General features: G+C 43.9%; 3 protein-coding genes across 3 annotated transcripts; 2 read left to right on the top strand and 1 right to left on the bottom strand.

Moving 5' to 3' along the window:
• Positions 1-6,041: 6,041 nt before the first annotated feature.
• Positions 6,042-80,523, bottom strand: NDUFAF7 (NADH:ubiquinone oxidoreductase complex assembly factor 7). The gene is made up of 10 exons (XM_077289119.1): positions 80,345-80,523; positions 51,013-51,170; positions 50,438-50,518; positions 40,539-40,649; positions 37,900-38,113; positions 35,698-35,756; positions 31,380-31,493; positions 30,359-30,502; positions 8,842-9,015; positions 6,042-6,504 (listed from the first exon to the last, which is right to left on the bottom strand). Exons 1-10 carry the CDS (start codon positions 80,400-80,402, stop codon positions 6,310-6,312), a joined length of 1,308 nt encoding a protein of 435 aa, XP_077145234.1. The 5' UTR covers positions 80,403-80,523; the 3' UTR covers positions 6,042-6,309.
• Positions 80,511-127,581, top strand: CEBPZ (CCAAT enhancer binding protein zeta). Its single transcript, XM_077289118.1, has 15 exons — positions 80,511-80,779; positions 82,368-83,866; positions 91,746-91,977; positions 92,806-92,944; positions 94,472-94,560; positions 95,698-95,751; positions 98,540-98,642; positions 104,173-104,238; positions 108,127-108,193; positions 110,171-110,271; positions 111,017-111,074; positions 120,434-120,618; positions 124,332-124,393; positions 124,506-124,587; positions 127,381-127,581. The coding sequence occupies exons 1-15, from the start codon at positions 80,675-80,677 to the stop codon at positions 127,509-127,511; spliced, it is 2,973 nt and encodes a 990-aa protein (XP_077145233.1). The 5' UTR covers positions 80,511-80,674; the 3' UTR covers positions 127,512-127,581.
• Positions 127,582-170,147: 42,566 nt separating this feature from the next.
• Positions 170,148-216,028, top strand: AGT (angiotensinogen). The gene is made up of 5 exons (XM_077289120.1): positions 170,148-170,426; positions 202,874-203,653; positions 209,056-209,332; positions 209,426-209,570; positions 215,701-216,028. The coding sequence occupies exons 2-5, from the start codon at positions 202,888-202,890 to the stop codon at positions 215,890-215,892; spliced, it is 1,380 nt and encodes a 459-aa protein (XP_077145235.1). The 5' UTR covers positions 170,148-170,426; positions 202,874-202,887; the 3' UTR covers positions 215,893-216,028.
• Positions 216,029-243,793: the final 27,765 nt, after the last annotated feature.

The raw sequence follows: 243,793 nt of genomic DNA, 5'->3' as shown, positions 1-243,793 counted from the left end.
TAAAGAATGTCCCAGGAAATCCTCGCTTTTTTCCCATTCCAAATGAAATATATTTTTTGTGACAGTTTTTAAAGAAATCAGGAGGAAATTTCAACGGCAGAGCTCTGAAAATATATAAGATTTTTGGGAGGATAATTGATTTGATTGCCAATACTCTGCCCATCCATGAGAGGCCGATTTTGCCCCATGATTGGAGGTCTTTTGTTATTGTAGATAGGATATGTTCCCCGTTAGTATTGGCTATTGTATGTATTTTCTTTGTAAATAGGATACCCAGATATGGGATCTGGTCTTTTTCCCAAGTAAAATCTACTAGTTTTTTTAATGAGTTAACATTTTCTTCAGGTAGGTTAAATTGGAGAATTTTTGATTTGGAGTTATTTATTTTAAATAGAGAAATCAGAGAGAATTCGTCCAATATTTCTAGAAGATTTTTAATAGAATTGAGGGGATCTGTAAGAGTTAATATCATGTCGTCTGCGAATAAGCTTACTTTATATTGTTTATGTCCTATATCAATTCCCAAGATATTTTTGTTTATGCGGATTGTTTCCGCTAGGGGCTCGATTGCCAGGGCGAATAGAAGGGGAGAGAGTGGGCAGCTCTGTCTTGTTCCATTGCTTATTGGAAATGCCTTTGATAGGTTATTATTAACATATATTTTTGCACTTGGGGTCAAGTAAAGGGCAAACACCGAGGTCAGCCACTCCTCATTGAAGCCAAAATTTTCCATAACTATTCTCAGATATTGCCAATTAATCCAGTCAAATGCTTTTTCAGCGTCAAGCGCCAGAAAGACAGAAGGAGTATTATTAGATTTAATTTTGCTCAAAATGTTAAGGAGTCTTCTGGTGGCATCAGAAGTTTGTCTTCCCTCGATAAATCCAGACTGATCAGTATTATTTTTGGTAGAATTTTTTTTAGTCTGGTGGCCAAAATTTTTGAATAGATTTTAAGGTCTGTATTTATAAGTGATATTGGTCTGTAATGTTTTATTTCATCCAGATCACTTTGGGGTTTTGGGATCATGATTAAGATAGCTTCGAGCATTTCTTTAGGAAAAAACCCGGAGTTTGAGGCCAGATTAAAAAATTTTGTCATATAGGGAGCAAGATTTTCCGAGAAGGTCATATAGTATTCATTTATTAGCCCATCGGGCACCGGTGATTTTTGTGATTTGAGATTTTTAATTGTTTCTATAACTTCGGATACAGTAATAGTAGTTGTAAGATTGGCAAATTTTGAAGATTCTATTTTGGGAAGCTGTAATTTTTTGAGAAAGTACTTTATTTTGGGGGGATCTGGTTTAGATAATGAGGGATCGTCTTTTATGTTATATAGTTTATGGTAAAACCTGGCAAATTCCTCCACTATATCTGTTGGATGATATTTAATTTCTCCAGAATTATTTTTTATTTTATTTATTCTGTTACGGATTCTTTCTTTTTTGAGTTTGGCTAACGTAAATTTTGTTGGTTTATTAGTTTCAGAATAATTTTTAAATTTAGATGCCTTGATGATTTTTTTTCGAAGTCTTCCGTAATGGCTTTATTTAGTAATTGTCTTAGACCTAGTATTTCTAAGTAAGTTTCTTGAGATTTAGTGTTTGAATCATCAAAGCTCTTTTCTTTTGCACTAATTTGTTCTTGGATATTCTTTATTTTTTCCCTTTTTTTGCCTTGTACCTGACTGAGATTTGGATTAATTTCCCCCTTATGACTGCTTTATGAGCATTCCAGACCACAAACGGATTGGTTTCCCCATTGTCGTTTTCTTTAAAATAACGTAGTAGTGAGGTACTAATTTCTTTTTTGTAGTCTGGAATGCCCAAGAGGAAGCCGTTGCATTTCCACAAAGCTGAATTTTTAAAAGAGGGTCCAATCACTTCAGTAATAACGGGGGAGTGATCAGAAATTGATTTGTCCAAAATGGAAGATTTTTTTTATTTTTGTTATGGCAAAAATGTCTGTAAGAAACAGGTTAATCCTAGATGAGGATTTGTGAACTGAAGAGAAGTGTGTGAACTCCCTAGAGGAAGAGTTCACACACCTGAAGGTGTCGTACAACTCGTTATTAGTGATCAGGTGTCAAGGCCATTTGAAAAGTAGCATGTGACGGATGTAGAGTCCAGTTTGCCATTCGGGACCATATTGAAGTCACCTAGGATATATAGGTCTACTTTTTTGTCTTTTTGGATCTTCCTAATAATTTTATTAAGAAAATGTATTTGTTTCGTGTTTGGGGCATATAAGTTCACTATTGTGCATATTGATGTATTAATTTGGCATATCAAAATGTGATATCCACCGTTTGGGTCTTTAATTTCATCCATGAACTGGAAAGGAACTGTATTTTTGATAAGTGTGATCACTCCTGCTTTCCTGCTTTTCTCCTTTTTGTCAAAGATGAAAGGCAGTGTGGGAAATTTTTGTTTGAAAATGTGGGGTGATTACCTCCACAAAATTTTGTCTCCTGTAGGCATACAACATCTGCTTGCAACTGTTTGATCTCCTTCCATAAAATATACCTTTTCCATTGACTATTGAGTCCTCTAACATTGTATGACAGGAACTTCAGCTGCATGTTTGGGCCTGTTGACGATACTGTAAAAACACTATAAACAAATTCAAGAGTTTAAATACAGCAAAATTGAATAACAATTTATGTTATATAACTACATAAAGTTCAATCTTCAGGTCTATTTCCCAAATGGTATTGTTGACCTAGTGGGGGAAAAGTTCATGCATAAAATACTCCGTAGTACCCCGAATTTTTTTTAGACCAATTATTGTCTGAAATTTATTTCAGAGGGGCTAAATCAAGTTTTAGATTTGAAAAGATTCAGTCCCTCTTCCATGGAGTTGATGATCATAAATGTTTCTTTGTAGTGAAACATCAGTTTCGTGGGGAAACCCCACCTGTATTGAATATGTTTCTCCCTAAGAATGTCAGTTAAAGGCTTGAATGACTTGCGCATATCCAAGGTGTGTTTAGAGAGATCATTGAACACTTTCAGACGGTTGTAGGGTTCTGGCAAAGATCACTTATTTTTAATGTAATTTTGTATTTTCTCCTTAGTACCATAAAAATGTAACCTGAGGATAGTATTTCTAGGTTTTTCTGCTGGAATCCTTTTTGGTATCGGTAGTCTATGAATTCTGTCAATGCAGAGCTCAAGGCTTGTAATATTAGGTAGAGTTTTTTTGAAGATAGTTTGGTCAAAATCGGGTAGATCAGATTGCTTTACCTCCTCCGGAATTCCTCTAATTTTTAAGTTGTTCCTTCGGTTTCTGTCCTCGATATCTGCCATTTTAGATCTAATGTCATTGATTTCCTTTTTTCGGACAGTATTTTGGTTAGTTAAAGAATCTGTTTTTTTGTTCCAATTCAATTATTTTGGATTCATTTAGTTCCAATTTTTGGGTAATACCTCTGCACACTTCTTCAAATGAAGAGTTGTGCTTTGCAAAACCAGTGTTTAGCTTATCATCGATTAGTGATATCATTTTAAAAAAAAAATTCTTCCTCATGACTTGTTTTTGACAGCTTTTGTTCAGAGTCTGGGCGGTCTCTTTTATTTTTGCTGTCAGATTCCTGTGTCTTATCTGGCGCATTTCTTTTTGTTGAAACAGATGTGTCCATCATCGGTGTCCAAGGTGGGTTGACAGCAGTTGAGGAAGTGTTTTTACTTTTCGTATCTATTTTTGTGCTATTAGATCGTTGTGCAGAGGCATTTTTTTGTGGGGTCATTTTGGTACTACTTGGTTGTGTTATTGTTTTATTTGTTTTGTGGTCATCCCCTTTTTGAGGGGATCTAGATTTATTTGGGCTTAACAGGTTAGGAATATCCACATATGATCTAGAGGTGGATTTTTTGGATTCAGATCTTTGATCCATTTGGGTAAGATCTATTAGTTATATAATAGTAGTTGCCCCTTTAAATGTTATTCACGTGGCTTTGGCTCACAGAGACACTAATAGGAGAGAGTTTCTAGTATGAAAGAATTGTTCCACAGCTTAATCCGCTGCTCCAGCTCCCAGCCCTTAGTATAGGAAGGCTATTACTAATAAAACTGTTCCACAGCGCTGCTTCCCGCTTTATTGTGATCAACTGCCCGCTATTTCTTAAAGACTGTCTCTTTAAGAGATATTATTTTAGCTTTAATTAGCACGTTGGTAATACAACTTCTGAGATCATTTATTGTTCAATATTCAAACCCTTAAACTCTATTGCTGATAGAGGAAATAGCTGTAACATCTCCCCTATTGCAGTTTTCAAAAAAAGCTATTTTCCCAGTAGTCTCTGGTATCAGATAGTGTAATGAGGCTTAAAAGGGTTTGAAAAGATTATGCAGTGCTTGGATTATGACTGAGATCAGTAGTGACCAATCTTTCTTGTTATTGGCAGCAGATATTAGCACTTTGTGCTATAGTATGAATTTTTAATGGCAGATCTAGTTTGGCTCTTTGCCCCGCACTGTAAGCAGCTCATATATAGCCAAAACAGTTCCACAACATCGCTTCCCGCCTTTTTTTATGTCTCTATGATATCTTATCAGCCGCCTCAGACATTCGTTCCACAGTGTTGGGCCCCGTTAATAAAGTCAGATTTTTTGTTCCACAGCGTCAGCTCCCAGATTATGTGGATGGTCTCCCAACGCTCAGCCAGCACGCTCATTAGTGCTAGGGGGATTCTCTGCGACAGGCTTACCTCCGTAGCTCGGCTGGGAAAATGGCATCGCTGCAGTGATCCGGGCTGCTGCTATGTTGTCCGTATGTTGGGGGGAGGGAGGGAGATTCCCTCCACTGCTCGGATCTCACGGTCAGAGACACAGTACTTGTAAAATTTAGATAATAAAAAAGAAAAACAAATCCTTAACTCTGCAGTGATTTTTAGAGTCTGATGAGGTTCAATTCCGATGGCAATTTCTTCCTTTTATATATTTAGGTGCCAAGGCAGAAGCTGGATTTTCCCATAAAGCTTCACAAAATGGCGGCTCCGTCTTGCTGAGGGGAGGAGAACAGTGTAATAATACCTCAGATTTCAGCGTCGTATATCTCAAGTTTCCTTTGTTCTAGAGATCTAATTTTGGTCTCTTTTTGATCCTTAGGACATATTCTTTGTTGTGAAGATGGTTTTAGGTCTCAATAGTCGCTTTTAGTAGCTGTATGAAGGGGTATATGCGGGAGCTCCAAGCTCCTGTGTACTCACATGCTAAGAGCTAGGCCACGCCCCCGCGCCTTTTCCATGTGCGTGGCTTCCTGTGCGGAGCATTCGCGCTGTGATCAGTATCGCTACTGATCAGTGTCTGCGCTAAGGGACTTTTTAATATTTTAGATATAGGAAAAGTAGCGAACATTGCTGGATAAGCAAAATTTTCGCTACATTTCTGATATTTTCACAAATGAACGCAAATTGTATCAAACAAATGTTGCCACTATTATGAAGTACAATAGGTCATGAGAAAATAATCTCAGAATCATCGGGATCCATTGAAGCGTTCCAGAGTTATTACCACATAAAATGGACAGTGGTCAGAATTGTAAAAATTAGCCTGGTCAGGAAGATGAAAGCAGGCTCTGGGGTGAAGGGGTTAAAGAGAATTTGCCACCAGGTTTTTATTATCACAAGTGAGAACAGCATGATGTAGTGGCAGAGACCATGATTCCAGCGATGTATCAATTATTGGGCTGTACTACCCCATCCACACCACTGATTGATAGCTTACTACATACACTGTGCATAGGCAGAAAGCTGCCAGTAAGCGGCGATGTGCGGGCATTTGGGGCTCATAAATATGAAGCATTACATGGCAGTATGTTTACTAGTGCTGCAGTGATAATCTCCTGCTGGTAAAACAGTGGTTTGTTTTTATTTAAACTACAGCAAGTAGCCTACTAAGTTACACATTGTTGGAACCAGAATCCCTGTCCCTACATTATGCTCCTCTCAGATTAGGTCGCAAAAATCTAATGGCAGATTCCCTTTAACATCATAACAAAATAAAATAAAGTTTAAAAAAATGATACTGAAGTAAATTAAAGCAGACATTGTAAAATTTATGTAATATGTTGTGTGATGTCTCATATAAGGGTTTAAAAATTCAGAATTTGAAAATGTCAAATTTTTGTAAATTTTTGTCAAACTTCGGATATTTACATATTGAAAAGGCAAAGTACATTGATCTAAATTAACCAGTACGTAAAGCACAAGGTGTTGTGAAAAGCGAGCCTTAATTAAAGTACTATTTTAAAACAAAAAACTTAAAACAGTTCAGAAAATAAGTTTACTATAGTGATGTTATTGAGTTAATGGAATTGTAATTGGGTAAATCCGGCTACTGGGTGAATATCTACTGTCGAACTACTTCTTTCCAATCGACTTTGTGGAATTAAGGATAAAAACTTGAATCGCTGTCCCATTTTACATGGATTCATCAGAACATCATAGCTCCGTATTAAATGTTGTCGAGTAGTCACATCTTTATTGTTTTCCAGAAGAACCTGAAACAATATACATATAGCACATATTACTACTGAATGATATACCGTATTTTCTGGCATATAAGACGACTGGGCGTATAAGACGACCCCCCAACTTTTCCAGTTAAAATATGAAATCTTCTTAAAAGTCGGGGGTCTTCTTATATGCCGTATGTCGTCTTATAGGGCCGGTGACTAATGTGCCTTTTGGGGTGGGGAGTGGTCCCGATGACGAAGAGAGGGGGCGTCTCACAGGAAAGTGTGAGTGGAGTAGCCCCCTGTTACCTCATTGTGGCAGCGTGGGGGGTCTCTGTGCTGGGGAGCGGCAGCTCCTCATTGCGGTAGCATAGGGTTCCTGTGCTGGGAGTGGCAGCTCCTCTTCGTGCCGTGGGGGCTCTGTGCTGTGGGACGGTGCATCTTCTTGCAGCGTCGGGGCTCCTCCGGCATCTCCGCAAGGCACGGAGGCACCGGCAGCTCCATTATTACGATGCGGTGGCCTCCGGGAAAATGGCCGCTGGGGGCGGCGCATGCTCAGATTCAGATCTTGGGACGAGATCTGAATCTGAGCATGCGCCGCCCCCAGCGGCCATTTTCCCGGAGGCCACCGCATCGTAATAATGGAGCTGCCGGTGCCTCCGGGCCTTGCGGAGATGCCGGAGGAGCCCCGACGCTGCAAGAAGATTCACCGCCCCACAGCACAGAGCCCCCACAGCACGAAGAGGAGCTGCCACTCCCAGCACAGGAACCCTATGCTACCGCAATGAGGAGCCGCCGCTCCCCAGCACAGAGACCCCCAAGCTGCCGCAATGAGGTAACAGGGGCCTACTCCACTCACACTTTCCTGTGAGACGCCCCCTCTCTTCGTCATCGGGACCACTCCCCCCCAACCACCATATGTACATTTGTCTGGTTACATTTGAGTGGTTAAAAAGTCATCTTATACGCCGGAAAATACGGTAATTATATACATTTCGGACCATACAATTGAAGCATTATGACACAAACATAGGAGGGTTCACTGTAGGCTCTGCAAGCGATGCACTGCAGCATCATAAGACTGCGGTCACATGGTGCAGATTTCCAAAATCCAGGCAAAAAGTGCAGCCTAAACCTATCTTCCTGGACTTCCAAGCTAATACCTCTCACTGAACACAAAATGTCTTAAAGAGGTGAATTACTATTGCACAGTCACATTTTCTGGTTGAAGTTAAAGGGGTTGTCCAGTCTCGTGTAAGTAAAGCCTAAGGTGAGTCTGCCACCAGATCTCACAAGATAAACTTCATACATTTTAAATCGATTCTCCTGGAGCAGTCTCTGCCTATTCTGAAAATCCATATCAGAAAGGCTACATGTCCTGGACACAAAAAGATTCCAATTTCAATATTGGGCAAGAAAACGGAAATTATTATACAGTCATTTTGAGCCCGATTTTCAAAATAAGTATACAGAACTCATCAGTTCTATGATAACGGAGCTAATCCTCATGCCGATCAACCGGCAAACAGAAATCTGTGTAGGCTTTACTGATATAAGACTGGATAACTCATTTAACTTCAACCAGAAAATGTTGTTTTTTTAAAGGGGTTGTCCAGCCTTAGGCTACAAGCCTGCAGTACTCTATGTGACTTCAGACATGTGAATCCTCACACTGAGGCAATTCTAGTGTTTTGATTAATTTTTTTTTTTTTGGGGGGGGAGGGGGATTAATATATGATTTAAATAATTTTAAATTTTGATTGATCAGACTCTTACAGATGTAACAATACAAACATTTATTTTTTTAAATGGGAAAAGCGTGGTGACAAACTTATTTAAATTTGATTTAGTTTTAATTATTTTACTTTATTTCTTAGTACTCTTAGAAAAGTGTTATTTGTGATTGTTTGATTGCTTACACTGTATTCGGCAATACTACTATATTGCAGAATATAGCAAAATTGCCATTCTGTGGGTAGGAATACCAGCATGGCCACCATGGGATCCTTCACCAAGCCCCCTGCTTCCATGGTATGTCACTGGTACCCCACAATCACCTCATGAGGAGGAGGGTGCCATGGGTGTTGGTGCACACAGAAATCGGCAAGTTAGCCATTTAAATTCAGTGATTGACAGTGACATTTAAATGGTTAACAACAGAGATCAGAGCTAGCTGTGGCCGCTGGTGTTACAGGAACATGATGACTATATAACAAAGTCAGCATCTGCCAGGTATGGTGCGGGATCAGTTCCTGAGCCCGCTGCATACCTCACTGTGACCGTATGACGTTTAACTGACTATATCCTATCATTCTTTCTCACTAAATCACAAAACAAAATCTGACTTCTTGCTGGAGAAAGAAAACATTAAGTCAGACATACCTTCATTCTTATATCAATTCCCATGTTCTTCAAAAACTCTTGTTGTTCAATAGGGCCTAGGGAGACAACAGAATTTCCAACTATTCTTTTCAAGAAGCTAAAATCGACATCTGCTGTAAGATCCGCTGTTCCAGGGTCTTCGAGAACATTATGCAGCTGATGAGCTCGAAATCCCTAAATACACAAGATAATCCAGTTTATAATGTAATGGAAAATAAATGTGGCTTCATTTGATATCATAAGTGCTTTCTATAACTGTAGAAAAGAAAAGCCAGCTCTCCATGTTAGCTTAGTTTTATTTAGTCCTTGTATAAAGAAAGAAGTAGGTGGCACTCACCAGTCTTGAATGGAGTGTACGAGTGACGACGGCAGTTTGACCCGTAGAGGCGCAACAGTGTGAAACGGCCGTCGTCACTCGCACACTCCATCTCACATTCTCGCGTTAAAGATGTCATAACCATTTTTCAATAAAGGATGGATTTTCAAGACTGGTGAGTGCCACCTACAGGTCCTTCTCAAAAAATTAGCATATAGTGTTAAATTTCATTATTTACCATAATGTAATGATTACAATTAAACTTTCATATATTATAGATTCATTATCCACCAACTGAAATTTGTCAGGTCTTTTATTGTTTTAATACTGATGATTTTGGCCTACAACTCCTGATAACCCAAAAAACCTGTCTCAATAAATTAGCATATTTCAACCGTCCAATCAAATAAAAGTGTTTTTTAATAACAAACAAAAAAACCATCAAATAATAATGTTCAGTTATGTACTCAATACTTGGTCGGGAATCCTTTGGCAGAAATGACTGCTTCAATGCGGCGTGGCATGGAGGCAATCAGCCTGTGACACTGCTGAGATGTTATGGAGGCCCAGGATGCTTCAATAGCGGCCTTAAGCTCATCCAGAGTGTTGGGTCTTGCGTCTCTCAACTTTCTCTTCACAATATCCCACAGATTCTCTATGGGGTTCAGGTCAGGAGAGTTGGCAGGCCAATTGAGCACAGTAATACCATGGTCAGTAAACCATTTACCAGTGGTTTTGGCACTGTGAGCAGGTGCCAGGAAGCATGAAGTGCTCCAAAATCTCCTGATAGCTAGCTGCATTGACCCTGCCCTTGATGAAACACAGTGGACCAACACCAGCAGCTGACATGGCACCCCACACCATCACTGACTGGGTACTTGACACTGGACTTCAGGCATTTTGGCATTTCCTTCTCCCCAGTCTTCCTCCAGACTCTGGCACCTTGATTTCCGAATGACATGCAAAATTTGCTTTCATCAGAAAAAAGTACTTGGGACCACTTAGCAACAGTCCAGTGCTGCTTCTCTGTAGCCCAGGTCAGGCGCTTCTGCCGCTGTTTATGGTTCAAAAGTGGCTTTACCTGGGGAATGCGGCACCTGTAGCCCATTTCCTGCACACGCCTGTGCACGGTGGCTCTGGATGTTTCCACACCAGACTCAGTCCACTGCTTCCTCAGGTTCCCCAAGGTCTGGAATCGGTCCTTCTCCACAATCTTCCTCAGGGTCCGGTCACCTCTTCTCGTTGTACAGCGTTTTCTGCCACATTGTTTCCTTCCAACAGACTTACCATTGAGGTGCCTTGATACAGCACTCTGGGAACAGCCTATTTGTTGAGAAATTTCTTTCTGGGTCTTACCCTCTTGCTTGAGGGTGTCAATGATGGCCTTCTTGACATCTGTCAGGTCGCTAGTCTTACCCATGATGGGGGTTTTGAGTAATGAACCAGGCAGGGAGTTTTTAAAAGCCTCAGGTATCTTTTGCATGTGTTTAGAGTTAATTAGTTGATTCAGAAGATTAGGGTAATAGGTCGTTTAGAGAACCTTTTCTTGATATGCTAATTTATTGAGACAGGTTTTTTGGGTTATCAGGAGTTGTAGGCCAAAATCATCAGTATTAAAACAATAAAAGACCTGACAAATTTCAGTTGGTGGATAATGAATCTATAATATATGAAAGTTTAATTGTAATCATTACATTATGGTAAATAATGAAATTTAACACTATATGCTAATTTTTTGAGAAGGACCTGTACTTCTTTCTTTATACAAGGACTTTCAGTTCTGTTGCTTTCCTGGTGGGCACCCAAAGTCTCAGGTGTAATATGCCTGCAGCGTAGCTATACACCTTATAAACGCATTCGGCTACAGCGGTACCTAGCGGTGCGGATTACTTTCTTACTTGGGTGATTAGTTTTATTTAGTGCTCGCAATAACGTCACTGCCGGGATAGAAACAGCCATAAACATATCAAAGAAAAAAAAGTTACATGCACCAGAAAGTCATTGGTGTTTTTACTGAAGGACAAGGGATTGGACACAAAAAAACTGTTTTTAAAATCTTGAAGACCAGATTAAATCCAGCTCACTTATGCAGGGTATCTCATCCCAGCTGCAAGACATAGCGCAACGCACAAACATCTTGGAGGAAAAAATGGATGCAGTCTCGGATGCGCTGGAGGAGGACCAGGAGACTCTCAAGCTCCACACTGACCACATTACAGAGCTAGAATTAAGATGTGAGGACTATGAGAATAGATCTAGGAGGAGCAACATACGAATTAGAGGACTCCCTGAACATGTTGTTGCCCTTAAAGATACAGCAGCAGCCCTCTTTACAGCCCTTCTACCTGACCTGGACCCGACTCTACTTCATATTACAAGAATACACAGGGCACTGGGCAAGCCACGATCTAATGATATGCCCAGAGATGTAATACTAAAGATGCACTATGAGGAGTCCCGTGATCAGATCTTGCTGGCAGCTAGAAACCATCCTATCTTACCCGGTCTGCCAGACTCAGTGCACATTTATGCAGACATTGCGCCCACCACACTGGCCAGGAGAAGGGCCCTCAGATCTATTACGACCTCTCTACAAGAGGCCCAGGTCAAATACAGGTGGGGCTTCCCGTTTGCTCTTATTTTCACATTCAAATCCCAACTCTATACCTGCCGATCCCTAGAAGAAGGAACTCAGGCCCTAATTAAGGCTGGTATCTCACTATCTTCAGAGGCCTCCTCGCTCCCACAGAGAAAACCTAGGCCTGTAAGGGAATGAAAGAACCTTCCCAGAACAAGAAGCCAAAACACCCGGGTCACTTGACTCGTATAACCCAGGATTTGGCCTCCACAAAATGTTTTGTATGACTTTGGGTTTTGTTGTGGGACCAGTTATCGGTTCTGCCCTGCTCTGAAACTAGGTCATCTACCTAGCAGTTAACGTTCGGTCTATTTACAGTTGAACTACTTTTCTTTACTTTATTAAGCACCCATCCCCCTATCCCCCCTTCTTCACTATACCCCCCCCCCACTTACCCCCCCCTCTTTTTTTTTTTTTCCCTTCCCTCCTTCTCTCTCTCTTTCCTTTCTCTTCTCTTTATCTCTCCCCCTCCCTCCTTCCTTCCCCCTATTATAAAGTCAACCTTATATGATTCAAGGGTTGGGGTTCTCGGGGTTGAAACATGCTGCCCAACCTCGGCGAAATTTGGTGTCCTTCTTAATATGGGATCCCAGATCGCCGTATCTTGTGGGCTCAATGCCCTTTGGAAAACTTATGTTGTGTTTTGTATCAACGTCTTTCCCCTGTTTGTCTCTTTCCTTTCGTTTCCACATAGAGATTATTGCTGTGATGGTGATTTTGTGGGTCGAGGTCGGGTAGAGGGCGATGGTTTGCCTCTTATTAGAAGTGTCTATTTAATTAAACATGTGTAGAGTGCTCTCCCATAACGTGCGAGGCTTCAACTCGCCTCTAAAACGTAAAAAGGCCTTCCTCGATTATCGGAAGCACAACCCAGATGTGATCTGCCTTCAGGAAACCCATTTCTCCAATTCTTCTCACCCCAAATTCCTAGATGCACATTATTCAAAATTTTTCCTTTCAACCTGGGACCGCAAAACGAGGGATGTGGCTATTCTAATTAAAAACAGCCTTCCATTAAAACCCACTAACACATATTCAGACCCTGAGGGTAGGTTCATTATCCTGATGGGAACCATGCAGGGTTTAAACATATGCATTGTTAATAGCTATCTACCAACTGCCACTCAGACTCGGGTCGTACGTCTAATCTTATCAAAATTGGCTCTATTCTCATATCATCACCTTATATGGTGTGGCGACTTTAATCTCACTTTGAGCCCGTCACTTGACAGCAGTTCACTGAATCGAGCAGATATCAAAAACAGACAGAAAAAAAATCTTACAAATGCTGAAAGTAAATTGTTTGGCAGATGTCTGGCGAGAGCTAAATGGCCCTCAGAGGGGATATACAAATTTCTCCCCCGCACAAAAGTCCTATTCCAGAATTGATTTACACCTCACCTCCTCCAAAACGCTCCCCTCGATCCTATACTCCCGACATATAGTATCATCTTGGTCAGACCATGACGCCGTCCTTTCTGCATTTAACTTTAATATTACCACTTCTAAGCTGTTCAGGTGGAGATTGAACGAGTCCTTACTAATGGACCCAACGGTCTTATCTACTATAAAGGATGAGCTAAACCTATATTTCCAAACTAACAATACCACAGACGTGTCCCCGGGAACAGTGTGGATGGCACATAAAAAATTTATAACAGGGACCCTGATCAAAATTGCCTCTAACAGGAAAAAGCAAAGGTCTGAACTATAATTGCAATTAGAAAATAAACTCTCTAAATTAGAACAGGCAAACCAAAACCTCCCTTCACTTTATCTAATCAAGAAAATTCGTGAAACTAAATTACAACTCAATACCATTTTAACAAATAGATCGGAAAGGGCCCTGTCATGGACTAAATCTACTTTTCACAAATATGCTAACAAACCAAGTAACATGATGGCCCGTAAACTTAGGAGTAGAGAGCTTCTGAATAATATCCCCTCCATTAAAGATCCTACTGGCCGCGTTACTGCCCACCCAGATATAATATATAAAACATTTCAGCAATATTATAAAAACCTATACTCCCTCCCGCTGCCCCCTTCCTCGCCACGCATCCAGAGCTTCCTTAAAGATTTGACACTACCTAAAGTCCCGGACTCAGACATAGCACATCTCCAAGTGCCAATCAACTCTGACAAAATAAAAGCAACAATTAAAAATTTTAAAAAAAACAAGGCTCCCGGGCCTGATGGGCTTACGGCACTATAATACAAAAAATTTGACAGTTTACTTATACCTCACATACAGAGTATTTGTAATGCTCTACTTAACGAAGCTCAAATGCCACCTGAATTTTACATCGCCCACGTAACTGTAATCCCAAAACCGAAAAAAGATCACCTCTACCCCAAAAACTATAGACCTATCTCATTGCTAAACATAGATTTAAAAATTTTCACATCCATAATCACGGTTAGACTAAATAAAATACTGCCCATTCTAATCCACCGGGACCAGGTAGGGTTCATCCCCAAAAGACAGGGCCCTGACAATATTAGGAGGAACCTTAATTTAATACACTTAGCTAACCACTCCAAGCAATCCTTACTCTTGCTAGCGCTCGATATAGAGAAGGCCTTTGACTCGGTGTCATGGTCATACTTGTTCGAAGTCCTTGCTAAGTTTGGGTTCCCGAGCAGTATTATCTCCTGCCTTAAACTTCTATATGATCACCCCACGGCCTATCTGAAACTACCCTCAAACCAGCCTACCCCTATTAACATACAACGTGGTACCAGGCAGGGATGTCCGCTATCCCCAGCTCTATTCGCCCTAGCCATGGAGCCCCTGGCGGAAGCTATTAGAGCCAACCCCAACATTAATGGACCTATAATCAGAGGTGATCAATACAAAGCTAGCCTTTTTGCAGATGATCTACTTTTGTCTATAGTTAATTCCACTATTACACTCCCAAACCTTTTCATTGCCCTCCATGAATTTGAACTGATCTCTGGCCTCAAGATTAACGTTGACAAATCTGAAGCCTTGTTCATTAACACCCCCAGGGAAACACAAAACAACATAACAGCACAATTTAAGTTTACCAGAAATGAGCAGTACTTAACTTATCTCGGCATCAATCTAACCTCCCATAGGTCGACTCTATTTAAATGGAACTACGCCCTGTGATATATGTGATGCAGTAACCCCTGTAACAGGTAGGGGGCGCTGCATGGTCTCCCCGGGATGTGCACGGAGTTGTATTGAGGCCATGAGAATTGACCTGCAGTGATGTCAGGATCACGTGACCAGCCCATGTGATCCATTACTGTGGGTGTGGTTACAGGTACATAACGTGACCAGAGTGTGGGTCACAGGTTCCTGTGTGGTTCCAGTGTTTGGACCTGAAGGGTCCAAGTGCAAAATCCCTGAGGGAGTTCCTGAGGGCTCGGTGTGTTCCTGTGTTGGAAGCCTGAGAGGACGCTTCCTGGAAAGCACCTGCTGGCGTGGGAGGTCCTAGTAGGAGGACCGGATCCCGGAGCAGTGCACAGTGGAACTGGGGAAGCTACAATCCTTCAGTGGCTCTGGACTGACTAGTGTGTGCCGGCCAGGCAAGTTGGTGATCCCTGTAAGGCAGCTTACCCGGAGGTGTGGACTGGCAAGGAGTCAGCAAGGGGAGCCGGAGCTCCCGTCAGGTACCGTACAGGCCGGTAGTGCTTGTGAGTTCTATGAACTGTGTGGTCTCCCTTGGGAGCTGGTTAAGGGAGTACCAGCGTGTTTAGAGACGACAACCCGGAGTCACTTGTGCTGTCTGTGACTTGGGACGTTGGTGAAGTGTACGGCGTACGGACACCCTGGTAACTGGGCGAAGTGAGAGGCCCAGCACGTTAGTGTCCGTGAGGCAAAGCCGTACACTGAAGTGTTTGAAGATGCAAGTTAATATCACCAGTTGGTACCTGTTGTGTTCCATGTTATGAACTGTGCGTAACCCGGTTTATGACGCTTAATAAACCGCATGGACTGCTTTGTTTTATAAACCCGTGCCCGTGTGCTTGAATATCGCGGCCAAGTGAGTGTCCCCCAACACTCTCAGTAAGAGAAACCTTACAGCCCCCTTAATTAGAAATCTCAAGTCGGACCTTACTAGATGGTCATCGATGTCTCTTTCCTGGTTAGGTAGACTACATGCCATCAAGATGGTTTCCTTACCACGATTTCTGTATATTTTCCGCTCTTTGCCCATTCCTCTACCCTCCAAAACGTTACTAGATATTCATAACACGATCTCTAAATTTATATGGCAGGGAAAAAGACCTAGGATAAGACTCAAAACTATGTTTATTAGTAGAAGACGAGGAGGTATGTCTCTACCCAACTTCACTTTGTACTATAGAGCGGCCCAACTAGCTCAGCTAATAAGTGCCAACGCAGACAAACATAGCACACCCAGATGGGTGAATCTCGAATCTCACTTCTTGACTCCATTCACTCTACCTGGCCTCATGTGTTCGTTACAAAGACTTCCGAAAGGGATCTATACATCAGCTCCATTCACAGCACATTCCCTGATGTTATGGAGGAAGGAAAGATTCAAACATTCCCTACAATCCAAAACTTCCTTAATGACGCATATTTTTCATAATCCAGCTTTTCCACCAGGGTTGGAGCCTCGTCCCTTCCATTGGTGGGTATCTGGGGGTTTAATTACCCTTAAACATCTTACCTCGCCATTTAACATTCTACTCACCAAACAAGAGTTCATCCACAAATACTCCCCACCTAACTCTGAAATATTGCGTATTATCCAAATCTTTCACTTTACCGAACAAATCCTAGGACATGGAGTCACCCACCGCCCATCGAGTTACGAGCAAATATGTTTGAACGACCCGCTGGGCAGGGGAGCTATCTCATTAATATACTCAACCCTGAATGCAATATCTGAGGATATAAAACTCAAGTATATGATTCAATGGGAAAGAGACTTTAATATGATAATGTCCCCAATAGAGTGGCAAAAATGTTGCAGCTCTCTCTCTAAGGGTAGTCTCCAAACCTCTTTAGTTGAGACATCCATTAAGCTCCTACATAGGACATATTTGGTCCCGAGCAAATTACATGCCATCTACCCAAATTTATCAGATCGGTGTTTCAGGGAGTGTGGAGCCCTGGGAGATTTGAGGCACACGTGGTGGGATTGTATCCGCCCTTTGGTTAAGGATTAAATCTATTGTCGAGGGGCTACATGGTGGGGCGATTCAATTAGAAGCAACGGTGTTCATACTGGGGGCCAGATACCCGGGCTTCTCCAGCAAACTTCATAATTTAGTTAATCAGCTGTTTCTTGCCACTAAGCTACACATTGCAGCGAAATGGAAAACAACTACCCTATCTCTTTCTTCAGTAATTGACAAGATGAACACTATCATGCTATATGAACGAATACAAGCTACAAGAGATGACTCATGGGAGCCCTACTATCAAATATGGAAGCCGTGGATCGAAAGGAACTCTAGCAGTAATCTTGACCAAGTCTTATCACTATCACTATGAGGCCAATTTAGTGTTTGATAGACTTCCTTGGACTCGCCCCTTATGCCTCACCATTGACGGTACTCTGATGCAGTAATGGATCTCTTACCCCCCCCCTTCCCCTTGTCTTTCTCAACCACTTGTTCTTGTCTACGTGTTTAATTGTATTGTTTAATACTATCAAGGTTAATGTAGAATTTGACTACATTTATGTATATTCCCCTGCGTGGGACTTTGTTGTGAAACTTTCTCGGTTTTTCTTGAAAAATAAAACATGTTGAAACTAAATCCAGCTCACTGTTGAAGACATCCTGAAGGCTTTTGGAGCTTGGAAGTCGCTGCATCACAAGCAATCACAAAACACAAGGATCCAAGCTTAACTGACTGTGGATACATTTTATTCACAAAATGTTCGGAAGACAACAAAGTCAGCAGTACAGCTTACATGACATGGGACATCGACGCGTTTCACGTGATTACGCACATTAATCATGATGATGGCTCATCATTAGGGCCGGTTTTAGACAAAGTGGGGCCCTGGGAAAAAGTTTAAAGTGGGGCCCCAAATGGTCACATATCACACAAACATTTTGGTTGCATTAACATGCGCTGAGTTCAGACCACTAAACGAGTGTGATCGCCAATATTGAAGTCGTTCGACGCTTTTTCCCAAGTTTCTTTACACCAGCTGAGAAAGAATGACAGGGATAGATAGTCCTTGATACAGTATAATGCAGGTCCCAATATAGTACATATAGTATAATGCACTCCCCATGGTCCTTGATAGTGTATAATGCAGCCCCCATCAGAGTATACTGCAGCTACCCTCAGAGTATACTGCAGCCCCACACACACAGTATAATGTAGCCCCTCTTAGAGTATAATGCCGCCCCCACACATAGTATAATGCAGGTCGCACACACACACAGTATAATTCAGCTCCCCCCCAAACACACAGTATAGTACAATCCCACCACACAGTATAATGCAGCCCCTTCAGACTAAAATGCAGCCAAACACAGAGTATAATGCAGACACACACACACAGTATAATGCAGCCACACACAGAATAGTGAAGCCCCCACACACACAGTATAATGCAGCCCCCTCAGAGTATAATGCTGCACACACACACATTATAATGCAGCCTCCCTCACACACACACAGTATAACACAGTTCCCCGGCACAGTATAATACAACCCCCCACTCATAGTATAATGCAGTCACACACACTATAATGCATACACACACAGTATAGTGCAGCCCCCTCACAGTATAATGCAGCCCCCCGACACTATAATGCATATACACACACACACACACACACACACACACACACACACACAGTATAATGCATAAACATACAGACACACAATAATACACACACAATACTTACCTCTCGCTGTTCCCCCGCTGCTCTGGCTTCTGGAACGCTTCTCATCAGCTCCACTGCTGGCACAGCGTGGCGCACGATGAAGTCAACACATCATGCTCCCGCTGAGTCACAAGCAGAGGGGGAGCATCATCTGACACGCTCTCCTCCACACTGCTTTCACCTGTATCTGCATCTATGATGACGATTAGTTGCATGCGTGAAGCGTGGGGTTGGCGCCGGGCCCCTCTTACAAGCCACATAGCGGCAACTGGCTGGGGGCCCCTGGAGGATTGGGGGCCCTAGGCAGCTACCTGGTCTGCCTGACCCTAGCGCCGGCCCTGCTCATCTTGATTAAGGTTGCATAGTCACCTGAAACGTGTTGATGTCCCTGTAAGCAGGTTGCGGGATGCAGTGACGCAAGAGAGAGAGAGCAGGGGTTAACAATATAACAATTTAATTAACAAAAAGGAGTAAACTCCTCGCAGGGAGATAAACAGTTAAATTTGAAAAAAAAAAGCAAATGCCAGATGACAGCAGTCTAATTATCAAACGTATCGTGTCCTTATGATCCTCCACCGCAGATGATTCTGTCATGGTTGTAGTACTGGCAGTGGCCGCTGTAGGGTCCTCTGATGGGGTCCAAGGTTAGCGATCCATCTTCTGGCGGCAGCGGGCAGTCTCCGGTTTTACCGGCTGAGCCCCCATTCCATAAGTCCATGCAATCAAAGCAGGAAAAGATCCAGAAGCCTCTGCGCCGACCGTGACATGATGCATGCTAGCCAGCAAAGGGAACCGCACTTCAATGTCCTGTAACCGGCCCACGCTTCTCTGCACGCACGTGGTCTTATGCTTAGTCGGGTGTGCAGTGCTCTGCACACTCACTGTCCCTCTGGAGAGCTCGTTTAATCTCTGCTGCTGAAGGCCATATTTGTACAAGTGTCTCTGAACACAATGTACCACAAATCCAGAGTCTGCTAAATCTTTCTGAAGGTCTTTTGCAGTCAGGCGGTGGTTCTGATTTGCCTCTCTAGCAATGCTATGAGCAGCTATCACTGACATTTTGCTTTGTCTTCCAGACCTTATCTTGACCTCCACTGTTCCTGTTAATTGCCATCTCTTAATTATATTTCAAACTGAAGAAAGGGTAACTTGAAAACGCTTTGCTATATTCTTAAAGGGCACCTGTCACCCCGTTTTTTCAGTATGAGATAAAAATACTGTTAAATAGGGCCTGAGCTGTGCATTACAACAGTATATTTTGTGGACCCCGATTCCCCACCTATGCTGCCAAAATACGTTACCAAAGTAGCCGTTTTTGCCTGTCAATCAGGCTGGTCTGGTCAAAAGGGCGTGGTGTCTTCCCCCAGATCTTGCTTAGTTTTCCGTTGGTGGCGTAGTGGTTTGCGCATGCCCAAGGTCCCGAATCCACTGCACAGGGGAGTTAAAAGAGCGAGATGTGCACTATTTCATTGGTGATCGGTGGGGGCGGCCATCTTCCTTTGGCCGCGCGTGCGCAGAAGCGGCGCTCTGCTAGCCGCGGCTTCAGGAAAATGGCCGCGGGATGCCGCGCGTGCGCAGATGGAGATCGCGGCGGCCATTTTCCTGAAGCCAAGATGCGAACTCTGCTTCAGGAAAATGGCCGCCGCGATCTCCATCTGCGCACGCGCGGCATCCCGCTGCCATTTTCCTGAAGCCGCGGCCAGCAGAGCGCCGCTTCTGCGCACGCGCGGCCAAAGGAAGATGGCCGCCCCCACCGATCACCAATGAAATAGTGCACATCTCGCTCTTTTAACTCCCCTGTGCAGTGGATTCGGGACCTTGGGCATGCGCAAACCACTACGCCACCAACGGAAAACTAAGCAAGATCTGGGGGAAGACACCACGCCCTTTTGACCAGACCAGCCTGATTGACAGGCGAAAACGGCTACTTTGGTAACGTATTTTGGCAGCATAGGTGGGGAATCGGGATCCACAAAATACACTGTTGTAATGCACAGCTCAGGCCCTATTTAACAGTATTTTTATCCCATACTGAAAAAACGGGGTGACAGGTGCCCTTTAAAGCTTTCTCCTGCTTTGTGGGCCTCCACCATTTTTCATTTTCAGAGTGCTTGGCAGCAACTTTGAAGAACCCATGGCTGCGTTATTTTGGCACAAGTTTAGAGGAGGCTGTGCTTTTATAAAGCGTGCATCACCTGGCCTTTTCTAATGATGACAGTGAACAAGCCATATGCCTAACAGGCTAACTGAGGTCTGAAACCTTGGTCAAAGTTATCTGAGCACACAAATCTTCAAGAGTGCTCAAACGTTTGCATTGGTCCATTTTCCTTTTTGTAATTTGTAAAATGAAAAAAATTACTATATATATAATTTTTATTTTATTTTTTTGTTGCCTAAAATACAAAGGAAATGTGTCATCTTTAACTATAGGCCTTTTAAAGATCATTTCATCTTCAACTTGCTTAACTGTTCACAATTACAGTAATTTTGACCATGGGTGCCCAAACTTTTACATGTCACTGTACCAGGATGGGGGATATATATACCAGGATGGACCCAGGCAGGATTAGTGACATATATACCAAGATGGGTAATATACAGTTGTGTGAAAAAGAGTTTGCCCCCTCCCTGATTTCTTATTTTGTGCATGTTTGTCACACTTGAATGCTTCAGATAACCAAACTGAAATATTAGACAAAGATAACAAGTAAACACAAAATGCAGTTTTTAAATGCAGTCTTGATTATTAAAGGAAAAAGAAATCCAAACCTACAGGGCCATGTGTGAAAAAGTGATTGCCCCCCACCCCCTCAAAAGACAAAACAAAACAAAAAAAACCCATAAATTAACTGTGAATTATCACATCTTTGGGAAGCTGAGTTCAAATTCCCTAGCTATAGCCACGCCTGGATACAGCCACACCAGTTCTCAATCAAGAATTCACTTAAATGGGACCTGTCTGACAAAGTGAAGCAGACTAAAAGATCCTCAAAAGCTAGACATCATGTTGAGATCCAAATAAATGCTGGAACAAATTGAAAACAAAGTAATTGAGATCTATCAGTCTGGAAAAAAGATTGTAAAGCCAGTTCTAAAGCTTTGGGACTCTAGCAAACCACAATGAGACCCATTATCCACAAATGGTGAAAACATGGAACAGTGGTGAACCTTCACATTACTGGCTGGCTGACCAAAATTACCCCAAGAGTGCAGTGACGACTCATCCAAGAGGTCACAAAAAAAAAACCACAACAACATCCAAAGAACTGCAGGCCTCACTTGCCTGCAGGCCTCACTTGCCTCAGTTAAGGTCAGTGTTCATGTCTCCATCATGAGAAAGAGACTGGGCAAAAATGGCCTGAATGGCAGAGTTCCAAGACGAAAATTACTGCTGAGCAATAAGAATATAAAGGCTCGTATTAGCTTTGCCAGAAAACATCTTGATGATCACCAAATTTTTGGGGAGAATACTCTGTGGACCGACGAGACAAATGTTGAACTTTTTGGAAGGTGTCTGTCCCATTACATCAGCATTTCAGAAAAGTAAACTGTTACCCGAGCAGGCAGAAAGCGCTGTGCTGGGACCAGCGAAGCCCATGAAACGAGCGTCACTGATGGCTCTTCCTTTCAGGGAGGGGGCAGGGGCTACAGCTCTGATGATGCTTCGTGTCAGTATCCCAGAATGCACTCGGGCTCTCAACTGAAGCATCATCAAAAGGAAGTAAAAAATAAAAAAAAGGAAGCAGTATGATAATGTAGTTCTTTAATATCATGGCTTAGAAGTAAAGGGTGTATGACACAATCACAGCAAATGCAAAAGATGCAATGGTGTTACTTCCAAACATCCTGTGAAAACGCACCAATTATTATAAAAACTAGATGGAGGCCTGATGCTATCGCATCGGGAGGGCAGTAATGTCACGATGGGGGCAGGCTTTGCAGCGTTGAGAATTCCCCCCCCCCATGTGCTCACCCACCTATCCACTGTCTCTCTTTCCCCATGTGCTGACCTCCCGTCTGTGCTCTCTTCTTTGACCTGTCTACCCCATGTGCTATCCCCCTTGTCTGCTGTCTCTCTCCTTCCTGTGCTGTGTTCTCCCCTCATGTGCTGTCCGATTTGAGCTGTCTCCCCCGTGTGCTCTGTTTTTCTCCCCCCCATGCGCTTTCTCTCTCCCCCATCTGCTATCTTTTCCTCTCATGTCATCTCTTCTTTGACCTGTGTACACCATGTGCTCTCCCCCTTGTCTGCTCTCTCCACCACTGAATTCCATGCAGGTGCAGTAAATCAGACCACCGCCATCTTTATTCAGACAGATAGCAACGGTCACATTAAAACTGCGCATGCTCTCCTCCTGTACAAAGATGGCAGCGGTCAGTGAATCATTCGGATGATCCCGGAGGCGTGTTCGCGATGGTGCTGTGCTGGTGGTACCGTGCAAGAGGCGGCGTACAGCGTATACAGTGCGTGTGTGTGTGTGTGTGTGTGTGTGTGTGTGTGTGTGTGTGTGTGTGCGCGTGTGTGTGTTTGCAGTGCGACAGTGTTCCGCTGGTGGTACCACGCAAAAGGCTAGCACCATAAGCAGTTTCCATATTGAGACGCCCATCACTTGGGTGTCCCAATATGGAGGTCGGTGAACTTCTGCCGCTTGGAATTATGGGATCCAGACACATTTGGACAGAACAGGATGCGAAGACATTACAAAGTAAGTATATAATAATAATAATTTTATTTCTATAGCGCCGATATATTCCGCAGCACTTTAAATTTTAGAGGGAACTTGTACATACAATAGACATTACAGCATAACAATAAGCCCATAGATCAAGACAGATACTAAGAGGAATGAGGTCCCTGCTCGCAAGCTTACAATCTATGAGGAAAAGGGGAGACACCAATGGTGGATGGTAACAATTGCTTAGTTGTTCAGACCAGCCATAGTGTAAGAATCGGGTGTTCATATAAAGCTGCATGAACCGGATATCAGCCTAAGTATGTAACAGTACAGACACAGAGGACTATTAACTGCATAAAGCATGTGAGAACATGATGCGAGGAACCTGGTTGTGGTAAAAACAGAGGCAACACAGAGATAGTTAGGTTAAAGCATTGAGACGGTAGGCAAGTCTGAAGAAATGCGTTTTTAGGCCAGGCTTAAAACTGTGTAGTTTGGGGATTAATCATATTAACCTGGGTAGTGCATTCCAAAGAATTGTCGCAGCATGTGAAAAGTCGTGGAGATGTGAGTGGGAGGTTCTGATTACTGAGGATGCTAACGTCAGGTCATTAGCAGAACGGAGGGCACAGGGTAGGGTGGTAGATTGAGACGAGGGAGGAGATGTAGGGTGGTGCTGAGCCATGGAGTGCGTTGTGGGTGACGGTATTAAGTTTGCACTGGATTCTGGAGTGGATGGGTAACCAGTGTAATAACTGGCACAAGGTAGAGGCATCAGTGTAACGGTTGGTGAGGAATGTGATCCTGGCTGCAGCATTCAAGACAGATTGGAGAGGGGAGAGTTTGGTAAGAGGGAGGCCGATTAGTAGAGAGTTACAATAGTCCAGACGAGAATGAATAAGAGAAACAGTGAGAGTTTTTGCAGAGTCCAAAGTAAGAAAGGGTCGATTTCTAGAAATGTTTCTGAGGTCCAGATAACAAGAGCGAACGAGTGATCAGATGTGGGGGGAGAATGAATGCTCTGAATCAAGTATGACCCCAAGGCAGCGGGCATGTTGCTGGGGAGTAATTGAGGAACCAAACACGGAAATGGCAATGTCGGGCATAGGCACATTAGTAAAAGTAGGAAACACAAGAAGTTCAGTTTTTGACAGGTTCAGTTTCAGATAGAGGGAGAACATGATGTTAAAGACAGCGGTAAGACAATCACTAGTATTTTCTGAAAAGATTATATCGAACATTAAATGGTCCCAAAACTTTTTTAATCTTCTAAGTTGTACAAGGCATGAAACACCCTGTGGATGGATCTGGGCACAGTTCATGACGCTGCAACTGATTACGCAAAACACTTGTTACATGTACACTGCTCAAAAAGTACAAGCATTTTGTTCCTGCATGAAGGGATGTACAGAGCGGTGTACAGGCTCATAGAGGTTCCATGTGCGTGTACCCAAAAAGGCACAGATTGGTACTAGAAGCCGGCACTCTGCTCTATGCATACACTCAGGCACGAGCAGAGTGGTCCTATAAGGCAGTACATTGCTCTGTGTATGCACTCATGCAAGAGAAGAGCAGCCCAATATGTCCACACACTGCTCCATGCATGCAGTCATGCAGAAGCACAGCGGTCCTATAAGCCCATACACTGCTGTGTATGCAATCACGCAGGAGTCCCAGAAGCCCCCACATGGCTGTATGTATGTATTTATACATAGCAGTCGTATAAGTCTGTACACCACTCTATATATGCATTCATGCAGGAGCAGAGCGCTAGTATAAGCCTGTACACCACTCTATATATGCATCCATGCAGGAGCAGAGCGCTAGTATAAGCCTGTACACCACTCTATATATGCATCCATGCAGGAGCAGAGCGCTAGTATAAGCCTGTACACCACTCTATATATGCATCCATGCAGGAGCAGAGCGCTAGTATAAGCCTGTACACCACTCTATATATGCATCCATGCAGGAGCAGAGCGCTAGTATAAGCCTGTACACCACTCTATATATGCATCCATGCAGGAGCAGAGCGCTAGTATAAGCCTGTACACCACTCTATAGATGCATCCATGCAGGAGCAGAGCGCTAGTATAAGCCTGTACACCACTCTATATATGCATCCATGCAGGAGCAGAGCGCTAGTATAAGCCTGTACACCACTCTATATATGCATCCATGCAGGAGCAGAGCGCTAGTATAAGCCTGTACACCACTCTATATATGCATCCATGCAGGAGCAGAGCGCTAGTATAAGCCTGTACACCACTCTATATATGCATCCATGCAGGAGCAGAGCGCTAGTACAAGCCTGTACACCACTCTATAGATGCATCCATGCAGGAGCAGAGCGCTAGTATAAGCCTGTACACCACTCTATAGATGCATCCATGCAGGAGCAGAGCGCTAGTATAAGCCTGTACACCACTCTATAGATGCATTCATGCAGGAGCAGAGTGCTAGTATAAGCCTGTACACCACTCTATAGATGCATTCATGCAGGAGCAGAGCGCTAGTATAAGCCTGTACACCACTCTATAGATGCATCCATGCAGGAGCAGAGCGCTAGTATAAGCCTGTACACCACTCTATATATGCATCCATGCAGGAGCAGAGCGCTAGTATAAGCCTGTACACCACTCTATATATGCATCCATGCAGGAGCAGAGCGCTAGTATAAGCCTGTACACCGCTCTATATATACATTCATGCAGGAGCAGAGCGCTAGTATAAGCCTGTACACCGCTCTATATATGCATTCATGCAGGAGCAGAGCGCTAGTATAAGCCTGTACACCGCTCTATATATGCATCCATGCAGGAGCAGAGCGCTAGTATAAGCCTGTACACCGCTCTATATATGCATCCATGCAGGAGCAGAGCGCTAGTATAAGCCTGTACACCGCTCTATATATGCATCCATGCAGGAGCAGAGCGCTAGTATAAGCCTGTACACCGCTCTATATATGCATCCATGCAGGAGCAGAGCGCTAGTATAAGCCTGTACACCACTCTATATATGCATCCATGCAGGAGCAGAGCGCTAGTATAAGGCTAGTATAAGCCTGTACACCGCTCTATATATGCATCCATGCAGGAGCAGAGCGCTAGTATAAGCCTGTACACCACTCTATATATGCATCCATGCAGGAGCAGAGCGCTAGTATAAGCCTGTACACCGCTCTATATATGCATCCATGCAGGAGCAGAGCGCTAGTATAAGCCTGTACACCACTCTATATATGCATTCATGCAGGAGCAGAGCGCTAGTATAAGCCTGTACACCGCTCTATATATGCATCCATGCAGGAGCAGAGCGCTAGTATAAGCCTGTACACCACTCTATATATGCATCCATGCAGGAGCAGAGCGCTAGTATAAGCCTGTACACCACTCTATATATGCATCCATGCAGGAGCAGAGCGCTAGTATAAGCCTGTACACCGCTCTATATATGCATCCATGCAGGAGCAGAGCGCTAGTATAAGCCTGTACACCCCTCTATATATGCATCCATGCAGGAGCAGAGCGCTAGTATAAGCCTGTACACCACTTTATATATGCATCCATGCAGGAGCAGAGCGCTAGTATAAGCCTGTACACCACTCTATATATGCATCCATGCAGGAGCAGAGCGCTAGTATAAGCCTGTACACCACTCTATATATGCATCCATGCAGGAGCAGAGCGCTAGTATAAGCCTGTACACCGCTCTATATATGCATCCATGCAGGAGCAGAGCGCTAGTATAAGCCTGTACACCACTCTATATATGCATTCATGTAGGAGCAGAGCGCTAGTATAAGCCTGTACACCACTCTATATATGCATTCATGTAGGAGCAGAGCGCTAGTATAAGCCTGTACACCACTCTATATATGCATCCATGCAGGAGCAGAGCGCTAGTATAAGCCTGTACACCGCTCTATATATGCATTCATGCAGGAGCAGAGCGCTAGTATAAGCCTGTACACCGCTCTATATATGCATCCATGCAGGAGCAGAGCGCTAGTATAAGCCTGTACACCGCTCTATATATGCATCCATGCAGGAGCAGAGCGCTAGTATAAGCCTGTACACCACTCTATATATGCATCCATGCAGGAGCAGAGCGCTAGTATAAGCCTGTACACCACTCTATATATGCATTCATGTAGGAGCAGAGCGCTAGTATAAGCCTGTACACCACTCTATATATGCATCCATGCAGGAGCAGAGCGCTAGTATAAGCCTGTACACCGCTCTATATATGCATCCATGCAGGAGCAGAGCGCTAGTATAAGCCTGTACACCACTCTATATATGCATCCATGCAGGAGCAGAGCGCTAGTATAAGCCTGTACACCACTCTATATATGCATTCATGTAGGAGCAGAGCGCTAGTATAAGCCTGTACACCACTCTATACTGTGTTCCAAATTATTATGCAAATAATATTTCCTCATATTTTCTCTAAATTACCTATCTGAATTGCAGTCATTGTTATTTTCCAGTCATCTACTATTCTAGTATAATCGCAATGTTTTGGAACAAACTGCCTATGAAAACAGTATCTTTAAAAAAAAATGAACACTCAAAATGCATGTTCCAAATTATTATGCACAGCAGAGTTTTCAACCTTTTTTATTTTATTTTGAACAAAAAAATGGTCAATTGTGAAGTTATAAGCATTATCAGCTTATTACAAAATGAAATCAAACAGTTTTCAATTGAAAACTTTATTCTAGGTGATGTTACATTTGCACATAGGACCCTTGTTCGAAAGAAGCTTCTGAACTCTCTCGTCCATTGAATTTGTCAGTTTTTGGATGGTTTCGGCTTCAATTGTTTTGCATGTGGACATAATACCCTCCCAGAGCTGTTGCTTAGATGTGAACTGCCTCCCGCCATCATAGACACTCCTTTTGATGATGCTCCAGAGGTTCTCAATGGGGTTGAGGTCAGGGGAAGATGGTGGCCACACCATAAGTTTGTCCTCTTTTATGCTCATAGCAGCCAGAGATGCAGATGTGTTTTTTGCAGCATGAGACGGTGCATTATTATGCATGAAAATGATCTTGCTGCGGAAAGCACGGTTCTTCCTCTTGAACCATGGCGGGAAGTGTTTTTAGAAACTCCACATAGATTATGGAGTTCATCTTTACCCCTTCAGGGATCATAAAGGGGCCGACAATCTCTCTCCCCATGATTCCAGCCCAGAACATTACTCCACCTCCTCCTTGTTTGCACCTTAGCCGTGTTTTCATGGGGTGTCCATCAACCAGCCATCCTCCACTCCATCCATCTGGACCATCGAGCGTTGCACGGCACTCATCAGTGAACAAAACAGTTTGGAAGTCAGTCTTCATGTATCGTTTGGCCCACTGGAGCTGTTTCTGCTTGTGTGCAGTGGATAGAGGTGGTCAACAGGATGGCTTACGCACCTCTGAAGGACCCGGCATCTTGTTGTTCTGGGGACGTTGGAGGCACCAGCAGCTTCAAAAACTTGTCTGCTGCTATGACCAGGCATTTTTGCAGCTGCTCTTTTAACCTTACACAATTGCTTGTTGGAAAGGGTCCTCAATTTTTCCCTATCAGCACGCACACGTGTGTGCTGGGAATCAGCTACATACTTCTTGATTGTGCGATGATCACGATGAAGTGTCTTGGCAATGTTGATTGTAGTCATGCCTTGACCTAAATACTCCACAATTTGTTGCTTCTCAGCAGCCGACACATCCTTTTTCTTTCCCATTTTGGCCAAAAATGTAGGCTGCTTAATAATGTGGAACAGCCTTCTTAAGTAGTCTTGCTTTTATTTGGACACACCTGCCAAACTAATTTGCACAGGTATCTGCAATTGCTTTCAGTGATATAAAGAGCCCTGACACACATCACCATCAATGAGTTTAAATGACAAACAAAAAAATTCTAACCTTATCACTCCTAAACTCTTTGTGCATAATAATTTGGAACACAGTGTATATATGCATTCATGCAGGAGCAGAGCGCTAGTATAAGCCTGTACACCACTCTATATATGCATTCATGCAGGAGCAGAGCGCTAGTATAAGCCTGTACACCACTCTATATATGCATTCATGCAGGAGCAGAGCGCTAGTATAAGTCTGTACACCACTCTATATATGCATTCATGCAGGAGCAGAGCGCTAGTATAAGCCTGTACACCACTCTATATATGCATCCATGCAGGAGCAGAGCGCTAGTATAAGCCTCTACACCACTCTATATATGCATTCATGCAGGAGCAGAGCGCTAGTATAAGCCTGTACACCACTCTATATATGCATCCATGCAGGAGCAGAGCGCTAGTATAAGCCTGTACACCACTCTATATATGCATCCATGCAGGAGCAGAGCGCTAGTATAAGCCTGTACACCACTCTATATATGCATTCATGCAGGAGCAGAGCGCTAGTATAAGCCTGTACACCACTCTATATATGCATTCATGCAGGAGCAGAGCGCTAGTATAAGCCTGTACACCACTCTATATATGCATCCATGCAGGAGCAGAGCGCTAGTATAAGCCTGTACACCACTCTATATATGCATCCATGCAGGAGCAGAGCGCTAGTATAAGCCTGTACACCACTCTATAGATGCATCCATGCAGGAGCAGAGCGCTAGTATAAGCCTGTACACCACTCTATAGATGCATCCATGCAGGAGCAGAGCGCTAGTATAAGCCTGTACACCACTCTATAGATGCATCCATGCAGGAGCAGAGCGTTCCTATACAAGATCACACACTGATCTGTGTATGCCCTCATGCAGGAGTAGTGGTCCAATAAGCCCGTACACTGCTCTACTGTATGTATGCACTCACGCAGGAGTAGTAGTCCAATAAGATCGCACTCCACTCTTTGCGTGCACTCATGCAGAGAGCTCCTATAAGTCATGCAGAAGCTTGCTTGCTAAGCAGCACTCGTGACATGTGTTTTTGAAGATAGATGGGGGTCTCTAGACCTGTAGGGTGTTTCATGCAATGTCATGTTTTACAAAAAAAAAGTGTAGACACCCTTTAATAACTTACCCGAAATGTGTCTGTCTTGTCTCCTGAATGTCCATAATCAGCTATGAGAGCTGCTCCTCCAAATCTATTAATTTGACTTGCAAGCTTCTGAATAATAACCGCTGCATTAGGAGATAACTCTATATGATCCCTCTTTTCATCAGCCTAGAATTAAAAGATATTAATTATTAAAAATACACAACTGGAGAGATTAGAACACTGATACATATTTACTAGGCAGAGTTTGTTCAGGAACCATCTGAGCCTAATGACGCAGCATAGGATCCTTGTATTATGGCACTGGTTACAATACGACTTCTACACTGACAATGTTGCAGACTTATCCCGATAACGGTGTAATTTTGAATGGTAAAATACCAACACGTCAGCGTTCGTACTAAAATGTCAGGACACAGGACACTTTTCTATGCTATTAAAAATTATTACAATATTTACAGGTCACTGAGAACAGGATCCAATGGTATGAGCATCTGTAAGCATCATTTTCCTGCAGTTTAGTTTTTTAGAACAATTATTTATGTTTTTTTATATAACACCATCCTATTCCGCAGTGCTTTACAGACATTATCATCAATGGGGCTCACAATCTAAATAGGTAGTTCTGTAGTGAAATATCTGCTGCAACCCTAGAACTTACATAATTATGTGATCATATAATAATGGATGTGTTTGATTAAATATTTTATGACCATGAAAGTACTAGTATTAATTGAACTTTGTATTTTGTCAGATTTGTAGTTTATCATCTTGAGCTGGAAGAACAATATTCTTAAGACTGGCATAGACATTGTGGTCACCTTATACCAGAGTACTGGACTTTTGCATATTTAGGCTTTTCAGTGTAGGGTTCCAACAGTAAAGCAACTTTGCTAGCACTTTCACATTCTACAGCGTACTGGACATTCCTGAGTATTAGGTGCCCAATGACAGAAATCACTTGTTGTGCCACAATACAGGGAGCCATACCTGAAACAATGCTCAACATTAATCTTTTTTTTTAAATTAAGATACAAATACCAACCTGAATAAATGTTTTTGTAAGCAGAGAATTGCTAGAGCCAAGAACAAATCTTAATTTATTTGGGATCTCTGGATCAATATCAATTAACATTTCACGCCATCCATCCAAAGTTTTCTATTAAAAGGAAAAAAGAAACCTGAAAGTTACATGGGCCAAAACACTAATGCATGCATGATGGAAAGTGTAATTGTAAAGTAATAGTAAGTTACAGTTGAAGTGTAGTAATGAGGTCAAACTAACAGGGGCTACCTTAAACACCATTGGCATATGTATATTTTATTTTTATACATATATTTATTTTATATTTACCGTATATATTTAACATATACACTTGTGGACAAACGCATTGGCACCCTTGAAAATGTTCCAGAACATGAAGTATTTCTCCCAGAAAATTATTGCAATTACATGTTTTCTTATACACACACGTTTATTCCCTTTGTATGTTGGAACAATACAAAAAAAAGAGGGAAAAAAGGCAAATTGGACACAATTTCACACATAATCCCCAAAATAGGCCTGACAAAATGATTGGCACCCTCAACTTAATATTTGGTTGCACACCTTTTGGAATAAATAACTGAAATCAATTGCTTCCAATAACCATCAAGAAGCTTCTTACATCTCACAACTGCAATTTTGGACCACTATTACCTTACAAACTGCTCCAGGTCTCTCATATTTGAAGAGCGCCTTCTCCCAACAGCAATTTTAAGATCTCTATACAGGTATTCAATGTGATTTAGATCCAGACTCATTACTGGCCACTTCAGAACTCTCCAGAGCTTTGTTTCCATCCATTTCTGGGTGCTTCTTGAAATGTGTTTGAAGTCACTGCCCTGCTGGACGACTGTCAGGACGCAATCCCAGCACTCTGACATTGGGCACTGCGTTTCGACTCAAAATCCTTTGGTAATCTTCAGATTTTATGATGCCTTGTAAACAGTCAAGGCACTCAGAGGCAGAAAAACAACCCTAAAACAAAGTTGAACCTCCACCATATTTGACTGTAGGTACTGTGTCCTTTACTTTATAGGCTTCATTCTATTTTTGGTAAACTGTAGAATGATGTGCTTTGCCAAAAAATTCTATCTTGGTCTAATTTTGGCAGACTGCAGTCTAGCTTTTTTATGTCTCTGTGACAGCAGTGGGTCCTCCTGGGTCTCCTGCCACAGAATACGATTTTATGCAAATGATGACAGATAGTTCGAGCTGACACTGATGCATCCTGAGCCTGCAGGACATGAATTTCTTTGGAACTTGATGGGGGCAGCTTATACACCATCAGGGCTATTCTGTGTTGCAACTTTTCATCAATTTTTCTTTGCTGACCATGTCCAGAGAGATTAGCTACAGTGCCATGAGTTATAAACTTCTTGACTATGTTGCGCACCGTGGACAAAGGAACATCAAGATCTCTGACGATGGACTTGCAACCTTGAGATTGTTGATACTGTTTAAGAATTTTGGTTCTCAAGTCCTCAAAAAGTTCTCTTCTCCACTTTCAATTCTCTATATTTAGTGTGGCACACACAGACACACAATGCAAAGATTATGCAAACTTCTCCCCCTTTTAATCCAGTTTCAGGTATGATTGTCATATTGCCCACACCTGTTACTTGCCACATGTGAGTTTGAGCAAGTAACACATGTTTGAAACAATGTTGTTTACACACAATTTTGGAAAGGTACCAACAATTTTGTCTGGCCTATATACACACACAGACATACACAAACACACACAGAACTTTGAAAAAGTATTCATGCTGTGAACATTTTTTTTACATTTTTCCCACAATCTTAAATGTATGCTATTGGGATCTTATGTGATAAACAAAATAGAATGTATTTGCAAAGTGTGAAGGAAATGATGCATGGTTTTCTGATAAATCTGAAAACTGACATGCGTTTGTATTCGCCCCCCCCCCCCCCCCCCCCCTAGTCTGATACCCCTAAATAATATGAGTGACCATTTGTTTCCAGCAGTCACAATTAATTCATTAAGTCCACCTGTGTATAATTTATTATCAGTATACCTACAGCTGTTCTCTGAAGACCTCAGAGGTTTGCTTAATAACATTAGCCATCAAGCAGCATAATGAAAAAACAAGGAATGCACCGGACAGGTCAGAGATAAAGTTGTGTAGAAGAGTAAAGTAACGTTTGGTTGTAAAAAAAACAAACAAACAATCTCTGAACATCTCATGAAGCACTGTTCAATCCATCATCCAAAAAAGGAAGGAGCATGACACAACTTCAAACCTACAAAGACATGGCCGTCCACCTAAACTGATATCCTAAGCAAGGAGAGCACTAATTAGAGAAGCAGCCTTGATGACCTGCAGAGATCCAGGTGGGAGAGTCTATCCACAGGACAATTATTAGTCATACACTCACCGATTCTGGCCTTTATGGAAGAATGGCAAAAAGAAAGCCTTTTTTAAAACAAGCCATAAGAAGTTCAGTTTACAAGAAGTCAAGTAGAGGACACAGATAGCATGTTGAAGAGGTTGCCCTGGTCAGATAACACCAAAGTAGAACTTTCTGGGCTAAATGCAAAACTCTGTGTGGCAGAAAATGAGCACTGCACATCACTCTGAAAACACCATCTCCACCATCAAACATGGTGGTGGCAGCATCATGCTGTGAGTTTGATTTTCTTCAGCAGGGACAAGTAAGCTGCCCAGAGTTGATGCGAAGATGGATGGAGTTTAATAACAAGCTATTATGGAGGAAACCATGTTATAGAGCCTGCAAAAGACTTGAGACTGGGGCAAAGATTCACATTCCAGGTAAACAGTGACCCTAAACATACTGCCAGGGCTACAATGAAAAGGTCAAGATCAAAGAATATTCATGTGTGAGAATGGTCCAGTCAGAGTCCAGACCTAAATCCCACTGAAAACCTGTGACAAGACTTGAGAATTGCTGATCACAGACGCTCTGCATCCAATCTCACTAAGATGGAGCTAGATTGCATAGACTGAGCAAAAAAATTCAGCCTCCAGATGTGGAAAGCTGGTAGAGACATACCCCAAAAGACTTGCAGCAGTAATTGTACCAAAAGGTGGTCCTACATAGTATTGACTCAGGGGGGCTGAATACAAATGAAAGTAATGAAATATCCATAGCATAGGGTCTAACTGATTTTTTTCCCCAGATATTTGTTAGAAGAGTTTGAATCCTTGTATCTTACTGCATTGACACAACCAGGTACGGACTGAGGCTGCAATTCAGCCCTGGCAATTGAAATCACACAGGCCCATGCTGTCACTGTCCTCCAGCACCAGATGGGATATATTACTAATATTACCCTGGATGGAGAAAAGGAAGATTTTCTACAAGACCAGTATTTCTAATGATACCTGTGGCCTGCTGGGGTAAGTGACGGAGTCAGTGACTTTGTGCTTCGTCACAGCTCTGTGTATGTTTCCCATTCTCATTAATCTCCACTCACTTTTATAGGTAAACCAAACCTCCTAAACATGATAGAACTTCCCAAGCTACTGGATCTCAAGTAGGATATCAGGATATTCCTATTTATCTTTGTCCTAAAGACGAGCGATTGATCAATTTCTTACGGTATATAGATCTTTTAAATGGGGAAATATAAAACCAAAACTCTCTTTTAAAATTCAACGAAAATAGACTGCATGACGGTATGAACTTCCCTACAGGTGTTAACAGGTACGCGGATACAACAGAGTAGACAATAAGGAGACAATGGTACTTTAGCCAACAACTATTTATTCGAGTAACACAAATTTAAGAGGTGACTTTGGCATAACATCAGGAAGTAATGCAAAGTGTGAAAAATGAAACATGTTACAAGGAGAATACAGTAATTCAGATGATATTGACAGACTATCATTCTAGGTGAGGTCTTAGTCTTAATACCCTGGACAAAAGGGCGTCACTATCACTACCAGGCCCATCACCATCGTCACTCTCTAGGCAACGCAGAAGGTCACACAGGCCCTAACGAGGGTGAATGATACCACCTCTCTGCACGCTTGCTGCCTTCATTCACTGGAGCGTTCCCCAGTCCCCACTATGGAAGCGACGGCTCACACGAACGTTCCTCTGCTGGGACCTAGTCATCTCTCTAGATCTCTCTCGACTACAGTTTTGTTCCCTGGACACACACAAGAGGTGAGACGAAGTTCAGAGTAACTCTGCCTATCTCATTATAGTGAATGGATCATCAGAGGTTCCACCTGAATCACGTATTTCGGAAATTTAGATGGAAACCCTGATGTAAGTGCTTAGAGTAGCAGACAGTATAATGTGAAAGGTACATTTTTATGCCTGAATTTACCTGTAATTTATGTATTGGTAATGCATCAAAAAATTCATGTGCTAAGAAGAATGTATAGCCTAATGGGGAAAAAAAATATTACAAATATTACAAATCACCAGACGTTTATTTCATTTTTAATTCTTAATTAACACACAGTAGCTATAAAAAAAATAATAATTGCCTTTTGCACTTTCTGTGACTGCAGACTTCTGAACCCTCACAGTGTAAGCATTGCATACTGTCAGGATTCATTGGTATTGATGGTGAGAGCGGACGGTCACATAACCATAAGTATGCGATTTGTATACTTCCAGCCACATTTCGACTAGATATGCTCCCTCAATTCACTAGTCTTTAACGGAGATTCCTGGCAAAATACAGTGCGCACGCTGTAAGGATTCTGCAGAATTTAGCAGAAGACCGGACATTCCCTTTAAAGGGACTCTGTCACCTGAATTTGGCGGGCTATGTAAATGCCCTGTGTCCGGTCCGATGGGCGGTGTTTCTTCTTTTGGCTCCACCCCATCCTTCCCCACTGTCCGCAATATATTTTCCGCAATTGGAGTAGGTGTCCTCTATAGTTCGCGCGTGCGCAATGCAATCTTGTCTCGCGCAAGCGCAGTATGCTTTGCCCATCTGCGGGCAGGGGCGAAAAGCATTACTGCACATGCGCCGGCACACTATGTTCCGGAAGTATTTCTCTGGGACATAGTGCGCCGGCGCATGCGCAGTAATGCTTTTCGGCTTTGCCCACAGGTGGGCAAAGCATACTGCGCGTGCGCAAGGCAAGATTGCATTGCGCACGCGCAAAGTATGGAGGACACCTACTCCAATTCCGGAAAATATTGCGGACAGCGGGAAGGATGGGGTGGAGGCAAAAAGAAGAAACACCGCCCATCGGACTGGATACAGGGCATTTACATAGCCCGCCAAATTCACGTGACAGAGTCCCTTTAACATTATTTCTCACATACTCATGGCCCCTTGCCCATTGAGCTGCACTGCCCCCCATTCATAGCTTTTGCAAATGCAGTGGCTTGTCTGTATGTACTCCAAAATAGTGCTATAAAAGTTACAACTCATCACTTAAAAAGACTAATAAAGGTACATCAGGAATAAACATAAAACCTGTGGCGGCCAAAATGGAAGGGCAAAAACAAAATATTTGATTTTATAGATAGCAAGTTCATTTCAAAGTTAAAACTATTCCCTTAGATTTATGAGACAACAAAATCCTCACTGCAACAGCCAGTATTCACATGGCAGTATTTAGGTCTTCCAAGTACGGTATGTTGTGTATTAAAGGGAATCTGCAACCAGATTTTTGCTATGCCATCTGAGAGCAGTAAGGTGAAAGGACAGAGCCCCTGCTTCCATTGATTTGTTATTTACTAGGCCGCATGCTGCAGGATTGATAAAATCGCTGTATCCTATGTTGCAGATCTACCAGTTCTCTGAATGCTGAACTTTGTGTAACCCAGCACACACCACTGAACTTTCTGTGTACACTGCGCATAGGCAGAAAGCTGACAATCAGTGATGGATGCATGGTTATACAGAACTTATGAGTATGGAGTATTACATGGCAGCAGGTTTACTTGTCTTTTAGTGAGAATATCCTGACAAAAAAGCAGTGATTTTATAAAAACCTACAGCAGCAGTCCAGTAAGTGATACATTGCTCAAATCAGGATCTCTGTCTTTGTATCATGCTGATCTCAGATTGGGAGGTGAAACCTGATGACTGTTCCCTTCCAGGAAACTTCTGACTGCAGACTCGGTTAACTTTAAAAAACAAACTATGCTTTATTTCTCCTGCCTGGGTGCAGCACTGTGTCTCTGCTGCAGCTACGGTCTGTGTTGTTTGGCTGCAGCGGTGACATCAAGTTAACAGCTTCCATCACCACTACAGCCAATGACTACGCTCAGCTGCTCAGGCAGTCTACATTGGCAGACACTCTGAAATCAGGAATTGGTGGCAGAGATGAGGTGTACCCCAGCAGGCACCACGGCAGTAGCAGAGACACAACGCTGGGTCCAGGGAGGGCGAGTACCTGCTCTTTTTGCAATTTGACAAGTATAAAAGTGTTTGGAGACCACTTTTCTTAAGGATGGAAACCCTATAAAGTCACTTTTTAGCCAGTTACAAGCCACAATGGATGACTAACATGACTATTTTAGCGGTTTGTAAAATTATTAAGGTATATAAACTCGGACTTACCTGCTGGAACATCTCGTACATCTTGGTACCAGGAAATCTGCAGACCTGATTTTGTTACACCTTTCTTGTAGGCTGAAGAATTTTCATCGTATTTCACTTCGACATTGCTCCCCGTTAGCCGGAGTGCCTGGATATCGCTCAGTTTAGGGCTCACTTCTACTAGGTGTACAGAAATATCGCAAGATTTCAGGAGATGCTGAAACTGACTGAAGACCTGAAAAGAAGTTATGAAATACATTGCAGCAACTGTGTAAAAAAAAGTTACACCTAAGGATTTAAAAGGGGGGTCCAAAGATGAAAACAAACATGCTTTTGGCGTGGATCTTTTTAAAATAATATATTGAGGCATACTCGCTGTCCATTACCCTCGTGGATCTAGTGCAAACAACCCTACAGGTCTATATCAGCTCCAGAAGTAGCTATGTTTATCACAGGAGCGCTGATTCTCTGATGTTGCGCTCTTCTAGTTACTTGACTGCTGCAGTCAATCATAGGCTTCAGCGCGTGTGTTTATCGCTTCCTGAGCTGGCGTAAACATCTGCAGTCAATCATAGGCTTCAATGCGTGCTTTAATTGCTTCCTGAACTGGCGCAAACATCTTCAGTCAATCATAGGCTTCAGAAGGAGCATGTGGAATGGACGCTGTAGATCGGCATGCGTGTCACTGTGCGTTCCACCAACCAGAAGTTACATAGTCGCACATGCACAGATGTGTTCATTGCTTCCTGAGCTGGCGCAAATATCTGCAGTCAATCACTGGCTTCAGCACGTGCGTTCAATGCTTCCTGAGCTGGCGCAGACATCTGCAATCATTGGCTTCAGCGCGTGCGTTCAATGCTTCCTGAGCTGGCGCAAACATCTGAAGGTCAATCATAGGCTTCAGTGCGTGCGTTCATTGCTTCCCGAGCTGGCGCAAACATCTGCAGTCAATCATAGGCTTCAGAAGGAGCATGTGGAATGGACGCTGTAGATCGGCATGCGTGTCACTGTGCGTTCCGCCAACCAGAAGTTACATAGTTGCACATGCACAGATGTGTTCATTGCTTCCTGAGCTGGCACAAATATCTGCAGTAAATCACTGGCTTCAGCGCATACGTTCAATGCTTCCTGAGCTGGCGCAAACATCTGCAGTCAATCATTGGCTTCAGCGCGTGTGTTCAATGCTTCCTGAACTCACCTGTCGTTGCAATAACTGCTGGTGGAGGAGCATGTGACCAGACCTGTCCATGCAATGACTGCTGGTGGAGGAGCATGTGACCAGACCTGTCCATGCAATGGCCGCTGGTGGAGGAGCGTGTGACCAGACCTGTCCATGCAATGACTGCTGGTGGAGGAGCATGTGACCAGACCTGTCCATGCAATGGCCGCTGGTGGAGAAGCATGTGACCAAACCTGTCCATGCAATGGCCACTGGTGGAGGAGCATGTGACCAGACCTGTCCATGCAATGACTGCTGGTGGAGGAGCATGTGACCAGACCTGTCCATGCAATGGCCATTGGTGGAGGAGCATGTGACCAGACCTGTCGATCAGCTTCCTCCAATAGAAAAGCAGCTTTCCCATGGCAGGTGTTTGTGTTTTGTACCTTTAAAACGAACCTGTGTCGTTGAGTATGCAGCCCGATATGTGGACAGCTTGGAATAGAGAAGGAGATGCTGAGCAGATTCAGTATAACTTGTATTATACTAATTAAGGTCCCTGGTGTTTAAATGGGCGGTCCTATTAATGATTGACAGCTATTTCTGCACCGTCATGCAGGGAAGACTGGAAACCACTGAATAGAACCGTCCACTGTACTCGTATGCTTCCAAACACAAGGGGTTTCAGTGCATGGACAGGTCTGGTCACATGCTCCTCCACCTGCAGTTATTGCAAGGACAGGTCTGGTCACATGCTCCTCCACCAGCGGCCATTGCATGGACAGGTCTGGTCACATGCTCCTCCACCAGCTGCCATTGCATGGACAGGTCTGGTCACATGCTCCTCCACCAGCAGTTATTGCAAGGACAGGTCTGGTCACATGCTCCTCCACCAGCAGTTATTGCAACGACAGGTCTGGTCACATGCTCCTCCACCAGCAGTTATTGCAACGACAGGTCTGGTCACATGCTCCTCCACCAGCGGCCATTGCATGGACAGGTTTGGTCACATGCTCCTCCACCAGCGGCCATTGCATGGACAGGTCTGGTCAAATGCTCCTCCACCAGCGGCCATTGCATGGACAGGTTTGGTCACATGCTTCTCCACCAGCGGCCATTGCATGGACAGGTCTGGTCACATGCTCCTCCACCAGCAGTCATTGCATGGACAGGTCTGGTCACATGCTCCTCCACCAGCGGCCATTGCATGGACAGGTTTGGTCACATGCTCCTCCACCAGCGGCCATTGCATGGACAGGTCTGGTCACATGCTCCTCCACCAGCTGCCATTGCATGGACAGGTCTGGTCACACGCTCCTCCACCAGCAGCCACTGCATGGACAGGTCTGGTCGCATGCTCCTCCACCAGCGGCCATTGCATGGACAGGTCTGGTCACATGCTCCTCTACCAGCGGCCATTGCATGGACACAAGTGCTGGTCAGCTTGTGAGGAAAGCTGCACTAATCAGAGAAAGTGGCCAACCTCTCCAACTACACTTACCCTTAGAATGTCATCCATTAGACTACCTTTTCCAGGACCTAGTTCCACTAACTTTAGCGATTTTGATTTTCCACCAGATATCCATTCACTAATGCACCAAATTCCAATTAGCTACGAAAAACACAAACAAGTTAATGTAGAATAAAGAAATAAATTAGAATATTAGAATAAAGAAATAAAAGTAAATTAAGCTTTCAAAATTGACATTAACATTTTGCCACAAATTACGGTATAATTTAAGTCAATGAGGTTTTAACAACTTCTATTTCACAGTGTAACAAAATCTGAGCTGAATGACAGACATTAGGTAGTGTCAAATTTCTAGCATGCCCTTCCTGGTACAGATGTCTTCCTCAGCATAGGAATAGGTGACGTACAACAAACTCCACACATAAACCAAGTATATTTTGGTGTTTCGAAATTTTTATGCAGATTTCCAAGCACTATAAGGAATAAAAAAAAACAGTAAAGTGACAAAGCTACAAACTCAACCACAGAACATAGAAGTGCTTTGTACCCATTAAACTATACAACAAAAAGACGACCCACTGACACAGCCTATAGTAAGCATGAACATGTCAGACAAGAACCAAATCACCTGCTATGCAGTCATCATACTAACCTAAATTGTTAATAATTTCCCAAGTAAGAACAATCATGTGCATGCTGTAAGTACAAAAAGCAATAGTAATGTCATGTATGAAAGTAATATGCAACAGCTACCACCATAGCAGGTATTGGAGCCACAATTAATATCAGAAAGAGTCTAAAGACATATATTACCTGTTCAGAGGAAAGATGGTAAATGTATGATCATTGGGGGTCAGATGGCTAACAGTCATATCAATAAGAGAACATGGGCCTGAAATGGAGCAGTGCTTTGTCCTGGCCAGACAGATGCTGGCTGAATTGTTCTATATATTTGCTTTTTGGTTCAGCATTTACAAAGTGTATGGAATTAGTTGAAGTATACAGATGCACTTGGCACTTTATCTGGTTTTTTTGGAAAGTTCTTTTGATATCAGCTAGTAGTTTGACAATTGTGGTCTTGATCAGTCCCATCAGGGTGGAATAGGGCCAGAAGGGTCAGCCATCGTTGAGCTGGGGACACCATCTGCGCTGTTATAGGGTGACAACCTCCGCGGCAAGGCAGGGATACGACAACAATGGAATAAGGCGAGGCAATGTCCCCTTGGTGTGTATTTTTTGCTGTTGTTCTTCAGCATTTTATGGTGGTGGTTCTATTTATGTATCGTTCACATATTTATTTTTAAATTGACTATCAAAAGTCATTTTTGTATATTTGAAAAAAGTGCAGAGTTTCTACAGTGAAATAAGTGTCTAAAATAATAATTTTACTACTGTATCCCTAAAAACTTTCACTTTCAGGATTGAGGCTTCAGAAGCCAAGCTGTCAGGCCTAGACTCTGGGGGGCATCGGATGATACATCGGACTTTAATGTAGAACATCACGGTTCAGCAGAAGGATTAGAGGGTTCTCTACCTTCAGGATGTTTAAATGCCCCAAACCAGCTTCTTTTTGGCCACAGAATGGCTTGGACTTTCTCCGTTCCGATTTTTTGTAATGTCCTTGGTAACAAGGGAATTTGAGGAAACACGCAGGCCAACCTGAACTTCCAAGGATGGGCAAATGTGTCTACCCTTTCCGCAGCACTGTTTGGATTCAGGGAGAAATATAGACCTACTGTCGCATTTTGATGACTCGCAAAAAGGTCTACTTCTGGATACCTTATTTGTTGGTTAGAAATTGTAAACTTTTGGTATTCAAGCTCCACTCTCCTGGATGTACTGTATATCTGTTCTGTGTAGGAAGTCTGTTTGAATAGTTTTGGAACCTTTTAGATAAAGAGCTGACAAGAACACGAGGTGTTGTTCTGCCCAGCCAAAGATTCTTGCTGAGACTTCCCACAGGTTTCCGAATTTTGTGCACGCCTGATGTTTTAAGTGAGCCACTGTGGTTATATTGTCTGAATAAATTCTGAGGTGAGTTCCCTGCAGTAAGGATTTTGCTGATCTGAGGCCTTCTTCTACAGCTATTAATTCTCTGAAATTTGAAGATTTCCTGTCCATGTTTTTCAGCCAGACACCTTGGAAGGCGACCTGAGACATAACAGCTCCCCATCCCCTTTTCCTGGCATCTGTTATTGATGATAGGGGTTGGTGAATCCAGGCTTTTCCTTTTGCAAGAGTTTCTGGGTTGAGCCGCCATTCAAATAATACCTTTAACTGATAAAGGTAGATGGATCCTTCTGCTGAGTGAACCTGAAGATCTATCTCAGAGTGAAAGAATGAAATTCTGAAGGACTGTTGTATAGGCCTGAGTCCAAGGAAATGACTGAATACACAATGCCATGGACCCCAGGACTGACATTGCGCATCTTACAGACACAGTCCTCCGGTTCCTTAGAGCATAAATCTAGGATCTAGGTAACTTTTAGGTACCGGAAGAGAAAAGGTTTGACCTCCGGGGATAAGTAGAATCCCTATGAAGACCTTTTCATTGGAAAGAGCCAAGTCTGATTTTTCCCAATTTATTATCCAATCTAGAGATGTTAAGAGTCTGTAGTGTAGAGGGGAGATGATCTCTGAGACATGGAATAAAGGGAGCCATAAATAAAAAATCGTACAGATAAGGGATGATGCATATATGTTGCTTTCTAACAAATTCTACCACCTCTGCAAATAATTTTTTGAATATCTGGGAAGCTGAGGAAATACCAGGCATGACAGAAAATCTTAGGAATCTTTGATACACTGGATGTATGGGCACGTGATAATGAGCATCCCGTAGGTCAATATTTGCCATGACAAAGTCTTTGCCTATTAAAGGGACCATGGATCTTATAGATTCCATTTTGAACCTTTTGCATGTAATATGGTGATTTAAGCTTTTTATATTTATGATAATCCTGTAGGCCCCTTCTGCTTTTCTTATGAGAAATTGGCAGAAATAATGACCTTTGCCCTGTTCCAGATTTGGAACTCGAGAAATCACTCCCGATGTCTGCACGTCTTGGAGCCCTGATATTAGAATCTTCTGTAACCTTAGAAATGGCAGAGATGTTACCTCCAGTTTTTGTAATTGGTAGGAGGAGAACTCTATTTTCATCCCCACTATGTCAGATTCCAGAATTCTCTGATAAGCCAATTTCTTCTGCCACTGAGAATGAAATCTTGAAATTGTGCCTCCTATTTGCCTGGAATCTTTCTTGATGTTGGTTTTGAAAAATATTTCTTCCTCCTCCTCCTCCTTTGGGGTAACTCCAGCGATCCGATTTACCTTTCCCTCTGTACTGAGGGGTCTGATTCTTAGGTGGACAAAACGATCTTCTCTTGAATTATGCATTATTTCTATTTATTGCTTATTATTTACCATTTTACACTACCCAGTATGATTTATTATTAACTATATGAGGTGGTACTCCATCTTACCTTTACTTGTCCGCCTACAGATCATCCGTATTTTCCTGGTATACATATACTTGTCACACTATGCTTGACAAGTGTGACCAACCTGTCAATCACTTTTCCAAGCGATGCATCAAATCACTTGGAAAACGCAAGCATTTTGCAAGCTAAAAACGGCTGCAAAACACTTGTGTTTTGCGGGAAAACGCATGCGAATTCCGCATGCGTTTTACCCACGGCAGGGAGTTGCGGAAATGCTGCGGACATTTCCACAGCATTTCTGCAACGTGGGCACATAGCCTAAAACATTTCTCTCCAGTCCTTAGATATGATCATTCTACTCGCTGTTTTACTTCCCACCTCTATGGAGTTTGCCATTTCTTCCTGACACCAGTTTCATATTTTTCTTCCATCACTTCCAGGAAATGTATTCCCTTTTTATTAAAGAACACTTCCATTACGTTTTTTATTCATTAAATGTGTGCATGTAATGTAGTGTGATAGTATCAAAATACTCACCCACCCTTGCTCTCTCCGGTGTCCAGCGCTGTTTTTCTCTGCTCCTCAGTGACACTACCAAAATCATGACTAACTGTCTCACTCTGTGTGTGACCCGGAAGTCGCTTTTACAATGAAAGTCTATGGATCCTCGTTCTGACCCTTCACACGCTTTCAATATATCAGCCATTTCCAAGTAACGCAGAGTGTAACGTGACGCCGGCCATTCTGCAGAGCAGAGACGTCACTGAGGAGAAGAATGGCGCTTGACACAGAAGACAGCGGTAGGTATGTTAATACACTCATCATATTAGGGCTTGTTTTTTATGGGACGGTTTGCTGGATTTATTTTTATTATTATACATTTTTATAGCGCCATTTATTCCATGGAGCTTTACATGTGAACGGGGCAAATTTTTAATTTGTATTCATTTATATAATTTTTTCTACCTATGACTTTTTGAGCGCTTTTTCGTTTTTCTGTGTGTCAGTATGATTAAAAACTAATATTTTTGGTGTGTTTTTATGGTGTTTGCCATATGGAATAAATAACGTGACAAACACAGGTAAATACACTGGGTTGGTAGACCCAAATATAGTACAAAGTGGGTATGTGCTAAGTACGACAGAATGGTATGAACCATGTTTATACAAAATATAATATAAACATTGGATATTATTTTATCATTATGACAACTTATAAGTTCATGCAATGCTCACAAACAAGCTTATATTAACAATGTAAGTATAACGGTTCACACTGTAAGATGGCCGCCGGACGAGTCCTTGAGGGGAGATATGTGTCATTAGCTCCGCTGATGTGAGCTCGGAAGGATGCTCCAGCACATATAGTGCTGAGAGAGTTATTAGGCCATTCCAGGGCCGAGTTTTAGCAATCATAAGAGATGGGTGGGAAAGGCTGCTAACATATCCCCACACCAGGGGAGTGGTTTGGCTAATAAAATGGAGGCCAATTGTCTCATTCAGTGTCCTGAGCTGAACATGAGTGGATCTCCTGTGTGTTGGTCTGTGCTAAGGCATAAACAACTGGACACAATCCTGAGCGGGTGGACCCACTGTATATTGTATGGACTTTTTACTTTATAGTTTCACTTTGTCCCGGAAAAGGATGTGCTTTTGTTTTGCTATCCTGAGCGGCTTATGAAGTTTGAATAAACTTGCCTGGACATTGCAGCAATACGGCTTCCTGTGCCTGCCTCAGCCGCAGCTGAGCGAGTGCCAACCTCTACAATACCCAATAATAAGATCATACTCTTATGGCCATTTAACCATGAAAAGTATAAAGGGCACCATCATAGACATATGTGAAATTCATGTAGTCATGAAATCAAACCCAGCCTTGGTCTATGAAAAATTATAGGGGTATCCAGCAGAATCACTGTCCAAACACTAGCCATTATATCAGCCTGAAAATAAGGTAAAGTTGCCAACAATGAAGGCTAAATGCAAATACAATAATACACCCAGTGGTATGGACATGGCTCCAAATCAGACAAGGTGATTTTCTGGATTTGTTTTCTCATTTTGACTCTTATAGTTGTGGTCTACCTATGATGTCAATTACAGGCCTCACTCTTCTTTTTAAGTGGTAGAAGTTAAGTTGCACAATTGGTGGCTGACTAAATACTTTTTTCCCCACTGTATAGATGACCGGAATAGTGATGCTGATGAGAGCGTCATCAGCGCTAACCATCTTAGTAGTCATTTCAAAACTGTGCAGAAGGGTGCTGAGGTCCTTAATCTGGGCCCACTCTGTAAACGTGATATGCGCCACGTCCATACTGCATTGGCCCAGGTTATACGACATGACATACTGCGTCAGGGCTTGTTGCTGCTGCCACAGTCACTGCAACATGTGCAAAGTGGAATTCCACCATGTCGGCACATCGCATATCAACCTGTTAACTGGCATGGACAAAGACCTCTGTATCAATGCAAGTCGATGTCCTGAGGGGTGCGACCGGTGTAAATGAGCACACAGCTTACGTGCTTTCTGGAGCAGCTCACCCAGGCCAGGATAGTGGCAGAGAAAACGCTATACCCCCAGGTTGAGGATGTGAGCCATGCAAGGCATGTGTGTTTTTGCCTCACGGTAGGGCCGCCACCAGGTTCACATCGTTATCGGACACGGCCTTCCCTGGATGCAGGTTCAGCGGAGACAGCCATTGATCAAACTCAGCCTGGAAAGCTGTCCACAACTCTTCAGCTGTATAACTGCGATCTCCAAGGCATATCAATTTTAATACTGCCTGATTGCAGTGAGCCCTGGCTGCGCAGTACGGAGGTGGTGGGGATTCGCTCTGCACTGTTGGAACGCATGTCTCGTTAAGGCAGAGGTTGAGGGCGCAGGTGGAGGCCCTACAGGAGATAGAGGAGGCAGAAGCAGTGGAGAAAGAGTTAAATGTTTAGGTTTGTCCTGCAAGCCTTGGGGATTCCAAGACTTGTGGAGCAGCACCTATCCCCACAGCCACCAAAGTCACCCAGTGTCCATTCAGCGAGATGTAACGCCCTTGGCCAGGCTTACTTGTCCAAGTGTCTGTGATGAAATGCACCCTGGCAGACAGAGATTTAGTCGAGGAACGGGTGAGGTCTGCGACATGCTGATGTAGCGCAGGCACAGCTTTCTTAGAAAAGTAATGGCGACTGGGCAATTGGTTCCGGGGGGACTGTGACAGCCATCAGCTTTTGGAAACCGTTTGTATCTACCAGGCGGAAAGGCAGCATTTCCATGGCCAACAGATTGGAGATGGTGGAGTTCAACCTTTTAGCTTTGTCACGTGTAGGAAGAAACAATCTTTTACGCGACCACAACTGTTGAACTATGGGCTGGTTGCTGTGTTGAGAGAGGGCGGAGTACGGTGAACCGGACAAACTGCTGGACCCTGAGAGAGGTGCAGGCGGAGATGTTATGGTGGATTGAGAAATTTGTGGTGTGCTCATTCTCTGATATCAGTCAAAAACAGCAGGAATGTCTGCTTCCATTACAGCTGATGGTGGGCTCTCAGTCAGCGGAGCGGTTAAAGAACCAGAGGTTCTGCGGTCAAACAGCTGCATCTCAATAGTTGGCACAGTAACAGAGGAGGAGGAAGAAGCAGCAGATGCCATTGATGGGGCAGCTGATGGTTGTTGAGGTCTGCTGGTCCTCATTTTTGTGCAGTGGGATTAACACAGTAAAGCATGTTGATTGCGCATGTGAGGGTTCATACATGTAGTAGTCAAATTACTACACTTTTTACCTCGACTCAGGTTTTTTTTGCAAGCTGGCAGATTACGTGAGTTAGCTCATTCTTTGCAGTGTCAAAAAGGCCCAGGCTAGGCAACCCTTGCCACCCCTGCGAGCTGCAGACCTGCGGACACTGCTGGTCACAGGCACAGTTGTGGCTGAGCATGCATTGCTCATCGTGGCTGCATCACTACGTGTCTGTGACGTATGGCGCAATGTAACCTCCTTGTCTTCCTCCTCAGATGACCTACTCAGCTGTGTGCCTCTATGTTCACGCCAACTGGGATCTAACACCTCATCATCATCATCCTGTGTGTTATCACATTCCTCGTCTTTGGAGTCACCCTCCTCCTCGTCTTGCCCTGACAGCACAGTGCAGTAAGCGTGAGCCTCAGACATCTGAATCTCATCAGGATCATTTCCCCCACAGGGGTTAACGTCTGATGGCGAGGGTCATGATGCTGTTCAGACCCTACTTCATCCTGCCCCGGATGCCCTGCCCTAGGCTCTGTTTGATTATGCACCTGTGTCTGGGCCTGTCTCACCCTTTATCTTTGGTGCTGGTTAGGCAGTGTGAAGGTTGGACCCGAAATGTCTATGCTTGGACCTGCTAAATGTCTCATTTTTGAAACTCAGTTAGAAATCAATATGTGCACTTTATGCATTGCGTTCTGACCATAAGCAGCGCTGGCTTCTCCCCTTTTTTTATGACACTAGGAACACAAGCATTTTTTTGTGGCCTATGGATCAGGCCGCTAAAACACACTAGATGCTACAAACAATTTGAAAGTCAGGTCCCCTACTGTATGACACTAGGAACAGAATAATTTTTGTGGCCTATGGATCAGGCCTCTATAACACACTAGATTCTACAAACTATTTTAAAGGTAAGGGGGAGATGGATAAAGTCAGCTTACCAGTCTTCATTAGATTCCAAGGTCCATCCACGCACGGAGCCGCCCTGATCAAAGGTGTAGTCAAATTGCAAGCAGAAAAAAAGGGTTGTCTTCAGCATAAAAATTCATATGAATAAAACTTCACTTTTATATATACCTTTGTTAAAAACATGGCCTCAGATTTGTACAAGTTGTGGGGTCCCTGGTAACCAACGTGTTTCTGCCTATGAGGTCTTACTCATGGTATGAATACGGTCCCTCATCATGATAGTTATATACAGATCAACAAAGAAGTGACAAGTGTAATCGTTAATTTCTTTAAACAGACAGGTGAAAACTCCCTGCCATGTTAACCCTTGTAAAGACAGCACAAAGTGATATCACACAAAAAAGCAACAAAAAAAAGAAAGAAAGCTCTAAACTAAAAGTGAAGTTTTATTCATATGAGTTTCTACTTTGGAGACAACCCTTTTTTCTGCTTGCAATCTGACTACGCCTTTGATCAGGGCGGCTCCGTGTGCGATGGAACTTGGAATCTAATGAAGACTGGTAAGCTGACTTTATCCATCTCCCCCTTACCTTACTAATTGACTTATTCTGATCTTGTTGTGCTCCCTACCTTTTTTGGATATAATTTTTTTTTCACATTTGTACATTCTTATATAGACTATGGAAATAACTGGTGCAGTGACTTTTGATATGGACAGACATTGTCTCAGTAAATTTTCCTCAATTTTCAACCAGATCAGTGAAGGCACTACTACATGTAATAATGGGGGGGCTTCCCTGGTTAATTCTTTAGAAGATCTTTTTAGAAAGTTAGAGACATAGGTCTATTTATTAGAACCAACATAACATTTAAAGCACATAAAATTACCTCAACAGATATTCCGGGGACCCACCACACCCGACGCACCTTAAGCAATGAAATGCTTCGTCCAGCCCGGACTTCCTCCTCATGTTCAATCCGTAAGTATGCTGGAACAGTGACGCCAGCGCTGATCAGGTGCCGGGGTCATGTGTCACAACACCGCACGAAAACCCCAGGGAGAGTGAGTGCCGACACCGCGGGAACGGTGGCGGCACGGGAGTGGAGTATAGGTGTTTGTATTTTATCGGGGCCAAGCGTGGGGTATGAGAAGGGTTTGTCTTAGTAGTGGACAACCCCTTTAAAGGTCAATACTAGCTCCATTACTAAGGAGTTAAAGAAGTTCTCTATTACTATTGCTTAACCACAAGTTTATGTGCACATGCTAAGCATTTGCTGCAGAGATTTCTGCACCCAAAATGTGTCTATTGGCAGTAAAAGCGCTATGTAAAAAAAAAACTAAACAGTTTTCAATATGTTTTCCCCACTCATTAGAATGGGTGAAGAATGCTGCAAAATCGCTGAAAAAAATGAGGTGCTGCATATTTGTAGACGATTTTAATATGCAAGAAAAAAAAAAGCAGCGGGTGCATGAAAATTCAGAAATCTCATACACTTTGCTGCTGGGACAGTAAAAAGCTGTGTTTTTGTGAAAAAAATGTGAGGAAAAATGCAAACTTTATTAGTATAACTTCACCAATCTTAAAAAAAATTAAGACCACCACACTTTTTGCTAACAGGTCAAGTCCATGCTATATTTAGTGATGACTGCATTGGCGTGACAAGATTTGATTGTGGCATTGAAGGGGTTAAATACTTAGATGCTATTTTATAACTGGTACTTGTGTTTGTTGAAAAATTATGCCCAAATTTTCCAACTACAGTGATGCGTTGACCATGGTAGGAGTGCCCAGATGATGCCCTTCAGGTGGGGGTTAAAGATCATTGCACATATTACACATACCTCTCCAAACACTTGGCTTATTTCAGGGGACGTGACGAAATCTCCATGTTCTCCCAGCATGTCCTGGTGCATATAGTAGCCCTGGGGAACAAGGAAAGATGCAGAAATCCTGAGATTTCTAGGGAAATATATACAACTACAGATGACATACAGGAACGACTAAGGTTACCAAAGAAAGCTCAAGATTTTCACAAATGAATGATTTAATAATGCTAAATAACATTTAGAACATTAACTTGTTAAACATTATTGCAGACATAAAAACGCATCAATATTAAATTGACATAATCAGAAATGACCTCTTATTTTGCTGGGGGAAGCCATGGCCACTCAGGAATCTCACCTGGAAAGGCAGAAATCCAGTATTACATGGTAGCTGGCCGGATGAACCCCATCAGTGGAATTCGGGAGCAGCTCTCAGGGTGGCTCTCCAGAACGGCTCTTCAGCTTTTTTCTAGGTTTATTATTTTACCCATTGAAGAATGTAACTATTTTTATTCCTATTACTTGAGGGTTAATGTGATTATATAATAAAGATATTGCTTTCTTTACATCAATCAAAATGGAGGCTGTACCTTTATGGGATTTGTTAGAACCTCTCTCATGTATTCAGCCACTGTAATAGGACCGGTTGCTTTAATTTTCATAACAAGATGCTTGAGAAGCTGGTTGCAATCCTTGGAGTCTCCAGCTTTGTTACTTTGGTACCGGCCGAGGTAACTTCCGGCAAATGCTAAAATATAGAAGAAAGAATTGTTTTAATCCCTTAGCGCCACAGCCTGTTCTCACCTTCCTGACCAGGCCAAATTTTACAGTTATGACCAGTGTCACTTTATGAGGTAATAATTCTGGAATGCTTCAACGGATCCCACTGATTCTGAGATTGTTTTTTTTTTCGTTACATATTGTTCTTCATGTAAGTGATACATTTATCTCGATGCGCATTTATGAAAATACTAGATGGTGACCCGATTCTAACGCATCGGGTATTCTAGAATATGTATGTCCACGTAGTATATTGCCCTGTTACGTAGTATACTGCCCATTGACATAGTATATTGCCCAGTGACGTAGTATATTGTCCAGTGACGTAGTATATTGCCCAGCCACGTAGTATATTGCCCAGCTACGTAGTATATTGCCCAGTGACGTAGTATATTGCCCAGTGACATAGTATATTGCCCAGCCACGTAGTATATTGCCCAGTTACGTAGTATATTGCCCAGTGACATAGTATATTGCCCAGCCACGTAGTATATTGCCCAGTTACGTAGTATATTGCCCATTGACATAGTATATTGCCCAGCCACATAGTATTTTGCCCAGTGACGTAGTATATTGTCCAGTGACGTAGTATATTGCCCAGCCACGTAGTATATTGCCCAGCTACGTAGTATATTGCCCAGTGACGTAGTATATTGCCCAGTGACATAGTATATTGCCCAGCCACGTAGTATATTGCCCAGTTACGTAGTATATTGCCCAGTGACATAGTATATTGCCCAGCCACGTAGTATATTGCCCAGTTACGTAGTATACTGCCCATTGACATAGTATATTGCCCAGTGACGTAGTATATTGTCCAGTGACGTAGTATATTGCCCAGCCACGTAGTATATTGCCCAGCTACGTAGTATATTGCCCAGTGACGTAGTATATTGCCCAGTGACATAGTATATTGCCCAGCCACGTAGTATATTGCCCAGTTACGTAGTATATTGCCCAGTGACATAGTATATTGCCCAGCCACGTAGTATATTGCCCAGTTACGTAGTATATTGCCCATTGACATAGTATATTGCCCAGCCACATAGTATTTTGCCCAGTGACGTAGTATATTGTCCAGTGACGTAGTATATTGCCCAGCCACGTAGTATATTGCCCAGCTACGTAGTATATTGCCCAGTGACGTAGTATATTGCCCAGTGACATAGTATATTGCCCAGCCACGTAGTATATTGCCCAGTTACGTAGTATATTGCCCAGTGACATAGTATATTGCCCAGCCACGTAGTATATTGCCCAGTTACGTAGTATATTGCCCATTGACATAGTATATTGCCCAGCCACATAGTATTTTGCCCAGTTACGTAGTATATTGCCCAGTGACATAGTATATTGCCCAGCCACGTAGTATATTGCCCAGTTACGTAGTATATTGCCCATTGACATAGTATATTGCCCAGTGACGTAGTATATTGTCCAGTGACGTAGTATATTGCCCAGCCACGTAGTATATTGCCCAGCTACGTAGTATATTGCCCAGTGACGTAGTATATTGCCCAGTGACGTAGTATATTGCCCAGCCACGTAGTATATTGCCCAGTTACGTAGTATATTGCCCAGTGACGTAGTATTTTGCCCAGTTACGTAGTATATTGCCCAGTGACATAGTATATTGCCCAGCCACGTAGTATATTGCCCAGTTACGTAGTATATTGCCCAGTGACGTAGTATTTTGCCCAGTTACGTAGTATATTGCCCAGTGACATAATATATTGCACAGCTACGTAGTATATTGCCCAGTGACGTAGTATATTGCCCAGCCACGTAGTATATTGCCCAGTTACGTAGTATATTGCCCAGTGACATAGTATATTGCCCAGCCACGTAGTATATTGCCCAGTTACGTAGTATATTGCCCATTGACATAGTATATTGCCCAGCCACATAGTATTTTGCCCAGTGACGTAGTATATTGTCCAGTGACGTAGTATATTGCCCAGCCACGTAGTATATTGCCCAGCTACGTAGTATATTGCCCAGTGACGTAGTATATTGCCCAGTGACATAGTATATTGCCCAGCCACGTAGTATATTGCCCAGTTACGTAGTATATTGCCCAGTGACATAGTATATTGCCCAGCCACGTAGTATATTGCCCAGTTACGTAGTATATTGCCCATTGACATAGTATATTGCCCAGCCACATAGTATTTTGCCCAGTTACGTAGTATATTGCCCAGTGACATAGTATATTGCCCAGCCACGTAGTATATTGCCCAGTTACGTAGTATATTGCCCATTGACATAGTATATTGCCCAGTGACGTAGTATATTGTCCAGTGACGTAGTATATTGCCCAGCCACGTAGTATATTGCCCAGCTACGTAGTATATTGCCCAGTGACGTAGTATATTGCCCAGTGACGTAGTATATTGCCCAGCCACGTAGTATATTGCCCAGTTACGTAGTATATTGCCCAGTGACGTAGTATTTTGCCCAGTTACGTAGTATATTGCCCAGTGACATAGTATATTGCCCAGCCACGTAGTATATTGCCCAGTTACGTAGTATATTGCCCAGTGACGTAGTATTTTGCCCAGTTACGTAGTATATTGCCCAGTGACATAGTATATTGCACAGCCACGTAGTATATTGCCCAGCTACGTAGTATATTGCCCAGTGACATAGTATATTGCCCAGCCACGTAGTATATTGCCCAGTTACGTAGTATATTGCCCAGTGACGTAGTATTTTGCCCAGTTACGTAGTATATTGCCCAGTGACATAGTATATTGCCCAGCCACGTAGTATATTGCCCAGTTACGTAGTATATTGCCCAGTGACGTAGTATTTTGCCCAGTTACGTAGTATATTGCCCAGTGACATAGTATATTGCACAGCCACGTAGTATATTGCCCAGCTACGTAGTATATTGCCCAGTGACGTAGTATATTTCCCAGTTACGTAGTATACAGCACAGAGCCACGTAGCATATTGCCCAGCCACGTAGTATACAGCACACAGCCACGTAGTATATTCCCAGCCACGTAGTATATTGCCCAGTTACGTAGTATATTGCCCAGCCATGTAGTATATTGCCCAGCCACGTAGTATACAGCACAGAGCCACGTAGTATATTGCCCAGCCACGTAGTATATTGCCCAGTTACGTAGTATATTGCCCAGTTACGTAGTATATTGCCCAGCCATGTAGTATATTGCCCAGCCACGTAGTATATTGCCCAGTGACGTAGTATATTGCCCAGTGACGTAGTATACAGCACAGAGCCACGTAGTATATTGCACAGCAACGTAGTATACAGCACAGAGCCACGTAGTATATTGCCCAGCCACGTAGTATATTGGCCAGTCACGTAGTATATTGCCCAGCTACATAGTATATTGCCCAGCCACGTATGTCACACGTTAATTAATAAAAAATAAACATATACTCACCTTCCGAGGGCCCCTTGTAGTTCTGTCGCCTGTGTGCGGTGCAGGCGGCAGCTTCCAGTCCCAGGGTGTGATGACGTCGTGGTCACATGACCGTGACATCATGGCAGGTCCTTGTCGCATACCATCCTTAGCACCGGAACCTGCCGCTTGCATGGCGCGGTCACCGGAGCGTCGCGAAGAGCGGGAAAGGTGAGTATATAATGATTTTTTTTTTTTTTTTTTTTAACATTAGATGTTTTTACTATTGACGCTGCATAGGCAGCATCAATAGTAAAAACTTGGTCACACAGGGTTAATAAATAGCGGCGGTAACGGAGTGAGTTACCCGCGGCATAACGCGGTCTGTTACCGCTGGCATTAACCCTGTGTGAGCCGTGACTGCGGGGAGTATGGAGTGGGCGCCGGGCACTGACTGCAGGGTCGTAGGGAGGGATTAATCGGACTGTGGCCGTCGCTGATTGGTCGCGGCAGCCATGACAGGCAGCTGGCGAGACCAATCAGCGACTTGGATTCCAAGACAGACAGAGGCCGCGACAAATGAATATCCGTGACAGAAAGACAGACAGACAGAAAAACAGTCAGACAGAAAGACGGAAATGACCCTTAGACAATTATATAGTAGATTGGAATTTCAGCAAAAATGTAGAACAAAACAACAATTTTCAAACCTTGAATTTTTATTTTAAAACAGGTAGGTCGGACTGAGGTGCCTCCGGCCCACAGATGAAATTGACCCTAGGGGCCCAGTTATATTCAAAGAATAAACAATTCACAGCACCTCATAGCAAATAAAGGGTTAACTATTACCCACAAGAGAGGTGAACGTCAATTCCAGAGAGTCCTTCCCGGAAAACATCCAAATAAAAAATGAAGACAGCGCCTCATGGGTTGGTGAAAAATCGCAGTTGCTTTATTCTGCCTCTGTGGCGACGTTTTGATCTACATGATCTTTTTCAAGCACAGCACGTCACATTAACCCAGTTTAAATAGTCTCCAAACCACCCCTTAATCAACAATAACCAATCACCAACAAGTAATAACAATAACATGCCAACAATACGCTTAATACACTATTAAGTGTACTATACTATACTGATGCTCTCATGATCCCTGATGCCTAGGGGCCCCGTGTCATCAGTCTTTTGGATCTGTGTCGTCAGAGTTTTTCACAGACGGATAATTACAAAGCTTCTCCTATAATTTGAGATGTTAAATACGGGCAGCACATGGATGCCATCCTGCACATCTCAAACATTTTTATATTGCAGCGCTGAGTGGTGCTACTAACGTAAAGTGTGGGTTGAGTTAAAGCTTTTATTGGTGCTATTTTGGGGTACAGAACATTTTGGATCACTTTTAAGGCTTGGTTCACATTTATCCTTTGCTCTATGCTGAGCACTCATATTTGGGGTTTCTATTTAAATCTGCAAAATATGTGGTTCAGACAGAACAATTCACTATAATGGCAGGCACAGTTACTCTGGACTCGGTTTGGCCTCCGTTTTGGTGATGTCCGTCTTCTCAAGACATTTTTTTCTTTTGGTCAGTGCAATTGTAGTAGGTTTACCTTGGAAGGAAATACGCTGAGTAAAATATGCACATATATTCCTATTTACTAGAATGGATGAAAAATTCTGCAAAAACGCTAAAAGAATTGACATGCTAGAAACTGCTTCAAATCTGGAAAGAAAAAATAAGCAGCGTGAGATTTCAGAAATGTTATTCACTTTACTGGTACAGTAAAATGCAGTTTTTTTGTGTGAACAAACCCTTATGAAGATTTTTTTTCTTCTTTAGCACAGTAAAACCATATTTTACAAACGTTTGTTTTTGCTTTTCCGTATTCTGACAGGTATAACTTTTTTTTTTTTTTTACCATTAACAAAACCATGTTCGGGCTTGACTTTTTTTAAGACAGAACTGATATTTTTAATTTTTATTTTAACCACGTTTGATTCCACTTTCTGTGTTGCTTTGTGGTTAAAAAAATACATTTTTTAATAGCTTGTTCACTCTACTGGTTAAATAACATGAGTCTCATAGATTGGGTCATTGAGACGTTTCGGTCAGTGATACGAAATGTGTACTTTTTTTGCTTCACTTTTACATAAAAAATGTGTTTCAATTGGAGAAATATATTTTTTTCTTTTTTACATTTTGCCAATTTTTTTTTACCATTTTAGTTATATGGGACATCAACTTTCATTTATGTGACCACTGGTTTAATAACTCACACTACTTTTGACATTAGACCTGTCAGTATTACATTGACGGAAAGCTTGTTAGATCAGACTTGGCAGTACCTAACAGGTCACTGTAACTGACAGACCTGGAAGTCAATATTTGACCTCCAAGTGCATGTTAACCATCGGCTCCCCACGACTGCGTTGCTGGGGTAAGAGATGGAGCTGGCACCAGCCCTGGCTAATACAGCAGGAGCTCGGCTATCCATTTAGCCAAGTTCCCCAAGTTCCCAGCAGTCAGCGTGGTGCTATGATGTAACTGTACATCGATTGGAAGGAACACCATCCTGGTCATGATTACAGTTACGTGAAATATTGGGATAGGTTAAATAAGGCTAAGAAACCAAACTTATTGCATGTACCAACCCTAAAAGATGGTAATGAGGCAGGGCCGGACTGGGACTAAAATTCAGCCCTGGCATTTGAAGTTACACAGGCCCACTTGTCACATGGTGACTGTATAATATCTTTGTACACTTGTAGGCAGGGCCAGTTTTAGGCAAAGTGGGGCCCAAGGCAAAGTTTAAAATGGGGCCCCAAATGCTAACATATTGCACATCACACAAAAGCATTTCTGTTGTATTTACGTGCGCTGAGTTCAGGCCGCAAAATGAGTTTGATCGACAATACGGAAGTTGTTCAACGCTTGTTTCCCGGCCTCTTTCCACCAACTGAGGAATAATGATGGGACAGAACGGATCACTAATAGACCACTAACAGATCACCATACAGTATCATGTTATAAGCAGCACATCTACAGTTTACACCCGCGATGTGCTGCTGAGAACAATGATTTTTGTTCCAGCAAAAACAATCTGAATATGCAGCATTTTACTTGTTTAGTAAAATACACCCCATAGTTCTCCATATATTATAATGTGCTCCACAGTCCTCCATATAGTATAATACACTTCCTATAGTCCTCCATATTAAAATACACTGCTCAGTCCTCCACATAGTATAATACACTCCTCATAGTGCTCCATATAGTATAATGCACCGCCATAGTCATCCATGTACTACAATTCACTTCCCATAGTATAATGCACCCCATAGTTCTTCATATAGTATAACGTATTCCCCATAGTCCTCGATACAGTATAATGCAGCCCACATATAGTATAATGCAGCCACCCCAGAGTATAATGCAGCCACCCCACAGAGTATAATGTAACCCCCCATAGAATATAATACAGCCCACCTCCCCATAATATATAATGTAGCCCCCCATACAATATAATGCAGCCCCCATAGTATATAACACAGCCTCCCCCATAGTATATAACACAGCCTCCCCCATAGAATATAATATACCCCCACAATAGTATATAACACAGCCACATAGTACATAACATGGCCTCCCCCATAGAATATAATATACTCCCCATAGTATATAGCAAAGCCCGCATAGTATATAGCACAAACCGTATAGTATATAGCACAGCCTGCATAATATAGCACAGCGCGTGTAGTAGATAACACAGCCCACACAGCAGTATACAGCACAGCCCACGCAGTAGTATACAGTACAGACCACGCAGTAGTATACAGCACAGCCCACGCAGTAGTATTGTTGTGAATTCCGTTCTCGGGCTCCCTCCTGTGGTCATGAGTGGTACTGTGTGAGTTTGTTCTTGGGCTCCCTCTGGTGGCCTTTAGCGATATGGCTGGGCTCAGCTGCTTCATTTCCTTCTATGCTGGGCCTATTTAACTCACCTGGACCTTCATTTGTTGCCTGCTGTCGGTGTATTCAGTCCTGATTCTGAGCTCTCCTGAATATTCCTTGTGACCAGTCTCCTGCTGGAGAAGCTAAGTTTGCTTGTTCATTTTGCTCATTATTTCCTTGAAAACGTTTCTCAGTATATGATGAGTTCAGTCCAGCTTGCTTTTATGTGATTTTTTGCTTGCTGGTTAGTTCTGGGGTGCAGAGTGCGCCCCTCACATCGTGAGTTGGTGTGGGGGTTCTTGTACTCTCTGCGTGGTTTATTTTTGATAGGAATCTGTGCGGTCAGTACAAAAACTATCTATTTTCTGTCTATCTAGTGTTAGCGGGCCTCATTTGCTAAACCGGTTTCATTTCTACGTTTGTATTTTCCCCTTAACTCACCGTTATTATTTGTGGGGGGCTGTCTATAACTTTGGGGTTATTTCTCTGAGGCAAGTGAGGTCTTTGCTTTCTCTCTAGGGGCAGTCAGTTTCTCAGGCTGTGAAGAGGCGTCTAGGTTTTTAGGTAACGCTCCACGGCTGCCTTTAGTGTGTTGGATAGGATCAGGATTGCGGTCAGTATAGCTTCCACATCCCCAGAACTTGTCCTAACATTCTGGTTATATGTATCAGGTCAGTTTTGAGATCATACCACCGGATCATAACAAGTATACAGCACAGACCAAACAGTAGTATACAGCACAGCCCACAGAGTACTATATACAGTACAGCCCACAGAGTACTATATACAGCACAGAGCAATATATACAGCACAGCCCACAGAGCAATATATACAGCACAGCCCACAGAGCAATATAGACAGCACAGCCCAGAGTACTATATACAGCACAGCCCCCCACAGAGTAATATATACAGCACAGCCCACAGAGTACTAAATACAGCACAGCCCACAGAGTACTAAATACAGCACAGCCCACAGAGTACTATATACAGCACAGAGCACAGAGCAATATATACAGCACGGCCCACAGAGCAATATATACAGCACAGCCCACAGAGCAATATATACAGCACAGTCCACAGAGCAATATATACAGCACAGCCCACAGAGCAATATATATAGCACAGAGCAGTATATACAGCACAGCCCACAGAGCAGTATATACAGCACAGCCCACAGAGCAGTATATACAGCACAGCCCACAGAGCAATATATACAGCACAGCCCACAGAGCAATATATACAGCACAGCCCACAGAGCAATATATACAGCACAGCCCACAGAGCAATATATATAGCACAGCCCACAGAGCAATATGTATAGCACAGCCCACAGAGCAATATATACAGCACAGCCCATAGTACTACATACAGCACAGCCCACAAAGTAATATATACAGCACAGCCCAGAGTACTATATACAGCACAGCCCACAGAGCAATATATACAGCACAGCCCACAGAGCAATATATACAGCACAGCCCACAGAGCAATATATACAGCACAGCCCACAGAGCACTATATACAGCACAGCCCACAGAGTACTATATACAGCACAGAGTACTATATACAGCACAGAGCAATATATACAGCACAGCCCACAGAGTACTATATACAGCACAGCCCACAGAGTACTATATACAGCACAGCCCACAGAGTACTATATACAGCACAGCCCACAGAGTACTATATACAGCACAGCCCACACAGTAGTATACAGCAGAGCACAGCCCGCATCTCTTCTCTTCCTCCCCCCCCCCCCCCCCCGAGAATGGCCCACTGTCCAGTAAAAAAAAAAAAAACCACTCTCCTCACCTCTCCTCTTGCCAGCGTTGCTCCCTGGTTCCTGCTCCTGTCACAGCAGCTGCAGTCTGCCCGGGACACAGCAGGTGCGCGATGATATGACGTCATTGCGCACCCGCAGTGTCAGAGGCAGAGTGGGGAATGATGGGAGAGGGAGCGTCTGTAGACGCTCTCTCCTCCATCATTGCATTCAACTGTACCGGCTTCTATACGCCGGTATAGTTGAATGCGACGGCGAGGGGGGAGTCGGCGGGGGCGAGGGGAGGCGGATCGAGCGGCCCACTACTGGCACCGGCCCTTCTGGCATTTGCCAGAAGTGCCCGATGGCCAGTCCGGCCCTGTAATGAGGTGTTGATCAGTAGGGATGCACTGTAGGCAGTAGAGATAGAAGTGATTTGCAGAACTAAAGTCCATCGACCAGGTCAGTAATCTGTAATGAGGCCACCCAATCTCTTGATTAGCCAGCCTGTCTAATCCAAAAAGGAGAGAATGAGGTAAGGAGATTTGCAGGTCTCCCATGCAGCGGTGAGCAGGACTGACAAGGCTGATAGACCACAAGCCTACTAATTGCTTCCTCCATCTTTACTCGCTCTTTGTATAGATAAGTAGATGCCAGTGCTGTTAAAGGGAATGTATCGCCTCTATTATTAAGAATTATTATTAATATTACAACCAGATGTTGATACTTTTTTTTTCTTCGAATCTGTTTTTACTGTCCGGTGGAAGATTTTTTTTAATTTGCTTTCTGTACATAGATTGGCTCCGATCACTGACTTCTATAGATCTCTAGGCATGCACTGAGCTGGGCAAACATCATAGTGCAGGGACGGGGAGGCGGTGAGCTACTGTGATTGGTGGCTCCTGTATGATGTATGTAAGGCTATGTGCACACGCTGCGGATTTTGCTGCGGATCCGCAGCGTTTCCGCAGCTGCGGGTCCGCAGCAGTTTCCCATGAGTTTACATTACAATGTAAACCTATGGGAAACAAAAAACGCAGTGCACATGCTGCGGAAAAAAACGCACGGAAACGCAGCGGTTTACATTCCGCAGCATGTCACTTCTTTCTGCGGATTCCGCAGCGGTTTTTCACCTGCTCCAATAGAAAACCACAGTTGTAAAACCACAGTGAAAACCGCGATAAATCTGCAGCAAAATCGCAGCGTTTTTGCTGCAGATTTATCAAATCCGCAGTGGACCATTCTACGTGTGCACATACCCTAACCCCGCTCGTGATGACAGTCATCTGCATAGAGCAAGAAGTGTAAACCACAGTGATAATTGCAGAGTTTAAAAGAATACTTTTTAACATGAAAATTTGATTTAGGCAATGTCACTTTCTGATGACACAATTACTTTAACCTTTTCATGACTGGGCAACTTTCCATTTTAGCGCTTTTGTCTCCTCTTCCCTTCTTTCAAGAGCCATCCGTTTTTCAGAATTCAGTCAACAAAGCCGTGTAAGGGCTTGTTTTTTGCAAGAAGAGTTGCAGTTTTATATGATAAAAATTATTTTAACAAATCCAAGTGCAGGGAAATTCTAAAAGAAAATATGCAATTGTGCCTGTGTTTTGTGTGTCTTGTGTTATTGGTGTTCATGATGTGGTGAAACTTTACCTGGAAACATGGCTTCTCCGGGTCAGTATAATTACATTGATACAAAACATGCATAGTTTTTTTTTGTTATTTTAGTAGTGAAAAAAAATTCTAGAATTGGTAAAAATGAGTCATTTTGAGACCTGTAATATGTGTTAATTCCGATGATTGAGTTGTGTGAGGGCTTGTTTGGCTTGGCGAGCTGACATTTTTATTGATACCATTAGGGGTACATATGATTTTTTACTCCATTTTGTGGCGGAGCTGCAAAGACAAAAATAAAAAAAAAAAACATTGCAATTGTGGTTGTTCCATTTTTTTTTCTCTTTACAGCTTGCCATCAGTTAATTTCATAATTCTTAATACTGATGGATTGCACTTTTGCTAATGCAGCAATACAAAACTTGTTTATTTGTATTTCTTTTGTTTTAATGTGGAAAAAAAATGTGATTCAAATTTTTATATTTTTTAAAACTTCTTTTTAACCTTTAGGTTTCGAACCTGCGATCGTCTGATTGCTTGAGTTCAGCAGTGCAATCCATCTGCATCCAGGGATAGTGTTCCAGGTGGGCCAAGGTGTACATAGAACAGCGCGCCCATGGGGATATGCACATTAATGAGGACATGGCTCGCCGAGTTTTCTAACAGCATGCCTTTAGACTGTTCTTTATTAGTCTACGTTCAGTACAGTATGTCACATTAGTATCTGTAAGCTAAAACCAGGAGTGGGTGATAAATACAGAAGTGGTGACGTGTTTGTATTATACTTTTCCTCTGACTGTTCCTCTCCTGGCTTTGGCTACAAACACTGATGTAAAATACTGACCAAATACTGAGCGTTTGCACATACCTGTTATGGTCTGGTGATTAAGGAGCGACATGCGACTAGCTCTGAGCAGGTGGTAACTATACCGACCGCAGTTCCTAATCTTAACACAGACACTAGCAGTAGCCGTGGGATGTTCCTGTCACTCCCTGGACACCTCGTCACAGCCGGAGAACTAGCTATCCCTAAAGGTAGAAACAGGAAAGCTATCTTGCCTCAGAGAAAATCCCCAAAGGATAGGACAGCCCCCCACAAATAATGACTGTGAGAGGAGAAGGAAATGACATACGTAGTATGAAACAAGATTTAGCAAAGGAGGCCACTACTAGCTAGACAGAATTAGTACAGAACAGAAAACTGTTGCGGTCAGTAATAAAAACTAGAAAAAGTCCACACCTGACTAAAGGTGTGGAGGGCAAACTCTGCTGCCCAGAGCTTCCAGCTTAGCTAAAAAGATCCATACTGATAAGCTGGACAAATGAGCAAAACATAGAAAATGCCAAACAACAAAGTCCACAACAAGTGAACTGCAAAAAGACAAGCAAGAACTTAGCTTTGCTGAAATGGTCAGAGTGGCAGGGAAATCCTCAGAGAACCATGACTCCAAGCTCAACAATTGACAACTGGCATAGAATTAGGGAAAAGGCCAGACTAATATAGCAGAGCCAGAAAGACGATCAGTGAAAACAGCTGCTGATGCTAAATCCAAGAAGCAGCCATACCACTCGAAACCACAGGAGGGAGCCCAAGAGCAGAACTCACAAAAATGCTACTTATAACCACCGGAGGGAGCCCAAGAGCGGAATTCACACGTAGAATGGTCTACTGCGGATTTTTCCACAGCGGATTTGATAAATCCGAAGGGGAAAAACACTGCGTTTTTCCTGCGGATTTATTGCGGATTTACCGCGTTTTTTGTGCGGATTCCACTGCAGTTTTCTATTATGGAGCAGGTGTAAAACCGCTGCGGATTCCGCAGAAAGAAGTGACATGCTGCAGAATGTAAACCGCTGCTTTTCTGCGCGTTTTTTTCCGCAGCATGGGCACAGCGTTTTCGGTTTCCTATAGATTTACATTGTACTGTAAACTCATGGGAAACTCCTGCGGATCCGCAGCAAAATCCGCATCGTGTGCACATAGCCTAAAAGGTAAATTGACAGTGACAATTGTGAATAATGCACTGAACAACGCCAGTAAGGGCTCCCCCATACATTAGTGATTTTTTCATATGCAGGAAAACTGTCCAAGTTTCATCAGTGTTTTTGATCAGTGTATCATCAGTTTGGTCAGTTTTTACCATTAGTGTCATCAGCTTTCCTCGGATGAAAAAAAAACAAACAAAAACTAATGTAGGTTTCTTAAAGGGGTGGTTCGAAATCAACATTGATTTAATACTAAATGTCTAGTGTAATAATCTAGTTGATTTTCTAATATACTTTAACTAAAAAGTCCCTACTGTTTCCTCTCTACTCTGTGTTATCTTATATATTTTACCAACTTCCTGTTTGACATTTCATTTTAGAATCCCCAGTGCATGCTGAGATACGCAAACAAGATGTCTACCGGGGACAGAGGCTGTGGACACTGCTGCATACTTTGTCTCAAGCCTGAAATTAAACATCATCAGTGACGTCTCGGCTCTACCTGCATTCACCAGTTGTAAATTCCAACGTATGCTCAGTAGGCTCTTGTCGCTGTCCAATATTTTTTTTAATTCAAAGTGACAGTGCGCTCCTTCGCCAGCTCTGATGAGAAGTGACCTGACGGCCAGAGAGAGCACTGTGAGTGCGCATTGTCAGAAGATAACATCGTGAGCAGGAAAAGACGACACCTGCCAGCCCCCGAAAGTGGTGTCACTTTCGAGGATGAGACAGACCTCTGCTTTTCCGCTCACCAAGTTATCTTCTTTCAAAGCGCACGGACAGTGTGCTCTCTTGCCTGCTCTTCACTTCATGTCAAAGCCAGGGGAGAAGTGCACTGACGAAGCCAACGCGAAACGCGCGTTGGGGCAACGGTGTGGTCCAGTTCTGACGCCAGCATTTGGGTAAGAGTTCGGGGATGGAAATGATTGTATATTTAGTGAGTGTACAAGCCTGTGTACAGGGCTAATTGCACTTTCTTATACGGTCCCACGCGACCCCCGGCTCAGTGCCTGCATTATTTATTGCACTATGCACGTGATTTTTTTGTATATGGCATCAGTTATGGGCTGCACGGTTTTTTGGTCTGTGCTACCTATCCTTGTCTGAAATCTTTTTGTAATTTTTAAAAAAAGTAATCTGTCACATGGTTGTTGTTATTTTTGTAACTGAATAAAGTATTATGTAACTATTTTCGGACGTGTACTCCATTTTTTGTCTGTTTTATAAATATTGGTAGTAGGAGTGTCCCTGTTTCTTGTATTATGTCTCCTCTGTAGGCTCCCCCACTGTGGTTGTGAGTATGTGGGAGAACATTAGACTTTTATCTTTCATTTTGGGTTTGTTCTATTAATTCATTCTAATGTCTCTTTGCATGGAGTGGCAGCGTGTGGCAAGTGCCGGTGACTGTCACGTGACCTTAAGGTCCTTAATCCCATTTTGGTTTTATACAGATCACCTGGAAAGAAATTCTGACTGGCCCTCTGATACCGCCAATCGCTATAATTGGATAGATACAAATATAGGTACTTTCCTGTAAGGACCTTTTTATTGGACAGGCGAGTTCTCCTCAGATAAATACGAATCTGTGGGTTAAGCATAATGATTGACATCTTTGTTTACCAATCAGACATGGTCCTTTGGTTATCACAAATGCCCCAGGATTGGCTACTGTGTTAATACTATTCAGTTGATGGACCTCTGTGACATCATAACCTACCATTTATAAGCTGGAGGGTTCTGCCCAGTGGCCATTAAGCTGATGAATAAAAGTTATATCTTAATTTTATTGTAGAATCTTTAGTTAGGGTCTATTTGCTTTGTGGCAATCTGTAAATAAGTTAAAGGGAACCTGTCCGGTCCCCAGTGCTCCCCAGAACCAACAGCAGTTGTGTCTTCATATATAAACACCCTGCCTAACAGTCCCTGTATTACATTATGCACATAAACAAATATTTCGAAAAAGTATTTCTAAAGTCCATTTATGAAATGTAAATGAGGGTTTTAACTAGTCGAGAGGGCATTAGTGACCCCAGACTAGTCGGCCCACTTAGCATGTTATCAGGCCCCTGTGTGCGTGATAACATAAGTTACAAGCTTTGGCGACATCTCAAGTGCCATACTGTATGTGTCCCAGCTTCAGAGGCGCACTGCCCATGATCGGAAGTCTTTGCATAGTATTGCCACTGTTCATGTCCTTAATCTGCGCATGCGCCGCCCACTGCCTTCACTAGCAAGACGTTTTGAGAAGAGGTGATATGTCTTCTCTTCGGTTTACTCCCGGTCTGGTCCTATACACACAGAGAAGACATACAGTATAACTCCGCTGCTCAAAACATCATCGTAGTGAAGCACAATATTCAAAATAGGAGGCAGGTTACTGAGGGATCAGTGACCGGTCATTATAACAGAAGGATGACTAAGCGACAGAGCACCAAGGTAAGACCCTGCCCATAGGCCCACCCAAATAAATCATTCAATGAAAACTTCAAACACAGATTACACAAAAACCTCCAAACGGCTTTCTTCACCGCAGGTATCTTTTTAATCAGTATTCCAAGGCCAATATGGCAGGTACTTTATAAGGTCTACAGTGTGGTGGAGCTGAAACATGCCATCTGGAACAGGCAACCTTCAAACACAAGACAACTGGAGCAGTTTGCTCTTGAGGAGTGGACCAAAATACCTGTCGAGAGGTGCAGAAGTCTCATTGACAGTTACAGGAATCGTTTGATTGCCTCAAAAGGTTGTGCAGCAACAAAGTATTAAGTTAAGGGTACCATCATTTCTGTCCAAGCCTATTTCATGAGTTTTATTTATTTATTTTTTTTATTCTGTGGAAGCATGGTTGAAAAGCAATGTCTGATTTTCATTTGTTCATTTTCATAGATTTATTTTTTTACTTTTATCAGATTCAAGTTATTTCTGTGACCATTGTGCGTTTTTCTGTCATTAAACGAGGGGTACCAACAATTTTGACCACGTGTGTAGCAGGTTCCTGGATGTAAATGTTTACTTGTTGATTCTGACTACATATTATCAGTACTATGGTTCCTGTATGCACCACAGCCTGATAACTGATAACTCCTTATATAAGATACAAATGTATATGGGCCTGACATTACAATTGGTTACTGTACAAAGCTTGGTGATGTATTTATGTACTGCTGGTGGGTCTGATGACATACATATACTAATGATGATACTGATGTTGTATTTACTGACGGTGGTTCTTATGATGTATTCATGTAATGAATGAGGTTCTGGTGATGGGTCTGTTGCTGTACTCATGTACTGATGGTAGTTCTAGTGATCTATATGTTTACTGATGATGGTTCTGGAGCCGTATTCATGTACCATTGATGGCTCTGGTGTTCTATTTATACACGGATGATGATTTTGGTGTCGCATTAATGAATTGATGATGGATCCATCAGAACCATCATGAATACATCACCTGAGCCACCAGTAGTACATGAATACGTCACCAGAACCACCAACAGTACAGGAATATTGTACCAGAACCACCAACAGTACAGGAATATGGTACCAGAACCCCCATCAGTTTTGTTGCAAACTGAATTTGTCTCATGATGGACAAAAGAAACCCCATTATCCATATCCCTTTATCTATAATGGAGTCTGTTTAGTTTCCACTAGAGCATCCGCCATATGACGGACACCGTATCTGAAAACAAACCGCCCTCATTAGGCTACTTTCACACATCCGGTTTTTGCCTTCAGGCATAATCCGGCTATTTTAGAAAAAAACGGATCCGGTGCAAATTATTAAAAAGTGATGCGCCGGATCCGATTTTGTTTATCGGGCCTACAGTTTGGACTTCCTGTTCCGGGGAGAGAGAGAGAGGTTTTGTGGACTTCAAGAAGGCCTTCGACTCAGTGTGGCACCCAGGACTAGGGTTGAGCGACTTTTTTAGGGTCGAGTCGGGTTTCGCGAAACCCGACTATCTCATAAGTCGAGTCGAGTGAAATCGGCCGATTACCGCGAAAAGTCGTGGATCGACCGAAACACGAAACCCAATGCAAGTCAATGGTAAATATTCTCTCTCTCCTCCGTCCCTGCACAGAAAAGCTGGTTACATTGCAAATCGCTACAGCACACAAGCGATAAGATGGCGATAGGTGTGCACGCCCCTAAGACCTATGTCATCACTCTGCCCACGGTCCTTCATTGGCTGAAAAAATTGCGCTAAACGCGACATACGAAACGCGACTTTGGCGCGAAGATCGCCGACCGCATGGCCGATCCCACACTAGGATCGGGTCGGGTGTCACGAAACCCGACTTTGCCAAAAGTCGGCGACTTTTGAAATTGTTCGATCCGTTTCGCTCACCCTGCCCAGGACTATTCCTAAAACTGATTGGGAGCGGAATAAGAGGCAAAACATATGTCGTCATCCGAAGCTCCTACACTGAGAACAGTTGCAGTGTGAAGGTCAATGGAAGGAGGACGGCCTATTTCCAACAGAGCCGAGGAGTGAGACAGGGCTGCAGACTCAGTCCAACGCTCTTTAACATCTACAATGAGCTGGTGGTGGCCCTAGAGTCCTCCTCAGCACCAGGACTCACCCTCCATGACACCCAGGTGAAATTTCTGCTGTATGCGGTTGACCTCGTGCTGTTATCACCAACTGAGAAAGGCCTCCAAGATCATTTGAATATCCTAGAGACCTTCAGCATCACATGGGCACTGCCAATCAACCAGAACAAAACTAATATTATGGTGTTCCAGAAAAGAAAGCAGAAACCTACTGGCCCTTTATGATAGACAACCATCCACTTACAGAAACCAAGAGGTACACCTACCTGGGCATAGAACTCAGCCAGTCAGGGTGCTTCAAGCAAGCCATTGAGTTACTAAAAGACAAGGCATCCAAAGCCGTCTATGCCATCAGAAGACGACTGTACCATCTCAAGGCACCAGTAACCATCTGGCTAAAAATCTTTGACTCCATCATTGCCCCAATCCTTCTGTACGGCAGAAACTGGTCAAAGTGGGATGCTGGGCCGACTGAAATATTCCACCTAGAGTTCTGCAAGCATCTTCTCCAAGTCCATCGGAGCACATCAAACAGCGCCTGCCGAGCAGAGCTGGGCAGATTCCCACTACACGTCGCAATAAAGCTACGGCACACGTGGCAGAATTGCCGCGGAAATTTCCGCGGTAATTCTGCAACTCCTGCTGCAGGTATATCGCATGCGGAAATGGCATGCATATTCCCGCTAAACACTAGTGTTTTGCAAGCATAATAAGATTTCAGAATGCTAGCGTTTTCCAAGCGATCTGTAGCATCGCTTGGAAAACTGATTGACAAGTTGGTCACACTTGCCAAACATAGTGTTTGACAAGTGTGACCAACTTTTTACTATTGATGGTGCCTATGCAGCATCAATAGTAAAAAGATCTAATGCTAAAAAAAAAAAAAAATAAAAAAAAAAAAAAAAGTTATTCTCACCTTCCGACGTCCCGATCTCCTCAGCGGTGCACGCGGCGGCTTCCGTTCCCAGGGATGCTGTGTGTGAAGGACCTGCGATGACGTCACGGTCATGTGACGTCATCGCAGGTCCTTCGCACACAGTATCCCTGGGATCTGAAGGCACCACGTGCACCGCTGAGAGGCGGGAAGACTCAGGGGGCCACCAGAAGGTGAGTATATCCCTATTTATTATTTTAATTCTTTTTTTTTAACAATTATATGGTGCCCAGTCCGTGGAGGAAAGTCTCCTCTCCTCCACCCTGGGTACCACCCGCACATGATCCGCTTACTTCCTGCATGGTGGGCATAGCCCCATGCGGGAAGTAAGCGGATCAATGCATTCCTATGTGTCCGGAATCCCCGCGATTCCACAAATTAGTGAACATGTTGCTTTTTTTCTGAAATGCGTTTCCGCTCAGGAAAAAAACTCAGCATGTGCACACAAAATGCGGATTGCTTTTAATAGGATGCTTAATGTGAGCACTTTTTTCACGTTTTTATAGCGAAAAAACTTGAAAAATCCGCAACGTGTGCACACAGCCTAAGTGTATGTTTCCACATTCAGGATTGCATCAGGATTTGACGCAGGTAAAATCTGCACCTGAGGTCACTGGCAGGTCACCTGCGTTTTTCATGCATTTTTTTCATGCGGATTTGTGTGTGTTTTTGCAAGCTCAATAAAGATATACTAAAAAAAAAAGAATTGTGATGTCATTTCTTGTCCAACCTCTTCATTTACATAGTTCATTGAAGAATATACACACACAGCTAAATAGATACGTTAGATGGATACAATAGATAGATACGATACATATCTATCGTATCTGTCTATCATATCTATGGATCCATCTATCGTATTTATCTATGGTATCTATCTATCGATATATCTATTATAATAATAATAATAATAATTTTTATTTATATAGCGCCAACATATTCCGCAGCACTTTACAATTAAGTGGGGACATGTACAGACAGTAAATTCAGTACAAGTTAAGACAATTTAAACAGTGACATTAGGAGTGAGGTCCCTGCTCGCAAGCTTACAATCTACAAGGAAATGGAGGGGCACAACAGGTGAAAAGTGCTTGTTATTTCAGGTCTGGCAATTATAATAAATAGGGATTTTCATATACAGTAAAGCTGCATGATCCGGTCATCAGCTCATGTGTTTACGTGCAATAGTCAAGTATCAAGTGCAGTTATCGTGTGCATGGAGGGTGTGGAGACAGATGAATAGTAGGGTGCAGATTTAGAATAATATTTGGAAGGAGGGAACAGGGCAAAGTTAGTTTACTGAGTAGTTGATGTGGTAGGCTTGTTTGAAGAGATGAGTTTTTAAAGCGCGCTTGAATAGGTCGGGGCTAGGTATCAGTCTGATTGTCTGGGGAAGTGCATTCCAGAGAGCGGGCGCAGCACGAGAGAAGTCTTGGAGACGGAGGTGCGAGGTTCGGATTATGGGGGATGTTAGTCTTAGGTCATTTGTAGAACAGAGGGCACGTGTAGGGCGATAGACAGAGATGAGAGAGGAGATATAAGGTGGTGCAGAACTGTGGAGGGCTTTGTGGGTGAGAGAGATGAGTTTATACTGGACCCTGTAGCGAATGGGTAGCCAGTGTAATGACTGGCACAAGATGGAGGCATCGGTGAAGCGGTTGGACAGAAATATGACCCTGGCTGCCGCATTCAAGATGGATTGGAGAGGAGAAAGTTTGGTAAGAGGGAGACCGATCAGAAGAGAGTTGCAGTAGTCCAGACGAGAATGAATAAGAGCGACAGTAAGAGTCTTAGCAGTTTCAAAGGTGAGAAAAGGTCGGATTCTGGAGATGTTTTTAATAGGGTTGAGCGACACTGACTTTTTTAGGGTCGAGTCATGTTTCGCGAAACCCGACTTTTTGAAAAGTCGACTCGGGCGAAATCGGCCGATTACTGCGAAAAGTCAAGGATCGGCCGGAACACGAAACCCTATGCACGTCAATGGGGATATTTATTTATTTTCTTTCTCTCTCTCTCTCTCTCCCAGCACAGAAAATCTCGTGTTACACATTGCAAATCCCTACTGCGCACAAGCGATAAAATGATGATAGGCGTGCACGCCCCTAACCCCTATGTCATCACTCTGCCCACACTCCTTCATTGGCTGAAAAAATGGCGCTAAACGCGTCATACGAAACGCGACTTTGGCGCCAAGATCGCGTACCGCATGGCCGACCCCACACAGGGATCGGGTCGGGTTTCATGAGACGCCGACTTTGCCAAAAGTCGGCGACTTATGAAAATGAACGATCCGTTTCGCTCAACCCTAGTTTTTAAGATGCAGGTGACAAGAGTCAGTGAGTGAGTGAGTGATCTGATATAGGGAGTAAAGGAAAGTTCGGTGTCGAATATGACCCCAAGACAGAGGGCATGCTTCTTGGGAGTTATGGTTGAACCCTCCAGGGTAATTTCGATGTTGGGAAGAGTGAGGTTAGTTGAGGGGAGAAACACAAGAAGTTCAGTTTTGGAGAGATTTAGTTTCAGGTAGAGGCAGGACATGATGTTAGAGACAGCAGACAATCCTTGGTATTTTGAATTAGGGTAGGGGTGATGACAGGGGAAGAAGTGTATATACCGATATATCTATCTATAAATATATCTATATATAGATATAGCGATAGATATACAGTATTGACAGATAATTGATACGATAGATACAACAGATAGATGGATACGATAAATATCTATCATATGTACTGTATCCATCTATTGTATCTATCATATCTATCAATCTATTGTATCCATCTATCATATCTATCGATATATCTATCTATAAATATATCTATCTATAGATTTATCGATAAATAGATTAATAGATAAACAGATGATTGATAGATACGATAGATAGATAGATACGATAGATGGATCACACAAGCGAGAAACTCGGACGAGTATCGCATCTTAATACCTGGCACTGCCGCCGGCACTTGGGAGCGTAGCACACAGCTGCATGTATTTCTATGCAGCTGCACACTCCACTCCCGAGTGCCGGCGCCAGTGTCGGGTATTAAGATGCGATACTCGTCCGAGTTTCTCGCATGTGTGATCCCGGCCTTAAAAACACACACACAAAATCTGCGTTAGGCTGGGGTCACACACGCGAGAAACTCACACAAGTCTCTCGCTTCAATACCCGGCACTGCCACCGGCACTCGGGAGCGGAGCGTGCGGCTGCATGTATTTCTATGCAGCTGAACGATCTGGTCCCGAGTGCCCGCGGCAGTGCCGGGTATTGACGCCGGCCTTAAACGCAATATGTTTAATTTAAAACAAAAAAAAGGCGTGGGCTCCCGTGCAGTTTTCTGCGGCGCCAGAGAGGGAAAGCCAGCGCCTGATGTGTGTAGGCTGGGAATGGGTTAATACCCATGGAGCTTCCCAGGCTATGAATATCAGCCCGCAGCTGTCTGCATAGCCTTTACTGGCTATAAAAATAGGGGGACCCCCCCAAAAAAATGACGTCGGGTCCCCCTATAATTTATAGCCAGAAAGGCTAGGCAGAGAGCTGCAGGCTGATATTCATAGCCTAGAGAGGGGCCATGGATATTGCCCCCCCGGCTACAAATACCAGCCCGCAGCCGCCCCAGAAATGACACATCTGTAAGATGCGCCAATTCCGGCACTTAGCCCCTCTCTTACCACTCCCCTGTAGCGGTGGGAAATGGGATAATAAGGGGTTAATGTCACCTTGCTAATATAAGGTGACATTAGGCCCGGTTAATAATGGAGAGGCGTCAGTAAGACGCCTATCCATTATTAATCCTATTGTAGTGAAAGTGCAAAAAAAATAAATAAAGACATAGCCAGAAAAAACTATTTTATTATTCTTAATTTCACCATACTTACCATACTTGAGCGCCTGCAAAAAAAGTAAAAATAATAAACCAACCGTATACTTACTTTCCGCCGTAGTCCAATTAATAACGAATGTCCCACGACGATCTCCCCTATAGAACAGTGACATCTGGTGATGTCACCGCTCTATAGGCCCTCCAGTGACACACTGACAGGAGACAATGGCTCCTGCTGTATATCACTGAGGTTACCTTAGTTCAGAGTCTCACTTTATGGCAAAGCTGTGTGGGAATTTTCCCACACAGCAGTGCCACAAGTGAGACTAGGGACTATTTTCTCACAGGGGCAGAGGAATACATTGTGGGGAATACATTGTGGAAGGATACCTTCCATCATTGTATTCCTGGAGAGCGGTCACATCAGCTGATGTGGCTGCTCTCCACGGGAGATCGTCGTGGGACACTCGTTTTAATTGGATATCTGTGGATCAGGGAGTATATTGTTTGTTTATTATTTTATTATTTGTTACAAGTGACAATGGCTTCGGGGATCAAGGTGACAAGGTGAGTATGTACTCTATGTTTAATGTACTGTATGTCTATATGTATGTATTGTATGTACTGTATGTATGTTATGAATGTTGCATGTTCTGTATGTATGTACAGTATGTTGCATGTCGTATGTTGCATGTGGTATGTTGCACGTCACATGTCGTATGTTGTGTGTTGTATGTGCACACAGTCTAGACGAGTCCGGCTCTGCTACATCTGGATGTCTGACATCCTGATGTAGCAGAGCCTGTAGATGATCGCCGGAGATAACTCTCCAGCGATCACCTACACTACAGTGTTCTCACAATCAGCTGTTTGCGAGAACCAGACTAGTGACCGGAGATAACTCCCGGTCACATGCACGGCAGTTCTCGCGATAAGATAAGTTACAGCGAGAACTGCAGTGGACGAGGGACTTCCGGCGGCGGGACAGGTGAGGAGGCAGACATGTGTATTAAGCTGCGGTTACGCAGTTTCTACGCATGTGACTAATCATTAGATGCGGTTTTACCGCATCTAATGATAGTCTATGATAAATTTATGGCGCGGTGACGGAGCGTCACCGCATTTGTAAAGACATGCTGCGTTCTGAAAACACACGCCGCATGTCCGTTTACGCAGGTCTGCCGCCTGCGTGTTTTACAGCATAGTGGAGACGGGATTTCATGAAATCCCTTCCACTATGCTGCAACATCTGGACGCTACGTGTTTGATGCTGCGGCTCTACACAGCGTCAAACACGCAGCGTGTCCTGAACGTGGAAACATACCTTAAACAAGAAGGCACTGTCATTCAAGGCTCATCTACAAAGTAGCAGTCCCAGCATCTACCATCACAAAGCCTTCCTACACCAGGAAGCCTCCCAACAAAAAGTACCCAAAGCCAGTCTGACCAAGCCAACAACCTCCATGGCCTGACAAAAGGTGAAATCCAGAAGATGACACACAAAGTCAAAGAGGAATATCTCAGCATCTTGGGGAACGACATAAACAAATCCCAGAAACTGACGATATACCAGAACCTACAGAGGGAGTACAAACTGGCCCCATATCTAGAGAAACTAGAAAACCCCAAAGAGCGACAGATCCTGAGCCAATACAGACCGAGCGCCCACAGCCTACTCATCGAATCTGGGCGGCACCGACAGGACTACAAGCCCCGAGAGAGCAGACTCTGCCAGCAGTGCCCCCAGGAGGCCATGGAGGATGAGGCTCACTTCCTGCTTAGGTGCCCCAAATACTCTGCAGTGAGGGACACTCACTTCAAGAGACTGTCTGATCTCCTCCCAGACTTCACCTCCACGGAGGAGGAAGAGAAACTACCGATAACTCTGGGGGAAGAGGAAAGTGCAGCGGCCATAGCAGCAGTAGAATAGGTCAGTGCCTGCCACAGACTAAGAGGAGCGTGATATGTCATGGACTCCTGTACCCCAACACTGGACATGTCCCTATCCCCTGACTAAAGAGCCTAATATGCCATGGACTCCTATACCCCAACATAGACATGTCCCCTATCCTCTAAAAGGAGCCTGATATATCCTGGACCTCTATATGCCTCCCTACCCCACCCCCTATTTTTACCATATGAGGGAAAAAAACTGATTTTTTTTTAAAAAAACTTGCCGGATTGTGCCTGAAGGCAAAAAACCTGAAGTGTGAAAGTAGCCGTTTTTTTCTCCGCCGGATCCGTTTTATTCTCATAGAGTTGTATTAGCGCCGGATTGAACCCGATGGCCAAACGTTTCATCCGTTTTCTGCCTGATCCATCAAAAAAATTTTTCCTGCAGCTGGACAAAACAGAGGAACGTTTCTTATGTCCGGCGAAAAACCGCCCAGCGACGGTTCAGGCGATAAACGGATGAAACTGGAGGTGAAATGGATGAATCCTGGTACCGAATCGTTTTTTTTCACACTGAGCATGCCCCGTAGATGCATTTTCTATTCTCTTTTGTTTTCCTCTCTCTCTACCCCCCAGGAACAGGAAGTCACTGTAACCCTGCGTTTATAAAAACACAAATCCAGCAAAAAAAAAACAAACGATCTGTCGCATCAGTTTTTCGCTATTTGCAACTAACCTGTTTTTAACCCCTTCACCCCCAAGGGTGGTTTGCACGTTAATGACCAGGCCAATTTTTACAATTCTGACCACTGTCCCTTTATGAGGTTATAACTCTGGAACGCTTCAACGGATCTTGGCGATTCTGACATTGTTTTCTCGTGACATATTGTACTTCATGATAGCGGTAAAATTTATTCGATATAACTTGCGTTTATTTGAGAAAAAAACGGAAATTTGGCGAAAATGTTGAAAATTTTGCAATTTTCCAACTTTGAATTTTTATGCCCTTAAATCACAGAAATATGTCACGCAAAATACTTAATAAGTAACATTTCCCACATGTCTACTTTACATCAGCACGATTTTGGAACCAAAATTTTTTTTGTTAGGGAGTTATAAGGGTTAAAAGTTGACCCTTAAAAGTTAATTTCTCATTTTTACAACACCATTTTTTTTTTAGGGACCACATCTCATTTGAAGTCATTTTGAGGGGTCTATATGATAGAAAATACCCAAGTGTGACACCATTCTAAAAACTGCACCCCTCAAGGTGCTCAAAACCACATTCAAGAAGTTTATTAACCCTTCAGGTGTTTCACAGGAATTTTTGGAATGTTTAAATAAAAATGAACATTTAACTTTTTTTTTTTTTTTTTCTTACACAAAAATTATTTCAGCTCCAATTTGTTTTATTTTACCAAGGGTAACAGGAGAAAATGGACCCCAAAAGTTATTGTCCAATTTGTCCTGAGTACGCTGATACCCCATATGTGGGGGTAAACTACTGTTTGGGCGCATGGCAGAGCTCGGAAGGAAAGGAGCGCCATTTGACTTTTCAATGCAAAATTGACTGGAATTGAGATGGGACGCCATGTTGCGTTTGGAAAGTAGACCCCCTAAGGAACTTATCTAGATGTGTGGTGAGCACTTTGACCCACCAAGTGCTTCACAGAAGTTTATAGTGCAGAGCCGTAAAAATAAAAAATCATATTTTTTCACAAAAATGATCTTTTCGCCCCCAATTTTTTATTTTCCCAAGGGTAAGAGAAGAAATTAGACCACAAAAGTTGTTGTGCAATTTGTCCTGAGTACGACGATAACCCATATGTGGGGGTAAACCACTGTTTGGGCGCATAGCAGAGCTCGGAAATGAAGGAGCGCCATTTGACTTTTCAATGCAAAATTTACTGGAATTGAGATGGGACGTCATGTTGCGTTTGGAGAGCCCCTGATGTGCCTAAACATTAAAACCCCCCACAAGTGACACCAATATGGAAAGTAGACCCCCTAAGGAACTTATCTAGATGTGTTTTGAGAGTTTTGAACCCCCAAGTGTTTCACTACAGTTTATAACACAGAGCCGTGAAAATAAAAATTATTTTTTTTTTTCACAAAAATGATTTTTTAGCCCCCAGTTTTGTAATTTCACAAGGGTAACAGGATAAATTGGACCCCAAAAGTTGTTGTCCAATTTGTCCTGAGTACGCTGATGCCCTATATGTGGGGGGGAACCACTGTTTGGGCGCATGGCAGAGCTCGGAAGGGAAGGAGCGCCATTTGGAATACAGACTTAGATAGATTGGTCTGCAGGCGTCACGTTGCATTTGCAGAGCCCCTGATGTACCCAAACAGTACAAACCCCTCACAAGTGACCCCATATTGGAAACTAGACCTCCCAAGGAACTTATCTAGATGTGTTTTGAGAACTTTGAACCCCCAAGTGTTTCACTACAGTTTACAACGCAGAGCCGTGAAAATAAAAAAATCGTATTTTTCCCACAAAAATGATTTTTAGCCCCCCAAATTTTTATTTTCCCAAGGATAAAAAGAGAACTTGGACCCCAATAGTTGTTGTCCAATTTGTCCCGAGTACGCTGATACCCCATATGTTGGGGTAAACTCCTGTTTGGGCGCACGGGAGAGCTCGGAAGGGAAGGAGCACTGTTTTACTTTTTCAACGCAGAATTGGCTGGAATTGAGATCGGACGCCATGTCGCGTTTGGAGAGCCTCTGATGTGCCTGAACAGTGGAAACCCCCCAATTATAACTGAAACCCTAATCCAAACACACCCCTAACCCTAATCCCAACGGTAACCCTAACCACACCCCTAACCCTGACACACCCCTAATTCTAATCCCAACCGTAAATGTAATCCAAACCCTAACCCTAACTTTAGCCCCAACCCTAACCCTAACTTTAGCCCCAACCCTAACCCTAGCCCTAACCGTAACGGGAAAATGGAAATAAATACATTTTTTTTATTTTATTATTTTTCCCTAAGTAAGGGGGTGATGAAGGGGGGGTTTGATTTACTTTTATAGCGTTTTTTATATCGGATTTTTATGATTGGCAGCTGTCACATACTAAAAGACGCTTTTTTATAGCAAAAAAGTTTTTGCGTCTCCACATTTTGAGACCTATAATTTTTCCATATTTTGGTCCACAGAGTCATGTGAGGTCTTGTTTTTTGCGGGACGAGTTGACATTTTTATTGGTAACATTTTCGGACACGTGACAGTTTTTGATCACTTTTTATTCCAATTTTTGTGAGGCAGAATGACCAAAAACCAGCTATTCATGAATTTCTTTTGGGGGAGGTGTTTATACCGTTCCGCGTTTGGTAAAATTGATAAAGCAGTTTTATTCGTCGGGTCAGTACGATTACAGCGATATCTCATTTATATCATTTTTTTATGTTTTGGTGCTTTTATATGATAAAAGCTATTTTATAGAAAAAATAATTATTTTGGCATCGCTTTATTCTGAGGACTATAACTTTTTTATTTTTTTGGTTATGATGCTATATGGCGGCTCGTTTTTTGCGGGACAAGATGACGTTTTCAGCGGTACCATGGTTATTTATATCAGTCTTTTTGATCGCGTGTTATTCCACTTTTTGTTCGGCGGTATGATAATAAAGCGTTGTTTTTTGGCTCGTTTTTTTTTTCTTACGGTGTTCACTGAAGGGGTTAACTAGTGGGACAGTTTTAGGCCATGTTCACACGATCCTTTTTTTGATCCTTTTTTTTTCAGGTCCTGATTTGGAAAACCCGCAGTGCAAAACTGCACTGCTGATTTTCCTGCAGTTTCTTCTGCAGATTCCTCTGCGGGTTTTCAACAGCACTTTCCTATTGGTGCCTGTTGAAAACAGGAGCTGAATCCGCAGAAAGAAGTGACATGGTACTTCTTTTTTTCTGCAGGCAAATCCTCGCGGATTTGCCTGAGAAAAAAAGGATAGTGGGCACAGCGGTTTTTGTTTTCCATAGAGTAACATTGGACTGTACCCTGCATGGCAAAAAGAACCTGAACAAAAAAAGGATCAAAAAAAGGATTGTGTGAACATAGCCTTATAGGTTGGGTCGTTACGGACGCGGCGATACTAAATATGTGTACTTTTATTGTTTGTTTTTTTTTAGATAAAGAAATGTATTCATGGGAATAATATATATAATTTTTTTACACATGTGGAAATTTTTTTTTTTTACTTTTTTACTTTGTCCCAGGGGGGGACATCACAGATCGCCGATCTGATAGTTTGCATAGCACTCTATCAGATCGGCGATCTCGGTCACATCGCTGCAGGCTTACTAGCGCCTGCACGGCACCCGGAAGTACTCCCTGCAGGACCCGGATGCAGCCCCGCGGCCATTTTGGATCTGGGGCCTGCAGGGACGAGACGCTCGGTACAAGGTGAGTACATTCCCTTGTACCGATTGTCTCAGGGAAGCCCGCAGGGAGCCCCGTCCCTGCGCGATGCTTCCCTGTACCGCCGGTACACTGCGATCATGTTTGATCGTGGTGTGCCGGGGGTTAATGTGCCGGGGGCGGTCCGTGACCGCTCCTGGCACATAGTGCCGGATGTCAGCTGCGATAGGCAGCTGACACCCGGCCGCACTCCCCCCCGTGAGCACGGCCGATCGCTATGACGTACTATCCCGTCGGTGGTCATACGGGCCCACCCCACCTCGACGGGATAGTACGTCCAATGTCAGAAAGGGGTTAAAAAAAATTGTGCGGGATTGTGCCTGAAACAAAAAACCTGATGTGTGAAAGTAGCCTAAAGATAAAGTGCATCTGTCTCCGTCTTTGGGGCTGACAATTCCAATATAGGATGTCAGGGATGAATATCACCAGTGTGTAACTGGCCTGCGCTCACATCTCTGAGGGCAGCACCACACTAGGCTGCCATCACACTCGCAGGATTTGGTCAGTATTTTACACCAGTATCTGTAGCCAAAACCAGGAGTGGAACAATTAGAGGAAAAGTATAATAGAAACATATGCACCACTTCTGCATTTATCACCCACTCCTGGTTTTGGCTTACAAATACTGAGGTAAAATACTGACCAAATACTGCTAGTGTGACGGCAGCCTTAGCTCTGTGACTGGGCGGCCCACTGCAAGGAGCTTGGTGCTTCCCGCCGCACTGGGGGCAATGTGGCATGGTGGCGCTAAGTAAGCACGCCTCATCGGTAATTGCTGAGGAACTAGTAGTCCCAGCATGCACGATCAATTTACCGGCCCGCGCGTGCAGGACTCCTCTTCCACACTGCCGTAAATTAGCGACCACACTCATTGCTGCAAAGCCTTCAGCAGCGCCTGCGCTTCACCCGGAAGTGGGCAGCCTCACGTGAGTGGTGACGCGCGCCTGGCCGGCAGGTCCTGGAATACAGGCCGCGCTCCCACTGCTGCTGAGCTCACTGAGGGTACAGGGAGGGCGCTTCCCATAGGCTGCGGCTCACACCACGTGCTCCACGGCTGCCATCACGTGTATCCTGCCAGACTGCACGGCTGCGACTTCCGGTGCCGTCAGCTCCACGCTGTTCTGGCTTCTCTGCGAGTGACGAGATGCGGGACGGCATGGAGGTGGACCGTGAGTGGGGCGCAGACGATGCGGCCTCTGAGGAAGATGGCTTCACACTGGAGGAGGTGCTGCGGTTAGGTGGCACCAAGGTAAGCGCTGCCCCACCGGTGTGGTCTCCTGGTCACCCTCAGGCTGGTGGGCAGGTGTTCTGGGTGGGCTCTAAACCTGGCGTTGGCCGGCCCGCGCGCGATGCCTGGCGTTGGCCCCTGCACATGTGCACACAATGGGGTGAGAGTGGGTCCTCCTCAGCTGCCTCACCCATGTCTCCCCCCTCAGACGGGGCCCTGGTCCTCCAGCCAGGTCATTGCCCCATGGCTGTAGTTGGAGCCCTTTCACTCTGCGCCCTGCTTCAGTGATGGCACCATACCCAGTAGCTGGTAGAGGAGCCAGGGCTGTGGGCTGGTAAGAGGCTGCTGGCCAGTGGCTACAGATCATGTACCTGGGTCCTGCCAGTCACTTATCTCTACCCCATACACATCAGGTGTTGGCAGACTTCTACCAGCTCGGCCCACTTTCATCTCATGTATTACATGTCTATTTCTAAGCATTTGTTAAATGCTCACAGCCTCAGTGACTAAAGCCTTCTAGTGGTTGGAGCACCACCAATGTCAACAAGCAGATGCTGTGTTATTATAGGAATGTCTTTTGTGACGTTATAAAATGTTAGCTATAAGACTCGTGGTCCCCACACACCTCGGATGATAGACAGTCACATCCGTCCCTACTTCCCACAGACTGCTCCTTATGGGCACAGTGACTTATCTCCTGTAAGAGAAAGATAAGGTTTCTTAATACAAACTGCCTGATCCTTATTCCCCCTGGCATCATCTGGTTTGGGATTAGCCACACATGATTGGTGAGTCCCTCTGAATCTGGCTGATTAGACCATGTTTAAGCTCATGTGGCTGCTCTTTACACACAGTCTATAGTCAGGATACAAGGCGACCGCCCTCTGTTAGTTCGGCCACCTTTTCTCATGTTCTCTCAAATGGCAGAGGAATAGGGAGTTCTGTCAGAAGTCTGAACCATGACTTCCTGCCTCTCTGCCTCAGGATGGAAACAGCACTTTCATCATTGGTGCGTGTCCATCCCACATCAATCAAAAGGCAGAATATCTGGCTTCCCATGCCTCTGGTGGCCATTTTAGAGAAGGCGGGAACATGCTGTCAAACTAACAGGCATGGAGAGGCGGCAGGATTAGGACCCCAAGTATCATGGCTATATATGGGAAATGTGCAGTCATATTTAGGTGATGAATGGTCAGTGTAAATAGTATATAGTTAGAAATATTAAACTATATACTTACCTACAGGGCTGTTGCCATTCCTGCTGTTTGTTTTTCCCCATTGGTCTCCTGGAAGCATATTTTCAATGCATCGTCTATAAAACGACTGCTGCATTCACATTCTGTCCTAATGGATGTAATGTTCCCAGCTGGATGAAGCAGCAAGGAGACTGAGAGGGGACACCGGCAGTGGTGAAGGAAGCCTGCGCTCTTCTGCTAAGTGGTTATTTTCCCCCTTTTTACTCCCTCATGGGCCCCTTTACGGCTCTGAAGAAAAGGGTGTCCTTTTTGGCTTTCATCAGGGTGCGGAGACTGAAATCCATGCATGTGTTTATCATTCATGCTGATCACTTTAGGCATTTAACACGTTATCTTTTTCTCCCCCTATTTAGCAAGATTATGTAATGCTTGCTGGCTTGGAAGACACCGGCGAAATAGTGGATGGTGGCAAGAAAGGTGAAATTGATGATTTAGAAGAAGGTGAATTGAAGGCATTTGTGGAAAAACTTGGCTTCCAAAAAATTAGCCAAGTATTTACCGACCAGAGTGATGATTCTACTAAACTTAAAGAAAAGGAAAAGAAAATCTCTACTAAAGATAAGAACGAGACCAATAAAGCAAAAAAGAAAACAACTGAAACCCAAAATGTGAAAGGCAGAGAGGATAAAGGAAAAACGAAAGTCTCGGCAAAAGGCATCCATGTGACCAGCACTGCAGCAAAGCACAAGGGGAAGCCTGTCTTTGAGTTCACCGCGCGATCAACTCTGCTTCTTAAACCAGGTGGAAAGTGGTATGACCATGAGTATACCGCAGAGTATACAGTGCAGCCACAAAATGAAGATGATGTAAAAAAATACAAAGCGCTGGCTGAGAAGCTATATGAACACGAGGTCAACCTGTATAAAAATAAGAAGGAGCTTCAGAAAGGGGCCAACACTGTCTGGATGAAAACCGTTGTTACAACAGGCACATTAGCGGACAGAATGGCTGCCATGACTGTTCTTATCCAGGACGCGCCTGTTCACACTTTGCAGTTTGTAGAAAACCTGGTAAATTTGGCAAGGAAAAAGGGCAGCAAGCGGCAAAACATTATGTCATTAGATACTTTTAAGGATTTGCTCCAGTCTGACCTCTTGCCTGACAATCGCAAGCTTCACCTGTTTGTCCAGCACCCGTTTGATAAGCTTGAAGAGCTTTCCAGTGGTAACAGAGATGCCAGGGACCGCCGCCTGATATTGTGGTATTTTGAGGAACAGCTGAAGCAGCACGTGGCAGAGTTTGTCAAGGTGTTAGAGACCCTGACTCATGACAGCTTGATTGCAACTAAGGCCAAATCTCTGAATGTCATTTATGAACTTCTCTGTAATAAACCTGAAGAGGAGAAAACCCTTCTGGTCTTGTTAGTCAATAAACTTGGGGACCCCCAGTATAGAGTGGCCACCAAAGCATCCTACCTTCTGGAGATGCTACTGAATGAACATCCAAACATGAAAGTGGTTGTGTGTCTAGAGGTGGAAAGACTTTTGTATCGCCCGAATATCAGCGAGAAAGCCCAGTACTATGGCATCTGCTTTTTGAATCAGATTATTTTTTCTCATGATGAATCTGACTTGGCAAACCAGCTCATTACAGTTTATTTCTGCTTTTTTCGAGCTTGCATAAAGAAAAAAGAAATTGACTCCAAAATTTTGAGGGCCTTGTTGACTGGTGTGAACAGAGCCTATCCCTATGCTGAAATAGGAAGTGAGAAAGTGAATGAGCAACTGGAGACCCTGTTCAGAATACTGCATGTTGTGAAGTTCAACACAGGGGTGCAGATCCTAATGCTTCTGTTCCAAGTCATGGATTCCCAGCAGACTGTGTCTAATAGATACTTTTCAGCTTTGTATAGGTAAGTAAAACGGCTCCATGTGTCAACTTTATAAATGATCATCATTGAGAAGAGACCACTCCTGCTTATTGTTATAGTCAAAAAAGGGAAGAAGAGAACAATGACCTCTAATAAGGCCATGTAAGTAAGCAATTTGGATCCCCAAAATTCCATTTGCTGTTCTGTCTAGCAAGGTTATACAATCTTTCCATAAGTTGCATCATTTATTTTTCAGAATGAATGTGTTCCTGTTATTCCTTGTGAATTTTCAGAGTTAGTGTACATAAAAGGAGGGGGTGTTCACACTGGCAAGCCTCAGACTTGCCGCTTCTCTGCCAGTGCCCCAAAAAGTTAAATGTATGGCAGCCGTCTGTTCGCACAGATGCTATAATTCCCACTTTCTGCTGTAAGTTTGTCATTTTGTGCAGGTCTTACCCCAAAAGTAGTGATTGTCGAAAATATGGCATCTACCACTTTTTATAACTGAAAACTGGCTTAATGGGTGCTTTGCCATAATTTTGCTACTGTTTATTAATGAAGAAAATGATATTTCTCACGCACTTTATTGTGGATACGGGAACCATGGGTTAAAGGGGGCTTCCCATGGACAAAAGTTAATTTTAATAAATTAGATTTTGAAATAATAATTAATTCCACAATTGGATGTTAAATAAATGTTCCTGTGCTGAGATAATCTTATAGATGTGCCCCTGCTGTGTACTGTGTAATGGCTGTGTCTGACCGTGCAGGGACATTGTCTGATCATACCACAGCTCCTGGGTCGTGCTTTTCTTTCATTCTTTTCCTTCTACGGTTTTCTGTAATTGCGTAGCTTGCTGTCAGTAGGCTAGATATTATCTGCTGGGAAGGAGACAATTTTTTTTAAGGTAAATTAGTGACAGATTCTAAGTGACAGCAGACTTCCTTGTCCCACAGAGAAAGCTATGAGAAAAGATTGTTAAAGGGAATCTCACCACATTTGACCTATCTAAACTATTAATATGGGCATATAGGGTATAGACTGCTGAAAAAGCCATCCCCATATGCCTCATATCAGATGTCTTGTTGATAAATCATCTTTTATCACTTTGTATAAATTACCTCCTCCAGGCTATGTGGAGGGCGCTGCCTGAAAGATAACTGCCTCCAGAGCTTGTTTTACATGAAGGGAGAGTTACCAGTTTAATTTGTAATGTCTGCTCTCCTGATCTCACTGCAGAGTTGTTTGTGATTATACCTGACTAGTGTTGAGCATTCCGATACCGCAAGTATCGGGTATCGGCCGATATTTGCTGTATCGGAATTCCGATACCGGTATTCCGATACTTTTGTGGTATCGGGTATCGGTATCGAAACAACATTAATGTGTAAAATAAAGAATTAAAATAAAAAATATTGCTATACTCACCTCTCCGACGCAGCCTGCACCTTACCGAGGGAACCGGCAGCGTTGTTTGCTTAAAATTCGCGCTTTAACTTCCTTACGCGAAGTCCCGGCTTGTGATTGGTCGCGCGCCGCCCATGTGGCCGGGACGCAACCAATCACAGCAAGCCGTGACGTAATTTCAGGTCCTTCAGGATTTTAAAATTACGTTCCGGCGTTGTGATTGGTTGGCGTCGCGGTCACATGGGCGACGCAACCAATCACAAGCCGTGACGTCACGGGAGGCTGGACACGCGCGCATTTTAAAATGCGCGCGTCTCCTGCCTCCCGTGACGTCACGGCTTGTGATTGGTTGCGTCGCCCATGTGACCGCGACGCAACCAATCACAACGCCGGAACGTAATTTTAAAATTCTGAAGGACCTGAAATTACGTCACGGCTTGCTGTGATTGGTTGCGTCCCGGCCACATGGGCGGCGCGCGACCAATCACAAGCCGGGACTTCGCGTAAGGAAGTTAAAGCGCGAATTTTAAGCAAACAACGCTGCCGGTTCCCTCGGTAAGGTGCAGGCTGCGTCGGAGAGGGGAGTATAGCAATATTTTTTATTTTAATTCTTTATTTTACACATTAATATGGTTCCCAGGGCCTGAAGGAGAGTTTCCTCTCCTTCAGACCCTGGGAACCATCAGGGATACCGTCCGATACATGAGTCCCATTGACTTGTATTGGTATCGGTATCGGATTGGATCCGATACTTTGCCGGTATCAGCCGATACTTTCCGATACTTTCAAGTATCGGACGGTATCGCTCAACACTATACCTGACACATCTGCAGGTTCCTCTCAGCTTCAGTTTCCAGCTCACAGGCAGACAGGGTTTGTTATATTGTTACAATACAGCGGAGCTCAGCAAGAAACAAAATGCTTGCAAGAAGACAAAGTACATTTCTCCTGTTCTGTGTTATTATTATTTATTTATATAGCACCATTAATTCCATGGTGCTGTACATGAGAAGGGGTTACATCAAAATAGAAATATCACTTACAGTAAACAAAACTAACAATGACAGACTTGTACAGAGGGGCGAGGACCCTGCCCTTGCGGGCTTACATCCTACAGGATTATGGGGAAGGAGACAGTAGGTCGGGGGTTGCAGTAGCTCCAATGGTGTTGAGGTGGCCGTGTGGTCATTACAGGTTGTAAGCTTCTTTGAAGAGGTGGGTTTTCAGGTTTCTTTTGAAGGATCCAAATGTGGTGGATAACCGGACGTGTTGGGGCACAGAATTCCAGAGGATGGGGGATATTCGGGAGAAGTCTTGGAGGCGATTGGACGAGTAGTGAATAAGAGTGGAGGAGAGAAGGAGGTCTTGGGAGGACCGGACATTATGTGAGGGAAGATATTGAGAGATTAGTTTGGAAATATACGGAGGAGAAAGGTTATGGATGGCTTTGTAGGTCAGTGTTAGTAATTTAAACTGGATACGCTGGGAAATTGGGATCCCGTGAAGCGATTTGCAAAGAGGGGAAGCAGGAGTGTAGTGAGGAGAGACATTAATTAGTCGGGCAGCAGAGTTAAGGACAGACTGGAGGGGTGTGAGAGTGTTAGAAGGTAGGCCACAGTGGAGGATGTTGCAGTAGTCGAGGCGGGAGATGATTAGGGCATGCACAAGCATTTTGGTAGAGTGAGGGTTGAGGAAAGGGCGGATTCTGGAAATATTTTTGAGCTGGAGGCGACAGGAGGTGGCGAGAGCTTGGATGTGCGGTTTGAAGGACATGGCAGAATCCAGGGTTACTCCGAGGCAGCAGATTTTGGGGACAGGGTAAAGTGTGATTTCATTTATTTTGATAGATAGATCAGGTAGGGAAGATATGCGAGATGGAGGAAAGATAATTAGTTCAGATTTGTCCACATTGAGCTTGAGGAAGCGAGGGGAGAAGAAGGAGGATATGGCTGATAGACACTCTGGGATTCTGGAGAGCAGAGAGGTGACATCTGGGCCAGAGAGGTAGATCTGAGTGTCATCAGCATATAGATGGTACTGGAAGCCATAGGACCTTATGAGTTGTCCCAGGCTGAGTGTATAGATTGAGAAGAGTAAGGGCTCAAGGACAGAACCTTGAGGGACACCAACAGAGAGGGGGTCAGATGACGAGGTAGTATGGGAGTAGGAAACGCTAAATGTGCAGTTGGTAAGGTATGAGGAGATCCAAGATAGGGCGAGGTCTTTGACCCCAAAGGAAGAGAGGATCTGTAGTAGGAGGCAGTGGTCAACTGTGTCGAAGGCAGAGGACAGGTCTAGAAGGAGGAGTATAGAGAATTGTCTGTTAGCTTTGGCTGTAAGTAAGTCGTTAGTAATTTTGGTCAGGGCAGTCTAAGTGGAATGGTGGGGACGGAAGCCAGACTTTAGGTTGTCGAAGAGAGAGTTAGATGGAAAGTTCAGCATGGACGTGCTGCTCAAGGAGTTTGGATGCAAATGGGAGCAAAGATATGGGGCGATAGCTGGACATAGCGCTTGGGTCAAGGGATGGCTTTTTGAGGATAGGTATGATTGTGGCATGTTTGAAAACAGTGGGGAAGGTACCAGAAGTTAGTGATAGGTTGAAGAGATGGGTTAGGGATGGGATTAGTGTGGTGGTGTTGGGGAGGAGGTGGGATGGGATGGGGTCAAGTGCACAAGTGGTGAGGTGTGACTTGGAGAGAAGATGAGCAAGCTCCCCTTTAGTAATTTTGGAGAGAGAAGTTATGGGGTTAGGGCATTGGTCTGGTATACAAAGGGGTTGTGGTGGTTTGACGACAAAGATTTGCCTTGTTTGGTCGATCTTATTTTTGAAGTGCATGGCAAAGTCCTCGGCAACGATTAGGGAAGTCGGAAGAGGCTGTGGTGGGCGGAGGAGGGAGTTAAGTGTTGAACAACTGTTTGGGGTTGTGGGATAAGGAAGATACGAGGGTTGTGAAGTACGCCTGTTTAGCAGAGGTGAGAGCTGATTTGAATGCGAGTGTTGCTTGTTAGAGTGCAGTGAAATCATCTTGTGAATGTGTTTTCTTCCAACGCAGTTCTGCAATTCTGGATACTTGCTGAAGCTTAGTTACTTGTCTCACACTTGTAACTCCTCCTTCATGTAAAATATTCTCTGGGGGCAGTTATATTCCAGGCACCATCCTCCCCATAGCCTGGAAGAGGTCACTTTTATAAAGTGATAAAAGATGATTTATCAACAAGGCATCTGAAATGAGACCTCCAAGTAGGACTTTTTTCAGCTATCTATAACCTGTATGCCCATATTAATAGTTAGGTCAAATGTGATGATATATTCCCTTTAAATACCAAAAATCTTCATTTTGTTTCGTGCATTAAAAATAATGCATGGTTATAAATTTGTCTTGCCATAAAGATTGTGCCCTATAGTGTTAGTAATAATGCCTGCAATACGGTTCTGTGTTTGAAATTGATCTTAGGTGGCTGAGCATGTGCAGTCAATCATTATTCTTCTGTCACTGTAGATGTGCTCTACTGTAAAATGATGAATTTCTCCAAGCTGGCGCTCTTCTAGTGCAGTAAATGCCAGGGGGTAGTATGTGCTCAGCTGGCCTGCACCGATGAATCTCATTTTACAGTTGAGCACATCTACAGGTCCTTCTCAAAAAATTAGCATATAGTGTTAAATTTCATTATTTACCATAATGTAATGATTACAATTAAACTTTCATATATTATAGATTCATTATCCACCAACTGAAATTTGTCAGGTCTTTTATTGTTTTAATACTGATGATTTTGGCCTACAACTCCTGATAACCCAAAAAACCTGTCTCAATAAATTAGCATATTTCAACCGTCCAATCAAATAAGAGTGTTTTTTAATAACAAACAAAAAAACCATCAAATAATAATGTTCAGTTATGTACTCAATACTTGGTCGGGAATCCTTTGGCAGAAATGACTGCTTCAATGCGGCGTGGCATGGAGGCAATCAGCCTGTGACACTGCTGAGATGTTATGGAGGCCCAGGATGCTTCAATAGCGGCCTTAAGCTCATCCAGAGTGTTGGGTCTTGCGTCTCTCAACTTTCTCTTCACAATATCCCACAGATTCTCTATGGGGTTCAGGTCAGGAGAGTTGGCAGGCCAATTGAGCACAGTAATACCATGGTCAGTAAACCATTTACCAGTGGTTTTGGCACTGTGAGCAGGTGCCAGGAAGCATGAAGTGCTCCAAAATCTCCTGATAGCTAGCTGCATTGACCCTGCCCTTGATGAAACACAGTGGACCAACACCAGCAGCTGACATGGCACCCCACACCATCACTGACTGGGTACTTGACACTGGACTTCAGGCATTTTGGCATTTCCTTCTCCCCAGTCTTCCTGCAGACTCTGGCACCTTGATTTCCGAATGACATGCAAAATTTGCTTTCATCAGAAAAAAGTACTTGGGACCACTTAGCAACAGTCCAGTGCTGCTTCTCTGTAGCCCAGGTCAGGCGCTTCTGCCGCTGTTTATGGTTCAAAAGTGGCTTTACCTGGGGAATGCGGCACCTGTAGCCCATTTCCTGCACACGCCTGTGCACGGTGGCTCTGGATGTTTCCACACCAGACTCAGTCCACTGCTTCCTCAGGTTCCCCAAGGTCTGGAATCGGTCCTTCTCCACAATCTTCCTCAGGGTCCGGTCACCTCTTCTCGTTGTACAGCGTTTTCTGCCACATTGTTTCCTTCCAACAGACTTACCATTGAGGTGCCTTGATACAGCACTCTGGGAACAGCCTATTTGTTGAGAAATTTCTTTCTGGGTCTTACCCTCTTGCTTGAGGGTGTCAATGATGGCCTTCTTGACATCTGTCAGGTCGCTAGTCTTACCCATGATGGGGGTTTTGAGTAATGAACCAGGCAGGGAGTTTTTAAAAGCCTCAGGTATCTTTTGCATGTGTTTAGAGTTAATTAGTTGATTCAGAAGATTAGGGTAATAGGTCGTTTAGAGAACCTTTTCTTGATATGCTAATTTATTGAGACAGGTTTTTTGGGTTATCAGGAGTTGTAGGCCAAAATCATCAGTATTAAAACAATAAAAGACCTGACAAATTTCAGTTGGTGGATAATGAATCTATAATATATGAAAGTTTAATTGTAATCATTACATTATGGTAAATAATGAAATTTAACACTATATGCTAATTTTTTGAGAAGGACCTGTATAGTGACAGAACAGTGATAGACTACACAAGAAAATTCAGAAATACAATTTTCTTGATAAATATAAATGCCACATCCCCTTTTAAACCTATTACTGAACTTTTCTGAAAGGTGTTGTTTGGTCACAACATAATGATGACCTGTCCATATAATATGTTGTAAATTTTATTTGGTGGGTGCTCGACATACAAACGCATTAACTAGCTATTCTGTGCAGTGCTGCTCCATTCAATGGATTTACGGCCGACCTCCACCATTACTAATAAGTTTCTCTGTGAGGGTACTGGTTATCGAAAACCCACTGATGTGATAATAATGACCCATTCTATGTGTAGATTATTGGGTTTTCCAGACAGACCATACTCTTTAATGTCTTCTCCAGAATTGGTGTGGCCTAGCCGAGGTGATGTTTCACAATGCGCCTGCTTCTTATGAGCTTGAAGTTTCCTAATCTTCTTGGCAAGCCCGATATGTATTTGTTCATATAGACATTGGCCATGAAAAGGTGATAAATGTATGATCTCACTGATCCTGTGAACAGGGGTCACCAGGTCCTCTGTGTACATAACTCAGTAGTGCGCATGAGTGACCATCGCTTCATTATTAGACACTGACCCAGTCTCATCGTGGTTTGTGACCAAAGTACACTTAGCCACAGAGAGAAAACTACTCCAAAAATCGCATATTTGAAAAAGGAGGCGCATAGGAGTGTTTTTTGTTTTATAAAAGTACAAAAAATCTTTATTGACACAATTAAACAGATAAGACAAACATTTGTAAAAAGTGAAATATAAGGACACACAGTAGTGACGCCCGGCTTCATTATACCTATCAGACCCATAGAATTCAGCAGCACCAGCATATGGGTACGCAGCATTCCAATTCTCCCTTACAGAAAGTCTGGCATGTTGAATTTCAACATGCGACCCTTTTGTTTTCACAGAGAAAAGGACCAGGTAGATGTGTCTGGCAGCTGCTAGCTCCCCAACCATGTGTTTTCAAAAGACCTTTCTGCTGGGTTGGTCCAACATTCTTGGGATAAGTGTGGTCAGATACACATCTATCATTTGTCACTTATTCAGTGAAGAGACACCTAGAAACAAGGGGGTTTTCCAGGATATGTCCTTTGCAGGCCCCTAAATAGAAAGATTGATCCTGAAATGCTACACAAGGAAGATTTACTTGATTAAAAAAAACCACAAGTTGGATAAGGGCAGGACACGTATGGCTAGACTAGATGGTAGGAAGAAACTACATCACTGAAAAATATGTAGGTCTGTCACGTTTGCAGGGTTGATGTACCATTTTCTTTGTTTTTATTAACAGAAAGCTTCTAGATCCTGGATTATCACAGGGATCCAAGCAGACGATGTTTCTCAATCTTCTCTTCAAATCAATGAAAGCTGATGTTGTTCTGAGACGGGTGAAGGCATTTGTGAAGAGATTGCTACAAATCACATGTTGGCAGAAGCCATCATTTATCTGTGGAGCCTTATACTTAATATCAGAGATTTTTAGATTAAAGCCAGGATTAAAAGTTTTGTTACACGAAAACGGGGTATGTATCTTGGGTGTGGTAACCTACATTTTAGCCCACATTTATTTCTCACTTGTGTCATTGGGGAACACACAATGATGGGTATGATTAATAAGGGAGACTATAAAAAAGAAATGTAAGCTTCCCCTACCAAGACAGTTCCTGTCTGGCAGACACTGTGCTCAGCAGTTGGACTTTGTAGCTGTACAAGGTGAACCGTCCAGCTTTTCTTTTCCAGTAGGGCAAATAGTGACAGTCCAGAGAGGGTCATAGAAGCCCCATTCCTCTATTGCCTGCCAGCCATAAGGTCACTGGTCATTCCTGTCTGCTTCCCATCATGCAGCTTACAACATGGTGACAGTTACTGAAGGGATGCTTAGGGTGCTTTCTTACTGCGTTTTGGCACCCTTTTATTGGTCCAGTCACCGCTTGCGTTCAATCCCTTTCCCCTGAAAATGGGATTTGCGCTTATGCACAGACGGGGTCACAAGCTATAGTGGTGTTCTGTCGTGTATCCTTTTCAGGTGTTTGCACCTACTGGAGACAGATACCCAGAAACAGCAGTCTACTACATCTGAGTGTCTGTCTCGTGACCCCAGCACTTTTTCAAACAGCAGGTGGCGCTTGGAAAAAGGGGCGGGTCAAGCCGCAGCACAACAATTTGACTATAATATATGCCAGAAAACTATCTTGCTTTAAAATTAAAATCATTATTTTGTCACAAAGACATCTGAAAAATAGGTCACGTAATAAATTTGGTTCCCTTTACTCCAGCAGACTATGGGTTTCCAGACTGGAGAACCCTCCTCCTTTAATGTTATTGAAAACCTATATTTTCCTTTATTTTAGGAAGATGATGAAGAGGAACATTTTCATGACTTGCCTGATGAAGATGATGATGACCTGACTGATAAGCATGGGTCTGATACTTGTAATGCATCTGGAAATCGTACATCTGCTTCATGGATACATCACGAATCTCTCCAAGGTAAACTTGTCTGTCTTCATTGTCCATGGTAATAAAATTGTAGGACTAATGGCTTTTATCATTGGAAAATAAATAAATTAATAACCAGGTCAGTGGGTACATTATCTGACAGGGAGGAACTCTTAGAAAGGGAGATGTAAGAAACTAATTTTGCATCAAAAGTTTAATGTGTTTATGAATGTTCTGCTTCTATAACGCTTCATGGAGGGAATGGGCTCAACCTGTCAGCCTATAACAACCCTTCATGTTGATCACAGGTTCTAGTGGGTTGCACCAATGACTACTATAAGGTCAAAGTACACTTACGGTTTTCTTGTTTTGGAAAGCAAATTATGAAAACAGTGCAAAACAGGAGAAAATGGACCACAAAATATATTGTGCAATTTCTTCTGAGTTCACAGAAACCCCATATGTGGTTGGAAACTACTGTTGAGGTTCAGTGCAAACCTCAGAAAGGAAGGAGCACTATATTACAGTGCAGATTTTGCCGCCCCGGTTTGAGGGTGCCATGGTATATTGGCAGAGCCCTTGAGGTGCCAGAACATCAGAACCCCCCATAAGTGACCCCATTTTACAAAATAAACCTCTCAATGAATTCATCAGTGGTGCGGTGTTCATATTGACACCACAGGTGTGTCACAGAATTTTATACTATTGGGCAGTGAAGAAAAAATACTTTACATTTTTACCAGCAAAATTGTGTATTAGCCTCAAATTTTAAATTTTCATACTGGGAAATGGGTAAAAATGTCACCAAACTTTGTCCCACAATTTCTTCTGAATTTAGATATACCCCATATGTGATTGTTCAGTACTGCTTTGCCTTATGGCGAGACTCTGGAGGGGACGGGGCGCTATTTGCTTCTTTGAGTACAAATTTTCCTAGAATACTTGGCGGACTCCATATACAGAGCCCCTAAGTTCTAGAAAAGCAGAGTCGTCTCCCCCCCCCCCCCCCCTTAAGTGACCCCATTTTGAAAATGAACACATGCAGAATCATCGCATTTACAAAAGCCGGCAGCTTTTGTGGTTATGTAATCGTTATTTTCAGTTAATGATATTCCTTTGCTGCATGGCGGCCTGTGTGGGGGTCTTCATGTGGTGCTCTGATTACATATTCATAATGCAGACTGCTGACAGGTCATTCTGGTACACCTGAGTTACCATCTAATAGTCTGCTGATCTGTAATATTGTTTTATTGTCAGTGCCAGTATTCTAGTCCACGTAAGGTGTTATGCATATGGATCATCCCTATTTTAGGATCTATTTCCATGAATGAATACTTAATGAATAAAATCACTGAACGTCCCATGTTTTCTTTACTTTATTTCTTGTACTTCATCTCAGTTATCTGGTGTGTACCGTAACCTCTGTTGGGGGGAAGGGTAAGGGAAGTTTGTTAATGCTTTGGGGTTGCCTTCCCTCTTCTTTTTTTATGTTGTCCATTGTTTTAATGTGTATTACTTGTTGAAAAAAGTAATACAAATGTGTTTAAAACATGCAAATTCTTCCTTTCTTATTCAAAGGTTTAAAAAATTCAAACCAATACGATCCAATGAATAGAAATCCTTTGTTCTGTGGAGCTGACAACACAAGCGTTTGGGAGCTTAAACAGGTAAATTCAGTGAACATTTTATTTTATTCTGTAAAATTCTCATGTTCAGTATTCACGCGTCCCATTCCATCGGCCATTATAGTGATCCATCGCCATTTAGATTGTGAGCCCCATTGGGGACAGCGATGATAATGGGTGCAAAACTGTAAAGCGCAGCGGAATATGTTAGCGCTATATAAAAATAAAGATTATTATTATTATTGCACTGGAAAGGATGTACCGCCTCCCACCTGCTAACGTCCATTTCTTTTCTGTTGATTAGCCGGCCTGGGTCAACATCACACATGCATCACATTACCAGAATAATGTTGCTCCAGGCTGACTAATCAATAGAGCCGCGGATGTCAGCAGTTAAGTAGCGGTACTCCCGTGCAGCCACCACAGACAACGGTCAAGGACGATGGAATAGAACATGTGAATCAATACACACCAAGTATGCTACTGACTGATTTTCCACTACAATTTTTTTTTTTTTTGGCAGGGGGAGCTGAAACCAGTTGTCATATAGTCAGTCTCTGCTTAAAGTGTTGGCTTTATTTTATTTTTCGTTTTGTGAATCCTTTATTGTATAATGCACAGTATATATTATTTTCTAGTAGAAGTTCATACAAAAATACATTCTGAAATATTGCATTTATCTTGGCTTGCACTGTTGCTTTATGAAAAAAATAACTACTTGCTCATGAAATCACTACTCCAGCGTTTGTTTTTTTTATTGGAATGGTGTCACTAATGTAAGCTCCCTGCACCTAGTAATATGGTCATCAGCCACCGTCTTCATCTGTTATTGGCGCAGCTCTCGTCGTCTTTTGCGATTTGTGACCTGCCGCATCTCTCCAGTGTGTGCTGGGTGAGCCGGATGTCACTTACCAATGTAAGTGTATGGAAGCCAAAACAAGGTTCTCATAGACTTACACTGAGAGCTTGTGACTGTTGGCTGTGACTTCCAGTCAGTCACATTACAGTCACAAGATGGTGGATTGGAATCGGAGTGAGTAGAAATGGCGACTGGTGAGTATTGCTGGTACCACTCGAGATGAAATAAAAGAAACTACGCTGGAGTGGTGCTTTAAGGGCGATTTACATAGCGCATTATAGAATATTTTCATATTTATTCCAATTTTGATTCAATTACAGCTCTCTGAACACTTCCATCCTTCCGTTGCATTATTTGCAAAAACCATTCTGGAGGTATGTTAAAAAGTATTAAATCATCTTCATCTGTTACAGCTAGTAAAACAGCATGAAATAACTTTTCCGCTTAATTGTAAAGTGCTGTGGAATATGTTGGCGTTGTATAAATAAAATTATTATTATTTCTGGAGCACTTTCTTTGTGGACAAGCATGAAATGTATGGTAATCTTTCCATCAGGATGAGTTAGTGTGTTGTTAGTGAAGGTCCCAAATGCCAGCAGCTTCTGACCAGTTGGCTAGGCTTATTCTCAGTTCTTATCATTTAGGACATGCCATGGCGCTGTGTTCCCTAATGATTTTACTGCAAAACTAAGTTTCAATGCTGGCTTATTGAGGGGGACAGATTCTGGTTTGTTTTTTTGTTTTTACTTCTGTTTTGACTCGGATCATTATGCTTATGTCAAGTTTACTTTTCTCCAAGGACCATGGTTCTCATTTGTTAAAATACTTGTATTAAGTTGTTAAACTTTGTCCTTTTGAATAAACTAATTACCTGTTGCAAATACACTACTCAAAAAATCAAGGGAACACTAAAATACCACCTCCTAGATATCACTGAATGAAATATTCCAAGTTACAAATCTTTATTCATTGCATAGTGGAATTTGTTGAGAACAGTAAAAAATGATTTTGGTTTACATTCATTATTTTTAATATCCCATGGAGGTCTGGATTTGGAATGATACTCAAAATTAAAGTGGAAAATCAAATTACAGGCTGATCCAACTTCAGTGGAAATTCATCAATGAAAGGAAAATGATGCTCAGTGGTGTGTGTGACATCCACGTGTCTGTATGATCTCCCTACAATGCCTGGGCTTGCTCCTAATGAGGTGGCAGATGTTCTCCTGAGGTATCTCCTCCCAGACCTGGTTTAAACCATTAGTCAACTCCTAGACAGTCTGTGGTGCAACATGGCGTTGGATGGAACGAGACATTATGTCCCAGATGTGCTATATTGGATTCAGGTCTGGGGAATGGGCGGGCCAGTCCATAGCATCAAAGCCTTCATCATGCAGGAACTGCTGACACACTCCAGCCACATGAGGTCTAGCATTTTCTTCCATCAGAAGTAACCCATGGACCAGTGCACCTGCATATATTCTCATAATGGGTCTGAGGGTATCATCCCGTTACCTCTGGCTAAGACATGGAGGGCTGTGCAGCACTCCAAAGAAATGCCTCCCCACACAATTACTGACCCACTGCTAAACCTGTCATGCTGGGGCATGTTGCAGGCATCAGATCGTTCGCCACAGTGTCTCCAAATTTTCACGTCTGTCATGTGCTCAGTGTGAACCTGCTCTCATCGGTGAAGAGCACAGGGCGCCTATGTCGAATCTACCAATGTTGGTGTTCTCTGGCAAATGCCAATCGCTCTACATGGCTTTGCGCTGTACTCGCAGCACCCACCTATGGATGTCGGGCCCTCATGGAGTCTGTTTCTGACAGTCTGAGCAGAGGCCTGGATGTTAATGGCGTGTTGGGGATCATTTTTCTGCTCATGTTCCTCCTTGCATAAAGGAGGCGGTAGCGGTTATGCTGCTGGGTTGATGCCCTCCTACGACCCCCTCCACGTCTCTGGGTGTACTGACTTGTCTCCTGGTATCTGCTCCATGCTCTGGAAACTGCTGACACAGCTACCCTTCTTGCCACAACTCGCATTGATGTGCCATCCTGGGTGAACTGCACTACTGGAGCAATGTTTGTGGGTGGTAGACACCGCCTCATACTACTGTACAATACCTTTAGGGGTGAGAGCAATGACAAAATGCTAAAGTGACTAAAGCTGCCAAAAAGGATTAGAAGAGAGAAATGGTCTGTGGTCACCCCCTGCAGAACAACTCTTCTTTAGGGGCTGTCTTGCTAATTGCCTATCATTTCTACTTGTTGTCTGTTCGATTTGCACAACAGCAGGAGAAATTGATTCACAATCGGTGTTGCTTCATAACTGGACAGGTTGATTTCACAGGAGTGTGATTGACTTGGAATTACGTTGTGTTTTTTAAGTGTTCCCTTTATTTTTTGAGCAGTATAGTTGGGTATAGCCTGCAAGAAGCAGACACCATTTTAATTCCTAGGGGTCTATACTCATGGTGCTTTTTCTCCTAATTAATCCAAGAGAAGAATATTTAAATTGAATGCAAAAAATCTATTTGTAAAGTATCCCTATTTCCATAATAGGACACTGTAAATAAGATAACACAAGGAGGTATCTCTCATAATGAACGTTATATTAAAGAGGATCTCCCCACTACTGGACAATCCCAGTTTAATCAATTCAGGACCCTAATTAAAATGAAATCAATGGATCCTCATCTCCTGCAGTAGCACGGTTCCAGTGAAGTCACATCACTGCCGGGAACAGGCACATCACTGGAACCTCAGGAGGCAAGGATACACTATTTATTTTTTATTTGGGGTCCTGAAATTATTAAGTTTGAGTTGGTCAGTAGTAGACAGCCTCTTTCGAGAGTAACTAGAGTTAATGAAAATGCGCCTATATTTGAAATTTTTCTGCTTGTTGATAAAAGGATAAGATGCACAAAGGAAAAACAAACTAGGTTGGGATATGTGCACACACTTTTTGAGGAGTTTTTGGAGTGTAAACTTTTCTATATCTTTCTCATAAACGTCTGCTCCAAGCATCAGTAAAATGGCCAATATAGACATGCCTATCATTCTTTCAAGAAGATTCATGATTGCAGTCAGGAACATTTGCCAGAACCCAAGACAACAGAATGCTTTGAACTACTGTTTTGTTTGTTTTTTTCTTTTGCTTCAGGCAAATTCTGTTCAGTACACTGGTGATCCTCTGCAAGATTTCACACTGATGAGGTTCTTGGACCGATTTGTGTACCGCAATCCAAAACAGCCGAAAATAAAAGGTAATACTTTTTTTCACCAAGCCGTGTCCAGCATGAAGGTGACAAAGCTCTTATCTGGTATTATCCAATTAAACCTACTAGACTACCATTTAGTGAGGTTATCCTGTGAATCTTAATTACCCTAAAAGTCCTGAAAGGCTATTAGTATCGGTTTAGTACTGTGATGTCTTTTAGTAGATAAAAGTGAATTTCTCCCCCTTTTTTTGCTTTGTCCCTCATGGTACTTTTGCCAATCTCTACTGCTCAATCTGGACAGTCTCATTTCCCTTCTGGCCTCTGATCGGATTTATTTTGATATTGCTAGATGTGGAGAAGCATCCTCCAAAAGCTTCCATTGGAATCAATGAAAATATAAAGTGGTCCAGACTGGGTATATCTCAGTTGTGCTGTACAGTCCTAAGAGCAGAGGTGTGTAGTCGGCCATTCTGCCTTGCTGCAGAGGCTCCTTTCCTGACCAAAGGACATAAAGCCATTCTGACAAGCCTTTTTTGGCCATAATAAAAGCATCATTATTGACCGGCTTTTTGCAGCAGTTAAATACATGTATTACTAACCCCTTAGTGACAATCAATAGATCTTTTTACTCACCTCACATATCAGACAGTAGCATTCCCCGACTGGTGACAATGCAGCAGCCGTCAGCTGTGCACTATAGCTTACACCTTGCGGTATCAGCCTTGATTGTTTTTTTTGCACCAACCACGGCCTGTTCAGAAGTTAGCGACATTTAGGTGATACAAATAACATTTTTCCTTCCCGTCTTGTCACTTTGTATTAATTCCTGAAGAGCACCCGAAGGTATTAATAAGTTACCTGACAAAGTTTTGAATACGTTGAGGGGTGCGGTTTTTAAAATGGTTTTCTCTTTTGGGGATTTTACTACATATAGGTCCCCCAAAGTCACTTCAAAGCTCAATAGGTCCCTAAAAAAGTAAGTTTTGTAAATTTCCTTGAAAAATTGCTGCTACAACTTTAAACCTAACATTCTAACAGAATAAAAGGATATTTTAAAAATGGGGCTGATATAAAGCAGACATGAGGGAAATGTTGTTTAATGACTATTTTATGTAGTATGAGTGTTTGGATTAAAGAGATAATCATTCAAAGCTTGAAAATTGCTAATCAAAAATTGTTGACAAATTTCTGATATTTTCTGCTTTTACAAAAATATCGACATAAATTTACCATTAACATAAAGTACAATGTGCTACGAAAACAATCTCAAAATCTATGAGATTCGTTGAAACGTTATGGAGTTATTACTACATAAAGTGACAATGGTCAGAATTGAAACATTTGGCTCGGTCGTTAAGGGGCTAAAAATAAGCTTTCATTAAAAATTCTAGAACATTTTGTTACTGCCTGCATGTAGACTGCAAAATGAGGTTCCAGAGAATCCATCTGAGCTCGTTGAGGTCCAAAACTTAGAGTGAAATCCCCATAATGCAGATGGAGAAGACCAATGCTTTACTATGGCAGCTAGAAACCTAGCAAAAAATCCTATGTCTGTCTGTCCGTGTAACAATAATGATTTTAATTACCATGTATTCTCAAGCTTTGTATAAGGGGTTCAAGTCCTGAAAGGGAGGAAAAAACAATTACAGTTAAGTCTTAATACAGATTAATGGCACTTGGTTACTGGCGCAATTATAAAGATGAGTAGAGCAATTTATTTTTTTATTTTTTGATGGCAAAATGAATCAGTAAATTATATGGATCTCAAACAATAAATAGTTTTAACCTCTTTCAGCTGCAGACAACTTTCATTTTTGTAATTCATTTCTCCTCCCCTTCACGCACTGGTTATTTGTGGGATGAGGTGTAGTTTTGAATGATAGCAGTTATTTTACGGTGTATCTTACTGGAAGACCTGAAAAGAAAAGAATCAAAGTCCAGTGAAAAAAAAATTAGGACTTAAGATATGTAATATGTAGCGCTGTATATTACTCTGTCGCCTCATTGGGGGACACAGGACCATGGCAGCACAGTCAAAAGCAGGCCAGTCTAAGCCCAGAGGAGGAAAATCTCATGGTACGCCGACATCGTACAACTCACAGCAGACGCCCCCTGGCGTCTCCCCGACCGCCACGATCTTCTATCACAAGAGCCGTTCTACCACCAGAACTCAAGGGCTCTCAACTTGATGGCGTGGCCCTTGAGACCTGGGTTCTAACCCAGGCAGGGTTCTCGACAGAGGTCGTTGCAACCATGATCAGAGCACGGAAATCAGCCTCTGCCAAGATGTATTACCGTACCTGGAAAGTCGGCGTACCATGAGATTTTCCTCCTCTGGGCTTAGACTGGCCTGCTTTTGACTGTGCTGCCATGGTCCTGTGTCCCCCAATTAGAGGCTAAGAGAAAGAGATTTTACGGTGAGTACACAAAAATCTCCTTTTTTCCATCAATGGCCCAGTGCCCGAGCCTGTTGACATTATCATTTCAGGATCCGTCCGTTAACAATATTTATATACAATGTGTGTGTGTATATGTGTGTGTGTGTATATGTGTATATATATATATATATATATATATATATATATATATATATATATATATATATATATATATATATATATATATATATATATATATATATATATATATATATATACATATATATATATATATATATACATATATACATATATACATATATACATACACTCACTCACCGGCCACTTTATTAGGTACACCTGTCCAACTTCTTGTTAACACTTAATTTCTAATCAGCCAATCACATGGCGGCAACTCAGTGCATTTAGGCATGTAGACATGGTCAAGACAATCTCCTGCAGTTCAAACCGAGCATCAGTATGGGGAAGAAAGGTGATTTGAGTGCCTTTGAACGTGGCATGGTTGTTGGTGCCAGAAGGGCTGGTCTGAGTATTTCAGAAACTGCTGATCTACTGGGATTTTCACGCACAACCATCTCTAGGGTATACAGAGAATGGTCCGAAAAAGAAAAAAAATCCAGTGAGCGGCAGTTCAGTGGGCGGAAATGCCTTGTTGATGCCAGAGGTCAGAGGAGAATGGGCAGACTGGTTCGAGCTGATAGAAAGGCAACAGTGACTCAAATCGCCACCCGTTACAACCAAGGTAGGCCTAAGAGCATCTCTGAACGCACAGTGCGTCGAACTTTGAGGCAGATGGGCTACAGCAGCAGAAGACCACACCGGGTACCACTCCTTTCAGCTAAGAACAGGAAACTGAGGCTACAATTTGTACAAGCTCATCGAAATTGGACAGTAGAAGATTGGAAAAACGTTGCTTGGTCTGATGAGTCTCGATTTCTGCTGCGACATTCGGATGGTAGGGTCAGAATTTGGCGTAAACAACATGAAAGCATGGATCCATCCTGCCTTGTATGGAGCATCTTTGGGATGTGCAGCCCACAAATCTGCGGCAACTGTGTGATGCCATCATGTCAATATGGACCAAAATCTCTGAGGAATGCATCCAGCACCTTGTTGAATCTATGCCACGAAGAATTGAGGCAGTTCTGAAGGCAAAAGGGGGTCCAACCCGTTACTAGCATGGTGTACCTAATAAAGTGGCCGGTGAGTGTATATATGTATGTATATGTGTGTGTGTGTATGTATGTATGTATGTATGTATGTATATATATATATATATAGATATATATATATATAGATATAGATATAGATATATAGATATATAGATATATAGATATATATATATATATATATATATATATCTATCTATCTAGTATCGGGCATTCTAGAATTTGCATGTAGTTTATTTATGAAGTAGACGTTTGTGAACTCTGTGGCACTGTGACTGACAGAATGACAGAACTTGTTCAGTAAACGTGAATGAACTACGTCGCGCTGTGAGTGGGGGGTTAAATTCCGCTCCAATATTGCTGATTGGCCGCGCCAGCCGCCCGCGACCAATCAATCAGCGACGCAGGATTTCCGTTAGACAAACAGACAGAATTAGACGATTATATAGTAGATATATATTTTGTGTATCTTTATTTTTATGGGAGGGGGGAATAAATTCTAAACTTGAATCTTGAAATGTTTTTATTTTTTTAAATTCATCCCATTAAGGTGTTAAATTTGCGATCATTTGATGGCTTGTACTATATACTGTATATCACTATATACAAAATATATACAATATACAACATTTCTGATTTCCCTGCACTTGGGATTTCTCCCTGTTTCCAGTCCATTATATTGTAAAATGAATGGTGGCATTCAAAACTACATTTTGTTCCACACACAAAAAAACAAAACAAAAAAAAAACAACATTATGGCTCTTAGAAGAAGAAAACAAAATTGTCTGTGTCTGGAAGGGGCTTAACTGCATGGTGAGCACAGGAAAACATGCTGTAACACAGTGGTGGTATTGTGTTCTGTTTTTCTTTTCTGCCCAAGAGATATTGAACATTTGCATATGCTTAGGTTACCTCTGTGTTAGGTGTGACAAATAACATTTCTTGAATCAAATCTGCCACATTTTCAGACTGCTGATTCTTAAAGGGAACCTGTCACCGTGAAAATGCCGTCCAAGCTGCAGGCACCATGTTGTAGAGCAGGGGGAGCTGATTAGATTGTTATATACATTTGTCATAAAAATTTTTGCATAATCTGTGTTTTAATCATTTAATCTTCTGCTCTTTCTGGGATTTGTGGTCCTAACAGTGACTGACAGCTGCTTGCACACTTTTATAGAAAGAAAACTGTCAGTCACTGATAGGACACATACCTGAAAATCCAAGCTAGAGCAGAGGATTAAATGACGAAAGCAGGGATTACACTGAATGTTTTCTCACAAAGTTATATATCGATCTACTCCACTCCCACTGCCCTGTAATATAGTGCCTGCAGATTAGAGTGCATTTTCAGGGGACATGTTCTCTTTAAGGCCCACATACACATTAGGCTACATTTGTCCGACCCTGCTGATTGTGACGACCAGATGATGTGGTAGTGTTGGGAGACCCCCTTACACAAGATGATGTTGCGGGAGGATTGGGCAGTTTGAATTGAAATGCCTGATACAACCTGCCTAAAATGCCATCTAAGGAATATGATGGCTGCGCTAATACGCCCAGAAGTGCAGCGAGCGGCAGAAACAAGGTGGTGAGAACACGCCCTGCCACTAGGTACATGGAGCCCGGCACACACAATGCCCGTACACATGCGCACACAGGCCGGCAGCATTCAGACAGTGCTTGCTATGGAAAGTGAGTCTTGTCAATAAGAAGCCCCCAATATGCCCCAATGAGGAGCCCCGTGTACAGTGCTAGTATGGGTGTTATGGTGGCTATGTCCCAGCACGGTATAGCCCATTTAAAATTAATTTTGCTGGTGACGGTCTCCCTTTTAATACAGGGCATAATATAGAAAAAAAATAGCCTAAAATTAAAAATTACATCATAACATAAAACGTGATTTAAACAATAGGTAATTTTCTGGTTATACATTTTCTAAAAAGCTGAATGTGTGGATGATGAGTTCTCCATCTTGTCAGAATTTTTATATTCTCCTGTTTGTACAGAGAACAACAGAGGCTATTTAATTCACCAAAAGAAGAAGCTGTACATGAACCAAGAAAGACAGCCAGGTAAATATTTTTCATCCACGACTTGCTAATTCTACATTATTGGTAACTGTCTATGCTTTCTAAAACTACATAGGACCTGTTCCTCAGAAGAGACTTGGCAGTGAATAACAAGCCTCACAGAACTGAGAACTGCTGCAGACTGTAAAAACTCTTCTGTGTACTTGCTCCTCTTTATTAGGCAGGGTTCACACCTGCATGTGGGAGTTAGGGTTCATTTCTGTCTTAGGAACAGCAAAGGGAAGTCATGGCCAAAGCAAATCGGGTGCATAACTAATGCAAATGGAAGCAGAACAGCCCCATTTATTATGGGATCAGTGTGGGCTCTGGCATGTCGGTTTTTAGACTGGGGTAAAGGCACATCACGCACAACTTTTTTTTTTCACATGATGGAACTCAGACAAACCCATTAATAACACTGGTATACAGTGATTTTCGTGCCAATGTCGTCTGAACGGCGTTATATTAAGTTTATGGTGCTGATTAAGAATATGACTGACTGTGGTTTTGCCAGATTGACGCTAGTTTTTTAGATATTTAATTACCGTACAATTCTGGCTTCAAAAACTCGCTTTCATAGCATTTTAGGCCTACAAATTGTACAATAACAAATGATATTGTGGTACCGTGTTAGCCAGAAAAATTGATGTGAATACCTTTCTGCCCAATGATGACAAAAGTATTCACCGAGTGATACCTTTATTGGCTAACCAGAAAATGTTTGCAAGCTTTCAGAGCACAAAGGCTCCTTCTTCGGGCAAGATTACAAATAAGAAATTAATAAGATAAGATTAATAAGAAAAAAGCACAACATTTAAGGGATAGTACAGTAGGACATTTGTTCAGGGGTGGTAGGTGTGATACCTCCTAAAGATAAGCCAAGGAAATCAAATTAGGCACACCTCTCCATTTGTAACAAAATGCCTAATTTGATTTCCTTGGCTTATCTTTAGGAGGTATCACACCTACCACCCCTGAACAAATGTCCTACTGTACTATCCCTTAAATGTTGTGCTTTTTTCTTATTAATCTATTTGTAATCTTGCCCGAAGAAGGAGCCGCTGTGCTCTGAAAGCTGCAAACATATTATTTTCTGGTTATCCAATAAAGGTATCACTCAGAGAATACTTTTATCATCATTGGGCAGAAAAGTATTCACATCAAGGCCTACAAATTGAAATACAAGTTATGTGGGATAGTTCATTACCTAAGACACTCTTGGAGTCAACAGACTAGAAGCTATTGCATTTCTTATCACACACAAGTCGCATTGGGGGAATGTATTACTTTCATGGGTAAATTCTCTCAATAACTATTATTATTTATTTATATAGCACCATTAATTCCATGGTGCTGTACATGAGAAAGGGATTACATACAGGGTTATAGATACCGTTTACAGTAAACAGGTTTACAGTGACAGACTGGTACAGAGCGGAGAGGACCCTGTCCTTGCGGACTTAAGGTACCTTCACACGAAACGACATTATAACAATATCGCTAGCAATCCGTGACGTTGCAGCGTCCTCGCTAGCGATATCGTTTCGTTTGACACGCAGCAGCGATCAGGATCCTGCTGTGATGTCGCTGGTCGCTGAATAAAGTCCAGAACTTTATTTGGTCGTCCGATCGCTGTGTATCGTTGTGTTTGAAAGCAAAAGCAACGATACCAGCGATATTTTACACTGGTAACCAGGGTAAACATCGGGTTACTAAGCGCAGGGCCGCGCTTAGTTACCCGATGTTTACCCTGGTTACTAGCGTAAAATGTAAAAAAAACAAACAGCACATACTCACATTGCGTCCCCTGCAGTCTGCTTCCTCCTCTGACTCAGCGCCGCAAAGTGAAAGTGAAAGCAGCACAGCGGTGACGTCACCGCTCTGCTCTCACTGTACGGCGCTCAGTCAGTCAGGAAGTGGACGCAGGGGGACGTGAATGTAAGTATGTGCTGTTTGTTTTTTTTAGATTTTACGCTGGTAACCAGGGTAAACATCGGGTTACTAAGCGCGGCCCTGCGCTTAGTTACCCGATGTTTACCCTGGTTACCAGGGGACCTCGGCATAGTTGATCGCTGGAGAGCGGTCTGTGTGACAGCTCTCCAGCGACCAAACAGCGACGCTGCAGCGATCGACATCGTTGTCGCTATCGCTGCAGCGTCGCTTCGTGTGAAGGTACCTTTACATTCTACGGGATAATGGGGAAGAGACAGAAGGTCAGGGGTGGGGCAGCTCGGGTGGTTGGTGACGGGGCAGCTCGGGTGGTTGGTGGCGCAGCAAGCTCGGGTGGTTGGTGACGGGGCAGCTCGGGTGGTTGGTGATGGGGCAGCTCGGGTGGTTGGTGACGGGGCAGCTCGAGTAGCTGGTGGCGCAGCAGCTCGGATGGTGGTGAGGCGGCAGAATGGTTATTGCAGTCTGTAGGCTTTCCTGAAGAGATGGGTTTTCAGGACTAGAACCAATTTAGCAAAAGTGTTGGGATTTTGGAACCCTGCCTCCTGAAAATACTCTAAATCCATTCAAAAAAACCCTGGCACCTGAAAAAAAATATTATTTTTGTAGACCTGTGTAATCAGTGAGGTGCTTCTGCTCCATTTACATTAGTTATTGGACATGACTAAGAGAACAAACGGAATTCCTGAGTGCAGATGTGAACCCAGTCTTGTCCTTATTTTAATTGTCTACATGACGCCTGACTACACCAAGTTTAGATGTTTAAAGGGTTTACAGGGGCTACAATATATTCTGTCATCATTATTGTAGTCCGAAATATATTTAAGGGGCTCCATTGTATTGTTTTAACTTAAAATAGTTAACCCCTGTGGCATTATTTATTCAGCAGTTATGGACCTGTTACACGTCCATCTGCTGCATAGCCCCCATTTACTGCTCTTTGATGCGACCCATGAGATTGTGTGGCTCTGCACTGTATGCCGCAGTGGCTTAGGTTACGTTCACATTAGCGTTGTGCGACGCAGCGTCGGGCGCGGCTGCGTCGCCGCATGCGTCATGCACCCCTATATTTAACATGGGGGCGCATGGACATGCGTTGCATTTGCGTTTTGTGACGCATGCGGCGCACGCGTCAGGGCGCACAGGACGCAGCAAGTTGCATTTTTTGTGCGTCCAAAATCAAGCAAAAAAAGGACACATGCGTCACAAAACGCTGCGTTGTGCATGCTTTCACATTTGCGTTGTGCGTTGCGTCGCCGACGCTGCGGCACACAACGCAAATGTGAAAGTAGCCTTAGGTTGTGTTCACACGTTGCAGATTATTCGCGGTTTTTTCGCGTTTTTCCCCTACAAAAACGCTATAAAACCGCAAATAATCTGCATACATTATGCATCCTATCATTTTTAATGAATTCCGCATGTTTTGTGCACATGATGCGTTTTTTTCCGCAAAAAAAACGCATACCGCACAAAATCCGGACATGCTCTATCTTTTTGCGTTTTTTTTGCGGATTTCCCACTCCAAAATGCATTGGGAAGTGTCCGGAAAAAACCGCGGCAAAACGCGTCAAAATCGTGGCAAAAACGCATGCGGTTTTCTTGCGGATTTCTTGCAGAAAATGTCCGGAATTCTCAGGAATTTTCTGCAAGAAATCCTGAACGTGTGCACATAGCCTTACTGTGGCACAGCTGACTGGAGTAGCGCGCAATGCTTTTAATGCGTCATTTTGTAGCATTTAATTTTATTCCGATACATTTTTAGTTGAAACAAATTTAAAGCCCTTAAGTCGGTGATGTGGGCTTTTGAATCTATTCAGTATGGCAGTTTGATCAGTCACGCATACTAATATTTTAGATCCAGGTGTTGTCTGAGTTGCACAAGTATGAATGCTTCACCGATGTTGCCAATTTGTGACGTATTCTTATTTTAAAAATTATTTTTAGTGAATAGTGTTACTTTCCTTGAAAAAGAAGAGCGTGAAATCCCAGTAGATGAAATCTTCTTCCACAGGTAAAAACATGTTTCAGAATGAAATCTGTCCAAAAATTGATGTAACTCCTCAATGGTTAATGCAGTCTCTTTGTAAAACCCCTTCCGTTAGGGGTCAATAAGATGTCAGTGGTGTTTTTCATAGGCAAAAGATGAATAATTTTTACCAGTGTTTTGGATCAGATTTTCATCACTGTACTGTCGGAGCACTAGTTTTTCCAATCAGATTTTAATCCATATTTTTTATATGGCTTCTTAAAGGGAATCTGTTGGCAGGATTTCACCCCTCCAAACTATTTATATATGCAAGTCTTTAATATGGCCAGTCCATTCCTCCATTACTGAGAAATCAGTATTTGTATTGATATGTTAATGAGGCCAAAGAGCTATTTGTAGATCTGAAAACCCTTTCCTTCCAGTTTTATTCCTGACCCAGCGCCGCCGCCTCCTACGTGACAGACATCCTCATTGCTGTGTGACTTCAGGCAAAGGAGCTGTCAGTCAAGCAGGAGGCGTCGTCGCTGGGTGGGAAATAGAGCTGGAGTGACCCTAGCTTTAGGGTACTGTCACACTTTGATCGCTACAACGGTACGATCCGTGACGTTCCAGCGATATCCATACGATATCACAGTGTCTGACACGCAGCAGCGATCAGGGACCCTGCTGAGAATCGTACGTCGTAGCAGATCGTTTGGAACTTTCTTTCGTCGCTTGATCACCCGCTGACATCGCTGGATCGTTGTGTGTGACAGCGATCCAGCGATGTGTTCGCTTGTAACCAGGGTAAACATCGGGTAACTAAGCGCAGGGCCGCGCTTAGTAACCCGATGTTTACCGTGGTTACCAGCGTAAAAGTAAAAAAAAACAAACAGTACATACTTACATTCCGGTGTCTGTCCTCCGGCGTCTCAGCTTCTCTGCACTGTGAGCGCCTGCCGGCCGGAAAGCGAGCACAGCGGTGACGTCTGACGTCACCGCTGTGCTTTCCGGCTCTGCTGCTTACACAGTGGAGAGAAGCAGAACGCCGGGGGACAGACACCGGAATGTGAGTATGTACGGTTTGGTTTTTTTAAGTTTACGCTGGTAACCAGGGTAAACATCGAGTTACTAAGCGCAGCCCTGCGCTTAGTAACCCGATGTTTACCCTGGTTACCCGGGGACTTCGGCATCGCTCCAGCGCCGTGATTGCAACGTGTGACCGCAGTCTACGACGCTGGAGCGATACTCATACAACGCTGCGACGTCACGGATCGTGCCGTCGTAGCGTCCAAAGTGTGACTGTGTGACAGTACCCTTAGACTTTGAGCTTAATTTGCATATTAATTCAAAGGCTCATAAAGCTGAAAGCCTAGACTTTAAAAAAAAAAAACACGTACTTTTAATAAACTTTAGATAAATTAATAGTACAAGCAAATATAAGATACTTTGCATTGCATCTTATCAGATAAACTTCTTTCCCTCTTATCGGACCCTTCTTCCTCTCCCCCCTGACTCCTGAACTTGCTGTGCAATGGAGAGGGGATGAGAAGCAGGGACGAGATCAGAAAGAAAACCATTGTCAGAGCTCCGTAACAAGAGTTTACCGCATCTAAAAACAGCTCGGCTCTGCTGTGTAATGTCCTCGCATGGTGCTGCACCTTGTCTGTGAGCTAAAACGTAAATGAAGGGCAGGCTTTGCAGTCCTCTCCTCCCCCAGCTCTGTGAATTGCATGTTACAGGTAGAACATGGAGAGAGGATAAATGTCACATAACGGGCAGAAAGTGGTAGTCCTCATGTACCCACACAAAACACCTTATTCTGAACAGTTACTTGAAAGCACAATTATGCAATGTTTATAAGAAGAAATTGCTATGTCACATATCTTAGTACATTTCCAATGCTGGATATTTGCTTGTGACTAAACATATACAGAGAACCGCTGTAGTTTGCCATACTTGCTGTGCCTTATGTGGGTTTTTTTTCTTCATATTTTTGTTTTGTTACTGTCCAAAATCTAGGTTCTTCAAGAAATTATCTACAGATAAGCCAAAGCGTGCACGTAATGAAGATGAAGAGTGTATTGAAGATGTTGATGATGATGAGTTTGAAAAAATTCTTGGTGAGAGAACAAGCATTGCTTTCTCTGCTATAACTGCACACTCCGCTGACCTGCAGCATGTTGGCTCATGAACATATGATAAGGGAATTTATTCTGTTACCTCTTAATTTACTGCCAGAGCATTGGTTTCTCTTATTTATGCGATGGCTAATCACACTTGTCAAAGTAGCCCTACATAATATTGCTTTCAAGTACCCAAAAAAGAAAATGATTCCATTGAGGAATAGAATTATGGGGTGAATAAAACCTGAGTTACTGTTTAATTTCCTGGAGTGCTGCTTCTTCTTTGGTTATTTGTAGTGATGAGCGAATATACTCGTTACTCGAGATTTTCCGAGCATGCTTGGGTGACCTCCGAGTATTTTTTAGTGCTCGGAGATTGTGTTCCTCACCTCAGCTGAATGATTTACATCTGTTAGCCAGCTTGATTACATATGGGGATTCCCTAGCAACCAGGCAAACCCCCATGTACTTATGCTGGCTATCAGATGTAAATCATTCAGCTGCGGCGATGAAAACTAAATCTCCGAGCACTAAAAAATACTCGGTGGACACCCGAGCATGCTCGGAAAATCTCGAGTAACAAGTATATTCGCTCATCGCTAGTTATTTGGATTGGAGATGAGGGTCCGGGCTCCTTAAGCTTAACACACATGCTGATTCTTTTTTTTTTTTTTTTTTGTGCATTAACTATGATGTTTTAGTTCTGAAGTACAGGTATTGCTTTCATTTCCTTGTATTACAGACTCATTTGAAGGTGACAGTTTTAACAGCGTAGTGAAGAATGATCTTGATTTTGCTGGGTAAGTTTGTGAAAGATTGTCTTGAAGAGAGACTCCAATTAAACTACTTATGACTTTATACAGGGGACTTAGTGCTGCTCAGTGTCTTCTCAGCTTTTGAGGGGGCAGAACCATTCACAGACCCCTTGGTCATGCCAAGGGTGCATCGAGGACCCACCACTCATATATGTGATAAAGGTTTATATATATATATATATATATATATATATATATATATATATTTTACACGTGCTGCGCCGATTCTTTGGAATGCACTACCTAGGTTAATACGATTAATCCCCAATCCCCACAGTTTTAAGCGTGCCCTAAAAACGCATTTGTTCAGACTGGCCTACCGCCTCAACGCATTAACCTAACTATCCCTGTGTGGCCTATTAAAAATAGAAAAAAAAAACAAAACACATAATCAGGTTCCTTGCATCGTGTTCTCATACACTTTATGCAGTTAATAGCCTCTGTGTCTGTACTGCTACATACTTAGGCTGTTAACTGGTTCATGCAGCTTTACATGAACACCCGAGCCTTACACTATGGCTGGTCCACATAACTAAAGCAATTGTTACCATCCACCTCTTGTGTCTCCCCTTTTCCTCATAGTTTGTAAGCTTGTGAGCAGGGCCCTCATTCCTCCTGGTATCTATTTTGAACTGTGATTTCTGTTATGCTGTAATGTCTATTGTCTGTAAAAGTCCCCTCTATAAGTTGTAAAGCGCTGCGGAATATGTTGGCGCTATATAAATAAAAATTATTATTATATATATGTATATATTATATGCCACAGGTATCATTTAAATAGGAGTTAAGCCCTAACATGTGGTTTAATTTTAATTTTGGTCTGACAATTGTACCTTTTAGGGTATGTGCAGACGTTCAGGAATTGGCAGCGTTTTGGACCCAGCACATGTCCACTGCATCCAAAGCGCTGCCGGCTATTGAATGCAGGTGAATCCATAGGTGTTCATTGAACTGTGCGGAATCACCGCTTCCAATACATTGCACGGGTGACATTTATCTTGTGGAGACTCGCATCTGTGCGAGATAAATAGACATGCTGCGGTCTGGAAAGACGCACCGCATGTCCGTCTCCGCAGGTAAGCCGCGGGCATTGGTGCATCTTGCTTCAGTGGTTTTCTTCCTCATATGGGGTATTGACATGCTCACGAGAAATTACACAGCAAATTTTAGGATCCATTGTTTCCTGTCAAAATAAAAAAAATTGGATCTGAAGTCAATTTTTTGTGAAAAAAAGTTAGTTTTTTCCCTTCATTCCAGAAATTCCTGTGAAGCACCTGAAGAGTTAATAGACTTCTTGAATGTGGTTTTGAGCACCTTGAGGGGTGCAGTTTTTAGAATGGTGTCACTTTTGGGTATTTTCTATCCTATAGACCCTTCATAGTGACTTCTATTTTGATGTGGTCGCTAAAAAAAAAGTTTACTCTGTCGCCTCATTGGGGGGCACAGGACCATGGGTGTTATGCTGCTGTCCACTAGGAGGCGACACTATGCATAATCTGAAAAAGATTAACTGTGGCTCCTCCTGTGCAGTATACACCCCTGGACGGCATCAGCCTTCTCCAGTTTTTGCTTAGTGTCGCAAAGGAGGCACACCTAAAGATTTTTACTCCGTTTTACTCCGTTTCCCGTTTTCCGACGGGATTACAGATGAAGAAAAGAGGGTCTCCTGTGAGACCCCCGGCATGGCTCCTTCCTTGGCCCCCTATTATGGGGTGCCCAGTTGAAGTTGAGATGGCTAATCCCCATGCTGCTCCTTCCCCAACCTCTCGGGTGTTGGTTCGAAGTCGAGACCCCCCTCCTTCCCCAATTCCTTTTGGTTTCTGGGTTGAGGTCGAGGCGAGGATAAAGGCCCCTGAAGGTGTGTGACAAAAGCACCCTCCCTATCCCCCTCTGGGGGTATTAGGTTGAGACACCTCAGGTAAGGCCTGTACAGGCAGCATCCTACAGCTCCCAGCAATGGGCCAGCACACTGCGCCTGCATCCAGGGACCCCAGCCCAGCTGCGGGCTCCTGTTGGGGCCGGGGGGAGTGCAGGCAGGCATGGCACATACAGACACAGGGTTCCCTGCGTCCCTGTCTCTGCGGCAGCACCAGCTCTATACTGCCTCAGGGGGATCCCAGCCGGGCTCCCCCTTCCGCTTATAGCCCCACCGCCATCCTGCCTTCAAATCCGGAGGGGTCCGGTTCAGATCCGACCCCCTCCCGGACTTTCGCGCCGGCCTGGAGCCCTTCTGGGCCTCAGGCATCTAATTTAGGCCCCGGCTTCGGCCTAGCTGAAGCAGCAGCCTCCTCTCCGCCCCCCGGCCCGCCCCCCGGATGACAAATATGACACTCTACAGTGTCATACAAGGGGCGGATCGAGACAGAAAGGGCGGGTTTTTTATAGCCTTGCCGCCTTTTTCCAGCTCTCCGCCCCCTTCTCCTCCTCTCTCCTCTGTCTCTGCAGCCATTTTCGGCTGCAGATTAACCCTGCATCTCCCGGTCTGCAGGACCAGGCAGCCAGTCTCCGGGGGGCACAGGACTGTGGATTTTCGGCGCTGGACCTAGGGGTACACTGGTGGGGTAAGATCACAGCTGGGTTATCTTTACTCAGCTGTGAATCCATATTACCTATAAGGCTCCCCTGTAGGTTCTCTACCCCTGTAAGGTCCATCTGCTGGCAGCACCTCTGCACTTTGTGCATTATGCAGGGCTCAAGGTCCAAGAGAACCAGGCAGAACTGCTATTATGCATTCTGCACAGCCTGCGGGACCGCTCTCCCCAGTAGCAGCACGTACCCGCATTGTCAGAACTGTATACAAACTACTGTGTCACAGCCTCAAGAAGCCCCTGCCAATGCCTCGGTGTCTAATGCCACACCGGAATGGGCTACTCAGTTATCGCAATCTATGACGCAGTCTATAGATAACCTAACTTCCACATTGCTTCAGGCTCTGCAGGGTCATGCCCCGGCTATGACCGTTACCCAACAACGGGAGAGCTTGACTCAGGAACAAGATGCCCCTGGCACATCCACGTCTAGGTCAGGACGCAAGCGGATCCATAGATCAAGTCCATCTGCGTCATCCCATAGCACACGGTCATCCCCCTCTAGGGAGAGACACCGTTGCTCCAGGTCATCTAGACCGTCCCATTCCAGGGACAGACAATGCAGATCTCCGCAATCCCCAACCAGAGAAGGCCTCCTCCCCAGCTCACCCAGCAGGGGACGCCTCAGTGATACACAGAATTCGGAAGGCATCTGCGACTCTGACTCAGACAGAGAAACTGAGGGGTCCCTGATCCCAATCCCTCCTAGCAATACAGCGCTAGTTGAGGACATAATATCGTCCATCCATCGGGTGCTGGACATTTCTGATCCGCCACCAGAGGCCCCAGAACATCAGATTTCCTTTGAAGGACCTCTGAAGCCGCCTAAGGTTTTTTCTAACCACCCAGAGTTTAAGGCGATCCTTAAAAAACAGCTCTCACAGCCTGAGAAAAAAATTCGCTAATCGCAAATATCTGGAGGCGAGGTACCCCTTCCCACAGAAGGACACCAAGGAATGGACAGATCCACCTGAAGTGGATCCCCCAGTCTCCAGGCTAGCAGCACAGACCCTCCTTTCACTGCCAGATAGCTCAACCCTAAGGGACGCAGCAGACCGGCAGGTAGAACGCATGGCTCGTTCAATTTTCGAGGCTGCAGGGGCATCCCTGGCTCCCGCGTTCGCCTCAGTTTGGGCTGCCAAGGCCATCCTGGCCTGGGCAAACAATTTACAAGCCTTCCAAGCATCCGCTCCTGAACTGTCGGACCAAGCGGTTCAAATTGCTGTTGTAGCAGATTACATGCTCCATGCAGCTCTGGATTCAGCAAGGGGAGTCGCGGGGATAGCATCAAACGCCATCACGATTCGGCGTATCCTCTGGCTGCGGGAATGGAAAGCGGACGCAGCCTCAAAGAAGTCCCTCACGCACCTCCCCTACCTCAGTGGGAGACTTTTCGGTGAACAGTTGGACACTATGATATCCAACGCCACAGGGGGTAAGAGTACTTCTCTTCCCCAACTGAAACCTAAACGCACTTACAAGAAGCGTAACCAAACTCGATTCCGATCCTTTCGGAATTCCTCCGGCTGGTCCGTCTCGCGTCCAGTACAAAATCGTAACCGTTCCCCACGCAGGGACAACTCACGATCGATGCAAAGGTCGGACAAGACCTGGCAGTCAAAAGCAGGCCAGTCTAAGCCCAGAGGAGGAAAATCTCAGACCTTCTCCTCCTCATGACTCACGGACTCCGGAAGACACCACACCAGTAGGCGGCCGACTTTTGCTCTTTCATCAAGTCTGGCTGCCTATTACAGAAGACAGGTGGGTCACGGAACTAGTGTCTTCCGGATACAAAATAGACTTCACCTCCAACCCACCGGACCGGTTCTTCCTCTCTGTCCCCCCAAAACCGCCAGCCAAGGCTCGAGCCTACCACCAAGCGGTCTCCTCGCTTTGTCAATCAGGAGTCATAGTACCGGTACCCACGACCGACCGTTTCCGAGGGTTCTACTCCAATCTGTTCGTAGTTCCCAAGAAAGGAGGCAGTGTACGGCCCATACTAGACCTAAAACAGCTCAACAAATATGTACGGGTCCGTCATTTCCGCATGGAGTCCCTTCGGTCCATCATTGCGTCCATGGAGAAGGGAGAATATCTCGCCTCCATAGACATACAAGACGCATACCTGCATATACCCATTGCACCTGCCCATCAGAGGTTTCTCAGGTTCGCAATAGGCCAGGACCACTACCAATTCGTGGCTCTCCCCTTTGGACTCGCCACGGCTCCCAGAGTGTTCACCAAGGTCATGGCAGCCACCATGGACGTCCTGCACTCCAGAGGCATAGTAGTCGTTCCATACCTGGACGATCTACTCATCAAGGCTCCCACCTTCAAGGACTGCGAGCTCAGCGTCTCAATCACAACCGATACTCTCAGTCGCATGGGCTGGTTAATCAACCTACAAAAGTCATCACCAACCCCGAGTCAGTCCCTGACCTTCCTGGGAATGTTATTCAACACCTCCAGGGGTCTAGTGCTCCTTCCCAAGGACAAGGCACTGGCTCTCCGACTAGCAGTTCGCACCCTCCTCCGCAAACCCCCTCGATCTCTCCGGTTTGCCATGAGAGTTCTCGGCAAGATGGCAGCGGCAATAGAAGCTGTCCCATTTGCCCAGTTTCACCTCAGACCTCTCCAACTAGCCATTCTCAAGTCCTGGGACAGGAATCCCTTTTCTCTCGACAGGGAGTTCCAGCGAACGTCGTCAACCAGGAGGTCCCTGCACTGGTGGCTCAAGCCAACCTCGCTAGCAAAGGGGAAATCCTTTCTCTCAGGTCAATGGAAGGTCCTGACCACCGACGCGAGCCTGACGGGTTGGGGTGCGGTGCACCTACACCACAGGGCACAGGGCAAGTGGTCCCCAGCGGAAGCGACCATGCCCATCAACATCCTGGAAATTCGTGCCATCCTACTGGCATTGAGGGCCTTCCATCACTTACTGGCAGCCTCTCACATCAGGATACAGTCGGACAATGCCACGGCTGTGGCATATGTGAATCATCAAGGGGGGACCCGCAGTACCCAGGCGATGCGGGAAGTGTCACATATCCTCCGCTGGGCGGAGGACACAGGGTCGGTTCTTTCGGCGGTCCACATTCCGGGTGTGGACAACTGGGAAGCAGACTTCCTCAGCCGACAAGGAATAGACTTGGGAGAGTGGTCTCTCCATCCCGAAATTTTTCAACAGATCTGTCTCCGCTGGGGGACCCCGGATGTGGACCTAATGGCATCCCATTTCAATGCCAAGGTCTCCAACTTCATTGCCAGAACACACGATCCGCGGTCGCTCGGAGCAGACGCTCTGGTTCAGGACTGGACCCAGTTCCAGCTTCTGTACATTTTTCCACCTCTCCCCCTGATATCCAGAGTGGTGAGGAAGATCAAACAAGAGGGAGTTCCAACCATCCTCATTGCACCAGACTGGCCCAGACGCACATGGTACGCCGACATCGTACAACTCACAGCAGACGCCCCTTGGCGTCTCCCCGACCGCCACGATCTTCTATCACAAGGGCCGTTCTACCACCAGAACTCAGGGGCTCTCAATTTGACGGCGTGGCCCTTGAGACCTGGGTTCTAACCCAGGCAGGGCTCTCGGCAGATGTCATTGGAACCATGATCAGAGCACGGAAACCAGCCTCTGCCAAGATTTATTACCGTACCTGGAAAGCTTTCTTTACCTGGTGCGAATCTCGTGGCCAGATCCCACTCCCTTATTCCATACCCAAAGTACTTGGTTTTCTCCAATCGGGTCTGGAGGCCAGGCTGTCCTTGGGCTCGCTTAAGAGCCAGGTGTCAGCCCTCTCAGTGCTTTTCCAAAGGCGCATTGCTACCAAGCCGCAAGTAAGGACTTTACTTCAGGGGGTTTCCCGATTGGTTCCCCCCTACAGACGACCACTAGAAACGTGGGACCTCATCCTGGTCCTGACAGCATTGCAGGAACCACCCTTCGAACCTCTTAAGGAGGTCCCGCTCCGCCGCCTTTCCCAGAAGGTGGTTTTCCTGGTGGCAATCACCTCGCTACGCAGGGTGTCTGAACTGACAGCACTTTCCTGCAGACGGCCTTTCCTGGCATTTCACCAGGACAAGGTAGTTCTTCGTACGGTCCCATCCTTCCTCCCGAAGGTTGTGTCCGACTTCCACCTCAATGAGGAAATTTCACTACCATCCCTTTGTCCGGTTCCGGTTCATAGAGTGGAGAAGGCTCTGCATACGCTTGACCTTGTCAGGGCTTTGCGTATATACGTGTCTAGGACTGCGTCCTTCCGGAGGTCTGATTCCCTTTTCCTCCTTCCAGAAGGCGGCCACAAGGGTATGCCAGCTTCCAAAGCTACTCTTGCCAGGTGGATCAAATCCACCATACAAGAGGCGTATCGCCTTAAGAATTCTCCTCTTCCAGCCGGCATTATGACACACTCTACACGGGCGGTAGGGGCCTCCTGGGCCATTCGGCACCAGGCTTCGGCACAACAAGTGTGTAAGGCGGCCACTTGGACTAGCTTACACACGTTTACTAAACACTACAGGGTTCATACCCAGTCCTCAGCGGACGCGAGCCTGGGTAGACGTGTCCTGCAGGCGGCGGTGCCCTAAGTGTACGGGCCTGTCTGCACAATATTCGTCCATTGCTTCCCACCCAGGGACTGCTTTAGGACGTCCCATGGTCCTGTGTCCCCCAATGAGGCGACAGAGTAAAGGAGATTTTTGTGTACTCACCGTAAAATCTCTTTCTCTTAGCCTCTAATTGGGGGACACAGCTCCCACCCTATTGCCCTTTCCGGGCTGTTGTAACTGTTGAGTTCTCATATTGTTTCTTGAGCTCGTACATAGTTGCCTTCTTACAGGCATAATTATGTTATTCATGTTACGTTCCTCCTACTGCTTTTGCACAAAACTGGAGAAGGCTGATGCCGTCCAGGGGTGTATACTGCACAGGAGGAGCCACAGTTAATCTTTTTCAGATTATGCATAGTGTCGCCTCCTAGTGGACAGCAGCATAACACCCATGGTCCTGTGTCCCCCAATTAGACGCTAAGAGAAAGAGATTTTACGGTGAGTACACAAAAATCTCCTTTTATGAGAAATTGCTGCTCAACTCTTAACCCTTATAACTTCCTACCAAAAAAATAATTGGTTCCAAAATTGTGCTGATGTAATGTAGACATGTGGGAAATGTTGTTTATTAACTATTTTGTGTGACATATCTCTGTCATTTAAGGGCATGAAAATTCAAATTTGAAAAATTCCGAAATTTTCACCAAACTTGTTTTTTTTTCTCAAATAAATGAAAGTCATATCAAAGAAATTTTACCACTATCATAAAATGTCACGAATAAACAGTCTTAGAATCAGCCAGATCCGTTGAAGCGTTCCAGAGTTATAACCTCATAAAGTGACAGTGGTCAGAATTGTAAGAATTGACCTGGTCATTAACGTGCAAACTACCCTCAGGGGTAGAGGGGTTCACTATTGGGCGCCAGGCTACTCCTCCATATGCAGTTTCATGGATAAGGAGGAGTGCCGTGTTAGAATAAATTCTATTTATCTAATAACGGTCTCACACTACATGTGATACTCTTCGGATACTGGTAATGAAACTACCGTTGGCACATGCATTTCTAATACTGCTTAACTGAGCCCAGCAATTCAGGTGGAAAATCCAGGACATCATCTGCATTGATCCCATTGTATGCGGAAATATTCTCACCCCCTTTGACTCCAGTACGGAGTTTCCACCACTGCTCCCAGTGTGTTATTGCCGGCAATGCTTATGGATTGTAAGCTTGTGAGCAGGACCCTCACTCCTGGTGTCTGTTGAATTATGTTACTCTGTAAGTGTTGTGGAATATATTGGTGCTATAGAAATATTTATTATTAATGCTGAGTAGTGATGAGCGAGTATGCTCGTTACCCGAGTTTCTCCGAGCATGCTCGGGAGGTCTCCCAAGTATTTCGGCGTGCTTGGAGATTGTTTGTCGATGTAGCTGCATGATTTGCGGCTGCTAGACAGCCTGAATACATGTGGGAATTCCCTAACAAACAGACAATCCCCACATGATTCAAGCTGTCTAGCAGTCGCAAATCATGCAGCTGCGTCGACATAAACTAAATCTCTGAGCACGGCGAAATACTGAGACCACCCGAGCGTGCTCGGAGAAACTCAAGTAACGAGCACACTCGCTCAACACTAATGCTGACATGTCTACAGCGTTGTAGACTACCCTAGCTGAGTGTCTGTGCCGTCAAATGGAGAAGAGCAGTTAATCAGTTATTGGCCGCATTGCTGACGATCGCTGCAGACAATAACAGACACCGGATAAGTGGCGGAAACTCAGCACTGGACCCAGGGAAGGTGACTAAAGTTTAGTTGTTAGTTGTTTTTTTGTTTAAACATACTGCAGCCGAGATACAAAAGTTTTTCCAAACTCAGAAACCCCCTTTAAGCTTGTTGCAAGTGCGGCACAGAACATGTTCAGCAATAACTGCATCTTTGCAATAGTGCTGCTATTTGCATACTAGTCCCTAAAATTTTCCTGCTTTTAAATAAATTTTGTCTTTTATTACTTGATTTCGGTACACAATTTCTAGAGTTCAATGGTGAACTTTCTGTGACTACCAAACCAGGTTGCTAATTCTGTTTTTAGAAATAAGGAATCATAAGGGTCCTTAGAATTTACTTGAATTGTAATTTCTACATAAATCTTCCAGACTTAGCTTACTGCAACAGTATTTTTTTTTTTTTTTTTTACATGTTAGGAACTTAAAACCAAATGCTAAATCTTCTAAGAAAACAGAAGATGATTCTGATTCCGATTGGGATGTTGATCCTGAGGACGAAGATGAAGAAATTTCATTGGGTAGCATGTGTGAAGAAGACTTTGAAGCTGATGAAACTGGGGGAGTTTTCATGGACACTTCAGAAACCTCTGATACTGAACAAGGTAGTGATATCAATATGTAGTACTTTGTCGTTTCCACAATAAGTTATTGTTACCATGTTACCAATGTTGTACTTAGAGGGAGTAGTGCCAGAGACTTGCCACTGTAAGACTGCCAATGCATCAGGCAATATGGATGTATAAAGGGCCCATAAATCACATGTAATCAATTTATAATCTGGTAACTATTGAATATCAGACAATAATTGCAAACCAGGTTTGCTATCCTTAATGAAACCCAGATTTGAGTTCACTAAAGTTTACAACAATCTGTCAACCCATCCACTGAGATGTTCTCATCTTCAAATTTCTATCCCAATATGTAGTAGGTGTAATAATATTCGCAAATGCCTCCAAATAGAAATGAAAGAATAGTTATTCTGATTTACTATTGCACTTACCCTATGTAGGGCATTCTTTATCTTGGGTATCCATGGCTATGACTGCTAATTGTCACTATTTCAGTGGTTGTAACCGTGGATTCTTAAGTTACTGCAATGTCCTATATATGGGGTAAGTGACCTGGTGAATCAGAAGAATTATATACTGCCAATGGTAGGTATTTTATAATATTATTATTATTATTATTATTATTATTATTATTATTATACCTACCACATATTGGGATAGGATCTTGGAAATGGGAATACCCCTTTAAAGGAACCAATTCTGGCAACAATGGGACGCATGAGGGGGGGGGGGGGGGGAAGAAAGGTGAGCTTGTGCACCTTGGGAAGAGAGTGAAATATAGGGGTAATATGGCAAGAAGGTACCATCAACTCCCCTAATTTTTTTATGTTAGCATGCCTTTGTACATGTCCCCCTTCTTTTTACAAAAATGTTCACTTTTTTTTTTTACTTTATTTTGTCCCACTATGGTACTTTCATTTTTTGCAGGCTAATTGCTTGTATAGCATAGGGATGCAGGAGCATTCCATTCCTGTGTTATGCAAGCTGTCAGCGCTGCACTGAAGGGCAAACTTGCTTCATTATGCTCTGAGCATGATCAAGCAACTTGGCTAGCTCTGGTGACCTGGATGTCATACGGGGGGGGGGTGTCTGGCGCGGTGCTGTGGGGGTGTCCGGTGCTGTTTCTGGTGTCTCCGCTTATGCAGGAGGCTCTTATTTTGGTGCCGAGATCTCCATCTGCGCATGCGCCGCCCCTCGGCTGCCATTTTCCCAGAGTTCACCGCACAGGAAACCGTGGAACTGCAGGGGGCTCTGGCGTGTCACAAAATGTCGGCAGAGCCCCCTGCAGCACTTCCTGGCACCCCCGCAGTGCCGGGCAGCAGCACCACCGGGCACCCACAGCACCGCCAGACACCCCCTCATCCCAGCCTTTAGCAACAGTATCGGTAAGGTATATCCACATTATAAGACGCACCCCCATTTTCCCCACAAATTTGGAGGGAAGAATGTGCATCTTATAATCTGAAAAATGCAGTATATAATTTTTTTTCTCAATAACTGTTACTTTTTGAGCAGAAGGTGCAGTGTTTTGAAAATATTACCAAAAACTTTTTGCTTAACATGCAAAAATTCACTTCTTGGACTTCTGGGTCAGAATTTGCAACTTTAAAAAACAAAAAAACAACTAGCACATAAAGAATCAGACAAAAATATCTGGAATACTAAGCTCTACTCACACAGTGGAAAACGATACAATAAAAATACAAGCGAGCACATACATAGACTACAAAAAAGGCACAAATATTACAAAAAAAACTGTAAATCAAAACTCCCCTTTATCACCCCCGTAGTTAGGTAAAAATAATAAAATAAAAAATGTTACTTATTTCCATTAGGGTTAGGGTTGGGCTAAAGGTAAGATTAGGGTTGGGCTAAAGGTTGGATTAGGGTTTGGCTAAAGGTAGGATTAGGGTTGTGGTTGGGATTACAGTTAGAGTTGGGCTTAGGGGTGTGTTAGGGTTATGGTTAGGGTTAGGGGTGTGTTGGGGTTAGGGTTGGAGTTAGAATTTGGGAGGTTCCACTGTTTAGGTACATCAGGGGGTCTCCAAACGCGACATGGCGCCACCATTGATTCCAGCCAATTTTGCGTTCAAAAAGTCACAGTGCTCCCTCTCTTCTGAGCCCTGCCATGCGCCCAAACAGTGGCTGTCCCCCACATATGGGGTATCGGCGTACTCAGGAGACGTTGCACAACAAATGTTGTGGTCCACTTTCTCCTGATACCCTTGTGAAAGTAAAAAAAAGTTGGTTCCAAAGTAAATTTTTTGTGTAAAAAGTAAAATGTTCATTTTTTCCTTCCACATTGCTTTAGTTCTCGTGAAGCACCTGAAGGGTTAATAAACTTCTTGAATGTGGTTTTGCGGACCTTGAGAAGTGCAGTTTTTAGAATGGTGTCACTTTTGGGTATTTTCTGTTATATTGACCTCCCCCCAAACTCGCTTCAAATGTGAGGTGGTCCCTAAAAAAAGTTTTGTAAATTTTGTTGGAAAAATGAGAAATCACTGATCAACTTTTAACCTCTAAGGCTATGTTCACACGCTGCGGTTTTTGCGGATCCGCAGCAGTTTTCTATGCAGGGTACAGTACAATGTTACCCTATGGAAAACAAATTCCGCTGTGCCGACGATCCTTTTTTTCGCAGGCAAATCCGCGCGGATTTGCCTGCAGAAAAAAAGAAGTACCATGTCAATTCTTTCTGCGGATTCCGCTGCGGGTTTCCAACAGCACCAATAGGAAACTGCAGTTGGAAACCCGCAGTGGAATCCGCAGTAGAAAAAAAACACAAATCCGCGGAGAAAAGCACCGCGGGTTTTCACTGCGGATTTTCCCAAAAAAAGGACCTGAAAAATCCGCAGTGAAAAAAGGATCGTGTGAACAAGCCCTTATAGCGTGCTAACAAAAAAATTGTTTCCAAAATTGTGCTGATGTAAAGTTGGCATGTGGGAAATGTTATTTATTGTATTTTGTGCGACATTTAGGGGTACAAAAATTAAAAGTTTGAAAATGGCAAAATTTTGAACATTTTGGCCAATATTTCTGGGTTTTTTTCCTAAATAAAAGCAAGTCATATCAAAGAAATTTTACCACTAACATGAAGTACAATATGTCACGAAAAAAACAGTCTCATAATCAGTGGGATAATCAGTGGGATACGTTGAAGAGTTCTAGAGCTGTAACTCATAAAGTGACAGTGGTCAGAATTGTAAAAATTGGCCTGGTCATTACGATACGATACGCTTTATTGATCCCGAAGGAAATTATGGTAAGTACCAAATTGGCTCTGTCACTATAATAATAATCTTTATTTTTATATAGCGCTAACATATTCCGCAGCGCTTTACAGGTTGCACACATTATCATCACTGTCCCCAATGGGGCTCACAATCTAAATTCCCTATCAGTATGTCTTTGGAATGTGGGAGGAAACCGGAGTACCCGGAGGAAACCCACGCAAACACGGAGAGAACATACAAACTCTTTGCAGATGTTGTCCTTGGTGGGGTTTGAACCCAGGACTCCAGCGCTGCAAGGCTGCTGTGCTAACCACTGAGCCACCGTGCTGTCACTAAGGGGTTAACACAATGATCGTATGAATGCAGTTTCCATATTTCTAATTCTCGTGTATCAAAAAAGCCTGGTCACATGAATACAAAGTTGATCTTTCTATAGGAGGGAGAACAGAATAATTTGCTACTGATGCTTAATTGTCATTTTAATAATTTTCTACCTTTATCTTTATCACACAGATTTTAAAAAAGGAAAGAAGAGACGTTTGGAAGAAGATCAGATGTTTGCTGCTGCAGAGGAGGTATTCATTATTTATTTTCATTTACCAGAAATATCCAAGTATAAATGATTAAGATTTTTCAGTCATTAGAAGGTACGTTCAAGTAAACATTAATGTTTTGGATCTTTTTCAGTTTGGGGATCTATTAGACGACAACACTGGTTCTAAATTTGACAACATTGGAATAAATGCCATGTCAAATAAAGAAAATGCAAGTAAGTATAATATGTATTAACACAATCGTCAGCAAATATTTAAACATAAGGCGACTCAAAATCATATTATAAATTTTTGGAGAACAAAGAGTCAAGAAATGGCCCAAAAGTATTAAACATTAAAATATATTTATTAGTAGTTCAACTTTACATATAAGCACATACATAGCACATGTAGAAAAAGCTTCATGTGGTAAAATAGTGATTTGTGACTGTGTCCTTTGGTGCAACCAATACACCAGGTTCACAGATCAGGGCTCAATTGTAATCAGAATATAAGCTGTATGTTGCAGCACAGATGGCAATAAACTCCATATAAATAAGGAGAGTTAGATCTAATACATGGCAGTCAAAAACAAGTGTTAGCATCTATCAATGGTACTGATCATATGACCATACATGTATATATATATCTCTTGCAACTTATAAAACATAAAAGTATAAAGGCTAATTACCCATGAGTGTTCAGATCAGCCCTGTCCGGATCCTGGATGTGTACCCCAACGCGCGTTTCGCGTCTATGTGTAACCGCTTCCTCAGGGGGCCCCCTGAGGAAGCGGTTACACATAGACGCGAAACGCGCGTTGGGGTACACATCCAGGATCCGGACAGGGCTGATCTGAACACTCATGGGTAATTAGCCTTTATACTTTTATGTTTTATAAGTTGCAAGAGATATATATATACATGTATGGTCATATGATCAGTACCATTGATAGATGCTAACACTTGTTTTTGACTGCCATGTATTAGATCTAACTCTCCTTATTTATATGGAGTTTATTGCCATCTGTGCTGCAACATACAGCTTATATTCTGATTACAATTGAGCCCTGATCTGTGAACCTGGTGTATTGGTTGCACCAAAGGACACAGTCACAAATCACTATTTTACCACATGAAGCTTTTTCTACATGTGCTATGTATGTGCTTATATGTAAAGTTGAACTACTAATAAATATATTTTAATGTTTAATACTTTTGGGCCATTTCTTGACTCTTTGTTCTCCAAAAATTTATAAGTATAATATGTAACTGATATCAAACATGTATGTGGTTTATAGAAAATGTTTACTTAGGCCTCTTTCACACTTCAGTCGTTTGGCGTCAGTCACTTCCGACAAAGTGACGGATCGACGGATCCGTCACAATTGTTGAAAAAACGGAAGTAACGGATCCGTTTTTTTGACGGATCCGTTACTCGGGGATTGTATATACTTTTTGGAGCATGCGCAATTGAAAAAAATTGAAAAAACGGATTGGGGCGACGGATCCGCCAAAAAACGGATCGCGACGGATCCGTCGCCCATAGGTGGCCATTCTATGAAATGACGGACGCGACGGATCCGTCGCGATCCGTCATTTCAACGGAGACAAAAAACGTCTAGATGAACGTCAATGTCTAGATGACGTCCGCTAAATTTTGACGGATCCGTCGCATGACGGATGGAACGGACGACCATCCGTCACAGTCCGTCGCTAATGCAAGTCTATGGGGAAAAAAACGGATCCGTTTTTTGAGGAAAATGACGGTTTTAGACTGACGTCAAACAACTGAAGTGTGAAAGAGGCCTTATGAGTTGACTTCAAACAAACAATATACTGCACTGCTCCATGATGTCTGTATGCTTGAGTGTAATCCAAGCAGAAACTTCTGATGAGACTTCCATAGAAAGCAGACAAGAGATGAAAGTGCTCATCAACGAGAATCAGTGGCACGCCATTTATGACCATGGGTTTTCCCTCTTGGTTTCTGCTTGAGAATAAATTTGGTGACTGTGTGCTGGACATCAAGTGCAAACGTGGCTTTTCTTGTAGATTTAGTTTAAGCAGCTGTATGTACACTACCAGTCAATATATATACTAATTGTATTTATGGCAGTTAATGTTCACCTGAAAAGGGTTTCTGAAACGGTGGCCACCCCCTTTCAATAGGATTGGTAGCTTTATCTCTACTATGCCTAGTTTCACAGTTAAGGCCCCGTCACACACAGCGACGCTGCAGTGATACAGACAACGATGTTGATCGCTGCGGCGTCGCTGTTTAGTCGCTGTGTGGTCGCTGGAGAGCTGTCACACAGACCGCTCTCCAGCGACCAACGATGCCGAGGTCCCCGGGTAACCAGGGTAAACATCGGGTTGCTAAGCGCAGGGCTGCGCTTAGTAACCCGATGTTTACCCTGGTTACCAGTGTAAAATGTAAAATAACAAACAGTACATACTCACCTTCACGTCCCCCGGCGTCCGCTTCCTGCACTGACTGAGCGCCGGCCGTAACAGCAGAGCGGTGACGTCACCGCTGTGCTGTACTTTCACTTTACGGCCGGCAGTCAGTCAGTGCGGGAAGCGGACAGCAAGGGACCTGACGGACACCAGAATGTGAGTATGTACTGTTTGTTTTTTTTACATTTACGATGGTAACCAGGGTAAACCCTGGTTACCAGTGAAGACATCGCTGAATCCGTGTCACACACACCGATTCAGCGATGTCAGCGGGAGATCCAGCGACCAAAAAAAGGTCCAGGCCATTCCGACACGACCAGCGATCTCACAGCAGGGGCCGGGTCGCTGGTACGTGTCAAACATAGCGAGATCGCTACTGAGGTCGCTGTTGCATCACAAAACTTGTGACTCAGCAGCGATCTCGCTAGCGATCTCGCTATGTGAGACGGGGCCTTTACATTGGTTATTATCTTGTATGTGGCTATCATTTTAAGATAAAGCATTTTGTCTTAAAAGAAACTGTATTTGTGGTTCCAGTGCTGGTTATAACACTCTTATTTCTAAATCAAGGTATCAAGCAACTCAAGTGGGAAGCACAACGAGACGACTGGATTCACAACAGAGATGCTAAAAATATCATCAAGAAAAAAAGAAAATTCAATCAAACAAAAATTCATAAAAAGGGCAGAAATAAAAAATAAATACTTTTTGTTGTGTATTTTGTATGTTTCAGACACTGTTTTATGTATTAAATCATTTGTGAGAAAAATATTAACGAATCTAATGTTTAGTGAATGTTCATTGATTTAAAAAAAATTTTTAAGATAATACAGTCAAGACAATGTCATTATATAAACTCCCCCACCACCTCGCTCATATTAAGGGTACTTTCAGACGAAAGTATAAGGCTACTTTCACACTTGTGTCGGTACGGGCCCGTCACAATGTGTCGGGCCGACGTACCGATGCAACCTGTGAAATTTCTGCAATATGTGGGCAGCGGATGCAGTTTTACAATGCATCCGCTGCCCATTCTGCAGTCTGGGGAAGAGGGGGCGGAGTTTCGGCTGCGCATGCGTGGTCAAAAATGGCGGACGCGACGCACAAAAAAAAGTTACATTTACCTTTTTTTGTGCCAACGGTCCGTCAAAGCACCGACGGATGCGACATGTGGCAATCCGTCGCTAATGCAAGTCTATGGAGAAAAAATGCATCCTGCGGGCAACTTTGCAGGATGCGTTTTTTCTCCAAAACTACGCATTGCGACGGACGTTACCCGACGCTAGTGTGAAAGTAGCCTTACTCGCGTGAGGATCACATCACAATCCATGGACTTTCTCTTTGCTCCTCTGTCCGGAGCCTGACAGTATGTCTTTATATGCAGCTGTCACGCTCTGGTCGGGAGAGCCGAGGACCAGTCCGAGGATTGCAACGGGATCCTCGCGGGAGTAATACGGCCATCTGACTGCACTCTAAGAGTATAAAAATTCAGGAAAATGAACCACATAGCTCGATCTATTAGTCCAAAGCCAACAAGAAGATGTTAGAGGACCTTTGACCAATTTTTTTTTTTTTTTTTAAATGTACCTTCCTGCACTTAGTAACAGGGATGGACATACTTTTCCTCCACTCAATTGTGGAGATACAGGGCACGGAAATTACTGGTGCCCTAATGTGTTTTATTTAGTTTGGTTCTGTGGGCATTTACTTTCAACCCACTATGATGCTGTCAAATCATAAATAGGCAGCATCCATAGGTAGGAAAAAGTAGACATCCATAGTTGTAACGCAAATGAAACACCCATTGAGGTTCCCTTCTATTTTCTCTATAACAGTAATAATAACTACCCTCGGTCTTCAGCTGCTCCCGTGACGTTCCTAGTTCTCGAGAGGGAGGCATGGTAACGTATGACAGTTTTTCACAGGGTGGGCAGGAGCAGTCGAGGACAGGGGTAAGTATTATTGTTAGGGAGGGAGAAGGGGCATTGTCAGAATAGTTCATGACTTCAATGAGCATTTTGTTTGTCACAATGGTGGAGGTCTACTTTTTCCTACCTAAGGACGCTGACTTTTTTTGAATGAACAGTCTCATAGTGGAATGAACGTACATATCCACAGAGCTGAATGAAATGAAATGCCCTGTTGAATGATAAAAAAAAAAATTAGGCTCCAGTAAGTTCTATGTCCTGTATCTCCACACCAAAGTTTAAAAACCCCAAAAAATGTTTACATTCCTGCTGGTACGAGCAGTAATGTACTTTATAAGGCAAAATTGTTAAAGGTCCTCTTTAACTTACTATAACAATAAGTATCATATTTATCTGTAGGTCCAGACAAAAAAATCACTGATTCAAATTAAGTGTTGGGTACAAATCCCAATATGAGATTTGGTCAAAAGTACGAGAGAAAAAGGGGACATGGAGAAAATTGGTGAGCTACCACCAACTCAAATTTTTATACTGTGAGGAAAAAAAATCGATCACCTGGATCAAAAGAGAGTCTAAAACGCTACAGAACCCAGAATCCCCAGATTTTGGGGATTTTTTTTTTTAGTTTTCAGACTATATATAAACATACAATATAGATTGGATATCTCTTGCAGCCACTTGTGAGTGGGCCAGTTGTGGGCTATTAGCTACTGGTTTGTGGTTAATAACTTTAAGCAAAAATGTTTTTACTCTTCGCCACGACAGCACCCCACTGGAGAGAGGGATCCGCCCCGCAGGAACAGGAAACCTATTGAGAAATAAAAGAGGGCGGTCCGCCTCTCCTCCTCAGTTTAGGTTTCCTGTTCCTGCAGGAACGACAGGATTTCTATGAAGAAAAAATACCTGGGCATGCACGCCGCCTGTGCGGTGTCTTTTAAGAACGGCAGGGGCTGCAGTCCAGAGGCAGCGTCGGGGGAGATCCGTTTGACGGCTCCCTCCTCGCCTGACAGAAGCCCGGATGATGACCTGGTCCGGGTAAGGCCGCCGGGCATCGTTTCCGAAGCAGGTGGCAATAGCAGGCGCCGGAATCCTCGCTGAGCAGGTGAGGACAGCGTTCCGGAAGTGAGTCCGGGGCTCGGACTGCGCACGCGCCGACCACCACCAAGGATTACCCGGAAGTATAGTTTGAACTTCCGGAGTATCCAAGCTGCGGCCGGCGGCGGGGGGAAGGTGCGGTCCTTGCGCATGCGCAAGATGGAGGACGCTTAGGCGCCATATTTAAATCAAATGAGCGCTACTATCTGGCGATGTAAGATGTCATCCCCAGGTGCCATGGACCCTGAAACAGGAGACCAAGTACCCCCTGCCAAAGATCGTCCCAGCAAAGGATCTTCAGACACCGGTCATAAGAGCGGTTCGGTGATCAGATCCAGGACAGGATCTCGGGCTTCTGATCCGGTATTATCAGCTTCACTGGGTGAGTGTGAGTGACTCTACCTATTAAGCTAATGCTATTTCCCCTCTCTCTCTCTCCCTCCTCCTTCTCTCATCAGCGCACGGGTCAGGGTAAAAAACGTGAAAAAACAAAACATAAAGAATGTGCTCTATGTAGCCAGCCCCTACCCGACTCATACCCCAAAAAACTTTGTCAAGGCTGTATATCTGAAACCACACAAGGAGCGGCAATGTCCATTACGGACTTGCGTACCATTATCAGGGAAGAATTAAGAGCCATATCCCAAGATAAACCGCATAAAGCCAAACCCAAAATACCGACACCCTCGTCAAATTCAGACAGTGACCAGGTTGTGTGTTCAGACGCCTCCCTGTCGTCATCATCATCATCATCATCTTCATCGTCTGAAATTGAGGGACGTCCTTGCTTCCCGGTGGAAAGTGTGGACAATTTAGTGAAATCAATACGAGACACTATGGGGTGTGAAGAGACAAAAGGAGCACAAACCACGCAAGATATAATGTTTGCGGGTTTGGCAGAGAGAAAAAGGAGATGCTTTCCGGTCATACCGGCAGTGAAAGCGTTAATAAAAAGGGAGTGGGAAAAGCAAGATCAGAGAAGCTTTTTACCCTCATCGTCAAAACGAAAATACCCGTTTAGTGACGACGAGCTTCTCACATGGACAAAAGTCCCTAAAGTTGATGCTGCTGTAGCCTCTACCTCGAAGCAGTCAACTTTGCCTGTAGAAGATGCAGGACTGCTCTCGGATCCTCTAGATCGCAAAGCCGAGTCCTCCCTAAAAAGATCCTGGGAGGCAACTACGGGAATATTTAAGCCAGCAGTAGCAAGCACTTGCACAGCCAGATCAATGCTCATATGGATAGATCAATTGGACCAACAAATTGAGAATAAAACCCCAAGAGAGAAATTACGGGCAGCCATCCCCTTAATACGGGGTGCAGCAGCCTTTATGGCGGACGCATCCGCGGACTCCCTTCGGTTAGCGGCAAGGTCTGCAGGTCTGGTAAACAACGCAAGGCGTGCACTATGGATGAAAAGCTGGAAGGGCGATGCGCAGTCAAAATCTAAAATATGCGCCATCCCATGTGAGGGTGAGTTCCTCTTTGGCAAAACTCTAGATGACATACTAAAGAAGGCGAAAGACAGGAAAAAAGCTTTTCCTGACTCTTCCATTCCTTTTTATAGGAGAGCCTTCAAAAGGAGACCGTTTGGCAAAAGAAAGCAAACGGATAGGTCTACAACATGGACCGCTAAAGATGAAAAGCAGAGAGGTACCATGTTCAGAAGACCCAACCCCTCAAAAGATAACAAATACTGAGGATATACCAGTTGGGGGTAGATTGAAGTTTTTCGCCACTCAATGGGAAAAGATAACATCTAGCTCGTGGGTTTTAAATATCATCCGAGATGGAATTAAATTAAAATTCTCTCGTGTCCCCCACGAGTCTTATATTATAACATCTTTCAGCTCGCCTATACAGCAACAGGCGTTGGAGCTTGAAATTCAAACCCTATTATCAAAACGGGTCCTAGTCCAAGTTCCGGTGGGACAGGAGGGTAGGGGGTTCTACTCTCCCCTATTCTTAATTTCTAAACCCGACGGTTCTTTCAGGACGATCATTAACCTTAAAAAACTCAACTTATTTATCGAAAATTATACCTTTAAAATGGAGTCCATTAGATCCACCATAAAGCTCCTCTTCCCAAATTGTATGATGGGGGGCATTGATCTAAAAGATGCATATTATCATCTCCCTATTCATAACAGATACCAGAAATTCCTCAGGGTGGCGGTAAAAATCAACAACGAGGTTCATCATTTTCAATATGTGGCCCTGCCCTTCGGCCTCTCAACAGCACCGAGGATCTTCACCAAGATAATGCTAGAGGTGATGGCCTACCTTCGCCAGAAGGAAACCTTGATTGTGCCCTATCTGGATGATTTTCTGGTAATAGGAAATTCAGCTACTCAATGTACTGACCGTTTAGCTCACACAATTTCCTCTCTACAGGGCCTGGGCTGGATAATCAATACCGACAAATCCAGACTCACTCCACTTTCCCGTCAAGCGTTCTTGGGGTTCCATTTAGACTCTATATCTCAAAAGTGTCTTCTGCCACAGGTAAAAATTTCACTGATCAGACACAAAGTCCTAGCCGCAATAAACAATCCACGTATATCCCTAAGACAGGCTATGTCATTATTAGGGTCTCTAATCTCTTGTATACCTGCAGTAAGATGGGCTCAACACCACACTAGAACACTGCAACATCAAGTTTTACAAGAGGATAAACGGTTATTGGGTCATCTAAATGCAAAAATAACCTTATCTCAGGAGGTTTTAACTTCCTTAGAGTGGTGGCTAGACTCAGACCATTTGATGAGTGGGGTTCCATGGGTAATAACGCCATCTCATACCATAACCACTGACGCCAGTCCTCATGGATGGGGCGCTCATATGGGGAATGATTATTGCCAGGGATCATGGAGCATAGAGGAAAGCTGCAGCTCCTCTAACTTCAAAGAACTAAATGCTGTAAAGTACGCCTTATACCATTTCCTCCCACAGCTTCGGGGGAAAAACGTCAGAGTCCTGTCCGACAACACCACCACCGTGGCGTATCTAAACCGTCAAGGAGGTACGCGATCAGAGACTCTGATGTCTTCTGCTACGGAAATTTTAAATCTAGCAGAAAATCATCTAGCATCCCTTACTGCGTTGCACATAAGAGGAGCAAGCAATCAGCAGGCGGACTTTCTAAGCCGACACACCCTAAGACAAGGGGAGTGGTGTCTAAACCAACAAATTTTCCTGGACATAGTATCTCTTTGGGGCCGTCCTCAGATAGATCTCTTCGCCACAAGAAGAAACAGAAAAGTTCAGAGATTCGCCTCCCTGTCACCAGCGGATCATCCGGACATTCTGGACGCTCTCCAAGCCCCTTGGCAGTTCAGTCTGGCATACGCGTTTCCTCCGATCATATTGCTACCTCAAGTCATACGCAAAATCAGGGAGGAAGAGGCGAGAGTTGTACTGATAGCTCCATTCTGGCCCAAGAGACCATGGTTCTCATGGCTACAGACTATGTCGATCTCAGATCCTTGGGTCCTCCCCTCAACGCCCAATCTTCTCTTCCAAGGTCCGTTTTTCCACCCTCAGGTGGACAATCTTCACCTGACGGCCTGGAACTTGAGAGGCAGATGCTAAGGTCAAGAGGGTTCTCGGGGGGTTTGGTTGATACACTTCTCCATAGTAGGAAACCCTCCACCACAAAAATCTATACGAGAGTATGGAAAAAATTCCTGCAATTCCATACATCTACCAATACATCAGAAATTCCTATATACTCTATCTTGGAATTTCTTCAAAAAGGGAGAGAACTGGGTCTAACTGTAAACACCTTAAAGGTTCATGTTTCAGCACTAGGAGCCCTCTATGGCCATAACATCGCGGGGGATAGATGGGTATCCAGATTTATTACGGCCTGCGAAAGAATGAATCCAGTTAACATACCTAGGATTCCACCCTGGGATTTAAATTTAGTCTTACGAGCCCTAACAGACTCTCCATTCGAGCCAATAGACTCAATATCAATTAAATGTCTATCACTAAAGACGGCCCTCTTGGTAGCACTGACTTCAGCTAGGAGAATCAGTGACATCCAAGCACTCTCCATAGATCCACCTTTTTTTGTTAACCTTTCAGGATAAACTAATTCTTAAACCAGACCCTTCCTATCTACCCAAAGTAGCGAAAAAATTCCACAGGTCACAAGAAATAATCTTGCCCACTTTCTTCAGTAATCCATCCACTCCTGAAGAACAAAAATATCACACTCTAGACGTTAAAAGAGTAGTGTTAAAATACATTGAAAAGACCAGCAGCTGGCGACAGAGTAGGGCTCTGTTTATTTCCTTCCAGGGTGTCAAGAAGGGTCATGGAGTAACAAAAAGCACCTTATCCCGGTGGATCAGAGAATCTATCAGACTGGCTTACTCCACGAGGAAAGAAATCCCTCCGGAAGGCATAACGGCACACTCCACCAGAGCGATGGCATCCTCCTGGGCAGAGAGGGGAGACGTCCCGATTGAAACTATATGTAAGGCGGCAACGTGGTCAAATCCTTCTACATTTTATAACCACTATAGGCTAGACCTATCGTCAACTTCTGACCTAGACTTTGGCAGGACTGTCCTCAGCACGGTGGTCCCCTCCCTAGGTGATGGTCTCTGAAAGATCTCCAGTGGGGTGCTGTCGTGGCGAAGAGTAAAAAGCCGGATTACTCACCGGTAATGCTCTTTTAGTGAGTCCACGACAGCACCCTCTTACATCCCGCCCTAGATCAATATAATACTGATTGAGTAAATTCCTTTTAATCATAAGCAAATAAGTTTAAAGAATGAAATAAATGATATTTGCCTAATACTGGCGGTCCTCCGGGTACTCTGAAATCAAAACTGAGGAGGAGAGGCGGACCGCCCTCTTTTATTTCTCAATAGGTTTCCTGTTCCTGCGGGGCGGATCCCTCTCTCCAGTGGGGTGCTGTCGTGGACTCACTAAAAGAGCATTACCGGTGAGTAATCCGGCTTTTCCAGGACGTCCCTCCTGACAGCACCATGGAGCTCGTCCTTCTTATCCTTACAGGGACAGGAAACACGAGAGGTTAAAAGGCCCCTCCCACACTCAACCTTTAATATTGTTCCTGTCCCTATGAGGACAGGCACGAGAGGAGGCATACAGGTTACCTTTAGAGTCCGGCTTCGGTGGATGGGGAGGGTCCATCCGCTCCTTCTGTCAAGCAGTCTGCGGATGACACTCCCTGAAGGGTGGTTCTTTAGCCATAATAAGTAGAGCAGGGAGAGCACCTGGCCTACGAGCCTCTTCCCTCCTGTGGGTGGCTCTCTGCTCCACCGCTTGCCTCTGGCACACCGCTTGTTCCATGTGCGGAGGTGCAGTTCCGGTGACGTCATCCAGGCGTGCAGTCTGCAGGACGATGATTCGGCTTGCATTTCCAGAGGACTCACAGCTCAGACTATGTTCCATAGTAGAACGCATGGGAATTGGGGTCTGTGGTTGAAGACAAGGTAATATAAATTAATTGCTTGCGTCTATGGAACTTGTTAGCATAAGCTGAGCGCAAATGGAGGATTCAGGTAGTTCAGACACCCCATCAGAGCAGACCCTGCATGTGAGTAGTTTGGGGGAGTTATTACCCCTAGAAATCCTATATACTTTCTATGTAATTTTAGGACCGGGAGCTTCTGCCACACCAGTATCGGCACCTAAGAGGGAAACCAGTAGGGCTTCAGAGAAACCTAGGAGATGTGCCATCTGCAACGTCAAATTACCTGAAACATGGGAAACAATTTTGTGTAGATTGCTTCTAAGATCGTCAAGGTGGAGCAGTCCTACTTTATATCAGGCATGAGGTCCATGATTAGAGAAGATATGCAGGCCTTGATCTCCAATCTGGTTTCCCCAGAGACATCTCAACCTGGTTCTCGTGCTAAAAGACCGAGATGGGAGATGGAATTAAAGGGAACCTGTCACCCCCAAAATGGAAGATGAGCTAAGCCCACCAGCATCAGGGGCTTATCTACAGAATTCTAGAATGCTGCAGATAAGCCCCCCTATGTATCCTGAAAGATGAGAAAGGTTAGACCCATCCTCTATCTAGCTATCGCCCTATATCACTTCTCCCTTATGCCTCCAAACTACTGGAACAACACGTCTACCTTGAACTGTCCTCCCATCTCTCTTCTTGCTCCCCTCTTTGACCGCTTACAATCTGGCTTCCGGTCACACCATCCCACTGAAACTGCCCTAACTAAGGTCACCACGTTACCTTCCTTTCTCCTCGACACAGGTGACTTCCTGCACCAACTACAGGGACTAGGCTCTTCCAAAAGACCTCCTGTTAGTCTCCCTAGATGTTAAAGACCTCTATACCTCGATCCCACATTCACAAGGGATCCAGAGTGTCAAACACCTACTTACTGGTTCACAGCTGAATTCCGAGGTCATCAGTCTCTGTATTGACCTTTTGACTATAGTTTTGACAAAAAATTTCTTCATGTTTGAGGACCGGTTTTTCCTCCAGACGAAGGGCACCGCTATGGGGTCAAATGTAGCTCCGCCATACGCTAACAGCTACATGGCCCTATTCGAAGAGGAAATTGTATACCCCCGATCCTCTATTCCAGGCCTACTGCCCCTTCTGGAAACGTTACATAGATGACGTTTTTTGTCTATGGACTGGCACACCACAAACCCTGGACCTCTTCTTTAATACCTTGAATACTGCCTGGCCAGGACTTGCCTTCACCATAACCAGTAGTACACAAAAAGTCAGTTTTCTCGATACCATGGTTATCAAAGATGAACTAGGGAATCTTAAGACTGACCTCTACACGAAACCGACGGATAGAAACAGTCTCTTGCATTTCCAAAGCTTACATCCCTATGCCACCAAAAAGTCCATCCCCCGATCCCAATTTAAAAGGATACAGAGGATAGTCACTGAACCCAGTCTCCTCAAAACCAGGACGGATGAGATGTATTCTAAATTCAGGGAACGGGGTTACCCCCCCAATCTATTGACCGAGGCCATTAACCCCCTTACAACCACACGCCCATTATCCAACAAAAGAGTTCCATTCGTCCATGTATATTACCCATATGTAAACATTCTGCACCATACCATCAGACGACATTGGAACATATTACGCACTGCCCATCCGTCTATTCCTGAATTTCAGGAGCACTTCCTACCATGTTTCAAACGCCCCTCCAATATCCAGGATTCCTTAGTCAAAGCTGATTTTGGGGTAAATAAGGACAGGACACAACGCTTTCTCAGTCAACCTAAAAACGGCACATTTCCGTGCCTACACTGCAATCAGTGCAATAATGTCACCTGGGGGGACTGTTTCTATCATCCTCACTCTGGCAAGAGATATATGATAAAATGCTACTCGACATGCGATTTGTCTTTTGTAGTTTATGCCATAAAATGCCCATGTGGTCTTTTATACATCGGAGAGACAACCCAGCCAATTAAGTCCCGCATCTCTAAGCACAAATCTACCATTCGTTGTCAGAACCTACTATTACCACTCCCGAGTCATTTCATCACTAAGGGTCATACCATATCACAATTAAGGTTCCAAGTCCTGGAGCATATCCCGGTACCCAGACGGGGGGGGCAATAGAATCCACCTCCTGAAAAAGAGGGAGGCATATTGGATTCATGAGTTGCAGACCCTTGCTCCGAGGGGCTTAAACAGGGACTATGACCCATTAGCCTTCACCTAGAAATGGACATTATTATGATATTGTTATTCTATCATTATTCATGATTTTGTAACTCTTTTTTTCTGTGACTTATGGCCATATGCTTTATGATGCATACTAACATACTTGTCTTTCTCTACAGAGTCGCCTTTATTGATAATCGACACGCAAGTCACTTCTTGATCCCTCCCCACCTTTGGACTTTCCCATCCTTCTGCTCCCTACCCGACTGCATTTTGTTTTCCCTCAATTCAGCAACCACGCTGTTACATTTATTTATATATTAAGCTCATACCTTCTCCACATGAAAACACAGATCTATGCCTCCAAATACAGCACTTACTAGCGATCATGTGACTGCTCTAGCCGGTTACCATGACCACAACACTGGCATCTCTCAAACAGGAAGTTCGCGTCAGGTACAGTGACGCACTTCCGGTTCTAAGGCATTACTGAACTACATCCCCCACAATCCCACAGGAGCAGCGATCAGGTGACCGCACAAGTTGCTAGGTCCCTATGCAACAGGGCGGACCTTCACATACTGGCAGTGTGTGTCACGATATATGACACACTTCCGGTTTCGGCGGTAACACGATCCCGCCCTGCCACTACTTAAACTCAGATCACTGGCCCCTGTACATTCAACCAGCGGCGGATACCGCGTTGATGTACACCCTTTATCTACCTCACACTGGTAAGTTTCTTTGCTATTTCCCCACCGTAGCTCACACGGACTTTTTCTAATACGCTGCTATACTAAAGGAGTCGGGATCATTAGCATACCTATTCCAGGAGCACTCTCAGAAGAGCCCTATAACAATAGGTGGGCCATCTCTCCTTTGGGGTCCAGGCACAGTTACTAATACACATTTATAACACTATATTATGCAATTTTTTAGGTCTTACGCTATCGCACTGTTAATTAATAATAATAATTTTATTTATATAGCGCCAACATATTCCGCAGCGCTTTACAACTTATAGAGGGGACTTGTACAGACAATAGACATTACAGCATAACAGAAATCACAGTTCAAAACAGATACCAGGAGGAATGAGGGCCCTGCTGCTCGCAAGCTTACAACCTATGAGGTTAATTAATTGCCAATTTATATGGGATTTAGTCTCTCCCTGGTGAGGATTTCACAGCTTCATGGTGAGACTTTTTTTCTATTCATACATAGAACTATTTATGTCTATTTCTATAAATGACAGTATTTTTACACCTTTTGTTACAGCCGATATATCTTAAACGTCCTATCTTCTGATACCATGGGCATATATACCTGCGTCCATACTCTAGCACGGCTATATTAGGTGAGAATCTCCACAGTTTCCCATGTAGACAGATTTACTCTCTGACACCAGTTCCTCCAACATGGTCATATATTATCTTACAGCCTATATCCTTATCATACCTATCCTTACCATATATTTGGAACGCTAGACGTACACGCTCAGCTTACCCGGTTAGTATATTACTACTATCCCTCCTTGTTACCTTATACTCCATTATATAATTACCTTTCATTACTATAGGGAAACACCTTCCCCCTTTTTCCTTGGAGGTCCATCATAACCATGATATAGGACCCAGTCTACATCCAGCGATACTCTACACCATATAAGCAGTCGGGTATGTTAAAAGATGTTACCTTATCCTTATCCCATCTCTCCTCCCTTCCAATTTGTCACATATCACACAATTATTGTGAGATTTATCTTTTTGTTAATTTATCCTTTGTTGTTGTTTTTTATATACCCATTATTGTTTTGTTATATATTTGTAACGCAGTTTACTGAGGAAGGTCTTATTGTTTTGACCGAGACGTTTATGCTGGACTGCCATTCAAGTAATAAATATCTATTTCTTTAAAATCATCACCATACACAAGTTGAGTGCCAAGTTATTTATTATATATGTTACTGGTGTGGGCAACCTATCTTGAGCACCGACACAGCTGTGCCACGATATACTTCACCAATGACCTCCTAACCGCCAAGAGCAAGCGACACTACTCTGTCCTCCTCGACCTGTCGGCTGCCTTTGACACAGTGGACCATTCCCTATTACTACAGACCCTCTCATCCCTTGGCATCACAGACTTGGCCCTATCCTGGATCTCATACCTAACAGACCGGACATTCGGTGTCTCCCACTCACACATCACCTCCTCACCTCGCCGCCTATCTGTCGGAGTCCCACAAGGTTCAGTCCTTGGGCCCCTGCTCTTCTCCATTTACACCTTTGGCCTGGGACAGCTCATAGAATCTCATGGCTTTCAGTATCACCTCTATGCTGATGACACACAGATCTACATCTCTGGACCAGATATCACCTCCCTACTAACCAGAATCCCTCAATGTCTGTCCATTATGTCATCCTCCGCTAGATTTCTGAAACTTAACATGGACAAAACAGAATTCATCATCTTTCCCCCATCTCACGTGACCCCCCCAACGAACCTATCCATTACAGTAAATGGCTGCCCACTCTCCCCAGTCCCACAAGCTCGCTGCCTCGGGGTAATCCTTGATGCTGATCTCTCCTTCAAACCGCATATCCAAGCCCTTTCCACTTCCTGACGACTTCAACTCAAAAATATTTCACGAATCCGTACATTCCTCAACCAAGAATCTGCAAAAACCCTAGTCCATGCCCTCATCATCTCTCGCCTTGACTACTGCAACCTCCTGCTCTGTGGCCTCCCCTCTAACACTCTCACACCCCTCCAATCTATTCTAAACTCTGCTGCCTGACTAATCCACCTGTCCCCCCGCTATTCCCCGACCTCTCCCCTCTGTCAATCCCTTCACTGACTCCCCATTGCTCAGAGACTCCACTACAAAACCCTAACCATGATGTAGAAAGCCATCCACAACCTGTCTCCTCCATACATCTGTGACCTCGTCTCCCGGTACTTACCTACACGCAACCTCCAATCCTCACAAGATCTCCTTCTCTACTCCCCTCTTATCTCCTCTTCCCACAATCGTATACAAGATTTCTCTCGCGTATCACCCCTACTCTGGAACCCTCTACCACAACACATCAGACTCTCGCCTACCATCGAAACCTTCAAAAAGAGCCTGAAGACCCACCTCTTCCAACAAGCCTACAACCTGCAGTAACCACCGATCGACCAAACCGCTGCATGACCAGCTCTATCCTCACCTACTGTATTCTCACCCATCCCTTGTAGATTGTGAGCCTTCATGGGCAGGGTCCTCTCTCCTCCTGTACCAGTTATGACTTGTATTGTTTAAGATTATTGTACTTGTTTTTATTATATATACCCCTCCTCGCATGTAAAGCGCCATGGAATAAATGGCGCTATAACAATAAATAATAATAATACTCGCCCAGGGGAGGCCCTACTGCAGTCCGGTCCGATGGGCATCGCAATCCGGTCCGGGGCCTCCCATCTTCTTACGATGACGTCCTCTTCTTGTATTCACGCATCGCTCCGGCGCAGGTGTACTTTGTCTGCCCTGTTGAGGGCTGAGTAAAGTACTGCAGTGCGCAGGCGCCGGGAAAGGTCAGAAAGGCCCGGCACCTGCGCCGGAGCCGCAGCGTGAAGACAAGAAGAGGACATCATCCTATGAAGATAGAGGGCCCCGGACCGTGACGCCCATCGGATTGGACTGCCCACCCAGGTGAGTATAATCTAACCTTTTTCTCATCTTTCAGGATACATCAGGGGCTTATCTACAGCATTCCAGTATGCTGTAGATAAGCCTCTGATGCTGGTGGGCTTAGCTCATCTTCGATTTTGGGGGTGACAGGTTCCCTTTTAAGTTCCAAATAGAATATGCTGTCTCTCGGGTCTGATCGGGATCAAGAAGGGGAGGTAGTTTCAGATCCTCCAGAAGAAGGGAAGAAATATTGCTGCTCATCTGGCAATACAGATCAGCTACTATGATCAGTCAGAAACACCATACAGGTGGCGAAGTCTCAGGAGACTCATTCCATTCAGGATGAGATGTTTGGGGCCTAAGATCCCAGTGATGTTTATGTAATAGTTATGTAATGATTATGGAGGAATGGGTGGATGCCAAAAAAAAAAAAAAAAGTTCTACCCCAAGACTTTTAGGATCAGTCTACCCTTTGAACCAGAGGATGTAAAAGTCCGGGAAGAGAATCCCGAAGATTGGTGTCCCGGTTGTCAAAAAGACTTCGATCCCATTTGAGGACTCTTCAAGTCTCAGGGAACCTACGGATAGAAAGGCTGACTGCCTGCTGAAAAGAGCTTAGGAAGGAATCAGTGGCTGTAATGAGAGCAATATACACTGTGTTCCAAATTATTATGCAAATGACATTTTTCTCTGATTTTCCTAAATGGTCGGTGCAAATGACAGTCAGTCTAATAAAAGTCATCACCCGTTAAAGTATACATCGAATTTTATTCAAGAAACCTCCCAATGATAACAGTATAATCTCCAAAATGAATAAATACTCAAAATGCACTGTTCCAAATTATTAGGCACGGTAGAATTTCTAAACATTTGATGTTTTTAAAGAACTGAAAATGCTCATTTGTGGAATTGGCAGCATTAGGAGGTCACATTCACTGAACAAAAAAAGCTATTTAACTCCAAAACATCCTAACAGGCCAAGTTACGTGTTAACATAGGACCCCTTTTTTTATATCATCCTTCACAATTCTTGCATCCATTGAACTTGTGAGTTTTGGAGAGTTTTTGCTTGTATTTCTTGCATGAAGTCAGAATAGCCTCCCAGAGCTGCTGTTTTGATGTGAACTGCCTCCCACACTCATAGATCTTTTGATTGATGATACTCCAATGGTTCTCTATAGGGTTGAGGTCAGGGAAAGATGGTGGCCACACTATGAGTTTATCTCCTTTTATGCCAATAGCAGCCAATGACTCAGAGGTATTCTTTGCAGCATGAGATGGTGCATTGTCATGCATGAAGATGATTTTACTCCTGAAGGCACATTTCTGCTTTTTATACCATGGAAGAAAGTTGTCAGTCAGAAACTCTATATACTTTGCAGAGGTCATTTTCACACCTTCAGGAACCTTAAAGGGCCCTACCAGCTGTTTCCCCATGATCCTGGCACAAAACATGACTCCTCCACCTCCTTGATGATGTTGCAGCCTTGTTGGGACATGGTGGCCATCCACCAACCATTCACTACTCCATCCATCTTGACCATCAGTAAACAAGACTGTTTGAAAATTAGTCTTCATGTATGTCTGGGCCCACTGCAACCGTTTCTGCTTGTGAACACTGTTTAGGGGTGGCCGAATAGTAGGTTTATGCACCACAGCAAGCCTTTGAGGATCCTACACCTTGAGGTTCGAGGGACTCCAGAGGCACCAGCAGCTTCAAATAACTGTTTGCTGCTTTGTAATGGTATTTTGGCAGCTGCTCTCTTAATCCAATTAATTTGTCTGGCAGAAACCTTCCTCATTATGCCTTTATCTGCATGAACTCTGTCTGTTTCAGTCACAAATCTCTTCACAGTATGATGATCACTCTTAAGTTTTCATGAAATATCTAATTTTTTCATACCTTGTCCAAGGCATTGCACTATTTAACGCTTTTCAGCAGCAGAGAGATCCTTTTTATTTCCCATATGGCTTGAAACCTGTGGCCTGCTTAATAATGTGGAACATCATTTTTAAGTAGTTTTCCTTTAATTAGAATCACCTGGAAAACTATCACGTGTTTAAGATTGATTTCAGTGATCCATTGAGCCCTGAGACACAATACCATCCACGAGTTTATTTGAAAAACAAAACAATTAAATCTTTATGACGCTTAAATCCAATTTGCATAATAATTTGGAACACAGTGTATAGCTGCTACTTCGGTCAACAGGACCATGCATCTTTGGATCCATGACCTGAAGGATCACTTGAGAAATAAAATGTCTAGGGAGATCATTTTTAGGGTCCCTTCCCTTACTCAAATTAGCCACATGGTTTATGGCAGATGCCCAGAATCCTTAATTTGCTGCTGGAAATAATGCCCTTTAAAATGCAGCCTGTTGCACTATTTGGTTGAAGACTTGTTCTGGTGATAATCCGTCAAAGAACAAGCGCTATTCCATCACTTCAGGGTTAAGGGTATTTGGGCCTGTGTTGGATGAGATTTTAGAGCAGGCATAAAAGCAGATAAAAAAGGGTTCCCGCAAGATAGATCCAAGAGGTTTCAGTCCTTTCTTAGGTCCTGCCCCTCCCAAAACAAGATTATAAGCGAAATTGGGCAGATGTAACTACCCTAAAGGAGGTAGAGGTTTCCTTTTCTTTTTGAATGACACCATTCTAAAAACTGCACCCCTCAAGGTACTCAAAACCACATTCAAGAAGTTTATTCACCCTTCAGGTACTTCACAGGAATTTTTGGAATGTGGAAGGAAAAAAGAAACCTTTAATTTTCTTTCACATTTTTCCTTTAGACCCGCTGATTCTGAGATTGTTTTTTCGTGACATTTTGTACTTCATGTTAGTGGTAACATTTCTTCGATATTACTTGCGATTATTTATGAAAAAAAACGAAATATGGCGAAAATTTTTAAAATTTTGCAATTTTCAAAATTTGTATTTTTATGCCCTTAAATCACAGAGATATGTCATGAAAAATACTTAATAAATAACATTTCCCACATGTCTACTTTACATCAGCACAATTTTAGAACCCCAATTTTTTTTTGTTAGGGAGTTATAAGGGTTAAAAGTTGACCAGCAATTTCTCATTTTTACAACACCATTTTTTTTTAGGGACCACATCACATTTGAAGTCATTTTGAGGGGTCTATATGATAGAAAATAACCAAGTGTGACACCATTCTAAAAACTGCACCCCTCAAGGTGCTCAAAACCACATTCAAGAAGTTAATTAACCCTTTACGTGCTTCACAGGAACTGAAACAATGTGGAAGGAAAAAATGAACATTTAACTTTTTTTTTGCAAACATTTTACTTCAGAACCATTTTTTTTTATTTTCACAAGTGTAAAAACAGAAATTTAACCATAAATTTTGTTGTGCAATTTCTCCTGAATACGCCGATACCCCATATGTGGGGGTAAACCACTGGTTGGGCGCACCGCAGAGCTTGGAAGTGAAGGAGCGCCGTTTGCCTTTTTCAATGCAGAATTGGCTGGAATTGAGATTGGATGCCATGTCACGTTTAGAGAGCCCCTGATGTGCCTAAACAGTGGAAACCCCCCACAAGTGACACCATTTTGGAAACTAGACCCCTTAAGGAACTTATCTAGATGTGTGGTGAGCACTTTGAACTCCCAAGTGCTTCACAGAAGTTTATAACGTAGAGCCTTGAAAATAAAAAAATCGCATTTGTTTACACAAAAATGATCTTTTTGCCCACAAATTCTTATTTTCACAAGGGTAACAGGAGAAATTAGACCACAAAAGTTGTTGGGCAATTTCTCCTGAGTAAGTCGATACCCCATATGTGGGGGTAAACCACTGTTTGGGCGCACCACAGAGCTTGGAAGAGAAGGAGTGCCGTTTTACTTTTTCAATGTAGAATTGGCTGGAATTGAGATCGGACGCCATGTCGCGTTTGGAGACCCCCTGATGTGCCTAAACAGTGGAAAACCCCCACAAGTGACACCATTTTGGAAGCTAGACCCCTTAAGGAACTTATCTAGATGTGTGGTGAGCACTTTAAACCCCCAGGTGTTTCACAGAAGTTTATAATGCAGAGTCGTGAAAATAAAAATAAAAATTTTTTTCCACAAAAAAGATTTTTTAGCCCCCAATTTTTTATTTTCACAAGGGTAACAAGAGAAATTGGACCCCAAAAGTTGTTGTCCAATTTGTCCTGAGTATGCTGGTACCCCATATGTTGGGGTAAACCACTGTTTGGGCGCACGGCAGAGCTCGGAAGGGAAGGAGCGCCATTTTGGAATGCAGACTTTGATAGAATGGTCTGCGGGCGTTATGTTGCGTTTGCAGAGCCCCTGATGTACCTAAACAGTAGAAACCCCCCACAAGTGACCCCATTTTGCAAACTAGACCCCCCAAGGAACTTATCTAGATATGTGGTGAGAACTTTGAATGCCCAAGTGCTTCACAGAAGTTTATAATGCAGAGTCGTGAAAATAAAAAATAGCATTTTTTCTACAAAAATTATATTTTGCCCCCAAATTTTTATTTTCACAAGGGTAACAGGAGAAATTAGACCACAAAAGTTGTTGTCCAATTTCTCCTGAGTACGTCGATACCCCATATGTGGGGGTAAACCACTGTTTGGGCGCACCACAGAGCTTGGAAGAGAAGGAGTGCCGTTTTACTTTTTCAATGTAGAATTGGCTGGAATTGAGATCGGACGCCATGTCGCGTTTGGAGAGCCCCTGATGTGCCTAAACAGTAGAAACTCCCCACAAGTGACCCCATTTTGGAAACTAGAACCCCCAAGGAACTTATCTAGATATGTGGTGAGAACTTTGAATGCCCAAGTGCTTCACAGAAGTTTATAATGCAGAGTCGTGAAAATAAAAAATATTTTTTTTTTCCACAAAAAAGATTTTTTAGCCCCCAAGTTTTTATTTTCACAAGGGTAACAGGAGAAATTGGACCCTAAAAGTTGTTGTCCAATTTATCCCGAGTATGCTGATGCCCCATATGTGGGGGTAAACCACTGTTTGGGCGCACGGCAGAGCTCAGAAGGGAAGGAGCACCATTTGACTTTTTGACCTTTGACGATTTGTCGTTTTTGGAGACCCCCTGATGTACCTAAACAGTGGAAACCCCCCAATTCTAACTCCAACCCTAACCCCAACACACCCCTAACCCTAATCCCAACCCGATCCATAATCCTAATCACAACCCTAACCCCAAAACAACCCTAATCTCAACCCTAACCATAACCCTAATCAAAACCCTAAATCCAACACACCCCTAATCCTAATCTCAACCCTAACCTCAAACCTAACCCTAATCCCAATACACCCCTAACCCTAATCCCAACCCTAACCTTAACCCTAATCCCAAACCTAACCCTAATGCCAACCCTAACCCTAATACCAACCCCTAATCCAAACCCTAATCCCAACTCTAACCCTAACTTTAGCCTGAACCCTAGCCCTAACTTTAGCCCCAACCCTAGCCCTAACCCTAACTTTAGCCCCAACCCTAACGCTAGCCCTAACCCTAATTTTAACCCCAACCCTAACTTTAGCCCTAACCCTAAATTTAGCCCCAACCCTAAATTTAACCCTAACCCTAGCCCTAACTTTAGCCCCAACCCTAACCCTAGCCCTAAGGCTACTTTCGCACTTGCGTCGTGTGTCATCCGTCGCAATCCGTCGTTTTGGACAAAAAACGGATCCTGCAAATGTGCCCGCAGGATGCCTTTTTTGCCCATAGACTTGTATTGCCGACGGATGGCCACACATCGCGTCCGTCGTGCACTGGACCCGTTGTGTTTTGGCGGACCATCGTCAAAAAAAAAAAGTTCAATGTAACCTTTTTTTTTGTACGCCGCGTCCGCCATTTCCGCTCATGCGTGGTCGTAACTCTGCCCCCTCCTCCCCAGGACATAGACTGGGCAGCGGATGCATTGAAAAACTGCATCCGCTGCCCACGTTGTGCACAATTTTCACAACGTGCGTCGGTACGTCGGGCTGACGCATTGCAACGGCCCCGTACCGACGCAAGTGTGAAAGAAGCCTAGCCCTAACCCTAGCCCTAACCCTAAATTTAGCCCCAACCCTAACCCTAAATTAGCCCCAACCCTAACCCTAACCCTAATTTTAGCCCGAACTCCTCTCTCCTGCCGGCCGGCAGATGGCAGCAGAGAGCGGGCGCACTGCGCATGCGCCCGCCATTTTCTTTCCATAGGAAGAAGTCGGCGGGCAGGAGGGGACGCAGGAGAACCCAGGGACACCGGTAAGTATAGCAGGGTCCCCGAATTCCCCTATTTCTCTGTCCTCTGATGTGCAATCATATCAGAGGACAGAGAATTACCAATCGCTTTTTCTTTTTTTTTTTTTTGCGACCGCTGGTAAACAGTTAATTACCGGCGATCGCAACTCGGGAGTCGGTCAAAAAACCCCGAATCGTGTTCTCTGGGGTCTTGGCTACCCCCGGCAACCGAGACCCCAGAGAAAATCCGACTCTGGGGGACGCTATTCACTTTTTCCACAGCGCCGTTAATTAACGTCGCTGTGGTTTAAGTACCGTTAGCGGCCGCCGTTAAAAGGCGTATCAGCGGTCGTTAAGGGGTTAATAGAGGTCGTCCCCTGGAGAGTCTTTCGGACTTCAAAGATAGGAAGAGGTCTGGTTAAAAGTTCAGAAGTCCCTCCACATCATCAAAAAAGCCCCCAAAATGATTTCAGGTCACAGGAAGGGGGGTGGCTCGCTCTCTTTCTCTCTGCCTGGGTGAACCACTCCCCCAGTTGCTGGATACTAAGTGTCATCAGGGACGGACTAATGATAGACTTCGTCCATCCATCCGAGCAGACTTTTGTATTAACACCCCGCAGGAAGTCTTCAGGAGAACAATGAACCCTGGAGGCGCAGGTTTTGGGACTAGTGCAAAAGCGGGTTATTATTATTTATTATTATATCGCCATTTATTCCATAGCGCTTTAAATGTGAGGAGGGGTATACATAATAAAAGACAAGTACAATAATCTTAATCAATACAAGTCACGGCTGGTTACAGGAGGAGAGAGGACCCTGCCCGCGAGGGCTCACAATCTACAAGGGATGGGTGAGAATACAGTAGGCGAAGGTAGAGCTGGTCGTGCAGCAGTTTGGTCTACCGGTGGTTACTGCAGGTTGTAGGGTTCTGCGAGAAGTCCCAATTGAAGAGGTAGGAAGGGGATTTTATTCCCCCCTCTTTTTGATACAAAAGCCAGACGGTTCTCTAAGAACTATCGTCTACCTGAGGAATCTCAACCGGTGGGTCGTGAATTACTCTTTAAGATGGAGTCGGTAAACACGGCTATAAAGCTGTTGTTCCAGGACTGCTTCATAGCGGTCATAGACTTAAAAGATGCCTAATACCACATCCCATTCCATCGGGACCATCAAAATCTCCTAAGGGTGATTCTGTATGTCCAGGGACAGGTCAGGTACTACCAGTATGCAGCCCTCCCATTTGGTCTGTCAGTAGCTCCAAGGGTGTTTACCAAGGTGATGTCCTACCTTCATTCTCGGTACGGTATCATGCCGTACCTGGACAACTTCCTTATAGCCGGGAGGTCGGAAGAGCACTGTATAAACCAAGTGAAGGAGGTGACTATGGCCCTAAAGGAGCTAGGCTGGGTGGTAAATACCCTCAAGTCAAGGCTAACACAAAAAATACAATCCGTCCTTGGGTTGGTTCTGGACTCCGAGCGCCAGCTCTGTCTCCTACAAGAGAACAAAATAGTCAAATTAATAGGACTGGCACAGTCGTCAATACAGCAGCCCATAATGATACTGAGAAAGGCGATGTCCCTTCTGGGATCCATAACACCCTGTATACCAGCAGTAGGATGTGCACAATGTCACCTAAGGCAGCTAAAGTGGGAGGTCCTGTTGGTGCAGAGGTTGTTAAAAAGGCATTTAGAGGGAAAAGTACATCTTTTCTTAGCTGTAAGAGATTCCCTTGCTTGGTGGACAGTAAGAGAGCATTTGGCGTCGGGTCCAGTGGTTAAGGCTGGTGGAGGATGTGATCATGACAGACTCAAGCGGTACTGGATGGGGAGCACATCTAAGGTCCCACTCAATGCAAGGAGCCTGGTCTCCTCTAGAAGTGGATCAGGATTCAAATGTAAAGGGGCTGTGGAAAGGGCCTTAAGACACTTTCTCCCCTTCCTTCGAGGTTGCCATGCACGGGTCATGTCAGACAATCGTGCAGTGGTGGCTTATATCAACCACCAAGGGGGGAACGAGGTCCCATACCCTTATGGGGGCAGCCAGCATCCTGTTCCAGCTAGCAGAACAACACCTGCTATCTATCGCAGCACTTCACATAAGGGGTATAGAAAACACGAAAGCAGACTTGAGATATAATAGACACTGGCGCTCCCCACTAGAATGAATATAATAAAACTTGGGGTTGAAAATAACTTATGGAGCTGCTGGTAAGTATGACAGGTTCTGTGTGGCTCCTGTCAGTAAACAAAGGCTAATAAAAATGGTAATAATAACCGCACGAAAGGAAGCCGAGGATGGGTTTCAAAAAATAGGTAAAAATTAGTGGACTTACTAATTTGATTTACTGGTGGTAAGTATGTTCAAGGAAAACGATAACCAGATGATTGTATATATGTGTATTCAATATAGTAGTATCCAGAGGGTGTTAAAGCAGGATTCCCTGTAGGCTACAATAGAAATTAATTACTGACATGCTGAATATAGAGAAAGTGATGAATATTCAGATATCTACATCCTAATTTAGATCTACTCACTTATTCCAGATAGATGATGTAATAAGAGATCCAATCCGATGTCAAATAATAAAGCTGATAAATGTATATTATCCTTAGGGTATTAAAGCCTAATCATATGTTCCCCATAAAGGATAGTTGCGAGTCGGCTAAGTGAGGAGGCAATTGCAGTGGCCGGTTAATGCATGCACTGGTATGAATGCCGCACTAAATATAATGAATTGACTTGAGACAAGTAAAGTCCACTTACTACTGTTGCGTGCGGTGCAGATTGGACTCACTAGCGCTGGCGTGTTCCAGGTTGTACAAACAAAGAAGATAAGTTACCGGAGAATTGCTGGTACGGAAGTCACCGCTGAGCAGGAGAACGCTGGAACATCGCATGCTTCAGCCGGAAGCAATGCTGAGGCCACGGCGTGGATGGCGCGGGGGCGGAGCTTAATGTAACATCACAGGGCTCAGAGACGGGTGCGTGAGAAAGACACAGCTAACCGACGCGTTTCAAGGGAAATAATCCTTTCTTTTTCTTTATTTGGGGATTTAAAAAATATATATTTTTTACACTTTATAATATTTTTTTTTTACTTTTTTACATTGTCCCAGGATGAAACATTACTATATTACATCAGATCGCTGATCTGACTCTGCACTGCAGAGTATCAAATCAGGATCTGACAGGCAGGGAAGGAGGCGCTCACAAGCCACTTTCCCTGCAAAACCGGGAAGAACCCCATGGCCATCTTGGGTCCAGGGGTCTCCATGGAGACCATCAGGACATTGCGTTGTCTTGATGGAAAGCGCAGGGAGCCCCCTCCCTGCGCGATGCTCCTCTATGCCGCTGTCACTACAGACAGCGGCATCAGAGAGGTTAAATGCCCCCCCAATCGGTAGTAGTACAGATCGTGGGCATTGCTGTGGGGTGTCAGATGTCACACACAGCTGACACCCACACCCGATTGCCTCGGCGTGAGGCCGCGCAATTGGTGCGCCGTACTAGTACTGCTGTTTGCGGGAACGCATCTCCAGCACAGCAGTACTAGTACGGTGCATGTTGGGAAGGGGTTAATACTAATGGTCTTTCACACATCCCCTTCTGCCCACCATCTTTGCTTACTCTATACTGGGAAGTATAGAAAAACATGCACCTTTGCATGTGTACCAGCTCAAGTTAAGCTCCATTTTTGTGGGTTTTTTTTCTTTGTATTGTTGCATTATGTGCAAGCCGGGGTGTGGACTCCCTGTTTCTGAGCTAGAGATTATATATAACGCTTCTCCAGTCTGGTGTTTCACTGGTTGGGCCCAGTCCTTTTGTCTGCCCTTATTCACACTGAGGTCAACATTGACACATGGTAAGGTTTTAATATTAGACAGTGTAGGACTGTCCCTATCAGAGTTACCTTGATGCAGTGGGATGGCTTTTGTGCTATTTTTTAATCAAAAAACAGTATTACTGGGGGGCGTGGCTATGTAGCTGAAGAGAGAGCACGCACCCTGGGAGAGCTCCTAATATATTGACTACATCCTGCCATTAAGACCCCTTCTCAGTGTGGGCTACCTGCTGGGTCTGGGGCCCTTTGGACCCTAGAAGGTGTGCGGCTGCTGCAGGGAGCGCTGTGAGGACCGGAGAGATGCTGGGAGCCGAGGGAGCCTGCACGGTCGGTGGGATCCATGTGAGGCGGCGGCCATTTTACAAGCGTGCGCTCTAACAAGCTACAGAGCGGTGCCAACTTCTGTCGGTGCCGGGACTCCCCCCTGAGCCTTGGGAAATCCCCTGTACCTGCGGGTGAGAGTGGCGGGGCTCCGATGTGCTGGGAGTTGGAGGGACTCGGATGATAGTGGCGGTGTGAGGCGACGGTCACTATACAAGCGCGCGCTCTGACAGGAGGAGACACGACGCTGATCACCATACTTGCAGCGCTGTCTAGGAGGTGAGCACACATTCTGAACTATATTGAGGGGAGGGGTGGTGAGTGCTCTGGAAAATTGGGCCCCGTGCTCCCCTTTCAGGAAGACACTTACCCTACCGGTGCTATTACTTTGGAGGGTTTGGCCCGCCTCCTTGCTGTTGCCTCTGCGGGTGCTGTGGGCCCCCCCCCTGGTGCATGGAGCTCTAGTACAGACTGGGAACTGTTGCATTTACTACTATGAGCACCTCACCCATTTAGTGCTGCCTCATAATATAATATAAATACTTTTCACCAGCCCTGCCATCTCTGTGACTGGAACTTGGCACTATTTCATAATATATCAGCTATGCAGCACTCCAAGGGATCAGGAGCTGCTGACAGATTGAAAAAATATGCTAAAGATGACCCCTTGGATGGTGTGCGAACCCTAAGGAATAATCCCTTGCAGGCTCAGCGCAAAAGCCGTCCTTCTGATAGTAATGAGGAGGGTGAACAAGAAGAACTGACCCTCAAACAGGCATCTGAACAATTAATGCAAGCTATCTCCTTAACCAGATCATCTCTTACTGAAAAAATAGAAGATGTGCACACTGAGGTGGGCCGTCTAAGGCAGGATATGCAAGCCATGAGAGGACGTATCATAGAGGTGGAAATGAGAGTGTCAGAAATAGAAGATACCATCACGCCCATGGAGACTAAGTTGACAAAGGTAGCTGGCTCTATAAATGCCTGGAAACAAAAAGCAGATGACTTGGAGAACAGACTGCGTCGGAACAATATCCGAATCCGAGGGCTGGCTTAAGACCTCTCTGAGAGGTGAATTCTCAACATTCTCTGTGGAAAGGGCCCACAGGGTTCCCACAAGACCTCTCCCTCCTGGAGCCCCGCCGAGACTTTTTTGGCGCGTCTTCTCAACTGCAAGGATAGAGACGCTATTCTACTTCTGGCATGGAAGAAAAGCCCTATTAAATTTCATAACTCCACAATCTCGATGTTTTCGGACTTTTCTATGGAGCTTCAGAAACAGCGGGCACGGTTCATGGAAATAAAGAAACAACTCAGAGACCAAAACGTTATGTACTCCATGATTTATCCAGTTCGACTACGAATTGTTCATGAGGGTTCTTCTATATTTTTCACTGATCTGGAGGAAGCGGCTGAAAGGCTTCGGACCCACGCAAGAAATCATAATGTATTTACGATACTACAAGAATCTTTTTTCTCCTTTTTCTGGTAACTGTATAATGGAGCTCTCTGTGTAGGCGTCCAACCCAACAACAATACCGGACGCTGAACCTAGCAGGGTATCCCCGTTTTCACAGATTTTTTCTTTTATGTTTGCTCTATTTCTTATATAGGTAGAAATCGCCGCCAACAGTTCTCTTGCCCTCTGTGTGATGTCCCTAGACTCTGCCCGGACACTAATGTATACCATATTTTGACGTGTAAGTATGGGATCTGAAATAATATGTATGACCTGGAATGTGCAGGGTATCAAATCTACCCGGAAAAAAATCAAGGTATTTTCACAGATCAAACGCTATCATCCTCATGTCGTGGCGTTGGTAGAGACACATTTGACTAGAGACACGGCCCGATGTGTACAGAAACCAAGGGAACAATGGTCAATTCACGCGTTTCACACTAGCTACTCGAGAGGGGTTTCTTTGCTAATTCATAGAGATGTTAGATGGGACATTAGGGAGGCCAGGAGGGACTCTGAAGGTCGTTTCGTTTTTGTACATGCATTAATTAACTCTCGTGAATACATCATATTATGTGTTTATAACCCTCCTTCAGCTAATATATCAGTTCTTCGGATGGCCCTAAATGTCATTTGTATGGGGGATTTTAATCTAGTTATGGATAACCGCCTTGATAGACTGAAATTGGGTGATGAGATAGTTGGAGAACCCCCCTCTCAGGCTCCATCCCAATTGGCTTTATTTATGGAGGGAAGTGGATGGTTGGATCTGTGGAGAACACGCCACCCTGAGATAAAAGGATATACCTGTCACTCATCCACGAGACGTTCTTTCTCTCGCATAGACTATATATTAGGATCCGAGGGGTTGGCAATGTAAGTGGATAGCATTGAACATGTTAATAGGGGAATATCTGACCACAGCCCGGTCATCCTTAAACTTAAATACGGACAATCAAACAATGGCATAGTCTGGAAGTTGAATTCATTCTGGCTAAAATTAATAGACTCCAATGATAGGACTGTTGACCAGTTGAATTGCTTCATTTCGTCCCACCCGGAGCCCCAAAACACCAATCTATTTTGGGATGCCCATAAGGCGTATCTAAGGGGATGTTTATCTTCTACAATCTCTTATATAAAAAGCATGACCTCAAGGGAAGATGACGAGATGGAGCAACGACTGAAAGACTCGGAGACCACATATAAATCTGATCCAACTAATGGTAATAGAATTGAGTGGCTAATTTCCCAGAGGTTATATGCTCAGCATACAGACACTAAATCTAAACGTAAATTATTTTTTACTCGTCAATCCTATTTTGAATTAGGAAACCAAGCTAGCAAATTTCTGGCCTTCTTGGTACGCCAACACAACATATCTAATACTATATTACAGATTCGAACACCAGACGGATCACTGGTATCCTCAACTGAAGAAATACTTCACTGTTTCCACGATTATTACAAGTCGCTATATACATCTAAGTGTGATTTTGATATTCTGGAAAACCTGGATTATTTATTGGATGTAGCATTTCCTGCACTGAGTTCAGCCCAGCGAGCCTTCATGGATGCTGAGTTTACCTTGGAGGAGATAGTGTGCTATGACGGATATGGCCTCTGGGAAGGCTCCTGGTCCAGACGGGTTTCCCATTGAATTATATAGGAAATATCGTGACACACTAGCACCACTTTTATTGAGAGTGTTTCGGGGGATGTGGGAGGAAGGATCTATGCCTGACACCTTTTATGAGGCAAACATTATTATACTTAAGAAGGAGGGGAAGGACCCTTTGGAATGTGGATCTTACCGCCCTATATAGTTGGTAAATGTAGATTATAAACTTTTTACTAAAATTCTAGCTACTAGACTAAACTCGATTATACTAGACCTTATACATCTGGACCAAAAGGGCTTTATGCCGGGTAAAAATACTTCTATTAACATTAGACGAGTCCAGTTGGTAGTTCAATATAGCTCATTGGTACCAGACAACTCCTGGGCATTGGCATCGCTGGATGCGGCCAAAGCCTTTGACTCCCTCGAGTGGCCCTTTCTATCAGCATGTCTGCAAAAATATGGTTTCGGTGATAAATTCTTAAAATGGGTAGGTCTATTATATATGAAGCCTAGAGCCTGTATAATTGTAAATGGCTTCATTTCTAAACCCTTCTCACTATACAGAGGGACCAGCCAGGGGTGTCCCCTCTCCCCGGCCCTCTTGCCCTCGCGATAGAGGCACTGGCGATACGCGTAAGGTCCTCTCCTGACATTAGAGGTATAGACATAGCTGGTTGTGTGGATACCATCAGTCTATATGCTGATGACATGGTGATATTTATGGATAAGGCAGAGGAAACATTGCCACAGGTAATTGCCACTATAGACAAATTTAGTAAATACTCAGGCCTGTACATAAATTGGGACAAATCCGCGTTGATGCCCCTCTCCCATATCACAATGCCCTATCTTGGGACCCTTTCCTCCCTCCCTATTGTACCCAGTTTCAAATATCTAGGCATCCACATTTCTCAATATAGTAGATCTGATTTACAACTTAATATATTCCCATTGTTAGAATTGGTCAAATCTAAATTTGCCGCTTGGAATAATAATTAATAATGATACTGCTCCCCAAGCTCAGTTATTGTCTTCAACACAGTGCTGTGCTAATACCTAAATCCTTTTTTGCAAATTTGAACTCTCAAATCACAACTTTCATATAGGGGAGGTCTAGGCCCAAACTCAAGTTATCTACGCTACAGAGATCAAAGCAGGGGGGTGGAGCGGCGTTGCCAGATTTTTATCTATATTACTTGGATGGTCAGGCTAGAGCTAGCACTAAATGGATGCCCAATAATTGTCTCCCTAACCCTGAAAGCCACCTACTTCATTCGGCCCAAATTGATTGTCCACTAAACTTTCTGGAACTGGAGAAAATTAGTGTCCCCTGTTTACTACCCTTACTTCGTCTGGCACGATCAGTCTGGAGACAAATTAAAAAAACTATTGGATTCATAGATATTATAGCGGAAATGCCCCTGTGGAAAAATGGCTATTTTTCAGCTCTGTTGAATCACCCATCCACTGACTTTTGGATCGTGCATGGTGTCTTTTCAATAGGTGATCTGTATGGCGAGGGGATCTTTGTGTCTTTTGAGCAATTGCAAACTAAACATGGTATACCGAGATCCCAATTTTTTCGATATCTACAACTAAGGTCATCACATATGAGACATACAGGCGCAGGCCGAGCTATATCCTCTCTACCCTTGATAGGAATTCTTAACTCGCAGGGTCCCCAAGGTCTTATCTCCTCTTTATATACCTATATGCTATCTTCGGGAGCTATATCCACCATAAGATCTATTAAGGGGAAATGGGGGGGACTTCTTTCCAATATACAAGAGGAGGAATGGGAAGATATTCTTGAATCTCCAATTAAAGTATCCCCATCAGTTAATAATAGGATGATCCAGCTATACATAATACATCATCGTACTTAACTCTGATACGACTTTTTAAAATGGGTCGATTCCAAACACCAGAGTGTCTGCGATGTCACTCAACGGATGCAGACTTTATTCACATGATATGGAGGTGCCCTATCATTCTTCATTACTGGAAAGAGGTGACGTCACTATTAACGTCCTTGCTATTAATTCCTGTTCCCCTTGATCCATTAATTTGTATATTTGGAGTATGGGAGGAGGAGACTTGGCATCATTATATTGATATTTTCTTACGATAGACGCTCTTTATGGCACGGAAGGTATTGGCACTGCGGTGGATGGGGAGCTCATGTCCATCTCTGAGAACTTGGATCGACCTGGTAAATTCGATTATTCCATATGAAAGTACACTGTATCAGAACAAAGGGTGTCCGGGAAAATGTGAAAAAATCTGGGGTAGATGGAATTCTTCCCATCTTACTCTATAGATATGTCATGATTGGCTTTGGTGCTGGTTGGGGACATTGCATGGGGGACAGATACGAGGTAGAGTTTTTTTTTCCTTTCCATTTTTTTTTAATGCGGCGAATTAGTAGTTAGAGCAGTTACAGTTATAATTCAAGATGTATGATTTTATGTTTCTATTTACATAACACATATGGTGCAGATGACCTAACATAAACAATATATAGTTACAAGATAACACTTGTTATAAATAAAATATGCATTTTATTGTATGTTTAGCAATGCATAAATTATATGTACTATATATTATGTTCAATAATGATGGATACAAATGTGTATGTAACATAGTTTATTTTGTTGTTAATAAACAAATTAAAAAAAAAAACCAGTATTACTAAAAACTCTGTTATTTAAATGCAGTTTTGATTTTTTACTTAGTTACATCGGGGTTTTTGCTTTTTTCTCTTGTATGTTTTAATGTTTTGTGGGCGGGCCCACCCCCACTCATTTCTAGCGGGCGGGCCCACCCCTTCATTTCCACCCCCTCATTTCCACCCCCTCATTTCCTGTGGGCGGGCCCACCCGGGCCCACCCCCTGTGCGAGGGGGGAGGTGACAAGGAACTTGATTTTAAAGACAAAAATAATAAAAAAACATTGATTTTTCATTCCTTCTCTCCAGCGAACGCTGCTGGAGAGAAGGGATGAATGGCGGCTTCAGCACCACGCTGGGGACAGCGCTTACTGTAGCGCTGTCTCCTGCACGGCACACGGACGGCACACGGACAGCATCCGTGTGCGGTACGTGTTTTACACGGACCCATTGACTTTAATGGGTCCGTGTGATCTGTGCGCTCCCACGAACACTGACATGTCTCCGTGTTTTTCAAACGGACAAACGGTCCGTGAAAACACGCTGCCATGTGCAGAGACACATTGATTTTAATGTGTCTATGTGAGTCAGTGTCTCCGGTACGCGAGAAAACTGTCACCACACGTACCGGAGCCACTGACGTGTGAAACAGGCCTGAGCTAGAGATTATATATAAGGCTTCCCCAGTCTGGTGTTTCACTGGTTGGGCCCAGTACTTTTGTCTGCCCTTATTCACACTGAGGTCAAGATTGACACATGGTAAGGATTTAATATTAGACAGTGTAGGACTGTCCCAATCAGAGTTACCTTGACGAGGTGGGATGGCTTTTGTGCTATTTTTTGATTAAAAAAAACAGTATTACTAAAAACTCTGTTATTTAAATGCACGTTTGCTTTTTTACTTAGTTACATCAGGGTTTTTGCTTACTTTTTTCTCTTGTAGGTTTTAATGTTTTGTGGCCAATGTGAACATGCGTTTAACCTCTGCATGTGTACCAACTCAAGTTAAGCTCAATTTTTGTGTTTTTTTTATTTTTGGGGGGAAGTATAGAAAGTAGGTGGCATTATAGTGGAAGACTCATGAAGAATGGTCAAGTCACTTCTTTTATCTGCTTCAGGGTTCCTGAACTCTAAGCTTAAGGCTGGAGTCACACTAAACGTATGAAAAATCAGCCCGATTCGCACAAGAGTGTCATCCGATTTTTCACACCTAGCATCCAATTTACATCCGAATGCAGTGCGATTGCAATGTGATTTTAACATGAGCCTTTACATAGAGAAATTCTCTGTCATTTACACATCGTTTTCAAAGGAAATATTCTTCAAAATACACACATATACATACATATATATATATATATATATATATATATATATATACAGTGGGGCAAAAAAGTATTTAGTCAGTCAGCAATAGTGCAAGTTCCACCACTTAAAAAGATGAGAGGCGTCTGTAATTTACATCATAGGTAGACCTCAACTATGGGAGACAAACTGAGAAAAAAAAATCCAGAAAATCACATTGTCTGTTTTTTTATCATTTTATTTGCATATTATGGTGGAAAATAAGTATTTGGTCAGAAACAAAATTTCATCTCAATGCTTTGTAATATATCCTTTGTTGGCAATGACAGAGGTCAAACGTTTTCTGTAAGTCTTCACAAGGTTGCCACACACTGTTGTTGGTATGTTGGCCCATTCCTCCATGCAGATCTCCTCTAGAGCAGTGATGTTTTTGGCTTTTCGCTTGGCAACACGGACTTTCAACTCCCTCCAAAGGTTTTCTATAGGGTTGAGATCTGGAGACTGGCTAGGCCACTCCAGGACCTTGAAATGCTTCTTACGAAGCTACTCCTTCGTTGCCCTGGTGGTGTGCTTTGGATCATTGTCATGTTGAAAAACCCAGCCACGTTTCATCTTCAATGCCCTTGCTGATGGAAGGAGGTTTGCACTCAAAATCTCACGATACATGGCCCCATTCATTCTTTCATGTACCCGGATCAGTCGTCCTGGCCCCTTTGCAGAGAAACAGCCCCAAAGCATGATGTTTCCACCACCATGCTTTACAGTAGGTATGGTGTTTGATGGATGCAACTCAGTATTCTTTTTCCTCCAAACACGACAAGTTGTGTTTCTACCAAACAGTTCCAGTTTGGTTTCATCAGACCACAGGACATTCTCCCAAAACTCCTCTGGATCATCCAAATGCTCTCTAGCAAACTTCAGACGGGCCCGGACATGTACTGGCTTAAGCAGTGGGACACGTCTCGCACTGCAGGATCTGAGTTCCTGGCGGCGTAGTGTGTTACTTATGGTAGGCCTTGTTACATTGGTCCCAGCTCTCTGCAGTTCATTCACTAGGTCCCACCGCGTGGTTCTGGGATTTTTGCTCACCGTTCTTGTGATCATTCTGACCCCACGGGGTGGGATTTTGCGTGGAGCCCCAGATCGAGGGAGATTATCAGTGGTCTTGAATGTCTTCCATTTTCTAATTATTGCTGCCACTGTTGATTTCTTCACTCCAAGCTGGTTGGCTATTGCAGATTCAGTCTTCCCAGCCTGGTGCAGGGCTACAATTTTGTTTCTGGTGTCCTTTGACAGCTCTTTGGTCTTCACCATAGTGGAGTTTGGAGTCAGACTGTTTGAGGGTGTGAACAGGTGTCTTTTTATACTGATAACAAGTTTAAACAGGTGCCATTACTACAGGTAATGAGTGGAGGCAGGGGCGTAACTACCGCGGTCGCAGGGGTCGCAATTGCGACGGGGCCCGCAGTGCTTAGGGGCCCCTAAGAACTCTGAGCTACAAAATGGGCCGCCGGCCCTTTATAAACCTTCTTTACAGGCCCTGGTGCGCGTGCACTCTCTCAGTGCATGCGCGATCACGGGTGGGACTGCACTTGTCACGGCAGCAGAGCCCCTCCACCGCAGAGAGCCGCACACCACAACTATGGCTGCAGCTGCTCTGTGCGCACAGGACCTAGGATGAGGTCACAGGAGGGGAGGAGTCGGAGTCACATGATCAAGGGCTTCCGTGTAGTGTAGGACAGTAGTGCAGTGCTGGTTGTCATCGTGCTGGAGGAGGGTAAGCTTTTGTGTGAGGTCAGGAGGGGTTTGTGTGGATGTAGCAGAGCAGTGTGTGTATGAGGTGTACAGAGCGGAGCCGTGTGTGTATGAGGTGTACGGAGCGGAGCCGTGTGTGTATGAGGTGTACGGAGCGGAGCCGTGTGTGTATGAGGTGTACAAGGCGGAGCCGGGTGTGTACGAGGTGTACGGAGCGGAGCCGGGTGTGTACGAGGTGCACGGAGCGGAGCCGGGTGTGTATGCGGTGTATGGAGCGGAGCCGGGTGTGTACGAGTTGTACAAGGCAGAGCCGTGTGTGTATGAGGTGTACAGAGCGGAGCAGTGTGTGTATGAGGTGTACAAGGCGGAGCCGGGTGTGTATGAGGTGTACGGAGCGGAGCCGTGTGTGTATGAGGTGTACAAGGCGGAGCCGTGTGTGTATGAGGTGTACGGAGCGGAGCCGTGTGTGTATGAGGTGTACAAGGCGGAGCCGGGTGTGTATGAGGTGTACGGAGCGGAGCCGTGTGTGTATGAGGTGTACAGAGCGGAGCAGTGTGTGTATGAGGTGTACAGAGCGGAGCCGTGTGTGTATGAGGTGTACGGAGTGGAGCCGTGGGTGTATGAGGTGTACAGAGCGGAGCAGTGTGTGTATGAGGTGTACAAGGCGGAGCCGGGTGTGTATGAGGTGTACGGAGCGGAGCCGTGTGTGTATGAGGTGTACAAGGCGGAGCCGGGTGTGTATGAGGTGTACAAGGCGGAGCCGGGTGTGTATGAGGTGTACAAGGCAGAGCCGGGTGTGTATGAGGTGTACAAGGCAGAGCCGGGTGTGTATGAGGTGTACAAGGCAGAGCTGGGTGTGTATGAGGTGTACAAGGCAGAGCTGGGTGTGTATGAGGTGTACGGAGCGGAGCCGTGTGTGTATGAGGTGTACAAGGCGGAGCTGGGTGTGTATGAGGTGTACGGAGCGGAGCCGTGTGTGTATGAGGTGTACAAGGCGGAGCCGGGTGTGTACGAGGTGTACGGAGCGGAGCCGTGTGTGTATGAGGTGTACAAGGCGGAGCTGGGTGTGTATGAGGTGTACGGAGCGGAGCCGTGTGTGTATGAGGTGTACAAGGCGGAGCTGGGTGTGTATGAGGTGTACAAGGTGGAGCCGGGTGTGTATGAGGTGTACGAAGCGGAGCCGGGTGTGTACGAGGTGTACGAAGCGGAGCCATGTGTGTAAGAGGTATACGGAGCGGAGCCGTGTGTGCAAGGTGTACGGAGCGGAGCCGTGTGTGTACGAGGTGTACGGAGCGGAGCCATGTGTGCAAGGTGTACGGAGCGGAGCCGTGTGTGTACGAGGTGTGCGGAGCCATGTGTGTACGAGGTATACGGAGCGGAGCCATGTGTGCAAGGTGTACGGAGCGGAGCCGTGTGTGTACGAGGTGTACGGAGCGGAGCCGTGTGTGTACGAGGTGTACGGAGCGGAGCCGTGTGTGTACGAGGTGTACGGAGCGGAGCAGCGTGTGTACGAGGTGTACGGAGCGGAGCCATGTGTGTACGAGGTATACGGAGCGGAGCCGTGTGTGCAAGGTGTACGGAGCGGAGCCGTGTGTGTACGAGGTGTACGGAGATCATAGACGCCGGTATAGTTGAATGCGACGGCGGGGGGGGTGAGTTGGTGGCGGGGGGAGGCGGATCGAGCAGCCCATGACTGGCACCGGCTCTTCTGGCATTTGCCAGAAGTGCCCGATGGCCAGTCCGGCCCTGCTCTGACCTGCCGGCCCCGGGCCCCTGACCTGCCGGGCCCGGTCGCAGTGGCGACCGCTGCAACCGCGGTAGTTACGCCCCTGTCCATACTGTACAATGGCCACACATAGTGCTCTATACTGTATAATGGCCACACATGATGCTCCATACTGTACAATTGGCCACACATGATATTGCCTACAGTATAATGGCCACACATAGTTACTCCTACACACGCGGCTGAGCTCCGTACACATTGCACATGCGGCTCCCCTCCGTACACCTCGTACACACCCGGCTCCGCTCCGTACACCTTGCACACACGGCTCCGCTCCGTATACCTCGTACACACATGGCTACGCTCCGTACACCTCGTACACACACGGCTACGCTCCGTACACCTTGTACACACACGGCTACGCTCCGTACACCTCGTACACACACGGCTACGCTCCGTACACCTCGTACACACACGGCTACGCTCCGTACACCTCGTACACACACGGCTACGCTCCGTACACCTCGTACACACACGGCTACGCTCCGTACACCTCGTACACACACGGCTACGCTCCGTAAACCTCGTACACACACGGCTACGCTCCGTACACCTCGTACACACACGGCTACGCTCCGTACACCTCGTACACACACGGCTACGCTCCGTATACCTCATACACACGGCTCCGCTCCGTACACGGAGTACGGTGCAAGGTGTACGGAGCGGAGCCATGTGTGTACGAGGTATACGGAGCGGAGCCGTGTGTGCAAGGTGTACGGAGCGGAGCCGTGTGTGTACGAGGTGTACGGAGCGGAGCCATGTGTGTACGAGGTATACGGAGCGGAGCCGTGTGTGCAAGGTGTACGGAGCGGAGCCGTGTGTGTACGAGGTGTACGGAGCGGAGCCGTGTGTATGAGGTATACGGAGCGGAGCCGTGTGTGTACGAGGTGTACGGAGCGTAGCCGTGTGTGTACGAGGTGTACGGATCGGAGCCATGTGTGTACGAGGTATACGGAGCGGAGCCGTGTGTGCAAGGTGTACGGAGCGGAGCCGGGTGTGTACGAGGTGTACGGAGGGGAGCCGCATGTGCAATGTGTACGGAGCTCAGCCGCGTGTGTAGGAGTAACTATGTGTGGCCATTATACTGTAGGCAATATCATGTGTGGCCAATTGTACAGTATGGAGCATCATGTGTGGCCATTGTACAGTATAGAGCACTATGTGTGGCCATTGTACAGTATGGACAGGGGCGTAACTACCGCGGTTGCCACTGCGACCGGGCCCGGCAGGTCAGGGGCCCGGGGCCGGCAGGTCAGAGCAGGGCCGGACTGGCCATCGGGCACTTCTGGCAAATGCCAGAAGAGCCGGTGCCAGTCATGGGCTGCTCGATCCGCCTCCCCCCGCCACCGACTCACCCCCCCCCCCCGCCGTCGCATTCAACTATACCGGCGTCTATGACGCCGGTACAGTTAAATGCAATGACGGAGGAGAGAGCGTCTACAGACGCTCCCTCTCCCATCATTCCCCGCTCTGCCTCTGACGCTGCAGGTGCGCGATGACATCATATCATCGCGCACCTGCTGTGTCCCGGGCAGACTGCAGCCGAGCCTGAGATCGGAGCAGGAAGCAACGCTGGCAAGAGGAAAGGTAAGGAGAGTGTTTTTTTGTTTTTTTACTGGACTGTGGGGGCATTCTCGGGGGGGGCGAGAGATGCGGGCTGTGCTGGATAGACCACTGTGCGGGCTGTGCTGGATAGACCACTGTGCGGGCTGTGCTGGATAGACCACTGTGCGGGCTGTGCTGGATAGACCACTGTGCGGGCTGTGCTGGATAGACCACTGTGCGGGCTGTGCTGGATAGACCACTGTGCGGGCTGTGCTGGATAGACCACTGTGCGGGCTGTGCTGGATAGACCACTGTGCGGGCTGTGCTGGCACCCAACACCATATTGCAGTGCAGGGGATTCCTCCTGCACAGCAACAGTCCGAGGCGTATCTAGGGGAAGGGGGCAGCCGGGGCACGTGAGAGACAGGAAGCAGCTCCAGTCATCACGATGAGACAGCTTCTCAATCTGATTTTTCCCCCTCATACATCTCATGTACCTCTGAATGAGATCGTATTTAAGAGAAAGCCAAAATAACCCCGGGACAGAAGGCGAGAGCAGGGGGGAGGTGCGGGACAGAGCCGCTTTAGTCAGGAGAAGCTGAGGAGCTGCAGCCGGTTTACATCAGCCACCCCTGTACCAGAGAGGAGATTGTGAGTTGTGTATATGAGCTGGTGTGTGTGTGTGTGTGTGTGTGTGTGTGTGTGTGTGTGTGTGTGATATCCGTAGTATGTGTGTGTGTGATATCTGTAGTGTGTGTGTGATAACTGTAGTATGTGTGTGATATGTGTGTGTGTGTGTGTGTGTGTGTGTGTGTGTGTGATATCTGTAGTGTGTGTTTGATATCTGTAGTATGTGTGTGATAACTGTAATATGATGTGTGTGTGTGATATCTGTAGTGTGTGTGTGATATCTGTAGTGTGTGTGTGTGATATCTGTAGTATGATGTGTGTGTGTGATATCTGTAGTATGTGTGTGTGTGAGGCAGCGGCGTAACTACCACGGTCACAGCTGCAAGCGGCTCTGGCAGGTCAGGGGGCCGTGTGTCCCCTTGAGCCTGTCTCCCTTATGCTTGTGTCCCCATGTGCCAGTCTCTCTTGCCCATTAGTCCCTGTGTGTCCCCATGTGCCTGTCTCCTATGTCCCCTTGTGCTTGTGTCAGTCTCCTTTGTCCCCTTGTGCTTGTGTCAGTCTCCTTCGCCCACTAGTCCCTGTGTGTCAGTCTCCCTTTCCCACTTGTCCCTGTGTGTCCCCTTGTGCTTGTATCCCTTGTGTCAGTCTCTTGCCCACTAGTCCCTGTGTGTCCCCTTGTGCCTGTCTCCCTTGTCCCCTTGTGCTTGTCCCTTGTCCCCGTGTGTCCCCGTGTGCCAGTCTCCCTTGTCCACTAGTCCCCATGTGCCCTTTGTGTCAGTCTCCCTTGCCCACTTGTCCCCATGTGCCCCTTGTGTCAGTCTCCATTGTCCCCTTGTGTCAGTCTCCCTTGCCCACTAGTCCCCTTGTAACCTTCTCCCCTGCCTCCTAGCCCCCATGTGTCCCCTTGTGCCTGTCTTCCTTGCCCACTTGTGCCCTCTCCCCTGCCCCCTAGTCACCATTTGCTCGTGTCTTTCTCACTGCCCCTGTATGGAGGGGCTGCATTATACTATGAGGGGGGCTGCATTGTATTCTATGGGGGTTACATTGAATTTTATGGCGGGGGGGGGGGCCCCATTTGGAAGTTCGCACCGGGGCCCATAACTTTGTAGTTACGCCACTGAGTGGAGGAAAGAGGAGACTCTTAAAGAAGAAGTTACAGGTCTGTGAGAGCCAGAAATCTTGATTGTTTGTTTCTGACCAAATACTTATTTTCCACCATAATATGCAAATAAAATGATAAAAAAACAGACAATGTGATTTTCTGGATTTTTATTTCTTAGTTTGTCTCCCATAGTTGAGGTCTACCTATGATGTAAATTACAGACGCCTCTCATCTTTTTAAGTGGTGGAACTTGCACTATTGCTGACTGACTAAATACTTTTTTGCCCCACTGTATATATATATATATATATATATATATATATATATATATATATATAATATAGTGCTGTGCAAATTAATTGGGACAAAGCAAAAAAAATAAAATGTTATAATGCACTGTTACATACTAATTCTGAAAATTACCTTTTTCCACTGGCTAGTTGACCAAGATTTATTTATTATGTATTAAAACTGGTTTGAATCACTGACTGGTAACCAACTTACGATTTTACTTAAAAAATGCTTTGTCCCAATTAATTTGCACAGCACTGTATATATCTATCTATATAAACGTCTAAGGGTCACTTCCGTCCTTCTGTCTGTCTGTCTGTCACGGATATTCATTGGTCACGGCCTCTGTCTGTCATGTAATCCAAGTTGCTGATTGGTCGTGGCAAAACAGCCATGGCCAATCAGCGACGGGCACAGTCCGGCAGAAAAATGGCCGCTCCTTCCTCCCCGCAGTCAGTGCCCGCTCCGTACTCCCCTCCAGTCTGCCCTCACACAGGGTTAATGGCAGCGGTAACGGACAGCGTTATGCCGCGGTGTAATGCACTCCGTTACTGCTGCTATTAACCCTGTGTGACCAACTTTTTACTATTCATGCTGCCTATGTTAAAAATAATAAAAAAAAATAAAAAATCATCCTATACTCACCGTCCGTCGGCCCCCGGATCGACAACAGGCCTTTCCTGCTCACGACGCTCCGGTAACCGGTCCATGCTGCGATCTCGCGAGATGATGTCATCTCGCGAGACCGCAATGCACTCTTGAGACCGGAGCGCACGAGCAGCGTCGGTAACCGCTTTGCTTGGATCCGGGGGCTCCGGAAGGTGAGTATATAGGTATTTTTTATTTTATTTATTTTTTTAACAGGGATATGATGCCCACATAGCTGTATACTATGTGGGCTGGGCAATATACTACATGGCTGGGCAATATACTACATGAGCTGGGCAATATACTACATGGGCTGTGCTATATACTACGTGGCTGGGCAATATACTACGTGGCTGGGCAATATACTACGTGGCTGGGCAATATACTACATGGGCTGGGCAATATACTACATGGGCTGGGCAATATACTACGTGGCTGGGCAATATACTACATGGGCTGGGCAATATACTACATGGGCTGTGCTATATACTACGTGGCTGGGCAATTTACTACATGGGCTGGGCAATATACTACATGGGCTGTGCTTTATACTGCGTGGCTGGGCAATATACTACATGGGCTGTGCTATATACTACATGGCTGGGCAATATACTACATGGGCTGGGCAATATAGTACGTGGCTGGGCAATATACTAAATGGGCTGTGCTATATACTACGTGGCTGGGCAATATATTACATGGGCTGTGCTATATACTACGTGGGCTGTGCAATATACTACGTGGCTTGGCAATATACTACGTGACTATACAACGTGGGCTGCGCAATACACTACGTGGGGTGCGCAATATACAACGTGGGCTGCGCAATATACAACGTGGGCTGCGCAATATACAACGTGGGCTGCGCAATATACAACGTGGGCTGCGCAATGTACAAGGTGGGCTGCGCAATATACTACGTGGGCTGCGCAATGTACAACGTGGGCTGCGCAATGTACAACGTGGGCTGCGCAATGTACTACGTGGGCTGCGCAATGTACTACGCGGGCTGCGCAATGTGCTGCATAGGCTGCGCAATGTACTGCGTGGGCTGCGCAATGTACTGCGTTGGCTGCGCAATGTACTGCGTTGGCTGCGCAATGTACTGCATGGGCTACGCAATGTACTGCGTTGGCTGCGCAATGTACTGCGTGGGCTGCGCAATGTACTGCGTGGGCTGCGCAATGTACTGTGTGGGCTGTGCTATACACTACGCATACATATTCCAGAATACCTGATGCGTTAGAATCGGGCCACCATCTAGTATATATATATATATATACACATATACAGGGTGGTCCAAAAGTAGGTGGACAGAAAATAATAACATTTATTTTGATTTATATATAAAATTATATTTACTACCACAAGCATAACATTGACAATTAAATTTTATTCTGAACAATAATACAAAAGCCCTTCAATTTATCAACACTGGTGCTCAAACTGTTTTCCATCACAATTTGCAAAGCGTTGAAGTCTGTCTCTTACGCTTCGACAAACATTTTTGCACAAGTCTCTTTGGGTATTAATTTCTGGAAATGCATCTCTTATGTAATTTTTCAAATCACTGACACTTTTTAGTTTACGACTATAAATTTTGTTCTTGAGTACTCCCCAAAAGAAAAAATCCATTGAGGTCAAGTCTGGTGAACGAGCCGGCCAATCAAGTGGGCCTCTTCCGTCAATCCATTTATTAGGAAATGTTTCATCAAGATACTCGCGGACTACTCTTGAATAATGTGGAGGGGCCCCATCTTGTTGGAAATAAAGGTCATTTGAATTAGGCTGTTGCTGTAACTGGGGAAAAACTTGATTCATTAGAATTTCGAGATACTTATCTCCTGTGACTGTTCCATCCAAAAAAAATGGTCCAAAAACACCAAAACTTGAAATAGCACCCCAAACATTGACACCAGGCTCATTTAGTTGTTGCTCTAATGTTAAATGCATGTTCTCATACCAGTAAATACAATTATATCTGTTAATATGGCCAGATAATCACTCCACATAATGTTATCTAAAATTACTGGATTTTCTTCCATATCGTTAAGCATAATCTCACTAAATTGCAGCCACCTGTCTGGATCATCCTCCAATAAACCATGAATTAGACGTGGACGATAAGCTTTCCACCCAATAGATTTCAGGATTCGCATGATGGAAGCTCGTGAAATTCCCAATTCTAAAGAGACTCTTCTGGTGGACTTTTTTGGACTCAGAACAAATGTTTCAGCAACAAGTTGTTTATTATTTTCTGTACAGGCTGTTTTGGGTCGCCCAGTTTTTGGAGCATTAAGGATTGAGCCAGTGGCATCGAATTTGTCACGAATGTGGTAAATGGTTTGTCTCTTTGGGGCTTGAGTACCAAATGTTTCAACCCAATTTACTCTAACTGTTTCAGCATTTTGAGATTTCCAATACTCTTTTACAATCCATTTTCTTTGATCTGTATTTAAATTATTTGCCATTATGGGTTATCTGAATTATCTGAAAAGAAAAACAGATTTGGGGGAGATTTATCTGTGAAAACTGGATCTGTGAAACTGACTCAGTTGCCCTTAGCAACCAATCAGATTCCACCTTTCATTTTCCAAAGAATATACATATATATATATATATATATATATATATATATACATATATATATATATATATATATATATATATATATATATATATATATATATATATATATATATATATATATATATATATATAAAATTGAGAGACCACTGCAAAATTTCCAGTTTGTCTGATTTTTCTCTTTATAGGTATAATTTAGAGTAAAAGGTAAATTACTACTGACAACATGTCTCCGAATTTCCAAGCAATACATTTTGTATTTATGTTCTGAAAATGAGAAATGGTCAAAATAACAAAGAAATGCATTGCTTGCACACCTCAAATAATGCAAATGGGAATATTTAGCTTGCAGAAAAGAAGGCTAAGAAGAGCTTAGCAGCTGTCTACAAATATCTGAAGGGATTTCAATGTAGATGGATCATTATTCTCATTTGCACATGGAAACACTAGACGTAATGGGATGAAACTGAAAGGGAGAAGATACAGATTAGATATTAGAAAAAAAAAAACATTTTGACAGTGAGGGTGATCAATGAGTGGAACAGGCTGCCACGAGAGGTGGTGAGTTCTCCTTCAATGGAAGTCTTCAAACAGAGGCTGGACAGATATCTGTCTGAGATGGGATTAGTGACTCCTGCATTGAGCAGAGGGTTGGACACGATGACACTGGAGGTCCCTTCCAACTCTACCATTCTATAATTCTATGAACTCAAACTGTTAAAAGATGTGACGTAAGACGGAACATGTCGTTTTGACATGGCTGCGCCGTAGGTTCTTTATATGAGCAGACTTAATAGGCAGATTCCATGTGGAATCCACGGAAAATAGATATCTATGCACAAAAAAGCCTTCGAGCATGTTTGAAACCTGTCTAGCTATCTACGCTTGCTGGAAACCCATGTGGAGGACTTTGATTTGATTCTAGAACTGCGTTTAAACCTGAATTTTCAGGTTTTGGTTATCATTGCCCGGATAAATATTTGTAATTTTTTTCCACTTGTGACATGAAGCAACTTCATGTGACTTTCTAACGTTTTGTAATAAAAACAGAAAAAAAGTTTACATCTGTGTTCGCAAATAATGGTTTCTACATGATAATACCAGCTTAATACAGACTGAGCTTGCATTACTTCTCCCTAGGAAACAGATGTTAAGCCTCCTGCTTTTCCAATAACACAAGACGTCTCCCTTGTTTGTTTAGGTTTTGTCTTTCTGCTTTAATATGAAGCGAAGAGTTCAACATATGATGAAATCCCTTCTCCTGCCTGGGGTCCGAGTGCAGGTGGGCCATGTTGGTGGCCCTACAAAATGTAAATAAAGAACAGCGAGTGGTCACAGAACATTCTGAACAGAGAGGGGCCCACACTGATGGGTTAATGAGCAACCAAAGTTACGCAACGGCTGATATAATATCTGAAGCAACATCTCTGCTTGATCCAGATTTCAAGAACAAGTCAAAACCGGAGCACGTTACCAAAAGGTAAGTACCAATTTAATATTAAATAAGGTCTACTCCAACATGGCATTCAGAGTCTTTAGGTCATACACCATTTATACATGTACATCCACAGTGAGACAGTAGATAAAATTGATTAAAATTAGCACTGAGGGGCTTGGGGATAGATGTAGATAGTTCAGCAATTTGTAGAAGTCCCATGCATATCACAGCAGCAAGTTCTGGGGTCCTGATGCTGAGATCTATGTTCAGCATTAGAAGGGTTAAGCTGCTGCTAGCAAGGCAAAAAATATCATATAAATCACACGGTTGTGCACGGTTAGATGACTCCTGCCAAAATAAATGACTACATAGAACATACAAGAATGGAGAAGCCACCAAAGCTTTTGGACACCGCTGTATTTTATGCCTTTGCTTGTAAATTGGTTCCTGTGACATTTTTAACTTGTGCTCAGTTAAATTATCAGCCCAACTGTGGAAAAGAAAGATGTGAATTCTTTGCCCAACCCTACAGAGATGATGATTAATGGGGAAAAAAAGCCACGTTTCTTATTTCTGCGAGGTGGTTAGTGGCACCTTGCGGGACTGCTGGCATCCCAGGTCCAGGCACAAAGGGGCTGCTGTACTTTGTTAAGCAACTTCAGATGCTTTGGGGGAAATTTATTAGGCTACTTGCTCCCGTTTTCTGGCAGGAAAAAAAAAGCACTCATTTCAGCACATCTATTTTGCACAATAACTAGTGATTTTATTATTAATTTTATGTAGCTTATGCCATTGTTGTAAACGCTGTATGAGACCTACCATAAGCCCAAAGACTAGACTTACTACAGAAGAAGGCTTATACTAGAGAGGCCAGCATAGACTTCACTATGTAGCGCAAAGATAGCCCAATCAGCATCAGGTTTATAAAAAGGCGGACACTTACTGTAATATATTTGGCGCGTCCTATTCCTAAGGGCTTCTGTCTACGACTAGCATATGAAACGCTAATATTAGTAAATTCCCCCTTTTGACCTTTACCAAACGTCACATCTTCATCTGTGCAGTTTGATACTGTGCTAGAAACTCATGGAATTGAACAAAGGGGATTTCTTAATTTTGTTCTTGCGATGTGTGGGGGTCACGGTGCCATTTAGTTTTTTGCATGCTATTAACAAGAAGAAAGAAACAATCTTATAAGTTGTTTTTACATCCTCACCTATTTTAACTTAACCCCTTCACCACCTTGAGATTTCCCATTTTTGCTCCTCTTCTTCCCAGAGCCGTACTTTTATTTTTCCGTCAATATGGCCATGGGTGGGCTTGATTGTTGCTGAGCAAGTTGTACTTTTTAATAACACCATTGGTTTTACCATATAGTGTACTGGAAAATGTGAAAAAATTCCACGTGGGGTGAAGTTGCAAAAAAAAGTGCAATTTGCTGTTTTTGTTTTTTTTTAAATGTTCCCCAAATGCTAAAACCGGCCTACCATTATGATTCCCCAGGTTAGTATGAGTATGTAGATATCAAATATGTATAGGTTCTTTGTTATTTCAGTAGTGAAAAAAATCCAAAGTTTGTAAAAAAGAAAAAAAAAAAAGCGCCATTTTCTGAGACCCGTAGCTTCTCCATTTTTTCAGGATCTGGGGCCGGGTGAGGGATTATCTTTTGTGTGCCGAGCTGATTTTTTAACTGATACCATTTTGGGGTAGATACAATAACAGGCGATGAAAGCATCGTATTTTATTGCAATGTTGCAGAGACCAAAAAAACGTAATTCTGGCTCTTGGATTTTTTTTTTGCCATTTACTGATTGCATTAATTATTTTTATATTTTGTTAGATCGCACAATTCTCACAGCAATACCAAATATGTGTATTTTTTTATGTTTTATTTTGAATGGGGTGAAGGGGGGTGATTAAAATGTTTTATGTTTTCTTTTCTTTTTTTTTTTACTTTTAACAATTACTTTACAATAGTCTCTTTAGGAGACTTGAGCTGCGATCTTCTGATCGCTTGTGCTACACATAGTAGGGTTGCAGCCTATCTATGTGTAGCAGAAATGATCATCTGCTATGAATGCTGGCCATGGGCCAGCGCTCATAGCAGATCTGCAATGACAACCACTGGGGTTTCCCGCAGGCCCCCAGTTGTCATGCCAACCCTCATGATCATGCGGCAGGGGCGTTGATGGGCCCATGTTAAATGATGCTGTCAGAGATTGACAGCGGCATTTAACATGTTAACAACTGCTGGTGGATCACGATTCCACATAAGGCTGTTAGGGGCTCAAATCAACGGTCGTGCCTGAAAAGATGCGGGTTCAGCGCTGGAGCCTGCATCAAAGAAAGGGAACTAGACCTATGATTTACCTATACATCATAGGTCGTAAAGGGGTTAAAAGGGTTGTCTGGACTTGGGGCAGAAGTCACTCTGTGACTGCAGACTTGTGAATCCCCACAGCATGTGCACTATGAGGATTCTCTAGCTGTGGGTGGATGACAGCAAGTATGTGATTTGCATTCATGCAGTCATGTACCGACTAGATGTGGGCGGCCTCTCCATGCAAGTGTATTGAGCAAGGCCAGACACGTCTAGTCAGAATGTGTCTGGAAGTATGCAAATCACATTATAAGGCTACGTTCACATTTGCGTTGTGCGCCGCAGCGTCGGCCCCGCAGCGCACAACGCAAACAAAAAACGCAGCAAAACGCATGCACAACGCTGCGTTTTGCGCCGCATGCGTCCTTTTTTTAATTGATTTTGGACGCAGCAAAAATGCAACTTGCTGCGTCCTCTGCGCCCGGACGCGGGCGCCGCAGCGAAGCATGCGGCGCAAAACGCAAGTGCGACGCATGTCCATGCGCCCCCATGTTAAATATAGGGGCGCATGACGCATGCGGCGCCACTGCGGCGCCCGCCGCTAATGTGAACGTAGGGTAAGCTGTCTTTTGACCATATACTGCCGACAAAAGGAGAATCCTCACAGTGCAGTGACTGCAGACTTGTACTGTAAGGCCGGACAATCCTTTTAAATCTAATTGAATACATGAGACATTGCCTTTGCATTGCAGAACAAAAATAGTGCCTTGCTTTTAAATTTTGCACCTATTTCATTTAGGTGGTCACACTGGTCATACACATTTCCTTCCTGCATTGTATTCGTAGACAGTAGAGCCAGATATGTGTGCACTATGTTCGCTGAAAGTTAACTTTTAAAGAATGACATCTACTATTAATACCCGGGTGAAAGGCTATGTGCACATGTTGAGAAAAAGGATGCAGAAATTTCTGCACCATGTCTGCATCTCTTGGCAGGAAAAACGCAGTTGCAAAAATGCACATTTTTTATGCAGTTTTTGCCCTGTGTTTTTTGACTGATTTGAGTGAGGTCAATGGTGAAAGACGCAGTGCAAAATGGCACAGAAAATTGACATGCTGCAGATTATTTTCTGCACCAAATCTGCAAGTCAAAAATACTTAACGTGTGCATGATAATTCAGGTTTCTCTTTCACTTTGCTGCCATCAGGATCACTTCAGGTTTTGCTAGCAAATCTGCATGGCAAAAGAGCACTAAATCTGCAATGTGTGCACAAGCCCTGAGGGCAGGGACCGACTGGGGCTCAAATTCAGTCCTGGCATTTGAAATCACACAGGCCCTTGCTGTTCCAATCCCGAAGCACCAGGTGGGATATATTACTAAGATTACCCTGCGTGGAGGAAAGCAAGATTTACTACAAGGCCAATATTTCTAAAGATACCTTCATCACAACCCTTAACAGTATGGGTGTCTTGGTCTTGAGAACACTGATTCTGTTAACAGCGCAGCAGACAACGCAGCCCACAACCAGAGAGGCCCTTCTGGCATTTGCCAGAATTGCCAAATGGCCAGTCCGGCCCTGCCTTAGGGTATGTTCAGTAAACGCTGTGGGTTGGATGCTGCGTACATCCGCAGCATCAAGATGTTACGGCATAGTGGATGGATTTTAAGAAATCCCATGTCCACTATGCGTGCACTGGCGCTCATGGCTTCCCTGCAGAGACGGACATGCGGCACGTCTTTCCAGACTGCAGCATGTCTATTTATCTTGCGGAGACGCTCAGTCTCCGCAATATAAATATCACCCGTCCAATGTATTGGGTGGGGTGATTCCGCACGGTTCAATGAACACAGCCGGAATCACCTGCGTTCAAAAGCCAGCAGCGCTTTGGACGCAGCGGACATGTGCTGTGTCCAAAGCGCTGCCGATTATTGACCGTGGGGACGTAGCCTTAGGGTATGTGCAGACGTTCAGTACTAGGCAGCGCTTTGGACACAGCACATGTCTGCTGCGTCCAAAGCGCTGCTGTTTTTTGAATGCAGATGATTCTGCATGGGTTAATTGAACCGTGTGGAATCACCGCACCCAGTACATTGTATAGGTGAAATTTATCTTGCGTAAACTCGCATCTCCGCAAGATAAATAGACATGCTGCAGTCTGGAAAGACACGCCGCATGTCCGTCTCTGCGGGTGAGCAGCGGGCGCCACTGCACATATAGTGGGCATGGGATTTCTTGAAATCCCATCCCCTATGCTGTAACATCTGGACACTGCTGGTTGGACGCTGTGAATGTACACAGCGTCCAACCCGCAGTGTTTACTGACCATGGGAACATATCCTTACAGTACAGCTCTCCCTCTAGAGCCCAGGGAATGGCAGATGAATACAAAGCCTTACCTCTGCATGTGTAAAGTAGCTATCCTGCCTCATAGAGACTAAAGGTACCGTCACACTAAACGATATCGCTAGCAATCCGTGACGTTGCAGCGTCCTGGCTAGCGATATCGTTTAGTTTGGCACGCAGCAACGATCAGGATCCTGCTGTGATATCGCTGGTCGTTTAACAAAGTTCAGAACTTTATTTGGTCATCAGACCGGCGTGTATCGTCGTGTTTGACACCAAAAGCAACGATACCAGCGATGTTTTACACTGGTAACCAGTGTAAACATCGGGTTACTAAGCGCAGGGCCGCGCTTAGTAACCCGATGTTTACCCTGGTTACCAGTGTAAAATGTAAAAAAAACAAACAGTACATACTCACCTTCGCGTCCCCCGGCGTCTGCTTCCCACACTGACTGAGCGCCGTAAAGTGAAAGTGAAAGCACAGCACAGCGGTGACGTCACCGCTCTGCTGTTAGGGCCGGCGCTCAGTCAGTGCAGGAAGCGGACGCCGGGGGACGCGAATGTAAGTATGTACTGTTTGTTTTTTTTACATTTTACGCTGGTAACCAGGGTAAACATCGGGTTACTAAGCGCGGCCCTGCGCTTAGCAACCCGATGTTTACCCTGGTTACCCGGGGACCTCGGCATCGTTGGTCGCTGGAGAGCGGTCTGTGTGACAGCTCTCCAGCGATCAAACAGCGACGCTGCAGCGATCGGCATCGTTGTCGCTATCGCTGCAGCGTCGCTTAATGTGAAGGTACCTTAACACGGGCACAATAGCTTTTACTAAAATTCTGACCTGCTAAACTTGTCCCAGTCAGCACAGCAAAGCTAAGGACTAGAGTTGAGCGAATTTTTCAAAATTCAGTTTGGGTTAGAATCGGCGGTGAATGTTGTAGTTGCAATATTCGCCGAACACAGCCGAATTACCTGACGAATTGGATTGTTACATCCAATATCGACCTAAAACTATACTCCAGTCCTGGGATTGCTTCACACCAGAGAGCAGCCAGGATACCCCATATCACTAGTATTTCTACAGTATATTTTCTACAGGGAGGCCTTTTATAAGTAAATTTTAACCCTTTAAAGAAACACTCCACATTTTTTTTATTAATTAAATGTGTATATGTAGTGTAGTGTTATGTATTAATATACTCAGCTACTGCTACATTCTCCAGTGTCCAGAGCCGTTCTTCTCTGTGACGTCACCGCTCTGAAGACTGGCCGGGATCACGCTGAGCTCTGACTGACCCTGAAGTGATTTTTACAATGTAATCCTATGGAGCATTTAAAGGGAATCTGGCACTTGAAAAATGCTATTAGCCTGCAGATATGGGGTTAATCTGCCAGATAATAGCATTCTGAAGCTGCTGAGAGTCCGCACTGAGAGCCCGGCAACCAGGACAAAATGAATTTTATTCCTCCTGGAAGGCTCACCATTTCAGCCACAGGACAGGGGTGGTACCAGCGCGGGTTCAGTCACCGCTCTGTGTAGAGAGAGTGGCAGCTGTAGCAACATCCCCAGCACTGACTGATAGCGGGCTCATCATTAGGGTTGGCTGTCAGTCAGTGCTGGGGGGCACAGTTACAGCCACCACTCTCTATACACAGAGCGGTGACTGAACGCTGAATACTGCCGGGAGGAATAAAGTTACTTTCGTCCCGGCAGCAGGGCTCTAAGTGGCAGATTCATAATGCTATTGACCTGAGGATTAACCCCGTATCTGCAAGATAATAGTGGGTTTTCAGGTGACAGGTTCTCTTTAACATAGAAAGTTATTCTGACTTCTGTATGTAAGACTTAATTTAATTTTTAATTATTTAGACGTGAGAGTCCTCATTGGTTACTACCTTTTAATGGCTAACTGAAAAGATGGTAACAAATTGCAAGTTTTCGCGACTACGCAAGTCCCTTCATCAGGCAAAGACTATAGCAAATTCTGAAGAATCACATATGGAGCGCCCGCCAGAGCCATGGGGTACTTGGTACCGGGTCCGGTACTTAAAGGGATGTGTCACGGCGGCGGTGACCCGGTCCATGGCCATGGGTGCCCAATTAAAAGGGATGGATCTTTAAAGGGGTTTGAATAAAGTTTGTAAAATAAGAAATATTCGTGACTAGGGTTGAGCGACTTTTATTTTTATAGGATCGGGTCGGGTTTCACGAAACCCGACTTTCTCAAAAGTCGGGTCGAGTGAAATCGGCCGATCCTATAAAAAAGTCGGGGTCAGGGTCGGCCGAAACGCGAAACCCAATGCAGTGCAATGGGATACTATGGTTCCCAGGGTCTGAAGGAGAGGAAACTCTCCTTCAGGCCCTGGGATCCATATTTACGTGTAAAATAAAGAATTAAAATAAAAAAAATTGATATACTCACCCTCTGACGCACCCTGGTAGTAACCGGCATCTTCCGTTCCTAAAAATGGCGCTTGAAAGACCTTTCGAATGCTTCACGGCTTGTGATTGGTCGCGGCGGCCCACGTGACCGCTGAGCGACCAATCACAAGCCAGTGACGTAATTCTCAGGTCCTGTTCTGGTTCTCAGGTACATGAGAATTATGTCACGGCTTGTGATTGGTCGCTGAGCGGTCACGTGGGCCGCCGCGACCAATCACAAAGCCGTGACGTCATCAGAAGGTCCTTCACGCGTTCATTCTTAAGAAGGAAGGCTGCCGGAAAGAAGCAGGACGCGTACGAGGGTGAGTATATACCTAATAGGAATATACTCACCCTCGGCTTCTTTCCGGCAGCCTTCCTTCTTAAGAATGAACGCGTGAAGGACCTTCCGATGACGTCACGGCTTTGTGATTGGTCGCGGCGGCCCACGTGACCGCTCAGCGACCAATCACAAGCCGTGACGTAATTCTCATGTACCTGAGAACCAGAACAGGACCTGAGAACGTCACCGGCTTGTGATTTGTCGCTCAGCGGTCACGTGGGCCGCCGCGACCAATCAAGCCGTGAAGCATTCGAAAGGTCTTTCAAGCGCCATTTTTAGGAACGGAAGATGCCGGTTACCAGCGGCGATGTCCAGGCTGCGTCGGAGAGGTGAGCATATCAATATTTTTTATTTTAATTCTTTATTTTACACTTAAATGTGGATTCTGATACCGATTTCCGATATCGCAAACATATCGGAACTCGGTATCGGAATCCCGATACCAGATTCAGAAGATCGCCGACCTCATGGCCGACCCCACACAGGGGTCGGGTCGGGTTTCATGAAACCCGACTTTGCCAAAAGTCGGCGACTTCTGAAATTGGTCGACCCATTTCGCTCAACCCTATTCGTGACGCCACCTGTGGTACTCGGTCAGGGAGGACCGACGCTGCTTAAAGGGGTCCTCTGGGGTGATCTTGTGGCAGCAGGGATGGTATGGCTTACCACAGGTGAAGCTGGGTCCCCAGGGCTCCCGTGTGGTTGGCAAGGATGGTGTGGTACCGGTAAATAAATGGTGGACACGGAGTTGCAGTCTCTTTACCTGGTTTACTGATGGTAGACAGCCACTGTCCAAGGTACCAGCAACGGGTGTTGGTGAGGTCCGGCCGGCCTGGAAGCAGTTACAGATCCCTTTTCCAGGTGAGGTTCGTAACCGTAAGCCTTCCGTCTCGCGCTTTTAAGTGAGTTCCTTGCTGCCTGTGGCTTCTGTCAGGGTCCTCTCTCTACTGTCCTGGGACAGTACCTGCATGGTAGGTGACTCAAGCCTTTTTACAGAGTCTCCATCACGACTTGAGCTCTGTGTGTTGCTGTTCCTTCAGGTTTGGGATGCAGACAGTCGACATAAAATCTACTGTCCTCTTGTTCTGCTGTGGGACATAGAGTACTACACAGCCTCGGGCTCCTGGTGCCCGGTTCCTGCGCTTCAGCTTGGAGGGAGCCTAGGCACAGCCCTCCTCCAAGCTCCTTTGTTCTCCTGTGCTTCTCCCTCTGGTACTTGCTATCAATGCAACCAGTCTGTTACTCTTCTCCCTCTTTCCTGGAGCTGCAGCACCACATGTGGCTGCACGACCCCAGATCAGCTCTCACTCCTACAGCCTTCTCCTCTGGTCTCCCTGGACCAACTGCCTGACTCCTCCTCCAGACCAGAATATATATATATATATATATATATATATATATATATATATATATATATATATATATATATATATATACTGTATATATATATATATCTGTGGGAAGCACCCCTGAAACCGGGTTCAGAGCTCCCACTTCTTGCCTGGAATCAGAATGTGTTGCATGTAGGTGTACTACCTGTTAAAGGGATCTTCCTTGCTTCCAGGCATGACATCACCCTCCTAGAAAGGAAGGTAACATCACTGTAACTAGGGCCGGCTCCAGGTTTTTGAGGGCCCCAGGCAAAAGAGTCTCAGTGGGCCCCCCTTTAACAATACCACAGATACAGAAGAGAAATATAGGTATAGTACAATGCCAGATTTCACTTCTTACATGAGTGATAGCTATTGCAAATTCTACAATACCATACAGCAGAGGGGCTTTATATAAGTGAACCCCTTATATGCAAATTTTTGAGACCTACTCCCTCTTCCTCAGTTACCAGTAGACATTTTATTGTTAGCTAAACTTGCTGTAAAGAAAAAACTGCATACATTGAATATGATAATTTTTTAATGAAGAACTTTTTACGGTAAATATTAGAAAGTATTAAGGTAGAACATTTGTAAAAGTTCAAAATGGGTTGTGCAGCGCCCCAGAGTCCTGGTCGTTGCAGTACTGTGGCTCCGCCGCTAAGGGGAGCTATGGTGCGTCTGATGGCACTGAAGGAGTTCATCTGATCAGGTATCACAGACACCAATACATTTCACAGTCGGGCCTCCGGGGGGAGCTAAGGGTTCTATTCACTAGGCCACTCCCCACCATAGTGGGTAAACTGGGGGTCAGGCAGGAAGTTAGATCAGAAAGCTGACTGGGTTGGAACCAGGCAATACCTTGTGGCAGAGGGTGTTGTGGGGGAAGATACAGTAGGGTCTCTGTCAGGGGTGGGATCCTGGCAGAGGCTTGGCAACTTGAACGAACGTAACGGGACCGCGCCTGCTCCGGGTAGCGGCGGTGCCCAAGGAAGGAATAGAAGCGAGATAGATTGTGCTGAGTGAGAAACGAGATCACGCAAAAGGAGAAATACCAGTAGGAGTCGTGCTGTAAGACCGAAGCAACATCCTACTGAGGCGCACTACCGGTGGCCGGAACGCCGAGGGAGTATCATAACATTCAGCTTCAAGCAATACTCCAAACAGCGGCAGGACAGTCAGTCTAAGGCGACTCTAGGGTCCCGGAAGAGCTCCGAGCCTACCCGTCAAACGGGTGCCGTCCCAACCAGAACACCAGGGAGGGACGGAGGATTAGCAGAACATCATCTAATCGAGTTGTGAGGGAACTTAAGAAACAGACACAACAGTTGTGGGGACTTTCTGTAAGCACAGCAGGGAAGGACCGCAACACATAGCGCTAGAAGGAAGGCACAGATTTCCACCTGCTAAGAGAACTCTGGAGGTGCCATTGGACCGGCCGGACTTGCGCAGCCTGGTTATCCGGATTCCGGACTGAGGACCCAGAGATCTTCAGTAAAGAGGTAAAGAGACTGCAACCTGGTGTCCTCGTTATTTACTGCACCGCACCACCACAGCATCACTAATATCATTCATCCATCACATCCTTCACTGTGCGCCCCACGGCAGGGTCACGGACCGGGCCTAGCCACCGTGACAACCCCAGAACAGAGACTCACAGGCCCGGTACCGGGTACCCCTCGGCCCTGCGGCGGTGGGGGCGCTACAACTTGGCGTCACGAACAGGATCTACTTAAGCCTGAAGAATCAGGTCATGTGTGCCTTGGAACTGTGATTTACTGTGATCTATTGTGCTTGGACTGTACTTTATTGCAAAGACTGTGCTGTGCTGTTTGCCGCCAAAAGTTTCCCGCCAAAAACCGCCGCCATTGCTACACCAAAGAAGAAGGGGGGCGTGCCATGGGAGGAGACTACCAAAGTGGCGCCAGAAGCGGTGACCGCCCCCTGCACCTCTTGCTGCAAAGCGGAGACCTGCCTCAAAGCAGAGGAGAACCGCCCCCTGACTTGCAACGGCGGGAACGAGGTGAAGGAGGAGCTCGACCTCGGAGAAATGGCGGAGCCCGGTGCATGCATTGCCGCCGAATGCCAAACAGCGACGATGAGCAGCAAGTGCCCGAGCGACGGCGAGGTGATCCCGGCTTGCCCTCGCCCATCAGAAGCGGACTCGCGTCCACCGCCGGTGAGGGACCCGAACTCCTTGGAGCCGCCAGCGGAGGAGCCGAGTCAACCTATCCCAGCCACGGAACCAGGGAGGGCGGAGTCCCATCAAGAGGTGACTCCGGAGGAGCCGCGGTCCGGGCTGCAGCCGATTCCAGTGTCCTTGTCAACGGGCCGGAGCAACATCAGTGGAATCACATTAGGCGCAGGTATGGACGGCATCCCTACTCCCCTGGCCGATTCTGCTCCCCCGACCGATCCGGCTCCCCTGACCGATCCCGCTCCTGTGACCGCTCCTCACCCCAGCAATGATCGTTCCTTCTTGGTGGAGCGGGTCATCCTCACCTCTAACGCGATGGGGAAGCTAGTGCCTCCGCTACCAACCAAGATGGGAGAACCCCTAGATGTGGGCCTAGACGGGGTGATCCTCCGGTGGGACACCCCCTGGACCGGGCCGGATGGGACCCGGGAGGATGGTCTCACCCTTGCGGTACTTACCTGGGAACAGTATAAGCAATGTCTAATACAACACTGGAAAGATCGAGACGAGACCGAACAGCCTGACACACAACGTAAGAAGTCCACTCCTGGCAGGAAAGACGTGGTAAAGCGGGGAACTGTGTTGGCCTATCACCCGAAGAGGGGATGGGGCTCCATACAGGAACCGGGGCTACCCACTGATGTCTTTGTTACTAGCTATAACGTAAAAAACCCCTGCTGCAGTCGAAATGGCGACCCATTACAAAGGGGGGATCAGGTGACCTACACCCGTCATCGGAATGCACGAGGATGGTGTGCCCGGAACGTTCGACGGTGTGAACCTGAGAGAGCGACCCCTGTTGCCCCGATCGTGACTGATCCTGATTTGCCAGACCTTGTCCCCATCACCACTGTACGCCTTGTAGCGGCTACCGAACTTGCAAGCAGGATTAGCCTTCAAATCCAGACCCGGCTGATCTGATGGCATCTGAGAGACCAACTACCAGTACAGGTGCAGCGGAGGCCGGGGAACGAAGATCAACCCCAGGTTTAGAAGGATAAACCTCGATACCATGAATATGTACATAGTTCTTTACTGCTTGTTTGTTTCCTGATTTTGCTGCTGAACCCGTCCAGGGTTAACTTTTAAAGGGATTCCTTGTTGACCCGGGATCCCTACTGTTTTGTTTCTTTTTCTAAAGTTTTGCACAAAGTTTCCAGAACTGCCGCAATCATGAACAGTGCATGATACAAACTTTTTGTACATAGTTTGCACCTTATTAAAGGTGCTCCCTACTGGTTTTACTTCAAAAAGGACTCTTTGTGAAGATACCACACCGGAACCTTTGCTGAGTATGGACTGGTAGCTTGAGAAGACGTGCTACCTCATAGAGACTTGGTCCCCTCTTAAAGGGGATGTTCATTTGATGCACATAAATGGTGATGATAATGTTTTTATGAGAAAGTTATATGTATCCAACTAGTTAATTGTAAAGAAATGCTGATGATGTTCTCTGACAGAAAGTGAAAGCTAGAAGAAGGATGCAGTGGGCCCGTAGGGGTAGACGTGGTGTCCAGCATGCATATTAGTGAGGAAGAAAATGAGAAGAATTAATGTTCGATAAAAGAAACCGTTTTTGATAATGTTGATAGATAGTGGGGATAGAAGGTGAACCCTGAGTCCTCAGAGGAGCCATATAGAAATGGCTCAGTGCTCTTAAACTGAAAGTAATGTTATGCTCTATACTGTGTATAGTAGTTGAAAAGGCAGTAGGCCCGGGCTGAACGGGGCGGTCCTGCATAGAAGGGAGAGGCAGTAGGTCTGGTGCCGTTAGGACAGGCGGTCCTGCAGATTTTAAGAAGGGGAATGGAAAAGTTAAATTGCCTTATAATGTGATTATAAGAAGGTCTTTAGTGGATTCAGAGTGTATGTCCTTAAAGGCAATGTTAAATTATTGTTCAACAATTTTGCACTTAGTAGAATACCCGGTTGGGTAGAAGCCAGTTATTTATAGCATGTTGCTATGATATTTAACCATGTTTTGTAACGTTCAAGTGTCCTCACCTCCCATAAAGGGAAGCCTGTTTAAATATGCTTATTGTTATTGCACTCAACAAAACTGTATGTCTTTTTGCTAACTTGTATTGTTGTTTTCTTCCCAGTCCCGGAGTACTGTGTTTAACCAGGGGGGAGTGCAGCGCCCCAGAGTCCTGGTCGTTGCAGTACTGTGGCTCCGCCGCTAAGGGGAGCTATGGTGCGTCTGATGGCACTGAAGGAGTTCATCTGATCAGGTATCACAGACACCAATACATTTCACAGTCGGGCCTCCGGGGGGAGCTAAGGGTTCTATTCACTAGGCCACTCCCCACCATAGTGGGTAAACTGGGGGTCAGGCAGGAAGTTAGATCAGAAAGCTGACTGGGTTGGAACCAGGCAACACCTTGTGGCAGAGGGTGTTGTGGGGGAAGATACAGTAGGGTCTCTGTCAGGGGTGGGATCCTGGCAGAGGCTTGGCAACTTGAACGAACGTAACAGGACCGCGCCTGCTCAGGGTTGCGGCGGTGCCCAAGGAAGGAATAGAAGCGAGATAGATTGTGCTGAGTGAGAAACGAGATCACGCAAAAGGAGAAATACCAGTAGGAGTCGTGCTGTAAGACTGAAGCAACATCCTACTGAGGCGCACTACCGGTGGCCGGAACGCCGAGGGAGTATCATAACATTCAGCTTCAAGCAATACTCCAAACAGCGGCAGGACAGTCAGTCTAAGGCAGGCTGTCTAACTTAAATCACCTATGCAGTCTTGGGGGGCAACCTGTGGAGAGGGGCGACTCTAGGGTCCCGGAAGAGCTCCGAGCCTACCCGTCAAACGGGTGCCGTCCCAACCAGAACACCAGGGAGGGACGGAGGATTAGCAGAACATCATCTAATCGAGTTGTGAGGGAACTTAAGAAACAGACACAACAGTTGTGGGGACTTTCTGTAAGCACAGCAGGGAAGGACCGCAACACATAGCGCTAGAAGGAAGGCACAGATTTCCACCTGCTAAGAGAACTCTGGAGGTGCCATTGGACCGGCCGGACTTGCGCAGCCTGGTTATCCGGATTCCGGACTGAGGACCCAGAGATCTTCAGTAAAGAGGTAAAGAGACTGCAACCTGGTGTCCTCGTTATTTACTGCACCGCACCACCACAGCATCACTAATATCATTCATCCATCACATCCTTCACTGTGCGCCCCACGGCAGGGTCACGGACCGGGCCTAGCCACCGTGACAACCCCAGAACAGAGACTCACAGGCCCGGTACCGGGTACCCCTCGGCCCTGCGGCGGTGGGGGCGCTACAGTTGCATATAGCACAGCCACGTAGTATATAGCACAGCCAAGTAGTATATAACACAGCCCACATAGCATATAGCACAGCCCAGGTAGTATATAGCACAGCCCATGTAGTATATAGCACAGCCACAGATCATATAACACAGCCCACATAGTATATAACACAGCCCATGTAGCATATAGCACAGCCACGTAGAATATAACACAGCCCATGTAGTATATAACACAGCTCACGTAGTATATAGCACAGCCACGTAGTATATAACACATCCAACATAGTATATAACACAGCCCACGTAGCATATAGCACAGCTGCGTAGTATATAACACAGCCCACGTAGTATATAACACAGCCCACGTAGTATATAACACAGCCACGTAGCATATAGCACAGCCACATAGAATATAGCACAGCCCACATAGTATATGACACGACACAGCCAACATAGTATACAGTATAACACAGTCCACGTAGTATATAGCACAGCCACGTAGCATATAGCACAGCCATGTAGCATATAGCACAGCCACATAGCATATAGCACAGCCACGTAGTATATAACACAGCCCACGTAGCATACAGTATAGCACAGTCCACATAGTATATAGCACAGAAATGTAGCATATAGCAGCCCACATAGCATAGCACAGCCACATAGCATGTAACAGCCCACGTAGCATATAACACAGCTCACGTAGTATATAGCAGCTAAGTAGTATATAGCAGCCACATAGCATATAACAGTCCACGTAGTATATAATACAGCCACGTAGTATATAACACAGCCAACGTAGCATATAGCACGGCCACGTAGCATATAGCACGGCCATATAGCATATAGCACAGCCATGTAGCATAGAGCACAGCCATGTAGCATAGAGCACAGCCACATAGTATATAGCAAATCCCACATAGCATATAACACAGCCCACATAGTATATAGCACAACCACATAGTATATCACACAGCCCACGTAGTATATAGCAGCCACGTAGTATATAACACAGCCACGTAATATATAGCATAGCCCACCTAGTATATAGCACAGCCACGTAGTATATAACACAGCCACATAGTATATAGCAGTGTGGGCACCATACCCTGTTAAAAAAAGAATGAAAATAAAAAAATAGTTATATACTCACCTTCTGGCAGCCCCAAGATCCAGTCCAGGCTTTAGCGATGCTCCCGCCATCTCCCATTCCCAGTGATGCTTTGCGACAATGACCTGTGATGACGTAGCGGTCTCGCGTGATCCTACATCATCTGGGGTCATTTCGCAAGGCATTACTGGGAACGGGAGGATCGGGAAGGCTGCGTGGGCCGCCAGATGGTGAGAATAGCAGGGGTTTTTTTTAACATTATATCTTTTTACTATTGATGCTGCATAGGCAGCATCAATAGTAAAAAGTTGATCACACTTGCCAAAATGGGCCCCGGCACTTGCCCAGGTGCGCCGGGTGCTGACGCCGGCCCTGACAGTAACAACCAGTTACCTGGGGTGTTACTCTCCCCCCCCATTAAATCCAGTACTACCGGACTGGGAAAAGAAACAAAAACAGTACAGGTAGATAGTGCAAAACATTTTGGATATGCATATCAACAGGTTAAACAGGTAAACACTTTTGCTTCCCTTTATGGGAGGTTCTTGGCTTGAAACATTACATAAATTATCATTTACATAAGTGCAAACATAGCAAACATTTTAATAACAAGGTGTCCTTGTGCACCAATAACAGCAATGATGCAGGGTACCCGTTATAAACCCCCAACATAGGTCTTGGGCAGGCTGCAAGCCATAACATACAGACCTTGTCTTCGGTCACGCCAAATGGTTTACGGTTTTTCTTCGGTCTTAGAAAGCAAACAGGGTTCCACACATGCTACCGGCGCGTGGTACAACCAACAAGGGGCACCTTAAGAGGTGCCAATTATTTACAGGGAGAAGTTTTCAGGTATTCACCATTCATTACCCTACTGTCCTTTTAATTTCAACAAACATTAATAAACATACTCAAAGATTTTTAAACCAGGTAACTCTGTTTCTTATTTCATTTTAAAAGGTAGGTCCTGGTGACCACTGCTTCCTGACTGGGGAAGTTCCTTTTTATATGTCACAACAGGCGACTCTTCTGTGAACAGTCCACTAACAGGGGTTTGTTGTAATAATTATAGGGGTTAACTCAGGAGACTCTTTGCGTGGAACAAGACAACTACAGGACACAGTTTTATAAGTGGTAAAGTCTATATTATCACATGGTGATTCAAACAGGTGCAAAGAGAAACTCAAGTCCACAACACTTGGTGTAAATATTAAATGCAGCTTAGCAGTCTATAGGGAACTTCAGAGGAAAATGCAATCACGCAGAAAGTCTATGAAGCACAATTATTCTTGAGGATACTTGACACGAATAAGTCCTTGTTTTAGTCCAAACACAGATAGCTATGCTTATAAGGCAGTTCAAATAATATCTTAGCTCAACCAGGGAGGCCTGGGTAATAGTCGCAGGTTTTTGCAGAGCAGAAACAGCTTACATATCCAGCAAATGCAGATGGAAGTAAACACGAGCAGCAGATGAAGGAGGATTACTGGAAACTGGTGTATGCAGCAGGAACTCAGAGCAGAGTAGCAGGATCACCACACAGGTTCACAGGAGCAGGTACAAAGCCAGGGAGTCACCAGGGTCAGGAGCTGGATGCAAGGCAGAATACTCTAGCACAGACTGAAGACTGGGGTGGAGTTTTATAGCAGGAAGACACAGTGCACATGAGACCAAAGACGCCATCTTGGAAAAGGGCAGTAATGCACAAAACGTAATAAAAATGTTCAGAGTCCTGACATTACTCAATTACACTTAGAAGGGGCCTCAGGACGATCCTGGACCTGGTTTCTCAGGGAATCTCTGATGAAAACGAGAAATCTTTTGTTGGGCATTGATGTTTTCCACAGGTTCCCAAGAGTCTTCCTCAGGCGGATATCCCTGCCATCTTATCAGATATTGGAGCCAATTCCTGCGAATCCTGGAAGCAATAATTTCCTCCACCACAAATTGTTCTTGCCCATCAATCACCACAGGCTGCGGAGGTGGCACAACACGTCCCTGGAAGGTATTAGGAGATACAAGCTTTAGTAAAGATACATGAAAAACTGGGTGTACCTTCATAGTCCTAGGCAGCTTCAGCCGGCAGGCCACAGAGCTCACAATACCGTTGATCTTGAAAGGGCCAATGAATTTCTGTCCAAGTTTTTGTGAAGGAACGTTTAACTTCAGATTCTTAGTTGCTAACCACACGGAATCTCCTACCTTGAACATGAGTGCAGGTTTACGGAATCCATCACCCGATCTCTTATAACGTTCTTGAGCTGTGGTCAGGGATTCCTTCAGAACCTCCAGATTTTGCCTCATCGCAGTCAGCCTTTCCTCCACTGCCGGAACCGGAGAATTAATCGGAGACCTAGGTAAGATACACGGATGATAACCCAGATTGGCAAAGAAAGGTGTAAATTTAGTGGAGGCGCTCTGAGAATTGTTATATGAAAATTCGGCTAACGGCAGCAACTCCAACCAATCATCCTGGAGATGGCTGACATAGCATCTTAGATATTGTTCCAACGTCTGGTTGGTACGCTCAGTCTGACCGTTTGTGTGGGGATGGTAAGCGGAAGAGAGACAGACATTAATATTGAGTGCAGAGCAAAACCCCTTCCAGAATATCTTGAAGTGAACTGTACTCCACGGTCAGAGATGATCTCATCCGGGACCCCATGCAACCGAAAGACATTCTGTATAACCAAGTTCACTGTATCTTTAGCTGAGGGGAGGCCGGTGCATGGAACAAAATGAGCGGCTTTAGTCAGGTGATCAACAACCACCATGATTGTATTCATGCCTCCCGATGTAGGCAGCTCCACAATAAAGTCCATTGATATAGACCCCCAAGGGCGGGATGGAACAGGTAATGGTTGCAGAAGACCCGTAGGTGCCACATGAGGAGTCTTGTAATGAGCACATACCTCGCAAGAGAGAACATAGTCCTTGGTATCCTTCAGGCAAGTTTGCCACCAGAAAAATCGGCTCAGGAACTCTTGTGTCTTCTGTACCCCCCTGTGACCAGCCAACTTGGAGTCATGTACCAACTTGAGGATCTGCAGACGGACGACCTCAGGGACGTAGATACGTCGATCTCTGAACCACATGCCACCCTTAAAGACAAGATTAATATCCACAGGTGGGTTGGCCAGAAATACATCACCGTCATAGGCCTCCCTGCACTTCTTCCACAAGTCCTGATCGTGGATAACTCCAATGAAATTGGCATCAGATAGAATTGTCTTGGACGGGGCTCCAGGTACGGAATCCGCAGCATGGATTCGGGATAAAGCATCAGCCTTCCCATTACGAGAACCTGGACGGTACAAGATAACAAAGTCAAATTGATTTAAAAATAAGTTCCAACGAGCCTGACGAGGAGAAAGACATCTAGCGGATCTAAGGAACTCTAAATTGCGATGGTCCGTTAGCACTATGATCTGTTGTGCAGCTCCTTGTAGATGATGCCTCCATTCTTTGAAAGCGGCAATAATAGCCAACAATTCCTTGTCTCCCACGTCGTAATTCTTCTCTGCTGAGGTTAGTCTACGGGAAAAGAAAGCACAAGGATGTAGCAAACCCTTCTCTCCAGTTCTTTGGGAGAGAATAGCCCCCAAAGCATTATCAGAAGCGTCCACCTCCACAATGAAAGAAAGTGTTGGTTCTGGGTGTATCAACAGTGGTGCTGAGGTGAAACAGATCTTAAGCCGATCAAAAGCTTCTTGAGCCTGTGATGACCACTTAAAGGGCTTTTCCTTCTTTGTCAAGGAAGTAATGGGACGAACAATATCAGAAAAATTTTGAATAAAGCGTCTGTAGAAATTTGCAAAACCAATAAAACGTTGGACCTCCTTAACGTTCTTGGGTACTGGCCAGTCAAGGATAGCCTGAATCTTACCAGATTCCATGTTCAGCCCCTGGGGAGAGATGATATAACCTAAGAACTGTATCTCAGAATGATGGAACTCGCATTTCTCTGGCTTAATATACAGATGGTTCTCTTTCAGATGTCTTAAAACAGTTTTTACATGTTCTTCATGTTCCTGTAGAGAGTCAGAAAAGATTAGTATATCGTCCAAATAGATCACCACAAACTGGTCCAACAAATCTCTGAAAATGTCATTAGCAAGGTGTTGAAACGTTGCAGGGGTTTTACAAAGCCCGAAGGGCATCACAAGATATTCAAAGTGTCCATACCGGCATCTGAATGCTGTCTTCCACTCATCCCCTGGACGAATATGCACCAAATTATAAGACCCATGAAGATCTAGTTTAGAGAACACCTTAGCATGGCGGACTCTTTCCAGTAATTCGGGAATCAGAGGCAAAGGGTAACGGTTTCGTATGGTTACCTTATTGAGTTCCCGATAGTCAACACAGGGTCTCAGGGTCCCATCCTTCTTTTTTACAAAAAATATAGGTGCCCCTGCTGGTGAGGAAGAAGGACGTATGAAGCCTTTGGCCAGATTTTCATCAATATACTCCTTTAAGGCTTGAAGCTCAGGTGCCGCCAAAGGGTATACGTTACCAAAAGGAATAGCTGCCCCAGGAAGCAGCTCAATGGGACAGTCATAATGCCTATGTGGAGGAAGCTGATCTGCATTCTTCTTGTCACAGATGTCAGAGAACTCTTTACATGCTGAAGGTAAAGTAAATACCTGTACATGTGGTTCCGTAGCCGTGGACTCAGGGACAGCTTCTGTTAACGCTGAGTTGCTCCTTGTTGGAAAGATAATCTCCTTGGTCTCCCAGTTGATAATTGGGTTCTGAGAACACAACCAAGGAATGCCTAAAATCACAGGAAAATGAGGAGAAGAAATTAACAAGAAAGAACGTTGCTCCTGATGATTAGGCTCCAACAAAATTTCAAGGGGTACGGTCTCCTGATCCACAGGCCCAGAGATTAAAGGTGACCCATCCACTGTTTCCATGGTAATTGGAGAGGCTCTTTGCTGAATTTCAATACCATGTTCCTTGGCAAATGCGATATCCATGAAATTGCCACCTGCACCAGAGTCAATCATAGCTGCACTGGAAATCCACTGTCCTGAACACAGGATCTTAATTGGGAGAGAACAGTGAGAGTTCTTTTCCTTAAGCTCCTTGGGGGGTGAAGTCACAGAAAGTGAATTGAATACAGTGTTTAAAGGCAGGCTACATTCAGAGATGTCAGATTCATCATCACAGTTGTCATACTCCCCTACCGCTGCTAGCACTTTGTTAGACCATCTGGGACACTTAGGACAATTGATCAGAAAATGGTCAGACTGGCCACAGTATAAAAATAGACTTTCACGAAGGCGATGCTCCCGGCGCTCATTAATCTCGCACCTCTGAACAGAATCAATTTGCATGGGCACCTCCTCCACCTCCCGAGATGTTTTACCTGCAGGCTCTTTGGAAGGAAGGGAAAAGTTAGAAATACGGTTATATGCAGCAAACTTCTCCTGCCTACGCTCAGTAAGGCGAATGTCTATGCGCACACAATGCTGTATAAACGTTTCTAGCTCTTGTGGTGACTCAGAGCGAGCTAATTCATCTTTTACAATACTAGACAGACCCCTTTTAAAGATAGGTAATTGTTAGTGTTGAGCGATACCGTCCGATACTTGAAAGTATCGGTATCGGAAAGTATCGGCCGATACCGGCAAAGTATCGGATCTAATCCGATACCGATACCCGATACCAATACAAGTCAATGGGACACCAAGTATCGGACGGTATCCTGTATGGTTCCCAGGGTCTGAAGGAGAGGAAACTCTCCTTCAGGCCATGGGATCCATATCAATGTGTAAAAGAAAGAATTAAAATAAAAAATAGGGATATACTCACCCTCTGACGCGCCCTGGACTTTACCGCCGTAACCGGGAGCCGTTGTACCTAAGAATGCGCGCTTGAAGGGCCTTAGATGACGTCACGGTGCTCTGATTGGTCCGTAGCGGTCGCGTGACCGCTACGCGACCAATCACAAAGCCATGACGTCATCTAAGGCCCTTCAAGCGCGCATTCTTAGGTACAACGGTTCCCGGTTACGGTGGTGAAGTCCAGGGGCCGCCGGAGAGGTGAGTATATCCCTATTTTTTATTTTAATTCTTTCTTTTACACATTGATATTAATCCCGATACCGATTCCCGATACCACAAAAGTATCGGATCTCGGTATCGGAATTCCGATACCGCAAGTATCGGCCGATACCCGATACTTGCGGTATCGGAATGCTCAACACTAGTAATTGTGCATAACTGTCCCAATTGGTATCTACCGCTAATCTCCTAAATTCAGTAGCATACTCAATAACAGAAAGTTTAGCCTGGCGTGAAGACAATAAAGCAGATTCAGCGGTTGCACGGCGATTAGGATCATCAAACATTAATGCCACAGCGGCCAAGAAATCATCCAAGTTATTTAACTGTGGGTCACGAGACTCAATCATCGGATTCGCCCAGGCGAGCGCTCTTGAGGTCAGCAGCATTATTACACACAATACTTTGGATCTATCATTAGGAAAACGGTCAGCATGCACATCAAAATATAGCATACATTGATTCACAAAGCCACGAAATTTGTCGCGATCACCATTAAATCTGAATGTGGGCAACTTAGGTGGGCTAGCTGGTGGCGGTAGCCCAGAGGGTAAAGTCGCTTGTGCAGCTATTTGCGTGCTTATGTCCTGAAAAGCCCGTCCATACTGTGAATCTATGCCAGCAAGTTTGTTTTCCTGGGCTGCCATGCGGGTGCTTAAGTCCTGCAAATTTTGTCCAAACACTTGTTGATTGTGTTCAAAGCTTCCAAACTTCTTTTGCAGACCTTCCACATCTTTCTGCAATGATCTAATTATGGAAAACACCTGCTCTAGTCTGCTTTCTGCAGTCATTGTTCCAGCAGTCTCCTTTTTTTTTTTAGGCTAGAGTATCCTGTAATAATTATAGGGGATAACTCAGGAGACTCTTTGCGTGGAACAAGACAACTACAGGACACAGTTTTATAAGTGGTAAAGTCTATATTATCACATGGTGATTCAAACAGGTGCAGAGAGAAACTCAAGTCCACAACACTTGGTGTAAATATTAAACGCAGCTTAGCAGTCTATAGGGAACTTCAGAGGAAAATGCAATCACGCAGAAAGTCTATGAAGCACAATTATTCTTGAGGATACTTGACACAAATAAGTCCTTGTTTTAGTCCAAACACAGATAGCTATGCTTATAAGGCAGTTCAAATAATATCTTAGCTCAACCAGGGAGGCCTGGGTAATAGTCTCAGGTTTTTGCAGAGCAGAAACAGCTTACATGTCCAGCAAATGCAGATGGAAGTAAACACGAGCAGCAGATGAAGGAGGATTACTGGAAACTGGTGTATGCAGCAGGAACTCAGAGCAGAGTAGCAGGATCACCACACAGGTTCACAGGAGCAGGTACAAAGCCAGGGACTCACCAGGGTCAGGAGCTGGATGGGATGCAAGGCAGAATACTCTAGCACAGACTGAAGGCTGGGGTGGAGTTTTATAGCAGGAAGACACAGTGCATATGAGACCAAAGACGCCATCTTGGAAAAGGGCAGTAATGAACAAAAGGTAATAAAAATGTTCAGAGTCTTGACATTTGTGTAGCCTGGGTATGCACCCTACTCTCACTGGTTACACCTGTTTTGGCACGCTCTTCTGTGCACCTTTTTACGTTCAGGGGATAATATCCCCTTTCACCATTGTGCCAGGTGAATGTCACTTTGTCTCCTGGGTAAAGGTCACCGTGTGGGTGTCCGTTTAAGAGACGCGATTCAACGTCTCTTCGGTTAATTAAGAATTCTGTATGCTCTCCATGTTCCTTAATAAACCAAAACTTTGTCCAGGTTAAATGAAACCACAGTTCCTTTCTTATTGGTCCTCTATCCATGGGTCTAGCTTTGCGGGACCAGGCTTTAGCCAGCATATTACGCTTCTCCATTGCCTCCCATCTGACTCTGCGCTCTTTATCCTCTGCCACAAGCTTTAAGATCTGCCGCCGGCAGTATTGCTCCTTTTTTACCATCTCTACGCAATTGGCTGCTGCTTGGTCCTCTTCTGGGAATCCCATAATGTCCGTCTTAGGGTGCCTCCAGTGTTTGGCTTCCTACTGCTTGCATGCCCTCAGGGAAAAGGGTTCAGGTACCAGCGGGTCTGTGAGTATAGCCCCCAGGTCTATTATGTGGTCCCAGGTTACAGTGGTAACTACCTGGCCAGGCGTTAGGATTGGCGGGAGTTCTAAGGGTCCCACCAGGGTCTCTTCAGCTACCAGGGAAGTTTCCATACCTGTCTCTCTGGTGCCGATCTCCCTCTCCACCTCTGCTGGGGTCAGGTGCGCTGGTTGCAGGGCCTGGTGCTGCAGTGTCTTGAGCAGCGTCTCCTTCTCTGCTTTCGCTAGTGTCAAGGGTGTGGGCTCCAGGTCTTTCATGGGCGCTGCCATCCTCTTCATCAGTGCCTCTCTTTCCAGCTCTGCTGGGGCTGTGTACGCTGGTCACATGGTCTGTTGTCTATACAACACAGCACAGAGAGAAAGAAAGCAATAGATAAGACCATCATTTTTAGTAATGTGCTTTTATTTATATTTTTTTGCTACGGGACTACCATTTTCAGTGTGTCATAACCAATAAAAAGATTTTCAGAGATATCCATTAAAATATTTTCAAGATACAATAGCCATCTTGAACAAATAGAGGGAGCTCTGTGTTTCTGGCACCTACAACAAAAATCTATTTTGGATAAACTACTGTTTACTGTAGCAATCAAAACTATTCAACCTTCATTGTAAATTAAGTTTTTAAGCACAAACTTTCTACAGTTGCAATAAACCAATGAGGCAAGTAAATGACCGTGACTAATAAAACAAGTGATTTCTCCAAATTCAACACAAAATGCCACTTACTAGCTACTGCAGTCTCAAAATTATTCAACCCTTTCATGACAGATGGGTTTAGTACCTAGCAGTGCCCCTTTGGTTATTATGACCTGCTGCAAGCATGGTGCATAACCAGATACCAGCTTCTGGTAATTTTACTGAGGAATCTTTGTCCATTCCACATGGGCAATGACCTTCAATTCATGAATATTCTTGGATTGTCAAGAAAGTGGTCCACAAGTTAATAGAATAGATAATTGCCTTGCACAAACAAGGAAAATGATTTAAAAAGTTAGCAGACATTGAATATTCCTAGAAATATAGCTGGACGTATAGATCAGAAGTTCATAATTAAATGAACAGTAGCTACACTACCAGATTACTGAGGAAATAGTTAATCAAAAACCCTAAAGTGACTTCAAAAGACCTGCAGAAAGTTTTGCTGGCAAAAGTACGGAGTATTTAGTTTGCACAGTGAGGAGCATACTAAACGCTGACGATTAGTGATGAGCGAGTATACGTGCAGCGCCCCAGAGTCCTGGTCGTTGCAGTACTGTGGCTCCGCCACTAAGGGGAGCCATGGTGCGTTCGATGGCACTGAAGGAGTTCCTCCAATCAGGTATCACAGACACCAATATGTTTCACAGCTGGGCCTCCGGGGGGAGCTAAGGGTGCTATTCATTAGGCCACTCCCCACCATAGTGGGTAAACTGGGGGTCAGGCAGGAAGTTAGTAGAGAAAGCTGACTGGATCGAACGAAGCAACACCTAGTGAGAGAGGGTGTTGTGGAAGAAGAGACAGTAGGGTCTCTGCCAGGGGTGGGATCCTGGCAGAGGCTTGGCATCGAAAGAACGTAACGGGACCGTGCCTGCTCAGAATAGCGGCGGTGCCCTAAGAAAGGATTAGAAGCGAGATAGATTGTGCTGAGTGAGAAACGAAATCAAGCAGAAGGAGAATACCAGCAGGGGTTTTGTTGAAAGAGGCAGCACCTTGCTGAGGCGCATTACCGGTGGCCGGAACGCCGAGGGAGTGGAATAATATACAGCTTTAAGCCATACTCCAAACAGCGGCAGGACAGTCAGTCTCAGGCGGGCTGTCTACCACATATCACCTATGAAGTCTTGGGGGGCAATTGCGGGAGAGGGGCGTCTCTAGGGTCCCGGAAGAACTCCAGGCCTACCTGACAAACGGGTGCCGTTCTTACTGTAACATCAGGAAGGGACGGAAGATTAGCAGAAGATCAGTTAATCGAGTTGTGAGGGAACTTAAGAAACAGACACAACAGTTGTGGGGTACTTTCCGTAAGCACAGCAGGGAAGGACTACAACACAAAGCGCTAAGAAGGAAGGCACTGATTTCCACCTGTGAGGAGAACTCTGGAAGTGCCATTGGACCGGCCGGACTTGCGCAGCCTGGTGGACCGGATTCTGGACTGAGGACCGAGAGATCTCCAGTAAAGAGGTAAAGAGACTGCAACCTGGTGTCCTCGTTATTTACCGCGACCTGCACCCCACAACTGCACCGCTACACCACCGTTAACAGCACCTATTTGCAACGGACGTCCCCCACTGACAGACAGGGCCACGGACCGGGTCTAGCCACCGTGACAACCCCAGGACTGAGATCCCAGAGGCCCGGCTCCGGGTACCCCTCGGCCCTGCGGCGGTGTGGGGGCGCTCCAAATCTTGGCGTCACGAACAGGATCTACTTAAGCCTGAAGAATCAGGTCATGTGTGCCTAGAGACTGTGATTTGTCGTGCTTGAACTGTACTTTATTGAGAGACTGTGTGCTACCACTGACCAATAGAAGTTCCCGCCAAAAGCCGCCGCCATTGCTACTTTGGAGAAGAAGGAGGGTGTGCTATGGGAGGAGACTACCAGAATGGCGCGAGAAATGGATACCGCCCTCTGCGCTTCGGGCTGCAAGGAGATGACCTGCCCCAAAGCAGAAGACAACCTCCTGATTTGCAACGGCGGGAAGCAGGAGATGGAGAAGCCCGACCTCGGAGAAATGGCGGAGTCAGGTGCATGCACTGCCACCGACTATCAGGCAGCGAAGATGAACAGCAAGTGCCTGAGCGAGGAAGGAACAGTCCCGGCTTACCCTCGTTCACTGGAAGTGGACCCGTGTCCTCTACAGCCGGCGGATCCGAAGCCCTTGGAACAGATAGCGGGGCCGAGCTCCCCAATCCTGGCCTCGGAGTCAGTGGAGGAGGAACCACAGCGAGCGGAGCAGCGTTCGGGGGCCGCATCGGAAGAGCCGCGGTACGAGCAGCAGCCGACTCCAGCGTTCTTGTCAGCGGACCGGATCGACATCGGTGGAACCACATCAGGCGTAGGTACGGAAGACGCCCCTGCTCCCCCTCCCGAGTCTGCTTCCACGACCCACCTCCATCTCAGTAAAGGTCGACCCTTCTCGGCAGGGTTAATGGTGTTATCCCCTGGTGACCTGGGGAGGATGGTGCCACCGCTGTCGACTAGAGTGGGAGAGCCCGTGGATGTGAGTCCAGATGGAGTAGTTCTTCGGTGGGACAGCCCCTGGGTTGGGACAGATGGATCCCAGGAGAACGGGTCCACTCTTGCGGTGCTTACGTGGGAACAATATAGACAGTGCTTGATTCTACAGTGGAAAGGCCGGAAAGAGGCCGAGCCGATGGGTCCATCGAAAATACAACAATCCCCTCCGGCATGGGATGACAGAGACGTGATAAGGCGGGGCACTGTGTTGGCCTACCATGCAAGAAGGGGGTGGGGCCTCATACACGAGCCGGGATTGGATACTGACGTTTTTGTTGCGCACTGTAACGTGAGGGCTCCCTGCTGTGGCCGAAGTGGAGAACCATTGCAAAAGGGGGATCAGGTGACCTACAGCCGCCACCAGAACCCGCTCGGGTGGTATGCACGGAATGTTCGGCGGTGTATGTTTGGAGCCGCGACCCTTACCACCTCGGACCTGGTCCCAGGAGCACCCGACCTTGTCACCATCGCAACGGTGCGCCTGGTAGCGGCCACCGAGTTGGCCAGTCGAGTTCATCTGCACGTTCGAACCGCGGACACTGGCACCACAGTGGCCGGGGGGCAGGAGCCCAAGCCACCTGAGCAAGAGTAAACCTCGGAAACCTGAAAATGTAAATAGTTACTGTTTGTTCTTTAAGTTGCTGCTAAACCCGTCCAGGGTAAACTTTAAAAAGGTGACCCCTTTGTTGACCCGGGGTCACTATTGTTGTTTTCTTGAAGTTTTGCACAAAGTTACACAAACTGCGAAATCATGGACTGTGCATGATTTGAACTTTCTTGTAAATAGTTTGCACCTTCTTAAAGGTGCTTCCTACTGGTTTTGTTTAAAGACATTTTGCGAAGATACCATTCCGGAGCCTTTGCATGGACTGGTAGGCTGAGAAGAAGAGCTACCTCAGAAAGACTTGATCTCCTCTTAAAGGGGAGGTTAGAATGGAACTTGAAAGTGATACTGTTTTAGAACAGTAATGTCAAGATAATGCTTTGAAGGAAATGTAACTGTTTTTCATGGAAAAGTTATGTGTGTTTAATTTGTTTAAAATGTGAGATCTAGATAATGTTCTTTGAAGAGAAAGATGCAGAAAGCCCGTAGGGGTAGATGTAGAGTTCCGTTTAACTAAAAGTAAAGAAGTAATAACGAAGGTGAGGATAGAAGGTAAACCCTGCGTCCCCATAGAAAGTTAGTTCGTTACTAAGGACAGAAAGTAGACCCGTAGGGGTTAGTGAGTGAGTCCTTATAGGAGCCAAGCAGAGTGTGCTCCATGCTCTCAAATTGAAAGGAATGTTATGTCTATACTATGTATAGTAGAGAAAGGCAGTAGGCCCTGGCTGAACGGGGCGGTCCTGTAAAAGAAAGGAGAGGCAGTAGGTCTGGTGCCATAGGGACAGGCGGTCCTGCAGGTTCAAAGTAGGAGAATGTGAAGTTACCTTGCCCTGTAATGTGATTATAGGAAGGCCTTTGATAAACTAAGAGTGTATGTTTCTTAAAGGCAATGTTAATTTATTGTTCCAGCATTTGCACTTAGTAGAATACCCGGTTGGGTAATGAGAGTTAATTGTAGCCTGTTGCTATGATATTTGATTATGTTTTGTAACGTTAAAGTGTCCTCACCTCCCATAAAGGGAAGCCTGTTCAAGTATGCTTATTGTTTTGCACTCAACAAATTTGTATGTCTTTTTGCTAACCTGTATTGTTGTTTTCTTCCCAGTCCCGGAGTACTGTGTTTAACCAGGGGGGAGTGCAGTGCCCCAGAGTCCTGGTCGTTGCAGTACTGTGGCTCCGCCACTAAGGGGAGCCATGGTGCGTTCGATGGCACTGAAGGAGTTCCTCCAATCAGGTATCACAGACACCAATATGTTTCACAGCTGGGCCTCCGGGGGGAGCTAAGGGTGCTATTCATTAGGCCACTCCCCACCATAGTGGGTAAACTGGAGGTCAGGCAGGAAGTTAGTAGAGAAAGCTGACTGGATCGAACGAAGCAACACCTAGTGAGAGAGGGTGTTGTGGAAGAAGAGACAGTAGGGTCTCTGCCAGGGGTGGGATCCTGGCAGAGGCTTGGCATCGAAAGAACGTAACGGGACCGTGCCTGCTCAGAATAGCGGCGGTGCCCTAAGAAAGGATTAGAAGCGAGATAGATTGTGCTGAGTGAGAAACGAAATCAAGCAGAAGGAGAATACCAGCAGGGGTTTTGTTGAAAGAGGCAGCACCTTGCTGAGGCGCATTACCGGTGGCCGGAACGCCGAGGGAGTGGAATAATATACAGCTTTAAGCCATACTCCAAACAGCGGCAGGACAGTCAGTCTCAGGCGGGCTGTCTACCACATATCACCTATGAAGTCTTGGGGGGCAATTGCGGGAGAGGGGCGTCTCTAGGGTCCCGGAAGAACTCCAGGCCTACCTGACAAACGGGTGCCGTTCTTACTGTAACATCAGGAAGGGACGGAAGATTAGCAGAAGATCAGTTAATCGAGTTGTGAGGGAACTTAAGAAACAGACACAACAGTTGTGGGGTACTTTCCGTAAGCACAGCAGGGAAGGACTACAACACAAAGCGCTAAGAAGGAAGGCACTGATTTCCACCTGTGAGGAGAACTCTGGAAGTGCCATTGGACCGGCCGGACTTGCGCAGCCTGGTGGACCGGATTCTGGACTGAGGACCGAGAGATCTCCAGTAAAGAGGTAAAGAGACTGCAACCTGGTGTCCTCGTTATTTACCGCGACCTGCACCCCACAACTGCACCGCTACACCACCGTTAACAGCACCTATTTGCAACGGACGTCCCCCACTGACAGACAGGGCCACGGACCGGGTCTAGCCACCGTGACAACCCCAGGACTGAGATCCCAGAGGCCCGGCTCCGGGTACCCCTCGGCCCTGCGGCGGTGTGGGGGCGCTCCACACTCATTGCTCGGGTTTTCCCGAGCACGCTCAGGTGACCTCCAAGTATTTGTTATTGCTCGGAGATATAGTTTCATCGCCTCAGCAGCATGATTTATGACTGCTGGACAGGCTAAATACATGTGGGAATTCCCTAACAGGCATTCCTCACATGTATTCGGCATATCTGGCAGCCGTAAATCATGCAACTGAGGCGATGAAAACTATATCTCCGAGCAATAACAAATACTTGGAGGTCACCCGAGCGTGCTCGGGAAAACCCAAGCAACGAGTATACTCGCTCATCACTACTGACGATCTACATGCCCGAAATCCAAGATCTACACATCTACTGATCCGAAAGCACTCAATCTCAAATATGTTCCAAACTATATAAATTAACCATGGAGGTTTTGGGATTCTGTTATGTGGAGCAATAAAACAAAACTGGAACTTTTTTGTGGCTATGGATTAACGGCATATCTGGAGTAAGAATTATGAATACGCTGAAACATTTGCCTGCATTAAAGCATTGTGGTGACTCGGTACTGCTTTGCTTCATCTGGCACTTGGAAACCTGCAGCATTTGGGGGCCAATCTGGATATAATCAGGATTAGGAAATCCTAGGGGTAAACCTTCTGTGAGATAGCTCATGTATGGACATGATTGGATTTTCAAAAGGACAATGGTCCGAAGCATACCTCATCAACAAGCTTGGTTTCAGAAGTCCTGGAAGATTCTGGAGTGGTCATCATCACAGTCCCCTGAATTGAACCTCCATGAAAACGTTTGGTGAATTTGAAGAAAGCAGTTGCAGCATACAATCCCAATAATATTAGTGTCCTGGAGATCATTGTACATGAGGAATGAGCTAAGATTTCTCTGAAACATTGCCATAAGATGGTGTCTGGCTATGCATCATGTTGCAGCAGGTCACAACAGCCTAATTGCTAAAGATGCTTGGGTTGACTAATTCTGAGAATGCAGTAGCCAGTAATAGTGGAATTTTGTGTTGAATTTGTAGAAACCACTTGTAGTATTAGTTATGCTTAGTTATTTAAAATGTTCTTGTTTGGTTTATTTCAAAGATCAATCATTTTGCTAATAAACCTAATATGTAATGGGGCTTGAGTAATGTTGACGGCAGCTGTATATAAACACTAATTCCATTTTACCATTTCTACTATGAATGGGACGGTACTTTCCCCTGAGATACGGTGCCTGTATACAGCACTTATATCTCCTTCACTGATGAGGCATTGCATCTTTAATGGTCTCTACGCCAGAGGTCATTCTCTATCTAAAACACACAAAACTTCCCTAAACTGGATTCAGCAAGATAATTATTTACTTTACTACTGATCCAACGCAAGCAACTTATGTCATAATTCGCTCAAAGATTTATAATCCATCCCAAAGTGCAAAGGAAGACAAAGAAGTGTGCCTTCTTCAACTCTCTGGATAGCGTCTGAGTAATAGACAAAGGGCTAAGTATTAGCAATGGGGGTTCCCAAAGTGTGTTGTGGGGTGCAGTGGGAGGATTTGTTCCGTCAGTCCTGAATAATTCCATTGTTAAATACTGAAATAGTTACCAAATCTTTGGAAAACAACCAATTGGATGGCATCTTCCCCCTCTAGAATATGGAGGGTGAGACCACCTGAAAATATTTGTGCTTGAAATGATTTAAGAAACATACATTGAGCTGTGCCGGTAATGTGAGAACGCTCGCTCCTTACTATCGGCCCATGATAACATGCCGACGATCACCGGACAGACAAGCCTTGGCTCTTTTATGCTGGTAGGGGGGTGTGCTGTCAGTAACATGATGCTGTATGGATGCAGAACAATCATTAATGGCCCTAGGCCGGTGGGTTCAAATGTGGAATAGGTGCAGTAAAGCTTTGCACCACAAGATATGTTAAGGCTATGTTCACATTTGTCATTTTTGCTATGATTTTTATGCACATAAGAACATTTTACAGTACCAACAAAAGCTATGAGAAGAGACGCGTGAACCTGAAGTTTAAAGTTCGGGGTTCATACCGGACACGATTGTCTCGTGCTGAACTCCGAACACGGACAAGAGAGATTTTCCAGCTTCAAAGTTCAGGTCCTCATTGATTTCAGTGGGGTTCAGGTTCAAGAACTTCCAAGGGTCCACTCATCCCTAGCTATGAAAGTTCAGAAATCTCCGACACAGGACTGTTTTTCTTTTTTCCTGACTGAATTTAAGAACTGCAGTTAAAAACATCTGTATGTCCATTATTTCAGTGCTTTCTCACGCCTAGGAAGCAATGAGTAGCACAAAGCTGCAAAAAATGCACCAAACTTTTTTAAGCATGTACTGTAGATAAAGCATACATGTAATCCACAGCAAAAAAAAAAAAAAAACTAAACGCAAAAATGCACCAAAAACTGGACAAAAAAAGTTGCAAAACCTATGCTTTGCATACAGCGTTTTGGCTACAAAAGAAAATGCTGCTTGTGAACATCGCCTAAGCATGAAACCTACACGCTTATTCAATGTTCACACACCAAAACACTGTGTGCACAGCGTTATTAGTATGGATAAGTAACACATCTGCGATAACATGGCCCCACATTACCCCCTGTGATGTATGCCAAGGGAGAGAGGGGTCATCCAATAGAGATACATTGCTTACAGATGGAAACAGTGAAACAGAAAACGGAAAAAGTCACAATGTTTCCATGAAATTGTTGCACAAAAAATTGCATATTTTCAAAGCGTTTCTGCCAGTTTTGTGCATAAGAACTTTGCTGAATCAGCCCTTAAGTCTTGATAAGTATAAGCAAATATACTATATATTCATAATACTTGTTGCTTTGTTTTACAGCTTTGCTTTTAACAATGTACCTCCAACATATGTTGTGTTTGACTGCATTCATTGGCTTTTCTACATGCAACCGCGTATATGTCCATCCATTCAATCTTCTGGCTTACAACAAGAGTGAATGTGATAAGATGGAATCGCAGGATCACAGCGATGAGAAGATGTTTTTCCCAATAGCTATCGAATCAAAAAATAATGCACATGAAAAAAAAATCCAAGTGGATGCAGAGGATTTCGGACCTGCAGAACGCTATCTGGTACCACTGATTGGTGCCCTTAGCTTTCGGGCTGTGGACGGATGGTGGAAACTACATAAAACAGAAACTATCCTAATACCAAACACTGATTTTTTCCGAACAATCATGTCATTTTACCATGGAGCATCTGGGAACACTTCTAGAAGTTTACAAGCATTTTTGGGATTAAATCACCCATTAGGGTTTACAAACTGCACTTCTAAAGTGAGTGGTATAAACGTATTCTCAAAGCTCAAAAGTATTGACCAGTCTTTCTGTTCTAAAGATTCGATAATCACTTCACATAGAAGAACTGCGTTCATATTTGTTTCTCCAAATGTCCCACTGTCAGAGAACTTTGTTCATGGATTAACACTAAATGTTGACAGCTTGTACGTAAGGACTGTGGACTTCAAAGATTCTGCTAAGGCTGTGAAATCAATCAATGAATTTCTGGAATCTAAACTGCCAGCAAATACTAAAACTGGATTAAATTCCATTGATGGAACCACCAACTTCATGTACAGTAGCCACGTTCATTTTAAAGGTAGGTTAATGCTATGAACTTTATTTGTAGTTTGGACAGTATACTTTAATACTCCAATGCACTTTTGCATTGAAATCTACAAGAGGTTAATCGAGTGTTTATATAGCAGGTGCTATGAGCAGCCATTATAGTCATACCCCAACATGAATTTGCAGATTGAAGTGAATAGCTGTGCAGCTCACAGTGAGGTAATTTCTAAATGTCTGAAGGTTACCAGCAAGTCATTGCGAGAGGGATATCTTCTCCCCTTTACAGATAGTGATACCTCTAGTTTGGTCTTTAAAGCCTGTATAATGTTACATGACCTGGGAAGACTGCACTGTGTATGATCTTCTCTGTCCCTGTACACACTACAATCCCAGCTACAGAAAAGGAGTGCTAGTGGAGCGTCCGCCAGGGCCGTGGGGATACTCCGTACCGGGCCAGTTCTTAAAGGGATGTGTCACTGCAGCAGTCACCCGGTCTGTGGCCCTAGGTGTCCAATGAAAAATGATCATTAACAGGGAAATAAAGTTTATAGGGGATTTGTTTGTGACTCCACCTGTGGTACTCGGCTAGGGATGGCCGACGCTGCTTAAATAGACTGCTGGGGCTGATGGTGATGCAGCAGAGTTGTTACAGCTCTCCACAGTTAGAGCTTAGTCCCAGGGCCTCCCCCCGATCCCACATGGCCACCCTTTCAGCCAATATATGCAGATGTGGCTGTGGCACACACAGATACCACAGCCTCCGGCCCGCCAGCCAAGCCCCACAGTTCTCCACCAGTCTTGGGGGCCGTTTCCCCCACTGCGACCTTGTCCCTCTACCCAACTACAGTCAGTGTGGATACGGGCCCTTTCTTTCTCTCTCACTCTACTCTGGTGCTGGGATGAGCTCCTCACTGATCAAGTCCCAAGCTCCAACTCTCTCTCACGTCTGCTCTGCTCTCTTCCTTCCCACAGACTGATTAACTTTCTAGACCTTTTCTGACTCTTCCTACATTTTCCATGACATAGTAACATAGTAACATAGTTATTAAGGTTGAAGGAAGACTTTAAGTCCATCTAGTTCAACCCATAGCCTAACCTAACATGCCCTAACATGTTGATCCAGAGGAAGGCAAAAAAAACCCATGTGGCAAAGAGTAAGCTCCACATTGGGGAGGAAAAAAATTCCTTCCCGACTCCACATACGGCAATCAGACTAGTTCCCTGGATCAACGCCCTATCAAGGAATCTAGTGTATATACCCTGTAACATTATACTTTTCCAGAAAGGCATCCAGTCCCCTCTTAAATTTAAGTAATGAATCACTCATTACAACATTATACGGCAGAGAGTTCCATAGTCTCACTGCTCTTACAGTAAAGAATCCGCGTCTGTTATGCTTAAACCTTCTTTCCTCCAGACGTAGAGGATGCCCCCTTGTCCCTGTCACAGGTCTATGATTAAAAAGATCATCAGAAAGGTCTTTGTACTGTCCCCTCATATATTTATACATTAAAATAAGATCACCTCTTAGCCTTCTTTTTCCAAACTAAATAGCCCCAAGTGTAATAACCTATCTTGGTATTGCAGACCCCCCAGTTCTCTAATAACCTTGGTCGCTCTTCTCTGCACCCGCTCTAGTTCAGCTATGTTTTTCTTATACACCGGAGACCAGAACTGTACACAGTATTCTAAGTGTGGTCGAACTAGTGACTTGTATAGAGGTAAAATTATGTTCTCCTCATGAGCATCTATACCTCTTTTAATGCATCCCATTATTTTATTTGCTTTTGTAGCAGCTGCCTGACACTGGCCACTAAATGTGAGTTTGTCATCCACCCATACTCCCAGGTCTTTTTCATTGATGGTTTTGCACCGGGTGTTTTAGAATTAAGCACAGTTATACATCTTATAACTTCTACCCAAGTGCATGACCTTACATTTATCCCCATTAAAGCTCATTTGCCATTTATCAGCCCAAGCTTCTAGTTTACATAAATCATCCTGTAATATATAATTGTCCTCCTCTGTATTGATTACCCTGCAGTTTAGTGTCATCTGCAATTATTGAAATTCTACTCTGTATGCCCCCTACAAGATCATTAATAAATATGTTAAAAAGAAGAGGGCCCAATACTGACCCCTGTGGTACCCCACTGCTAACCGCGACCCAGTCCAAGTGTGCTCCATTAATAACCACCCTTTGTTTCCTATCCCTGAGCCAGCTCTTAACCTACTTACACATATTTTCCTCTATCCCCATTATTCTCATTTTATGTATCAACCTTTTGTGTGGCACCGTATCAAAAGCTTTTGAAAAGTCCATTTACACAACGTCCACTGGGTTCCCTTGGTCCAGTCCGGAACTTACCTCTTCATAGAAATTGATCAAATTAGTCTGACAGGAACGGTCCCTAGTAAACCCATGTTGGTATTGGGTCATGAGGTTATTCCTCTTCAGATACTCCAGCATAGCATCCCTTAGAATGCCCTCCAGGACAACCCCTCTAACTGTCAGTCTCTCCACCCGCACTTTCTACCTAGTCCCTCCCTGGCCTTGAGAGGTCTGGTGTTGGATGTAAGTGTGTGGGTTCTGGATTATGCCCCCCTCCTTACCCGAGAGCAGAGCACCACACCTCATCTGAGGTGCAGCACCTCTGTGGTGACTGCACCTCGGGGGCGCCGCACCAGCTAACACGACTTCTGAGCATATGTATCACAAAAGGTACGATATCAGTTCACTTACTTCACAGCAGGGGAAGAGGATCCACCCTCCTGCTTAGTGAGACCAGATCATCTTGTTCCACCTTTCCTCTTCCCTAGTCTGGATGGCAACTCCACCCTTTGATTATCTTCCTTGTAATCTTCACTCTTTCAAACTGACCACACTTCAGTGTTCACAGGAAAATTTCTTTGATCATAAAGAAAAAGTTGTTTTTTTTAATGATCAAATAAAAAGTTTTATGCATGCACAGATGGATAGTCCGGTTCTCACACCGTCATCAGGATGTTACTGTACATGTGCCAACCCCTGCTGGAGATATAGGTACTTTACTGTGACGATGATACTTTTGGGTCCAAAAATTTGCTGATGGGTTCCTTTTAAAAATGTTAGTGTGAACGGCAGCCAGGGCTGTAGCCATGGCCCGCACAGATGTCTGCTTTAGCGTGCCCTGGCCACCCGCACCACATACACACAGTCCCACTGTCTTACTTCCCTGGTTCTCACTGTCCTTTCTGCGTCGTAGAGAAACTTCTTCCTTCACTTTAGTGCATAAGAAGACAGAGTCCAGTTCCAACTTTAAATGAACAACTTTACTTGATTCCACACGCACCACGTCCAGATCATTTACAGCACTGACATGGGATTCCACACAGTACACATCCTTCACTCTCCCTGTGCTCCTCCTCACATCTCTCGGTATGATCCCGGGTCGTAGAGTCTCGCTCAGTACCGCAGCGTCCTCCCTGTATAGCTTAACTACTTTCAGGAGTTCCCCTGTCCATTTTGCACCAGACATAAGGGCACCTGCCCACGTAGTAAGCTGCCACATCTTGGAGCGACCTGCATTTCTATTCTGCTGTGACTTCTGTAGTAGCCTTCTTCTGTAGGGTCTGGCCACTATAGACCCTGGATGGCTGGGCCCCTAGCTTCACAACATTGCGGGGTCAATATACTGTCCCAGGGCTTTAAAGCCCGTCCGGACTGTTTGGGCTCCCTGGCCTAACTCACTACAATTAGGAAATGCTCCTGGCTTACCCACAGTAGACTCTTCCTACGCAAACTATGTACACTAATGTACCCCCATCTAGTGTCCATCTTGAAGTACTGCACTTATGCTATACTAGAGCATAATATTGTACAATACACTACATACAGTTATGTACATTACACATTAATACAGAGGGGTGGGGTACACGTCAGTCCTGGTACACCCCTTACATAGGGATTATATGCATCAAATGGTTAACATTCAGCGCCTGTTTGGACAAATCATTCCAGGAAATCCAAAATTTCTTAAAACATCTATTTATTTCTTCATATTAAAAACAGGTAACAAAAAATGTCAGGCAGTTTGGATACACTCTCATGATTAAAACAAAGGCATAGAGACCACAACTCCATGATTAAAACCTGCCTGGGTCGAAACATGTTGGTCTCTATGCCTTTTTTTTTTTTATCATGAGTGTATCCAAACTGCCTGACCTTGTTTGTTACCTGTTTTTAATAAGAAGAAATAAATAGATGTTTTAAGAAATCTTTGATTTCCTTGGATCATTTGTCCAAAGAGGTACTGGATGTTAACCATTTGATGCATATCAACCTTCACCCAGTGGATCCGTGCAGTCTGGAGGACATATTAACCAGAGGAGGAGGTGAGCTGACAATCTCATTTTATTTACATAGGGATTAACCCCATAAAAATGTTGTAGATTACAAATTGCATGCACAACTTCCTAGATTAAAACCATAGTACAATTCAATGACAATATTAAGAAGCTAGGGCTGTGACACATGTTGGTAGCTTTTGAATGTAAATTATTTTGTTACGCTGGTGGATCTTATAAATGTAGCATCCTGATTGTATGACATCAGTAAACCAAATACTATTTAATAAAGCTATATTCCACCCTGAATTACCCTACCTCATGTCTATAGTTTGCCTCCTCTGCTCATGTGGACGTATTGTTCCTCCTGCCTCCATATTGGCCCCTGCAGTGGTGTTGGGAGTTCACTGGTGAATCTAAATCACTCCTCTCCTGCCTTTCCGATCCCACAGCAAGAAAAGGCAGAAAATGTGTCATTTCTACTTACCACTGCACTCCTTATGCCACTGCATTATCCATCTTAGAAGTAGGAGGAACAAGATGCTATTGGGTGTCAGGTAGACCGACCATATATGAGAAATGTATAGCTATTTTCATGCCCATGGTGGAGGGTAGCATTAAAGTAGTCGAGTCACCAGTTCAAAAGTGGCCAGTTTTTGCTATTATTTTACTCCCAATACTCCCCTGACTATACATTATTTTTCAAATCTGCCATACTCTTCCAGAAATATTGGGCTTTTTATTTGATGCAAATTTTTATGTTTTTATGAAGGGGATGTGTCATGTTGGAATTTTGCACAGCAACCTATTGGCATGCCTCCAGAGAACCCTGTGGGCCACTTGGTAGAGACTTTAAATATTAGCACTAAATAAGTGGGCCCATATTTCTGGAACTTATAGCAAATTTTTTTTAAAAAGGCATTACAAGGCAGCAGGAGGAATAATATTAGAGAGCAAAAACTGGCCACTTTTGTCACAGTGGCAGGTTCTCTTTAAGTTGTAATAATGGTACATGGGGTGTAATTCTGGAAGGCTGATGGATTAGTGCCGGTAATGAAATGAAACCATACAGTATGCTGCCTAACAAGTACTTATGTTTTAATCCAGGTAAAGTGGCTAATTCTTCCTTAATTCCAAACCGTCAACCCTTCTGGATTGGGCCAAACAATGTAGTTTCGGTTCCTATGATTGCAGTATCAGGAATGTTTCCCTTTATTGAAGATATTGCCAAGAATCAGTTATTGATAAAGATTCCACTATGTGATAATGATTTCCTGATACTGGCCCAGCCAATAAATGGAAACACACTTGAGAACATCGAATCTTCTATGCGTTGGGAAACGTATTTGAATTGGATAGACACTTTATATAAATCACAAAAAAGGTAAGACATACAACTCCAAAAGACTATTCGTATAATGATGGAGAGTACAGGGTCATTTCTTTACTGAATATATATATGTATTTTCTTTTACAGATACATCAACTTATTTTTACCAAAATTGAAAATAGAACTTTCATACAATATTCAAGATATTCTTTCCAGTATCAATGTGTTAGGACTCCTGGGGAAAAATGCCGACTTCAGTAAAATGAGCAAAACAGACATAAATGTGGGAAAGGTAATAATCTTATTACGAATCTATTTATCCCTCTCTCATCTGTTATGAGAGTAGAGGTGCTGCACATCACTTCTACTTACCATCTGATCTGGTCCAATAGCTGGGGCCCCATGTACTGGAAAACAAGTGTAACACCCCAGGTAACCGGTTGTTACAGTGGCATTGCTTTCCTCACAGGGAGAGTGATGTCATGCTTGGAAGCGAGGAAGGATCCCTTTGATAGGTATTCAGCACATACAACACTGTTCTGACTCCAGGCCAGAAGGGGGAGCTCTACACCCGACTTCAGGGGAGCTGCTCTCTCTGGTTGGGAGGAGGAGTCAGTTGCTAGGCAGTTGGAGTTAGACAGTTGGTGAGTGGAGAGCGAGGAGAGAGGAAGGAAAGCTGGGGCCGTGGAGACGAGTGATTCTGCGGCTCCTGGGAAGGAAAAAGCAAGCAGAGCAGTCTGTAGGCGACAGAGGGAAAAGAGGCACAGGAGAGTGAAGAGCTGGAGAGAGAAGCTGCGACTGGGCTTCCTTCATGCTGATCGCAGATACCGGTAGCCAGAAGACCAAGGTTGTGGCGGTAACTTCATGCCCCACAGCAAAAACTGGCAGACAGCTGATTGCAAGTTACCTGTCCACTATTAACACCCGAGGACACAGTAGCAAATAGAGCCAGAGTCGTGATAGAGATCCTGTAAAAAGGCTCGAGCTACCTGTCGTATGGGTAGTGTCCTACCTAAAGGGGGACAGAGATAAAACGTGAGGACCTTGTGTGAGGCCTAAGGCAGCAAGGGACTACAACACCACAGCGTTAGAAGGAAGGCTTCAAACCCCACCTGGTTAGAGGGATTCCCAATTCGCTTCCAAGCCGGCCAGACCACACCAGCATCCATGATCCGGTATCCTGGACTGTGGCTACCTTGAACCAAGTAAAGAGGTAAAGAGACTGCAACCCTGTGTCCTCCATTTCTTACTACACCACCTATCTCTATCTTCATCTATTACATCGGGAGCCATGGGGACCCAGCTTCACCTGTGGGAAGCCATACCACCCCTGCTACCATAACATCACCCCAGTGGACCTCTTTAAGCAGCGTCGGTCACCCATGACCGAATACCACAGGTGGCGTCATGAACTTTTATTATTCAAGTAACCTCTTTAAAGACCGTCCCTTTAACATGGGCGCCCAAGGCCACGGACAGGGTCGCCGCCGCTATGACACATCCCTTTAAGTACCGGACCCGGTACCGAGTACCCCACGGCCCTATCGGGCGTTACACATGCATATCGCCCATACTGGTATATATGCCCCCATCCTGCTGCTATTTTTTTATGCATAAAAATCTTCAGATTCTGCTCACTTCTCCAGCTCCTACGACACCGACATCCTTGTCTGTAGCCAGTGTGCAAGCAAAGAGCAGAACATGACATCACTGCCATGTGCCGCCAGTAACTTGCATGCTGACGTCAGCCACGGCCTCTAATTGGCTGGTGGCATCTATTGCAGTGCAGAGACCCAGTGGGTCTCTGCACTGCAATGCACTTCTGCTGATTGTGCGTCCTCAGATGCACATCCAGCTGAAATATACGCTTGTCCCCCACCCAAATCGCACAGACCCGGTCACACCCTCAGAATGAAAGTGAAAGCAGTGTGCATGGTAAGGGATTTGTATATTTAGAAGATGACATATTGTCAACATTTGAGTTTTAATGTAATCTTTTGCCTAGATAAGGCAATTGACATGTGAAGCAGGCCTTAGGCTAGGGCTACATATACATGTTTTGTAGAGCTACTAATTGATTTTTACTTGATTAAATAATTTATTTTATTGAAAGAAAGCTGTACAAGATTTCATAAACCTTTACAATGCATTTCTTTTTACTTCAGTTGTAGCTTGAGCGTTAACAATCATTAGCAGTAGCAACGTCGTCACTAATTTTAAGTAGTGTTAAAGGGAAGTTATCTTCCCAAAATTACCCATTGATTAATTTGGGTTTTTGCAGCAAACATTTATTTTTACATTTTTGGGAATTTTTTTTAACAGCACAATCTGTATTAAAAATAAAAGATAAAATTCTTGCAATAGTCCCATTAGACATATCTATCATGACAAAAAAAAACAAAAAAAAAACATAAAAAAACTTGAATTAGATACTAGGTCATTTTCTGATGCTACAGTGCCTTGCAAAAGTATTCGGTCCCCTGGAACTTTTCAACCTTTTCCCACATATCATGCTTCAAACATAAAGATACCAAATTTAAAATTTGGTGAAGAATCAACAACAAGTGGAACACAATTGTGAAGTTGAACGAAATTTATTGGTCATTTAAAATTTTTGTGGAAATTCAAAAACTGAACAGCAATATTATTCAGCCCCTTTACTTTCAGTTCAGCAAACTCACTCCAGAAGTTCATTGTGAATCTCTGAATGATCCAATGTTGTCCTAAATGCCTAATGATGATAAATATAATCCACCTGTGTGTAATCAAGTCTCCGTATAAATGCACCTGCTCTGTGATAGTCTCAGGGTTCTGTTTGAAGCACAGAGAGCATCATGAAGACCAATGAACACAACAGGCAGGTCTGTGATACTGTTGTGGAGAAGTTTGAAGCCGGATTTGGATAAAAAATGATTTTCCAAAACTTTAAACATCCCAAGGAGCACTGTGCAAGCGATCATATTGAAATGGAAGGAGTATCATACCACTGTAAATCTACCAAGACCCGGCCGTCCCTCTAATTTTTCATCTCAAACAAGATGAAGACTGATCAGAGATGCAGCCAAGAGGCCCATGATCACTCTGGATGAACTGCAGAGATCTACAGCTGAGGTGGGACAGTCTGTCCATAGGACAACAATCAGTCGTACACTGCACAAATCTGGCCTTTATGGAAGAGTGGCAAGAAGAAAGCCATTTCTCAAAGATATCCATGAACAAGTGTTGTTTAAAGTTTGGAACAAGCCACCTGGGAGACACACCAAACATGTGGAAGAAGGTGCTCTGGTCAGATGAAACCAAAATCGAACTTTTTGGCAACAATGCCAAACGATATATTTGGCGTAAAGGCAACACAGCTCATCACCCTGAACACACCATCCCCACTGTCAAACATGGTGGTGGCAGCATCATGGTTTGGGCCTGCTTTTCTTCAGCAGGGACAGGGAAGATGGTTAAAATTGCCAAATACAGGACCATTCTTGAAGAAAACCTGTTGGAGTCTGCAAAAGACCTGAGACTAGGACGGAGATTTGTCTTCCAACAAGACAATGATCCCAAACATAAAGCAAAATCTACAATGGAATGGTTCACAAATAAACGTATCCAGGTGTTAGAATGGCCAAATCAAAGTCCTGACCTCAATCCAATCGACAATCTGTGGAAAGAGCTGAAAACTGCTGTTCACAAATGATCTCCATCAAACCTCACTGAGCTCGAGCTGTTTGCCAAGGAAGAATGAGCAAGAATTTCAGTCTCTCGATGTACAAATCTGATAGAGACATACCACAAGCGACTTGCAGCTGTAATCGCAGCAAAAGGTGGCGCAACAAAGTATTAAGTTAAAGGGGCCGAATAATATTGCACGCCCCACTTTTCAGTTTTTGAATTTCCATAAAAATTTAAAGTAACCAATAAATTTAGTTTAACTTCACAATTGTGTTCCACTTGTTGATTCTTCACCAAAAATTTACATTTGGTATCTATATGTTTGAAGCATGATATGTGGGAAAAGGTTGAAAAGTTCCAGGGGGCTGAATACTTTCGCAAAGCACTGTAGCTTCCTTCAATGCTGTGTTCTCAATATAATTTTTTGACGCTGCATATTTTTGCTGTGTGAAAAGCACAACATCTTACAGTTCCAGCAAAATAGATGGAATTTATAGACCTCTCATGCCCACTGTTTTTTTTTTACATTGCGCAAACTGACCTGTGGTGCGTGTTTGCAATCCGTAACATGTTAATTTCTCTTGCGGATACGCTAAGTTTTATGGGCAGATTTTCTCCATAGAATTGCATTAGATATGGTAGATGTAGGTAAAAAAAAACGAATGCATTTTTAGTGCATTTTCACTGTGTAAATGCATTAAAATCACATGTAATCAACACATGATTGAATCAATAATGTTTTGCCAAAGCCAAATATCAGAAAGTATAAAAAAAAAGCTTTATTTAAAACACAAGATACCAAAAAGAGACTAAAACCGCAGCGTCAAAACATGATAAAAACAAATGTAAAATCGGACTAAAAAAATTATGAAAAAATTAACCTAATTTACATAATCGGTGCAAAAAAAATCTGCAACATAAAGCCCAATAGTCATTGTGGTAACAAAGCCTAAGGCTGGAGTCACACTAGACCGTAATACAGACGAGTGCTGTTCTATAAAAAATCGCATAGCACCCGGACCAGTGTTAATCTATGGGGCAGCTCCTATTATCCGTTGTTTTCTCGGCCGTATTATACGTGCGAGAGAAATCGCAGCATACTGCGATTTGCACCATATATCGGCCGAGAATCACTAATTAAAGAAACTCGCACACCACACGGACCATCAGTGTGACTTGCGAGAAATACGCACCGGTGTCCTTTAGAAAAGCTGGCAATTCAGTGCTGTGTACAGTAAAATCACACTGCCAGGTTTAGAACAGATAAAATAAATGTCTACACATAGTGTGTGTGTGTGTGTGTGTGTGTGTGTGTGTGTGTGTGTGTGTATATGTACAGTGTATATATATATATATATATATATATATATATATATATATATATATATATATATATTTCATAGAGAGTTAGATAGCAGAATAGCCGATAATACAATTGTCGGGTTCTGTAAAATCTTTGCAGTACCCGACCGAACATGAACTCTTTAGCGTGGGAAAGTTTCTGAACATTTTCCCACGCTGTCAAGTTCATGACGTCACTTAGGCTGCACTGACTCCCCGCTTGACCGCAGTGAACTGACAGTGTGGGAAAATGTTCAGAAACTTTCCCACGCTATCGAGTTCATGTCCAGTCAGGCGGGGAGGCTGCGCAGGCAGCTTTTCATTCATTCCTCCCTGGTTTACAGCCCAGCCGGTAGCATTAGCACCGCTCCGAGTTGTAAACTATTTAACCCCTTGAGATGGATTTACAGCGTGGGACTTGACTGTACGGCGGACAGATATGGGATATTGTTGCTTTTTTATTTTGGAATTTTTTACAGGAAAACGAGGGCTTTGCTTGGACTGAGAGTGCAACAAAGATATTAAAACCTGTGTGCTTCATTATTTCATTAAAAGACTTTATTCTTAATGTGTGTATTTTTAACCCTTTCATACTATTGGATTAATAATGGATAGGTGTCTTATTGACACCTCCCCATTATTAACCAGGCTTAATGTCACCTTACAATAGCAAGGTGACATTAACCTCTTATTACCCCATATGCCAATGCTACAGGGCAGTGGGAAGAGAGAGGCTAAGTTCCGGAATAGGCGCATCTGTAAGATGCGCCTTTTCTGGGGTGGCTGGGGGCAGATATTTTTAGCCAGGGGGGGTAATAACCATGGTCCCTCTCTAGGCTATTAATATCTGCCCTCAGTCACTGGCCTTCCCTCTCTGGCAGAGAAAATTGCGCAGGAGCCCACACCAGTTTTTTCCGTGAATTAATCCTTTAACACCTACAGCTCCCAAATTTTACACACACACTACTAACATTATTAGGGAGGGATATATAAAAATATAATGGATATGCAATGGTTTACTGTATGTAAGCCATGTCTCATATCCTTCAGCAATGATTTAGCAAAAGCCGAGAGAGAGAGACTATATATATGTTTTCATGAATATTTGAGCCCATGAATACATTATATGTCCTTTTTGCAAGTTGGCGAGAAAATCTAGCCATATGGATGCCATACGGATGTCACACGGATGCTTAGATGCGAGAAAATCGCATCCTCGCAGTGCACACGGATGACATATGGATCACTGTTCAGGGAACATTTCTGCGATTCTCGTCTGTGTAAAACTGACCAATTTTTTTTATACGTTGTGTGTGACGCCAGCCTAAGGCAGCTATCCATATTTCTTCATGCAATACTCACCATTCATCCTAACTCATCCTGATGCTCTGTTACAATCCTGTGTTGTTTCATAGGTTATTAACATTGTTGATTTTGAGCTGGAAGAAAATGGTGCAGAATCAAATGGAGAAAACAATGGCACAGAGGCCAAAGACAAGCCAAAGGAAGTAAAGCTTAACAAACCTTTCATTGTAGCCCTGTGTGAAGGAACCAGCAAGTCGCTACTTCTGCTTGGAAGAGTGGTACACCCAACAAACGGCATTTAACATCCATATTTGAGCAAATGTATTGTTAACATACGTCTAGTTTTATAGGTGCTTGTATTATTGGTACAAATATGATATAATTCTAACTTTTCAGTAGTAAATGTCAGAAAATAAAACAAAGTATGTTTGAATAAGATGTTCACTTTGAATTATAACATTATTAATAACAATATACACAATTTATTACCCTCCAAAAGTGGTGTGTTGTTAGTTAAAAGAAAAAAAAAGTTCTTTACACCCACATATTGGGTGTGTTATTTTCAGCTTTGTTCTGGCAGCCATTTCTCTAAAGCGATGATGTGATTCGAGCTACCTGCTTTGTCGCGATATTGGTTTCTCAATATTCTTAATGAGTGTCTCGGTAATTGGCAACAATTCTCTCTTTCTTAGCATGTGCTGAAAAACTAGCACCGACAACTACCTTGCCAGATCCGAAAATGGCAATGTATTAAAGACGTTATATTAAAATAAAAGCAAACATGACTTCCATCACCAGTCTCTATACTTCCCTGTAGCGGGCCATGTGTGATATACCTTTTCTATGTAAATGTCGGAAGAATCCCTAGGATATGGTGTGTATGTGAATAATAATGGAAGAAGGGCTAGGAAGACAGGCAAAGAGACTATGGATGGAATTAAATGATGAAAAACCTGATTACAAAAATAATGAATAGATGATAGAGAGAAAAGGGTAGAAATATAATGGGAAATAATGAAAACAACTACTAGTAGTATGAGGTAAAAGGACGAATAGGATGAACAAAACAATGGATAAAATAGATCACAAAAATTGAACGATAGGATAAAATAAGTGGAAGAGAAAAAAAAATAGCAACAAATGAAGCAAGAAGATAAAAGATATGAGAGCCATGGCAGGGGAGGCAGCACTTGTGTATGAGAGTCTGCATAGGAAGTATCCCGGGATGGGTTATTGCGCATGTGCCCCAGCCGACATGAGACAAGAAGGAAAGAAAAATGTAGGTAGTAGTGTGGACATTCCCAGAAGAGTGAAAGCAAGATACTATGTAGTAAGAATAGAAGGGCGCTAAAAGTAGAAGATATAGTCATAGGAAGTGAGTTGATTGAAAAAGGGGAAATGAAAGGAGGAAAACATAGATGCAAGAGAGAGAACATAAGTTAAAACTAGGAGAAATTGAAATAAAGGGAGAGATAAGGAGGAGAAAATGAATGAGCATATGTGAGGCACTACCTAGGGTGATCTATTATGATATCTGTAAAAGAGGGAGCAAAAAAAGTTAATAAAATATACATAACCTGTAAGGCATATCATATAACTAAACAATATTTGTTAATAGAAAACTTTATACTCCCTATTGAGGCCTTATGGTACAATAATCTGTAAGACGTGGACCAAGTAGGCTTCACACTATTTTAATTTCCTAATCCTGTTGCCACCACGTCTGGCCATATGTATATGTTCTAAAACTTGGAATTTGAGTTGTGATATGGAATGGCCTCAAGATATAAAATGTGCAGGTATGGGGGACCATGATACAATTACATCTAATGGTTGAATTGAAGAAAAGACAATTCATGGTTTAGGCTGTGCTAGGCGAAATAAAGATCTTTGACCTAATGCAAAGAAGCGTTTTTATTGCCCAACACTTTTCCATGCTGGACTGGCATCTTACTCAAGTGTTTAAATAGCCTGGAATGGCTGCCAAAAATAATCGAAGAAACACCCAGAGGATTAATGTGGGAGGGAAAGGTAGGGTCAAAGGTCATGAATAATAAGTATAGGTGCAGTAAGAGATGTAGTCAAAGTAAAAGGACGAGTATAGAAAAATTCAATTATGTAAAATGATGTTGCTATTTGTTCTCCACTTATTTGATCCTATCATTCATTATTTAAGTTCTATTTTATCCATTATTCTGTTCAGTCTATTCATCTTTTTACCTCATCCTATCAGTATTTTTTTGTTTCATTATTAACTCCTATAATTTTTTTCCCCCCATTATGTTTCCCTCCTTTCTCTCTTATCAATTCGTTAATCAGTTTTTTTTCCATAATTTTCCTTCATTCTCTTTATCTCCATCCGTTAACTTTGCCTGTCTTTTATATCTTTGCCTAGCCCTTCTTATATTCACTTATACCATTTGTCCACAGGTTTTATATATCACTTTCCCACTGATTCTTCCTGCATATACTGTACATGGAATAAAAGTTTCATATCCTTTAGATTGAAAAAAACAAATATTCTTTCTAAAACTAATTGTTGCGCTATTATCTGTGCCTCTTTTAGAAAAAGAGACTGTTCACAATTGTGTATATAAAGTAAATGTATGTGTGTACACACATGCATATGTCACCAATTTTTTTTAAAGTATTTCTAAAAGGTGCATTTGAAAGGTCATGACACCAGCTGAAATCAATAATTAGAACGCAATCCTGCTACTTAGTGAAAAATATCAGCTGGTTCAGCTGGTGACCTAGAAAAAGGAGTCTCAATACCAAGGTGCCACATAAGAAACCTCTCACGATGGGTTAAACCAATGAACTTTCTTAAAACCTTTGCAGCCTTATTCTAGTAAAACATACTTCTGGCATTGGTTACAGAAGAATTTCTAAACTACTCAAGGTTCCATTTAGCACTTTTGGGGCCATAATAATAATAATAATAATAATAATAATTTTTATTTATATAGCGCCAACATATTCCGCAGCACTTTACAATTAAGCAGGGACATGTACAAACAATAAATTCGGTACGAGTTAAACAGTGAAATTAGGAGTGAGGTCCCTGCTCGCAAGCTTACAATCTACAAGGAAATGGAGGGGCACAACAGGTGAAAAGTGCTTGTTATTTCAGGTCTGGCAATTATAATAAATAGGGATTTTCATACAAATCTGCATGATCCGGTCATCAGCCCGTGTGTTTAAGTGCAATAGTCAAGTATCAAGTGCAGTTATCATGTGCATGGAGGATGTGGAGACAGATGAATAGTAGGGTGCAGATTCAGAGTAATATTTGGAAGGAGGGAACAGGGCAAAGTTAGTTTACTGAGTAGTTGATGAGGTAGGCTTGTTTGAAGAGATGGGTTTTCAAAGCGCGCTTGAATAGGTCGGGCTAGGTATCAGTCTGATCGTCTGGGGAAGTGCATTCCAGAGAGCTGGCGCAGCACGAGAGAAGTCGTGGAGATGGAGGTGTGAGGTTCGGATTACAGGGGATGTTAGTCTTAGGTCATTTGTAGAATGGAGGGCACGTGTAGGGCAATAGACAGAGATGAGAGAGGAGATATAAGGCGGTGCATAACTGTGGAGAGCTTTGTGGGTGAGAGAGATGAGTTTATACTGGACCCTGTAGCGAATGGCTGCAGCATTCAAGATGGATTGGAGTGGAGAAAGTTTGGTAAGAGGGAGATCGATTAGAAGAGAGTTGCAGTGATCCAGACGAGAATGAATAAGAGCGACAGTAAGAGTCTTAGCAGTTTCAAAGGTGAGAAAAGGTCGGATTCTGGAGATGTTTTTAAGATGCAGGTGACAAGAGCGAGTGAGTGATCGGATATAGGGAGTAAAGGAAAGATCGGGGTCGAATATGACCCCAAGACAACGGGCATGCTGCTTGGGAGTTATGGTTGAACCCTCCAGGGTAATTTCGATATTGGGAAGAGTGAGGTTAGTAGAAGGGAGAAACACAAGAAGTTCCATTTTGGAGAGATTTAGTTTCAGGTAGAGGGAGGACATGATGTTAGAGACAGCAGACAGACAATCCTTGGTATTTTGAATTAGGGTATGGGTGATGTCGGGGAAGAAGTGTATAATTGGGTGTCATCAGCATAGAGATGATACTGGAACCCAAATCTGCTGATTGTTTGTCCAATAGGGGCCGTGTAAAGAGAGAAGAGGAGGGGGCCTAGGACTGAGCCTTGCGGAACCCTGATAGTAAGTGGTAAAAACATAATTACATCATAAACCGGCCAGAAACAGGAGTGAAAAGAATTATCAGAAAAGTTGTCCAGGAGCCAAGGTCCACCTGTGCAAAGCTACAGAAAGACCTTGAATCAGCAGGTACAATTTTTTCAAAGAAAATAAGTAATGCACTAAACCTCCGTGGTCTATATGCACAAGACTCCATTCCTGAACAAAAAGCATGGTCAAGTCCATTTACAATTTGCTCAACAACATTTAGACAAGCCTATGGAAAATACTGTGAGAAAATAGTCTGGTCAGATGAAACTAAAGTGTAACTCTTTGGATGCCATAATACATACTATGTTTGGAGGCCAAAAGGAACTGCATATCCTCACAAAATACCAATCAGTGATGTTTGGAGGGGAAAACATCATGGTGTGGATCTGTTTATCTGCATAAGGCACTTGCAAACTTCATATACAGAGGCATGTAAAGGTTTCGGCACATCTTGTCAAAATTGTCAGCTTGTGCCTTTTGAGATAGTCTATTGTGGATTTTCCATTTGTAGCAGCCATCCTCTTTTCAACTGGCTACGCAGCTGCATGTGTGGCGGTTGTGTCACAACATGCGCATGGAGAGTCCAACACAGGCCTTCAAAACCACTCAATTTTTTTAATTTTTCATCTTGCCATTACATAACCAATAAGCTTTTATTTTTTTTAATTGGTTCATCAATGTACCAATTTCACATTTGGAAAACAAGTTGAAGTTTTACATATATCACTTTCCTGTATGTATTCATTTTTGGGGAGAAGAAAAAAAATTCCATGATGTTCCTTTTTTAAATCTATATTATTCAATAATTATGTATACACTACTTCAATAATGACAGAATGCTCTGCCACGCTCAATGCACTTGAGCACACAAATCAACAAGGTCTGCTGCTGGGCGGTCCCTTTGCAGTTGTCTCCCATTGAGCACACATGGAAAATCATTGGGTGGAAAGCCTGGAAACACTGTAAGCATGGAAAGCAGATAGCACGTTTAGGCCACGCAGGCTGCTCAAAGTAATACGAGCAACATATGGCCTGGAGTTGTGTTGAAAACCGGCTCTTGGGACACAATGGCTGTAGCATTGGTTCCACGACTAAAGCAACGTAACTTTGACCTGTTAGGTCTCTTTCACACGGTCAGTATTTGGTCAGTATTTTACCTCAGTATCTGTAAGCCAAAATCAGGAGTGGAACAATAAGAGGAAAAGTATAATAGAAACACGTGCACCACTTTTGCATTTTTCACTCACTTCTTGTTTTTTTCTTACAAATCCTGAGGTAAAATACTGACCAAATGCTGAACATGTCCTAAGTGTACTTTAACCCCTTAATGACCGCCGATACGCCTTTTAACGGTTAAGGGTACTTATGCCTCTGCGCCGCTTTTTAACAGCGCTGACAAATAAGTGTATAGAGCCCCCCAGCATCGGAAATTCTCCGGGGTCTCTGCTACCAGGGATAGCTGAGACCCCAGAGAACATGATTCGGGTCGGTTTTTACTGACCCCAGTGTTGCAAAAGAAAAAAAAAAGTCTGATTTCCTATTTAATTTCTGTCTCAGAGGAGAGAGAAACGGGCTCCATCAATCCCACCCCAGTACCTCTGGTGTCCCTGGACCCTCCTGCATCCCCGTGATGTCTCCAGGCATGTGCAAGTGCGCCCGCCAGCTACCAGCAACAAATTTTTCCCATTGATTCATTTTGATCACTGTGATAGTCCCTATCACAATGATCAAAATAAAAAAAATGTAAATGAAACCCCCCTTTATTACCCCCTTAGTTAGGTAAAAATAATAAAATAAAAAATATATATTTATTTCCATTTTTCCATTAGGGTTAGGGTTGGGCTGAGGTTAGGGTTGAGCTAAGGTTAGGGTTGGGGCTAGGGTTAGGGTTGGGCTAGAGTTAGGGCTGGGGCTAAGGTTGTGGCTAGGGTTATGAATAGGGTTGGGATTAGGGGTGTGTTGGGGGTTAGGATTGTGGTTAGGGTTGGGATTAGGGGTTTGTTGGGGTTAGGATTGGAGTTAGATTTGGGGGGTTTCCACAGTTTAGGTACATCAGGGGGTCTCCAAATGTGACATGGTGCCCACCATTGATTCCAGCCAATTTTGCGTTAAAAAAGTCAAACGGTGCTCCCTCCCTTCTGAGCCCTGCCATGCGCCCAAATAGTGGATTTCCCCCACATACTGGGTATCAGTGTACTCAGGAGAATTTTTGTGGTTCATTTTCTCCTGATACCCTAGCAAAAATTAAAAAAATTGGTTCCAAATTAAATTTTTTGTGAAAAAAGTAAAATGTTTATTTTTTCCTTCCACATTGCTTTAGTTCTCGTGAAGCACCTGAAGGGTTAATAAACTTCTTGAATGTGACTTTGAGCACCTTGAGGGGTGCAGTTTTTAGAATGGTGTCACTTTTGAGTATATTCTGTTATATTCACCCCCCAATCTTACTTCAAATGTGAGGTGGTCCCTAAAAAAATGGTTTTGTAAATTTTGTTGGAAAAATGAGAAACTGCTGGTCACCCTTATAACATCCTAACAAAAAAAAATTGTTTCCAAAATTGTGCTGATGTAAAGTTGGCATGTGGGAAATGTTAGTTATTAACTATTTTGTGTGACACCAGTATCTGATTTAAGGGTACAAAAAATAAAAGTTTGAAAACTGCTAAATAGACCACATTTTTGCCAAATTTCCATTTTTTTTCCTAAATAAACGCAAGTTATATTGAAGAAATTTTACCATTATCATGAAGTACCATATGTCAAGAAAAAACAGCCTCAGAATCAGTGGGATACGTTGAAGCGTTCCAGAGCTATAACTTCATAAAGGGACAGTGGTCAGAATTGTAAAAATTGGCTTGGTCATTAAGTACCAAATTTGCTCTGTAACTGAGGGGTTAAATGAATATTAGAGGGCTCTGGCTAATGACCATTATGCTACCCTATACCATAATCCCAGGAATAGGAATGGTGTGACATAACCTTCTCAAGGCCTTTTCATTGTGCTGCCAACCTAGTTTACGGACCTATCTCAGATTATCATTGCATCCAAGACAAAAGTGGGACTGAAGCAAAAAGACTTCTATTTCAGCCTCCATTGTCATTTTGCTCTGAACCATAACAGCCTTTGATAGCTGTAGCATGAGGTCAGTGGATCAACTGGACCTGGATTTCGGGCTAATAGTCAGCCTAATGTCGCACAAACTATGTCACTCTTCGGATAAAAGCAAGATGGTTTATGGCGAAACAGATGGGAAAGGGAGCTGGCACTTGGGAAGGAAACAAGGGGCATCCCTGATTCTTGCCTTGCACCACCCTGATCTCCCCGGGCATCCCTAGATGGGTTATTACACTGTGTGTGCCATTCACACTCCTATCCCTAACTTACTGTATCACCCTAACTAGTGAGTAAAGATAGAAGGATCACCAATGCTGCTCTATAGTAAAGATACAGAGGGAAAACAGACAGGAATAAAAGAAAACTAAATATGGAGAAAGATCCAGCTCAACGAGGTAGTGAAAAGCAAAGTCTTGGTACTTTTTTCACTTCATATCAAAAATAGAGGATAAAACAACGGCACAATATGGTTAAAAACACTATCTACGCGTTTCTGGTGGCATGGCACCCTTAATCATGATAACTTTGGTACAGCCTGTTCTATGCTTTTAATACTGGCAACCGGTAGGCACACCGGTGCTATGGCTAATTACAACAGTAATCTAGTCAAAGTAAGAACACATGATAGTGTGTGCAAGCTGCAGTTAGCCGCACAGGACAAATAGAAAAAAAGCCCAAAAAGAAAGAAAAACAAGCAAAATACATATATACTTTGGCTATATGAAATAACAAATAAGAAATAAAGAATAAATGTATGTCATTACATAATAATTCGTTATTTACAAATAAAGTATACAGAATTATATGACATATTGTAATAAATATTAAAAGAATTATGATGTGTCGAATTCTTTATGAAGTGGCTGGAAGAGAGTAATTGGAACAATGTCAAAATAGAAAACCTGATGAGTATTTTATTTGTATTTTCCAAAATGGTCATTCAAAAGAGATTTTTAAACAGGATCTTGAACGATCTCTAAATCAGAAACCTATAAAAATATATAAATAAAAATTATAATTAATGATATAGTAATAATTATGAGAATAGGGAAAAAATTGTGTTACAAAGAATAATATAAAAGACATATGTTAATTTACTAAATAGAAAGCCTTTGAATTGCAAAAAGGACATTCAGGGGCAAAGATTAAACGTGAAACAATGGAGCAGCGATCACTGCACAGGGAAAAGGAGAACATTGCAAGTCTATGAATCTGGCAGCGTTACATCGGATATTATGGAGTAAGTTCAAGCACCATAGAGAAGCTAATGCGTGTCATAAGAGAAAAATTATTAATATAAATACTTAATGAAACACCTCAATTGTATATAGGAACTTATGTCCGGCAAAGACAGCAGAAGAGAAAGACTATGAGAATAATACTAAATGCTGCAGTCTCCTCGAGCTAAATCTATTGTTATAAATGTTTGTTATTTTATCTTGTTATTATTCTTGCATGGGAGAAAAGAATAGATAACATACATTTTAAGGGCAGTTTCACTAGTAAAAAAAGGCTTAATGTTCTTTCTCAAATTAGGGCCGTAAGGTGTTCTAGATGCCAGGAATGCAGGAAAAATATATTGCAAAAAATAATACAATAATAATACAATAATAATTTACTGAATAAGGAACTTGTAAATCACGATAAGAACATTCGAGGGCAACAGGGAAACATGAAATATTGGAGCAGCGATCAGCTGCGCAAGAGAAGGGAGGACATCACAATTATATAGATAGAGCGGCATTGCACAGAATGTTATGGGGTTGATTCGTATACCAAAAGGGTGCTGGTACGTATCATTAGGGAGAAATGTTACTATAAGTATTTGTTAAGACACCTAAATTCAATGTGGGCACTTATCTCCAACGAGAACAGCAGAATAGAGGGACTAAAGATGATATTAAATACTACAGTCTCCCCAAACTAGATCTATAAAAAATATTTGTATTTGTTGTATTATCTCATTGATGTTATGACATGGGAGCCCCGAGGGAGAAAAGGATAAATGATGTACATTTTAAGGACAATGTCACTAATAAAAGAGCATAATGTCTTTTCTCTTATTGAGACCATGAGGTATTCTGGTTCCCAATTTGAAAATCCACCAGGTCTCTCTATTTCTAAGGGTCACCTCGGTATCCCCTCCTCTAAAGGGTTTGTATGTCCTCTCAATTGCATAAACTATTAATGAGTTGAGGTTCGATTGATGTTGGTTAATAAAGTGTTGTGACACTTGTGACATATTTCTATGGGTGTTACCGTTCTCCACATCATTTATATGCTCACGGATTCTTGTTTTAAGTGGACGTATCGTACTTCCCACATACTTCAGATGGCAAATTACACATTCCATAATGTAAACCACATTGGTGGTATTACAATTAAGGAATGTTTTGATTTGATACGTGTTTTGATTGTTTGCATCCGTAAAATCGGAACATTTCTGTGTGTATTTACAGATTTTGCAAACAGAGGCACCACATTTGTGAAAGCCCTTGATGTTGAGCCAGTTAGAAGGCTGTACATGGGATTTGTTTAGAGTACTAGGTGATAGACTAAAGCCCAACGATGGTGCTTTTCTTGACACAATTCTGCATCCATGTTTTAATATGGACGCAATATCAGGATCTTCCCGTAAGATAGTTAGGTTGTTTCTCATTAGTTTGCTGATGGAAGCAAATTGATTGCTGTATTGAAAGACAACAGTGATGGGATTAATGGAACCTGTTTTTTTATTATTCTGTTTAGATTTAAACCGTGATTTTTTCTCCACTATTTTTTCTGCCCTTTGTAAATGCCATTTGCTGTAACCTCTCTGTGTAAGTCTTACTTTAATTTCCTCAACTTCTCTAGAATAGTCCTCCTGTGTGCTGCAATTGCGCTTTGCCCTAACCATTTCCCCCACAGGTATGCTTTTAATTGTATGTTTAGGATGATGACTATTTGCCCTTAATATTGTGTTTCCCGCTGTAGTTTTTCTGAAAGTTGATGTCACTACAGGAATATTGCTTACACCTTTGAGTTTTAAGTCCAGAAACTCTATACTTGTGTGTTCTTGGCGGGCAATAAAACTCAAATTATAAGGGTTGCTATTAAAATAGTCAATTAAATTCTGTACGGTAGATACATCGGAATTACAAATCATAATAATATCATCGACGTATCTACCGTACCAAAATATATAATCTTTGAATGGATTCTCTGCATTGTAAATATATGACTCCTCCCACCAGCTCATCACCAAATTGGCGAGAGATGGTGAGTACTTGGCCCCCATTGAGACACCGCTGATTTGCATGTAATAGATTTGATTGAAACAGAAAAAAGTGGTGGTCATAAGAAAATAAGTAACTTCTAATACATAAGATTGAAGGTCGGAGGAGAAATCACTATACTTTTCCATGTGAAATCTCAATGCATGAAGTGCTATCTCGTGTGGTATGGACGTGTACAAAGAAACGACGTCCGAAGTAATCCATGAATAATTAGATTGCCATATCAAATCTTCCATAACATCAAGGACATCTGTGCTGTCCCTAAGATAGCCAGGTGTCCTCTGGACGAGAGGCTGGAGGAGCAGATCTAACCACTCCCCCAGTCTCTCACCCAGGGACCCAATGCCTGAGACAATTGGTCTCATAGGTGGTGGATATGAATTCTTATGGGTTTTGGGCAAAGCATACATCACTGGGATGACAGGGGTTAAAACTTTGAAATGATCACTTTCTTTTTTGTTAAAGAAGCCCAGACTATAGCCCTCTTCGATAAGCCCAAAGATTTTATCTTTAATCACTGAGGTGGGATTAGTGGATAAACGTTTGTACACAGCAGAGTCCGATAACATTTTATCAACCCAGGCAATATAATCATTTCTGTTCATCACTACAACAGAACCACCTTTGCCAGAATTTTTAATGACAAGGTCATCATTATCTCGTAATTCTCGTAATGCCTGTTGTAGGTTAGGTTTAAGATTATTGTTATGCAGACGTGCATCGTGAGTACCTTCAAAAAGAAGTCTTAGCTGCGTTTCCATAACATTTTGGAACCTATCCATTGCGGGTTTGCGTGCTTGTACAGGGTAAAAGTGAGGGTTAGGTACCTTGATGTGACTTATGGAAGGGTTTGGATTCATATCCGAACTAAATCCCTCCTCCTGTAGTTCTAATAAACATATAAGTGACAGTTGGTCAGCAAAATTAAACAATCTAAAGACATTATTATGCTCATGTATGTTACCTTCAACCTCAGTCGAATCGTCCTTAAAGTGCAGTTTTAACGCAATGTTTCTGATAAACCTATTTACATCACATATGGTAGAAAAAAGATCGAAGTTACAACTAGGTACAAAATTAAGGCCATAAGATAAAAGTTCTTTTTGGTCATTAGTAAGGGAAAAAGAGGAAAAATTAATCACATCAAAATGCCCTAGCGTTGATGTCTGAGATGGTATCTTGGAGGATTTCTGTTGGCATCGGTGTTTCCTTCCCTTTCTGCGGTAAACCTTTTTTTGTTGTTGTTGAATGGAGGCTTGCTTTTCTTGAAGTAGGAGTTTTTTGATGCCTGTGGGGGTTCCGAATCTGAGTCTTCAGTGACTCCGGTGGACGTGTCCAATTCTGATGAGCTAAAAGTGACCCGTCTTTGCATGCGGTTTTTAAAGATGCGACGTTTCTGGGGTTTAAGGATTGATTTTTGGGATTGAGTCATTCTATCCCACCTTCCCCATTCGTAAACTTGTTCATGTGCATAGTCATATAGATCACGGTCCAATTTGCGTTTTTTCTTATCCATAATAATTTCTTCTGTTTTAGCAATTTTGGAATTACTGGTATTCATAAACTCATCAAATTGAGCAGACGTCATCCTGTCTTTAGCGTCCTTGGTTGCAATTTCAATATCTTTTTGCAGGTCTATTAACGTTTCCTCCTCATGTTGAATGATCAGTGCAATAAGTTTCAAAGAACAATCAGATAGAATTGTGTTCCATTCTTTGACAAATGTTTCTGAATAAACAGTACTGGGGATTTTCTTTATTCTCAGCCCTCTTGGGATCACATTTTTATCTTTGTAATTTTTGAGTGAGCTGAGATCCCACCATACACGGTTTTCTTTTAGCATTAGTGATAATAAATTATCCAGCAATGCATCTTTGTTACCAAGCAGTAAGGAATCCTCTATTGCCGTTAATGCAAACAGTTTTTCGGCTTTGTTTTTTCTTCCAGACACATTCATTATGATAAGCCAAAGTCTATTGTGCTGATGTAGATATGATATTCAATCCTCTTGAAATGATAATAATAGAGGGAAAACTATGTGAGCACGGAGACACTGGTAAATGTGAAAACAAAAGAAAAAATCCAGCTCACCATAGTTGTAGTCCCTGGAGGCTCGGAGCACGGAAACGCTGTGTCAAGGCGTGAGAAAGACAAAATATGGAGAAAGATCCAGCTCAACGAGGTAGTGAAAAGCAAAGTCTTGGTACTTTATTCACTTCATATCAAAAATAGAGGATAAAACAACAGCACAATATGGTTAAAAACACTATCTACGCGTTTCTGGTAGCATGGCACCCTTAATCATGATAACTTTGGTACAGCCTGTTCTATGCTTTTAATACTGGCAACCGGTAGGCACACCGGTGCTATGGCTAATTACAACAGTAATCTAGTCAAAGTAAGAACACATGATAGTGTGTGCAAGCTGCAGTTAGCGGCACAGGACAAATAGAAAAAAAGCCCAAAAAGAAAGAAAAACAAGCAAAATACATATATACTTTGGATATATGAAATAACAAATAAGAAATAAAGAATAAATGTATGTCATTACATAATAATTCGTTATTTACAAATAAAGTATACAGAATTATATGACATATTGTAATAAATATTAAAAGAATTATGATGTGTCGAATTCTTTATGGAACCCCCACAGGCATAAAAAAACTCCTACTTCAAGAAAAGCAAGCCTCCATTCAACAACAACAAAAAAAGGTTTACCGCAGAAAGGGAAGGAAACACCGATGCCAACAGAAATCCTCCAAGATACCATCTCAGACATCAACGCTAGGGCATTTTGATGTGATTAATTTTTCCTCTTTTTCCCTTACTAATGACCAAAAAGAACTTTTATCTTATGGCCTTAATTTTGTACCTAGTTGTAACTTCGATCTTTTTTCTACCATATGTGATGTAAATAGGTTTATCAGAAACATTGCGTTAAAACTGCACTTTAAGGACGATTCGACTGAGGTTGAAGGTAACATACATGAGCATAATAATGTCTTTAGATTGTTTAATTTTGCTGACCAACTGTCACTTATATGTTTATTAGAACTACAGGAGGAGGGATTTAGTTCGGATATGAATCCAAACCCTTCCATAAGTCACATCAAGGTACCTAACCCTCACTTTTACCCTGTACAAGCACGCAAACCCGCAATGGATAGGTTCCAAAATGTTATGGAAACGCAGCTAAGACTTCTTTTTGAAGGTACTCACGATGCACGTCTGCATAACAATAATCTTAAACCTAACCTACAACAGGCATTACGAGAATTACGAGATAATGATGACCTTGTCATTAAAAATTCTGGCAAAGGTGGTTCTGTTGTAGTGATGAACAGAAATGATTATATTGCCTGGGTTGATAAAATGTTATCGGACTCTGCTGTGTACAAACGTTTATCCACTAATCCCACCTCAGTGATTAAAGATAAAATCTTTGGGCTTATCGAAGAGGGCTATAGTCTGGGCTTCTTTAACAAAAAAGAAAGTGATCATTTCAAAGTTTTAACCCCTGTCACCCCAGTGATGTATGCTTTGCCCAAAACCCATAAGAATTCATATCCACCACCTATGAGACCAATTGTCTCAGGCATTGGGTCCCTGGGTGAGAGACTGGGGGAGTGGTTAGATCTGCTCCTCCAGCCTCTCGTCCAGAGGACACCTGGCTATCTTAGGGACAGCACAGATGTCCTTGATGTTATGGAAGATTTGATATGGCAATCTAATTATTCATGGATTACTTCGGACGTCGTTTCTTTGTACACGTCCATACCACACGAGATAGCACTTCATGCATTGAGATTTCACATGGAAAAGTATAGTGATTTCTCCTCCGACCTTCAATCTTATGTATTAGAAGTTACTTATTTTCTTATGACCACCAATTTTTTCTGTTTCAATCAAATCTATTACATGCAAATCAGCGGTGTCTCAATGGGGGCCAAGTACTCACCATCTCTCGCCAATTTGGTGATGAGCTGGTGGGAGGAGTCATATATTTACAATGCAGAGAATCCATTCAAAGATTATATATTTTGGTACGGTAGATACGTCGATGATATTATTATGATTTGTAATTCCGATGTATCTACCGTACAGAATTTAATTGACTATTTTAATAGCAACCCTTATAATTTGAGTTTTATTGCCTGCCAAGAACACACAAGTATAGAGTTTCTGGACTTAAAACTCAAAGGTGTAAGCAATATTCCTGTAGTGACATCAACTTTCAGAAAAACTACAGCGGGAAACACAATATTAAGGGCAAATAGTCATCATCCTAAACATACAATTAAAAGCATACCTGTGGGGGAAATGGTTAGGGCAAAGCGCAATTGCAGCACACAGGAGGACTATTCTAGAGAAGTTGAGGAAATTAAAGTAAGACTTACACAGAGAGGTTACAGCAAATGGCATTTACAAAGGGCAGAAAAAATAGTGGAGAAAAAATCACGGTTTAAATCTAAACAGAATAATAAAAAAACAGGTTCCATTAATCCCATCACTGTTGTCTTTCAATACAGCAATCAATTTGCTTCCATCAGCAAACTAATGAGAAACAACCTAACTATCTTACGGGAAGATCCTGATATTGCGTCCATATTAAAACATGGATGCAGAATTGTGTCAAGAAAAGCACCATCGTTGGGCTTTAGTCTATCACCTAGTACTCTAAACAAATCCCATGTACAGCCTTCTAACTGGCTCAACATCAAGGGCTTTCACAAATGTGGTGCCTCTGTTTGCAAAATCTGTAAATACACACAGAAATGTTCCGATTTTACGGATGCAAACAATCAAAACACGTATCAAATCAAAACATTCCTTAATTGTAATACCACCAATGTGGTTTACATTATGGAATGTGTAATTTGCCATCTGAAGTATGTGGGAAGTACGATACGTCCACTTAAAACAAGAATCCGTGAGCATATAAATGATGTGGAGAACGGTAACACCCATAGAAATATGTCACAAGTGTCACAACACTTTATTAACCAACATCAATCGAACCTCAACTCATTAATAGTTTATGCAATTGAGAGGACATACAAACCCTTTAGAGGAGGGGATACCGAGGTGACCCTTAGAAATAGAGAGACCTGGTGGATTTTCAAATTGGGAACCAGAATACCTCATGGTCTCAATAAGAGAAAAGACATTATGCTCTTTTATTAGTGACATTGTCCTTAAAATGTACATCATTTATCCTTTTCTCCCTCGGGGCTCCCATGTCATAACATCAATGAGATAATACAACAAATACAAATATTTTTTATAGATCTAGTTTGGGGAGACTGTAGTATTTAATATCATCTTTAGTCCCTCTATTCTGCTGTTCTCGTTGGAGATAAGTGCCCACATTGAATTTAGGTGTCTTAACAAATACTTATAGTAACATTTCTCCCTAATGATACGTACCAGCACCCTTTTGGTATACGAATCAACCCCATAACATTCTGTGCAATGCCGCTCTATCTATATAATTGTGATGTCCTCCCTTCTCTTGCGCAGCTGATCGCTGCTCCAATATTTCATGTTTCCCTGTTGCCCTCGAATGTTCTTATCGTGATTTACAAGTTCCTTATTCAGTAAATTATTATTGTATTATTATTGTATTATTTTTTGCAATATATTTTTCCTGCATTCCTGGCATCTAGAACACCTTACGGCCCTAATTTGAGAAAGAACATTAAGCCTTTTTTTACTAGTGAAACTGCCCTTAAAATGTATGTTATCTATTCTTTTCTCCCATGCAAGAACAATAACAAGATAAAATAACAAACATTTATAACAATAGATTTAGCTCGAGGAGACTGCAGCATTTAGTATTATTCTCATAGTCTTTCTCTTCTGCTGTCTTTGCCGGACATAAGTTCCTATATACAATTGAGGTGTTTCATTAAGTATTTATATTAATAATTTTTCTCTTATGACACGCATTAGCTTCTCTATGGTGCTTGAACTTACTCCATAATATCCGATGTAACGCTGCCAGATTCATAGACTTGCAATGTTCTCCTTTTCCCTGTGCAGTGATCGCTGCTCCATTGTTTCACGTTTAATCTTTGCCCCTGAATGTCCTTTTTGCAATTCAAAGGCTTTCTATTTAGTAAATTAACATATGTCTTTTATATTATTCTTTGTAACACAATTTTTTCCCTATTCTCATAATTATTACTATATCATTAATTATAATTTTTATTTATATATTTTTATAGGTTTCTGATTTAGAGATCGTTCAAGATCCTGTTTAAAAATCTCTTTTGAATGACCATTTTGGAAAATACAAATAAAATACTCATCAGGTTTTCTATTTTGACATTGTTCCAATTACTCTCTTCCAGCCACTTCATAAAGAATTCGACACATCATAATTCTTTTAATATTTATTACAATATGTCATATAATTCTGTATACTTTATTTGTAAATAACGAATTATTATGTAATGACATACATTTATTCTTTATTTCTTATTTGTTATTTCATATAGCCAAAGTATATATGTATTTTGCTTGTTTTTCTTTCTTTTTGGGCTTTTTTTCTATTTGTCCTGTGCGGCTAACTGCAGCTTGCACACACTATCATGTGTTCTTACTTTGACTAGATTACTGTTGTAATTAGCCATAGCACCGGTGTGCCTACCGGTTGCCAGTATTAAAAGCATAGAACAGGCTGTACCAAAGTTATCATGATTAAGGGTGCCATGCCACCAGAAACGCGTAGATAGTGTTTTTAACCATATTGTGCCGTTGTTTTATCCTCTATTTTTGATATGAAGTGAATAAAGTACCAAGACTTTGCTTTTCACTACCTCGTTGAGCTGGATCTTTCTCCATATTTTGTTTTTCTCACGCCTTGACACAGCATTTCCGTGCTCCGAGCCTCCAGGGACTACAACTATGGTGAGCTGGATTTTTTCTTTTGTTTTCTCATAAAAACTGCAATCTTAAAAAAAAATACCCACAATCAATCAAGCGAGATATAGGGAAGAAGCAGGGGTGAACCTAGCCTTTCTGCTGCCCGAGGCAAACTGCAAAACGGCGCCCCCCCACGTAGTAAAATCAGTACAAATAAATCTGGTTTACTCTTTACTTGCCTAACCTGAGGCAGGAAGGAATGAGATAGATAGATGACAGATAGATCTATAGATAGATAGAAGGAATGAGATAGATAGATGACAGATAGATCTATAGATAGATAGAAGGAATGAGATAGATAGATAGATAGATAGATAGATAGATAGATAGATAGATAGATGGATAGATAGATAGATAGATGGGATAGATAGATAGATAGATAGATAGATAGATAGATAGATAGATAGATAGATAGATAGATAGAAGGAATGGGATAGATTGATAGATAGATGGAAGGAATGAGATAAATATATAGATAGAAGGAATGAGATAGATAGATAGAAGGAATGGGATAGATAGATAGATGGATAGATAGATAGATAGATAGATAGATAGATAGATAGATAGATAGATAGATAGATAGATACATAGATAGATGGATAGATGGAAGGAATGAGATAAGTATATAGATAGAAGGAATGAGATAGATAGAAGGAATGGGATAGATAGATAGATACATAGATAGATGGAAGGAATGAGATAAATACATAGATAGAAGGAATGAGATAGATAGAAGGAATGAGATAGATAGATAGATAGATAGATAGATAGAAGGAATGAGATAGATAGAAGGAATGATAGATCGATAGAAGGAATGAGATAGAAGGAATGAGATAGATAGATAGATAGAAGAAATGAGATAGAAGGAATGAGGTAGATAGATAGAAGGAATGAGAGATAGATAGAAGAAATGAGATAGAAGGAATGAGATAGATATATCTATTCATATAGCTATCTATAGATATATCTATGCACAGATGTAGATAGATATATGGATAGTTATATATATATGGATAGATACATAGATATCTATCTACATCTATCCATAGCATAGATATATCTATAGATAGATATATGAATAGATATATCTATCTCATTCCTTCTATCTAAATCCATTCCTTCTATCTCGACTATCCCATGTCTATCTATCCCATTCCTTCTGCCTACATATATATATATATAGACCCCCACACACAGCCCCGCTGGTTCACATAGCGTAGCTTATCTACTTCTGAGTCTGATAATCTAACGGAGGGAGGCTGTGGACCCTGAGTGACAGAGCTGTGCTCAAAAGCAGCATGTGAGGGGTGAGGAGAAACAGTGGGGGATGGGGGGGCGAATGATGTTTTTATAGTACTTAACTTACTTTACTTACTGCTGCCGGCCGCCGTGAGTGACAGAGCTGTGCTCAGCAGCAGCATGTGGGGGATGGGGGGGGGGGGGGGCGGGTGGCGAAAGATGTTTTTATAGTTACTTTACTTACTGCTGCAGCTGCCGGTTACTGCTCCAAGTCCCAGCACAGCAGCCAGCAGGTCAGGAGACTGAGCAACGCCTCTGCACCTCAGCCGGGTAGTAACACTGAGTCACCTGCCAGGCACGCTGCACATTAGCTTGTTTGTGTGACACAGTCACTGACTGGCAAGTGTCAGACTCAGAGCAGGGATTGCAGGGAGAGTCGGCACCACGTGTTCTAGCTGCCGCTCTGCCGCCCCCTGTCTTTAGGAATGCTCTGTCGCTTGAGGCAAAGCATTCAACTTGCTTCATGATAGCAGCGTCATTGGGAAGAAGCCAGCATTTACAATATCTAATAATATTTAATTTGTACTCAAGTATGCAAGCAGTGTGTGTGTGTGTGTGTGTGTGTGTGTGTGTGTGTGTGTGTGTGTGTGTGTATACACAGTACAGACCAAAAGTTTGGACACACCTTCTCATTTAAAGATTTTTCTGTATTTTCATGACTATGAAAATTTTACATTCACACTGAAGGCATCAAAACTATGAACTAACACATGTGGAATTATATACTACCTCTTGAAGCTCATCAAGAGAATGCCAAGAGTGTGCAAAGCAGTCATCAAAGGAAAAGGTGGCTACTTTGAAGAACCTAGAATATAAGACATAATTTCAGTTGTTTCACACTTTTTTGTTAAGTATATAATTCCACATGTGTTAACTCATAGTTTTGATGCCTTCAGTGTGAATGTACAATTTTCATAGTCATGAAAATACAGAAAAATCTTTAACCCCTTCACCCCTGGAGCTTTTTCCGTTTTTCCGTTTTCGTTTTTCGCTCCCCTCCTTCTCAGAGCCATAACTTTTTTATTTTTCCGTCCATATGGCCATGTGAGCACTTATTTTTTGCAGGACGAGATGTACTTTTGAACGATACCATTGGTTTTACCATGCCGTGTAACAGAAAACGGGAAAAAAATTCCAAGTGTGATGAAATTGCAAAAAAAGTGCAATCTCACACTGGTTTTTTGCTAGGTTCACCAAATGCTAAAACTGACCTGCCATTATGATTCTCTAGGTCATTACGAGTTCTTAGACACCTAACATGTCTAGGTTATTTTTTATCTAAGTGGTGAAAAAAAATTCCAAAGTTTGCTGAAAAAAAAAAAAAAAAAATTGCGCGATTTTCCGATACCCGTAGCGTCTCCAATTTTCATGATCTGGGGTCGGGTGAGGGCTTATTTTTTGCGTGCCAAGCTGGCGTTTTTAATGATACCATTTTGGTGTAGATACGTTCTTTTGATCGCCCGTTATTGCATTTTAATGCAATGTCGCGGCGACCAAAAAAACGTAATTTTGGCGTTTTGATTTTTTTTCTCGCTACGCCATTTAGCGGTCAGGTTAATCCTTTGTTTTTATTGATAGATCAAGCGATTCTGAACGCGGCGATACCAAATATGTGTAGGTTTGATTTTTTTTTAATAGTTTTATTTTGATTGGGGCGAAAGGGGGGTGATTTGAACTTTTATATATATATATATATATATATATATATATATATTTTTTTTTTTATATTGTTAACCACTTTTTTTTTTTTTAATTTTGGCATGCTTCAATAGCCTCCATAGGAGGCTAGAAGCATGCACAACTCGATCGGCTCTGCTATATAGAGGTGACATACAGATCACCTCTATGTAGCAGAAAGGCAGGTGTACTTTGAGCGCCAACCACTGGGTGGCGCTCAAAGCAATCGGCCATCAACAACCATAGAGGTCTCAAGGAGACCTCTGGTTGTTATGGCGATGCACTGCTGACCCCCGATCATGTGACGGGGTCAGCAGTGCGAGCACTGCCGGCCGCGCGCGCTAGTTAAATGCCGCTGTCAGCGCTTGACGGAGGCATTTAACTAGTTAATGGGCGCGATCGGATCGCGATTCCGCTCGCGCTCATTGCGCGCACATGTCAGCTGTACAAAACAGCTGACATGTCGCGGCTTTAAGGTGGGCTCGCCGCCGGAGCCCACCTTAAAGCAGGGGATCTGCCAGCTGACGTACTATTCCGTCAGCTGGCAGAAAGGGGTTAAATGAGGTGTGTCCAAACTTTTGGTCTCTAATATATATATATATATATATATATATATATATATATATATATATATATATATATATATATATATATATATATATATATATATATATATATATATATATATAGGATATACACACACACACAACACACATGCACACTAGATGGAGGCCAGATGCTATTGCATCGGGAGGGAGGTAATGTAGCGATGGGGCAGGCCTGGAATTCTGGGATCCGTACACATCTGGATGGAACAGGATGTGAAGACATTACAAGGCAAGTATATAAATATATATATACACTATATATCTATACACTGCTCCAAAAAAATAAAGGGAACACTTAAACAACAGAATATAACTCCAAGTAAATCAAACTTCTGTGAAATTAAACTGTCCACTTAGGAAGCAACACTGTTTGACAATCAATTTCACATGCTGTTGTGCAAATGGAATAGACAACAAATGCAAATTATTGGCAATTACCAAGACACACTCACTAGAGAGGTTCTGCAGGTGGGGACCACAGACCACATCTCAGTAGCAACGCTTTCTGGCTGATGCTTTGGTCACTTTTGAATGTTGGTTGTGCTTTCACACTCGTGGTAGCATGAGACGGACTCTACAACCCACACAAGTGGCTCAGGTAGTGCAGCTCATCCAGGATGGCACATCAATGCAAGCTGTAGCAAGGTTTGCTGTGTCTGTCAGCATAGTGGCAGGAGGCACTACCAGGAGACAGGCCAGTATACCAGGAGATGTGGAGGGGGCCATAGGAGGGCAACAACCCAGCAGTAGGACCGCTACCTCAGCCTTTGTGCAAGGAGGAACAGGAGCACTGCCAGAGCCCTGCAGAATGACCTCCAGCAGGCCACAAATGTGCATGTGCCTGCTCAAACAGTTAGAAACCAACTCCATGAGGATGGTCTGAGTGTCCGTCGTCCACAGATGGGGGTTGTGCTCACAGCCCAACACCGTGCAGGACGCTGGCATTTGCCACAGAACACCAGGATTGGCAAATTCACCACTGGCGCCCTGTGCTCTACACAGATGAAAGCAGGTTCACACTGAGCACATGACAGACGTGACAGAGTCTGGAGATGCCGTGGAGAGTGATCTGCTGCCTGCCACATCCTTCACCATGACTGGTTTGGCAGTGGGTCAGTAATGGTGTGGGGTGGCATTTCTTTGGAGGGCCGCACAGCCCTCCATGTGCTCACCAGAGGTAGCCTGACTGCCATTAGGTACCAAGATGAGATCCTCAGACGCCTTGCGAGACCATATGCTGCAGAGGTGTATCTAGCTCTTCCTGCACCCGGGGCAAAGGATCTGTTTGGCGCCCCCCCTCACATTTTTGCCCCCATAATGTCTTCAGATTTCTAATGCCCCAATAATGTCCTGATTCCTGCCCCATCCCCTCCCTTCCCGGGTGCAGTTGCATGTGGTGGAGAAATCTGAGGAACATATGGGGGGGATGGGGCAGAAATCAGGACATTAGGGGGGCAGAAGAAATCTGAGCACATTATAGGAGCAGAAATCAGGACACTGCACCCATCCAGCCCCCTGGCCTTGCTTCAGTCCTCACATAGTAGTATATAGCACAGCCCACACAGTAGTATACAGCACTGCCCACAGTAGTATACAGCACAGCCCACACAGTAGTATACAGCACAGCCCACACAGTAGTATACAGCACAGCCCACACATTAGTATATAGCATTGCCCACACAGTATACAGCACTGCCCACATAGTAGTATATAGCACTGCCCACGTAGTATATAGCAGCCCACGTAGTATATAGCACAGCCCATGCAGTATATAGCAGCCCACGTAGTAAATAGCAGCCCACGTAGTATATAACACAGCCCACATAGTATATAGCACAGCCCACGTAGTATATAGCAGCCCACGTAGAAAAATAGCAGCCCACGTAGTAAATAGCAGCCCACGTAGTATATAGCAGCCCACGTAGTAGATAGCAGCCCACGTAGTAGATAGCAGCCCACGTAGTAAATAGCAGCCCACGTATATAGCAGCCCATGTAGTATATAGCACAGGCCACATAGTAAATAGCAGCCCACGTAGTATATAGCACAGCCCACGTAGTAAATAGCAGCCCACGTAGTATATAGCAGCCCATGTAGTATATAACACAGCCCACGCAGTATATAAGAGCCCATACCTTGTCCTCCCAGCCAGGCTCTGCATCCCCCCGCAATCCTTTGCTCCAGGTGGCAAGTGCTGCACACTTCCTGTTTGGTGACACGCGGCTCATTCTCCGGGCACTGGACGGTTGGAAGTCACTCTGCGTATCCATGGTGACGCATTCTGGGCGGCTCTCCAGCAGCTGCAAAAGTCCCAGTGCTCCGTGCCGCCTCCTCTCTTCTAGCATGCACCGCGGGCTCTCCAGCAGCTGCAAAAGTCGCAGAGCTCTGTGCTGGCTCCTTTCTTCTAGCGTGCACCTCGGGCCGCAGATGCGTGCCTCAGGGGCTGCATGCGGCCCGGGGGCCGCGTGTTTGAGACCCCTGGCATAGATCAAGAACATTCTTGGGAACCGACGCGCAGCACTTTCTCTGAACCGGCTGTCAATTTGACAGCCAGCTCAGAGAACGGAAGCATCTGTGTGGGGGCGGCAGAATTCCACCGACGGGGAGCCTCCTCCTTGGACCTCCGCATCAGTTGGCCTGGTGGCGCCGTCGGCTGCGCCCGGGGCACATGCCCCGGCTGCCCCCCCGGATACACCACTGATATGCTGGTGCGGTTGGCCCTGGGTTCCTCCTAATGCAGGACAACGCCAGACCTCATGTGGCTGGAGTGTCAGCAGTTCCTGCAAGATGAAGGCATTGAAGCTATGGACTGGCCCACCCGTTCCCCAGACCTGAATCCAATTGAACACATCTGGGACATCATGTCTCGCACCATCCACCAACGTCACGTTGCACCACAGACTGTCCAGGAGTTGGATGATGCTTTAGTCCAGGTCTTGGAGGAGATCCCTCAGGAGACAGCCGCCTCATTAGGAGCATGCCCAGGCGTTGTAGGGAGCTCATACAGGCACGTGGAGGCCACACACACTACTGAGCATCATTTCCTTGTCTTGAGGCATTTCCACTGAAGTTGCATCAGCCTATGACTAAATTTTCCACTTTGATTTTGAGCATCATTCCAACTCCAGACCTCCGTGGGATTTACGTTGATAATTTTGAGATTTTATTGTTCTCAACTCTATGTAATGAATAAAGATTTACAACTGGAATATTTCATTCAGTGATATCTAGGATGTGGGATTTTAGCGTTCCCTTTATTTTTTTGAGCAGTGTGTGTGTCTCCTGACCTCAAAATCATTGAGCCACTCTGGAGAGATCGCAAGTGTGCAGTTCATGCTAGACAGACCAGGAATTTACAGGAACTGGAGGCTTTTTGCCAAGAAGAGTGGGCAGCTTTACCATCTGAGAAAATAAAGAACCTCATCCACAACTACCACAAAAGACTTGAAGCCGTCATCGAGGTTAGAGGGAGCAATACATGGTATTAAGCAATGGGGTATGTGAACTTTTGATCAGGGTCATTTTGGATGTTTTGGGTTGTCATGATTTAAAAACAGAAAGCACGGTACTTTGACAATAAATAGCTTCACCCAACCACTAACCATGAGTGGACAAAATGTTTTGGTGTTATCATTCATATTCTCTGGAAAAAGGCCAAGAAAGCAAAAATTCTGCCAAGGTATGTAAACTCGAGCACAAATGTTTATATAGTTTTGGTAGATATCAATACACAATATGATAGTACTCCTCTTGTGCCACCAGGGATTTTTATGTTATATGAATCATGCAATACTGTTCTCATACTTTAATTTCCACCGACACTAGGATAAAGACCCGGATAGGGTCGAACCGGCGTGTTACATTTTGTTGCACCAAGCATTTCACTGTGTGTTAATTGTTGAATAAAAACTTTTGATCACTATCCATTGAGAGTGTGCAGTGAAATTTCTCTCGCTTTGGGGACTTGCACCCTATTCCACCAGCACCTAGCTGATTTACCAAGTGCACACCAAAACTCCTCATCTCTGATGGAAGCGAGTTGGCGCATGGTTAGACAGATGGGAAACTGAGCTCTGCCACTAGGAAAGGAAGTAAGAGGCCCCCCTGATTCTTGCCCTGTACCACCCATGGTGTCTCTAGACAGGTTCTTTCACCCTGTGCGGTGATCAAATTCCTATCCCTGTCTTAAGGTACCGTCACATTAAGCGACGCTGCAGCGATATAGACAACGATGCCAATCGCTGCAGCGTCGCTGTTTGGTCGCTGGAGAGCTGTCACACAGACAGCTCTCCAGCGACCAACTATGCCGAAGTCCCCGGGTAACCAGGGTAAACATCGGTTTACTAAGCGCAGGGCCGCACTTAGTAACCCGATGTTTACCCTGGTTACCAGTGTAAATGTAAAAAAACCCAAACACTACATACTTACATTCCGGTGTCTGTCGGGTCCCCCGGCGTCCGCTTCCCTGCACTGTGTAAGCGCCGGCCCTAAAGCAGAGCGGTGACGTCACCGCTGTGCTCTGCTTTACGGCCGTCCGGCGCTGACAGTGCAGGGAAGCGGACGCCGGGGGACGCGACATACATCAGAAGGTGAGTATGTAGTGTTTTTTTTTTTTTCCACATTTACAATGGTAACCAGGGTAAATATCGGGTTACTAAGCGCGGCCCTGCCCTGCCCTGGTTACCAGTGAAGACATCGCTGGATCGGTGTCACACACATCGATCCAACGATGTCAGCGGGTGATCCAGCGACGAAATAAGGTGCTGGCCTTCTAGCTCCGACCAACGATATCACTGCAGGATCCTGATCGCTGCTGCGTGTCAAACACAACGATATCGCTATCCAGGACGCTGCAACGTCACGGATCGCTGTAGTTATCGTTGTTAAGTTGTTCAGTGTGAAGGTACCTTTAACTTGAGTATAAGTACTGACTAATGAGTAGGATAGTAGGATTGCTAGTCCTCCTCTAACACAGACGGAAAACAGACAGGGATAAAAGAAAACCACAATCATATAAACATATTCACAAATGAGTGGGCTATAGGAAAGGAGAAGGGGAGGCAAATCAAATGGGAATATGGAAACACACACACACAGATATTTCCTGATACAACTCCAAACACCTGCTCCAAACTAAGTACACTCCTCCAACTCCTAACCAGGAAGTAGTAAGCTATCACTGGCAACTCCCAAGTGCAAGAGGTAAGCATATATACCAGAGGGGAGTGGCAAACACAAAACAGCTGAGACAACTCTGGACAGAGAGAGCTCCAAGAGATAAACAAAACTGATTAACCCTTACAATAACAGAGCAAGGGAAATGCAGTATCTCCGTGACAAATGCTTTCTGATGGATTGTGAATACACTATGTTTAGGCTTGGTATACAATATCTAATTTTACTTGAAGTACAGAAAAGATCACTATGTGCCATTCTTCTAATCTGATGATTCAATCATGCAGAGATTCGCCTTGGTGCACTTTTTGCAAACGTTACAGTGCATCATCGTTCTCCCAACCACTGGGATAGGCAACAGTGAACAAGGACAACATATTGGCCTACACACGTTCAAGGTTTCTATATTTCTCAGTTTACTATAATTGATGATAACTGGCACACTGACAAACAGGAGACATCACACAATGATCCCAGGACTTGATTTAATTTTTCAGGTTTCATGTGACTAAAGAAAATTTGCTTTCAATGTAGCTTTTGCCACTCCCACATGTCAGAGTCTGGAGGAAGGTACTTAAATATGTGAACATTTGCAGATCTCAGTGACACCCTATAGCTTTCTTCGTTTGCATAACCTTACGAGTTCTTCGTCTTGGTTTTGAAATTTCACTTTTGATTTTGCAAAACATTTTATTTTTAAGAAAGTATTTACTGGCAAACAGTTTAAATATATTTTATTTAGATTTTTTAAAAGTAGCGTTATTACTTTAATTTCGCATCATATACAGATTTACAATAAAATGGAGGTTTACATAACATAAAAGTATAAACAGGCGCCTTATACTGTACATTGTTTTTCAATGCTCCTCTTCTGTTTTTCCAGTAAGCGGCCACTGTTTCTGGTATGAGTATGCATTTTGACAAAGGAAAGAGTATGTGATCACAATAAAGCAGCCTTGTGATTGACACTTTAAAAAATATATACGGTAATTGTATGAATACCTAGTGTATCATGAATCTGTAAGGCTTTACCATTAACTTCATTCTTACAATAAATGTAGGGCAATTATGCTTTTTTCCATTTTAAGATTATTCTTTCTTTCCTTTGTGTCTTTCTGAATCTATAAATTCAACACCAAACAGATGTTTCATCTGAGAAACGGCTGTCTATACAGAGTCTTTTGAAATGTTTTTAGGTAAGAATTATTAAAAAAAAATAACTAAGCAGAGCTTCACCTGCTCTGACCATGTGGCTCCAACAGAGGCTGCTCCAGTGGTCAGTTGGCTGCATCAGTGAGGGACTGGAACCTGGCATCAGATGTTTCTCCTGATACATTGTTCCAGTCACTTGAAAGTTTCAGATAATTCTAGGCCTCATAGGTACTGTGACACCTGGGCAGCTTCTAGAGCTGGTGCTGACCGCGGGATTGTTCTGCGCTGGATCCACAGGGCTGACAACTGGTGAGGATTCCTCTGTTTATTATATAAACATCAACTGCCATCTCAAACCCACTATAATAATAATAATCTTTATTTTTATATAGCACTAACATTTACAGTTTTGCACACATTATCATCCCTGTCCCGGATGGGTTCACAATCTAAATTCCCTATCAGTATGTCTTTGGAATGTGGGAGGAAACCGGAGTACCTGGGGAAAACCCATGCAAATAAGGGGGTTGTCCTTAGTGGGATTTGAACCCAGGACTGCAGGACCCAGGACTGCAGCGCTACAAGGCTGCAGTGCTAACCATTGAGCCACCGTGCTGCCCTATCTTAAAGGGAATCTGTCACCTCATATTTCGTATATAAACTGTGGCCACTGCCATCAGGGGCTTATCTACAGCATTCTGTAATGCTGCAGATAAGACCCAATGTTTTTCTTATCTTTCAG

The sequence above is a fragment of the Ranitomeya variabilis genome, chromosome 2, assembly GCF_051348905.1.
Source record: "Ranitomeya variabilis isolate aRanVar5 chromosome 2, aRanVar5.hap1, whole genome shotgun sequence".
Taxonomy (NCBI): domain Eukaryota; kingdom Metazoa; phylum Chordata; class Amphibia; order Anura; family Dendrobatidae; genus Ranitomeya; species Ranitomeya variabilis.
This window is presented reverse-complemented; position numbering and strand designations above follow the sequence as displayed.

Bases quoted from the DNA above. Each gene is read 5' to 3' on its own strand.
- AGT (XM_077289120.1), top strand. From the start codon at position 202,888: ATGTACCTCCAACATATGTTGTGTTTGACTGCATTCATTGGCTTTTCT. The intron at 203,654-209,055 runs GTAGGTTAATGC...GTTTTAATCCAG, and splicing joins TAGCCACGTTCATTTTAAAG to GTAAAGTGGCTAATTCTTCC. The intron at 209,571-215,700 runs GTAATAATCTTA...GTTGTTTCATAG, and splicing joins CAGACATAAATGTGGGAAAG to GTTATTAACATTGTTGATTT.
- NDUFAF7 (XM_077289119.1), bottom strand. From the start codon at position 80,402: ATGAGTGTGGTCGCTAATTTACGGCAGTGTGGAAGAGGAGTCCTGCAC. The intron at 51,171-80,344 runs GTAAATTGATCG...TCTATATTTTAG, and splicing joins AGTCCTGCACGCGCGGGCCG to CATTTGCCGGAAGTTACCTC. The intron at 40,650-50,437 runs GTATGTGTAATA...TGTTTTTCGTAG, and splicing joins TAAGCCAAGTGTTTGGAGAG to CTAATTGGAATTTGGTGCAT.
- CEBPZ (XM_077289118.1), top strand. From the start codon at position 80,675: ATGCGGGACGGCATGGAGGTGGACCGTGAGTGGGGCGCAGACGATGCG. The intron at 91,978-92,805 runs GTATGTATCTTG...CCTTTATTTTAG, and splicing joins TTTTGTTACACGAAAACGGG to GAAGATGATGAAGAGGAACA. The intron at 104,239-108,126 runs GTAAATATTTTT...AATTATTTTTAG, and splicing joins GAACCAAGAAAGACAGCCAG to TGAATAGTGTTACTTTCCTT.